Source organism: Prionailurus bengalensis, chromosome B2 (assembly GCF_016509475.1).
Source record: "Prionailurus bengalensis isolate Pbe53 chromosome B2, Fcat_Pben_1.1_paternal_pri, whole genome shotgun sequence".
Taxonomy (NCBI): domain Eukaryota; kingdom Metazoa; phylum Chordata; class Mammalia; order Carnivora; family Felidae; genus Prionailurus; species Prionailurus bengalensis.
Window position 1 is genome coordinate 144368239 of NC_057349.1, and position 288358 is coordinate 144656596.

The 288358-nt window shown below is 44.3% G+C and overlaps 3 protein-coding genes, 1 long non-coding RNA gene and 1 pseudogene across 11 annotated transcripts in view; 3 read left to right on the forward strand and 2 right to left on the reverse strand.

Moving 5' to 3' along the window:
- The first annotated feature begins 449 nt into the window (after positions 1-449).
- SLC22A3 (solute carrier family 22 member 3) lies at positions 450-94940 on the forward strand. Its single transcript, XM_043592699.1, has 11 exons — positions 450-923; positions 44343-44446; positions 46829-46983; positions 48708-48876; positions 49755-49872; positions 76319-76416; positions 76536-76750; positions 85947-86055; positions 86804-86916; positions 90371-90470; positions 93373-94940. The coding sequence occupies exons 1-11, from the start codon at positions 510-512 to the stop codon at positions 93431-93433; spliced, it is 1656 nt and encodes a 551-aa protein (XP_043448634.1). The 5' UTR covers positions 450-509; the 3' UTR covers positions 93434-94940.
- A 591-nt stretch (positions 94941-95531) lies between these two features.
- On the reverse strand, positions 95532-138410 carry PLG (plasminogen). Its single transcript, XM_043592698.1, has 19 exons — positions 138286-138410; positions 133667-133802; positions 132030-132136; positions 128595-128709; positions 126234-126373; positions 123725-123845; positions 122142-122260; positions 120816-120978; positions 119979-120124; positions 116208-116373; positions 110372-110553; positions 108669-108817; positions 107021-107114; positions 104723-104843; positions 103243-103317; positions 102486-102626; positions 100739-100845; positions 96589-96734; positions 95532-95943 (listed from the first exon to the last, which is right to left on the reverse strand). Exons 1-19 carry the CDS (start codon positions 138332-138334, stop codon positions 95782-95784), a joined length of 2439 nt encoding a protein of 812 aa, XP_043448633.1. The 5' UTR covers positions 138335-138410; the 3' UTR covers positions 95532-95781.
- Positions 138411-155962: 17552 nt separating this feature from the next.
- LOC122489044 lies at positions 155963-157230 on the forward strand (annotated as a pseudogene).
- A 35717-nt stretch (positions 157231-192947) lies between these two features.
- Positions 192948-193559, reverse strand: LOC122490160. The gene is made up of 2 exons (XR_006299103.1): positions 193446-193559; positions 192948-193234 (listed from the first exon to the last, which is right to left on the reverse strand). It is a non-coding gene; the product is annotated as an uncharacterized LOC122490160 (long non-coding RNA).
- Positions 193560-193640: 81 nt separating this feature from the next.
- The window catches only part of MAP3K4 (mitogen-activated protein kinase kinase kinase 4), a 113348-nt gene continuing 18630 nt past the window's right edge, over positions 193641-288358 (forward strand). For 6 of the 8 annotated variants that reach the window (XR_006299101.1, XR_006299102.1, XM_043592701.1 and 3 more), the window contains exons 1-16: positions 193641-194134; positions 233323-233513; positions 245838-247201; positions 263160-263402; positions 265684-265830; positions 271195-271352; positions 274402-274518; positions 275993-276092; positions 276258-276341; positions 277741-278004; positions 279340-279489; positions 282004-282165; positions 282626-282759; positions 283447-283525; positions 284242-284320; positions 287773-287869. Coding sequence is in view for 6 of the 8 variants with exons in the window: in XM_043592701.1 (XP_043448636.1) it covers positions 193995-194134; positions 233323-233513; positions 245838-247201; positions 263160-263402; positions 265684-265830; positions 271195-271352; positions 274402-274518; positions 275993-276092; positions 276258-276341; positions 277741-278004; positions 279340-279489; positions 282004-282165; positions 282626-282759; positions 283447-283525; positions 284242-284320; positions 287773-287869 (3509 nt within the window). In the remaining 2 variants the exon portion in view is untranslated. The remainder of the gene's footprint in view (positions 194135-233322; positions 233514-245837; positions 247202-263159; positions 263403-265683; positions 265831-271194; positions 271353-274401; positions 274519-275992; positions 276093-276257; positions 276342-277740; positions 278005-279339; positions 279490-282003; positions 282166-282625; positions 282760-283446; positions 283526-284241; positions 284321-287772; positions 287870-288358) is intronic. The other 2 variants (XM_043592702.1, XM_043592704.1) reach the window with 1 other exon arrangement.

Below are 288358 nucleotides of genomic sequence, written 5' to 3' on the forward strand. Positions count from 1 at the left end.
ATCCCGCCTGGAGCCGACTCGGCGGCGGGTCGCGCGGGGCGGCCCCTGAGCGCCGAGGGCTTGGAAGGCCCGAGGGCGTCTCCCGGGGCACAGGCGCGGGACCCGGAGCGAGCGGCGTCCGTCCCCGCCCCGCCACTCGCCCCCCACCTCCGACGCCGCCCTCGGGGGCCTCCGAGGGGCCGCGACCGAGACCGGAGGGTGACCCTGCAACTTCCTTCTGGAGCGCGACCCCGGGGCCGACCGCAGAGCAGGCTGCCGGCGGGGACCGAGCGGAGCACGGCGCCAGGCCGGAGGCGGCCGCGGCCGCCACTCGCGGTCCCGGGCCGGGCCCCCGGCGCGTCCCCGGGGAGCGCGGCCCGGGCGGGCGGGAGGCGGGGGCGGCGGGCGCGGCGCCCGGGGGCGTGAGGCGGGGAGCGCGGGGCGGGGTGAGGCGGCGGCCGGCGGCGGGGCGCGCGCTCACTCGGAGGCCGGGCGGCGGGCGGCAGGACGCGCCCGCGGGGTCGCGCACCATGCCCTCGTTCGACGAGGCGCTGCAGCGGGCCGGCGAGTTCGGGCGCTTCCAGCGGCGCGTGTTCCTGCTGCTGTGCCTGACGGGCGTCACCTTCGCCTTCCTCTTCGTCGGCGTGGTCTTCCTGGGCAGCCGGCCCGAGCGCTACTGGTGCCGCGGGCCGAGCGCCGCCGCGCTGGCCGAGCGCTGCGGCTGGAGCCCGGAGGAGGAGTGGAACCGCACGGCGCCCCCCGAGCGCGGCGGCGACGCCGGCTGCCGGCGCTACCTCCTGGAGGCGGCCAACGGCAGCGCGGCAGCGGCGGGCGCGCTCAGCTGCGCCGACCCGCTCGCCGCCTTCCCCAACCGCTCGGCGCCGCTCGTGCCCTGCCGGGGCGGCTGGCGATACGTCCAGGCCCACTCCACCATCGTCAGCGAGGTACGGGCGTCGGGGCTCGCTCGGGGTGGGGGTGGGGGAGAAACCCCCGGCGGGACGGGACGCCGCGGGGAAGGGCCGCGGGGGCGCCGGCACCTGTTGGTTGCCTCGGCGGGGGGGGGGGGGGGGGGGGGGGGAACCGACCGGGTTCATCCCGCGCTCGGAAGCGCTGCGTCCCGAGTGCCCGGGGAAATGCCTCTCGTGTGTGTCCCTCTGCGGGGGGAGTGGACGGGGGGTGGGGTGGGGGGAATGCTTGGGTTTCGGGAGGGAACGCAAGCCGGGACGGATGCTGAGTTGGGAGACGCTCCGCACGCCCCTCCTGGGCAATCCGAGCGGCCAGCGCGCGGCGCGTCGTCGCCCCCCGAGGGGTTTGCGCCGCGGGGGGCGACGTTGGGTCGGCTCGCGGCGGGGAAGCGCAGCCCCGCGGGGCGGGCGGCTCGCTGGGGGCAGGGCCCGAGTGCTTTGTGGTCTTCGGGGGGTCAGGGAAGGGCGAGACGGTGCCTGGTTGCCCGAACGATTACGTGAAGCGCGAGGGCACGAAGGTCAAGGCTCTCCCGGGTCGCGATTTTGGTAAAAACGCTTTGGGGGCAAAGAGCAACATCGGAGCGAAGTTGGGAGAGCTGAGGTTTTGAATTGAGAGTTTGGGGGCGCCTGGGGAAGGGCTCGGTTGGTTAAGGGTCTGACTTCAGCTGGAGTCGTGATCTCCCAGTCCGCGGGTTCCAGTCCGGCATCAGGGTCTGTGCTGCAGCTTGGAGCCTGGAGCCCGGAGCCTGCTTCGGACTGTGTCTCCCTCCCTCTCTGTCGTTTACCCCACTCATGCTCTGTCTCTCAAAAATGAATAAACGTTAAAAAAAAAGAGTTTTAATTCTTTCTTTCTTTCTTTTTTCCCCCTGCTAATAAATTACAGGAGGGCAGCAGAAGAGGCTTCAAGCCTTACGAAGCAGACCCCCTCCCACCTTCCTGGGAGTGGCTGCTTGGGCCAGGTGGGGGCAGTCCCCCCATTTCCCTAGGTGTGTTTGGGCATGCAGTGCATTGGGGGTTGTGTGGCCCCTCAGCCCTGGCTGCACGGCCGTTCCTACCCCGGGCTGGGAAGGCAGTTTGGCCGTCTTTATCTGCGGGGGGCTGCCTCTATGGGGTCTGGGTGGCAGGAACTAGCAGTTTCATTGAACTTCGTCTGCAATCCTAGGTCAATTTAATGTCTGAAAGAAACGATTGAATGTGCTCAGGCAAATTAGGAAAGAAAAACTTTTGTCTTTATTGTCATAAACATTTTAAAGCACCTGCATGAATAATGGAGAAAACACTAGATTCAGCTCTAGCAGTGTGTCACTGTTGATGGTATTCTTTGGTCTGGTGTCACTGGTGTTGGGGTGATTGATCTTTGAGTTCATGCATATTCTTTTTTTACAGTTTATTTCTTTTTTAAAATTTTTAACATTTATTTATTTTTGAGACAAAGAGACAGCGTGTGAGCAGGGGAGGGGCAGAGAGAGAGGGAGACACAGGCTCTGAAGCAGGCTCCAGGTTCTGAGCTGTCAGCCCAGAGCCTGATGCGGGGCTGGAACTCACGAACCGTGAGATTGACCTGAGCTGAAGTCGGACGCTTAACCAACTGAGCCACCCAGGGGCCCCAAAAATCTATTTCTCTATTTTGAGAGAAAGAGAGTGAGCAAGTGAGCGGGGGAGGGGCAGAGAAAGAGGGAGGGAGAGAGACTCCCAAGCAGGCTCTGCACTGGGAGCCATATGTGGGGCTTGAACTCCCGAGCCTTGAGCCGAAATCAAGAGTCCCACGCTTATCCGACTGAGCCACCCAGGTGCCCCCAGTTCACACATATTCTGTAGAGTGCCAAGTGTGTGTGGTCCCGTACTATGTGCTGTAGAACTCCTGGCAGCCCAGCCAGGCAGTGTGTGTGCGTGTGTTTGGGGTGATTTAATTTCTACCTAACCTGTGGGTGATGCTGATGACTGCTGTATAAACTATGGTGGCCTTGTGGTTAAGGATCTCATAGTTGAAATGGGCAGGGGGTGGACTTCGGTAGGACGGGGCATTGTCACTAGTACTTGCTTAGAGCCTTCACCTGGCTGCTCAGTGCCTACTTCCCAGGCAAATCGGAAGATACCATTTGGAGAGAGGACACCTGATTTGTGAAGACATATAAGCCTCAAATGAAGAATCAGATGAGCCTCTAAAGCTAAAGGCACATGCACTCAAGCGGGGTTTCTGTGAGCAGACGTGATCCCTAGGCATCGGAGAGAGGAGACGTAAAAATCTGTGAGTTGGTGCCCCAATGCTTTAGAAACATTTTGGGGTTCTGGAGTTGTTTCAAGCGATCTGGGCTTATTTCAAGGAGGGACAGGTAGTTTTATGAAGGTCAGTGGCTCCCCAAAGGTAGCACGTGGCAGGTGGAAGGGCAGGAGACCTGGTGTGGCACTGTCTGCAGCGAGCTGGGTGGCTCGAGTGGATCGCTTAACCTCCCTGGGCTTAGCTTTCTCATCTGTAAAATTGGAGGTTGGATGATGTCCTACAGATGCCGTCCATCAGCGGTATCGCTGGATTGCTGCTCCGTGCGCTTAGAACAATGATAAAAATCTTCAAGGAAAAGTTGAATGGTAGTCAGCAGGCACTCCTTAAGGCCACTGACAAGTCTTTGAAGCATGTTGGAGAGTTTTGTTTTGTTTTCTTTTTAAGTCCCAGACTGTTTGCTTCTTCTGGCTTGTTTGCTTTTAATGTATTGATTCTTAAGAGGAACCCCCACCTCCCCCCCTTCCATTTAGGAAGGTCCGCCATTCAGAGTGACTCATTGGCTTTCAGAGTTCTGCCTGGCTGATATTTTGCTGCCTTGGGTTTTGAATAGGATCTGTTTAGCTTTTGTGCTTTCATATTCTGTCAGCATTCAAGGAACCATCCTTCTGTGTTTGGTTAACACGGTGTATCCAATGTGTTTTTGTAGGCTCAGAGTCTAACGTATTAATCGTGCAAAGAGGGTGAACTGCAAGAGTTTAGAAGGGAGAAGGGCAGACCAGACTCCCGGATGTCTCTATCTGGCTATTCTATTTCATCTTTGCACCCCTGTGAGGAGACATCGCTGTCCCGGCTTTGTTGAAGAGGTACCTGAGGTGGAAGGACCTGCCAGAGTCCCAGACCTTTTAAGTAGCCCAGTTGGGTTCAGATCTAAGGGTCGTGAATGTAAATCGTCCTCCTGTCCTCCATACGGCGTTTGAAGTCTTCGGGAAAGTCCAGGCAATTTGGACTTGGTTCTTGGAAAGGCTTCCCCTTTCTCCTCATCCCCGCCAACCACTCACACTTTAGAAGCTGCAGGAAATCCCGGGGGCCTCTTCGTGTTGACTTCATTCCTCGGGCCAACCTGCCATTGTATTTCATTGCCCGGTGGCAGGAACGGGGTCAGCCATACAGCCAGACCGGCGGATGAGAATGGCTGTCTCCTCTTGATGTGGACATTGCAGAATGGACATTGGCACCTCACCCACTGTCTTTCCATCTTTCGAAGCAGAACGGCTCCGGGGAGTGAAGTCAGAAGCCAAGGCCAAGTGCAGGGCCATTTAAATCCAGCTCCCTCAGTTACTTCTCTTGCTCAAGGTGAGGCAGTAGATTTTCCACCTGCATGTAGCTTTCTCAGCGCAGACTTTCTAAGTCTGAACCTTGGCCTTGTCTGCTTGTCAGACACTGGCCAGAATTAAGCATGTTATAATGCAGAGAAGTCCGAGCCCCCTCCCCCCACCCCAATATTTCAATTCATTGCCTAGGGAGTGAGTCTTTGAAATGGATGTTAGGACTTTTAAATGCTTGCTTGTATACCATAAATGGGAGAAAGGAAGGAAGGAAGGAAGGAAGGAAGGAAGGAAGGAAGGAAGAAAGAAAAAAAGAAGTTCCCTCTAGGGTCTCACTAGGAACTGGGCTTCAGAGCACCTTTTAAAAATAGTCCGAATCATGCTTATTTTTCCTTTCCAGATCTTTTTTTTCCCGAGGGAAGTAGCCGGACAGAGTGATGGCTGCTTTGATCTGTGGGGCTTCACATGTCTCTGCTTTGCCTCTTGAATGTCTGTCCCACGACATAAGGTCAACCCACAGACATCAGTGCCGCCAGCATCCTGGCCTCTCTGTTGTCAAGCATGAAATTGCGCTGCTGTGGAAACTGGAGAGAATCTATCCAGGCCCACGTTTTAGTCTGTGCTCAGTCTCTGATTTGCTCTGGGTATTTGAGAAAGATCTTGCTTCTGTACTGTTTTTATTTCTAATATGATTTGGACCTCCTTTTTTTTTTTTTTTTTTTTTTTTGGCTATATCAACCTCACCAGGAGGACATCTGTTTTATTACTACTTTGAAGACCCAAATATGTGGCTGTTCATTTTCATTTCATTAATTTCTCCTCTTTATTATTTGTTCTTGTTTCTTGGATTTACTTTTGGTATGCTTCTTCCGATTTACGTTCGATCCATAGCTCAGTTATTTTCAGCCTTTCTTCTTTTCTACTATAAATATTTAAAGTTATGGGGCGCCTGGGTGGCGCAGTTGGTTAAGCGTCCGACTTCAGCCAGGTCACGATCTCGCGGTCCGTGAGTTCGAGCCCCGCGTCAGGCTCTGGGCTGATGGCTTGGAGCCTGGAGCCTGTTTCCGATTCTGTGTCTCCCTCTCTCTCTGCCCCTCCCCCGTTCATGCTCTGTCTCTCTCTGTCCCAAAAATAAGTAAATGTTGAAAAAAAAATTTTTAAAGTTATAGATTTCCTTCTATGTACTTTTTTGACTGTATCCGACAAGTTTTGAAAAGCTAATTTTAATATTTCATTCTCAGTATTTGTAATTTCCCTTATTGTTTTCTCTTTGGCCCATGATTTATTTAGAGGCTTGTTTTAAACTTTCAACTGTGTGCTGATGCTTTTATCTTTTAATTGTTGACTTTTAATTGTTGTTTAATTGTTTAACTTTGGAATGGTCGGAGAACAAGGTCTGTGTGACACGGCCTCTTTAGACTTTATCGAAACTTGCTTTTTGGCCTTTAAGAGGTCGATTTTCATAAATGTTCCCTGCGTGCTCCACAAGAATGTACAGTCTTGGGACACGTGGGTGGCTCAGTAGGTTGAGCGTCAGACTTCAGCTCAGGTCATGATCTTGCAGTTTGTGGGTTCAAGTCCCATGTCTGCGCTGACAGCATGGCTCCTGGAGCCTGCTTCAGATTCTGTGTCTCCCTCTCTCTCGGCCCCTGCCCCCCTCCCTTGTGCTCTGTCTCTCTCTCTCAAAAATGAATATAAAAAAAAAAAAAAAACAACGATGTACAGTCTTTAGCTGTTGGGTGCAGGGTTTATAGATGCCCCATATTTGAAGCTTGTCACTTAGGCTGTTAAACTTTCCATTTGCTTGGTCTGTCAAAATTAACTCACAGGTATTGAAATTTGTCATTATGTTTGTGGGTTTGTCAGTTCCTCCCTATTTTTCCAGCAGACTTAAAAAGTCACATACATGCTGCAGTTTTATTAGATGTCTGTGTCTACAAATTTAGAATTTGCTTTTAACCTACATACTGAATTGAACCTTTTATAGGTGTAGGGACCCTAGCTAAAATCCATGCTGTATATTGTTTTAAGGTCTCTTTTGTTTGAGACTGATGTAGCTACTCCAGTTTTCTCTCAGTTAATATTTGCCTGCTGTATTTTATGTTATCTCTGACTTTGAAGCTTCCCATGTTCTGATATTTATGTGTATCTTTTATAAAATGCATATAACTTTATTTAGTTTTTAACTGCTATGCTTAGTCTCTTTATGTTCATTGTATTAATTGGTATATTTGAGCTTGTTATACTACACTGTTTTCTTCGTCTTGTTCTTTCTATGCTTTTTTCCTTCCTTTAAAAGATGATTTTTCAATTTGTTTTTCTTACTCTATTTTGTGCCTTCGTTTGTTTGGAATTTAGATTTTTTATTTCAATTCTTTCAGTGGTTACCCTTGACATTTTACTATGTTTACTTCACAGAGCCTAAATTTAATACTGCAGACTTCTCCTCAACAAGTTAGGAATCCATTTATTTATTTATTTATTTTTATTTTTATTTTTGAGAGAGACAGAGAGAGAGAGAGAGAGAGCACACAAGCAGGGGAGGAGAGAGGGAGAGAGAGAATCTGCTATCAGCACAGAGCCCAATCCCATGACCCTGGGATCCATGACCTGAGCTGAAATCAAGAGTCAGACACTCAACCAACTGAGCCACCCGGGTGCCCTGAGAAGATTTTATTTTTAAGTAATCTCTGCACCCCACATGGGGCTCAAACCCACATCCCTGAGATCAAGAGTCACATGCTCCACTGACCAAGCCAGCCATTGTTCACCATTTTTCTTGAAAGATGGTTTTGGTAGGAAAATAGTTCTGTGTTGCCAATTATTTTTCCTCAGTGCTCTGAAGTTGTTACTTCTGTCTTAAGGCTTTCATTTTGCTTTGGAGAAATCTGCTGACCCATCTAACCATCCTTTTTCTCTCAGGTTGTATCTAAGTGGGTACTTCTTTTGTTTACCCAGATTGGTGTACGTTGCCTCTGAAAGGCATCTGGCATATAATAGGCACTCAGTAAATATTCATTAAATGAACCAATTGTTATATTTCCTTCAACTGTGAATTTTGGTTCTTTTTAATAAGTCCTGGGTAACTCTCAGCCATTATCTCTTCAGTGTTACCTTTTCCATGCTCTGTTTTTTCCTTTTGGGATTCTAATTAGACATAAGTTGGACCTTCTTTTGCTGCCCTTCCTGAATCTTAACATTATCTCGTATTTTCCATTTCCATACCTACACGTATGGCCTAGATATTGTTTCAGACCTACCTTCCAGAACACTGCCTTTCTATTCAGAGATTTGGAATCAAAGGACTGAGGTGGGGTTTGGGAATCTTCATTTTTCCCATGGAGGTGGTCCATGGAGACATGCTGAGTGTTTCTTTATGAGGAGCATGCCGAGAATATCATGAGAGGAACAGCCTTATGTATGGTTGAAGCAAGTGCCATTCCTGCAGACACTCTGAGACCTTGGGACAAAAGCATCATCCCTTTCCCTGGAGGCATGAGTCCCAGATTTTATCTGGTGAAAAGCTGCTGTTGTTCTGCAGAAGCTTGGGGCTCTCCAGAGATGGGCAACTGACAGCAAAATCCCATAACTGACTGGGCTGGGGTGCCCACAGCTGGACCACACTCCCTGCGAATTTTGGCAAACCTGAGTAGAGCTCTGGGGAGAGGCAGGGGCACAACCGAATGGGATATCCAACAGATATGGCATTGATATTTACACTTTCTGATGTACCTTTGGGATTTGATAGATCTGGGCCGAAATGCCAGCTCCTCTGTATTTCAACTTTGAGGGCAAGTCACAGAATCTGCCTCAGCCTTGGTGTCCTCAGCTCTAGAATGGGCATAATAACACCTACCATGATCATGGGTAGGTGTTATTACCTACCAGTAGGAGGAGGAGGGAGAGAGAGAATTAGTGGTGTGCCAGATTTGACCCTGCAGCTATAGTTTGCTGAATCCTGGTTTAGCATAATACATCACTAATAAACTTGGCTTTAAATATAAAGAAAAAAATCTCTCAGACATTAATTTGCCCTTAGGGCAGACAATACCCTGTACTTTCCTCCTGGACACACACGAGATTATATTTCCCAGCTTCCTTTGCAGCTAGTAGGTCATGGGACAGAGTTCTGGTCAGTGAAGATGGGAGAAGTGATATGTGACTCTGCCAGGCCTGGAGCCCAAATAACCTTTCTCTGGGTAATCCCCGTCTCTTCCTTGCTTCCCTCACCTTCCAGCAGAGAATGCTGATGCCCTAAAATATGGTGGAGTCCTTAGATGGAAGGAGATCCATCCTTGAAAGCCTGTGGGGAGGAAGTCTACATGGGAGTGTGAAATTAATGAGAAATAAACTTTCTTGTATTAAACCACTGATATTGGAGGGGCTATTTGTTGCATCTCTTAATGTGAGCCTACCCTGACTAACACACCATTTGAGCATATTTTCTGTAGGTTGCACATCCCTGATTAAATGGTAGGGAAGCTTGTTCCTTCAAGACAGTCCTCCCCTTGGTCTTTGCACAAGGCCACCCTGTCCCTGCCTGTGGGCATCTAGAGCCCTACAGGCCCCTGGCCTCTCTAGCACCCAGTGCTCCAGCCGCCCAGCTGCCCTCTCCAGGGTCTAGAACGTGCTGTTTCCTTTTCTCAAAATACCTTTCTTCTTTTTCCATAAGGCTGTTCCATTTTTTATGCAGCTTGGAGTTACCTATTCCAGAAGTACCTTCCATAATTTCCACCTGCCCTCCACTCCCCACCCACACACACACCTGCCACTACCCTGGGGGGTATCTGGATTCCTTCCTCTGCCTCAACACCCTCATTGTATGCTAACTGTGCTCATCATTGCCTCCTTTGTCAGACTACAGGTTTCTTGAGGGCTGAGAACGTGTTCAGTAAATATATGTGATGAAATTACATGGTGTGTAATTTTTTTTTTAATTTATTTGTTTAAATTCATGTTAGTTAACCTACAGTGTAGTTTTGGTTTCAGGAGTAGAATCCAGTGATTCATCACATACATTCAACACCCAGTGCTCATCACAAGTGCCCTCCTTAATACCCATCCCCCATTTAGCCCATCCCCCCCACCTCAATTTGTTCTCTGTATCTAAGAGCCTCTTATGGTTTGCCTCCCTCTCTGTTATTATCTTCTTTTTCCTTCCCTTCGCTTCTGTTCATCTGTTTTGTTTCTTAAATTCCACATGTGAGTGAAATCATATGACATTTGTCTTTCTCTGCCTGACTTATTTGCTTAGCGTGATATACTCTAGTTCCATCCACGTTGTTGCAAATGGCAAGATTTCATTCTCTTTGATCACCAAGTAGTGTTCCATTTTATGTATATGTATGTATGTATGTGCATGTGTGTGTACACCCACACACACGCACACACACACACACATCTTTATCCATTCATCCATCGATGGACATTTGGGCTCTTTCCATACTTTGGCTATTGTTGATAGTGTTGCTGTAAACGTTGGGGTGCACGTGCCCCTTCGAATCAGCACTTTCACATCCTTTGGATAAATACCTAGTAGTGCAATTGCTGGGTCACAGGGTAGTTCTATTTTTAATTTTTTGAGGGACCTCCATACTGTTTTCCAGAGCGCTGCACCAGTTTGCATTCCCACCAGCAGTCCAAGAGGGTTCCCCTTTCTCCATACCCTCGCCAACATCTCTTGTTGTCTGAGTTGTTCATTTTAGCCATTCTGACAGGTGTGAGGTGGTATCTCACTGTGGTAATTTTTGTGGCTAAATTAGTGAGTCAGTGAGAAAAGGGTTGAGTGGCAAATTTGACCCCTGTTACAATTTTGGTCAAGCCAACCCTGAAATTGACCTTCGTAGATTAACGTCAGCTCTTGTCCCCAAACAGGCTGCCCCTTGTTCTTTCTCTTTTACTTTAATTTTATGTTTTAATTTAGGGAAAATGGACATTTCAACAATTCCAATATGTTGAACGTGATGTATTTGGTATAATTTGAACGGCTGTGTTGTTGCACTTTCTTAGGCATTATTCAGTTTCTCTCCGCAGCGTCTTGTTTTCAGTGACGGTCTTACACAGATGTCAGTGGTTTTATTCCTGGGTACTTGTTGTCCTACTGATGGCACCGTACGGGCCTCCTCCTCACCCCATGAGGTCTGACGAGTCCTCAGGTGGCCACGGCCCTGCAGAAACTGCCCCCATCCCCACCCCGAGGCCGAGGGGTGACAGACCACACCCTTGTCCCCTGTCTGCACAAGGGTGCTGTCATCCTCAGAATCCTAATTTAGGGGATGTGACCTGAAACAGGAAAGGAACCAGGGAACAGAACTTCTGGCTCTTCGGGGCCATAATTGTTATGTGCTGACGTCCGCTGGGCAGAAAAGGCTATTTGTTCAGCTGTCCTGGCACACTTTTTGGCACATGTGCGTCTTCGACCTAGCCACGCTCCAGAAGCAGCTGCACACGGGCGCAGGGCCTGGCTCAGCGAGGGGCTTACGGGGGCCTGGCTCTCAACGGTTCAGAGACCCAGGGCTGAGCCCCTCAAAGCTGTGGAGAGGGCAGACACTGCCTACCTTTCAGAACCAAATAAAACCTTTCTAACACTCTTCCTCATCTTTCCCTTTCCTGAACCACAGCCAAGAAAGAAAGTTTATTTCTGTTCTATGAGGAAAGTTCTCTAAAGTTCCTGGTATCGCTTTTTAGAATGATAAATAATGGTTAATGCCATTGTGTCCGGGTGAGAGATCAGTGACGTGGCTTTTCAAGGATTGCTGGGTTCTAACTGTTCCATGCTTGTTTTTTTTTTTAAATTTTTTAATGTTTATTTATTTTTGAGAGAGACAGAGACAGAGACAGTGCACGAGCAGGGGAGGGGCAGAGGGAGAGGGAGACACAGAATCCGAAGCAGGCTCCAGGCTCTAAACTGTCAGCACAGAGCCTGACGCGGGGCTCGAACTCACGAACCATGAGATCATGACCTGAACTGAAGTTGGACGCTTAACCAACTGAGCCCCCCCCCCCCCCCGATGCCCCTAACCATTCCATGCTTGCAATAAAGCAAAGCAACTTTGGGGCTGGCTGTTGAGTAGTAATAGAGAAAAACAGCGAGGGATGCGGTTTAGGGCCTGATAAGAAGGTGAATAACGAATGTGATTTTAACAAATTCTTTAAAGTTAAGTTCTGCCGACAGTGTGGGCCCTGGGGCAGCACATCATTCAAAGTGTAAGATTGATTCAGTAATTTCACCTCAAAAGCTGTGTTCGGGAAAATTAAAAGTGAAAGTCAGGGAACGAGCATAGCGATTGTTGTTGAATAGTTTCTGAAAGCTTAGACCGTGGTCTCTGACGAATCAGAGAAGCAGACGGCATGGTAGAAGGAGAGCCTGGTCCAAGATGCAGAACCCCGTCTCAGGTTTCTGTGAGCCACTGGGGGCAGCGGGCCACATCTGTGGACCTCTGTCAATCAATTGCCAGTGGATTTCCAAGGTTCCTCCGTGTCTGTCCTTCCACAACCAAATCCGTTATCAGGCTCCTGATGTATTTAATCCCTGACCCTGAGCTCAGCGTCGTCACATTCCAGTGTCTTGGAGTGAAGCTAACTTAAAGCCTACAGGTGTTAGTTTCTGGAAATCAGGATGGATTCCTCCCCAGGGCGCCTTTCTTTCGGGTGGGCATGCTGTGTGCCGTGAGTGATGTCCACAGGAGCACAGGGGAATGGGGTCGATGGGTGTCCCTGCACCCTGCAGAAGGTGCCCGTCCTGCCTTCTTCAACATTGATTCTAGACCCCAGGGCCTCGTGGAGAATCTGAAAGGGACGTGCCACGGGCCACGCACACAACGAAAACTCCTAGGGGGAGGCAGGGGGGAGTGCAAGCCTAGACTTCAGAAACAAAGGTGATTATGATGCTGTCTGATCTGGTCTTGGGAGGCAGGTGACTCCTGCTTTGGGGCAGGAGCAGGGGAGATGACCAAGTGACAGGTGGGTCTCTGGCTTTCCATTTGAACGGCGGTGGCTGGGGCCAGGAGTTGAGACAGTAACATGGGAAAATGAACAAGAGCTTCACAAGCCTGTCCGTACTCACACCCTTTGGCCTCAGTGATCTGATCATTAACGTTCAGCCATGAAACTTAACATTGAACGTCTGTGCCAAAACACTGAAGTATTTTAAGCAATCCTGACAAGGTTGCGTCCGTTGAAGGGGCGTATAACGTTTCTTTTATGGGGTTTGTTAACTTACGCTGCACTGATTTGTAATAAAACCCAAAGGTGAGTGTGGGAGACCATGTTTTCTGGTTCCTTAGAATAGAGTTCAGAGACCCGCTTTGACAGGCTTCAAAACACCTGGGAAGTTAGACGCGCACTTCCTCACAGGTGCAGGTGATGGCAAAGCAGAGCTCACGGTGAGAGAGTTTCTTTTGTATCATCGGTCAGAATTGTTTAATTTCTCTTGACTTCGTAACGCAGAAATAGGCGTTTCACCTACAAGACCTACATTAGCATATCAGAATATGGGATGCAAGTTTCTTTGGTCTGGAACGAAAGTTGACTTCATTACTGCCGGTGTCACACGGGGGCGGCTTTGGAAAGTGGCAGTGTTCTGTGAAACGCCACCGGCACCGTGGTGCCCAGCACGAGAGACCCAAGTAAGGGCCGTGGTTAGGTGAAGTTAGACGAAACCAGGGCCTTGGCGGGTCCCGCTGGCCACAGAAGAAGGAAGCGACACAGAAAAGCCAGTCCTGACTCTAAGGCACCGGGGTCGGTGACAGTGTTGGGTCCCAGCGAAGTCCGACGGCTTTGAAAGTTTTTGCCGGTAGCGTTATCGGGTTTCTGGGGTCACCGCCCGTGTCCTCGTGAGCCAAGGAGGCTGAGGGGACTGTCCCCCCCCCCCCCCCCAGGGAAGACAGCGCTTCCCCAGGGCAGCCTGGACCCCCTCCCAGGCTCCTCTCCTACACGCTGTCCATCCTCCCTGCTCGACAGCGGCTCACGTCTCAGACGCCTTTTTCAGTTGTGGCTTAAGTCCCACGTACGCACAGGGTGGCTCTGATTTCAGGGGCTTCGGCCAACTGGAAGTGCCGTGCGGCCCAAGGCACAGGATGAAAGACAGCGTGTGCGTCTCCGTCCCCGGGGAAGGGACGCCACCAGCTGAGGCCTCGGAGACGTAAGCAGAAGGGAGAGGCGCCAGGGCCTCTGGTTCTGAAGACGGTGGCACATTTATGCGGGGGAGGGGGAGGGGGGGCAAGGGCATGGCACTCACGGGCTGTACGTTCGATGCGGATGCTGTTCTAACCGCGACACTCGGGAGACACCTGTTCCCGTGCACTGTTCTCAAGCGCGTGGTTGGCAGCCGACACGCGCATGGAAGCCACGGGGATAATTGAACGTATTAAGTATCGAGGGTCGAGGCGAAAATTAGGGGGAAGCTCATTAAAACGAATGCGGCACCAACTTTTTAAAAAGTCAAAGAGAGAAAGGAATTTCGGGGTTTCTGTCATGGATGGGAGATTACTCCAGGATCCCGCCCCGCAGCAGTTCTCCGTGTCGCCGTGTCTGAGCAACTTGGGAATGGTGTGAGAGATTTCTCTGGGGGCCTCCTCTCCTCTGTCACCCCTGAGCCCCTGTAGGATTACGACGCCACCCCCTCCAGGGTGGACGACTTTAAATGAAAGCAGGTCAGGTGTGTTACCAAACCATATAGATGATTAGATAATGGCCATTTATGGTTGCAAAATGCTGTGAAGAAATGATCAGATCAGACCTGAACCGGTGCGGTGTGGCCTGTCTCTAAAGTTGAATTCGTGGCTAAGGATATAGGCTCATTGGTTGTGTGAAGATGGCAGGTTGCTCAGTTTGACATGTGTCTGGGCTTGGATTCTTTTTTTTTTTTAATGTTTATTTATTTTTGAGAGAGAGAGAGAGAGAGAGCGAGTTGGGGAGGGGCAGAGAGAGAGAGGAAGACACAGAATCCAAAGCGGGCTCCGGGCTCCGAGCCGTCAGCACAGAGCCCGACACGGGGCTCGAACCCATAGACTGCGAGATCATGACCCGAGCTGAAGTCGGACGCTTAACGGATTGAGCCCCCCGAACACCCCCCAGGCTCAGATTCTTACAAATGGGAAAACTAGCCACTGAGAGGCCGGCACGGAGCGCTGGCCCCTGTGAAGTGCTGAGTGCCTGGCTCTGGTGGTAGTTGTTGATTATAGATATTCAGGAAGTCTACACAGAGAGGCAGCCTGGGTCTGGGGATTAGAGGAAATGGCAAACCCTGGGTCCGAGGAAAGCTTTTGTCTGGCAGACCACCAAGATTCCAGCAGTGAGGGACATGGCAGGGGTCCACCGTCTGGAGCTGGTGCAGCTGGGGCTTAGCAATAAAGACTGAGGAAAGATCCAGGATACGAGGTCAGAGCCACGAGCTTTGACAAAACTTCCCAAGGCTCCTTTCTCCAGCTGTGACCTCCCCCCGTCAGAGAGCTCCACTGATTCCCTTCGTCTCGCTCTTGTCACTAAAGGTGGCCTCCCAGGCCTGGGTGCGCCTGGTCTGGTCTGGGGGTGAGGAGCCCAGACTGGCTCAGGCCCCACGCTGTGTTCTGACCGCAGGCAGAGCAGAGCACCGCCAGGCTAGGGCCTTGGACTTCCCTGAAACTGGGGAAATCTCGGGGCGCTGCAGGGTGCGGGCGGAAAACCCGGCAGCAGGTAAAGATGTTTTTCTCAAGTTTCACGTAAAAGAGAGCTCTCCTGATTGAAGTTATGGCTGTTTTACTCGCGGTGGTGGCACTGTGGGAGACAAGTGACGGTGTGAGTTGTGTGTTGGTTGGAACTGATGCGTTCTGTGTCCCCAGAGAGCAGGCTGCTGCCAGGAGAGCCCCTGGGGAGGGAAAGAGGACGGCCAGAGGCACACGCTGAGGCCCTGCGACCCCCCCGAGTAGAATGTGCTTCTTCTCTGGCCAGTTGAGGTGGCAGCCTGGCATCTGTCCACTTCCCTGGGCCCCCTGTGGCTCTGGGTGGGGGGTGGCTCACTGTCCGTGATCACTCGGAGCCACACACATGGCTCTGCCCGCTCCCTCCTGCGCTGGCTGCTCGTTGATGAAGGATTTTGGAAAGAAAAGGACTAAGGCATCACTATACCACGAAGCCCTCTCCGTCGCGTGTTTTCATGCACAACCCCCTGAAATCCTTCAGTAAATCAGGACGGCAAAGCTTCCCCAGAGGTGCTGTGTTGGGACGCACCGCTGTGGCTCTTGCCAACTTTCTGGTCGGGTCAATAAGACACATTTGCCTCATGTTTGGGGGCCATTTTCAAAGTCTAAATGATATCACAGTTTGCTTGTCCTGTCATGAGAAAGTGGCCTCAGAGACAAAAGACCAAAAGGGTACCTCCCCAGCCCCCCTGCGGTCTGTGAAATGAGCACAGAGCAGTGATGGGGGGGGCAGTAATCAGGAATATCGGGATTCAGGTTGAGTGAATTTGGCTAAATTGCTCTCTATATTAAGCAGTCCAGTCCCCTGACTTTGAATAGGCATGGAAATTTAATCCATGAAAGTAGCTTAATCCCTGATAGGGACACAAAGCCGTGCTGTAATATACTACGTGTAACTATAACCTTACAGTTATTAATGCACATTACTGCTTGGAGACTTTTCTCCTTACTAAATTACTGGAAAACGTAGTAAACAGTCAACTCGTCTAATCCTCACGCACCCTGGCAGGCAGGTGCTCTTTTGTAGGGAAGGAAAGTAAGGTACAGAGAGATTAAGTAACTTGTCCCATGTCTGGATCACTAGGAAAGATTTTTTTTTTTTTAATTTGAGAGAGAGAGAGAGAGCAAGGACGAGCGAGGGAGAGGGACAGATGGAGAAAGAGAGAGAATCCCAGGCAGGCTCCCTGCCCAGCATGGAGCCCAACGCCTATACACAGATTTGCACCTTAGAGATAAATACGTCTCAAGTGTACAGATATCACCTGTGTCTTCGTCCCCTGTGACAGCTGGCCTGAGATGTCCCCAGAGCTGTCTACCCGCAGGGATCAGAGACCCTGGGATCATGACCAGACTCCAACTCAAGAGTCAGACACTCAACCCACTGAGCCACTCAGGTGCCAGGAAAAGATATTTTTTGATGTCTGAACCAATAAGAAGTTAATCGATGTCTCCAGAATCTAAACGGGGCTTCCGTGAATCAGTAAGACAAAGGTAACAGGCCTGGTGGGAGAAGTGACAAAGGATGGAGACAGCTTTCATGAAAGTAGACCCAAAAGGCCACTAAGCATAAGAAGCAATGCAGATCCATTCGTAATCAGAGAAATAAAAATGGAACCAAGATAGCGCTTCACACTCATTAGGCTGGTTAGAAACTACAAGCCCAGCAGTGCCAAGGGTTGGTAGGTGGCAGGATGCCTGCTGGAGGGCACGTGCAGCTGTTTTCCATCACAGTCTGGAACCGCGGATGCCCGTCAGCTGTCCCCGTACTGTGACCCAGCAATTCCACTCCTGTGCATTAAGTCCCAAAGGAAGCTCTCAAACCCATCCATCAGGAGGTAGGTATGTTCTCTGCAGCATTACCTGGGTGACAGAGAGTTGGAGGCAGTCTGGGAGAGAGGGAATGTCAGATGCGGTGCATACGCCCCATGCGGCTGTCAGAAATTGTGTGTTAGATGTTCATATGGCCTGATGGATGGTCCATAAAGCCTCGGGCAGAATAAAAAGTAAGAAGCAGAGTGAGGTATAGGATACAATACCATTTACATAACACTAAACATATGTGGACACAAAAGAATATAGATTCTATAAGAAGACGAGCAAAAAGAGACACCTTAACACATCAGTATAATTCCTTTGTGGGGACGGGATGGAAATAGGAATAGCGATAAAATAGAATCGATAAAAAAATAAGGTAGGGGTCTTGTATAACCAATGACTAGAATACATTATAATTCACCCAACCTTCTTCCATTGAGGTCAAAAGGGACAAGGGGGTAAAAAGAAAGAAATGGGTTTTTCTGCCAAAGACACTCAAGGGCCTTGTAAGATGTCTTAGAAATCACCCAGCCCCTGGTCTGTTAAATGGATCAGCCTGTAACCTAGGAATATCGACAGGGTCTCACTAGGGTTCTTGCAAACTGTGTTCTTGCCAATCCTTGGCTTTGCAACGCCCGTCCCTTTCAGCAAAGTAATTTTACTTTTGTCAGTTTTATTTTGGTGTTAAGATTGTTCTGTTTTCTAAGAGGGGAGCTAGAGTTCTTCTAAAATAATATTTGAAAAAACACAGAATAAATATTCCCCAGGATCCCTTCCAGATCTAAAACTGTATATTTTTTTTAATTTTTTTTCAACGTTTATTTATTTTTGGGACAGAGAGAGACAGAGCATGAACGGGGGAGGGGCAGAGAGAGAGGGAGACACAGAATCGGAAACAGGCTCCAGGTTCTGAGCCATCAGCCCAGAGCCCGACGCGGGGCTCGAACCCATGGACCGCGAGATCGTGACCTGGCTGAAGTCGGACGCTTAACCGACTGCGCCACCCAGGCGCCCCTAAAACTGTATATTTTAAACAAAACAACCATCTTGACTACCAGTGTTTTAAAACTTGGGAGCTTGAAATGTCAGGTCCACGTGTGAGTGTATATAAGAAATTTTCCTGGGAAGGTGTTGGGAACTTGTCATTCCTAAATGCTCATTCAGCTTTTTTGTTAGCTTTCAGTACACCATGGAACATCATGTAAGTCTCTGTGTAGATTTGCACCTTAGAGACTGAATACATCTCAAGTGTATGGATACCACCTGTGTCTTTATCCCCTGTGACAGCTGGCCAGAGATGTCCCCGGAGCTGTCTACCTGCAGGGATCGGAGACAGCACTGCTGAAGGACAGAGACAGGTGATTTCAGGGGTCACTGGGGATGCTGTGCCCCAGATGCAGACCATTGCGGCACAAGTGGGTCTTTCCTGTACGTGTCACATGGAAGATGTCCCTCAGATTCCATCTCAGAAGTCTAATATAAAATGTAATAATTCAACCAAGTCCAGTAGTGCATTCCCAATATTGCTTTTTAATCCACAGTTTTTATTATGCTTTTCTGCGTTCTCGGATATAGAATTTCAGGCATTGCTTTTGTCTTTCAAGATCATATCATCTTCCTATTTGGGAAGCAGAGGTAGCAGATACTGTGCAGCATCTTCGGGGGCACTAGGTTCTTGAAGTCCTGCGACTGGGTAACTCCGCAGGTCTTCCAGAAACAGGATGCTGTAGTCTGTCATCACTGTCCTTTTCGATTTGCCCTCTTTCCTTGTCTTTTGGTTCTTCGGTGAGGTGCCGTCTTCACCTGGGTTCCCCAGACAGCAGAGCCTGAGACGAGGGTTCGTATATGTGCTATTTCGTGCCTTAGCACAGCCAGGAAACAGGGGTGGGGGCAGGGAGGGTGAAGAAGGGGAGAAGGAAGCAGGCGGCCTCACCATTACACCCTTCACGCCCCTGTGCACCCTGCCCCCGAGAATCAGGTGGAGGACGAGGGACAGAGAGCAGAGAGGGTGGAAAGGGGAAGAATTTATCCTCTGGCTCCCGCCTCCCTGAGGTCAAAGTTTCCCGCCCCAGGCATTAACTGGCTCATGCTTTCAGGTTATCCTGCAGAGGGCAGTGGGGCTCTGACGTAGGAGGGGGAGGTGCAGGGCAAGGGCAGGAGGTCAGGAGCTGAGAAGAGGGGGGCGAAGGGGGGGAGGGGGGTGGGGTGGTAGGAGGGGTGGGGGAGGGGCGGCCTGCATCAGGCGGTCAGAGCTCCCACAGGGCCAGGTCAGGAGGCAAGTGAGGAATAGTAGATGGGAGGACTTCAGAGACAGTCTGATACTGGGACCAGTAGATCACTAGCTCCTGCACAGACTGGAGCTCACTGGATTTTTGCCTCTCTGTTCCCAAACGCCTCCAGGTGGTGGATCCCCTCCCACTGTGTTTTGCCCGGCTTCATGTCAGATGCCCTTGCCCCCTGCCTCCTTGCATGGGGCCGCCTTGAATCCCCAGCTTGTCCTGTGGAGTTTTCCCCTTCCGATACTGTGTTCTGCATTCTAGCTCCCATTTTCTTTACGGCTCGCAGATGGGGCTCTCCATGGGGGACCAGCTGTCCCAGTTTGCCTGCCATTGAGGGCGTTTTCTGTGATGTAAGACACATCACTCTGCCGGATCTGGGAGAGTCCTTGGCAAGCCGGTACCGTTGGTCACCTCGAGCACGCTACAAGCAGAAAAAGTGATTCACAAGATGTATAAAAAATGAAAATTTGTAAACAACTTGGTTGTGTAATAGAGGGGAATATGGTTAAATAAACATAGTGTACCCATTTGATATGATACGGCAGAGATGATAAAACCATGTTTACAGCATCGTAATGCGGACATGCTGGGGAGACAATATTAAGTTAAAACAAAGGGCTGGGCTATCAGTGTGTGCATATTGCACGATTGCAATCGTATGTTTATTTTTTTAATGTTTATTTATTTTTGAGACCGAGAGAGAGCATGAATGGGGGAAGGGCAGAGAGAGAGGGAGACACAGAATCGGAAGCAGGCTCCAGGCTCTGAGCTGTCAGCACAGAGCCCAACGCGGGGCTCGAACTCACAAACTGCGAGATCGTGACCTGAGCCGAAGTCGGACACTTAACCGACGGAGCCACCCAGGCGCCCCTGCAATCGTATGTTTAAAACCTTTGCGTGCAAAATTGGTTGTTGTAAAGCAGGGACCGCCTACACCAAGGCCTTGAAAGGAGAGACCTTTTAGCTGCTGTTGCTTACATTTTTTTCTTAATGGAGATCTTCTTTTGCCAAAGTCAGTGCTAAAATACAGGTAAGGCCATATTAACGTTGTGGTCATGCTGCACTTAAAATTGGTGAGCAGAGGGGCGCCTGCGTGGCTCAGTCAGTTGAACCTCTGGCTCTTGATCTCAGCTCAGGTCATGATCTCAGGGTCGTGAGACTGAGCCCCTAGTTGGGCTCTGCACTAAGCATGGAGCCTGCTTGGGATTCTCTCTCTCTCTCTCTCTCTCTCTCTCTCTCTCTCTCCCTCTCCCTTACCTGAGCTCTCTCTCTCTCTTTCTCTCTCAAAAACAAAATGAAATAAAATAAAACAAAATAAAATAAAGTAAAATAAAACAGAACGGATAAACAGAATGCGCATGGTTCGTTCAAAGTAACTGCAATTGTTGTGTTCACCTTGATAGGATTGCCAAGAAACCAGGCAAATCTACAAAAACTAGAGCGTGCAAATAAGACCAGGTTTTCAGCAGAGGAAAAAGCTCTCCGTAAGGCCCACTAATGCGAGGTTGTGAAATCCTATAGCTAGTGAAAGAACAGTATTGATAATTTCTTATCCAGCACAAGTACTTAATGGCCTACCCAGAAACCTCCAGAAAAGAGGGGGCTGTTCAGGGAAAATCACCTGGGGAGAAGGAGCCTCTAGCATCAAGGGTATCTAGTCTGGAAACTGTTATAGGTGACAAGATGCCTCTTCTTCAACCCAACGCAAGGCCAGAAAACAAAGCTGGACCTATAATTGCCTCGCTTGCTCTGAATAATCAAAAAGGCGATTTTGCTCCGCTTGGCAGGAATTAAGGGTTGAATCTGACCCGGCTTTAATAGCTAGAGTCGGTTTACATGTGTTAGAGACCGTATTACATTTTGCATTGTCCAGTTTATATTGTTTTACATTAGTGATTTTTCTTTAACTGTGATGAGATGCCCTCACGTGATTCATGAACCATTTATGTGTTTGAGGTTGTGTACCAGGTGGGGTTGTTTTGATCACTGACTTTTATTTCAGTCATAAAAACGTAAGAGCTAGATATGTTCTGGGTACTTTGAATGTATTATATTAGCATCAAGATAGCCTTATGACAGAAGTCATTGTTATTTTCCTGTTTTCCGAAGGATGGGACTGAGGCCGTGAAGATGGGCCACTGTGAGTTGCATTCCTTCTGAGGTCAGCCTCACCCAAGCCGATGACCTGTCTCTACCAACCTGACTCCAGAACAGTGGCTTTCAGAGTCTAGAACCACCTGGAAGGCGTGTGGGGATTGAGATCTCTGGGCCCCACCCCAGAGTTTCTGAGTCAGTCGGGCAGGGGTGGGCCCGAGAATCTGGATTCCCAACTGTTGCTGATGCTGTGGATCCTTGGGACCACACTTTGAGACCCACTTGGTCTAAAAGGAGGTTGGCTTTAGCTCATGAATTTTCATGAGGATGGTGACCGGCTAACCTTATACTTGAATGGAAAACAATGACTGTCTTCAAGTAAGGTTCATATGAGGTTTGGTTCTTCTTAAAAATGCAGCTACTACTCACTGATGTGCCTTCTTTCTCAGTCATAGTCTCTTTTAGCCCAATGTCGCCAGATGGGTCTTACACACACAGCATATTGGTCACAGCACGGTTCTATTTACAGAGCAACCAAGGCTCCCTTTTGTCTATGAAACGAAGTTCAGGTACCACCGTCTGGCATTGATCTCACATGCCTGGAGCAGACTGTCCAATGAAATGGGACCTTCCTGTGCTCTGCCAGTGTGGTCCCCCCCACCAGTCACCCCTGAAAGTGCCACCGAGAGTCCTGTCAGCCCCTGGAATGTGGTTCTGGAGGGGCTGTCTATGGAGTGGCCAGGGTGTGCCAGGCACGCCGTAGGTGCGGGGGCGCCCCCTACCTTGTGTTCTTCCAGCTTTCTGTCTCTGTTTCCTCCCCTCGAAGGCCCCCCGGGCCCCCCGGGACCATCTCTCCTCTTCCTTCTCATCCTGTTTAGATTCAGGCCCAGTTCTGAGCCCGCATCTTGCACGGCTCTGCTCCCCTGCTCCACGCCTGCCTGGCCGGCTGAGCACGGTCCTCGCCGGTCCTTGGGCCTCCGGTGCTGGCGGGCAGCCTCTCTCCCTCCGGAGACTCCTTCTCCACCGTCTGTCCTCCCCACACCCACCCTTGACCTTCCCTCCTAGCAAGTCCCTTCACTTTCCACTGCCCAGACATAGAAGACTTGGAACAAGAAGCTACGTGAGTGTCCTGCCACCTATAGGAACTTACCCGTGCCAGCTCCCATCCTAGCCGCCTGACGCCCCTCCCCACGGAAGGCTGTCCCCTCCGCCGTGCCCACTTCTGAGGTGATCGCCCCTCCCCCGCTGCTCTGTCTCCTGGTGTCCTTTACTGACATCTTTCCTTATCCACGTTTAAAGGTGCTCAAGTGTATGTCATCTGTAGGACACCCTCCCTGATGCCCGAATATCTCTACAGCTGAGGTCCATGTTTCCCCCCCAGAAGCTCATTTCCTGAAAGGCATCTCGCTCTAATTGCCCCCACGTTCTCACTCTCCTCTCCACCCACTGTGCTCTCTCCATCCTCACCATCCAGAATCTGCTCTTACCGGGGCCTCCGGAGACCCCGGGGGCTGCTGTTCATTCAAGCCTCATCCCTGGTCCCATGTATCCCCCAAAGTGTCACCTGTGCTTGAGGGAGGGGCATGATTCATACTGTTAGTGACCCTGCTGTCATAGGGACCTGTTCATATTTCTTTTTTTTAATTTTTTTTTTCAACGTTTATTTATTTTTGGGACAGAGAGAGACAGAGCATGAACGGGGGAGGGGCAGAGAGAGAGGGAGACACAGAATCGGAAACAGGCTCCAGGCTCTGAGCCATCAGCCCAGAGCCCGACGCGGGGCTCGAACTCACGGACCACGAGATCGTGACCTGGCTGAATTCGGACGCTTAACCGACTGCGCCACCCAGGCACCCCGGGACCTGTTCATATTTCACTGTTTTGCTCATCCTGTGCCCCCAGGCACCTCTGTCCCACCTCTGCCCGCTAAGCCCCCTGTCTGCTGAAGCCAACACACCCAAACAGATGGGTACAACCGGGTACCTGCTGGTTCCTGCACAATTGCAGGAACCGTGCTCCGAAATCTGGAGACATCTGCAGAAAATATTCAATCTAGTAGAAATAATTTAGATTAACTCTCCTGTAACCCATTATCTCCACCATTGCTGTTATTTCCAAGTGCCTGCTTGGAATGTAGATGCTCTTAGGAGATTTTCATATTGGTGATTTCATTTTCTCATTGTTCTTTATTTTTTCAGCCACGCTCTGTCTGGAAAGAGCCCAAGCCTCAATGCCTGACTTAGCATGTTGACAAATTATCCCTGACTGCCTGTGTTTACTTGTTTAACCTTTTCGACATGAGGCCAAAATCCATTAGCATTTCAAAAAATCTGGTAAATAATGCTGTTGTAGCGTGCTGACATTTTCCAGGCTATTACGAAACTCTTCCACTCAAGTAAGTCATGGGAACCAATATCGGAATTTACTACTTTGTGGAACCATTAGCAGAGCAATTCCAGTGACATGTGCTTGTAATTCTCATGGGCCACTTTATAGGTATTTTATCTCCATCTTTGAATCCTTAAGAGAACCAAATAAAATGCAAATAGCCTTACATGTGAGTCTTTTAGATTTTTTTTTTTTTTTTAACATCAACCCTTAGAAATTTACTGGAAATTTTGGCAATTTGTATGTCACGTTAGAAATACAAATGTATTTCATGGGAAGTTTTCCGAGCAGGCCCAACGGGGAGTGCTTGTCTCTGTTCCGTGATGCACAGCCTCAGATAGGAAGGCTCACAGGCTGAGATGACCCGATGGCCCGTGGCAGGAGCCATCGGGCAATTAGTATCCATGCCAGCTGGGACGTCATCTGGGCCTGTCTGCTGACACAGTGGCACCTGACCTCTCCAGGTAGCTAGGGCTTCTCACTGGCAAGGCGGCCTCAGACTTCCCACGTGGCGGCTCACAACTCCTTGTGTGTCTAGCTCATACTGCTGATGGCCTCCCATGGAAGTCACGCTGCATCACTTCCGCCGCGTTCCGTGGGCTCCAGGAGAATCGCAAGCCCTGCCTGGATTCCAGGGAAGGAGAGTTCGATTCTGCCTCCTCGTGACAGCATGACAAGGTTGTGGGGTGGGAACTGGGGTCCAGCCGTCCTTAAGTAGGCCACAAGTCCTCGGGGGCCCCCCACTGTTGTGGTGCCCTTCTGGTCCCTTTTTAATAGTCATCCTGCATCGGTGGGCGTCCACGTGAATTTCTTCTTGTTGTAGCTGTCTTTCTAAGAACTGACCACTGAGGGCCGTGGATATGCAATGTCAGAACCAGGCATCGCCAGTGCTCTCACAGTATTATTTATCAAGCAAGGGGGAAGGGGGTAGGAGGAACATGGCATTGATACATACTGTTGATGAATTATACTCTACTTTCTGACACTCAAATCACTAGTAAAAGTATTCATATCTTACTTGGTGGAGTATTTGACGGTGTTTAAAGGACATTCACATTAATTCCTTTAGTTGAGGCCGCATGAAAACAAACTTGATTAGAATCTGAAGACTTAAGTATGTCTGTTGTGTGAAACAACGTAATGGCTGACCCAGTGCTTCGGGAACCGTCTAGAGCTATGGAGAGGCCCCTTGCTATAAAGTCCCGCAGTCACGCTTTCTGGTGAGCTGCTTATATCCTGGAATCCTGCCCTGTGCTGCCCCTCCTGTGTCTCCTGGCTGACCCTGCCCGCTTTGCTCCCGCTCATCTCCGTGTGTCCAAATGCAACCAGCTCTTCCAGGCCTGGCTCAGATCCTGCCTCCTGCAAGAGACCTTCCCTGATACGTGCCTCGCAGCTGGGACTCATCTCTGTTCTGTGCTTCCAGAGCCTTCTATGTGTCTCTCACGGCATTTAAACACATTCCGCTTCGTATTCTCTTCCACATGCTGCATCCCCGACGCTCAGCTGGAAGCTTCTGGCAAACCGGAGCCTGGCTTTGGTGCCCTGTCCGTGCACGACAACGTGCCTCACGGCCAGGAGCAGTCCGTAGAAGTGTTTTGAATGAACGAGTGAAAGAATGAATGAACGAACTATCTCTACACCATGCTTTGCTTCCCCGTACTTCTCTCAGGCGTGGACGAGACAAGGTCTGGGGGTACTTTATATGTGGGAGCACCTGGTAGCTCAGAGGAATCTTCCCTGGCTCACCCCAGATCACACAGCTTTAGCGAGAAGATGGTGGCTTTGCGACGCGGGCCTTTCCCGCCACTCACGCCTTCCCGGCACCAGGGCGCTCATCTCTGGGGGCCCCGGCTTTCCAGTCCGGAGCACATGTGGATTGGGAAAGACCTCGACAAAGAAAATAGACTTGGAGGCAGGGAGGTCATTTAGGCTTTCTCTGGGATGAGCGCCAACCTCTGGTTTTAAGCACTAAGTTAGAGTAAAGGGATGTGTGTCTTGCCTCCTTGCCCGCGCGGTGCCGCGGTGCGCAGCCGTGTGGTGTGGCAGGTGGATCCTCTGTGAAACCTAGGTGCCGCTGAAGTGTAGACGGAGTCGTGCGGCTGCCCAGCTTCGGAAGTCTGACGCCCACCGCTTTCCCGAGTGGGTAGGTGAACAGCGCCACGGGAACGACTTCACGGCCACCCAAAACCTTGGTAGCAGCATCTCTTTCCAGGAACCGATCAGGCCAGACCCCAACGAGATCTGGCTCCCAAACAGCCGGATCGACCTCAGTGCACAAAACTAGCACCACCGCCTTTCTGAAGTGCCCCGCGAAGTTTAACACCAGAAATACAGCCTTAGCCGTGGCTTGTTTTCTTGTGTCTAGCTTAGTCAGAGCCCAGAAAAAGATAAGCGGCCAAGGTGACACTCTACTGTAGAACCGTCTCTCCTTTTCGAAACAAACATGATTTTAAGACCAAGGTGCGTGACTCTGGTCCTCAAGGGTTTGCCCCTCCCCCCAGACCCCAAGCAATTGGTCCTAAGAGCAAAATGAAGCTGCTGGAGCAACGTTTGAGGACAATGAATAACCAGACTGGTACGATACCCATGCCATTTTTTTTTTTTGTATTATACCAGTTGTAGAACATTTTAGAGAAAACTTGAGGCAGTATTCAATTGGCAAAATGAAGGCAGTAGCTCACTTACTAAAAAGAGACCGTTTAATGAAGTCTATGTAATTATTTACATTTTTTTAATGTTTATTCTTGAGAGACAGAGAGAGAGAGACAGAGCATGAACGGGTGAGGGGCAGACAGAGAGGGAGACACAGAATCCGAAGCAGGCTCCAGGCTCCGAGCTGTCAACACAGAGCCCGATGTGGGTCTCGAGCTCAGGAACCGTGAAATCATGACCTGAGCCAAAGCCGGACGCTCAACCGACTGACCCACCCAGGTGCCCTATCTGTGTAATTACTAATGCTCATTTGTTTAGAAGAAAATGACAAGAGTTTTTTTTTTTTAGAAAACCCCCCAAACAAGAGAATTTTGGATATTTGCCGCACCATGCCTCGATCCAAGTAAAAGCAGTTTTAAGAATGATCCGTGGCACCTGCTTAAATGAAGAATGTCTATTTTGGCAGATTTTAAGAACTGCGTGCCTTTGTAAAAGGCTGCAGGAGTTGGGGTATGGCTCTAGATTGGGGCGTACTAGGGGTTGATAATCAGCCTCCCCTGATTACATACTGGCTGCTATGCAACTGCTAAGTAGCACCTAATCTCAGCCTCCTCATCTGTAAAATGATGATAATAACCACGTCTGGATTGCTGGAGGGCTTCGAAGTGACAGCGTGTAACCAAGCGGCTAACCCGAGGCCTGGCACACGGTGCATGGGAGGTGTCAACGGAAATCAGCTTCAGCCACTGGATTCCAGATGCGAAGCCTGCCCGCTACTCCCGGCCGGGCCTCGTCTGCGTATCTATTCACCGGGCGTCTAGATGTATACAATCAAACTGCCCAGGTTGTTGACGCTTGCCGCTTCGCGGCCGCTCGCGTACTTGGTTACTGTGCGTTCGGGGACGGTCCTCAGTGACGCCTCCTTTAAGACCCTGAAAACGGGGTCTTTGTGAACTCCATCTATAGTTTTGGTTTCGACCACTCCAAATAAGCATTATGAAAACAGTTGGTCTTAAACATGTGTTAAGGAGATATTTCCAATTGAGGGCCTTGTACAAGCAATCATAATGTTGCCTTGGGTCCCGTGTATCACACCTCAGAGTGGCTTTCCAGGAGCAGGCAGGGTCAGAGTGCATCTCAGGCCCAGAAGGGGAGCTGGGATGCCTTTCATACCTTTTCTCTAACATGCCCGACACCTGGGCAGGGATGGCGCGGGGCATCCTCAGGGCTCGGGGACAGACGCTCCTGGGTGGGGAGGGCGTGTGTGTGCGAGAACACTATTCAGTTATACAGATGACAAAGTTGGATCTGCACCTCAGGTCAAATGATTATCAACTTTACAGTCACAACAAGGAAACGTTTTCAGAGCTGTGCTCTCCAGCAGGAGTATTAGTCAATGATCCTATTGTCCCCGGACTTCCCTGAAGCTCTCGACCACAAATCCCGGCCAAAACTCTCCCAAGATTACGCGTTTCTCAAATCTCTTTCCTGATTCTAAGCAATTGGAAATGTTATCAAAATAAATCTGTTGTCAAGTCCCATTTATTCTTGCTTTCACATACAAACCACCAAGAGAACAAAAAAACAAAGTGGAAGCAAACACAAGACACAAAAGGGGCAGAGACCATCCGCAGAGGCTGCTAAGAAGCTCAGATTTGGCTCAGACATTTCCATTTGTTTGAATCAGATCTAACCTTGTGGGAATTCGTTGACTTAACACTGACAATAGCTTCTACTCTTCTCGCTGGTTTATCGAATGTTACGTTTCTCCTCTGAAACTTTTCATCGTATGTTTGTTTCCCTCCTAATCAAATAGTAGTTATTTTAAGGATATGAGTAACCTGGCGTTTCTGCCCTAACACTCATTCCACATTCACAGAATCAGAAAAACACCAGAACAGGAAAGCACGGATCTTCAAGACGGTGCAGTGTGTCTAACTGGATGTGTGAACAAAACTAAGGCCCAGGTGGTTCTAGAATGGTGTGTCCACGTCAGAAAGGTGGTAATAGGATTAGAATGCAGCTTTTTGATATTCATACCAAAATGCAATGATGTTTAGAAGTTTAAGAAAGACATGTATTGAACTGGGAAGATTCTAGATGTTTAAAATCCGTAAGTTACTTTTCATATTCTGGAGAAGTCAGTTTTTTTTGTGGCGCTCTTGCTGGTGTTTCATCAGCTTGGCTGACTGTGTCATAAGAGTGTGTTCTTAGAAAACATAGGCTTTGGCAGACTTTAAAAGGGGTACGTGTTATGCCATGTTCAGGCTAGATTATGAAAATCGTTGGCAACGGTGGTTTCCAAGTGGAGAAAACGTGTTGCCAATGATTCTGAAAGACAGAAACTAAAATCTAGTAAGATGTTATGGGTCTCCTCCTTCTCTACTCTGGAATTCCTCTGCAAGGAATGTCCGATGGACATAATATATATCAGGAGATCTTTGACGTATCAAAATGGAAGGTTTCTAAAAGGGATTGGAGTCTAGGTGTCCTGGGAGAGGCCCCAATAGTTAACAGGACCCAAATCACACAGTCACATGGGAGGTGGGGAAGAGGGGTCTGTCTTTCTCTTTAAAGGACAGAAAATGTTATGTGTTTACTTTCCTCAAAAGGAATGGTTAAGCTCATTGTGGGATTTATTATTATTATCACTCTTTTGGTTTCTTCTATCCGTTTCACCCAGCCTATAATCAGATGGCTTATGACATCCTTCCTGTACATTCCACTGGCTCTTACAGCCCAGGAAGCTGTCCGAATATCACTGTGTCTGTATTTGAGAAAATTTCCAGTAGCAAAATATTCCTTGGTTCTGTTTTCAAAATGCCAAGTAGATGTGACAGAACTTTTTATACCAGTAAAGGTCCCCAAGTCTCTTGCTGCATATTAGGTTAATTTGGTACTTTCCTTTTCCCAAACCAAGGAGTCCTAAAAGGCAGCCAAACTTCTATTAATTACGATTAGTTTTGAACCTTAGAATGTTTCTAAAGATAAATCTGATGTGTTTTTTTCCCCTTTAGTACTTACAGTTATCAAATAGTTGACCTACTTTTGCACTAATTGTTGCGCGCTTTCAAATTCAAGTCAGCCCCCATGTGTAACGGCAGTCTGAGTCTAAGAAAGCAGAGCAATGACCCATGCTCGGTACGTGTCACTGTTTCTGAGTTGTATCTCATTTATGACCTGTGCTCACAAATCATATGCAGATAAATGCATCTAAAATGTACATGCTGACTATGTTACCTGTTTTTATTTTTCTATCATCTAGCCTGGATAGCCTTGTTTCCAAAATGTTGAGTCATTTTATATACATTGATCATGTCCTTTATTTTTTTCACACTTTTAAAAAAAGTTTATTTACTTATTTTGAAAGTGGGGGTGGGGAGAGCAGAGAGAGAGAGAGAGAGAGAGGAGAGAGAGAGAATCCCAAGCAGGCCCTGTGCTGTCAGTATGGAGCCCGATACGGGGCTCGAACTCACAAACTGTGAGATCATGACCTGAGCCGAAATCATGAGTTAGGTGCTTAACCACCCAGTGGCCCCTGATCATGTCCTTTAAATGTCTTCATATCTTGTAAATAGTTCAGAAGGTTATTCTCATGTAAGGGCTACAAAATCAATGCCACAAAAAACCTGTGATCACTTTCATTAACATTGAGGCTAATCTAGATAGATTCCACATTTAAAAAAAAAACTGGGGTTGAAAAACTTTATGGGGAAAAATGGATTTCTGTGAAAAATCATGCATATTTTATTTTAGAAGGTCAATGTAAGAGTTTTACCAAAGATTCTGTAATATATATATGTATTATATGTATTATATATAATATGTATTTTATATATATATAATATGTATTATACGTATATATAAATTAGCAAGTTGCTTTACATAGTATTTTTAATTTGTTTTATAATAAGTTGGAATATGGGAACATATTTGCTTATTGTAAGAATACAGTACGTAATACATATAACATACAAAATATGTGTTAATTGACTGTTTATGTTATCAGTCAGTCTGATCAACAGTAGGCTGTTAGTAGTTCAGTTTTGGGGGGAGTCAAAAGTTACCCATGAATTTTTAACTGCACAGGGACTTGGTGCCCCTAACCCTGCATTGCTCAAGGGTCAACTGTATATTCAGATTCCAAGGGTCATGCTTTCTGTGGTTCTCTTGCTTCTGGGGAAGCTCACTCACTTAATTTGTAGCTGGTCTGCCAGTTCAAAGCTCTTGTCTCTTATGTCTTTAGCCAGGAGGGCTTTGGCTTTCTATCACCCAAGCTGTACATAGGTTGGGACATGCACTCAGTTAATAAATGAAAAAAAGTGAATCTGGATTTTTTTTTTCTAAGACAAACTAAGTTGGATAAAATTGGGTATTAGCATACTGTGGCTCTAATGGGGTAATACCTCCATGATAATATTGAATTTTCCACATGTAAAGACCGCACAAAATGAGCTTTCAGGCTTTAAAATAATTGTAAAATGAACATTTTATTTCATGAAAAAGACAAGATAGCTACTACTGAAAAGAATACGTCCTTCATAATTTTTGATTTTAAAAAGTGTCTCCATTCTGCTGGACTCCATTAAGTTCCACTTAAATGAATTAAGTGCTATTGTCGTTACGTGCAATACTGGAATCATGGAGTAAGAGATTTCTGACCACCAGAGGACCAGGCTAAAAGAGGCAGCTGCCAGCTAGAAGACTGAGCTGTTATTAGCTGCCATACATCACAGGGATGTCAGACTTGGTAGTCTGAATCCAGATAAGGTAACTTTCTACCAGAACAAGGGCCTACAGTTATTAGAAGAGCACAACTGGGAGCACCTGGGTGTCTCAGTCGGTTGAGCCTCCGACTTCAGCCCAGGTCATGATCTCACAGTTCGTGGGTTGGAGTCCCACATTGGGCTCTGTGCTGACAGCTCGGAGGCTGGAGCCTGCCTCGGATTCTGTTTCTCCCTCTCTCTCTGCCCTTCCCCCACTTGTGCTCTCTTGCTCGCTCTCTCTCTCTCTCTCTCAAAAATGAATTAAAAAAAAAAAGCACAACCGGAGTGAGAGAGGCTGAAGTGACGATTATCTGCCAGCTTTAGGCCCTGTCCTTTGACACCTCAAGCCAGTAAGACATGCAGAGCAACAGGAAAGGCGATCATGCCAGGGGTGGTTGGGGTGGAGAAGGGAAGCCAGTAGACTGACTCTGAGTGGTCCTGGGTGTTAGTAAGTAGTCAGACTTCAACGTGGCTGTTGTCAGTACGTTCAGGCAATTGTATGATGTTCAAAGAATTAAAGGAAAAATGGTCTTAATACCGAATGAGTAGATAATCTCAATAGAGAAATGGAAACAATTTTGAAAAAAAAGGAAATTCTAGAGCTGAAAGGTACAATAACTGAGATGACACAGTCACTAAATGGGCTCAGTAGGAGATTGGAGAGGGCAGAAGGAAGCATAAGTTATTTTGAAGGTAGATCAGTAGAGATGACCCAGTCCCAAGGAGAGAAAGGAAAAAGCTTGAACACAAACAGTGCCCCCAGAGACCTGAGGGATAATATCACAGGGTCCATGTACAAAACCCCAGTTCTGCCTGAGCGTTAGGCTGCAGACCAGCCAGGAACGGCAGTGAGCGAGAGCTGCATTCTGCCATGAAAACTCACTTCCCAGAACTGGATTTGCCAGAGGTAAGAGTGGGAACTTGCCTTAGACATTAGGGCTTTAGCTCTACTTCGAGAGAGATTCTTGATCTGTGTTTTTGCATCTTTAATTATTGCTTACATTTCAAGTGAAACTAAATATTATTGAGAAACTTTTTTTTCCCTTAGGTAGTCTCCGTGCCCACCCTAGGGCTTGAACTCAGGACTCAGAACAAGAGTCACATGCTCGACCTACTGAGCCAGCCAGGTGCCCCTCTTGAAAGACTTTTAAGAAGACATTCTCCCTGCCCAACCCTCACTCATCTCTAATTCCCTTCTGAATTATCTCAAACATAATTGTCAGGAAGAGCTCCCCACTCGACCCCATACCAGCCTTTGATAGATAGTTGCTCCCAACTCTAGAGGCCCCTTCTCCATCCTTCCCCTTGCCATGGTTACATTATTCCCTCAGCCAGTCTTTCCCCAACCTTCTAATATATGGCTTTATATTCAGTATACAATTTGGATGTAGTTTTATGGTTTTCTTTTCTTTTTCTTGAGAGAGAGAAAGAGAGAGAGAGAGCATGCACGAATGAGCGGGGAGGGGGGCAGACGGATAGCACGGAGCCCAACGCAGGACTCAATCCCATGACCCCAGGATTATGACCTGAACTGAAATCAAGAGTCAGATGCTTAACAGGCTGAGCCACCCAGGTGCCCCTAATTTTATGTTTTTCTAGTAAAATACATAAAAATAATACATACTCAATGGAGAGAAAATTAAGAAAGCACACAAAAACGTATGAAAACAAGATCACCTACCACCCAACCACTCAGAACTTCCCCCCACCCCCCCTGCCCCCAGGCCTGTCCAGACTTCTGACCTCCAGAGCTGTGGGACAATGAGCGGGTGTTGACCGAAGCTGCTAGGTCTGTGGTAATTTGTCACATAGCGGTTGAGGACCGAGGCCCTATGCAAAACTGATTCAGGGCCCCCGCATTCTCTCAAGAAGCCCGTGGTGATAGCTTGGCTTCCCTGAAGGCGGCCAGTTGTACGCATCAGAGCGTCCAGGTTGCAAACTTACTAACGCAAGCAGGATGTCAGAGTCCGTGTTTCTGAAGCTTGAGTGCGCGGCCGAATCCCCTGCAGGACTGGGTCCAACGCGGGTTTCTGGGCCCCACCCCAGAGTTTCTGATTCAGCGGGTCTATGGTAGACCCCAAGAACTTGTGTTTCTCATAAGCTCCCAGATGCTGCTGCTGCTGCTGGTCCAAACACTTTGAGAACCACTGTGTTAGGTCACTTAATACTAGAAAAAGAATGATTTACCAAGGTGCGGTGATTTTGTTCGTCTTCCCGGAACATTCCTTTTCAGGTGACCTACTGAAGTATCTGAGATTGTAGACGCATAATCTCGCTTGGTTAAGAAGTCACAGGACTTGGTTCTGTACCACTGAGCTTCAGCCATGAGCCATTTTGTTTAAACAGTCTTGTACCAGTATTGAGCTCCTTCTACCATTTTCTTGGAATAACTGACCGGACCAGTCGGTGAACAAGCATCTATCGAGTGTCTACAGAGTGTCAAGCAAGTAAATGTTGATTCCATCATTGAATCCTCAGCTCAACCCGCCTCGGGCCATGTGGTGGCTTTGGTGAGGGAGGACAGAGCTCCTTGACTGACAGTTCCCATACCTGTTCACAGCACGTGGGGGGGTGAGTCCCCAGAAGTCAGCCTGGCCTGTGTCCTGCATGTGGAGTCTGAGGCACTTTTCTGCAATTCTGCCAAGGGGCTCTTCTATTCTGTGGGTCTAGCAGGTCAGATACGTGTTCCTTTCTGACCATTCTTGCTCCCGGTGTTGAAGGTGCTCATACCCCGAGGGTCGGAGCCAGGCTGGAGGCTCAGTTCTTAAATCATGTCCCACCCTTTCTAGAAAGGGGCGCATCTGGTAATTCCAGGTGTGTGGCCACAGGACCTGCTGGTAAGCCTGGCTCTGAGGATATACTCCTGAACCTGGTTGGAATTGGCTCCCTCAGGGAAGGCTCTAGAGTCCAGAGGGTGAAGTCTAAAATAGCTGCACCTGGATGAGACTTTGGATGGATCTTTCCTTCTGGATGCAATTGTACTCAATCAATGTGGCAGCTAAGGATGCTTAACTCGTGGAAAATAGGAGCCTGGCACTATTTGCACCGAACTCACAACTCGCCTATTAGGATGTTTCATTCTGAATAGACCCCTCCACACAGAGTCGTGAATTTAAAACAGAGTAGTGCTTGTTGAAAGGATCATGAGCTGCTTTGTGAAGCATTCCTCTACCTGGGTTCCCTAAATAACAGAGCCTGGGACAAGAGCTTGCATACTGACTCTCCATCAGGAGCCGCAGCCCCAGCTAGGGAGGAGTGAAGGGGGGAAGCGAAGGAGGGAGGGCAAATCCAAGGGAATGGAGCCCCAGTCCGGCCACAGCTCCGCAGCAAACACTGCATGTGCTCGGCCTTCAGTGTCTCCCCTGAGGCCTCGTGGACCACCCACATCTCAGAGCAGCCACGGCAGGGTGGGACCCCTTCCTCCTCCCTCCTCCCTCCTCCCTCCTCCCTCCTCCCTCCTCCCTCCTCCCTCCTCCCTCCTCCCTCCTCCCTCCTCCCTCTTCCCGTCTCCCACCTCCCGTCAGTCAGTCCGAACCAAGAGGCCTCCGTTCCTTCTCCTGTCTGAGATGTCAAGCCCTCTCTGCCTGGGGAGCCAGCACGTTTGGCCGCCTGCACACAGAAGGCCTCCACACTGAGCCCCTCGGCCCAGGCAGCAGTGGTGGCTGGGCCCCCCCCCCCCCCCCCCCCCCCCCCCCCCCCCAGTGAGAGAAGGATCCACGCTTTCTCCGGGGCCCTACACCAGCAAGATGGGCCACCGAGGGAAACGGAGCTGTGCAGATCCGGATCCAGGATGCAGCTCACCCATGCATCCCAAGGAGCTAGGACCAGGAAGGAAGAGCTGTCTTTTTTTTTTTTTTAAATCCTTCATTTTATACAAAAATTTTGAAAATATCCTGATTGATACGTGTATTAGTTTCCCAGGGCGAGCATAACACATTAGTACCAAGTGGGTTGTATAAAACAGCAAAAATTCTTCTCTCGTGATTCTGGGGGCCAAAAGTCTGAAATCTGACGTCACATATTCCGGGCTGAGATATAGCCACCATCACCCCCCGCCCCCACTGAATTCATACGTGCCTCAGACTGTGACTGTATTTGGAGACAGAATCTTTAAGGGCAAAGCAAGCTGAAATGAAGCGATCAGGGTGGGCTCTCATCCAAATGGCAGGTGACCTTATTAGAAGAGGCGGTCAGGACACAGACACACAGAGGAGGCCGGCGCAAAGGTACGGGGAGAAGGTGGCCGTCTACAAGTCAAGGAGCCGCCTTACCAGCCCTGTGGACACCGTGGTCTTACGCTTTCATTCTCCAGATTGGCGAGAAAATAAATAAGTTTCTGCCATTTAGGCCCCCGTCTGAGCTACTCTGCCATGGCGGCCCTGGCAAGTGAACACACAGGTCTGCTTGGCCATCCTGAGCAGTGTCTGCCTATGCCTTCCCATGCTGTTCCCCCTGCGTGCGTCCGTGTCTCTGTTTTCTCTCCATATAAGGACACCCGTCATTGGATTAGGGCCCGCTCTGGTCCAGTATGACGTCATTCCAACTAATTACACCTGCAAAGACCCCACTTCCAAATAAGGTCACATTCTGAAGTTCCAGATAGGGAAAAACTGGGGAGGGGCCCTATTCAATCCGGTACAATATGCAAAAGTAGTGGAAAAGTGGCAAAAGTCCATTATCCCCCAGCAGGTGTTTACAGAGCTGAGAACCGGTGGGTTTCGCCCTCAGCAGATCACTAGACTAGATTTCGACTGAATTGGTCTGGAGGGGCCTTAGACATTTTTTTTCAGTTGTCCCCAGTAATTCTAATGGGCAGCCAGTGTGGAAAAGCACAGTTTAAGACCACTAGTAATGCTATGGATTATCGTCATTATCATTATCATTGTATCACTAATCCTAATGCAAGAGGTAGCATTTATCAGACATTTAAGATGTCTCAAGCATTGGGGGAAGTACTTTACATAGTTTATTTCATTGGTATCGTTAGTCCTGTCCTTAACCTCGTTTTATAGATGGGGACACAGAGGGTTGAAGATGTTAAGGCCACACACCTAGCAGTGGTAGACCAGATACCAGGCTGGCTGACCCCAGCCCCGTGGTTCCTCTGCCCTTAGATGTGCACACACACACCCAGAGCCTCTCGTCCTCCTCCTGTCTGTGGACATTCAGTTGTTTAAAGAAATCATCAACATTTCAAGATAAGTAACAGCCTGTCTTCTCCACAAAAAGGCAGAACGGTTTGAGCTCCTAAGATTAGAGGGTGAGTTGCGACAACCAGGCATTATTACCATTGAGGTAAATTCGGTTTTGTATTTTTCTTTACTTCACAAGCCCAGACGAAAAGCCATGTACTGAAAGAACACCTACTCATTCTATCTTGAGGGCGATATGCTTAGCGGTACCTTAAAGCGCGGCCGTTATTAACCTTGGAGGACAGCTTAGGTGACAGCTTATATTAGCCTGTTAATCAAATTTGGTGCTTCCTCATGCCAGACCCGTGGCAGATCACAGGTTCCCCTCCATCTCCTGGTCTTGCTCTCATCTCCCCGGAATCGTGTTCTGTCCTGGGACCAGGACATCTGTTCTGGGCCTTTCCATTTGTGACCTTGCAGCTTCTCCCTCTGTCCTCTAGAAGTTCCTCCTCCCTCTGTCCTGAATTCCCCTGATGTCTCTGGTTTCCTGAGAAAGAAACTCACTGTCCCACGCCCTGGGCCCTGTTGGGTGGGACAGAGGCAGGTGGTTCCCAGCTTAGGATCTGAGCTCGGCACCCCCACGTGCTGCAGGCAGAGCTGAACCTCACCGGCATTCATGGCCCCTGCCCTGGGCTGGCCATCGCTCTGCTCCAGTACCCTTCCTCTCTCCCATTTTTCCTGCTAAGCCCAGCTCATTGCCGAAGGATCTGTTACATCCCACCTTCTTCTGTAACTGACTGCTCTGGGCCCACCTGCCATTTCCTCTGCTGAGGCCCTCCTGCATTTCGTGGCCCGTCACTCTCAGCCCTGATCTCAGTTGTTCCACAGCTGCTTCACCTATGTTGACCTTGGCTCTCCAACCTAGGTACTAAGCTCCTCACAGAGGCAGAGGCCAGGCTGAGCATGCCCCTGGAAGCTGCCTGGGTTTCTCGCATTGTAGCAGTTAGTTCATTGTGATGGTTCGTACCTACCAGAAAAGCTTTCATTGTTCCATGTTAAGAGGCCTATATAGGCCAGCAGATCATGTGAAAGAAATGTTCATTATGACTAGAATTACTTCTGGTATCCTCCACCCTCATGGAGGCCCAGCCCACATTTTTCTCTTTACGATTACAATAGTTTTTAATCATTCTGTTAGGGTGGCTTGGTGTTGATTAGAAATGGAAACCACCCGGGGTGCCTGGGTGGCTCGGTGGGTTAAGCACCTGACTTCAGCTCAGGTCACGATCTCATGGTACGTGGGTTTGAGTCCTGCGTCAGGCCCGGAGCCTGGAGCCTGCTTCAGATTCTTTGTCTCCCTCTCTCTCTGTCCCTCCCTCACTCATGCTCTGTCTCTCTCAAGAATAAAATATTCTCTTTCAAGAATAAAAAAGAAAAAGAAAAAAAGAAATGGCACCCGCCCGTGGAGGTTGACATGTAATTGGCCAGGGCTACCTTTAGCCAGGGGCACCCCATACCTGATGTCAAATCAAAGGTACGTTTGATGTTTTTGTTAACACTGATGAAGAGTTTAGTGGCCACTGATTTTGAACAAAAAGTTGATTAGGAATGGCTCAACTTAGCACTCATCCTTAGAAAACGCAAACAGTGAAAGAAATAAAGAAAGAAAGAAAGAAAGAAAGAAAGAAAGAAAGAAAGAAAGAAAGAAAGAAAGAAAGAAAAGAAAGAAAGAAAGAAAGAGAAGGAAAGAAAAGAAAGAAAAGAAAAAATCAAAACACAGGCACATATGTCTGGTCACTTGACATCAGAGACTTCCCTTTCTCCCACAACAGTACAAAGAGCTAATGAGGGCTCTTCCTCACGGACGTGACTGACGTCAGATGCTGTGATGGCCTCTAACCTTGACCCTCTTACATGACAGTTTGTTCTAGAGACATCTGCAGAAAAGCCAGCAGCTGGTCATCCAGATCCACTCTCTGTGGCTTAAGGAGCAGGCAGGCCCCCTCTGACTTTCTAAGTCTTTTGCATACCTGCATTATTTGTACCTAATTTGTTGCCTTTGACCTTTGTATAGTGGAGATATTCTGTTGCTCTAGCCTTAAAGGGGACTTAGAAATCAAAACTGTAACAGGTATTGAATGGTAACTCGTCCCAGCATTTTATCATTGTAGCTGAAGTTAACAGAATGTCTATTTGGAGTGTAACAACGAGGAAATGCTAAGAAACATCCCTAGGTCTAGAAGCCCTTCAAAAGTATCTAATAAAGCTGGAGTTGTGCTTTCTGTGAAATGAAGCAATGTGATTCTTTCAACATTACATGAATAGTTATTTGAGTCCAAGGGGAGTAAGTTCTCTTTGTGTAAAGGTGATTTTGAAGGTTAGTAACTAACAGAATGGGTACACATGGATTTATGAGTATTTAAAAATAATTTTAAATGTCTTTGTGTAGACTCAAAAAATAAAAAAAAAGAAATGTCTCATTTGCTCTTGATAAATTGCCTTAGAAGAAAGACATAAACACGTGTGTCTTTGATTCAGACTTGGGTACATTTGACAAGAGGTAGGTTTTAGGTCTGTCTGGGAACTACAACAAACTTTCAGTACTTTATTTTAGGAAAAAGTCCTTGGCCTGCGAAGCTCATCAGCTTCCGTGCCTGCTGACCTCTCTTTAAACATGAAAACATATCACAGACCCAGAGCTGTTGTGGTAGCAGGCAGTGTGAGCTGAGAGCTGATGAGCAAGCGCCAGGCCCAGGAGGCAGGAAGCAGGCTGCCTCCTGAATGTATGAGTTAGAGTTAAAACCAAGCCCCCGAATGCGTGTCCCTCCTGTGTTGGTCCCTGTACTGGAAACACAAGTGTATGTGTGCTTGTGTGCATTTCCTAACAGGTACATGATTTAATTTATTTTGTACTTTTGAAAGATAGCAGGCTCCCATCATAAAAGCAGAAACCAGGTGAGGTATCTCAAGCAGGAAGGGATTTAGTAAAAGGATTTGGATTTGAGTTGCTTTGGAAGGGCTAGAAAAGCACAGACGGGAGAGATCAGGAAGGATAGCGCCTGAAGATCCCTTGCCCTGTGTGGGGCATTACAGTGCTCACAGTGCCCGTGGGCCCAGTGCCCCTTTGCTCCGACGTGGACAGGGCATGGTTAGAAATGCTGGCTGACTTCAGCCACCAACCCCTGTTGTCACTGCCACGGTTCGAGCTGGAGCTGCTGCCATATCCAGAAGCAGAAGCCCCACTACCTGTTTCCAGCCTTCTGATCTTGCACTTACCTCCCCCTTCCCCCACTGGCAGAACCAGAACTCGGGGCCTTGCTGGCAAGGTATTCTGGGAAAATGAAGTTTTCACACCTCCAGCCCCTGGGATGCAGAATAAAGCACAAAGAGCAGGCAACACGTAGCCCAGATGGCATCACAGTCCTTTAGAAAATGTCATCACAGAACTTTAACCACTTAGACATTTATTTTCAATTAAAGTATGAAGAACATTTATTTTGGGGTGCTTGGGTGACTCAGTCGGTTAAGCCTCCGATTTTGGCTCAGGTCATGATCTCACGGTTTGTGGGTTTGAGCCCCACGTGGGGCTCTGTGCTGATAGCTCAGAGCCTGGAGCCTCCTTCAGATTCTGTTTCCCTCTCTCTCTGTCTCTCTCTCAAAAAAAAATAAACATTAAAAAAAATTTTAAGGAAAAATATTTTAATACGAAATATGAAAAAACACTTTTTGATAGTTTCTCTTACGGGAGGGTGAAAAAGATCATCCGTTTTCTATTGGAGAATCTTTCGTGGATTTAAAGAATATTTGGGGAGCATTTTAGTTCGTGCAATTCAAAAGCGGCTGCACAAATTCGTTGGAAGGATAGCTCTTGCTGGGCCTTGCCGTGTCATCTGTGCAGAGCCTGCCTGCACCCCCAGCTAATCCCGGTACCTGCAGCACAGCTGGAGGAGGCGACTTCCGCTCTCGGGGAACTTATATTTGACATTGGTTGCTACTTTTCCTGAAGCACGGTGTTTTCTCTGGCAGCTAAGTTGCCTGTTTGATATGCTTTTTTCCTTGTTGCATTCTTTTCTTTGTTTTTATTTTTATTTTTTAATGAAGCAAATTGTTTAAAGTGTTCCTTTTATTTTTGAGAGAGAGCATGTGCACACATGCACACACCGAGCAGAGGAGGGGCAGAGGGGGAGGATCCGAAGCGGGGCTTCAGGTTGTCCGCAGAGCCCCTTGTGGGCTCGAGCTCACAGACCGGGAGATCATGACCTGAGCGGAAGTTGGACGCTTAACCGACTGAGCCACCCAGGGGCCCCTTAAGTTTTTATTTTAATTCCCGTGTCGTTAATATACAGTGTTATATTAGTTTCAGGTGTACAGTATGATGATTCAACAATTCCATGCATCGCTCAGTGCTCATCCTGACTCGTGCCCTCCTTAATCCCCGTCCCTTACTTCACTCATTCCCCCACCCACCTCTCCTCTGGTACCATCAGGTTGTCCTCTGTAGGTAAGAGTCTGCTTCTTGGTTTCTCTCTCTCCCTCTCTCTCTCTCTCTCTCTCTCTCTCTCTCTCTCTCTGTCCTGTTTCCTAAATTCCACATGCGTGAAATCATATGGTATTCGTCTTCCTCTGATTGACTGATTTCACTTAGCATTATACACTCTAGCTCCATCCATGTTGTTGCCAATGAAAGTATTTCCTTTTTGTGGCTGAATAATATTCCATTGTATATATACTACATCTTCCTCATCCATTCATCTATACGTGGACACTTGGACTGCTTCCATTGTTTACCTGTTGTAAATAATGCTGCAAAACAGGGTTGCGTGTATCCCTTTGAATTATGTTTTTGTATTTGGGAGGTAGATACCCAGTAGTGCGATTACTGGATCATAGGGTAGTTCTATTTTTAACTTGTTGAGGAACCTCCATACTGTTTTCCACAGTGGCCGCACCAGTTTGCATTCCCATCCAAAGTGTAAGAGGGTTCCTTTTTCTCCACATCCTCGCCAACACTTGTTTCTTGTGGTTTTGATTTTAGCCCTTCTGACCGGTGTGAGGTGATATCTCATTGTAGTTTTGATTTGCATTTCCCTGATGATGAGTGATGTTGAGCATCTTTTCGTGTGTCTGTTGGCCATCTGTTGTGTCTTCCTTGGAGAAATGTCTGTTCATGTCTTCTGCCAATTTTTAATTGGATTATTTGTTTTTTGGGCATTGAGTTGTATCAGTTCTTTATATATTTTGGATACTGCCCTTTATCGGATATGTCATTTGCAAATATCTTCTCCCATTCAGTAGGTTGTCTTATAGTTTTGTTGATTGTTTCCTTCACTGTGCAGAAATTTTTATTTTGGTGAAGCCCCAATAGTTTATTTTTACTTTTGTTTCCCTTGCCTCAGGAGACCTATCTACAAAAATGTTGCTACGGCCAACATCAGAGAAATTACTGCCTGTACTCTCTTCTAGGATTTTCAGGGCTTCAAATACACGTTTAGGTCTTTCATCCATTTTGAATTTATTTCCGTGTGTTGTGGAAGAAAGTGGTCCATTTTCATTCTTCTGCATGCTGCTGTCCTCTAACTGCATTCTCTGCATGGTTAATTCCAGTGGGAAATTATTTCAGTTAATTTTAATCGTCTGCAAGTTTACTTATAGTCAAACTGCCATGCCTTGAGAAACTAGTACCTGAATGGATGATAAAACTCACTTTAAGTTACCAAAATTACTATCCTCTGCATAGATGGAAATCTTTTTACTTTTTAATCTCCATAAAGCTTCTCAGCAACTCTGTGACATGGGCCAGCTACCAATGCTCCCATTTTCTCCCCAGCTGTGTTAAGTGACAGGTCATTAGCTGTGGAACCAAGACAAGGAGTTGGGTTCCGTAAATAAATGTGACAGTTTGCTTATGAATGTGTATTTATGAGCGATCCTCAAGCTGGGGTGGGCAAGCCATTTGGAGGTATGCAAAGCCATTCGTTCACAGGGTGGAGGGTCTGGATACGTTGAAGGGACTCCATTGTCAGAGCCTCGGCTCATGTAGGTCCAGAACGGATCTGCCTGAGAGTATGCATGTGATGAGGACGCGGGTCCTTTTTCCTAAATGTCCCTCTCCCACTTGGCTAAAGGAATCCTACCTCTCTCCCGTCTCGCTATGATGCACTGACTTGATGTTTTAAAACCTGTGGGGACATAGGGTAGATCAATTTTTAATTTTTTTGAGGAACCTCCACACTGTTTTCCAGAGTGGCTGCACCAGTTTGCATTCCCACCAATGTTTATAGCAGCACTTTCAACAATAGCCAAATTATGGAAAGAGCCTAAATGTCCATCGACTGATAAATGGATAAAGAAGTTGTGGTTTATATATACAATGGAATACTACTTGGCAGAGAAAGAATGAAATGTGGCCTTTTGTAGCCACGTGGATGGAACTGGAGAGTGTGATGCTAAGTGAAATAAGTCATACAGAGAAAGACAGATACCTTATGTTTTCACTCTTATGTGGATCCTGAGAAACTTAACAGAAGATCATGGGGGAGGGGAAGGGGGAAAAAAGTTAAAGAGGGAGGGAGGCAAACCATAAGAGACTCTTAAAAAGTGAGAATAAACTGAGGGTTGATGGGGGGTGGGAGGGAGAGGAAAGTGGCTGATGGGCATTGGGGAGGGCATCTGTTGGGATGAGTGCTGGGTGTTGTATGGAAACCAATCTGACAATAAATTTCATATTTTAAAAAAATTTTTTTTTCAACGTTTATTTATTTTTTGGGACAGAGAGAGACAGAGCATGAACGGGGGAGGGGCAGAGAGAGAGGGAGACACAGAATCGGAAACAGGCTCCAGGCTCCGAGCCATCAGCCCAGAGCCCGACGCGGGGCTCGAACTCCCGGACCGCGAGATCGTGACCTGGCTGAAGTCGGACGCTTAACCGACTGCGCCACCCAGGCGCCCCTAAATTTCATATTTTAAAAAAAACTGTGGGGAATGAAATAGTGGGACAGTTTGGGCTATTGGTTTTGGTATGAAGAAGATCATGAGGAAAGAAAATAACTGAGCCTAATGATTTGATTCAACAACTTTTGTAAGTTCTTTCCTTGCAGCAAGAGCATAGGACTGAAAAGGGCATGTTGGTTAATAGGCAAGTAAAACTAATTTTGATGATAGATTGCTCTGTGAGTCTTGGCACGTAGCCGAGAGGGAGACAGAAGAATTGAGTAACATTGCTGTAACAAAACTCTCTCAGTTCTCAATAATTTATTTATACACATATGTTTTCCTGGCATGTATATTTATAAAAATGAAAAATGGAGCAGAATTGATGTTTAGCCATAACTGACTCTAGTAATAAACAGTGTTCTTCCACAGATGACATGAACTGGCTGGAAAACCCCAGGCTTTCTTAACATTCTTCTAGAAACAGAGAGCCGCATTTCCAACAAAATGTTACCCCTGTGCAGTAATTCTTTTTCAAGATTCCTACATTTTCTATTTGCATCTGTTGCAGTCTAGTAACTGTAATTATAACCCCATCAGAAAGGATGCAAATATTTCGAGACGTTGTCACAGGGAAAAATTTGTAATTAAATGTCAATTTATATATATAGTTTTTACACACAGAAGTATCTGTGTACCTCACGGCTGATGCAATACGCACTGACACAAAACACAATAAAATATGTTCTGCTTATGATACGAGGATGTAAGTATGTGGGAATGAAAACAAGAATTCAAAGAGAAAAAAAGATCGACTTCAGATTGAGACCACTGAGGAACTGGTTTTTACTGGGTGATGGTAGGTGTCCGGTGGCTTCGGTATTTAGACTGTTGGAGACAGTGGGGACATCTTTGCCAGTTATTGAAACTGACCAAAAAACAAAAACAAAAACAAAACCCGTACGTATCAATATAAAAATATGCATGTGAAACGTTTGAAAAATGTAAGGAGTGTTTGGGCAAAAATGTTTAACGATCACAGATCTAGACAGAAGACCAGATGTCTTGAGGATAAGCATGGTCACGTGACTCCCATGCATTTCCTTTGTTTTCCCAGTTTGACCTCGTGTGTGTCAATGCTTGGATGCTGGACCTCACACAAGCCGTCCTAAACCTGGGCTTCCTGGCCGGAGCCTTCACCTTGGGTTATGCGGCGGACAGGTAGGCACGAATATGACAGCCGTTGACATGATGCATAAGTGTGGGGATGAAAATATTTTATGTTAACATTAGGAAACAATTTTTGTTAAACTTGGGGGGGGGGACCTTATTTTCTCTACCTGTGACATTCTCACTTGTTTGGTTAGACTAATTCTCTCCTTGTTGAACTGCGTCTCCTTACTCCTTGAACTGTACAAACGGATGGGACCACTCCCCGTGGATCTGAAAGCATCTTAGCGGAAACACCGTCAAGGCAGTAACTTCATCATGGGACAGACGGATAGCTGGCTGGACACTGCGGACAGAGTTGATTCCCTGTGCTTCCATAACTCACTGGTTGTGGTCTGGATTAATTTAGTCATAGAGTCGGCCCCTTCCCAATATGTTTCGGTTATATTTTTTAAAAGAAATCCTTGTATTTTATTCTACAAGTTAAAAACTCTGCAAGAAAAAAAAAACCACAGTTTTTCCAAAGACCTTTAAGAGAATTGTATCTATTATTTAACATTCATAAAGATATAGATTAATGGCAGACATGGTGAGTATGTATACTGAACATAGTAATTTTTCTATTCAAACATTCCTGTTTCAGACATTATTGATGTTGGTTATTATATCCATGCCTAACTATTCCTTTATCCCAATTCTAACTATGAAAATACATGCAGTAATTTAATAATTCCTTCTATACCCCTTAGGACAGGGGTGGGAAAGCTTTGGCCATTGACCGTGTCTGGCTGGATATCGCTCTGGTCACTCTAAGCCCAGCCTTGATGGGTCCCTGTGACCCAGCACACAGTGCACAGTGCTTAAGGGTACTTCTTGGAGAACTGCCCAAAGCAATTAATTAGCTAATTGGAGACAATAAAATGCCCCAAATGCTTTAGCCAGTCGACAATCTGAATTTGGCCGGATCAGGACTTCAAAGTATAACCTTTGTTTTCTTTTTCTGCTCCTTCGTCTGTCTCTTATTTTTCTCCTGCGGCCCCCTGCCCCCGTCTTCTGCATGTGAGTTTCTCCTTAATCCTTGTGTCTGATGCTCTTTCCCTGTCTTTTATCCGTGTTTTTTCCTATGGTTTCCTCTTATAGCCCTTCCCATTCATCTTTCTTTTCTTAATCTCCCCACACATCACTTTCTCTCCTAGCTGCTATGGCTTAGAATTGAGTGATGTGTTTTCAACACGTATTTCGTCATTTTAGTTGTTACTCTTCCTGATTTAAACATCAGGTTTTGCTTCTTCTTCATGTTCTTCTCTCACAGTCAATAAACATAATCCCCAAACAAAAGAACTCAACTAAAGGAGGGGGGCTTTTCCTACCTGTGTTCCAGCAGGGGCCTGCGCACCTGTCCTCATTGATGATTCCATGCTTTGAAGAAGAAGACAGACCCATGAATGATTCTGCCTCACCACAGGGCCACCCGTCTGTCAGCTCCTTCTCTGCTTTTATATCGTTGAAGGAAAGGACCAGAAACAATTTAATAGGCCCCCAATCTACCAGAGGACAGTGTAGGAAGGACAGACGGTGAATTTTAAAACCTGAATAAGTGAGAACTACTTCTGTCTCTGCTCCGCTGACCAAAGCAGGACACTGCATGAGTGAATTTGGTGGGAATTTCTATGGGAGAATGTTTTTGAATCAAGTCTCATAAAGGTCATTGACGACAGACTTTCACCAGCCAGTAACCTGGCACAGTTGCACTGAACCATTTAGCATCAGAATCCCAGGGTATTGCCCACGACGGTAACCTGTGCCCTTTGCCTACGCCTTTAGTAACAGCTACGTAAACGGTGAGACTCAAATGCGAAACTTAAGAACAGCTCGCCCTGCTCGTGAACTTTAGAGTCTGTAAGCAGCTTTCACATCAGCATCGCATTTGAGCCTGTACAACTTCACTGTAGAAAGGGAGGGGAGAAACAAGCAAACAAACAAAATCTGAATCTTGGTTCCCTTAAGAAACGGACCCAAGGTCGCATGGTTGGTGGATGATTGAGCCACGACTGAAGCCCACTCCTGGGGCTTTCTCCCTTTCTCCTTCCAACTCCCCCCACAAAAATGCTAGAAAGGTATCAAAGCTGGGCCACCGGGGCGACCGTATGGGACAGAGAGGGTCATCTTTTTGGAAACTGCAATCCCCCCAAAAATGCATTCTGTGCCTTGCGTTTTGTAATGCCATTTCAGGAACACATGTCCTTACTTGCCTGGTTTTGCTGCAAAACGAAACGCAGAATTCTCAGCCATCCTGTACACGGTAGTAATAATGCAGCGTCGAAAACAAAATTTCTGTCCTGAAGCCTCTTCTAACAACACTTACCGATAGTGCTTTTCACTGTGTCGGAGAAAATGCCAAAGGTGACTTCTTCCTCTCTCTTTCTCAAAAAGGTACGGCAGGATAGTCATTTACCTAATATCCTGCTTCGGTGTTGGCGTCACCGGTGTTGTGGTGGCGTTCGCACCAAATTTCCCTGTGTTTGTGACCTTCCGCTTCCTACAAGGTGTGTTTGGAAAGGGCACGTGGATGACCTGCTACGTGATCGGTAAGACACTGCTGCGCTCCGTGTCTCTTTGACGCCAGGGTCAGGTGTCTGGGCGGTGCCGGCCGCTGAGCCTCCTCGGGCTCGCATGATGAGGCTTCGCGGCTGCCACACGAATGATCTCTGCAAATAGGAAGGTCGCCGCGGTGAGACTCTGACTCTGGCAAAATGAACTTCTCATTTTTAGGTCCTGGCCACATACGGAATATCACAAAATACGGGGGTGAACCACGCTCTTGCAGATAACTGCTGTACTGTTATCACAAGTTATTGTTTGCCTTCTCGGAGATTGACGTTTATGAAAAATGTCAGCAATTCTTTGAAACCTTTTTAAAGCATTCCCTGTGCATTTCTGGGATATAGTTTGAGATGACACTCCTGTGTTCTCAAATATTTCTATATCTATTCCTTGTGTACAAGTGGAGAGCTTTTTACTGTGAAGGAGATGGGACCTAAAAACGAGAAGCTCATTTGTGAACCTTTGTTACTTCCGTGACCAGAAAGTCTGACCTTTCTAGAAAGAAAAACTTCCCTTTGCTGTTTGCTCCTTTTACTGAGAAAAGTCCTGGATGCGACTTGGGCTCTGTTGCCAGTGATGTCCAGACCAGTCACCTCCTCTAAGGGTCACGGTGGATTCGTGACCAGGGAGAGGCAAAAGCTTCTTTTACAGTATTGCTCCGGATCTTTAGGCTTCTAGTCCCTTCCATCACTGGTAGATAATCCTTCCCCAAGCGGTGCCCACCTTAAGGACCCTCTGAAGGTCTTTGTATGGGCCGGGAAGGAGAGAGAGTGTCAGGAAGTTGCCTGTCGCTGGCTGGGGAAGAAGGGATAACTTTGGCATATGAAGCATTTCTAAGGAGATCTAAGTGTAGGTGAATTTTCAAAGCTGCGATCTTAGGACACAACCAAGTAGCGTAATCCCAAGATGATCGGAATAGAATTAATGACAGATAGAAATGGATTCGATTGGGTGGAGAAGGATGCCAGCAATAAAATTCCCCATGTGACTTTTAAAGAGATATCACCTACTTGGAAAGTCTGACACTGTGGAGAGGACCATCATGTAATAGAAACTATCTCGTGATCTTGAAAAAATCATTTGTAGAGTCTAATGCTCATAAAGAATCTCCTAAAGAGACTATAATATGCACACCTTTAGAGATACCGTGATAGAAGTCTAGCCAGTTTGTTTTACTTCTGTATTGATACCATAGTCATCATTTAAGCCTTCCTAAAATCAACAGATACATTTTTTTGTATAACAAGAAGAGTGCTGGGCTGTGGGTATAAGATGAGTGTGGCCAGTGCCTGCCAATAACTGGCAGAGAAGAGAGTGAGCAGAAAACCCAGCTCCAGCAGGCATGGAAGTTTTAGTGTCCTTAAGAATGCGGTGGTGTTGGGGCACCTGGGTGGCTCGGTCGGTTAGGCGTCCGACTCCAGTCACGATCTCACGGTTTGTGAGTTCGAGCCCCACGTCGGGCTCTGTGCTGACAGCTCAGAGCCTGGAGCCTGCTTGGGATTCTGTGTCTCCCTCTTCTCTCTGCCCCTCCCCCACTCATGCTGTCTCTATCTCTCACAAATAAATAAACTTTAAAAAATTAAAAAAGAAAGAGAGAATTCTGTGGTGTTCTAACAATGCCGATGGATATGACAGATGTAATGTCTCTGTGTGTTTATTTTGGAGCTCAACTTGAGCTTCCCTAACCTCTGTGTTTGTTTTCCTTCAGTAACAGAAATAGTAGGTTCAAAGCAAAGGAGAATTGTGGGGATAGTAGTCCAAATGTTCTTCACCCTTGGAATCATAATTCTCCCTGGAATTGCCTACTTTATCCCCAGTTGGCAAGGGATCCAGCTAGCCATAACGCTGCCCAGCTTTCTCTTCCTCCTTTATTACTGGTAAAGTGGTTCTGGTCATTATTGAATTTATTCTTATTCCACAGAAATGTAGAATCTGCACTTTCTAAACCAACAGGAAAATGAAAGCAATTAAGGAGATTTTCTGACATCTCCAGAGTAGCCGTGGGCTTTGAGAATTTCTAGAGTGTTTGAGAATTTATAGAGAGTGGTCATTAATTGACTAATAGTTCTCATTAAAATAGATTAATAAAGTACCAAAACGCAAAGCTCCAGAGTATTAGTTATGTGTTGTTATTTTGGAATATTTTCACGAACACTGCAAGGTAACAAACCCTATCTGCCGATATTTCAACATGCAAATTAAACGCAACGAAATCGCTTTGCTTCCCTGTGTGTTCTATTACGCAAATTAACATTGTTCAGGAATCCTCTGAGGAATAAGAAAATGTTGAGAGCATCAGAAAATTAAGTTACCAGAAAGCTACAGGTGTATACATTTGACTCTTACTGAAGCGAATACATTTTGATCATTTCTCTAATTTAATTTTAATATATGGGGAAATCAGTTTACATACATGCCTAAGCGCCCATTGAATTCTTTTCATGTGTGTAATTTCAGTTCTTTTCATGTGTGTAATTTAGGACACTGTATTCTAGGGTAGCCTGGTCTTACAAGAACAATGTAATATTGATTGTTTTTATTATGACCAATGATCCAATTATCAAGTGAGCATTTTTTCCCTCCATTATAAGCTTTCCAAGATAATCTGTGTTTCAAAGAGCATGTTCTAAACTCTCAGAATCTCCTAAAGTTTTATCTAATTGCAAGCTCTATTTTACGAGGGAAAGTGAGGTTGTTAATTAACTGTTAAGGTTTTGAAATTCCTAGACATAACTCAACAAAGTCTTCTTGCCAGGGTGGTTCCTGAATCTCCTCGCTGGCTGATTACTCGGAAGAAAGGAGACAAAGCATTAAAAATTCTGAGGAACATTGCCAAATGCAATGGGAAGTATCTCTCACCAAATTACTCAGAGGTAATTTCATTTATTACTAGTAACAAATATTATTCAAGTGAGTGAATTAATTTGTCTCATTATCAAACATCCGACTAAATCATTTTTAGTTTGGCTTTAAAAAAGGAAAAAAAAACGCCTTGGGGAGAATCACAAGGTGCATTAGAGAAGACACACTTGGAAGCTGTGACAGCATTAAGGTTGAGCCCAACTGGCCACTTAGTCCGTATTTTCATAGTTGCACCTTGTCACTTACATTATTAAACTTTACCTACCGTAGGCCCCGTACTATGACATCATTCATTCATCTTAATTGCACAAACTAGAGATCTTTTCTTGACATTCAGTGTAGTCTAAAGATTTGTCTTTAAATTGAGTCTTGGAAATACTGTTTCTGCGAATCAGAGCTTGAGCAAGAATGTAGTTTTCAACCTTTAGACTTACACATGCTGGCTGGCCTACTCCTCCCTCCTTACCTCGTTCCCTTCCTCCCTTCTTTTTCTTCTTCCTTTGTCCAGCAAAGCCTTTTGGGGTGCTTCTGTATCATTACACTAAAAGAAATGGGGGGGACTAAAGCTTATTCTTTGCTCTTTGGAAGGTTCGATATGCCTCAGATATATTTGAAGCCACACCTGAATAATTAGAGAATAATATATAAAAAGATATGGCAATGTGGGCGCCCGGGTGGCTCAGTCAGTTGAGCGTCTGACATCAGCTCGGGTCATGATCTCTTGGTTTGTGGGTTTGAGCCCCATGTCGGGCTCTGTGCTGACAGCTCGGAGCTCGGAGCCCGGAGCCTGCTTTGGATTCTGTGTCTCCTTCTCTCTGCCCCTCCCCTTCTCATGCTCTGTCTCTCTCTCAAAAATAAATAAGATTTTGAAAAAAAAAAAAAAGACATGGCAATGCTTTACTACAGAGACTAAGTGAATATAGAATAACAGAAGATTTCTTATAAAGGGATGTGAGGGAAGAATTTTTGGAAGATACGAATCTTGAAGAATATTAGGTTGCTAACATTTTTTTTTTTTTTTGGTAGCACTCAGTTTCGATAGAACATTCTGATAGAAAACAGGCTTCGTTGGTTTTATTATCACCTCCCCAACCCCCCAGAACTTGGTCGGAGATATTTGGATTTCTACCTTTTTCCTTCACTCTTATGTTCAGCAACAAGCAGGAGCCTCCATGTTTACAAAGGTTTCAGTTGACCATTTGTCACTGGATTGTGATGATGTACCTGGGGGTTTACAGATCGTACAATGTGTGGTAAAGATAAAAAGAAAAAAAATCTGTTTTAACCATTAAGGTTAAAGCGATCCTGGTTCTCTGAGCACCTTTGGGCTGTGTATTCCTTTTAGGGAAAAAGTATCCACTGCCTTCACACCTTGCTCTCATCCCATTAGCCTTGGCCTTCACAACAGGATCAAACGTATAATAATCTGCACTCAGTTTTAATAGTCCAATAAGTATTTTTACTCCTCGCTCAGCAGTATCCTGAAGACACTGCACACGTAGTCCTGGCGTTAAGCATTTGTCAGATCTACATCAAGGTTTTAAAAAAACAGAAAAAAAAAAAAAAAGAAAGAAAGAAACCAGTGTGTTCTGATGGCTTCCAGGAGAAGGCACCACTTGACGAGGCATGTGATGTGTTATTGTGAGTACTGCTAAGAGGCCCCAGCTACTTCTGCACATCCTCGGGGGACCAGTTCAACGCTGCGCCCGTAGACCCACTGACCCACTTCTAATTCACAAACACTGTAGAGACATTTCCCCGGGGAAGTAGTCCAATGCTCTACATGGTTGTGCTTGTGGAAGGATCGTGAATGATGGATCCAGTGGCTTCCAAAACATGTTAACTCTGGTTTTAAGCAATGAGACGATCTCCATTTGAAAGTCAGGTTCGAAGCCAGACATGAGTCTCTCGCGGACTTTAGTGCCCCAGCCACCACTGTCTGATGATTATATATTGTGATTGGCTCATAAGCCTCTTCGGTCTTTAATCTATAGGTTCCTGTTCTTTTCTTTTCCTTGCAACCTTGGGAATAAAGAATGCTAGGGTTTTTTTTTTTTTTTCTTTCTTCCTTTTTTTTTTTTTTTGTTTCTGTAGACTTTTCTGCAGTCTAAATTTTGTTGATTACATCCTTAGGATCCTTTAATATGGCCCTCTGTCTCTTGTGTTCCCTATCAGTTGGTAGGTAGATCTAGAGCTTAATTAAGTTTGGGTTTGATACTTTTGGCAATCCTACTTCGTAAGTGGTTTAGTACATTTCCATTAAGAGATAGCTCGTGTCTGCCTGTTTCTTCTTTTGTGATGTTAGCTGCCACTGATCGTCGTTGCCTAGATTTATGAATTTATCAGAGGTCGCAAGTGACAGTATTCCCATGTTATCATTATTATTTCATTTATTGCTGGAATACTTACATAAAGACTAACTTCTCCCATCAGTCATTTGGTGACTCTGAGATACAGGTCTTACAGGAAAGGCAGGAAACATGTGTAATTCTTTCTTTTCAAAATAACAAGTCGGTTCACTACATTCTGCAAAAGTTATCAGTGAATTGTGTGTTGTGGGGTTTTTAAAAAAAAATTTTTAAGCCTCATTATTAACATCTGGGTTTTAACCTACTATGAGTCAGCCCTTCTCAGTTATTGTCATTATCCTGATTTGTGATTAGATTGCCCCATCTTTGGACAGACAAGGCTCATCTTTGTTGGTTCCGGGCTCCCTCTGCCATATTCTAGGAGTTTCAGAATGCCGCTTTGCTCATTAGTACGGTGACATTTTCCCAGGCTCATCTTGTGGTCTCTGGTCTCACTCTTGGAATCACCCACTTCTCAAAGGGTGCTTTGAGGCTTGAAACAAATGTCTTCAAACTGAACCTATCCATCCCCAACCTTTTAAAATTGTACAACGTAAGCAGAAAAGCAAAGTATTGTCTTCAAGAAGAGAAGGAATTGACATTTCAGTTTAAAACCCCTTGCTAATAGAGGAATTCAGTCAAATTATAGACCAAACCACAATTTTCTGTTTCAGAGATGTTAATGTTCCCACAAAGCATAACCATGTGCAAGATACAGTTTATAACAGTCAGAAATACTGGCCAGTGGTGGAATTGCACTCAAGTGCATTGGCTTGAGCCCCAATGCCAAAAGCAAAGCAGGATCCTGGTATGGTTTCTGTGTAACCCTGTCAATTTCTCATGTTCTAGTGACTCAGATAACTAATTGCCCATGTCAATGTCCGGGTCACCTTGAAACCTGATGTTTACATAGTCACTTCAAACCTTCTGTGTCCTTTTGCTGCCTTAACTGGTATCCCTGCTCTCTGGATATAATCTCAAGGATGCCCCCATGGCCCAGGATCATAGCCTTTTCTCTTTCCACAGAACCTTTTTGTCAGTAAATCCCGACTTTAGGAAGAAGTTATTATCACGTAAATTACCGCATCCTCCAAGACCTCTCCAATCCCCACCTCATCCTAAGGGTGCACATCATTGATTGCAGTGAAGCTAGAATCAACTAGAAAGAATCTGCTTGACGCACATTGTCCGAGGGAGGACTGGCAGCTATGCTGTCTTCCTCAGCCACCCCCAAACCCCAGCCCGTGCCATCGCTGGCACCAAAGATCCTGGTCTGTTTTATGGGGATCAAAAGACCTAGCTTAAAACAATGCTCTGTATCACAGAAGAGATCCTGAAATTCACCACAAACTAGGATTACACCAACCCCCTGGGCTTTGTAAATGGAAGGGGAATATGGGAAGAAATAGGTAGGGTGGATTGAATTCCAGCATTCAACCAGGTGGGTTATTCTAAGGTTTGGCTGTGTAATAAACCATCACAGTTATATTTCACATGGATGTTACTCATCTCATGGGCCAATAAACTCTGGCTCTCTGTCTCACTGGTCCCTAGGCTTCCATTTGCCAGAATTCCCAGCTGGCTTCTGACTTTGTTAAAGCCACAGCTGGAAGGTAGAAATACAGGTGATGAGAACATCAGGCTCTCTGGATATATGAACAGTGTAGTTATTATTTACTGAAAAGAAAAGTCCAAAAATATAAACCCAATGCAGATGAGGCAGGTGGGTGGAACTTCTAAGAAGCTGAAGCAATGTAGAAAACGGAAATCAAAGACCCCCGTAGAGGGTCAGCGGAGGGGCTGAGTGTGGAACATGAGGCACTTAGCCGATGCAGGAGGACAGTTGGCTTAGACACTTACGTGGGTGCCTTTGTACTGTTTAAGGCACACTTGAAGAAATTAAAACCAAATTCTTGGCAAGACCACGTAGGTATAGCCCAGGCACAGCAATGGCACAACAGTGTCTCCTATGTCATTCGGGGCATCCACAGCCATCATCTGACCCGGGGAGCATGTCGGTGATAGAACTGTTTCCTGCCCTGGCCATGCTGGGCAGACTTCTCACACGTTGCGGTTAAATTTGGCATCAGTCTGACGTTACTTCCGACCTGTCACTTGGAGTGTGTTGTTTCTTGCCTCACGCCTAGTAAGTTACCAGTCGATCCGACTTTCCATTCTCGTACGGTAGACACGCACCAGTACTGTGTGTGTGATTGAACGAGGCATCGAATGGCAATGCTGGTCTGAAGAGATGGCCATTGCCCTAAAAACTGAATGTGTGTCAAAACAGCTGAGAAAGCGAGCAAGTATTTAAGTGGGCTCAGGCTTAGGTAGTAGTAGGCTTGGTCTGTTGGTACATAGTGGAGAGCTGGGCTTGTTGCTTAGTGGCCTTTTCTCATCACGAGGCGGTACTACTTGTGATAGACCGTGTTTTTGTTTCCAGCTCTTCACCTCTCTCTGTAAGAGGATGACACCCCCCCAACCTGTGGCCATGTGACTGGCCGCAGTGCCTCCAGGCAGGCAGATATACTTCCCCACTGAGGCTTGGCCATCTGACTTGATGGCCCAAGGAACAGAAGTGGCCAGGTACCCGTTCAGAGCAGAAGCTGTAAAGGCAGCATGCATTTCTGACAGCTCTCTGGCTCTTTCCTTCTGCCACAAGGACAGCATATCCCAAACTGGTATTGTTCCTTCAGCGTGGTCTCAGAATGAGAAGAACCACAACTTGGAACAGAGCTGCAGAAGCTGACCTACAGCCACTACATGGAATACAGCCCAAACCCAACTGTTTCCTCAGTCAACTCCAGTCCGCTCAATGTGTCTTAGTGTGCTCTTGGAGATTTGAGGGTGTCTGTTATGGTGGCCAAACCTAACTGTAGCTGATCATAATAGCACTGTTTCAATTGCCAGAGTAGGGTTTAGTGATTCAACACATTTTTGGTTACCTGGGTGACGGTGGATTGTGGTAGTTTATTGTTTGAAATATTCATGTCCCGCCCCTCATTTCCATTGGATGAAAATACTTCCTGGTTCCATTGATATCGGGCATGGCAGCGTAACTGGCTTTGGTCTCGTGGCAGGTGAAATGTATGTCCTGCCCTTTGACTTTGGCCTTGATCATGCCTTGACCATGTGAGTTGCTTTGGCCAATGGCAGGTTACCTACCACCAGACGTGGTGCAGTAGGCTCTTGAGATGTGGGCTTGCTCTCTGCACTTCAGCCATCACCAGGAGAAGAATATTCCCAGGCTCCCCTCCTGGCCCCAGAGGAGGCTGAGAAGCATTTGGAGTAAGGCTTATTTTACCAAAACTTCCCAAACCTAGATCAGCAGTCTCTCAGCCAACTCACAGATGTGTGAGGTAAACAAATGCTTATTATTTTATGCCACTGAGATCGATGGTTGTTATGCAGCATTATTTAACCAATACGCTGGTTAAACAGCTTTTGGCACTCGCCGACCCAGATCGTACAACTGCGTAGGTAGCAGCTGTGGCTGTGGTTGTGCTTGCATTTTTTTCTAAAGGATTTTAAAAGCCCTTACCCTAAAGCTCCCTCTCCTCCCCTACTCCTCCACATCTTGTCTTTGTATGCGATATGCTCATGGAAAAGAGTATGTTGCAATTCTCGTTAACAAAGAGCCTCTAACAGCGTAGAACTGAATATTTGTCCATATTCGTTAGCGATGTTGTTCTGTGTTGGCCCCCAAAACCAATAAGTCTTGATTGTAATTTCCCTATTTTGATGCTATGCTTATATAGTTCCTTGTTCACAGCTAACCTACAACTTACTAAAATACAAGTGCCAGATGTTATATTGATGCCCATTCGTGCATAAATACACTCGTGGGCAGTGTCCCTGGTGGCATGTTTACATAACATCAGGAGCTAATGCTTGAGCTTTCTGATCCCAAGCCTTTAGGCAGGTATATAAGAAATAGAAAATAGAAAAGATTAAGACCTCATTAGATAGTGTCAGGCTAAAGTTAAGATTACCTCAGTTACCAGAGTGATTTCCAACTCTTGATAGCTGCCATCTTACCTGTATTTTAACGAAGTATCACACAGACGCCAATATCACTACAGAAAGGGACTTTCCAGCCTTGGGAATGTCTGTTTATGACATTTCCTTTCAATGGGGGATTTTTATAAACGTAACTCTTGTTCTTCCAAAGAAGGAACCACACCAGGATTCTGGCTGTCATGAAGCCCATCTGGGCTGTGCGGAATTTCAGCCCAATTATTGTACTGTCTTTGTTAATGCTGTGTTTAATTACCATCTCAGGACTTGAAAACTCTTCCTGGAATTCAATTACAGAGAAAGTAATTCAGGCCCAAGCAGTGCCCAAGGTGGGGCTCCAGTCCACTTCCCATGTCAAGAGTGGGAAAGGCGTGAGTCTAGAAAATAGTGAAGGATATCGGAAAGAAAGTCACCGGAAACTCATACACCACTTTCCCTTCACAGAATTCCAGCTTCATTCTTTGACCTCACACAGAACTAATGGTGCCAATCATACCAGCAAAGCCATCATCCTTAAAAATGGCATATAAAAATTACTGGAATATGCATGCCGCCATGTTAGAATTTAGAATATTCTCGAATGCATAAAAAATAGCATATATGCCAGTAAAAATACTGGCATATAAAAATTACTGGAATATGCATGCTGCCATGTTAACTTTAATTTAAAATATTCTCGAATGCATAAAAAATAGCAGGACACTTTATATAGCTAACATAGAATGGACCTTTGGAGCTGAGAGTTAATTTAATAGTACTCTACCTAAATACATTTTCACAAATAGCCTGAGTTCAACGAATGACCTATATTTAAATGGGTTGTTTACTTGGTTCCCGTGTCTTTAACCCTTTCAAAATGTGACCGTATTGCACGAAGAGGGTAAAATGTTGCGTGAAGAAAACTAATGCCTGCAAAGGGGGAAAATGCTACAATAAAAACAGCCACAAAAAACAGTCCTGATGGACTTTTGAATCCAGAGTGAGCTCCTTCCCCCCGCCCCAAAGTGGGTGATTAAATTTTAAGCCCCTCCCATGAAAGGAAATTCTGCCTAAACTCTTTCCAGGTCGGTGGTCTCTCTTTTAACCTATACAAATATTGATGGGAGGATGTTCCGGAGTGTCATATGGCTTTCATTGAGCTAGGAATCTGAGTGACATATCTCTTATGGAATGAGATCGCAGCTTTGGAGCAGATAAGGCAGATTTTTCAGGACGCCTCCCCAAAGAACAGCATCTCGAGTGGGGAACCCTGGAGAGACAGGGCCCCCCACCCCAGTTCCTCACGCCCAACTTCCAGACTCCCTCTAGAAATAACTGGGCCGTACACCTTTGTCAGAACCTTAACTGTTTCATTTAAATACAAGTAAAAGCTTGAAAAAACATCCGTCAGAAGTATGAAGGGAAAGCACGCAGCGTTACTGTTAACGTGCACTCCGGGTATTCGATCCTGCGCATCGGTCCTGGTGTCTCATGACATCACTGACGAGTAATGGGACCTGCAGGACCCAGGACAGCGGACTCAGGCGCCAGTAGGGTGACCAGTTGTCCGCGTTTGCCCAGAACTGGGGGGATTCCTGGGACGCAGGAAAGTCTGAGAAAGTCTCAGGCAAACTGGGACGGGCTGGTCAGTCCTCGCCCACCCGGCTGTGTCAGAGGGAGATACAAAGGTTTACGTATGTGGGCTTCACGTCTGCCTGCCTGCCTGACGCCACTAGAGGATGGGCTCCGAGTTTGCTCCTTGGACTGGTCCCAAAGTCAGATGCAGGCCACCACGCCCCAGGGCCCACCAGACCCCTCTCTAGCCGTCTCTTCTTCAATCCCTCGCTTCTTTTCTCTCTCTCTTTGTCTTCTTCTTTTTTTGTTTTTTAACTTTTACGGCCTTTATTTGAAGTTCCGACATGAAATGATACTCCTTTTTTAAAATAACACTTGACTGACATCTGATAAACACACAAAAAGCTGCACGTATTTGATTTATTCAGCTTGCTTACTCCCCTTTCTATTCTAGTTCTTATTTGGTCTTGAACCCTAGCCTATTTGGGGTGCCTGGGTGGCTCTGTTGGTTAAGCGTCCGACTCTTGGTTTCGGCTCAGGTCGCGATCTCACCTTTCATGGGTCGGAGCCTCACGTCGGGCTGTGTGCTGACACCTGGAGCCTGCTTGGGATTCTCTCTCTCTCTCTCTCTCTCTCTCTCTCTCTCTGTCTCTGCCCCTCCCCTGCTTACTCTGCACACATGCTGTCTCTCTCATGCTCAAAATAAATAAACGTAAAAAGAAAAAGTCTGATTTGAACCCTAGCCTATTTGAGGGCCTGACCCCTGCTTAATGTTTGCCCTCTCTCTTGAAAGGAGGAGCCTGTTGCTTATATATCTGCTCATCGGTTCTCTGAAAGCCACTTGCCACATTCTCTTGATGACCGGCACCTGCTCTTTCGAGAGACCGCTCCCGCTAAGAGCCCCCTCTGCAGACGCGTCCCAGACCACAGACAGCCGTGTGCCCATGAAGACCCATGTGTGCCCTCCCTTGCACCGGCCTCTCCACCTGCAGGTCCTGGTCCCATTTGTGGCCAGGCACAGAGCCACAGCCCCTCCGTTCACACGTGGCCTGCTCTCCCTCCTGCTGAGACTCCAGCAAATCTCTGTGGGGGATGATGGAGGTGGGGGGCGCAGAGAGCTCCAAGCTCTGGTGACCTTCACAGTCATTTCAGCGGGTCATTCGTTGTTACATAATCTGGGAATCAGGGACCCCTCCCTTTTTCCTTCTCAAAGGCTGATCCTCACCCTGGAGAGTAATGGCCCTCCCCTTCCAGCTGCAGCATGCTGTAGGATGCAGAGGGGCACTTGCCTCTTTCTGCCGAGCCCAAGCCCTGGTGGCATGACGAACAGAATGAATTCAAATATAAAAGAAAATGAATAAGCCACACGGGCTTTTTCTATTCTGTTAATAACGGTAGCTCTCTTTTGTGGGCATTGTGAAAATGCTTAATTCAATTATTTTAATTCTGAATCCCGCTCTAATAGAATAGGGGAGTGGGTTTGCTCTTTCTTTTTCTTTTTCAAGCATTTGCCAAGAGAACGGCCCTCTAATACCGTCTTTGAAACGTTCACGCTCTGTGTGAGCGAGAAAGATGCTCGGCTTTTCGAAGCATTTTGTTCCTGCGCCATTTGGCCCAGTCTCGTGTTTTTGGCAAAACCAGTTTGTGCAATCCCAATTGCTGTGCTTCCCCGCTGTGAATAAATGAGAAAATACTAGCTCTTTGTGAACGCGCTCCCTGCTGCGAAGGCGATGAGGGGTACAATGTCCAGAGCCCTGTGTGTCCAGCTCCCTGGCAGGGATTCTGGGCGTTACTCCTAATCCAGAGCTGCCGTTGCCATGACGATACTGGCTGCTCGACCTTCATCCCACCAGGAAAGTTGCCTTTGTTCACGAAATAATCCTAAGAAAAGAGGTGCAGCCTGGGGAGCAGGTGAAATCATTCAGATTCTCCAAGGCCAAGTTGATGCTGGTGTATACAGACGAGCTCCATTGATGCAAATAAACACGGGAGGAAATTGTGTGAGAGTAAAGGAGAAAGCACACTAAGGTCCACTTGTTTTTTCCTTCGCTCGAGGCCCCATCCGGGAAAATGGTAGGAAAGATGTCAGGTGCTAGATCTTTCATGGGATCAACCCTCTCTTTCCTGAGAGGGCACCCAGATGGCTGGATGAAGAATATCGATTGTGTCGCCTTCCCAACGCTTCCTCATGTGGGTGCAGATGCAAAGGGGACTAGGCGCGCACAATCCAGAGATGGCTGGATGCCTTGTTTTGGAACCAAATAGTATGGACCTGTGCTGTTTTCTTTTTTCTTTGAATTTGATGCTGTTTAAAGGGAACCTGATTGGGAGGAAGCCTTCCTTCTCCACGTAGTGAATGCACCCTTCTTGATGTGGCCGGGTGAAGGAGGGCTGAGAGTGAAGTCTTTATGTCCTTCCCAGGAGAAGAACCTGGGGAATGTTGGGGGGAATGGCCAGAACCGAGGACACTCTTTCTGCTAGAGGAAACTTTCATGTAAAAGCAAAATTTGTCACCTTCCCTAGTAACGGGCATGGAGGGCGACCAGACAGAAAATCCTGATGAGCAGGGTTGCTAACACACTGGTGTCTCCCAGCAGCTATAACTTCAGCCCCACAGCAGATGGGATAATCAGGTGGCAGTCTGCCCCAAGGGGCCACAGACCCTTGGGGACCATGGAAATTCTGCACGACTCCTCAAACCAACCAAGCCTTGTCTGTAGTGAATTAATACACCTTGGATAAATACGTACTAATTTTTCAGATGAAGGCGGATGCAATTGTTCGTAATAATAACTAATGGGTTGAAAGATCTTATTGGGTTGGTAGTAAATCTATGTTGTTATGTGGCCTCAATGAACAGAAATTAAAAGCACAACTTCTATCATGTGGGCTGCCGTTATATTCTTTGACATCACCTGGAAGTCGTAATGTTCGGGAGGGATAAGAGTCACTGATCTGTCAGCACAAGTAGGATTAGTCTCCATCTGCTGCAAAACTGTTGTCTGAGCTGTCACAGTTAAAGTTACATGATGTTCTCAGGAAGAGCTGAAGGGCCTCTCATCGTCTTCATAAACATGGACTCTTGACAGCTTCCAAGATTCATTCATTTTTTTGATTCAGTCAAGTAAACGCAAGTGCATCGTATTCTGCCCTTTCACTGACCTTGTGGACAAGTTCTACGCGTTGAGTAGGAAGGGTTGAGTGACTCGGTGTACCGTTGCCTTGCTACCTCGAAAAGGTGAATCCTGGTTTTCTTTCCTGCTCACATTTCAGAGCCTACACACACAAATAGTTTAGATTTTGAGGAAGAATGAGGGAGGCTTACAGAATGAATGCTCGGCTTGATTATTTTATTTAGAGTGCCGTAGAGTTTAAGTACGTCTCCTTCTGTTTCGATCATTATGTGTAGTCTCCAGGCATAAATAGTTGTCTTTGAGACCTTAGAGAAATTTTGCTAAAGACAGTTGAAGGGACGCTTGGATGGCATCCAACTCTCGATTTCGGTCATGATCTCATGGTTCATGAGTTTGAGCCCTGGGTCGGGCTCTACGCTGACAGCGTGGAGCCTGCTTGGGATTTTCTCTCTCCCTCTCTCTCTGTGCCCCTCCCACACTAGTGCTGTCTCTCAAAAATAAATAAACTTTAAAAAAAGACAGCTGAAGCATTCACTCTGCCATTTATGATCGTTTACATGCTGTATTTATAGAGACTGCTCCAAAATTAGGGGATGGACTTTTTGATGGCAGTTGAGTGAACCGTAGGGTCTGCTTCATGTAGTATTTTTTACCCTATCCTTTCTTCCCAAGTTCTGTAAACTATTTGGTAGACTTTATTGCCTAAACATAACCAGCTTCTTAAGTTCAATAAGTCATTGATCGTTGCCATGAAGATACTTTTCACGTTACAGAGTGAAGCACAGAATATTTTATTTGGTGGTCACATGTTTAGAAAAACCATTTAAGTTTAATTGACATGAAGCTGCGCAGAAGCAAAAGGACACTGACTCACCCGGTGTAGCTGGTACTCATTGTCATTTGTGTATCTATTTAGTCGGCAAATAGTTACCAAGCGCTGTGTTCAAAACATCTGCTTTTTAAACAACCTCCATGTAATATTCACTTTCAAAAAATGTTTCTTGACAGGCACTCAAGATGCATTTTTTCCAATTCTTTGTGGTTGCTTTTTTGTTTCTTTTGTCTTTTTGGAGCTGTTTTCAGTTTCCGTGACTGGTAATTCCTTATCTCTTCAACTATACTCGCTTTCATCATATAGGGATGTTGAATAGGGCTAAATCTAAATTCTTGTCAGTTACAGTTGAAGGACAGCTTAGCTTTCATGGGCAGTGTTTGGAAACCATTTCAGTGTTGTTGTTTTTTTTTTATTTATTGCATTTGTTTATAAATAGGAAGGTATTCTTATTGGATCTCAGTCAGTATAGCTGTGAATGATGAAAACGAACATATGTATTTGGTGAAATATAATAAAACAATTCACAGTTCAAAATTAGGGTAAATCGTGTGCACAGGCTCACCTCGATGCACATTACCGTGGTCCAGAGTCAAGCCGTGAGACGAAACGTGCTTCATTATCAAAAACCTCCGGAAACAGAATTCCAGGGATGGCATCTGCCATCTGCTCGTGGCTTGTACATAGAAGCATCTCGTCCCTCTCTAAAGATTGTTCTGCATTGAACAATAAGGACATACCAATGAACAATAAGTAGGTGTATGGGAAAAAATTTTTCGCAAATCAAGGAAAGGGAGCAGCTTGCAAATTCTAGAACGCACCAAGGAGTGTGATATTTATGGAGGTACACTTCAACCAGCCTTTTGACTGTTCGGTTGTACTTGACCGTCGGCGGAAAAGTTTCTCCGCATCCGCCAACGCGAGCGAATAAACAGGAAACGAAGGGTTTTCTGAGGTACCGGAGGAAGGCAAGATTTGGAGGTTCCCCGTGGAGTGTAATGCTGGGTCCTGTGATGCAGGCAGGATTCGTGCCCTGAGGAATGCCAGATTGCTTTCCGTGTACACCCATCGAGTGTCCAGGTGCCCACACACATTGGGTATTTTCTGATCTTCTAATTTTGGCCCGCCTCCTGAATGTTTGCAGTGGCACATCTCTGGTTACTAGTGAGATTCCGCATATCTTCAAGCACCTTACTCTGCCGTTTGGGTTCCTTCTCTGTGGGTTGCCTTGCCGTCTCCTTGCCCACGTGTGCTGGATTTTCTGGCATTTGCCTCCTTCAACTTATAGGATCTCCTCTCATATTCTAAAACCACCACCCCTTGTGGGTTTTCGACATTCCAAGTGTATTCTCCTCAATGTTTTAGTTACTTTTAACTTTGCCTACTTTTTTCTTCATTGAACAAAAATTCTTACAGCCTTAAGCTTCTTCGAAACGGGCAAGTGAGTGTGTATTTTTGCGTATTGATTGTATTATAGGTTTCGTTTAAGAAATATTCTTCTACATCCAAGGGCCGCAAAGATATTCCCCGATTAGCTATGGCTTTAGCTACCACAGTCATGCCCGAATTTTTCTGCCCCCACCATTCCGACTGAGAAGCAGTGATCCATCTTGATTTGTTTCAATGCCAAGCTGGTTGTTTTTTGTTTTTTCAGGTTTTTTTGGGTTTTTTTTTTGTTTTTTTTTTTTTGAGCTCCAGCTGCTAAGCAAATTCATCATTTATCAAGTTCCTGTTTCAGAGTCTGAATTAGTTTCCAAGCCAAAGCCTGTCTCCTATTTTTAAGGAACCAAATAGCTGGTGACTTAAATATGTGCTTCTGTGCTGCAGACTTGAGCCAGGATCCAGACGGGTTGCAGGGTTGCAGATGTTATCAGTGACGGCATACTTACAAAGCTCCATATGATAAAGAAAGGGGTAATGAGTCACAGCATTTAGACCCCAGCTTTGTGTGCACTACCAAACAGTCATCTTCACCTTGTTGGCCTCAAAAGATGAATACGTGGGGCACCTGGGGGGCTCAGTCGGTTAGGGGGTCACGATCTCTTGGTCGTGAGATCGAGCCCCGCGTTGGGCTCCGCACGGTGGGCGTGGAGCCTGCTTAAGATTCTCTCTCTCTCTCTCTCTCTCTCTCTGCCCCTCTCCTTCTTGCCCTTCTCTATAGCACCCTTTACAATTCTGTTCGTCCCGGGAATAAAGCAGAAGGGATATGATTGTTCCTCCAAATACTCAGCATTTCTTTATTTAAAAAAAAAATTTTTTTAACGTTTACTTATTTTTGAAAGAAAGAGAGACAGCGTGAGCGGGAGACAGAGAAGGGCAGAGAGGGAGACACAGAATCCAAAGCAGGCTCTAGGCTCCGAGCCATCAGTACAGAGCCCGACGCGGGACTTGAACTCACAGACTGTGAGATCATGACCTGAAGCTGAAGTCAAGACACTTAGCTGATTGAGCCACCCAGGCGCCCCTCAGCATTTCTTTAAACAGTGAGATTTGCGGGGGCGCCTGGGTGGCTCAATCAGTTAAGCATCGAACTTTGCGGTCATGATCTCAAGGTCTGTGAGTTCGAGCCCCACATCGGGCTCTGTGCTGACGGCTCAGGGCCTGGAGCCTGCTTCGGATTCTGTGTCTCCCTCTCTCTCTGCCCCTCCCTCACTCATGCTCTGTCTCTCTCTCTGTCAAAAATAAATAAACATTAAAAATTTTTTTAAAAATGAGATTTGCTCTCTGCGACAGTGATGCCCTGCCCTCCCTCTCTGTACCTTGTAAAGGGAGGTGATGTGTATGAGCACACTTCAGAAGTGTAAAAAGGGATCATGATTTTTAGACCCACCAACACCTTCATGAGATCTACCTCGGGCTGAAATTTGATTTGTTAACGTTTTCTTTCCTTGGGCAGTTGCACAATTTCTTAGCTGAAAGCCTTCCACAGGATGGAAGTTCGCACCAGGGCCCTCTGCTTTGGTGTTACGCTTTCATGGTTTATTTCTGTGTTAAATTGATTAGTGCCTGTGAATTGAAAATGCAGTAGAAATGGTCCCCATTTCCTTTTAGGCGTTTTAATGGTGCGATTTTGTCAAAAGGGGTTATTACGAGAAACAAAATCGTAAAGATTGCAAGTTTTCCAAATTTAAATCAGACAGGCTAAGTTTAATTCCAAATAGAAATTTAGTGTTTTGCATGGGAAATTCCCATCAGGAAGAAGGTGTGGCCAAGAGGTCTTTTGGGTAAACCTGAGAAATCTACAGACTCTTGGTCACTCAGGATAAGCTAGGCCTGTGTGTAACGTGCACTCCCCAAATCTCAGTGGCTGAAAACGATAAAGGGCTAAGTATCGTCTGTGCCCGTAGGCTCACTGGGGGTTCCTCTCCTCGGAACGGGGTTCTCCGCCTATAATCCAGGCTGTCCTAGCGGCTGCTGCCTGGACTATCAGAGGAAAGAGAATTCGAGGGGGTCTTACTTCAGCAGTGAAATGCTCACACGTCCTTGGCAGATTTGGGTAGCGGGCCCCCCCCCCCCCCCGCAGGCACAAAGGGCCAAGAAGTACAATCTTATCATGCCCCTGTAATGGGGTAAGGAGGGAGGGAGGGAAGCAAAATTATTTGGCAGACAGTGCTAATAAGTACCACCAGAGGCCCCTTTTAAGATAGAAACAAATGATTAAGAGCACAGGATTCAGTTACCACTGACTCAGGAAGATAAATGCTTTTCAGTTCAAATGATTACTGCAAAGCGGGCTTCACCTTCTATAACTGGTAAAAAAAAATAAATAAATAAATTTGGTCGAAGTGTACCCATATTTTAAAAGTTGTGATGGAAAGACATAGTAGCAATTATGAAGACCCGTTTCCCGACAGAGAAACCCCAACTTCGGGGCACCCTGGGAGCAGACAGAGGGCCGTGCCCAAAGGAACAGACGTCAGGGACACAGGGTCAGGGGCAAGTGGAAGAGCCGCCAGGTGTCCCCCCCCCGGCACAGCCGGCAGGTGGGAGCCAGTTCGGGGCAGGGATTCGCACAAAACGCCCTGAAGAGATGCCCGAGAACCAAGCGGAAGGGGAGCACCCAGGAATAGGCGGGGACCCCACCTGGGCTTGCGGAGAGGCTGGGAGGGGCCGGAGGACGGAAGAGAAGGGAGAGAGACCCCGTCCCTGGGGGGACATACAGGAGGCAGCTGACACCAACCTGCAGGTTCTGAGAATACCGTCCTGGACTCGCTCCATCACCGTGGCCCTGGGCACTTGTGTGGCAGAGCCTGTTGCCGCCTGGCTGTCCTTGGCCTGTCCAGAAAGGGCTGCCAACCCAGAGTCGGGGCAGGAGTCCTTTAGGCCCGCAGGCCCAGGCAGAAAGACACCTGCCGGGAATCTAACTGGGCAGAGTTGTCGTTTTACTGGAATCCTGCAAATACCTGAACATCTGGAAAAGAGAGCTGACGTGGGCAACAGCTCGCAGAACCTAGTGGAAAATACCACCCCCTGCCCCAGCTGATGAAGAGAAAGGCCGTCTCATGAGTTTCTATCTACCCTGTTATTAACACGCTAAAGAGTGTGTTCTTGTTAAAACCATGTCTGAAGCATTCAGAAGACTGAAAAGAAACGGTGATAAAAAGATTGATGAGTGGAAGAGTGTGGTTTGGCTTTCATTTGTGACATATCAGATGACTTTAACTCACTAGCTTTTTCCTTTCTCTTAAAAAAAAAAGTCCTTGGCTAATCAGTGACTCATAGATACTCAATTTGTGGATTCATAGAATTAAAAATTTTGTGTATCCAAGCATGCTACTTTAGTATAAGACAATGGACGTCCTTTAAAATGTGATATTTAGAACTTTTCTGTTTCAGTGACTGTCACTGACGTTTGCAGGTGCTATAGGAGAGTTGACGGACATGTTCAATTCAATCATTTTGGTGTCCCTGTGCCCCCCCTCCAAATTCTGAGCCTTTTGGGTTAGAGTTTTAGATCTGAGAGTGCCTTTTCTTCTTTCTCTCTCTTTCTCTTACTTTAACACCCCCCCCCAAAAAAAACCCTCTTTCAGTTTGTTTTTTAAAAATGAAGAAATGTTCCAACACGTGACCCACAGCTGCAACCCGTTAACCTTTGCTAATATTGAGTCTGCACTTTGGATCCCTCGTGGGACCTCTAGATAGATGCGCTTTTGCTGTTCTAGGCAGTGTGCCTGCTTGGGGAATGGAGGGGAGGGGCTCTCTCCAGCCAGACTCAAACGGATGGAATAAATATCTTCTCTGCACGGCACCGTAACAGAAGGCCTGGCTGGGCCCCAAGTGCTTGGGACCCGCTCTGCCCAGTACAGCAGCCACTAGCCATGTGTAGTCATGGAGCTTTGCAATGTGGCTAATCTGAACCAAAATGAGCTGTAAAAGCAAGCTGAATGGTGAATTTCATAGAGCACGTAGAATATCTTGTTAACTTCATATTAATTACCTGTTGAAATGGTAACATGTTGGATAGATTGGATTAAACGGAACATTTTATTAGAATTGATTTTGACTGTTTATTTTCACCCCTTTTAATGTGGCTTCTAGAAAATTGAAACTGAACTGTGTAAGTTGCACTATAATTTTGTGGGGTGGCTCCGGTCCAGGTGACTGAGATGTGTCTTTAACTACCTTAATAAGAGGCAAATGCTTGTCATCATTTTAATGTGGACTTTTCCTTTCACTGTGAACTCTGCATGGTAAATATTTAGTCTACTCTTATTTTTCTTAAAGATTACTTATTTATTTTGAGAGTGAGAGAGAGAGCACACACACATGCACAAGTTGGGGAGGGACAGAGAGAGAGGATCCCAAGCAGGGTCTGAGCTGTCAGCGCAGAGCCCGATGTGGGGCTCGAACCCATGAACAATGAGATCATGACCTGCTTCGAAGTCAGACGCTTAACTGATTGAGCCAACCCAGGCTCCCCTACGAACTCTTGTTTTAAAGTAGAATGAGGTTTTTAACAATTCCTGAAGCACTAGGGGTTATTTGACAAATTCTCTTTTGTGGATACCAGGTAGTGCTAAGCTGGCCTCGGCTTTCTAATGTTAAATACCCTTGGACCTTCTGGTGCCGGCCTTCATCTCACTGACGGGGGTGTGCACGAGGCAGGGGGCCAGGGGGTGAGGGCATGGGTGCCCAGCAGGCATCAGTGGACTTCCTCCCGCCCAGCCCCGCCTTCTGGCCCCTGCCGCTTGTATGAGACACGTGTGGGCAATTGAACTTCGAAGGTGGCCCCTGGGCCTCCAAATCAGTGAACCCCAAATCCCCAAGCAATATTTTATTCTCACAGCTTTCTGAGTGAGTCAAGGCTTCTAGAGAACAGAGCTTTAGGGAACCAGCGACAACTGATTAAATTACAGGGTCTGGCTCAGGAACAGATAAAGCCTCCTTCTCATTGGTGGCTTCCTTTTCCTTGTGAAATATGGCAACTGATGAAGAATCCACCTGTTGAGAACAAGCAGATGACACTGCAAGGCTGGAGACACAGCCACCTGACATTGTCCCCGCCACCCCCACCCCTACCCTGGCCGGCCCTGCGAACGAGTTCTTTCCTCTGAAGCCTGGGGGGCGCTATTACTTCTCAGCCTGGGGAGAGTAAACTCTAGGAGGCAGCCCTGAGGCGGGACAACTCACTGACTATCAGTGCTTCTCACACTAGTCTCCTTGGATGTTGTAAAAACGCAGATTCTGATTCCCTAATCTGGGTTGAGGCGTGCTGAACGAGCTCGCGGGTGATGGCCACACTGCCGATGCGCGGACCACACACACTTTGAGAAGCACGTTCGCGAAGCGTCATCTGCTTGTATGGACATTCCCGAAAAATTATCTGGCCTGAGGCCTGGGAGATCAACGTGTCAAACTGGCGTTAAATATACCTGGTAAACTTAAGAAAATCCAACATAAAAAGAAAGCCTCGAAAAAGGATTGACCATTCTTTTTACAAAGGGATTCACAACAGGGAACCTTTAAAAGCATCTCCCCTTAGGCATTGTGGCATCAGCTAGAGTTTACTAACTGAAAAGATAAAAAAGTGCCAAGGGAACCGTCATCTGGAAGTAAATATCTCTGAAATGTTATAAAAAAGCAATAGTAATGCTGATCACTTCCATTACTGAATGCTGTGTGTGTACCCTGTGTGTGTGTGTGTGTGTGTGTGTGTATGTAAACGGATTATCTAATTGGATCTTCAAAATACTAGTAAAATGAGGGTTACTATCCTTACACTCCTGACCAGAGAAGTAAGGTCCATGGAGTTTAAGTAACATGTCAGGAAGAAAACATTCTGAGCAAAACACTGTGTCTCAGGCCTGATCCTGGCTGGTTGTCCTTTTTTTCTTTTTTTTTTTAAGTGTTTTTAATGTGTATTTATATTTAGAGAGACAGAGAGAGAGAGAGAGAGAGAGAGAGAGAGAGAGAGAGAGACTGTGCTTGAGTGGGGAAGGGGCAGAGAGACGGAGACAGAATCTGAAGTAGGCTCCAGGCTCTGAGCTGTCAGCATAGAACCTGATGCAGGGGTCGAACGCACGAGCAGCGGGATCGTGACCTGAGCTGAAGTTGGAGACTTAACCGACTGAGCCACCCAAGCACCCCTCGGCTGGTTGTCTTTCACATCAGGGGCACACTGACACCATATTTAGAACAGATGGCAATTTATAATGTCTTTCTCTTCCTCGGCAATTTAAATTAAAATGTCAACTTAAAGAATGGTTTCAGAAACGCACCAGGAAGGATTGTAAATACAGCTAGATTGATCAAAGAAAGATGAACAAAGTATACTTTCAGCGTAAGCTCAATCACTGGTAACGTAATGTAAAAGTCTTGGAAAAGCTAAAAGACCATTAATAGACAGGACAGATGGCACTCAGCTCAGTAAATACACATCAGGAAACCAACATGTGCAATCTACCTGTGAGCAACACCTTTTCCTATGAGTGACATCACTAGGCAACAAGAGTCCAAACACGCAAATGTTACCAAGAGCCTTTCCTGTCTTCCTTTACTCCGAACTGAAGCAGGCACATACCACTTACATGGCATAATCATACGACGAAATAGAATACCACGCTAGACACAAAAGATAACATTCTGTGTGGCTCCCTTTATATGAAATTCTAGAAAAGGCAAAACTGTTATGACAGAAAACAGATGAGGGGGTGCCGGGGGCTAAGAGTTGGGCGTGGGGAGAGGGTGACCGTAGAGTCAGGAGGAAACTTCCTGAGGGTAATGGAGACGTTCCATCTCACGGTGGCGATGGTGGAAGTAGGGATTTCTACAACTCAACCCATTAGTCGAAACTCACCGAAGTGTACCCTTGGAATTGCTGACTTCTATTGTATGAAAGTTCTGTGTCGATAAAGCGAATTAAAATACGTATATATGATAACCTAATATGGCCTTTCTACCCTTTTGTATCTGACTCAGAGTAAGTGAAATTCAGTAACCCTTTGGCAACAGAAAATAAACCCAGCTTAATTTCAAAGTAGAGACCTAGAAGTTGCTGTAAAAAAAAAAAAAAAAAAAAAAGTAGCTGCAGCAGCCACTGAGAATGAGTTGCCAAGACTTTATTGGATGAATTCCATCCAAGATACTGCATTTAGTCTCTCAAGGTCTTTGGACACCCAGAAAGTGGGTCGTCTTTCAGAATATCTGCGTCACTATGGAGAACATGTCAGTAAATCAAAAACCAGCTGGATTTACTCTTAAATTGGCAAAATGCTCACTTGCTTGGAAGTACTATTAATCCCTTCCTTCACTGGACAGGGAAGATTGGTTTTATGGTCTTGATTACCTTCGGTTTTATCCATACTGCATGTTCTTTTGGTAGAGGGTACATATTAGGCATTAAACTTATGCTTTGGGAAAGCAGGGATCATGTGACTGCTTGATTCTAAATCTTAAGAATTTGAAACTAAGATGAACACTGAATATTTTTACTAAGTTGGAATACAAAAGCAATTATTTTTAATTAGTTAACAGAGAATTATTTTGCCTAAAATATTCAATTATTAATGCCAAAGCATTGTTCTGCCCTGAATTCTCCAGATAATCCTGCTTTTGGCAACGAGTTACAGAAACCAACTTACATGGGCTTAGACAGGAAGCCCATTTCCTGGCTTGTGTATCGGTAATTCTAGAGTTACAGCCCCGTTCAGGGTTGGCTAGACCTGGGTCTCAACAGTCCCATCGAGCCATGGTTTCCTTCCTCTCTACCCTGCTGCCTGGATGGCTTCTCTTTACATTGGTTCCCTCCTGGGAACCATGGCTGCTAAGATCTGTTTGAGCCCACCATTTTCTCACTAATTTCCTAAGAATCCAGAGAGAAGATTCCTTCAGGAGCCTCTGGCTTAAGGTCAGTGAAGGACTTTCTGGAGGTCTTTTCTCATTGGTTCAAATTGGGTCACATGGCCATTTCTCATTGGTTCAGATCGGGTCACGTGCCCAGCCCCTTGTACAGAGGATGGCATTACCCTTTGGTAATCAGGTCTGCCCTACAACTGGAAACAGAATCAGCTCCCCTGAGAACACAAATGGATGAAGGGGGGGTGGGGTGGGGGCAGTGGCAGCTCCATTAAGAAAGAGAAAGGGAGGGGTGCCTGGGTGGCGCAGTCGGTTAAGCGTCCCACTTCAGCCAGGTCACGATCTCGCGGTCCGGGAGTTCGAGCCCCGCGTCAGGCTCTGGGCTGATGGCTCAGAGCCTGGAGCCTGTTTCCGATTCTGTGTCTCCCTCTCTCTCTGCCCCTCCCCCGTTCATGCTCTGTCTCTCTCTGTCCCAAAAATAAATAAACGTTGGAAAAAAAAAAAAAAAAGAAAGAGAAAGGGAGATTGACACTGAGTCAACACTAAAAAACGTACATTAGGGTCTAATTTAAATCCGTTACTTTAAAGGGGAGCTGTATTTTTTTTCTTTTTAGGAAAGTACTCTAGGTTTAAATTTTAATTTTAAGAGAATATTTGTAACAAAAAGGAAGAGAGTAAAAACCACTACAATCCCACTACCCCGTAAGAACTATTAACGAGTGATACAAGCATATTTTTAAATAATAAAATATTGTACTGTGTATTCTGTAGACACAGTATAGCCTAATGGTTAGCAGTATACAGGCTTAGATGTCACCCTGCTATCTGTGTGTCGTCACTGAGTAAGCTACTTATCTTTCCTGTGCCTCAACTTCTTCTCTGTGATAGACATAAGAATAGTATCTATAAGTTACTCTGGCAGTAACCCTGGAGCTCAGAGATCAGCAATCTACAGCCTGCGGGCCAGACCTGGCTTGCTGCCTGTTCTCATAAACAAAGTTTTACTGGGATCCAGTCACGGTCATCTGTTGGTGTTTCCATCTATGGCTGCTTTCACGCTACAATGGGAAGGTTAAGTCGTTCCGACAGAGACTATATATAGCGCACAGAACCAAAGGTATTTCTGATCTGGCCCTTTGCAGAAAAAGTTTGCCAACCTCTGGGTCAGACCATCAGACTTCTATTGTCTTGTCAAAATCTCACATGTCATAGTTCTGTGGTCATGCAGTAACTTAACCAGCCTGGAGATACGATCAAGAAAAAGTGACATCTGCAGAGCTTACACAAAGGCGAGGGATGATGCGAAGTTATTTTATCAGCTAGAAATAGTTAAGAACCGTGAGTAATTGAAAAATCTACCAAGGTGTTTAAATGCCAAATTATCTATCTGAATTGACCAGAGATCTTAAAATACGTGATACATGATTTCCCTTGAACTCTGGCGTGTTGACACTGGGACATGAACGAAAGTGAATTTGTATGGAGTCACAGCTCCAGGGAGAAAATAAGACTGAAGAGCAAATGAAAAAGAACCCATAACAAGTCGCTGCAGATGTTGCTGTAGAAAAGAAAAGATTGTCGCCCCCTGTGTGCTCTGGGTGAGCAGTGGTGGAGATGTGTGGATGGGAAGGGCTCCCCGGTCTGAATGAGCACAGTGAAGCCGACCCAAGCCTGAGGCTCGGAAGAGCCATAAGGGAAGAGAAAAGAATCACTGGAATAAGTGATACATCCGTGGGGGAACACCGCCCTCACCTTATGGGTCGTTTTGCTCTTGAATTTAAAGATCCTCAAGATCTAAATTATTTTAGTCACATCCAACTTTTCCAAAAAATAGTGTCTTAACTAAAGGCCGTTAGATTTTTGGCCAAATGTGTAATGTCCTTCTCTAAAAATGAAGTGAATCAACTACAAAGAACTTTTCTAGAACAAAAAGCTTTTCATACATTCAGCAGTGCAGTGTGAGGATTAAGAATAAAGGATCTCCATCAACTGCCTGACTTCAAATCCTGGCTCAACCACCCTCCATTTAATCTTGAATGCCCTAAGGCTTGTTTGTTTGTTTTTTTTAATGTATTTACAAAACAGGATTGATAAAAAGGACTAACTTTAGAGAGTTTTGATGATAATCAAGTGAAATAATCCATGGAAAATAGCCCAGAATCTAACAAATACTACATGCTCCTTAGAAGTGAACCATTTTGATGTGGACAAGATAGTTGTGGAAGACATTTGATAACCAACCATATAATGATATATTGTTGTAATATACTAAGTTCTTCCACTTTTGGTATTCCTGCTTTATTTTTGGACCAGCAACAGTGAAGATAGATTTTTAAAACCCTTTACTGGCGTCTTAGCATTTAGAAGAGCAGATCAGGGAACATTTTAATAAGCACGTTATTAGTTGAGTGTATAGGTCAACTTGCTGCTGAAATGGAGACCCAAAAAATAGAATGAGAAAGGAAGGAAGGAGCAAAGGAAAGGAGGGAGGAAGGAAGGGAAGAAGGAAGGAAGAAAGGAAGGAAGGAAGGAGGAAAGGAAGGAAGGAAGGAGGGAGGGAGGGAGGAAGGAAGGAGGGAGGGAGGAAGGAAGGAGGGAGGGAGGAGAGAGGGAGGGAGGGAGGAAGAAAGGAGGGAGGGAAGAGGGAGGAGGAAGGAAAGAAGGAAGGAGGGAAGGAGGGAGGGAGGAAGGAAGGAGGGAGGGAGGAAGGAAGTGAGGGAGGGAGGAGAGAGGGAGGGAGGGAGGAAGGAAGGAGGGAGGGAAGAGGGAGGGAGGGAGGGAGGAAGGAAGGAGGGAGGGAAGAGGGAGGAGGAAGGAAGGAAGGAAAGAAGGAAGGAAGGAGAAGGGAGGGAGAGAGGGAAGAGGAAAGGAGGGAGGAAAGGGAGGGAGGAAGCAGGGAGGGATGGAGGGAGGAAGGAAGAAAGGAGGGAGGAAGGAAGGAAGGAAGGAGGGAGGAGGGAAGGAAGGAGGGAGGGAGGAAGGGAAGAAGGAAGGAAGGAAGGAAGGAGGAAAGGAAGGAGGGAGGGAGGGAGGAAGGAAGTAAGGAGGGAGGGAGGAGTGAGGGAGGGAGGGAGGGAGGAAGGAGGGAGGGAAGAGGGAGGAGGAAGGAAGGAAGGAAGGAAGGAAGGAAGGAAAGAAGGAGAAGGGAGGGAGGAAGGAAGGAAGGAGGAAGGAAGGAAGGAAGGGAAGGAGGAGGGAAGGAGAGAGGGAGGAAGGAAGGAACAAAGGAGGGAGGGAAGGAAGGAAGGAAGGAGGGAGAAAGGGAAGAGGGAAGGAGGAGGGAGGGAAGGAGGGAGGGAGGGAGGGAGGAAAGAGGGAGGGAAGAGAAGGGTCTTTAACATTCCCACCCAGAGGTAAGCAGGCCCAGCAGCGGAAGACAGCTCTGCTCCATGAGGGCCTCCAGGACCCAGGTTCCAGTTACCTTGTTTGTCCACTGTCAACTGCAGTAGGTTGTATCGTAGAAGCTGGTTCGCTAGTATCTTCTCCTTCTATCCCTTAGGAGAGGGAAGGCAGTGAAGGAAGAGCAAAGCCATCCTTTTCAAAGGATTGTATGTAGAGCTTAATTAAATACCTGGCTTCTATTCGCACGTCATTGCCGAGATTTTAGTCAAATAGCCACCCACAGTTGAAAAAGAGGCTAGAAAATGTGACTCTAGCTAGGCAGCCATATGCCCAACTAAAATTCAGTGGATTCTGTTATCAATCGGGAGGAGGAAAGAGTGGACGGTGGAATCCATTAACAGTCTTCCACGGGTATTGTCATGGAAACTAGTGTTGTTTCCCCCGAGCTATGACACTATTGATTGTAAAACCCATCATTTTATGTACCATTAAGTAAGAAAAAACATTCTATTAAACATATTGTTTTCTTATTAGCTCAGTTGTAGGACCCATCCCAATTTAAGAGGTGTTAAAATGTGAAAAACTTGTGTCTGGCTATAGAAGAAATACAGTATTGGAAAGACTGAGGAAGAGAAAGTGATCCAAAGACATTCATTTTTGCAGTCTGTGTGTGTGTGTGTGTGTGTGTGTGTGTGTGACTTTCCTTAGAGCAAGCCTTGACAGGAGATATCAAACTTTGTTTTCGCCATCAAGTGTAATGCTCGACTAGGTGACTAACAAAGTACTATCAGTGTGAGCGTGCTCTAAGTCAAATTCCTGTGACTGCTGGCAGAGAGACTTTTGTCTCAAAGTCTTGGGGGAAATTTTCCCTAAATCTCCGCTCAGTCTTGACCGGATGTGGAGTTGAGTAAGAAGATAGTAGGGGTCCTGTCTTTCCTAGTCGGGGCTCTCACTTAGTAGGACAAAGACTGAGGGCAGTATTCCGAGGGAACAGGCATGGCCTGGGCACTTGACTTCTGGCTTCACACTCAGTCATCACCCAAACGTTGGTTGACCGGCCACTTTGCTTGGTGCTACAACACGGCCCATGCCCTCCTGGAGCTCCAGAGCTCGGGGAGGGAGAAGGAGAAGTAGACGTGCAGATGAGACGCACAGATCGGGCGGCCTCGGAAAGGCCTCCCAGTGGAGCTGGAATGGCGACTGGGGAGGTCGAAGGGCAGAGGAGACAGAATGTGCAAGAGCATGGGAACTGTCGCCTGAGGGCATTCTGGTAGGATTCCTTTGGCACGCTAGACCGGAGCAGCCGTGGTGACCCAGGGTCTGCTGTTCAGCTTTGTTTCCCTTACAGTACCTTATACATGGTAGGCAAACAGCCGTATGTGTTTAATGCAGCTCAAGAAAAGACCCAACTTCTTGGACGGCCGACTAGAGATGAGCTGAATTTTCCTGGCTCCAAAAGATGCTGGATTCCAGGAAACGGACGGAAGCAAATTGATCTCTTTGGTGCGGTGCTTGCTGTTGAACTCGCTAGTATTTGGTGTGTTAACACCAGGTTGATATTCAACAAAGAAACACTTGTTTGGATCCCCCCTGCTTTTGCCACTTTCACGTTTATTTTCTCCAGTTTCATAAATGCACAAATGTATTTTACTTTAAAACACCCCGTTTTTCCTTGTTTAGTCAGATTAGAATTCAGTACTGCTGATACGTGCTTGAGTGTCAGTGTGGCAACCACATCTTGGTGAAATTGACCTTTTAACAAAGCGAGGGAATCAAAAGTCTTCATTCTCAGGTTTTCAGATGTAGTAAGTGGAAAGACCCTGGTCAGTTCAGTCAAATCATTTGACTCGGTGGCTTTGAACCTGGCCAGTGAAAATCTATAATGTGCAGGTGTTTCTTGCTGTATTTGCTACTGAAATCTGCTTCTCTCATATAGATCACTGTTACAGATGAGGAAGTTAGTAACCCATCCTTTTTAGATCTGGTGAGGACTCCCCAAATGAGGAAGTGCACACTTATTCTTATGTTTGCTTGGTAAGTCTGACTTGTGATGAGCTCAAAACCTTGTATCGAATTTACGACGCGTCCCCTTCTGCAGGTCAGGCTGAAGTTATGTCTTACTTGATCTCCGTTGTCTCTCAATGTCGCCCCAGGTTCACAAGTGCCGTGGTTTATCAAGGACTCGTCATGCGCCTGGGGATTATAGGAGGCAACCTGTATATCGACTTCTTCATCTCGGGAGTTGTGGAGTTGCCTGCAGCCCTCTTGATCTTACTGACCATTGAGCGTTTTGGACGCCGCCTTCCCTTTGCGGGAAGCAACATGGTGGCAGGCGTGGCCTGCCTTGTCACCGCATTCTTACCAGAAGGTAATGGGCCCCTGAATCTGTTGGGCACTCAAGGCCTTGAAGTAGTCTTAAATCAAAATAATCAAGAATGGGAGCCTCTTGTCCTCAGAAAACGTATCACTGCATCAAAATCTTAGCACCAGGCAAGCTGTAGTGATGGCACTCGATTTTCTGCTTGATCAGCGTAACGAGTTTGAGTATAGCGGTTGGTTCCATAGACTTTTCTGTTTTCTCCACTTCAGGTGCATTTATGGATGAAATAGATGTGCAAAATCTAGCTTGTAGCCATGTAACTTGCTTTTGATCGCCTTTATTTGACTTATTTTCATGATATCGCCGACCATGTTTTGCATATTTCCTGAGCTTCTGCCATATCACTGGCCCCATGCAAAGCACCAGGGTTACAAAAGGAGGAAAGGAAGACACTTCTGACTTCCAAAGGTTCACAACCTAGTAAGAGATGTAGATACCTTATTTTTAAAATTTTTTTCTTACAAGTTTTTATTCATATTCCAGTTAGTTAATGTATAGTGTAATAATCGCTCCAAGGGTAGAATTTAGTGATTCAGCACTTACATGCAACACCCAGTGCTCATCACAACAAGTGCACTCCTGGGGCGCTTGGGTGGTTCAGTCAGTAGAGCGTCCGACTTCAGCTCAGGTCATGATCTCGCGGTTTGTGGGTTCGAGCCCCACATTGAGCTGACAGTTCGGAGCCTGGAGCCCGTTTTGGATTGTGTCTCCTTCTCTCTCTGCCCCTCCTCTGCTCACGCTCTCTCTCTCTCTCTTAAAAATAAATTTAAAAATTAAAAAAAATTTTAAAAAGCAAATGCCCTCCCTAATACCCATCACCCATTGAATCCATCCGACCACCTGCCTACCTCCCCTCCGGCAACCCTCAGATTATTCTCTGTAGTTAAGAGTCTGTTTGTTCCTTGCCTCTCTTTCCCCCACGTTCATGTCTTACGTTTCTTAAATTGCACATGAGTGAAATCATGTGGTTTTTGTCTTTCTGACTGGCTTATTTCATTTAGCATAATACTCTCCAGCTCCTTCCACACGGTTGCATTTAAAATGGCAATATTTCATTCTTTTTATGACTGAGTAGTATCTCATTGCATATCTATACGATAGGTTCTTTATCCATTCATCATCAGTCAATGGACATTTGGGGTCGTTCCGTAACTTGGCTCTTGCTGATAATGCTGCTGTAAACACCGAGGTAATGTTGGGATATAGACACTTTAATGCTTTCACAACTCACTATAATACATGAAATAATGGAATTATTTACAGTTGACCTTTGACACAACAGTGGGGGCGCTGACTCCCTGCATGGTTGAAAATCTGAATATGACTTTTGACTCCCCCGAAACTTAACTGCTAATAGCCTTCTGTTGACCGGAAGCCTTACCAACAACAAAACAGTCAGTTAACACATATTTTGTATGCTGTATGTGTTATATTCTGTGTTCGTGCAATCAAGTAAGCTAGAGAAAAGAAAATGTTATTAAGAAACTCATAAGGAAAAGAAAATACAGTTACAGTACGGCACTGTGAAAAGTGTCTGCTTGTGGGTGGACTCACGCAATTTAAACCTGTTGCTCCAGAGCCAACAATACAAGATTTAGGAAAATAAATCTCTCTGAAGGCTCTGACTGATTAAAAAAATAGACGCAAGCAGTGATATGCATGAAGTAGTCAGGAAAAGCTTCCGGAGGCGAGAACTCGGCACATACGAAGGAAAAGAAACGTACTAGACAGGGGCACCTGGCTCGCTCAGTCAGAAGAGCATGTGACTCTTGACCGCAGGGTCACGAGTTCATACACATTGGGTGTAGACATTACTAAAAAAATAAATAAGCTTAGGGGCGCCTGGGTGGCGCAGTCGGTTAAGCGTCCCACTTCAGCCAGGTCACGATCTCGCGGCCCGTGAGTTCGAGCCCCGTGTCGGGCTCTGGGCTGATGGCTCAGAGCCTGGAGCCTGTTTCCGATTCTGTGTCTCCCTCTCTCTCTGCCCCTCCCCCGTTCATGCTCGGTCTCTCTCTGTCCCAAAAATAAATAAATGTTGAAAAAAAAATTTTTTTTTAATAAATAAATAAATAAATAAATAAGCTTAAAAAAGGAAGAGAAAGGAAATGTAGTGGACAGAAGGGAAGGGTAGTGGAGATTGTCCACAGTAGGGCAGAGCTCTCAGAAGTATGAGCCATCTTCGGGAGTCCTGGGACCACACGTTCTCTGTTATTGCTGGAACATGCACGAAAAGGGGCCGAGGATACCTGCCACCAGCAGTGACTGGCCTCCCTGGCCGTGCCAGGAACTTGGGCATGGTCCCGCGAGCTTCCTGCTCGCCGCATCAGGTTGGATCTCTCCAGTGAGGAGAGAGATGCCGAGAGCAGGAGTTAAGGTTGTGGCAGGCGGCCCGGGGGGCACAGGGTGATTTCAGGGAGAAGTCAGAGTTCGTGGGAGGGCCCGAGGCCAGTGCACGCTGAGGAGGTGGCGGGTGACCCCAAGTGCACCGTTAACACAACCCGCGTTATCTCTGCCACAGGACACAGCAGACGCAGGACAGGGAAGCTTTTCAAAGCCCCACGGAATGCGTAGGAATTAGAGCAAGTTCATTCTTTCCATGTTCCGGGGTATGTGGGGTGGGGGATACTGAGAGGGCTGATTCTCTGGGAGCCCTTTTGTCGGCCCCAAAGAGTCTGTCTTTTCTTTTGAGAATCACTTGAGGGTCAAGAAAGAAGCTCCAATATTGTGGAAGTGAAAATAGACATTTACAGATGAGTTTGTTAATTATATGAAGGTTTATGAAGTCCCCAAACTCTATTTAAATAAAATTACAGAAATGCCCCCCTTCAGACTAGAAAAGACGTAAAGTCTTCTGGGGCGCCTGGGTGGCTCAGTCGGTTAAGCGTCTGACTTTGGCTCAGGTCGTGATCTCACAGCTGGTGAGTTCAAGCTCCATGTCGGGCTGTGTGCCGACAGCTCGGAGCCTGGAGCCTGCTTCGGATTCTGTGTCTCCCTCTCTCTCTGCCCTCCCCCACTCACCTTCTGTCTCTCCCTGTCTCTTAAAAATAAATAAACATTAAAAAAAATTTTTTTTAAAGATGTAAAGTCTTCTGATTGGAATGGTTGATGATAAACAGAACTGTTTATTTACACTGATCTCATTTTTGATGAGTATACCAGATTCCTAGGGCTATAGTAACAAAGCACCACATCCCGGGTGGCTTGAAACAACAGAAACCTGTTCTCTCACAGTCTCGGACACTGGAAATCTGAAATCCCGGTGTGGGCAGGCCCACACTCTCTCTGAAGGCTCTGGGCGAGAATCCTTCCCTGCCTCCTCCTAATTTCTGGCAGTTGCCAGGAATCTTGGGTGTTGCTTGACATCATTCCAATGTCCACCTCCACCCTCGTATGACTTTCTCTTCTTTATGTCATCTGCAAAGATCCATATAGAAATACAGTCACATTCTAGGTTCTGGGTGGACATGAACTCTAGGGGACACTATTCAACCCACTACACTGTATTCAAGCATTCAAACAGTTGAGGAATCTGTATAACTCATATTGGTCAATACATGTCTATTTAGTATCTTTTTTTTAAATGTTTATTTATTTCTGAGACAGAGCATGAGTGGCAGAGGGGCAGAGAGAGAGGGAGACACAGAATCCGAAGCAGGCTTCAGGCTCCGAGCTGTCAGCACAGAGCCCGACACAGGGCTCAAACTCACAGACCGCGAGATCATGACCTGAGCCTAAGCCAGATGCTCAACCGACTGAGCCACCCAGGCGCCCCTATTTAGTATCTATTAATTGCCACCGCTAAATTAGGAGTGGGAACAGAGCCTGAACAAGATAGACGTAGCTCTTATCCTTGTGAACAATGCACAATTGAACTAGAAGGGGGACGAATGGGGAACATTGGAGACCTCGCTGTTGTTTCCCTTTTTGACACGGTATCATTTTGGATTTAGTTCCCTAGAGCGAAGTCTTCTGTCCTCATCGCATAGAATAGGAATAGGAATTAAGTATTTATTGCATATGAAATTAGAAAGGTGTGGAGAAAGGTTAATGACTTACAGGTGGCCCATCATTTCATGATACAATCTTTCCCTGGAAAATTCTCTCTGGCCCCGGACTGACTGGGCTCATTTGGATGGGTGCTGCATCCCGCACGATCCCAGAAAGCATTCTAAGCCATATGTCCACACCAACGTTGGAGGAACTAAATGTGTGGGAACGGAGCTATTTTGTAGAGAACACTCATAAATTGAAAACCATAAGGCAAAGAATAGACTTTTCTGTCTGGTCTGATCCGTCTTATTTTGAAGACATAATTTCCCGATGTCAGCCTTAGAATTGTTCTCAGCAGGACTGAAAAATAATTGCTTTTATTCTGGACACATCTGATGTGTACATTCACAGATTCAGCTGCTTTTATAAAAGCCTACGTCGGCCATGATTGACAAGAAGAGGTTCAAGCCCTAATGCTCCTTGTGAGCACCAAATTTTAACAGAGGTTCCTCGCTGGAGTTGGCAGCCCTAACTTCTACTTAAGGGAGGTTTTGGACCTGGTTACTTGGGCTGCTGGATTAACATTAGAAAGACTCTTCCTCTCAGTCGTTCTTGACGTCATGAACAGGAGGAGGGCCCCTGCACTGAATGCTGATTAGCCTTTTAGAGGAATCAGCTCTAAAATTATCTCTTAGAGAACAATTTAACTGGCTTTGCCTCCACTGAGCACAACTTTTCATGGTCTAAAGAATGACGTTCTGGAAAAAGAAAGTCTTTCTGGCTGTCTCTTCACTTAAGGCACTCTGCTTTTGACCCAAATTTCTGAACTCTAATTGAAGTCTGAGAACTAGGTTTTCTTTATCCGTAGCTGTCTGCATCTTTCATTTGGGTTTGTTTAGGATGGGTACAAACCTAGCCCTTTTGGTAAGTAGTCTTTTTGAAAGGAGAATTCTGCCTTTTATTTCTCTTGAAGTGAGGAGTAAGCCAATACATCTTAATTTACATATCTCTGTTACAAATTTTCACTACCGTTTTATTTCAGAACTCCAAGCAGATGGTACCGTCAGAGGAGATGTAAAATAGTGTTCATTTAAAATCCTGCGTATCCTTCCTTCAAAAACTGAGGCATTATTCTCAGTAATCTCCAGTCCCTTGGCCAAATAAACGTCTATTCAGAGGGACCATCTTTCTCTGTGTTCTCAGGACTCCACGGAGCCTAGTTCCAGGGTCACTCCTCATTTTTAAGTTGTCTTGTGTGTTTTCTTGTCACTGTTCCTGAAAGGTGCCTGTTGCCTCTCTGAGACGAACTTCGAGCATTCCTGCGATGGATGATCAGAAGTCTCTGTTTGCATCCGTAATATCCACACATCATTTACACTTCCTGACAAATCGCTTTCACTTCACTTTTAAGTTCACGAACAGTGCAGTGCCCTTGGGACTTCTGTTTTATTACACGTTTCACCGAAATCTCTAGCTCAGGGTGGTTAGATAGTGGCCTCTGCTGCTCGGAACGAACTGAGAGTCTTTCGGGGTAAAGTCAGCATGTAGGAGAAACCATGTCTCCCCAAGGGTGGCCGCTTGACAGCATTTTCTCAACATACCGCTGAATTGACTTGTTATCTGTCTGTATTCACTGAGCTAACCACGTGTTGCGTGTGTGTGTGTGTGTGTGTGTGTTCGGTTTCTTGGGTTTCGTGTGGTTCTTTCTGGCAAATGGTGATAGCCTTACTCGTAAACTTAAATTGTCATGAAAGTTATCAGCGGGACTCACTTGTAGAGTAGTCTTGATTCAGTAGGAAAAAAAAACCCTCTAACTTAAGAATTTAACCTGGATAATCAAGTCATTTCCACGGTAGCCGGCGACATTCTTTGCAGCCCGAGAACAGTGAGAGGTTGCCCGGTCGGGCTGGGACCCAGGGAATCTGGGCAAGGGCTCCCACTTTCCGTTCCCTGGCCCCTGGCGCTGTACCACCTGCTCATTGAAGGCTGGGGTGGAATGCATTTCCTAGTCCCCCTCTCTGGCCTTCATGAAGAGGCAAGGCCTAAATAAAACACATGTTTACCACTGCTCTGTGCCAGGGCACATGGCAGCCCAGCACATCAGCACAATCCTGATACTCCTCACCCCCTGATGTAACTGTTAGCGTGAGAGCTACAGGTGTCCTCATCTGGGAAAAACGTCAAGTACACCAGGACGTCCTCGGCCAGTTTGCGGTCAAAATGTAGTAACCCGGAGCCTCCCAGCAGTGATCTGGATTCTTAAACCGTCTTTCTCTGTGCTTGACATCCTAGGCAATGGTTTTATTTGGTCGGTTTTAGCTTTGTTGTTGTTGCTGTTGTCGTTGACTATTCTGTAGAGAAGACAATCTACCAAGCTCGATTCTTTTCTTTCATCCTCCACCTCCACACCTGCTTTTCTACTAAAAAAATCATGTGCTTGGGAATGAGCATTAATCCTTCTAGGAGACAAGAGGACCATTTAGTACTGAGTGAGCATGAATAAATATGAATATAAAAGGGAAGAATTTCATTTTCAAAGATGGAAGTCAGGATGTCCTTAGCTTTGCTTGGGAGAGCAGATACGTGCTTGTCCATCAGTCACATATCTCAGACCCGTGTCCACTAAGGACGGATGGCATAAGTCGCACAACTCTTTGTGTGTGTGTGTGTGTGTGTATGAATCTTGCTAATCATTCTTTTTTTAACATTTAAAAAATTTATATCCAAGTTAGTTAGCATATAGTGCAACAATGATTTCAGGAGTAGATTCCTTAGTGCCCCTTATCCATTTAGCCCATCCCCCCCCCACACCTCCTCCAGTAACCCTCTATTTGTCCTCCATATTTAAGAGTCTCTTATGTTTTGTCCCCCTCCCTGTTTTTATATTATTTTTGCTTCCCTTCCCTTGTGTTATCTGTTTTGTCTCTTAAAGTCCTCATATGAGTGAGGGCATACAATATTTGTCTTTCTCTGACTTACTAATTTCACTTATAATATAATACCCTCTAGTTCCATCCACGTAGCTGCAAATGGCAAGATTTCATTCTTTTTGATTGCCGAGTAATACTCCATTGTGTGTGTGTGTGTGTGTGTGTGTGTGTGTGTGTGTGTGTATATATATACCACATCTTCTTTATCCATTCATCCATCGATGGACATTTGGGCTCTTTCCATACTTTGGCTATTGTTGATAGTGCTGCTATAAACATGGGGGTGCATGTGCCCCTTCAAAACAGCATACCTGTATCCTTTGGATAAATACCTAGTAGTGCAATTGTTGGGTCATAGGGTAGTTCTATTTTTAATTTTTTGAGGAGCCTCCATACTGTTTTCCAAAGTGGCTGCACCAGTTTGCATTCCCACCAGCAGTGCAAAAGAGATCCTCTCTCTCCGCATCCTCGCCAACATCTGTTGTTGCCTGAGTTGTTCATGTGAGCCATTCTGCCAGGTGTCAGGTGGTATCTCATTGTGGTTTTGATTTGTATTTCCCTGATGATGGCTGATGTTGAGCATTTTTTCATGTGTCGGCTGGCCATTTGGATGTCTTCTTTGGAGAAGTGTCTTTTCATGTCTTTTGCCCATTTCTTCATTGGATTATTTGTTTTTGGGGGTGTTGAATTTGATAAGTTCTTTATAGATTTTAGGTACTATCCCTTTATCTGATATGTCATTTGCAAATATCTTCTCCCATTCTGTCAGTTGCCTTTTAGTTTTGCTGATTGTTTCCTTCTCTGTGCAGAAGCTTTTTATTTTTTGAGTTCCCAATAGTTCATTTTTGCTTTTGTTTCCCTTGCCTCTGGAGATGGCTTGAATAAGAAGTTGCTGCGGCCAAGGTCAAAGAGGTTTTTTCCTGCTTTCTCCTCAAGGATTTTGATGGCTTCCTGTCTTACGTTTAGGTCTTTCATCCATTTTGAGTTTATTTTTGTATCTGGTGTAAGAAAGTGGCTCAGGTTCATTTTTCTGCATGTCGTTGTCCAGTTTTCCCAGCACCGTTTGCTGAAGAGACTGTCTTTATTCCATTGGATATTCTTTCTTGCTTTGTCAAGGATTAGTTGGCCATACATTTGTGGGTCCATTTCTGGGTTCTCTATTCTGTTCCATTGATCTGAGTGTCTGTTTTTGTGCAACTCTTAAGAAATTTAGAGCACTGACTTTTTTAGGGCAAAGATAGTTTACTCCCTCTTCTGTTAAAACTCAAAAGAAATAAAACATTTAATGAAGAACTTTGAGCTTTTTCCCCTAGTTACTTTGGAGGATAGGAGAATTTCCTCATATAACCAGTGCAGCCCCTAGAACAGTTCATTTTTAAATGAATGAACCAACTGATTTTTAAGAATCTGGCCTCTTCTAGATGATTTCTTGGGGAAGTAGCAAGATTGGGGATGGGGAAGACAATAAGAAATATACACCCTACCGATAACACAAGGCATAGATCTTCCCTTCTGAAGGTTCCAGTCTCCAAGCCTTTGCTACCCTCTAGAAAGCAACATTGGCTTCACATCCAGATTCTTTCTGGCCTGCTTGGAGCAGGTGTTCTGTGTGTTATCACTAAGGGGTGGGAACAGAGAGAGGGCAAATGGGCAATAGGCTGTGATAACGGTTCTCAAGGGCCCAAGTGAAGACCACCTTCCAGAAGGCCAGGGCACGCAGGCCCTCTAGGATGGCAGTGCCGGGAACGCTGTTTTCAATACAGTGGCTGCTGAACAAATCATTCTTGAATTGTATTTCCATCATCTAACCCTGCTCAGAAAGGCAACTAGCACACTAAATATGAGCTATCATCCTGGTGGTTGTTGCTGCTAAAATTTGGTTACAATATGGGGCACCTGGATGGCTTAGTCGGTTAGGCGTCCAACTTCCACTCAGGTCATGGTCTCACAGCTCGGGAGTTCGAGCCCCGCATCGGGCTCTGGGCTGACAGCTCAGAGCCTGGAGCCTGTTTTGGATTCTGTGTCTCCCTCTTTCTCTGCCCTTCCCCTGCTCATGCTCTGTCTCTCTCTCTCTCTCTCTCTCAAAAATAAATAAACACTTAAAAATAAATTTGGCTACAATATTAGAAGATATCTGTCATTTGTGCTTAAAATTATCAAAGACTTAGGGCTGGGGGAACACTAAACAAATGCCTTTCGTTGTTTTGTGATATTTCATTGAAAGCAAACCCCTAACTCTGCCCTTCCACATTTTCTATTTGCAGGAATACCGTGGTTGAGAACCACAGTGGCTACCCTGGGAAGACTAGGGATTACCATGGCCTTTGAAATTGTTTATTTGGTAAATTCAGAATTGTACCCAACAACATTACGGTAATTCCAACCTACATGTCCTGGTTTCTCCTAAGTGATTCTGCAGCCAAATGTTTTCACCTAAAACCCATGAAACAGTTTTCTTAACTTGATGATATATTAGCCTGGGCTGGAGGCAGCCGGTAAAGAAAATCCACTTTGAGCTATAGCTGCTTTCTGCATTGCTACCTTCCGCATCTCTTGACATAAATATTTCTCATATCAGTATCTTTATACACAGCGGTGGTTTTGTGGGATCAGGAAATCTGGGTAGCGTACTTGCTTAGATGTGGGTCAAAACTGCGCTCGGCATCACCCCGTTTAAAGCCTCTGTTCTGACCACATTCCACGTCTGGCAGCTGTGAGTGATTGAGGAAGGACAGAGTGAAACAGCGTGCGTGGGCTGCACGTTGGCCTCCTTTCCTGGGGGAGTATTCACGGGCCTTCCCTACTGTCAAGTGAGGGTGCCGAGGTGATCCCTGAGCATTGCGGCGTGGGCTGGGCGGTGAGCCTCCGGTGAAAGAGTAATTTCCACCGGCGCTGTAGACCGCCTAGCTCTCCGGTGACTCGGCGTTTGCCCGATGTGAAATGGGGCAGAATGGAAACGGCGTGCTTCAAAATAGGAGAGTAGGTCGTAGTTCTCAAAGTCGAAAGCTACAGAAACGGAAAATATTACTAAGATTGCTTTGTTGCCTGTGTATCTGAACGTTTCCCTTATCCTGACTACATTTAAATATTTTTGTCTCTAAAACAATGTTTTACTCTGCAGAAACTTCGGAGTTTCTCTCTGCTCGGGTTTATGTGATTTTGGGGGAATCATAGCCCCATTTCTGCTCTTCCGGCTGGCGGCCATTTGGTTAGAACTACCTCTTATCATCTTTGGTAAGAACTCCTTTCATACGTGATTCCTAAATGCTTTCATCTATATTCTTTGTATTTCATCTATAGTGATTACTAGGTTTGCTATTAATGAGATCATTCAATTTTTTATGACAACTGCTTGAGTTTTGAGTGGCCAAACCGATTATAGTCCTATGGGAAACCTAAATGATTTTAATTTATTTTATATAAAAGTGTCGTGATGAGCCATTAGCTTTCTTTGCTTAAGTTCTGAGTTGCATTCCAGTACTACAAAACTCTTGAAATTGGGGGACCACACAACTAATTTTCAGGGGACCAGTTTGGACCTTCCGGCTGTTTCGGAATAAGCCTACAAACTAATTAGATTTTTAAATGTTCGATACCTATTACATATCGTATCTTCGTTTGCTTTGACGTGAAGCAGGCTGTGCGTGGAACCCCTTGCCCACGTACTGTAAGCTCTGCGATGACTCTCAAGTTCATGCCCTCCTTCCAACTCCAGTTTCCGCAGGCCTCCTGAGGGGACAGAAGCAAGGCATAGGGGCTGGGGGCGTAGGGTAATTCAGTCCAGTGCTTCTCAAGTGTTGTACTCACCTTTCTGCCTGTGTCTCGTCCCTGCCTCGACTCTCTTCAGCAAGAAAGCACACAGGCTGGCCCCCTTCCCACCTACCTTCCCTCCACCTCCACGTCCTCACTCCTGGTAGAGACTGTGTTCTACTTTGTGCTCAGCAGTTTAACTTGCAATGAAAATATTGAGTCCGTGGGGACATACATCCCGAATAATGCAAAATCCCTAACAGTGCTCACTAGCTAGGGGCAGGAAAGCTCCTAACCACGTGACAGCACCCAATTCAAGAAAAGATTATCGCATATTATTTCATGGGGTCTGATGAACAAGCCCAGTGTTGACTCTGTGGCCAGCATGAAAAAGCAGAGAGTGCCTCTGCTCAGCCAAGACCAAATGGTCTGGGCTGGGGGTGGCTTGCAGCCAAGTGCTGGGAAAGCCGGCCCTGATGCCCCCTTCCTGCCGAGTCTGGCTGGGGAGAGAGCCACACTTCCTTCCAAACCATCAGTCACAGCACAGTGTGCGAAATACTGAAAGCAGAGGGCGCAGGCAGGCGAGCGCAGGGTAGGGACACCTGACCCGCTGGAGTGGAGGAGGAAGGAGGAGTGCATAGTCGAGATCGGAGAGGAGTAGAAATTACCTACGTGGGAAGCGTGGGCCTGGGCTCCAGGCAGTGGAAGGCCTAGCGGCCAAGGGTGAAGCTGCTGTCTGGGAAGCGGGGAAGTCAAAAGCAGACGCCAGATGTGGGGGGTTGGGGGCGCCGGGTGGCAGGCTGGACCAGATCACAGTCATGAAGGGTATTCCTGGTCCCGCAAAGGTTTGCTCTTTATCCAAACAGCAGCGGAAGCTAGGAGATCTAAGCTGGGATTGACAGTGTTAGGTTTACATATTAGAAGCAGGACTCTGATGTGCAAATGGGCTGGAGGGAGGCCGTGCTGGTGGGGAGCCAGCTCCTCAGGGAAGGGATCATGCCTGGCGGCTGGGGGTTAAGGCCATGACACCAGGAGCACTGGGCGCAGAGAGATTCGAGAAATACGTCAGTAGTAAAACTGGCAAGGGGGCACCTGGGTGGCTCAGTCGGTTAAGTGTCTGACTCTTGGTTTGGGCTCAGGTCGTGATCTCATGGTTTGTGAGTTCAAGCCCCACGTCGGGCTCTGTGCTGACAGTGCGGAGCCTGCTTGGGATTCTCTCTCCCTCTCTCTCTGCCCCTCCCCTACTCGTGCTCTCTCCCTCTCTCTTTCTCTCTCGCGATAAATAAACTTAAAAAGAAAGTAAAACTGGCAAGAGGGGTGACTGAGTGGGCTCCCCGGAGGGGCTCCCCGGAGGCAAAGGGAGGGGGGAAGGCCGAGCTCCTGGCTGGGAAAAGCGGAGACAGCCAGGCCCTCGTTGAGTGAACGTCAGAGGAGCTGGCCCACGGGACACCAAGGAACCTGTCTGGGTGTGGGTCGCAGCAAGTGCCTGCAAGAAAGCCAGTAGCCTTTGGGGCCGGTGCTCGGGAGAGAAGCGTGGCCCGGTGACAGAGATCGGGAGGCCATCTGAGTGTAGATAACCACTGACATGGGAGGGTCTGAGACCCCCACCCCAGGAATGGGACCAGGTGAGAGGAAAGGAGAGGGCCCGGGCAAGACAGAGCCCTGATGAGCGACAAAGCGTCCTGGGTGGCAAAGGGCCTGGAGGCCTCGAGGAGAGGAGGAGGGATGCGAGAGGGATGAAGAGGCCAGAGAGAAGTGGGGCCAGGGGAGGGCAGCGGCTTCACCAGCGGCCGGTGCTGCCGTGGGGCCCGACCAGTGGGCAAGGTGGGTCCGGAGCACGCAGGGCAGACCCCAGAGAGAGCGGGCGGTGTGGGGGGGGTGGCACAGGACGCCAGCCAGCACCTACCTGCCAAGGCCAGCTCTGAAGTTTTCAGGGATTTTTGAGCCCAGGGGTTAGCATAGCCATTGTTCAAACTTCCCTGTATCAAATCTATTAAAAACAGAGGAGATAATTACTCAAACCCCATCACTTCCTAGTTCACGTACATTTCCCTACTCTCTGTGTTCTTCGGGCCACTTTGGTCCGTCGTGTCCTTATGGGGGAGACGCGACATCACACGTTGTCACCGCCCCTCCCTTCCCACCGCCTGGATCCATGATATCGTGGCAGGACCTAGAGATGCCCGCGGTGGGGGTACTCACACCACGGAAATCCGCAGACGCTGCAAGTCGGCGCTGTATTTTCGGGAGGGCCGGTTGCTAAACATTTACCGGCATATCCGTAGGACGTGAAGAGATGTGGAAAATAGGGGAGGATGGTGTTTCAAGAATTTCAGCTCTAAAGAGCAGGAAAGGTGGGGACAGCAACTGGAGGATAACGCGAGGTTGGGAGAAGGGTCCCGAAAGAGGAGAGGCTGGCATAGGGTCCGTGCCTCCACCAGCCCATTGCAGACACTGGAGCCAGAGGGTTCGGCGCACAGTGAGAAGCCCAGAAAGACTCCAAGAGATGGCCATTGGGCTAAAGTGGGGACGGGTCCGACCGTGTAATGTGACCCAGTAAGGAAGGGGAGGGAGAGGAACCAGTAAAGCGCTTGGTGGGTAAAAGGAAGCTGAGAGGAGTCCTGTGAGAAGCAGGAGGTGAGGTCTTCTCTCTCACTTAGGCGCCCGATAAGTAATAGTGAAGTGAGCGAATGAACAGGTGTTTGCAAGAGTCCCGGGACGGTGGGACCGCACAGGGTCCAAGGAAGGAAGAGAACGTTTCGAAGGGTGGCAAAAGAGAACTGGAGAGCTGGGTGGGTAACCAGAGGGCTGCTGCCAGTAAGGGCTGGTTGAGGTTAGTTGGTTAGCTGGTTAAGGTTAAGCTCCAGGGTGAGCAGGGAGGGAGGCCACGGGCCAGCTGTGCGTTCCTCGTGTGCTGTCGCCTTTCTTTATTCCGTAGGTATCCTGGCATCTGTCTGCGGCGGGCTCGTGATGCTGTTGCCTGAAACCAAGGGTATCGCCTTGCCAGAAACAGTGGACGATGTAGAAAAACTTGGCAGGTATCGTATGAAATTCAGTTCACCTTAAATAAAAGCAACGTTTCAAACTACTAAGGGAAAAAAGGGTGTGGAGAAAATTGAACTCTCATGGGGGGAAATAATATCAATCTGTCATCTCACGTCCTAAGCAGAAGATTCAAAGTTGATTTGGAAGATTAATATAAAAAAAAGCAAAACTCTGAAAGAATGTATATTATTTTTTAAGATGTGGTTATGAAGAGGGAAACATTGCTAAGGTGTTAAAACTCCGAAAAAAAATCTAAAGGAAGAGAATGGGTCATTTGGCAAAGCAGAAATAAATGTGCATCAGTAGGAAACTGATTGTGAGAATGGTAATATATTCATGGTATGGCTTACTATATAGAGATGAAAAGAATTGAGATATATCAGTGTGGAATGACACGGTAAGATCTTCAAGATTGATTACAAAGTGAAAAGTTGCTGAACAATGTGTTTCAGTATTTTTTTTTAATTTTTTTAACGTTTATTTATTTTTGAGACAGAGAGAGACAGAGCATGAATGGGGGAGGGCCAGAGAGAGGGAGACACAGAATCTGAAACAGGCTCCGGGCTCTGAGCTGTCAGCACAGAGCCCAACGCAGGGCTCGAACTCACAAACTGTGAGATCATGACCTGAGCCGAAGTTGGCCGCTTTACCGACTGAGCCACCCAGGCGCCCCTGTTTCAGTATTTATTAAAAAATAAAACCAATAGCGAATCCTCTCTGGAGCTAGATGAGAAGACAGAAGATGGAAAGAGAGAGAAAGAGATAATGGATGGATGGATGGGTGGGTGGGTGGATGGATAAAAATAGATCGATAGAAGATGGAGAAGGAGAAAGAGAGATGAAGTTTTGGAGAAGGGCGTCTAACTGGTGTGTAGGGCAAGTATCTAACCGATACACAAACATGAAGAGTTATATCAAGAAAAATTCACACTACACTAATTCTTTCTAATTTCCTCTGCTGGAAATGTTTCATAATAAAAAGAGGAAGAGAGGATATGAAATATTAGAGTAAAATATTAGAATAGTAAAAATTAGTAAATTAGTAAAATTACTAATTAGTAAATTATTAATTAGTAATTTACTAATTAGTAAATTAGTAAAATATTAGAATAAAAGATCTAATATAGTAATGTAGACCCTCTTGGGATAGCAATGAATTGGGAAGAAGACTTCACTTTTACACTCTGTAGACTTTTTTTTTTACATGTTTTATTTATTTTTGAGAGACAAATAGAGACAGAGCACAAGTGGGGGAGGGGCAGAGAGAGAGGGAGACACAGAATCCGAAGCGGGCTCCAGGCTTCGAGCTGTCAGCACAGAGCCCGACACGGGGCCCGAACTCACAAACTGTGAGATCATTGACCTGAGCCAAAGTCAGACGCCCAACTGACTGAGCCACCCAGGAGCCCCATACACTCTGTAGACTTTTGTATTATTTGATTAATTCTCTCATTACAACACATGGCCTTGTATTATTTGCATAGTTAAAAAACAATTTAACTGCTGATTTTTAAAAGAAAACCAGCCTTCTAAATAACGGCCTGGAAATTAAGTATGTGGCTCTCTCAACTTAAAAAAAAATTTGCACCAAAAATATTTATAAGAAGACCGAAGTGTTAATAACCTCATGGCAGTTCTTTTCCTCACTTGTAGATTAGGAAGAGATTAGAAGGCGGCATTTTTTTTTTAATTTTTTTTTTCAATGTTTATTTATTTTTGGGACAGAGAGAGACAGAGCATGAACGGGGGAGGGGCAGAGAGAGAGGGAGACACAGAATCGGAAACAGGCTCCAGGCTCTGAGCCATCAGCCCAGAGCCCGACGCGGGGCTCGAACTCCCGGACCGCGAGATCGTGACCTGGCTGAAGTCGGACGCTTAACCGACTGCGCCACCCAGGCGCCCCTAGAAGGCGGCATTTTTTAAGTACCAGTGTGATGGATGGTTTCACACATGCCATTTCATTTAATACTCAAAATGATTTTATGCAATTGCGGTTCTTATCCTCACTCATTTCAGTGCTAGGAAATCTATGCTTAGAAAGGTTCACAGCTTTGGGGCACCTGGGTGGCTCAGTCGGTTAAGCGTCCGACTTTGGCTCAGGTCAGCAACCATTGCTAAGTGTCTCCTGAGTATGTTACCAAACCTCTAAAACTTATACAATGATTTCATTGGATTTTATCACCCTGTTTCTTGATGCTATTTTGAAACATAAGATTGATTCATCATCTCAGAACTTTCCTAAGGAAAGCTCATCAGTGTGTGTAAAATAAAACCATCAGCTCGTATCGCAGTAACTGACTTACAACAGTCAGAGAACAGGTGGGCATTTGCCTCGGGAAGTAATCCAAACAGATTCTTACACTTGTTTGGAAACGAAGTGACGAGTAATGACTTACTTCTCACCCAAAAGCTCCACCTATTTTTCACCCTTAGAGCAATGATACCTGAAATTTGGAGTGAGGTCGAAGATTCTCTTTGAGATGCTGCCATTTTGCAAATCAAAATTAAGAAATTTATAAAAGGTGTTAAACTGTGTGAAATCCTCTTGAGCCCGATACCATCGTCAGGTCCTGCTTTATCCAAAAGAGAGAAACATTTTGCTAACTGTGTCTTTCTAGACAATTGCTTGGTTTGTATCAGAGTTCAGGGACCAGGTCAGGGTGGGTGGCGTCCTAGTCCTGTCACATAAAGAACTTACATGCACATTAACCCTGCCTAGGGTCTGAAAGCAGGTTTTAAAAAATGAGCCTGGTGACAGTTTTTTGTCACCTTTGAATTGGGCTTTTATGAGATGTTACACGTCCGTGTGTTTGATCAAAACCAACTATAAAACTTTGTTTTAGCTTGTTGTATAATAGTTCATAAGGACTTTCTCTTCTCTCCTTGTTTTGTTAGTCCATATTCCTACAAATGTGGCAGGAAAAAGAAAACCCAAGTTTGCAGCTCGCACCTTTGAGGCCCCCCTACCAAAGACAGAAGGGAGGGGCTCTCTAGGTCGATGTCTCTCAAGGAACCGATGTGCCTTGCACACACGTGCGTGTTGTCCATTTTAGCCACATTATGCCGCGCGGCTCTAAGTGTTCGTCATGCTGTACAAAGACATTCAAACTGCCCAGAGTATATTTATATGATGTCGGATGAATTAGGATTTATGGCGCTAGGGAACTCTCTGGGCGCACAGAGTATGCGGCTGGTTTAGCCAAGAGCCTGTTGCACATACAGCGCCCCCCGCCCCAGTTTTTGTCTCAAGTTGGGGCAGCAGGTCTGACCCAGTTATAGAGGGACGAGAGAAACCCTCACCAAGTTCTCACGACTGCTTGCTCCATCAAAGATGAAGGACGTGCAAACCAGGGATCGGGGAAAAGTGTCCAGAGCGGGTTCATCAAATCTGATCGACGAACGAAAGCTCCGAGCTGAGCGTTCTGAAGATTCCAGGGAGGATGAAGATTTGGAAATCCTGCCTGTGAAGAGACTGAATCTAAGGCCCCTGGGCCACGTGGTACTGAGGCTTTCCTTTCTCTTCTTGTTTTGCCCTGTGGAAGCCACTGTAGCATCTGGGCCTGCGGGCATGCTCGGGCCTTGTTCCGTGATCATGAACAAATCTGCTGTACAATTTGAGGATTTGACCCTATTGTTTTCTTAAATCAGATTTGGGCCTCAGAAGATAGAGCCACATACTCAGTTCGGTACTGAACAAAATCCATGGGTTCTGACTTCATGGGTCTTAAGATTTTAATCTTGAAGGGATATTTATCTTATATCTTGTGAGTTCAGTTCTATGATGCCGCCCATGGTCAAGGGTGAAAACCATGGACTGTTCTCATTCAACCTTGACACGTTTAACCTGTCTTGGGAAGCAGCTTACACTTTAATTTAAAAGTAAGGTCAATTTATATCCATGTTTAAAAGAATTGGGAGAAGCTTTAGAAGTGATGTCATAGACACTAATAAGGGATTTGATCTTTCTTCTTTTGTTACTGAGACTTTTGAAATGCAGAGCTTAAATACATATCTGTTACCTTTTCCTGCTGTTCTGCTTTGTATGTTATATTCGTGGTATTTCCGATTCAGTATATATCTTACGTAGCAGTTTTTCATGAGTTATTTTGTGTGGACAGACAAAACGAGCACCGAGGAGAGTCTTGCCAACGAAGAAGACAATTCTTTGTGAGCACGTGACAATAGGTACGGGGTGTGGGCTAATCGTAAAATAAGTTTTGTAATCCTCCAGCACAACAGGACTGAATATGAATGTTTTATTTTCCCATGAAATAAACACCGCTCTTTGGGGACTTCATGCTGCCGTCACCCTGTATCCGTCCACACTTGCAGGGTCGCTGTTTTCGCACTTCTCTATGCTGGAAGATGACTATTCCTCCTCGATACTCTCACCTTTGAATGGCATCTTGAGTTGCTATTTTGGTTCTGGTCACAATAAAAAAGTGTTTAATTGTCAAGAACAATCGAGGTTTGTTCTCGGTCTTCCTTTTGCGCACGCGTCACTGGAAAACACCGTTCCCGCGTGACAGTACAGGCTGTCTGGGCAGACAATTAGGGATGGAAGTTAAGCGCTCTACCTTCAGTCTGCGGTCGTGGATCTTGGGACCATTCCTAGATTCAGATGTAACCCAGAATAGCACGCAGGCTCCCTACGGGTCTTGTATTACACTGCCATTGCCCGGTTCCCTTCACCGCGCACAAGTCTCCGCCTGGTGTCCGCTGTGCTCAGCTAACGTCAAGTTGTCAGTAACAGATTTCATCCCCAAGAATAGAATTTGTTCTCATGACTCCCCATACATGCTGCAGCTTTGAAAACATCCATCGCGGTGCCAGAAATAAAGACGTGTGTCAACCCGTCTTTTGTAGACATGACAAACATATGGGCGGCTTACTAGGACTTCTCTGCTCTCTTCTCTATGGTCTTACGGGCTTCTTTGTCCTTTATGCAACGACTCCTTATGAGAAAGAGAGAGATCACCTAAGTCTGGCAGAGTCACACTATTTAAAATGGGTAGGATAAACGAAGAACAAGAAAACAATGAAGCTCAAAAAAGTTAAAGGAAGTACAGAGTTTATTTTCAACAAATGTTATAAATGTGTTACTTTTTTTATTACAGAATCCAGCAGTCCACGGACAGGAACAATTTATCCACGATAATACTAAAACATGTTGAGGTTTAGCAGCGGGCGGTGTGAGTACAGTGTGTCGGTCTGATTACTGTCAATCATTTCTGAGCGTGCTCAATTCCCCACCCGCGTTCCAGCTTCTAGATGTGCTGACGCCTCGCTCTGTCTCCCATCCAATTAATTGTTTCTCATTATCCCTTCAATCCAAGGAACAAACCTTGAAACACGAACATAGACACCGGGCTTATTGGGGCGGGCACAGCCAAGACCCCAAGAAGTGACTCCTTGTAAAATGTACTTGTCCTTCTCGAAGCAGACCAGAGGCCCTCCGCTGTCGCCCTGGGCAGAGAGAGAAAAGAACCACGAGAGGATTAAACCGGCACCCTTTTATTATGGGATGTCACCCCTCTGTTACCCAAATGTATGTTTTCCCAGTACTTGAACATTCTTGTGCAATTAGAAAGAAACTTATTAATGTGTTGAGTAGCTTCAGTACCCAACAAGGGCTGAAGTGCTTCGGTACTTAACAGGGTACATTTAGCAAAACCACACCGTTTGGTGTTCCTGGGGGAGAAGTCCCTTGTGAAGAGTGGTCTCATCCCTTCGTGCCTTGGGGTTTCCCTTAGGCAGAGTAAACCCCAGAATAATTGCAAAGGGGGCACAGTTGGTCTTTTCCCCATACCCTCCCTTGCTTCCCTGCTAGTAAGGCCACCACCCGAGTCCCATGTTCCAACACGGTCCCCAGGTGTGTGGGGCTCTGGCAGTGATGATACTTTACGACCCCCTTACAACCCATCTGGAACTCAGGGCCGGAGAAATCCCCTCAGATGATCTCAGTCCGCATTCAGGGCCAGACCTAAAATGTTTCTGGGTAGCACACGGACGAGGCCTTCAATGGACAAAGGCTTCCTGGACTTGCCACTTGGGGGCAGATGTATCTAAGAGGCCGACGCAGGACGGCAGAAGACCGGACTTTGTCCTTACCTGACAACTGTCAGTGCCTCCGGCCAAATTCCCAGCACAAAGCTCTGTGGATTTGACTCTTCCGTTGAGATACTCGTAGCGATTGCACACCTTATTTTCAATCACCGGTAGCTGGGCTTCCTTGAGGAGACCAGCGCCAAAGGTCCCTGTGTTTAAAAAGATGAAGGAAATGGCCACCAGATCCCAAATATGCCCCCAAGGAAACTTCCGGCACAACAGAGCCACAGTGACAGGTCTCTTGTTTGACCGTGAGGTTGTATAAAGAAGTCAGTTCCCGGGGCGCCTGGGTGGCCCAGTGGGTTAGGCGTCCGACTTCCACTCAGGTCGTGATCTCGCGGTTCGGGAGTTCGAGTCCTGCGTCGGGCTCTGTGCCGACAGCTCAGAGCCTGGAGCCTGCTTCGAATTCTGTGTCCCCCTCTCTCCCTGCCCTTCCTCTGCTCACATCCTCTCTCTCAAAATACAAATTAAAAGAAGTCAGTTCCTAATACTACTGGAATTCTTCTCTTTCTTTCTACCCCTTAAAGGTATAAATATTATATATGATTTCATGTTCCCAAGACCTGGATTTAAAAATCTGGGTTTCTTTGTGGCGTTTTGGGGTTCATGTTGTTATGTTTCTTTGGTTCTTTTTTTTAACTCTAAAGAAATATTTTTTAATATGTAAAGAGAGATTGAGAAATACAGGTGTTACTATATCATATATTCACTTTCAGTCTTTTTTAGATGCTTGTTTCTTTTTTACTACTTATATCATATTTCATGACTTTATACGCTGGTTGATTTCACACAATCTTATATAATAAGGGCTTTTTTTTGGATACTACAATCTTTGTAATTAGTGGGTTGTGTTTTTTTGAGAGCGAGCGAGAGCTCACACGAACAGGGGAGGGGCAGAGGGAGAGGGAGAGGGAATCTTAAGCAGGCTCCACGTTCTGCGAGAAGCCAAATGTGAGGCTGGATCTCACAACCGTAAGATCATGACCTGAGCCAAAATCCGGAGTCTGATGGTCAATGAGCCATCCAGGTGCCCGTAGTTAATATCTCGATGGGGGTGACTGCTTCACGGGTGGGCAGTTTCCTTTTAAGGGGAGGAAAGTGTTCCGGAAATAGTAGTCGTGATTGCACAGCATTGCGAATGTACTAAGTGCTACTGAGTCGTACTCTTCAAAATAATTAAAATAGTGAACTTTATGTCATATATACTTTACCACAATATAAAAAAAAATGGCCGCCTTTTACCGGAATAAACTTTTTCAGGCACAAGCTCGTTCGGTGGTGTATCTCATTTAATCCTTACCATAGTCACACGAAATAGGCACTTTTGTCAATTCTATTGCACAGTGAAGGAAACTGAGGCTGGGAGAGGGTGTGTAGTTTGCCCAAGATCACCCAGCAAGTCAGTGGAGGAACTGGGATTTGAAGTTGGGTCTGTGACAGCATTGCCCAAATTCTTCACACCCGTGTTTCTGGGCTCCTACAGTGGTTTCCAACTGTCCACATCTTTGTTCATGCATGTTATTTATATTCCTTAATATTTTCTTACCCTGGTTCCCGGAAATTATATACATGTGTTTATGGCTCCCGGTTAACGTTGCCAAATTATTTTCTAAAAGTGTATGACAGGACGCGATTTCACCAGAAAAAAAGGGCACTTCACCCTACACTTCTGAGTATTTAATATTTTTTAAAATATTTGCTAATATAATAGGTGAAAATTGTCCTGGTTTGTTTCCTAGTGTTCACTTCTTTTCCAGTTAGGAAGAGTAAATATTCTCCCATGTGCTTGTCTTACTCGTATTTCTTTTGTAAAAAACTGTTTTTTTTTTTTTTTCTACTTTGGCAAATTGAAGTGGAACATTTGCAAAACAGCCAGAGGAAACGCTGCTTTTCCAGATAGACACACCCGGGCATGTGTTTTCAGAAATAACCCAGTTTTCGAATCTCGCAAGCCCGGCTTTCACGTGCCTCGCAAAAAAGCGTTGCTAGCGTGGAACAGCCAAGAGACGGGGTGCTACTCCTTCTCCAAAGACTTTGAATACACTCGGACGGTCGTGTTGAGTTTGGAATACCTACGCTGGATCTGGAGTTGACAGGAGCGTGGACGGGGACCGCCATCTGGGAAGGAGAGGCTTGACCCAGCTCTGGCTGGGCAGAGCCACCGTGGAAGAAGGGCCCGAGGAGGCTTCGGGTGGGGTGCACTACTTGAATTGAGTACTCGTGGGGAGGGACCAGCCTTCTCAAATATCCTGCTGAAAACTGATTTATTCAAGTGTCTTGCCCTTGTATCTGCTTTCTGAGCAAGGCCCGTCCTGATGCTGGTGACAAAATCCCCCACTAGCTGGCGGGGAAATTGGTGTGGTCTGTGCAGAAGTGCTGCCATCGTGTGGCCACAGTAGAGATGGCATTGCTGAGGGCCGGGAGGCTGGAGTGTCCTAGATAGGGGCGCCCTGATAGGGGCTGTGGGGAGGAAGAGGCAGCAGCCCTAGAAGCACTCTGCCGATGAAGGACTAACCGGAACGAGCCCCTTGCCTGAATGCTTACCTTGCTTTGAAATAGCAAGTCAGGGAAAGTCCGGAGACTGAAAGGGAGAACGGGAGAGTTTTGACTTCACGCCGAGAAGCTGAGAACACTGATCTAACGTTACTCCTGACATAAGAAAAGTGGTAAACAGGCCTGACTCCTGTTTCGTGACTCCTCCTGGTTCACTGAGTACACGGAGAATCGTCTTCCCACTCGACCTGGGGGTGAGGCCAGGGTAGATGGAGGCACCTACCACAGGATGGCAGTTAGAAAATTGTGGATGGTGGCCATGTCCAGTGCTCCGTGCACCCCTCCCATCGTTGCCCCCACCATGGCCCTGCAGCCCGTTTTCTAGCTGAGGAAACAGGTTCAAAAAGAGCCTGCAGCCGATAGGTGGGAGTCGGGGTTCTGACTCAGAACCCCCCTTGCCCGCCCTTTGTGCACGTGGCTCCCAGGGGGCCGCCCTGTGCCTTCTCGGAACCTCAGATCCCTCGTTTCCAAAATGGAAACAAAAAATATTGAACTCACAGGGGTTTGGGATGTTTAAATTTTTTTAAAGGCAAAACAGCGGAGTAGACTGTCACATCCACAGCGACGCTTCATTTGGGAAGCTTTCCCTTTAACTTCTCAGTGCTCACAGCCTCCAAAGCACGGAAAGTAGGGGACGTGCAACATTCAGGAGGTGGGGTTTCACAAATGTAATTAAAGTGCAGAAAGAAGGAAGGCAGATTTGAAGTGACCAAGGCCAGTCATTTTTAACCTTTTTTTCCCCCAAACCACAAAACCTTGCTTAAACGAAAGCTAATAACAAAATACTGTGTGAAACACAATTCGAAAACGCGGGTTTTACAGGTGAGGGCTTCCAGGCCAAGTGGTACAAGGAGACAAGGTGATTTGTCCAGTTTGCCCAGCGAGCGGCAGAACGAGATCTACCCTCCGGAGCCCCTGACCCCCATTCTGGAGCCCTCACCAACGCTTAGAGAAATCGAGGCAGCGATCTAAGGCATTCTTACAATGTTTTGAGGCCCGAGTCGGACGAATATAATCCCTATCAGGGCCTACTGCCAAGAGAAGATGGGGCCCCCCAAATGCAGCACGAGTGCTGATACAGGATCGTGCATAAGCATTTCCTCTTTCACGCACACCCCATCAACCAACAGCGAACGCCACCGTAGGGCTGGGACCTTCCTCCCTTTCCCGCAGCTGTCAGTCTGTCCCACCACCAACAGCCTCTCCACGCCTACGAATGCATGTGGGGATCTGGGGAGATGAGCTTAACGTAATTTTTGTTGTTGTGTCGTGCCGTGTTAGGGAGCTCAGTGTGGCTAACTTCACATGAAGAATAATCAAACACCCTTAATGTTTAGGTCTACTTCAAAACCCTACTTACCTGGGGATGGGATATCAACGTTGCATGTATGGGCCAAGAGACTCAGTCCCAAGAGGGACTACTCCGTCCCTCGCCCACGTCCCTCGACGATGAATTATGGAGACTTAGGCGGGAACCAAGACAAAGTCAGGAAGGGTGGACCCTCAGGAAAAGTGGTAGGAATTTGCACAAATGGTCGTTTTCTCCTGTAGGCTACAGGTCTACACCAATTCCTTGTGTGAGTTTGGGAATTTCTCTCACCTTGGGTGTCTCCCCAGCCAGTGATGTAACATAATGTCCGGTCAGCAACCACATAATTTGGGGGTGGCAGACAAGCTGGGATCACTTTGGAGGTGATGACGGCGGATCTGAAAGAAAAACATCAAAAGTTACATCGGACTGCCTCGCCAGGATTCTTGCGCCACTCCTCTGTTGGTCACTCACAACAAGATGCCATCGGCCCAAAGCCCCCAGAATCCTCTGAGCTGGTATTTCCCTGCTCCACTGACACAGTACGATGCAGAAAACACCTTTTCTCCTTGTGCTGGCCTGGCCCATCCTGGCTCACCCCACGCTGTCTGGAATCCACCAGATACGGTACATGTGTTCTCTGGGCCTTGTTGCCCGGCCCAAATGCGCCTATTCTCAAAATAGCTGTCCGATCAGCCTTCTCCATTGGCACCAGTTTCCAAATATCACTCACTTTAAGTAACATAAGCAGATTTATCGTTTCGTCAGACTTAACAAAATTCTATTTCAACAGGGAAAATAAAACCAAAGACAGGGAAGGGCGCCTGGGTGGCTCCATCGGTTAAGCATCCGACTTCGACTCGGGTCATGATCTCACAGTTCGCGCGTTTGGGTGAGCTTGAGCCCCGCTTTGGGCAAAAACATGAGCTCCGCTTCGGGTGAGCCCTGCTTCTCTCCCACTCGCTCTCTGCCCCTCACTCACTTTCGCCCTCTCTTTCTCTCTCTCTCCCAAAAAAGCAAAAGCAAAAACAAAAACATAGATAGGAGGAAGAGGAACTTGCATTTGTGAATTGTGTGTGTATGTGTTTGTGTGTGGGTCTATATTGTAGCTTTTTGAAAAAACTATTTACTTGGGGTGGGGGAGAGCACAAGCGGGGGCGAGGCAGAGAGAGGGAGACAGGGGATCTGAAGTGGGCTCCGCACGGATAGCAGTGACCGACACGTGGGGCTCGAACTCACAAACTGCGAGATCGTGACCTGAGCCAAAGTCGGATGCTCAACCCACTGAGCCATCTAGGCGCCCCTATATTGTAGCTTTTGAAGTGCTTTGAAACATGTGGTTTCGTTTGGTTTCCCCCAAACAAATTATTGTTTTGAGAGGAGAACGGTCAACCTGGAAGAATTGAATACTTCTCTGATTATGGATGTATGTTAGCTGAATGGCCAACGTTAAGTGAGAGTTCATGCACTTCGTATTTCAACTCACTCCTTTTCCACACAAGGAAACCGAATCCTGGTGCCTCTTTTCAATTGTTAGTCTCAAGTTAGCTAACATACAGTGTAGTCTTGGTTTCAGGAGTAGATTCCTGTGATTCATCACTTACATACAACACCCAGTGCTCATCCCAACAAGTGCCCTCCTTAATGCCCATCACCCATTTTCCCTTCCTCCCTCCCCCCCATCAGCCCTCAGTTTGTTCTCTGTATTTAAGAGCCTCTTAGGGTTTGCCTCCCTCTCTGTTTTTATCTCCCCTTCCCCTGTGATCATCTGTTAAGTTTCTCAAATTCCACCTACGAGTGAAATCCTGTGATATCTGTCTGATGCCTTTTTTCAAGAGCACAGCTAATGTGTGGCAGAATGGGACCGAACCCAGGTTTTCTCTGTTCCCCAAAGCCTTTGTGTCTTTCATGTCCTAGATGGTGTCTGCCCCCACCACACACACACACACATACGCACAACTCTGTTATGCTCATGAAACCCGGGCATAAACAAATGTTATCCCTGATCTTGGGGTGAAAACCAAGAGTGAGTTGGTACCTGCTTAGCTTCAGCAAGGCAATATCTGCACGTGTGGGCTCCAAGAACAGCTTGGATACCTCTATGTCCTGAACATCCGTTTCAAGATTTAGTTCTCGATGTGCGCCCAGGATGACCTTATACGCTGCAGGCCTTGAGGATCTAGGAAAGGTGGTGACATTCGGAGCAAAGTCATGTGCCAGCCCCTTCATCAGGTGGCCTTCTGAGTCATAAACATGGCGTCTTCTCCCCACCTCGCTACCCACAGTCAGCGACCTCCAAGTGGCAAGAGAGAAAGCTCACCATTTACTTGAATCTGGTCACTAAGGAATGTTCTCAAGCTGCTTTTGGCCTGACCACAGAAGAAGAATGGACAGATACCCATGTCGGGAGAACCTGGGAGGACCCGTGTCTGTCACAGTGAGGAGGCCTGTTCTACCATGGACCCAGGCCTACATACCCACCCTCCCTAGAAATATTCCCCTTCTCTCTCATCCAGTGGCCCTGGAAATTCTGATTCAACCTTCACATCCATTTCCTGGTCCCTAGTGTCACTGCCATAAAAAGAAGGAAGGAAGGAAGGAAGGAAGGAAGGAAGGAAGGAAGGAGAAAAGGAGGGAGGGATGGAGAAAAGACGGAGGGAAGGAGGAAAGAAAGGAGGGAGAGAGGGAGAAAAGAAGGGGCAGAGAGAGAAAGAAAGGAGGGAGGAAATCAGGAAAGGAGAGGGGGAGAGAGGCAGAGAGTTTTTAAGACAAGTCTTCATGTTCCCCAGACATACCTCTCCAAGCAGTGGGCAGCTGTCAACACCCACTCTGGGGCTATTAAAGTCCCTCCACAGAAGTGCTGTCCAAATCTATAAGGAAAATTGCCAGAATTTTAGTTCAAATCGGATGATATGTTCTACAGAAAGCCCGAAAGAAGTATTCACTCAATTTTAACAAAGTTGATGCTCCCATAGGAAAAGGCTACCAGCCTATCATCAGGATGGCAAGAACTTTGAGTTGTGCTTCAGTAGTGTATTTTCCAGAAGGTCTCATCCTCACCACGCTTTAGCTGGCAGGGGGAGACCCAGGCACAACCGGTCCACAGGAGAACAGAGCCATGGGGCTGCAACAGGAAGTCCACACCCGTGGCTTAGACTTGTTGGCCCCGGATTCCAACAGAAGTGACCAGCCAAAGGTCCTACCCTTGAGGCCTCTTTTATTTCTTTATGGAAAGACCTATGCAAGACCTGAACCAAATGTGACCCCGAATAGCTGTGATTTGTGGGAATCTGCTCATATTTACCCTTTGGGTGTCAGCCACTCCTTCTTAATGAAAGGGATACAAATTGTTAAGTGCCCGAATAATCAGTCAGGAAATAGACCACAGCACGGTTGGGGAAAGAAAGAACCTGAAATGTGTGAAAGGTGAGGGTTTGTATAGCAAAGAGTTAATAAATGATAAAGTGAAGAGAAGAAAAGCCAACTCAACAAAAGAATGAAATACACTGAAGTCGAGTTTAGTGGTGGCATCTCCCAAATATAGGGAAGGAAGGCAATTGAGAACAACAACCGAATGCAGAAGTGTTGCCCTGGTGTCGAAACAAGATGACAGAGCAACACAGAAAACAGATCAGCCTGTTTCACACGTGCGCTTTATAAGAGGCATCCAGGAAAATCGAACTTATTAAAAGCCCATGCCACTGAAACAGTCACCCGAACCTTCTGGGTTCCATAGGACCAGAACTGATCACTCTTGAATTATGGTGCTCCTGAACTTAGAGTGAAGACATGGGATGTGCTTGTGAATGAATGGCTGAGCACCTTTTGATTAAATTCAAGAATTCACAAAAGTGTAAAAAAAAAAAAAAGGGTATTGGTCAAAGATTATAGATAACTTTGTCCATGCCTCCCTCAACGTAACACATTTCTAAAAATACCCCCTGCCCTTTGTCTTCCAAAGAGACAATAGACATTGATAAAAAACCCTCCAGGCATCTCCAATACTTTGCCAGAAATATCGGAATTTGGTGTAAGTTGCTACATCCGCAGAGTTTGATGATAGATGCCCAGATCAAGGAAAATATTCCAATTCTGGCTATTTTCAAAGTAGAGAACCTAGAAAAATATAATTTTATTTTTGTAGTTTTCCTTCCTCCTAAGAATATAGAGGCAGGTACTGATAACTTAAGCTCTGTGGATTCAGTGTGAAATGAGAAAGGTTTTGCAGGGCTTACCTAGAAGAATGGAACTAATCGTTTCTGGAAATGTTGTTACCTTGTTCTAAGACTGACTTGCCAGGGCCAAGAATGTGGGTTGGCCACACATCCACCTACAACCCTTCCAGGACATTTCTTCGGCTCCACCTGGGGCTTCCCACAATCAAATGAAGCGGACGCTGTGGCACAAAGTGGAGAAGAGAGTCACATGTAAAGAAGCGAAATGAAAGGTATCCATTGCGTCACACAACCCCAGAGAGATCAATGGGTCATGGTCAAAGCACTAAGGTTTTGACATCTCGAAGCCCAAACTGAACAGCAAAGTCACAAGCATCTTTTGGGATATTTTTTTCCCCTTGACCTCAAAAGTGGCAGTAGACAACACAGAACCTTCTCCTTTCAGGAAAATGTAAGTGCTCTTGTATTATTTTGGAGGTAGGGATTAAGCAGAGTTAGGTGTTACAGTGAGAGTTTGCTGAGGGCGCCATGACACAAATGTTATTCTGACTTGATGGGATTTATCTAGGTTCTCATCTCCATCATCATCTCCCTCTTCTTCTTCCTCTTTCTCCTTCTCTGTCTTCTTCTTCTTCTTCTTCTTCTTCCTCTGTGCCATCTGAACCACACAAAGTTTACTGAAAACCATAGTTGTCATGTCCATTGAAAGGCACGATGGGTATTTTTTTTGATGTGAAATTCTGTATGTACATACATGTACCCGTGTGTGTGTGTGTGTGTGTGTACAGTTGTATGTAACAAAGCGAACTGTCCTAAACACCTCTCAGCCAGCCTCGGGACAGGGCTTCCAGAAGCTTCCAAAGACTAACCCAATGCCCTGGGGATGACTTACAGCCACTTGCCCTATTCTCTATTGCCCTCCTACCTTTCCCCCTAGGCAATAAGGGCAGTGCTCCTTCCTTGGTACCACCCACTAATGCCTAAAACAGCTCTAGCCTCCAAAAGGCCAGAGCATCTGGTGGTGGCCAAGGGCTGCACCTGTGAAGTTACTGCACTTCTCCTCCATGGGCATTGAGGAGCATCATCCCAGGCACAGCTGTGGAGCCCATGACAGGCATGTCATGCTGATAAGACAACTTAAAGGCCATCCTGCCAAGCGAGCGGCCTGTCCAGCACGGAGAGCCTGGGCCGTAAGAGGCGGCCAGGTATTCCAGAAGGGGCAGGGCTGGTGATCAGGAGTGACCCGCTGAAGGGAAGGCAGTAACCCCATTCAGAGACTTCCAGATGAAGGGGCCGCCAAGAGAGCTTCTGCAGAACAGAGAGAACACCCACTCGAGGAAGATTCAGCTATGAACTCCCCCCAAATCCAGACAGCAGAATAACAGCAGCCGAGCGCAAACTTGCCCGTCACCCTGGCCGCTCCTTCCACCCCTCGGCTCTACCCAGGAGGGCCCCAGGTGCAAAGCCTGGCCAAGTGGCTCCCGTGCTCTTCACCTGTGCTCCCGACTGCCCCCCAACCGCCTCTGCGTGCTGGTCTTCAGTGATTCTGCAGTCAGAGCTTCTCCCTCCCCAGCACTAGTCCCTCCACCAGGCAGACACAATCAGACACAATCAGACACGATCAGACACAATCACATGTAACCAAGCCGAGCAAAGGGGAGGTCCAGCCTGGTTTTCTGTAACCGGCACGAATTCTGTGTGCAAAGACAGGTCTGCAGGAGATGACACAGGGTCCAAATCAAAGAGGCTGACGTTGTTCTCCAGACCTTCCCATGGATCTGTTATTCCAAATTTTCTCCTTTCCCTGATCCAAGCTTCTGGCTCCCTGGAAAACCTCAGGGAAATGAGGAAAGAATCCAGACAAGCTTTCTCTAAGTTATGTGGCTAATGTGTGGGTAATGAATAGTAATCTGAGGAGAAAGGAGATTTGGGGCTTGGTAAAAATCTACATTACTTCTCATTGAATTCTTAGGATGACAGTTTATAGGTTTGCAACGTACATGGTATGCTTAGCTGGGTCATGTTGTTCGTATGTTTTTTCTTACTTCTCAGCCACTGAGAGAGAAGAGTCACCTGTCTGGGGACTGGACTTAAATTTGCTTTTCAGGCAGCCCAAGCGGGACATGGAGAATTCAGTGAGACCATCCTGAGGCTGATCGGATCACCTCTAAGTTTGCTCTTTGCGAAGATGGTGTATTTACTTTGTTTAGGTGTCAGGGAAGGGGACTCCCTAACAAATGGGGCCACCAGGAGGACAGATTCAAGAGGCCCAGGATGAAGAGAGGGCAGCCCACCTGACGCACTCAGCTCAGAGCCTTCCTTTTGCAAATCTGTATCGGGGAGATGATGCTGCATTTATCCGAGAAGTCATCCCCTTCCAGAAAGGCAAGCAACTTACCACACTGAGGGACATCACAGTAGTCAAAAAGTTTCCTTGGACTCATCGTGTAGCACCAAGGACCATTGACATCACCATCGGGATTGCGGCAGTACTGAAAACAAAAGGCAGGTGTATGGAGGGCTGGGCACAGCAGGGCAGAGAAGGTATTCAGACAGACATTTCACTGCTGTCGTTAGAAGCTGCATAGTGGGGCGCCTGGGTGGCTCAGTCGGTTAATCGTCCAATTTCGCTTCAGGTCATGATCTATCAGCTCAAGAGTTCAAGCCCCGCCTCGGGCTCTCTGCTGTCAGCCCACAGCCCACTTCAGATCCTCAGTCCCCCTCTCTCTGCCCCTCCCCCGCTCAATCTCTCTGACTCTCTCAAAATAAACACACTTAAAAAAAAGATAAAAGGTAGTGTTCCTAGTTTATTGCAGTAGGGGGCAAGGTTATTTTTTTAGGATATTATAAAGCTTCTGACTCAGTTTGACATCAGTCAAGCCCCCTGTGAGTGGATAGAACCCCCGAGGGGCTAAGGTAGAGGTGCTATAGGTTTTTCTCTTTAAAAAAAAATTTTTTTTACATTTATTTATTTTTTGAGAGACATAGATAGGGCACAAGTTGGGCAGGGGCAGAGCGACAAGGAGACACGGAATCCGAAGCAGTCTCCATGCTCCGAGCTGTCAGCCCAGAGCCCGATGTGGGGCTCAGACCCACGAACTGTGAGATCATGACCTGAGCTGAAGTCGGACGCTTAACCGACTGAGCCACCCAGGCGCCCTGGGGTGCTATAGGTTTTCCTTAATGTTTATTTTATTTTTGAGAGTGAGGGAGCACGCATGAGCAGAGGAGGGGCAGAGAGAGGGGGATAGCGGATCCAACTTGGGCTCTGTGCTGACAGCAGCCCGTCCGATGTGGGGCTCAAAGTCATGAATTGTGAGATCATGACCTGAGCCAAAGTCAGACGCTCAACTGGCTGAGCCCCCCAGGTGCTCTGGGTAGAGGTGATAGAAAGGGGCCGCCCCTCCAGCAGCCTGTGTCAGCGGACCTCTTAGAGACCAAGCAGTAGCAAAAGTGGACCGTGGGACACGACTGACTCATCCCTAGGTTCACCTCTGCGGTGTCCTCCCCAGTGACGCCCATCTGCTCTTGTTCCAGAAACTGTTCTTGGCAACCATGCACATTCCAACAGGGTCAAGCCACAGGAAGGCGATGTCTTTCTTTTCCTGTCCTGTATAGACCCCCCACATAAACCACCCCACAGAGTGGGTGAGACTAGGAAAAACCCTACCGCGTGGAGTCCTAATGGACCATCCACATTTTTTTCTAGAAAAATTTGACTAAAATGTCACATAAGTCACCCTTGACCACCAGAATGTAGAAGACAAATGCTAGAAAGTAGAAACAGCCCACAATGTTAAAGGTCACAGGCGAAGTGAGGGGCCTGAGCCCAGTGGCCACAAGCCCGGAGGTCCGCTTGCCCTTGGAAAGGGTCGTTGCCACGTGCTGATGCCAGTTACTCGGAGGCTGAGTTCCTGAGGTCTCTCCTAATCCTCTCTGCCGCCCCCGAGGACCTGTCCAGCTGCCTTGCTGTACCACAGGACCAATCCTCTTTGCAAAGATTGGTCAGCAGAAGGCCAAATAGAGTCCAAATCAAAGTGGCTTACGTTTTTTTCCAGACCTGACTGTGGATTTGTCACAGGAGTGAAAATACCGTGTCTGTGGGGCTCCTGGGCTCCCCACTCCTGGCAGGGGATGCCCGAAACGGTGGTTGCCCTCTTGCCCCGGTATCCTTTGCCATTCCCGAACATGCAGTCTGTAGGGAAAAGAAAATGGGGGGGGGGGGGGTGATATGTCCTGCGCGGTTCCGGGATGGCAAGGAAGATATACAGCCCGCGCGGATTCTCTGACGACAGATCCTGCGGTCACATTCTCAGGGCCCTGGAATGCTGACAATCCCAGTGAGCGCTGACTACTTTAAAATGTTACTGGAAACGCTACTGCCTGGGAAATAATCACAAGCCAAGATGTTAGCATGGGAATTTTGGCTAGGACACTAGGTCAATTTCGTAACAAGGGGAGTTTTAGCACGTGGAGGGTTGACAAGACGCAGGTAGTTCTGTGAGCCGTCAGGCGACCCTTGGGCACCCCATTCTCATCGAGGGTGGATAAAAAGAGTGCGGACTGAAAAGGATTTTATAAACAAGTCTATCTTGGCTGGAGCTGTGCTGTGAGTTCCCACCCTCTGCGGTGAAAGGGTTCCTAAAGAAATGACTTGGGGCCTCTTCCTCAAGCCCATCTTCAACTCGAGCCTCAGGAAAGGGAGCTTCCACAAGACACCCCCCCCCCCACCGAGAACATGATACATACCCCATAGGGGGACCCAGGGCACCAGTGCTCTGATGGCCATTTGGAAAATACAAAAAACAAAAGCTGGGCCAGCTAGCTTCTCTGCCAGGAAGGGGGGCCATCTGGGAAGGCTAGAACCTCAGTGTTTGCCAGGACCAGGGGAGGGGAGTTACCCCGCGCACCAAAGGTGAGGCAGGCATGAGGGAGACCCATGGGGGGGTCATCTCAAGTACTATCTAGGAGGGATATGCAGACGGGCACAGAGCCTAGGGTGTCACTGAGAGAGAGGAAAGAGAGATGCGCTCAGCCTGGTCAAGGGAACGGGAGGTGAGCATTTCAGAGGAACCAAGCCCATCTCAGCAAGGAGAGGGGTCTCAACTTCCAACAAAGTTCTTGTTTTAGTCATTACCCTCTGGAGGTGTTTGAGTTACCTGAATGTGGCCAGATGGGCCCTGCACCCCTGAGTCTCCATGCTGGGGCCAAGGGGAGACAAGCCCAGAAGCAGGTGCTAAGCACCCAGAGCTACATACACTCCCAGGGCCAGGGAAGCACAGGGGAGCGTGATTATTTTCCTCGGATGACAATCACAACCCTGTGTTCGGGCCCAGGCACCCCGCAAGCCACATATCCACCTTCCCAGGTTTGTGTCAGGGAGCCTCACCCAACTGCCTTCCGAGCCTTCCTAACTCAGTACATTCAAACCCGAATTAATCATTTCTACTTCTCCATGGAGGAGGTGAGCGTTGGGTGTTCCAGCAGATTCCATCCTGGCCAGTACTGCCATGGTCAGCCCCTCAGTCTCCTCGGGCTCACATTTCATCCATCCCTCACCACCAATTGGTTTGCAAGTCCTTAAAACGTGGCCCACCCACGTCACACGGGCAGTAGCGGCTGTGGCCTCCGGTGGCCGACCGTCAGCCGGGGCTCAGTTGCCTGTAGCAATAAAGCCCTTCCAAGAGACGTCCCACCTCGCATCCTCCCGATGCCCAGGTGTGTGGACGTCAGGGCACGGACTTCTCACCTGACTCGGAAGGGTCCTCTGCACTCGGAACCTGGGAAACAGTCGGGGACTTGGTGGCACTCTCTTCTCTGTCCGGACATTTTTTCAGGTTACAGAATTCCCAGCGGACACTGGGGTCGGTGGTGTAACACCAAGGGCTCTTGTCGGCGTCTGGGTTCCTGCAGTAGTTCATGGTCAGGCCGCTGTGGAGTCCACAATACAGGGCGTGAGAGGTGGAGAATCTTCTGGGGCCCTCCCAGGCTTTTGTTATAACAGACTGATTGATAGAAAGTGACTTTGAAATCGTTCCCTTACCTGTACCTCAGTGCCAATTGCTATTATAATCATGACAAGCACAGATGGTTCTCAACTTCTAAACAACGGGGTACATTTAAAGCACAGCTTATAGGGGCGCCTGGGGGCTCAGTCAGTTAAGCACCCAACTCTGGGTTTTGGCTCAGGTCACCTTCTTGCAGTTTCATGAGTTCGAGCCCAGTGTTGGGCAGAGGCTGCTTGGGAGTCTCTCACTCTCTCTCTATCCCCCTTCCCCACTCATGCCGTCTCTATCTCTCTCAAAATAAATAAACTTAAAAAAATGTTTTTAAACCATAGCTTATAATTTTTACTTTAATAATACAGTTTATATGCACTTCATATAAATAAATTTTTTTAATTTTTTTTTCAACGTTTATTTATTTTGGGGACAGAGAGAGACAGAGCATGAACGGGGGAGGGGCAGAGAGAGAGGGAGACACAGAATCGGAAACAGGCTCCAGGCTCCGAGCCATCAGCCCAGAGCCTGACGCGGGGCTCGAACTCACGGACCGCGAGATCGTGACCTGGCTGAAGTCGGACGCTTAACCGACTGCGCCACCCAGGTGCCCCTATATGCACTTCATATAAAAACAGATAATACCTAAATGTGTAAAAGAAAATACCTAAATGTCTTCCTTTCCCTGGGAATGTTATATACGTTTCCCCAGGGATAACCAATACTGATTTTAAAGCAGATGTTTTAGATTTTTTTTTCTTATGCACATACAAATATATCTCTATCTCTATCTTATGAATACACAGAGCTATGTAAGTAGGAACTGAATATTTCCCCTGAGGAGTGACGTGGTGACCACACTCCCAGGCCAGCCCCCTCCATTGACTGGTTCACCATGTTGCTAAAATGCTGTGCACTTAGCATGAAAACACTGTAAATAGCCTCTCAGGTAGATCTCGTGGGCTTGGGCTTTGAAAGATTAAGAAAAGCTCGCCTGGAAAACTAGCTCCCAGGCAGAATGTGTTTCTCTAAAGGATGCCTTCTGGGGAAATGCAGGGGTGGGGGCAGGCGGATTGGGGACTCCCTCCCTGAAGCCACATTGGATGGAGGGAGGCAGACGATGCTAAAGCGGGGGTGAAAGGAGATGTGAGGGTGCAGCAGCGGGGCTGAGGGCTTACGGGAGAGTCAGAGACTACTGGGAAAGAGGCACAGCAGGTGAGGAACCTGGGAACACTGGGCAGTGCGGTCCCTGCCGCCCCCTCCCCCCACCCCCCAACTGCCCCAGCCTCTGGGATTTCTCAGCTTTGCAATCCTCTTTCGAGTTCAGACCCACAACCTGCTGAGAAAACTGAAACATACTATGAATTATGGGAATCCAGCACTATGTCTGTGGACACTACAGGCAAGTGACTGTCACGGGGCCTGGCCAACAATCCGAGGAAGCCCTTCAGAGAGGCCCCCAAGCAACTGGATGTGTCGAAAGTTCTACCTTTTGAAATGGGGCCCTGATCTCTTTCTTCTTTAGAATCGAGGTATACTTAATACAGAGCGAAATGCATAGACCTTCAAGGGAGTTTGATGAGTTTTGTTGACCACATATACCTGTATAACCCACGGGATTATACGGGATTATACGGGATTCCCATCCCCCCAGAAAGCAGGTCAGCGTTCAATGTATCTCTGCTGCCCCTCTGGGGGAGGAAATACTATTGATTTCTCTCACCATAAACCAGATTTGCCTCTTCCAGAACCTCATAAAAACGGACTCATGGTACGTACGTTTCTGTGTCTGGCTTCTTTCCTCAGGATGATTTTTTTGAGCTATTTAAGAGTATCGGTGGCTTGTTCCCTTTTATTGTTGAATGATATCCATTGTATGAATATACCACCAATTACTGATTCCTTTTCTTATTGCTGGGCAGACTGATTTCCACATGAAATGATTGTACATTTCCTACTCTACCCAGAACGCGGGGCGGCGGGTAGAGTTGTTCTGCAACCTTGGCCCCACTGCTTGTTGTCGGTCTTTCCTCTTTTCAGTAACAGCCACTGCCATTGGTTATTGTGGTTACAATTCTTATTTCCTCGATGGCTAAGATATTGAGCATTTTTTTAGGTACTTAATGGCCGTTTGTGTATCTTCCCTGTGGAATGCCTAATGAACTCATCTGTCCATTTTTATTAGGTTGTTTGTTTCTGTATTAGCAAGTAGGAAGAATATGTATATATTCTGGATATAAGCCATGTGGCAGATATATGAATTGAGAGTATTTTTCTCTCAGTCTGTGATTTACCTTTTTTTTTTTAAAAAATGACTTTCAGTGAGCAGGAGTTTTCATTTTGTTAAAGTCCAAAATATACATTCTTTTTTCTTTTATTCTGCCTTTCAGGTCCTGTCTAAAAAAAATTTTCCCTTCCCTAAGGATATGAAAATATTCTGGAAGCTTTATATTTCAGCTTAGGTTTTAGCCTGCACCTTCAGATCTAAGAGTTTTCTCTAATTTGAGGTAAGAAGAGTCAAGGTTTGGGTTGTTTGGTTTTGTTTTTCCACCTGGATATCCAGTTGTTCGAGAATGATTTTGGAAAAGACTTCCCTTCTGTACTGCTTTGCTTTGCCATCATATCGAGAATCAATGGACCATGTGTATGTGGGTCTGGTTCTGGACCGTCCTTTTTTCTATTTGTATACCTTTCTGCCATTACCACTGTGTCTTGATTACTGTACTTTGATAGTAAATCTTTAAATCAGGGTGGGTATGTCTTCCAACTTTGTTCTTCTTCTATAGATCATTTTGCTGATTCTAGGTCCCTTGCCTACAGATTTTGTCTCTTTTTCAAAAAAAAAAAAAAGCTGCAGGAATTTTGCTTGAATGTAGGTTGAATCCAAAGATCAGTTTGGTGAGAACTGATACTGACTCTTGTAATCCATAACATAGTATATCTATATTTAGATCTTTTAAATTTTTCTCAACATTTTGTAGTAAGCAGTATGTAGTTCTTGTACACACTTTGTTAAATTTATTATTAAATATTTTGTTTTTGATGCCATCGTCAGTGACATTGTTTTAAAATCTTTCTTTTCCAATTGGTTATTTCTAGTGTATAGAAATACAATGGATTTTTTGAATATTGATATTGTATATACTTTTGTATATTTCGACTTTGAAAAGCTCACTTTTGTCCTTAGGACTCTGTATTATTAATCAAGTTTTCTGTGAATAAAGATAGGTTTACTGATTCCTTTCTAAACTTTAGCCTCTTTATTTCTTTTTCTTGTCCCCAATCTTATAGAGAGAGCATTAATCTTTACCCATTAATATATTAGCTGGAGGTTTTTTGTAGATGGCCTTGATCAAATTGAGGACATTTCCTTCTATTCTCAGTTTGCTAAAACTTTTTTTATCATATGAATGTTAAATTTTGTCTAATTTTGTTCTACATCTATTGATAACATCATATGATATATCACTTTTATTCTGTTGACACGTTGATTCGTTTGGTTGTTTGCAAATGTTAAACCAATCCTGCACTCAAATTACTTATCTTTTGTTAAGTCTTTTGTCTATGTTCACAACAGATCATGTTCTGTAGTTTCTAGCAATAGTCTTATCTACTTTTTGTATCTCAGTTTTTTGGGCCTCACAAATTGAATTGATAAGTATTCCCTCCTCCACCGTTTTCTGTAAGAGATGATAAAGGATCAGTATTATTTCTCCTTAAATATTTGATAAAATTTTGAAATTCTACTTATGATTCATTGAGCTTCTTAAACCTATGAGTTTATAATTTTCTTCATATTGGGAAAAATTTCAGCCATCATTACTTCAAGTATTTTTTCTGTTTCAATATCTCTTTCCTCTCTTTCTGGGACTTGATTTACACATATATTGGAACTTTTGATATTTTTCTAGAGATCCTTATTTCCTTTATTTTCTTTCAGTCTTTTTTTTTTTTTTTTGACTTTGTGCTTCAGGGTGTATAGCTTCTACTGCATTGTTTTCAAGCTAAGATTTTCTTCTGTAATGTCTAACCTGATGGTAAGGTCATCCACTATACTTTTTATTTGATGTATATATATTTTTTTAATCCTGCCTTTTCCATTTGGTTCTTTTATAGTTTTCCTTTATCTTTAGAATATCTACTTTTCTCTTTTATATTCATACTTTCTCTTAAATTCTTAAACACAATTATAATATCTTTTTAAAATTTATCTATTTCTGGGTCTGCTTGTATTGACTGATTTTTCTCTTGGCTCTGGATTACATTTAATGATCTCTGCATGTCTGGTAATTTTTAAATTTATGCCAGACATTATTGGATGCCACATTACTGAGTGACTGGATTTTGTCGTTTTCTTCTAAAGAGAGTTGAGTTTACTTGTGGCAAGTAGTTAATTACATAGAGATTATTTTGATCCTTTTAAGATTGCTTTCAGGCTTTGCTGGGGTGTTTCTAGAATAGCCTTTATTTTAAGAATACACTAAGTCTACTCCTAAAGTGTGACTTTTCTATAGTCTTGACTAAATGTTCACGGTGTCCCATGAGGTCTCCCCTCTCTGGCTACTCAGGATCTCAAATCTCTGAACACAGAATTTCCCAATGCTGTGTGAGTTCTGTAATCTCCATTTATCTCACCACTCCCTGGTAGTTGTTCTTTCTTCAGTAGTTGTTCTTTGTCCTGCAAACTTTGTGGAATCTTTCCCTGTGCAGGTGCACCTTTTTATTCAGCCAAAGATTTCAGGAGATCTGTGCATATTCTTTCGGCTCCTTCTCTTCGTGGATCCTTCCTCATTATTCCCCAGCCTACAAAATCCCTGCAGCTTCAGTAATCCTATAACTAACTTACCACCTACTAATTTATTTCCCTTTCTAAAAGTTCTCACTCCTGTGACACCTTTTGTCCATCCTGTGAAAATAGTTTTTCCTTACATTTTCTAAACATTTACAGCAGAAATGCTTGTTTTTGTCCCTCTACCTGTTTTGCTTATTGGTATCTGTATACTCCCTGACTTTCATCTGCCCTTCTGCTTTTGCTCTTCATGTCCTGGCAACCTACCCCTGCAGACCACTTGTGCTCAGGAGCCGTGTGTCAGTACAACTTAAGTGATATATATTACATTTTATGTATATTTGAATATACATATATATATATATATATATATATATATATATATATATATTTGTGATCCAATGATAAACATAAAGTCCACTTCAGAGGTTGCAGTTTGGAATGATAAAACTCCATAGTTGAAAGATTTCATTGATCTTTAGCAGGGGTTATAGAATGGTTCTGTTTCTAAGTTTTCGGTCATGTGCTCTCCTGAGCTTTCTGCTGGTGTGACTGTAACACCTCTATACATCTTCCTTTTCTTTCACAAAACTACTCAGGAAAGATAGCCAGTTTGTAACGTCTCTACCTCCAGAGCTTTTGCTCAAAGGCAAGGTGCCTAAGACATTTTGCCTCACATTCTGGAGCCAGGGTGTGAAAGAGAAATTTGGTTCTAAGAAGTTAGCTTAAAGCATGGGCCTTCTAACCGAAATTTAGTTTGGCTATTGTTCCTCTCGTGGTTAAAATTAAAGACATACGCATCTGGGTAGCGTTCTGGGGTCTTCACATGTCGGTGTGGTACCATAGATGACCAAGGTTGACACTTCTTTCCTGTGATAGTAGTAGATGATGTGCCTCGATAACTCTGTCCGTTGCCTCGGTAGCACTCCTGGACCACAGGAGTTTGTTCAGGTGGTACTGAAACTGAAATAGAAGAAATCAACTAAGTAATGACTAGAACAGAGATATGTGAAGCAATTCATGACACAAACAGAACAGTAGTCTCTTGAAATCAACTTTGTTTTCTTTTCCATATTGGCAGTCAGATGGACTTGTAAAGAAAACAATAGATCCATCACACTGTAGAATTTTAATCACGTACTTTCTTTTGTAAATATTTAATTTAAAATTCAGGAAAAAACAAATGGGTCAGAGTACTTTACTTGGAAATTGCACTCATGTGCAAGTTCTTTTTCTTGGATGTCCACTGGGTGCTCATGAGAATAGATGGGTAGGAGCCCAGAGGCACATTCAATAGTGTAAGCTGCACATGATGATTGGCTTCCAGTGGGGGCAGAAATGAAATCCTTGTGTGTGTGTGTGTGTGTGTTTCCCCAGACCTTTTGCTTACACAAAGCCAAAGCCTTAATCTGATGGGAGATGGGGCAGGAAATAGTTCTGCACCCAAGAGTGCAGGCAAAATGTCCATTGCTTCTCAAGGAGGGATAGAGGTAAAGATCTATTCCCCTGGAAAAGGGACAGGGAATTCTCCAGTGCTCAGAATCCTTCACTGACCCAGAGCAGAAGTCTGGTACTCTTCCACTTAAGATCCACCACAGATACAAGTTGGAATTTAGTTCCATGGAAAGAAGGAGCAAGAACATTAAGAAAACACTACCTTTAAAGCCCAAGTGCACAGAGTCCCTCTAAGACTGAGGGTAGATCAGGAAGATAGAGAATGCCTACCTCCACCAAAAGCTTAGCATTGAGTAACAAGAAATAGCAGTCTATCACTAAAATCAGGTTTAGAGCAAGAGCCCTCTGTGATGCAAGCATGTAGTGACTGTTAAAAACTAAGACCGGATTAGGAATCCTAAGAAAACTCTTGAGCACCCCCAAACTTTACTGTAAGGAATGTGAAGGAATGTGAAGGGGATATGAGGAATGTGAAGCCTGCTTAAAGTAAAAGCAGCAACGACAACTCAAATTCTGTTCATCTTCTGATTAGATTGACTCAGTTACCCACACAAGATGCTTACAGAAGGAGGGTGTCCATTTCAAAGTGTAAGTACTATTTACTGCCATCGCTACTATTCTTCTACACATAATGTCCCACATTTGATAAAAAATAACAAGGCACACTAAAAAAGCCAGTAATAAAGAAATTAATAGAGCCAGACTCAGAGATGACCAGAGCAGACTATCAGAGATTGTGAGGTAGCTATGATTAATATGCTAAAGTATCTCATAGGAAAGGTGAACGAGATATATGAATAGGTGAAGAATTTCAGCAGAGATAGAAAGGATAAAATGCAAATGATAGAAATTAAAAAAACATGATATTAGAGATGAAGAATTCCTTTGATGGGCTGATCTGCAGACTAGACACAACTGAAAAGAGAATCAGAGAGCTTGAAAATAGGTTAATAGAAATGATCTAAACTGGGGCTCCTGGTGGTTCAGATGGTTAAGTGTCTCACTTGGGCTCAGATCATCATCTCACAGTTCATGAGTTTGAGCCTCACATCAGGCTCACTGCTGTGAGCACAGAGCCCACTTCAGATCCTCTGTCCTCCTTCTCTCTCTCTGCCCCTCCCCCAGTCATTCTCCCTCAAATACATAAATTAAAACTTAAAAAAAAGGAATTGTCTAAACTGACACACAAAGAGAGAAAAAAGTGGACGGGAAAAGAAGAATATATAAGAGGTATGAGGTAATATGAAAGGGTAATTAGAGGCTAAAAAAGGAAAACAGAAAGAGAGAGAGCAGGAAAAAAATATTTTCATAATAATGTCTGAGAATTTTATAAGAGTGATGAAAATCATCAATCCACACATACAGGAAGCTCAGAGAACCTCAAGCAGGATAGATACAAAATGTAAATAAGTGGACAACACATGTGGACATACCACAATGAAACTGCTCAAAACCAAAGATGAGACAAAATCTTGAAGGCAGCCAGAGAAAAAAGAAGTATGAAATACTTAGGAACAAAGATAAGATTTCTGGTCAGAAGCTATTCTAAACAGAATATCATGAAAGTAGTGAAAAAAAAATTAGCCTAGAATTCTACACCCAACAAAATTATTTTTTCAACTGAAGGCAAAATGGAGACTTTTTAAGACATACAAAAGCTGAAAGACTTCATTAGCAGCAGATCTGTACTACAAAAAATGTTAAAGGTTAAGTTTTTTTTACAGAAGAAATAGGATACCAGATAGAAATTTGAATCTTCAAAAAGAAATGAAGAACATAAGCACTTTAATTTATAATCACTTTAAAAGGTGACTATTCGGGCAAAAATAGTATCAATATATTGTGAGATTTATAACATAGTAGAAGGAAGCCCTTTGGGAACAGTAGCACAACACTGCAGGGAGGAAGTGGAAATACAGTGTTCTAAGATTCTTGCATTTCAAATATAGGAGACTAATATCATTTGAGGGTGGAATGTGATAAGTTAGAGATGGACATTGTAGATATTGGAAAAAAATAGTAAAAACATTAAAATTGGTTTAACTAATCAGCACATAGCGGTGATAAAAGAGAATCAAAAATATTGAGTGAACACAGAGGCAGAGGAAGATTGAAAAAAATAACAAAAATCAAACAGGACAAGTAGAAACAACTTTTAAATCCAACCATATTAACAATTATATTAGGGGCACCTGGGTGGCTCGGTTGGTCAAGCGTCCGACTTCGGCTCGGGTCATGATTTCACGGTTCATGAGTCCAAGCCCTGTGTCAGGCTCTGGGCTGACAGCTCGGAGCCTGGAGCCTGCCTCAGATTCTGTGTCTCCCTCTCTCTCTGCCCCTCCCCTGATCTCTCTCATTTTCTCTCTCTCTCTCTCTCTCTCTCTCTCTCTCTCTATCTCTCTCTCAAAAGCAAATAAAAACATTTAAAAAATTAAAAATAAATAAGAATAAAAATAAAGCAATTACATTAAATGCAAATGCTAAACATCTCAGTTAAAAGGCTGAGAGAAAAGAGGTATCATACAAACAATAGTGAAAATGGGGCTGTAAGGGCTGTATTCCTACAAGTAAAAGCAGACTGAAGCGGGCAGTCTTTCCAAAGATAAGGGGAGACGTTACATAATGATGAATGGGTCATTTCTTCAAGAAGACATGAACAATCCTAAATGTATATATGCCTAACAAAGAGTTCCAGAATAGATAAAGCAAACACAAGACCAAGAACATATGGACGAATCCATAGCTCAAGTTGGAGACATCACCATTCATCTCTCAGAAATCTATAGAACAGAGATAAAAACAAAAATTAGGAAGGATTCAGAAGAGCGAGACAACACTAACCCACCCGTCCTAACTGGCCTTCGTAGAACACTACCCGACAACAGCAGAGCTACCTGCTTTTCAAGAGCACGGGGCACGTTCACCAAGACAACCATATTCTCGACCTTAAAACAAGCCTCAACAAATTCAAAATTATTGAAATCATACAGCATGCTCTCTGAACAGACCAGAAGGAAACTATAAACAAAGCTACCGTGCCCTGTGGCACCACTGAAGTGGAAAAACCCAGAATGCCTCGGGGCCCTCGGTAAGCTCTCATTCCCCTTCCTTACCTGGGGCGTCCAAATGTTCTGAGGACAGTGGCGAGGACTCACAGGATGGGATCTGACAGTATTCCCACCTCACTTCGCTGTTGGTCGTATAGCACCACGGAGTTGTTTCTCCATCAGGGTTGCGACAGTAGTTTTCATCCAAATTTCTGAAAAAGAAGTGATTGGGAATCCAGCTTTTCAAAAAGGCTCAATACATAATGGTGCATGCATGCTTGTTGATGGTGATATCAGAGATGCACCCAGCTAATTCTCCAGAATGACACAAATCAAGTAACAGGCGGAAACTTAAGCACAGAGGGATTCCGCAGGATCCGCAGAATTATGGCACCGATGCTTCTCACTGGCAAATGATGGGACTATACGCCTCAACTGTGGATAGTGAAGCAAAATAGGTCTTTTGCTGTGGGCTGGGTGCTATGCTCAACGTGGAAAACACAGTGGGTATTTTCCAGACCGTTTCTGCCTCAAGAAGGATACATCATAGCTGTAGAATTTAAGTGTTCTCAAACCTTACTGTGCATTTCGTGGAGAGCTTTCCAAAATACACTGTCGGGACCCACTTCCGAGTTTCTGATTTAGTGGATCTGGACAGGGCTCAAGAATCTGCATTTGGAACAAATTCTGATGATGCCAGTGCTGCTGGTCTGGGGAACCACACTTAAAGAACGAGCGTTAGAGGAAAGGCAGTGTGAAATTTCACTTCCTTGTGTATGACTTGGCCAGTTCTCATTCGAGAATACTTTAATGTTGGTTCCTCTCGTAACAAAGCCAAGGCCGAGTCAGTGGGATTTCACATTCCATTCAGCAGACAGGGATTGAGACCAGAGGCGGACTTACTTGCAAGGGAAGTTTTCAGGGGTCCTGTTGTGCTTGTGAGGGGTCTGTTCGCTCCAGCGCTGACAAGTGTGTCCAGATACGGTGAGGGACACCTTCCCTCGGTAGTTTTCACCTTTGCCTTTCAGACACTCATACGTTGGACCAGGAGTTGGGGGTGGTGTTGCTTGAATGGAGGTAATAAATTACTATGAGTATTTTAAAAATAAAGAATGCACAGATGGATATTGTAGGAGGGATGGGGACAGGGAGAATCAGCCTGTCTTCGGCTCATCCTCTCTTGGAATCTGGCATTTGAAAGTTGTCATCATTTTCAAAAGAAGTTGACTTGGTAGAGTTTATTAGATCATCTAATGAGGAACTCTTCCCAAGACAAGACCCTTGGAGTGGATGTTTCTTTTTATATTTTCTCTGCTCAGTTCATTCATGGTAAGAGTCACATATACCAATGATACAACTTCCTTTGCAATGAATAAATTATTCACTGAGTAAACATAACTGGAGAACACCCAGCATTCTATAAAGCCAAACAACAAGGAGCCCATTGAAAGAAGGCAGAAATTACCTCCAAGGAAAAGCGTATGCATACGGAAATCAAGAAATTCTTGAGAGGAAAAAAAAAAGATGACAAAATAACTGATATTCATAAAGGAGAGCACCTGATAACCTTCAGAGTCCCAAAGCACGATTGTCAGATCAAAGAACAGGAAGCCACCATCAAGGTCTCCTGCATCTTTTTTAATCTTCGATGACTGTCCTTGTCTAAATGTTTAGTCCTCTGTTACAGGTTCTCCCAGAAGGAAAACATAAAATTGTTTCTTCCAAGTCATTCCTGCCAAGTCTTCCCCTGAACACTATCTTTCTGCTGCTCTCTCACAAGTTTGGCTTACTGAAAAACTGCACATCCAGAGAGATCGCTTTGTTTACAAAGCAACAGTCACGAGGAACTCGGATTGATTTGAAACCCATGTATCAGAAAGCATGGGTCTGTTGCCCTTGTGCACTAGAGAAAAGTAGGATAGCAGAGATACTTCCCCCAAACCTACATTGAACTGTACTTGGAAGAGGCAAGAAAAACAACAACGAAAACATAATCAGTAGAGGCTCTGATCAATTACCTACAGTCATCAATAAATTGTTTTAAAAGAACAATTATATCCCACGGGACCTATAAGGCACGTTTTAGGCACAGCGCTCGAGCCTGATGCAAGGTTTCTGTTTGTTTTTGTTTGTTTGTTTGTTGTTGTTTGCTTGTTTTGTTTTGTTTGTTTCTATTTCAAGGGCTTAACAGGTGAGGATCCCTGAGGACCGGGCAGGAGCCATACTTACTACAGCGAGGGATGTTACAGAACTCCCAGCGTTTGTTGGGATCTGTGGTGAAACACCACGGGCGGGGCTCCCCATCAGGGTTACGGCAGTAATTCATCTTCAGGTTCTTGTTTGGAAATCTGAAGGGGTAAGAAGGATTTTAATAGCACTGAGCATTTACATTTATGGGTGAGAACCACTTCAAATGAGCAAATATTGAGCATCTGCTGTGTGCTAGGCACAGTCAGGCACCCAAGGAAATGACTGGATGAGAGCTGTCCTCAAAGAGGTAACTATCTCATTAGAAAGATTAGCTCACTATTCCAAGGGCTGTTTTTCTAACAGTGTATATATGCAAAAATCACAGGCCTTCATCATTTTGGCCATCTGGAAAATTAATGTAGGCAAACTCCAGTTATTCAGCTGCAAATGATAGCCATTTGAAAATACAAAGTACTCACTGACCAGGGATGGTCATCTAAGACACTGTATAGTCAAGAAGTTGGCATCTTCATAACTTAAAGGAATGGTCCTTCTGGTCTACCAGGTTCTGGTCCTGTTAGCCTTTAAGCTTATAGAAACTGGAAGGGAGAAGGTATACTCCTGAAGCACTTGGCCGAATAGTGCCCCAGGGACCTCTGCAGGGACCTAGTGACGGAGACTGTGAGATGCACGGCAAGCCTGTGGCCATTTGGGCTTATTTCACGTCCCTGTCTGAAGCTGTGAATATTCAGTCAGGATGTAGAGAACAACCAGCAGTGGCTTAAACAAGCCTCTTCTAGTCTCTGGAAAGTGAATTTATCCAGTCTGGGCCTTGAGGCCTTTATCGTATTTCTCCTTTGAAGGCAAATGACAACGGCTGTGCTTTAAGCGAGCCCTGTGGAATGGGATGTATAGAAATTCAGGGGAGTTGTGAGCCACGGTGAAATCCGTGGCTTAGTCCCATTTCCTATGAGTTTTATAAGGCCCATTACGAGGCATTTTCCAGTACAATTAGTGTGAGAAGGAAGACCCAGAAAACCTTACTCTAGGAATCATCACTACTTTCCAGATCATGGATTCTTATTCCTATTATAAATTCATGATCCCCTCTGAAACTCTGGTGGAAGTTGAAAATCCTCACCCCAGAAAAATGCACTGATATAAATACACATAAAACGATGGGGGATTCACAATCCCTAAGGCCCGTCCGTAGATCATACATTAGGAAGCCTTGAATCTCATCAGTATAAAGGAAAAGGAAAGGAATAAAGAGAGGAGGGAAATACTTGGAAAATACACAAGTGAGATGTATCTGTATTTCTCACAATTCAATGTGCATATGAATCAGCCAGGAAGCTGGTTATAATGCAAATTCAGATTCAGAAGGTCAGAGATTCTCCATTTCCAACAAACTCTCAGATGATATCACTCCTCCCTGCACCACATTTTGAGTAGCAAGAAATTATACCTCAGTTGCAATGGTGCCGGAGGATACACACTTCCAAATTCAAAACATCAGATGTGTTCTCTTCCTGAGGCATGCGAAAACATCTAAATAACATTAAACGCTCCCTAGAGGTGCAGAGTTGTAAACGTCGAATTGCTTTTCCAGTAAGACTTACTTAGAAGGAATATATCCGTGAGCATGTGGGGTTTGAGAGTTCCAGGACTGGCATTCGATTCCAGAGATGGTCTTGGAAATTTTGCCCTCATAGTTTTCCCCACTGCAGTGCATACATTCATCTGGGCAGAATGGAGAAGGAGGAAAGGAATGAAGGAAGAAACGGAAATGGAGGAATCAAAAAAGAGTAAAAACTAGCAATGCCTCAAATACCACTAGCTACTTGTTCCTTTGCATTTTCCAACAATCACTTGACAAGGAAATTGCTGCAAGCACTCTTCTAATACACTCTAAAACGTCATTCTCTCCTTCAAAGAGTAAAATTCATGTATTTCGGTCAATACCCCCTCAACTATTATACTCATGACCACGTCCAGAAATTCCGTAACACCCTGTTCCTCAAACTGGGATCCACTGGCCCTTGGTGGGTGGGAAGGGTATGGGGAGAAGGTGCACGTATCCCCAGAAATCTGTAAGTTCTCTACGAAGATTTTTAAATACTTGATGTCTTCATTTCAATAACAGTCTTTAGAAATTTCTAGGAAGTTATTCTGATCATGTGGATGACGGCCAGTGAGTTGGATTTTAGTGCTTGAGTTTTTGTTGGTGCTCAAGGCCTCCCCAGAGACCAATATTCACCTAAAGTGACAGGGCTTCTCTTTTTATATTATAGCAGTAGCCCCTCCTTATCCGTGGCTTTGTCTTCTGTGCTTCAGTTACCTGCGCTGAACCGCAGCCCGGAAGCAGATGATCTGACCTATCGTCAGAGGGTCGACAGTAGCCCAAGGTTACATCACAATGCCTACGACATTTCCCCTTGCTTCGTCTCATCTTGTAGGCATGTTATCATCTCACGTCACCACCAGAAGGGAGGATATGGTACAATAAGATATGGAGGTGGGGAGGCCGCATTCACGTAACTTTGATTACAGTTATTGTGTATAGTGTATTGTCATAATCACCCCCCTTTATTATCACTTATTGTTGTTCATCTCTTACTATGCCCTATTTATAATTAAACTTTATTGTATGTAGGTACAGGGAAAAAGACAGTACATACAGGGTTCTGTACTGTCTACAGTTTCAGGCATCCACAGTGGGGCTTGGAACGTATCCCCTGCGGATAAGACGGGGTTGGGGGGGGGCACTCCTATACTGAGAAGCAAGACTGCTTGTTTTTTGCACTCCTACATTATTTAAAAACTGAAACTTTGGTCTGGAGTTCTTTTTTTTTTTTCCTCCCATTTACATTTTCTTTCTTTCTTTTTGGAATTATTGGAATAACATGGTGCAGTGGAAGAATCTAGGATTTTAATTTTTACGGAATGATAACGAAACCAGAGGCGGACTTGATACAAAACTGATGCTTTCATGTCATTTAAGGGCCAAATGACCTCATGACATCATATACCAGTAAGGCATCTCTGTGGTTGGAACGAAGACGGGAGAAGTGAGCTGTCGCACGGTGCACATACAATCCACACTGCCACACAAATTCCACCCTCATCCATTCCCCTTTTGCACCGATAAATGTGGCAGAAAATAGGAAACGAAGAAAAGTTTTTCAATAGGAGGTTCTTAAAGTTTTTAGCATTTACTCTCAAGGTATGCTATTCAACTGGTTGGTCCTTAAAGATAGCGGATTGCTGGTTTAAAAACCCGGGTTGATGCTTGGCTTTGACCAAACAGCAAAGTCTACCGCGTTAAATGAATACATGTATTTGGATTTTACTGATGTTGTGGTTCTAACGATTTAATCGCAAATCTGTTTTTGGCTTTATCCTGTGTAAGAGCTTTAAGCGTAAGAAATGGTATCTAGGAGGGGCGCCTGGGTGGCTCAGTCGGTTAAGCGTCCGACTTCAGCTCAGGTCATGATCTCACAGTCTGTGGGTTTGAGCCCCGTGTCAGGCTCTGGGCTGACAGCTCAGAGCCTGGAGCCTGCTTCGGATCCTGTGTCTCCCTCTCTCTCTGCCCCTCCCCTGCTCATGCTCTGTCTCTCTCTGTCTCAAAAATAAGCAAAAACATTTTTAAAAATTAAAAAAAAAAAGAAATGGTATCTAGGGGCATCTGGGTGGTTCAGGCGGTTAAGCATCCGACTCTTGGTTTCAGCTCAGGTCATGATCTCATGATTCATGAGATCAAGCCCCACGTCAGGCTCTGCACTGACAGTGCGGAGCCTGCTTGGGATTCTCTCTCTCCCCCTCCCCCTCTGCTTGCTCACGCTCTCTATATCTCAAAATAAATAAATAAAAAAAGAAATTGTATCTAGAATTTACATCTACTTTGATACTTGTACATATTGAAACAACATTTAAATAAAAATAATTGAGGCCAATAAATAGGGATGAGTCTGAGCAAATTTTTGGTCTTTTCCCAGAGGTAAACACATTACTCAATTTTGTCAAACATGCCACTAATTGATTGTTAATAATATCCCTGTATGGAATCGCTCTACAGCACGTTACAGATAGATGGCAGATGTGAGAACATTTTCTAGAGCCGCTCCTGACCTTCACACTCAGGAATGTCGCAGTAGTCGAACCTCTTGTTTGGGTCTGTGGTGTAGCACCAGGGTCCGTCCTCGTCATTGTCGGGGTTCCTGCAGTAATTCTCCTCCAGCCCCTCCGCAGGGTACTTATCAGGTGAATAGCTGTAGAGCGTGGGAAAGAATCCCCGTGACTATACAGCTGACCCTTGAACAACACAGTTTGAACTGCGTGGGTCCACTTACATGCAGATGGTTTTCAATAAACACAGCACAGTACTGGAATGGACTTTCTCTTCCCTATGATTGTCTTCGTAACATTTTCTTTTCTCTAGCCCACTTTATTGTGACAATACAGTCTCTAATATGTGAAACATTCAAAATGTGTGTTACTTGGCCCTTTATGCTATCAGTAAGGCTTCCAGTGAACAGTAGGCTATTTGTAGTTAAGTTTGGGGGGAGTCAAAAGCTATACATGGGTTGTCAACTGCGCAGGGGGCCAGTGGCCCTCATCCTGTGTTGTTCTAGGGTCAGATGTATTTTATAATTTGGCGGGGAGGGGAGTGAAGGCGAGAATGCGGGCAGGGAGGGGCAGAGGGAGATGGAGAGAGAGAATCCCAAGCAGGCTCCGTGCCCGGCACAGAGCCCAGTGAAGGGCTCAGTTTCACAACCACGAGATCACGACCTGAGCCGAAATCAAGAGTCAGATGCCTAACCAGCTGAGCCACCCAGGTGCCCCAGGGGTCAAATGTGTTTTAAAAGTCCGTATGCTGTTAGGAAGGCAGAATGAGATGCCATTCCCATCTGAGGTTCAAGGTTCTGTCATCCAAATGCATTTCCGCTATGTGCTTCAGCATTTGTGTTGTCTGATTTCCAATGCTCTACTGTTAGACTGCTTCAGCATAGTAGCTAATATTACCATTATTATGATATTGACAGGTGAGTCTCAGAAGTAGAGCCAAAGTGTTTTTATGCACAGTCAGTAGAAATATAAAGACCTCAAAAGCCTGCCAAATTCTTGATTCCTTCCAAACACCTGCTTTCTTCAGGTAACCTTCACTCTGTCAAAATAGTGGTAGTTAATGCCATTTCTGTCTGTGTGAACAATGCACCAGGCAATACTGAAATCTTCCTCTACATTCTCTCATTTAGCTTTAATAAAACCCCTAAAGGGAAACATATTATCCCTATTGTGCAGATGAGAAAACTGAGGCACAGCAACGTCAAACAAAATACATCTTGCCTCAGTGTGAACACCTAATTAACTAGCATCTCAAGTTCAAATCAACCCGTCTGATTCCAAATGTGTGGGGGTGGGTAAAGTTAAGCTCATTTCCAGCTCTAGAAATTAGATGCTGTGTCGAGATAAAAATTAGATCAAAAGCCCAAGACTTAGAGTCTAAATGGCAGATTTCATTTCTGTTCTTCTATGTACCTGTTTTTGATAAAGTGCCTCCCGGGGCCTCAGTTTCCTCATCTGCTAGGGTCAAGATGGCCTAGATTATCTCTAAAGCCCCTGACACTCCGTGACTTTGCCTTTTGGTTTGATCGTTTTTCCTCTATAAGCCATATGTCTTGGGAATATTATATCTGCCAATGGAATTTTTTTGGGGGGTGGGTGGTCATATACACTAAATTCTACTTGATAAGCACTGTCGCTAAGAATTGATGAGAATTGTTACTGTTCATGCCACCTAATGCCATACTGGGGAAAGCAGAAAAAGAATGACACTAAAATAATAATAGGCAAGTTGCAGGATAATCAGTTTTTCGTTTATGTTCTATTTGCTACTTTGTGATGTTGAGGTGAACACGTGGGGAGGGTTCTCACTTGATATGTTTGGGTTAGACTAATCCTGCCCTAAACAGGATCATCTGTGCTCTTTTCTGAGTCACCTGGGATTCGTGGTTTGTTCTTTTCCACTAGGCATCCTTCCACGTTCCAGGTCTTCCAAAACAGTACACACACAAGAGCAAATGGAACCCTTCTCTGCTTTTGTGCTATAAATAGCCGACCCGTTCCACATCAACCTCAATAAGGCTCTCTCCAGACCGGTTTATTCGCATATTCTGTTTGATTTAGAAGTAATGGCGGCAGGGGGTGGGGGAGCGGGTGCTACGCCTGGGTGGCTCAGTCGGTTAAGTGTCGGACTTTGGCTCAGGTCATGATCTCACGGTTCATGGGTTCGAGCCCCGTGTCAGGCTCCATACTGGTACAGAGCCTGCTTGGGATTCTCACTCTCTCGTCTCTCTCTACCCCTCCCCGCTCATGCTTTCTCCCTCTCTCTCTCTCTCTCTCTCTCTCAAGATAAATAAATAAACTTAAAAAAAAAGTAATGGGGATCATTGTAAATATCACAGGGGAACACAGTGATGAGAGTCTTACTTAGGTTTGTGCGGAGCATTGTCACTCCATTTTTGACAGGTGACACCATTCTTCGTTTTGGACATTGTCCCCCTGTAGCTCTTCCCGTTTCCAATCTTGCACTCTGAAAGATAGACTGAAGGGGGATCCCCACAGCGGTCAAGACCTCCGCAAGAACCACCACCAAGAAGCCCTGGGCTGCTTAGTCATGTGGAAAAAATTCGCGTTCGAGACACCATTTTCCTACTCCTTGGAAAGACCACGTTGTGCATTTTACATCTGTGTGAGAGCTGCAGTTCACCAAGCTGTTTGGCGCTTTGGTGTATTCAAAGCCACAGCCCCTCTGTGTACCAGGTACCAGGCTGGGTGCCGGAGACACACGGAGAGGAGAACAGAGGCCCTACCCTCATGGAGCTTCCAGTCTAGGGAAGGCAGAGGGGCCGGTTACAGAAAGTAATCAAGGTCACAGATCATGAAATGAGATAACCTCACGGTCACACACGGGACAGGACAAATAAGATGAGGAGCGAGTCAAAGGGAATGGGGAGGGGGCTTTTCAGAGGTGGAAAGAGATCCAAGCCACTTCTGTTTTTTGAGGCTCCCAGTATTTTAGATATGGAAAAAAAATGCCAAACAGTTATACGCTTGAGAATTCACAGTAGACACTCTCAACTAGCCTCCATTTAACCAACTCACTGGTCAGCCAGTAGTAGTCTCCAGCCCATTTTTAGAACGCACTGTCAGATGCCCACCTGTGTTCTCCATGTGATAAGGTGGGCACCTGTGGCTGGCGGGCTGCTTTCCAGTGTGCCCACCCACTTCTGTTCCCACCAGTTGGACTTTACACTTAGAAGAGTCAACTATTTTCATCATTAAACTTCTGATACAGCTGTATTTGGTTTAAGATGATCTAAACTGAGAAATGAATGTGGAAAAAAATCAAAGATGAATTTAAAAAAAAAGCTAAGACGAATGCTTTTAAGGACTCGAAAGACTCGAATCGTCTTTAAAAAGGCTATCAAACCCACTGAGGGCAATCCATTCATTATCCTGGACGGTGCGCTTAGAGCGGAGTTTGCGCAGGAAATGACCTGCTAATTGCTATTGGTGGCCCCATATTCAAAGAAAAAAGCTTCCACTCTTCATCAAAAGGTGTCAATATGAATTGTGTTTTCTTTAAAAATACAAAATACATACGGTCTATTTGTGTCATCTTTTATGACGTCCTGCCAAGGTTTTAAATTAATTTGATCAATTATCTGGGGCAAGTACTTCTAACACACCCATAGCAAACAAATGCTTTTAACTCAAGTTCGTGTATGAAGACTCCAAATATATCTTCATTTGATAAGCTATGGCAGTAGACATACTTCAGGGATCAAAAGTATAAACTGAAGGCACTTTGGAGGCCCAGGGGTCCCGGGAGACTTTTCAAAGAAGGTGATGCTTGAGCCGAGACGCAGGAGGTGAGAAGGGTCCGGCCGCGGAAAGAACAGAAGAGGGCCTCAGCATGGGGGTGTGTGCCTGGCATGTGGGAGGAACAGATACAAGCCCGGAGTAGAAAGGCCTAGTGAACCAGCAAATGGGGTGGGCTTAAATAGTACAGGTTCCAGTCGTAGTAGGTTAAGTATTTGGATTTTATTCTAAAGGCATGAAGAGTAGCAAGCAGGGAAGTTACAGCCCACCTGCGGCCACGGCCTGGCCAGTGATAGTGATGGCTTAGACCTAGGTGGTGGCGGTGACCGTGGTGGGGAGGGGCAGACGTAAATGGGATCTGACATGGAGTATTCCCAGAAAAACTCAGGCAGGGAATTTAGCAGCGGGTCGATGTGCTACAGTAAAGAAACAAGCACCACAAAATGACTTGACTTTTGACTTTTTACCTCTCTTCTGTTTGTATGTACCCACTAGAGTTTATATAACCTTTTGCTCCTTTCCATCACCTTGAAAACAAGCCACTATTCAACTACTCATGCTAAGCCTAGCGATCACCCCCAAGCTCCTTCTGGTTAACAATTTACGAAGGATTTATTTAAATGTTAGCATTTTGCAGGGAAAATCCTACCGGTCTCTTTTTTTAAAAAAATCTACTAGGTAACCCTATATAGCGCACCCTGCACTGACTGGTAAAAATGAATAACTTCAACAGATAAACTTCAGATTGACTCTGCACTTGAATCTTGAGAATTAGAGATAAACATGGGGCGCCTGGGTGGCTCAGTCAGTTGAGCATCCGAATTCAGCTCAGGTCCTGATCTCACTGTCCGTGAGTTCGAGCCCCACGTCGGGCTCTGTGCTGACAGCTCAGAGCCGGGAGCCTGTTTCGGACTCTGTGTCTCCCTCTCTCTCTGCCCCTCCCCCCCTCATGCTCTGTCTCTCTGTCTCTCTCTCTCTCTGTCAAAAATAAACATTAAAAAATTTTTTTTTAAAGAATTAGAGATAAATAATGGTAAGAAAGGGAGTGTAGTAGGCATACAGCTAATTAAACCTCAGAAGATGAACCGAGGCACAGAAGTAATCCTAACCTAAGGAAATACTTCAAAAAATCTTATTTAGAGTTTTGTGGTGAGATTAGAGAGAAATGTTGCAGGTCATTGTCAATAACGCACGATAGAGGATGTTTCTTGTTGTCTTTCACACCTGTGACATAGTATATCTAGAGAGCTACGTTGTTATTATAAATAGTCTTACTCCTAGCCAACCAGAGAGTACGGAGTAGCTTTTAAAATGTCACACAATCACTGAAATCTTCAGGCATACTTAATGGGATTTGGCATATCTAAAAGGACATACAATTTTCATAGGAGTCTAGCCCATCTGTTATCCTAAACAATGGGATTCTTGATCCAGGATTTTCAAGGAAATTATGGAAAAGCAACAGGGGTTGCACATCTTCAAAAGATCATATTTCTGAGCCTGAGGTAAATACAGACTGTGACATAAAACATCTGTAAAGTTAAAAATGAAAATATGTTGTCTGTATACACATGTTACCGAAGATTTAAGGCACCTCAGTTTTTCTATTTCCCTAGGCTTCGGTCCAGAAGCCAGGGCCCGAGGACCATGGTCCCTGCAGAATAAAAAGTCACGATCATAAGGAACATTTAGACTCCCCTCTCCTCAAAGTTGAATATCTTATTTTCGGGGTTATAGAGGTAGAAGTGATTTTGTCAGTTCAATTCCTTCATTTTCAAATCAACAAAAATGAAATCTAAAGGGGGAAATAATATGTACTCAATATATAATATAATATATAGCAATACATATTGGATTCGTGACCAAATCTTACCGTGCGTCTGAACTCAATTTCCCTGCGTGATAGTGTCTCCATTCTCTGGTCTAGCTGCTAAAGGACAGATATAAAAGAGGAAGTGGGGGGGGGGGGAGGAGGGGAGGGGGGAAGATGTGGGGAGGAAAAGAAGGACAGGAACAGGAGGAAGAAAACATTGTACTCACTCTTCTTTTCAAATAAAACCACATCTCTCATCCTGAAGACAGCCGAATTCTTGCTGTTTTCAGCCATGATCACACAATGTTGCTCTTTGCTGTGATACTGGAATGACCTGCAGAAGAAAATCAGGAAACACAACAAATGCTTTCCCCTATTAAAGGAAAGCAAACCTGTGTTAATAAATAAGAGACTCAAAAGGCAATTGTATCTCTTGATGGGTCACGGAGCTCAGAATGTTTCCTTTCCATTGAATTTGGTGCAGTTATCAGTCAAGCGCTGTGAAAGGACACATCCTCGTGGTAATTATTCTTGTGGTCTTCCACCTTTGCCTTCTCCCCCTCCAAAGTTTCTCTTTCTGTTTCAACTTCTCTGCTTCTCTGCTCTCTCTTCACTTTTCTTTTCTTTTTCTTTTTCTTTTTTATTTTAGTTCAGTGCTAGAATATTTGCTTTTATGTTGAAAGAACCAAAGAACCAACTCAGATTTCTCTTTCCAGGAGGGTCTATGTGACTTCTGGACTCCCAGAATTTTCCCTTGACTTGACTTCTGCCTCTACATTTCCCCTCTTCTCCCTTCACCTCAACCGCCTTGCCCATCGCCATGGTCTTGCCGTGGACATTCAGTCTGGCATTCAAAGCCATCCACAGCTGTCTTTCCAACTCCATTTTCTCCATGAGCCCTTCTTTAGCCTCTCACTGTCCTGTTCACAGGGCCACGAGGCTCCCTGAGCCTGAATGCCTCCTGCCTCGTCAGTATATCTCACGCCTCCTTCCAAGCCCCGTCCTCCCCAGGCTTTCTCCAGCCTTCTCGCCCCTTAGGAGTTTTCTCTGCATCTTCATAAAGCACCCATTGATTATGTCACTTACGGACACCTCAAATTGCCTGTGTTCTTAAACAATTTTTACATTTTATCCAGTGTCTGTGAGTATACCATAAAAAGAAAAAGGCAAACACCGCATGTTCAACTATACAGAGAGTTATCACATACTGATACAGATCATATATATCATATATGCCGGATCATATATATCATACACCCTGGATCACTGTATCTGTGCTTCTTGGCTCCTTAGGCACAGGACACTTCCAGTCACGTGATGCTCATTAAATATTTACTGACGAAGATGTCAAAAAACCAGAGCTCAGAACAACAGCTGGTGATGTCGTGGGTAAAAATAACATCCTTCGGGGGCAGTTTTCTAAAACGGATGCGAGTCAACTTTGACAAGGAACTGTTCACATGGCTTCAGATCCAGAGTGCAAATACACTCCAGTCCCACGAAACTCCTCTTTCCTCTCAAATGCTATTTTTGCTAAGAAATCCCTGGGGCGCCTGGGTGGCGCAGTCGGTTAAGCGTCCGACTTCAGCCAGGTCACGATCTCGCGGTCCGTGGGTTCGAGCCCCGCGTCGGGCTCTGGGCTGATGGCTCGGAGCCTGGAGCCTGTTTCCGATTCTGTGTCTCCCTCTCTCTCTGCCCCTCCCCCATTCATGCTCTGTCTCTCTCTGTCCCAAAAATAAATAAGCGTTGAAAAAAAAAAATTAAAAAAAAAAAAAAAGAAATCCCTGAGCAAATTTCTCGCTATCAAAACAATAGGGTCTCAAACAGCAAAATCTCTGCACGTGAGCAGTGACGAGGGAAATACCTGCAAATGAATCCTGTTTCCTCCTCACATCGTGCTGCACATTCTTCTATGCTTCCTGCTGACAGCTGCTTCTTAGTGAGGCTTACCAGAGAAGCCCCCTGGGTATTTACATAGTCATCCAGGGGGTCTCCGTGACCTACGAATGGAAGATAAAGGTGGGATAATTGGTAAGATTCATCAACACCATGGTTCAATTATCATGACTTCATAATCATCTATTTGTTTTGCATCAACCAAATAAAACCTGCTGCTTTCTTGGAAAGCAGACGGGTGTCATGAATAAGAATGTTTAGTCAAGAAAACAGTTCCATCATTGGGTTGCATTCTATTAAAAGATCAACCGGACCAATTGGTTAATTAAGATTAGAATTATTGGGGCGCCTGGGTGGTTCAGTCGGTTGAGCCACCGACTTCGGCTCAGGTCATGATCTCACGGTTCGTGAGTTCGAGCCCCACATCGGGCTCTGTGCTGACAGCTCACAGCCTGGAGCCTGCTTCTGATTCTGTGTCTCCCTTTCTCTCTGCCCCTCCCCCACGTGCGCTCTGTCTCTCTCCGCCTCTCCAAAATAAAGAAAACTAATTTAAAAAATTAAAAAGAAAAGATTAGAATTATTTAACAACTTCTGTTGCTACATTAATGAGCATGAAACCTTAAATAAGAAAAATTCAATTTGTTTGCTATGGATTGCCACACCATGATAGAACAGTAAGAGACCACCAGTGGCCACTATGTTAGCAATTACTAATGTTGATTTGTCCTTCGCTGGATGTGAACCCAACTTGGAGGCCATTCCTTGATTTCCAACACTATAAACTTTGGTTGCGACTCTGTTACTTAAACTGATGAGACAGACATTCTTGAATGGTTCCACGTTAGCAAGTTGATGATTTTAATAAAGAAGGTTTGAACTATGTCTCAACTACCACACAAGGTCATTTTTATGCTGGGCTTAATACAGTGACACCTCACTCTTAATTAAAGAGAAATCATTTTTTCCCCACAATGATGACAAGTATCTGGCATTTCTGAGGAAATTATAAAAAAGCAGATCCTGGGACGAACACTGGCCTTGATTTTTCTAGAAGATAAAATCTGAAGCAAAGAATCTGTCCCAGGGTTGCTCTGCCCTTGCCACCTCAGAGAGTGTTCCCACAGGAGCTACAGGAGTGTTCTCTGTCTCGAGGCCTCCAGGCAGCGCTGAACTGGCTTTGATACCTTGACTCCCCACCCAGAGACGACGGCCTCCCCACTTTTTGCTTTTGGTGTGGAACCCTAGTGATGTTCCCAGGGTGACAGGCTGGAAGAGGTTAATAAAACGAAGACAGCAAAGTTACCTAAAGTTTGCCTAAATGGGATTAGGCAACATGGCGGCCTTGACCGCCTGGAGGGGAGTGGTGAGGACAGAAGCCAGGCTGAGCGGGTTGAAAACTGACAGGAGCCCTGGAGCCTCAAGAGCAGGCAAGTCTTCAGAAGCCTGGCTGTGAAAGCAGCTTTTCCCAGAGGGCATGTGCCCTCACGGAATTTTTGTTTAAGCTGAGACATTCTAGAGCTTGTTTAGATGCTAATAAAAATTATCCACTAGGAAGTACCGTTAGAGGTCAGCCCCTCATTCTCTGAAAGACCCTCCCTGCCCACCTTGGAGAGACCTGGGGCACAGAGGCAATGCACTCTAGCAGGTGGAGACAAGCCATCTTCCGGAGGCCACCCTCCCTTCCTTCTGGTATTTGCTTTCCCCAATTTAGGATACTCTAAACTGGAAAGTGGCAATGGAACAGGAAGTTAGCTGATGTAATTTACATTTAATGCACCAGAAAGCACTGGAAAAATGTTTCAAAGGATTATGGAGAAGCAGAGATTTTGGACCCATATCCGTGCCTTCATCCTGCATTTCCCCCCAATTTGAGCTTTCATTTCCAAGAAAAGGTGTGCTTGGCTGAATTCTATAGATGGGGATGTGATTTTAAAAAACAAATATGGCGATCACAGTAACTCTGGAAAGCATATCCTATAAAGACATAAACTTTCTGAAGAGTTCTCAGAAAGTTGAGAAGGCTGGGGTGTATGAATGATACCAAGACAAGAAAATTTCCATTTATATTACCCATTAATTAAGTGACCTTTAATTGTGTTGTTATATTTCATAGCAAAAAGCTGCTGAGACCACCTGAGGAGTTGATATCTCAAAGCAATATCCCAAAAGAGATCAGTTTTTTCTTTCTCACTTGAAAAGTTTTCCCACGTTATTTTCTTTAACTGCAGGGCTATATAGCAGTGGGGCGTAATACAATTTATTGGTTGACCAAGAAATATTAAACACATCTTTTTAGTCAGAAAAGTATGTTTATATTCTAGGCCAAATGTAGATGTATATTGCCACCAAAGCAAATGTATTGTGTTAATAATGTGGTGGGGTTTTTTTTTGTTGTTGTTGTTCAATCACTGTAACGCGTATGCACACACCCGTGCTCGTGTGTTTGAAACGAAAGTCTTAGTGGTTTATTAAACCACCAAGAATGGCTGTAAGAGGATATTTTTTCCCTCTCCCCAGTCATGTCTGTGCCCTGGAAAGATGAAACACATCCACGGAAACAGAGTAAATGCCTTCCTTTCAAAAAGAGCCTATGAAAGTCTCCCCCTGCCAGGTTGACAAAAACTTATGTTTATTCTATTGCAGAAGAGTTTGCTCTCCCATTCTGATGTGACCCACTGTATTGGTTCATGGTGTTCTGGATCCTGTTTTCCGTAGGCTAACACAAAAGACACAGACCTGCACCCCCACACAGGACCGTTGCCCACAAAAAATCGCTGTGTTCAATCTTCTGTATTTCTTTGGTATTTCTTTAAACGGATCTGCTAACTTCAAGTACATTTAACTCTAAAGTACAACCTACAGTGGGGTGCCTGCCTGAGGAGCTCAGTTGGTTAAGCGTCCCACTTCGGCTCAGGTCATGATCTCACAGCTCGTGGGTTCGAGCCCCACGTCGGGCTCTGGGCTGACAGCTCGGAGCCTGGAGCCTGCTTCAGATTCTGTGTCTCCCTCTCTCTCTGTTCCTCCTCCACTCACTCTGTCTCCCTCTCTCAAAAATATATAAACATTAAAAAAATTTAAAGTACAGCCTATAAAATTTTATCCAGCAGAATTTAAAAATCGAATTTCAAGTATCTATGCATTGTTTATATGAAGAATTACCATCATAATTTTATTTATAATTTTATTTATATGAAATGTCTAAAATCGGCAACTCAGACAGAAAGTAGATTGTCAATTGCCAGGGGCTGGGTAGGAATGGAGGTAGAGGGATGGGATGGGGAGAGGGACTAGGGGTGACAGCCAAGGGGCCTGGAGTTTCTCTCTGGGATAACGGAAATGTCCAAAAATGTATTGTGGTGATGGTTGCACAACTCTGAATATTCTGAAAACCACTGGATTGTATGCTTTAAATGGGCAAATTGTATGTGAATTGTAATTCAATAAAGCTGTCCAAAAAAAAAACCCCAAACCTACAAGGACATGCTTAGAATATTTTAAAGACAGTTTAAACAAAGTTGAAAAGTGAGAAGAGCACCACATTCCTTCTGGAAAAGCCTTGGTTTAAATTCTGGTTTCTTCGCTTCCTGGATTTGGGAGTCGGGTCAAAAGAGAAGTGACATAATTTCCCTAAGTGTGGATTTCCTCTTCTGTCAAATGGGGATGCATATACTACCCTACCTATCATACCACCCGAATAAGCTAGTAGTATCTAAGGACACACACACACACACACACACACACGTGTGTGTGTGTGTGTGTATGTATAAAAACGTGCTTGGTCTACCTCAAGCACTACGTATCTGTTAAATTTCCCCATGCACACATCATTCTGCACATCGATGGCCGTGATTTCTCCACGCATAAGAAGCAAACTTACACGTGTGGAAGGCTGTCTTAAAGCCGAAGCAGGCAGAGAACTGGTGACGACCACCACAGAATGGTCAAAGAACACAGTCAAAGAGATAGTTCACCGCTTACATTTAAAAGTGAAGAGAATACAGGACACTAACAAAAATGATCTCAATCAAGCTGAGGGCCTGGCAAGGGGGCCCACAACTTTGGGGGTCTTTCGCCTCCGTGGGCTATTATTTCCACTCTAGCAACCATCACTGAGGTGCAATCTTTTATTTTTAAAAATTTTTTAACGTTTGTTTTTTGAGAGACAGAGAGAGAGTGAGGGAGGGGAAGGGAGAGAGGGAGTCACAGAATCGGAGGCAGGCTCCAGGCTCCGAGCTGTCAGCACAGAGCCCGATGCGGGGCTCGAACTCACGAGCCATGAGTTCATGACCTGAGCCTAAGTCGGATGCTTCACTGACTGAGCCACTCAGGCGCCCCAAGGTACAATCTTTTAGATTTAAAAAGTCATTCATTATTTCCTCTGCCCACTGGTCTTTAGCATTCGCAGAGAAATGAAAGTTAGTTCTTAGAGAACTCTTCAACCTTGCACGTAGGTTTTGGTTTGGGACTCTCATGAATCAAAAGCTAAATTAAACAGGTTGCTCAGAAAGCCGTCATGCGATCTATCTTTAGGACATTGCTAGGAAAACCATTTTAATTAAAGTAAAACAAACACACCCTCTGTCTTACCTGATTTCAGAAATAAAAGAAGTAGAAGGATGACTTCCTTGTGTTCCATTTTGGGACCGGCCAGCAGTGCCCAGAAACCTGGGTGTCCCAATCCCGAGATGTTGTGGACTTACAGGAGAGAAAACGCATCCACAAACAAGATAATCGCCTGGAGTTAATTATTCTCTGAGACGCCCATCGCCACTGTGCTCCGAAGGGTTCAAACATTACCTCGGCCGGAGCACCTTACAATGTTTGAGAGCCAAGTATGCAATAGATGCTGGGAAGTGGTGAAAGCCGTCCTCCCCTCCTCCCCCCTTCCCCCCCTCCCACCGCCCCAGGCTGCCTTCTTATCTCCCGACCCCTGTCCTCTCCCCACCAAGCCTCCCATCTTCCCCGTTCCCTCCGGTTTCCTCCCCACTTTCCTTCCCTGGCTTTGAGTAAAATGGGAGGCAAAAAGAAAGAAAGACAATCATGCTAATAGCCAACCTCTGCTGAGAACTCTCCTAGGCCAGTCACTCTCCTAAGAGGTACATACGCACAGTTTCACTCACCCTTCAAAACAAGCAATATTAACACCCCCTCTTTAGAGGAGGGGACCCAGGCTCAGAAAGTTTAATTTTCTCAAGGTTATTTAGCTCCCAACGGTTGAGGCTAATAGACCCAGACCGTGTAGGCCTTAGATTATAAGCATAAGCTAGGGCATTGGCATTCATATTCCCACGGCCTACCAAACAATATGGAAATTACTACGAAAGTTAAAATATTTTCTTATCAAAATTTCTTTACGCCCCCTGGACTCACATGCTTTCCATGATTATAAATTATGCTATAAAAACATTCGTCTTTTCCCCCAAAGACATTCACAGTGCCTCTCCGTCTCTCTCTGCCCCTCCCCCACTCGTGAACTGTCTGTCTCTGTCTCCCTCTCAAATATAAATAAATATTTAAAAAAAATTTTTTTAAACCCCTCCTATTTCAGCGTTCACCAATATTTAGGAGGAGTGGAATGGATTCTATTTTAATTGTGAAATAAGAACTCCAGGCTATGAAATCCCTTTCTGTAAATTAGCAAAGTGTAGAGGTCGTCACCAAACTGTCTTGGGTGGAACCTCTTGCTAAATTCCCTGGGACCCAAGTCCTCTGTGGAATTCTCCGGAACAAAACGTGCTGGAGAATAAGAAGGCAGACTATTGTGAGCGGCAGGGAGGACCTGATCACATTTCCCGGTTTTCTACCTCCTCCTGGCTTTCTTCTCTCCCCAAACTCTTCTGTCCCCCTCACCCCTCCCTGTCCCCAAGTGGCCTGGTTTACTAAAGGGGACACAGTGTGGAGGCAAGTGGAGGAGTCAGAACTGGGCAGACTGTTTTTCTTAAAAATGTTCCAAAAGTCTTTTAGGGGGATTATGTTGATGTGTTTGAGAAAGTTCTTTGGGGAAAAAAACCAGACTTTTCTGGTACATAATGTTTCCAGTATGCATTTATTTCCATTTAAAATATTTTAGTTTTGGGGCACCCGGGTGGTTCAGTCGGTTAAGCCTCCAGCTCTTGATCTCAGCTCAGGTCATGATCTCATGGTTCATGAAATCAAGCCCATCAGGCTCTGTGCTGACAGAGAGGAACCTGCTTGGGATTCTCTCTTTCTCTCTCTCTCTCTCTCCCTTCCCCCACTCATGCTCTCTGTCTCTGTCTCTGTCTCAAATAAATAGATAAACATCTTTTTAACTTAATATTTTACTACTGCTTTATGGATAAAGCATCAGGAACAATGTCATGAAGAAATTCTATATCCATGTAATTTTCCCTTTCCTGTTTGATTTTTTTAATTTGGGTGGTGGTGGTATGCCTTTTGTCCCCTTTCCTCCTGGAAGCTTCTTGAATGATTTGATTCCACACCTGTTATTTTGTAAATCAGGTTGCCCTCCTATGGTCTTCTGCCTATACATTCTTCCTCACCTGCATAATGTATCAGCATCATGAGAGCTCAGATAAACATGAAGCAGGGTTTTGTGAATGGGCCATCAGATATTGTAGTGTGTAAAGAGCAAAAAGGAATGTATTGCTCAGGTGTGTACCAGACTGAAGGCATAGAGACTTCCGTTATGGCATGGCATGGTCCTCCATGATTTAGCTCCACAGGCACAGCGTAAGCATAAAGCAATGGACTATTCTAGAGAGTTCATAGGAGTCTCACACCAGCACTCTTAGAAGGATGTTGGGCGGGGTTTTTTGCTCAGAGCTGCAAAGACAATTAATTCAAAATAAGTCATTTTCAACTTGAAAGGTTGAGGAAAGAGATAAAAGAAAGAGATCATCTCTCTATACTTTCAGCAGGTTGAATACATTCTGAGATGCGCATTCTTATTGAGTTCAATTCATTAAGTATTTTTTAAAGTTTTTAAAAAAAATTTTAACTATTTTGAGAGAGAGTGTGTGTGAGCAGGGAAGGGGCAGAGAGGGAAAGAGAGAGAATCACAAGCAGGCCCCGCACGGCCAGCACAGAGCCCAATGCGGGGCTCGAACCCACGAACCAAACCCACGAACCGTGAGATCGTGACTTTAGCTGAAACCAAGAGTCAGGTGCTGAACCGACTGAGCCACTCAGGCGCCCCCAATTCATCAAATATATACTGACCACCTACTGTGTGTTGGGCTCCTTTAAGATTACATGAAAGGTACAAATCACAGTCCCTACCCAAAGGAACTCCAGGAAACTTCTGCATCTAAGAGTTGTGAAGACTTCTGCTATACTTGTAGCCAACGACAAGGACATCAAAGTTAGATGGAAGATGAATCTAATTTCCTTAGCTCTGCAGCACGGGGCCTGCCACCAAGATCCATTCAGGTTCCCTTCCGAAGAGGAGAAATAGCACCTTCCCTTCAGGCATTACAGTGGCAAATTCCTTGCAAGAACCCGAGAGGTAAGTTATGAACACGAGGCCAGGTCAACCTCACCAGGAGAGTGAGGCAGTTTCCCCTTCGGTGGCACCTGCCCCCACTTTGCCTAAAGTGGAAGCTGTGGCCAGCTCACAACTTCCCAGGGACTTGCTTTCACATTGCTTGGGCCTTGTGTTGCTGGCCTGACATTTGCACGGGGCACCTTTCTCTACTGACTCTCCCCCTTCCTCCAGCCCCGGTAGGGTTCCTTCCAGTCCAGGCTCTGCCCCCTGGGAACTGTCATTCTAAGACACCTCATTTCTTTACCATGACCATTCTCTGAGTATCCCCAATAAGACCATATATTTCAAAATGAAACTAGCAACAATTAATTAATCCAGTAAGGGTTCAAACAAAGTATACCTTCCTTGTTGCAAAGGTTCTAGGCAAGTTTTTCTTTGCCCTGCATGTCAATTTGCAGAGTGCTTTTACTGTGTTATTTTATTAGGACATATGATCTAGGAAACATGTCCTCATTAACCGGAAGGTGGCTTTCATTTCTTTAATCCGACCTTTCTTTCAAATCTGTTAGCCTTTGTTCCTTAGTCTCTGGCACTATGGAATGAGATACATATCAGCTCCCGTAAAGAGATAACAGGGCTGCTCAGTTAGCTCAGGGGTTAAAATGTAACCAGTCCAGGAGCACTTTCTAAGTAAGATCTGACTGACTAATTCAGTGTTCAGCAAGGCAATATTTTCTTAATTGAGTTGTGTTTGCAGAAATCAAGATGTTTATTCATTTTTGGAAAAACAAAATTAACCTTCATTGGAATACCTTTTCATTAGATTTTTATCCGCCAAAAAAAAAATATTAGCAGAGAAGAAATTTACCAGCTCACACTGAGTCAGCACTAGGACTCCCCCGAGATCCAGGCAAACATCCTTTCTGTTCTGAGATCCAGAGTCACCACATATAAAACAAAGAGAGAAGCCAAATCATTCTTTCCATCTTTAAAATTCATTATTCTCTAAGCTAATTATGACAAAATCTTTCTTCATAGTACTTGGAAGACACAAAACATGTACATAACATAAAAATGTTTTAAGAAAAAATGAGTCTATATCAAAACTGGTGAAATCTGAGCTACGTCCGTGGACTAGTTCATTGTGCTGGACCAAGAGCAGTTTCCCAGTATTGACAATGAACTTCAGTTATGCAAGTTTTTACCCTTGGAGGAGCTGGGCGCTGGGTAATGGCGATACCAAATCTCTCAGCATTGTTTTTGTAGCTTATTGTATGTTTATAATGACTTCCAGCTAAAAAGCAAAAATATATATCTATATATGCATATATGTTTATATGTTTATATATTTGTGTATATTTGGTTACATGTGTACATATTTGGCTATGTGTGTATATGTATTTACATATATGTGTATATATATTTGGATACTTGTGTATATATTTTTGGGTACATGTGTATATATATTTGGATATATATATATATATATATATATATATATATATATTTGGACATACATGTATATATTTAAGAGGACCCAGGATGAGGTAAATGCTTCCATAATATTTAAAAGAACTACCAAAATATTGAATCAGCATGCAGGACTCAGCCTTTGGCTGATTTCTGTGAGCGCAGGGGAAGTGTGAGTGGAATGGGAGAGGCCCCCTCCCCCACCTCCACTGCCCCCTCTTCCAAGGCCAAGATGACTATTAAGGTCTGGTGGAGCTACCCGGCAGCAGGAGCCCCCACACACGGGTTTGGAATCCGGAGGCTGGAGGAGTCCCACCTCTCAGACACCCAACACCTCTGCACACAGGTAAAACACCACCCAAACCGAGCGGGCCCCACATGATGACGCCTCCCTCGTCTCCCACTCAGCCACACCAACTCCACAGTCCAGCGGAAGTGTGGGAAGGCCCCTGAGTGAAGCAGGAGGGTGGGGTGGAGGCCGGGGTTTGTGCCGGGTGCAGCCCTCCTGGGTAGAGCCTCTCTGGTGTCTACAGTGTTTAGCTCCGTGCTGGGAGCTGGGTAGACGAGTGGGTAAGACCCGATTCCCGCTCTCAGGGAGTTTCCCCCCTGATGGACACGGGGCCGCTGTGGATCCGTAAGTTGGGCTGTCAGGTGGCATGGTGAGTGCTCAGCCCTGCTGAGGCCCAGGCTACACGGAGCAGGCAGAGCGACACCTGGCTTGTCTTGAGAAGTGAGCACACACTTCCCCGAGGAAGTGACATTGAGCAGAGCCCTAGAAGACAAGTGGGAGGGATGAGAAGCAAGAAGGAACAGATGTGCAAAGTCCCGGAGGCAAGAGGTCCGGGCCACTGAAAGGCATTCAGGCTGAAACGGGGAACCGGTGGCTGATTGAGGGGGGGTCCAGTCTTGCTGGCCTCTTACACTGCGGCAGGGGGTTCTTTAACTGACAGACAGCAGGGACCACGGAAGGGTTTTAGATTGGAAGAGTGGCACCCTCCTTCTGCCTGCAGAGTGGGAGGGGATTGTAAGAAGCAGGGGGGAAGGAGGGGAAGACACAGGGGTCTCAAAGAAGGCAGCGGAGAAAGAGAACAGCGACGACATTAGGGAGATGATTAGAAAGCAGAATTGATAGGGTTTGGTGACTGACTGACTCTGGGGATGGAACCAAGGCTCGTGCCCGCCCTTCTGTCCTGGGCACCTGGCAGTGGTATAGTTCATTGAGAAGGAACACAGAGCCGGGAGGGAGTAAGACGAGTCTGTTTGGAGACGTTGTGTTTGGGAACTAGTGAAAGTCCACGGGGAAACTTCCAGAAGTAACTGGATATTTGGGCCGAAGGCAGGTGTTGTCAAATATAGCCCTTGGGGCCGCCTCCTGTTTTAATAAATCCTGTTACATTGGCAAACAGCCACACCCACCAACTGACTACTGGCTACTGCTACATTTGCAGGACAACGTCGAGCTGAGGTGGACAGAGGCGGTGAGATGTCCAGCAGGTGCATAAAATATTTACTGTCTGGCCCTAGAGTCTAGGAAAGAGGTGTGGGCTGGAGATGTAGAATCTGGGATTGCAGCAGGACCATGGCATTGAAATGAGAGTAGGGTGAGGGTGCCCTGACAGAAGAAAGAGGGACCACGGGAGGTCCCAGAGAAAGAGACGTCCCTCCAGGTTACGGGGACCAGTTAGCTGGAGAGAAGAACTGACTGGAGGTTCAGAGAAGCCAAGGGAAGCCAGGGCTTTAAAGCTGAGCATCTCAACAATGCCAATCTCAAAAGGGTCTGGCCTCCCACAAAAGTTCACCCTGTCCACTGCTATCACCAAATATATAAGAAACCTAGGAAAATAGCATATTTTTATTAAATTCACGAGCCACCTCTGTAATGCTCTTTCCCTAACCTTTTTGGCTAATTTTTTTATTGAATCTTCATATAACAATGGTTTTGTAACATCAGATCCCATGAGAGAATGGAAAAATAATTCATTCTTTCCCTTACATTTTATTATTGATAGACTGTAAAAGTTTCAGCTTCCATAGCTTATTATTCATAATAAAAGATAAATTTTCAGGATAATAGTCACATCTAGGAAAGCCTCTGTCAAACTGTTTTTTTTAGAAAGTTTTTTTTTAATATTTATTTATTTTGAGAGAGAGAGTGAGCATGAGCAGGGGAGGGGCAGAGAGAGGAGAGAGAGAGAATCCCAAGCAAGTGATACCCTGTCAGCACAGAGCCCGACGCGGGGCTCGAATTCACAAACCGTGAGATCATGACCTGAGCCAAAACCAAGAGTCCGATGCTCAACCGATTGAGCCACCCAGGTGCCCCATCTGTTGAACTATTCTTATGTCTGAGCTGTAAAGTTTGGAATAATTCCCACAGACTCTCTTCTAACTTTGTACATTTCAAATCCACATGCCATATAGCGCATTGTCATGATACGATCTGTAGTCCTACACATTCCTGTCACACCCCCAAACCGGGACAGCGGTTGTTAGAAATATTTTGGAAGCTATTTACAGTAGTAACTTACACAGAAGTGAATCCACAGCACATAAATACACCACACTGAGCCCAAGTTAAATGAACCCCAACTCAATTTGCCTTTAGCTGAATCCTCAAAATGCCCACACCTACTCTAATGCCACTTGCAGAGACAGAGGGGAAGTCAGGGTGGAAAGAGACAGAAATTTTAACCAATTGTGGCTAAAATATCTTACCTTTGTAAATCTTACAAAAGCATATGATCACATTGGACACATTGCTGGGGCCCCTGCAGAGTCTCCAAGGGGCCTGTTAAAATTGTTTATTGCGATGGAATGAATCACCCCTAAACGTGGTGATCCATTTCATAGCAATAAGAACAATTATTTTATCATATCCTACAACTGTGTAAGTTGATTGGGCTTAGCCTGGTGGTTCTCTCACTTAGGGTCACTCCGATGTTGCAGTCAGATGGTGGTGAGGGCTGGATTCCTCTCAAAGGTGTCTTGTCACTGGGACCTCAGCTGGGACTACAGGCCAGAACACCTGTAGCTTCTCCATGTATCCTGGGCTTCCTCGCCGTGTGGCAGCTGGGTTCCAAGAGAATCTGGCAGAAGTTATAGCTTCTTTGAGACCTAGCTCGGAAAGTATACGCATCATGGTCACAGGCCTGCCCGGACTCAAAAGGAGAACACGTAGGGCCTACCTGTCGGTGGGAAGACTGTTGGCCTCACTCTGTAAGAAGAGCATACGTGATGGGCAGTCCTATTGCCGCCATCTTGGAAAAAAAACACAATCTGCTGCAGGGGACCCTGCAGCCTCAGCTTTATTGGTTTCACTGTACATCTGGATCTATTGACATGTGTTTCATAATTCAGCTCTTTCTATAGCTTAACAAAAGTACTTTGCTAAAACGCTTCCCTCTCCCACCTAGACACGGATCAGATTCTTACAGTTAGCCCAAAGAGCTTCAAGCACATCTGCTTCCAAAGAAAGTAGAGCCGGAGATTTGTTCTCACCCACGTTCCGCTACTGGTGTCAAAGCACCTCAATATCACTGTGCCTTTGTTAGGTAAAGGAGCTTGTTCATCTATCCTCAGTGGCTCACAGACAATTAACTCCAAATTGTCATTGCACACAGAGAGGGAGGTTTTGGCTTATTGGAAGGATGCCATCTCCCACCCGTTACGTTCATTCAGGGATATAACAACACAAAGTTTCTTGGGGGGGTCCAAAGTGTTCCAATCTTCAGTTATCATAAACACGAAATCTTTTTGCAAAGCATATTCAAGTACGTGTTTTTTGGTTCTATGGTGTCAGGATGCGAATGGACTTCTGGCATTAGTGCCTTATTCTGTCTTGAACCAGAAGTCCCTCCAATTTGACATCATGGTATTGGGGTAGACTTCTGGTATAAGGTCCTTTTCCCCTTCATGGTACATTCTCTCCCAGGAAGCCTGAGTGGTTTTCCACAAGTTGGTCACCTCTTTACATCCTTGAACGTCAACAGGCATTAGAGTGTGGACATCCCAGTAGTTTTCTCCCAGGTGGCTCCTCTGTCCCCAGGCCAATCGGGGAGGTGAAGACAGGGTAAGAGGGTCCTCCCAGCTCTGCATTTGTACTCAAGCCCCAGCTGTAGATCAGTTGGGGGACACTCCGACTCTCTTCCTCAGTGCTGTAGGAGCTCCAATTCCTACTCGACCGAAATGTCCCTTTATAAGGATAAGGACTGAAAAATGTTCGTTGAGCTCAGCCACGAGGGGGGCAGCAGACAGGGGGGAGGGGGTGCCAGGCCACAGCTGAAGCGTCGGTGGCAGATAAAATGGAAACAACGTGCAGACAGCTCTTTCAGGAAGTGGGTCCGTGCGGGAGTAGAGGGAAGATACAGAGACGGGGCTGGAGGGAGTGTGGGGCAAAGGCCACATTGTGGGGTTGATGGGAGAGCGCATGGGTGATGAGGAGGCCAGAGCAGAGGACACTGACTTGAGGTACCAGAGGAGGCCGCGAGCCAAGCACCAGGAGAGGGAGAACCCTTCTCTGCTGACAGGGAGTATGCAGTTTCCCCGAGGAAACTGAGTGAGCCCCTTCAGGGTTCTATTTTGTCCCCAGAGCAAAGGCGGCACGAGGGTACAGGCAGGAGATGAGAGGAGGTAAGGGTGTTTTGAGCCAGTCCGTGAGCCTCCTCACGGAGACTGGGAGGAGCCCCAGGACTGGCTGCCCAGAGAGGTGGCCTGGACTCTGGAGCCTGCGACCCCTCTGGCCTTTCGGGAGAATGAAGCATAGCCTGTTCGGATCACATCTTCGTGGGTGCCCTGGCCCAGGGGGCAGGCTCCCAGCACCTTCATCCCTGCCGGAAACATCTCCCAGGCCTGAGCTGCTCCGACTGAGTCTGGGTTGGAGGGGTGGAGACAGCTCAGAGGGAAGAGTGACAGTGAATGTGGTTCTGTGTGGCTGGCGAAAGTGACAATACTCCGGTTTGCTAGTGACTATACTTTTAAAAGTTGTACTTGCTGGGGTGCCAGGGTGGCTCAGTTGGTTAAGCCTCTGACTTCAGCTCAGGTCGTGATCTTCGGGTTCGTCGGTTCGAGCCTTGCATTGGGCTCTAAGCTAATAGCACAGAGCCCACTTCAGATCCTCTGTTCCCCTCCTGCCCCTCCCCTGCTTATGAACACACACACACACACACACACACTCTCTCTCTCTCTCTCTCTCTCTCTCTCTCTCTCTCTCTCTCTCAAAAAATAAATGAATATCGGGGCGCCTGGGTGGCTCAGTCGGCTAAGCGTCCCACTCTGGCTCAGGTCATGATCTCACAGTTTGTGGGTTCCAGCCATCGTCAGGCTCTGTGTTGACAGCTCAGGGCCCGGAGCCAGCTTCGGATTCTGTGTCTCCCTCTCTCTGCCCCTCCCCTGCTCGTGCTCTGTCTCTCTCTGTCTCTCAAAAGTGAATAAACACTAAAAAATATTTTTAAATAAATAAAATGAATGAACGTTAAAAAATAAAATAAAAATTTGTAACTGGCTCTCATCAGGAATCATTTTACCTGCCTGGCTTTTGAAAGTCATGGTTAGACCAAGAGCATGGGGGGAGGATGCTAAGAGTGGAAAATCAGAATGGGGTCAGATGACTGGAGGGGGTGCTTGATAAATATTATACATTTTAACCTAAAGGCTGTGACTTAAGGTAGGGTATACTACAAACTGGGGAGCTCCGGGTTCCTTGAAAAAGAGTAAGTTGTCATGTGTGAAGAAAAGAAGGTAGGGCCCTCCCTTTTCTAGGATCATCTGACCTTCACAAAAGAGTAGTTTCTCTGGTGCTTAGTCTTAGAGCACGGAAACAGAAAGTAGTTCCCTGGACTTTTATTTACTTATTTTTTTAATTTTTTTTTTCAACGTTTATTTATTTTTCGGACAGAGAGAGACAGAGCGTGGACGGGGGAGGGGCAGAGAGAGAGGGAGACACAGAATTGGAAACAGGCTCCAGGCTCTGAGCCGTCAGCCCAGAGCCCGACGCGGGGCTCGAACTCACGGACCGCGAGATCGTGACCTGGGTGACCTGGCTGAAGTCGGACGCTTAACTGACTGCGCCCCCCAGGCGCCCCTCCCTGGACTTTTAAAAACCCTCTTCTGAATCATTCCAGCCTGGCCTCCTGAGTCCCGAAGGGCGCCCGGAGAGTAAAAGGCATCTGCCAAGTCTGCGTTCCAGTTCAGTAACGGGTGTGCATATCGTCCTGAAAAGGTACACAGACGGGATGGGTACCCGATATCTCACTGCCGGCCTCCTGCCACGCGTCTCTAGCCCCGTTCCTTCCAGAATCCTTTCCCGTCAGCAAGGAGTGCCAGACTGTTGCAAATATTGTTCAGTTTTATTTGATCAACTTCTCAAAACCAAGCGGCATATCCGAATAATTGCCGGAGCTAAAAGGTTACTGTGTTTGGTTTCTCTGACAAGACCCTCCACCCACCCAGGCCATAATCGCCGGTCATCACCAGCAAAAGTCCTCAAGGCCCTTCAGACTCAGACAAAGTGCTATACACAGTCACTGACCTTCGTGTCACAGAGTTCAGACACTGGCAATTTGCTAAGAATTAACCTTCTGCTAAGTAAATGGATGGAAAAGTGAAATGAGACAAAGACGTGAATATTACCTCAGGGGACAATTAAGCATTGGTGGTTAGTCTAAACATAGCCTTTCAAAAAATTTATTTGGGAAATTTATTTGGGTGGCTTAGTCAGTTAAGCATTTGACACTTGATCTTTGGCTCAGGTCATGAACTCACGGGTTCGTGGGCTCGACCCCCGCATCAGGCTCTGTGCTGACAGCTCAGAGTCTCCTTGGGACTCTCTCTCTTCCTCTCTCTGCCCTGCCCCCTCTCTCAAAATAAATAAAAATTAAACAAAAAATTTGTTTTACTATTAGCTACCACTTACTGTAGGCTTGTCCACTCTGCACTGGGCACAATCAACTCTACGAATTAAGTACAACGTCACATCACGAAATAATCACCATATCCTTTGCTATTATAACCATTGCCATTTTATAGCTCAGGAGATTGAAACTCACTTGTCCAGTGTTATGCCAGTGCAAATTGGCCACCTTCCTACCCAAATATCTGGGTTTCAAGTGACTGCTTTTTTAAAAATTTTTTTAGTTTTAAAAAAAAATTTTTTTTAACGTTTATTTATTTTTGAGACAGAGAGAGACAGAGCATGAACGGGGGAGGGTCAGAGAGAGAGAGAGAGAGAGGGAGACACAGGATCTGACACAGGCTCTAGGCTCTGAGCTGTCAGCAGAGACCAACACGGGGCTCCAACTCACAGACCGTGAAATCATGACCTGAGCCGAAGTCGGCCGCTCAACCGACTGAGCCACCCAGGCGCCCCTCAAGTGACTGCTATTAACTAGTGCATTGCAACTTGGGAAAAGAAGGAACAGCAGTGGTAACAAAAAGGATAATAGCACCACTTGATTGAGTACTGGCTATGTACTAGGCTCCACCCTAAACACTTTACATACATTATATCCACTTACCCTTCATCCTGGTCCTAAGAAGGAGGCACTGTTATTATCATTTGCATTTTGCTGGCCGGGGCATGAGGAGAGGTTCATAACGGGTCCAGTGTCACACAGCTAGTGAGGCTGGTTGGGGTAGGGACTGGCAGGGCATTGAATGCCCCAGCCAGACCCTTCAGCCTCACTGCTGCAGAAAGCCTCCAGCTTCTCATTATCCACCAAAGTTATCAACCATTGCATCAATCATAAATAAGCATTTATGGAGCGCCTGCTGCATTTGCAGCAATGAGGCAAAGCCAAGGACAGGTAGACAAAGCAGAATCCAAATCAGAGGCCACTGCCTAAAGGGTGCTGCCTAGACCAACTTACTCTGGGGCCACTGCCCCGGGACTATCGGCTCAGGTCTGCACATTTTAATTTCTTGCACTGAGTTTGCCTCTTGGTTGTGCAGAGTTCGGTTTGCTTCCTGCTTTGGGGATGGACATCGCCAAGCTGAGTTGAACTCCTGCAGGAAACACACGGCTCATTTTAGTTCTCTTTTATATCCCCAAACCTGCAGAGGGCGTCTTGGTGCTCAAGTAGAAACCTGTTCAGTCGAATGGAACGTTCCTTTTCAAATCGCCTTCCTGATTGATTGTTCAAATGCGTTTAAGGGCATCAGTTCGATGCGGCCAACAACTCCCAGGCAGGGAATCGGCACAGCCAACATTTGCTTCTCCGAAGAAAACTTCTTCGTAAGCCCGATTTTGCAGAGGCTTGCTCGCTGGAGAGACGGTAAACCAGAGGAGATAAAGTAGATTATGTTACGTGCTCAATGTGGAAAGTTGGCTTCCCGCTAGGGCTTGGAGTTTCCAGCGACGCAGCCCTGAAACCGCCTCTTCTGCGGCGATCCCAGCGCCTGGGGCCACCGCTCTGACGCAGGGAGACTTAACTCCGGCCCACGCGGCAGGCGGCCTTTACTCTGGACGTGCCTTGGAGGTGCTCCGCTTTTCTGGAACGCTGCTGAGCAAAGCGCGCGCCGACCCGGGCCGGCAGGGGGCGGCAGATGCCGCCGCTTTGCGCGGCGGAGGCTGAGCGTCGCGCCTCCCGGGTCGGAGTCTCCGGGTCACCGAACTGGGTCACATCCCTTCGGAGGCTGCAGACCCCGCTGGGGGGGGGGGGGGGGTGGTGGCGGGGGGGGGGGGGGGGTGGTGCGGGCCCGGGGCCGTTCCCGTGCACGGTTAGTGCCTGGGACCAGGGCGGAAGCCCCCGGGGAGGACTGGGGGAGCGGGCGGGGCGCAGCTGCGCGCGTTCGGGCCGAGTGACGCGCCGGCGGCGGGAAGCAAAGGTAGGAGCCCTCCTCCATCCCGCGCCCGGGGATGGGCTCCGTCCAAGGGCTGGCCCAGCGTCCGCCGCCCGGGGTGGGCCTGCGCACAATCCGCGTGGAAGAGGAGGAGTGGAATTTCCACCCGGCACGTGCGTGGATGCGTAGCCTTGACGCTCTAGACGCCGAAGCCTGCGCTGAGAAACGGTGCGCGTAGGCGGTGTTTGGAGGCCGGCGGCGCCCTGCCTTTCCCGGTTTCAAAACACCCTTTGGAAGGCAGCGACTGGGGAGGCTAGGTTAGGGAGGAAGGGGCAGGGAGTTCGCACCTGTGTTTTTTGGCCGGAGAAATTCCAACACCGGACAAGCCAGTTCTGCTCCTTCTCCTTAACGTGCCCAGTGTGACTTTGGTAAGCTTCCTTCCACAGATCGGCCTTGTTTTGTGCGACAGACGGGTTCCTAGAAAGCTATGCAAAACAATGTTCCTTCATGGAATCTGATGGAAGTAGCTTACCACAGGGCATATTGATCCCAGGTAACACGGGTTTATATACCCTTAATTAAATATGGATAATTATATGTTCCGTCTGCCTCATGTTATATAGAAGTACCGATGAGATGATCTTTTCTAAGTGATACTGAGACTTGTGAGCTGGTTACTTCAAGGCTATATAGTGGGGGCTGGGGGGCTTACTGTTTTCTCTTTACATCTCTACCCCCTTATTTCCAGAAGAGGGAATAAAGGACAAACCCTTTTACTTAGATCAGTTTAACGTTTATCCCCCACTATTCTGAAGCTTGGGCTTCAATTAATATAAGTAGAGTAAAATTAATACCCTAAAGCTAGCTGATACGCTTAACAATCAGAAAACGTTGCAATTTCTAAAAATTTTATTTCCTCTAGTAATTTAACCCATATGATGTACATGTGTATGCGTGTATAAGCAGCTAGATATCTTTATAAGAAAAAGTGTGTTATCCGTTGTACTAAGTCTATACTTTTATTGCTCCTCACTAAACCCTTTTTAAATGAAAAAAAAAAGTGACTTCTAAGGATCTGTGAAATAAGCAACAGGAACAAAAAGCATTGCATGTTTTTGTGATTTCATAAGCACACTGAAAAACCGAAAGCAATAATCTGTACCGCTGGTTAAGCGTGAGGTTGCCATTATCGGCAGTCAGTAATAAAAATGCAGTTAAATGCAGGAGACCCAATCCACATTCTCTCAGTGTGATACCTTGGAAATGACTCTTTTGAACAGATTTTTCTGGCTTTCTTTGTTATTTATCTTTCTTACAAAAGTAGAAAACAGGTATAAAAAATTGCATTTAGGAAAGTAAATTGCATAAAGGAAACTTAAATGCGATCACAGCATCCTCATAGAAGGCGAGCAAAAAATGTTGTCAGTAATAAGGACCACTTGTGCTGGACCAGTCATCCCTCAGCCTCTCTTGTAGAGGACAGTCTTCCAGAGATGTCTGCAAGCATCGCCCAGGGCTACCAGTCTCCTGAGTCCCTCATCACCATTCCTTGAATATGCACCACCTTAGAAAAGACCACGGCCTCCAGGTATGTTCCAGAGAACTAAGACAGAGCCCCATGGGTCCACTGTTACGCATCCCTTGATCAGAATGCCGGATTTCTATGAATTCTGCAGACATTTTTTAAAAGACCCTTTGTTTTAAGCTAGTAGCTCAGCAGTCGTGTGTGTGTGTGTGTGTGTGTGTGTGTGTGTGTGTGTGTAAACCGTCCTTCAGGTAGCTTTCCATCCTGGATTGTGAAGCTGATTATAGAGTTCATTAACATATGTTAATTTAAGAAATGTTAGCTATACAGAAAAGTACAGATTGAACAAATACCAAAGCAATTTACCAGCTTTCCCACAACCTGGAATGAATAATTGTGAACCTTTCGTCTTTGAGCATTATTCTTTAAAAAACCAAAAGATGATGGTTTCCTGTGTCACGTTCAGGTCCTTTATCCATTTTGAGTTTATTTTTGTGAATGGTGTGAGAAAGTGGTCTAGTTTCATTCTTCTGCATGTTGCTGTCCAGTTCTCCCAGCACCATTTGTTAAAGATACTGTCTTTTTTCCATTGGATGTTCTTTCCTGCTTTGTCAAAGATTAGTTGGCCATACTTTTGTGGGTCTAGTTCTGGGGTTTCTATTCTATTCCATTGGTCTGTGTGTCTGTTTTTGTGCCAATACCATGCTGTCTTGATGATGACAGCTTTGTAGTAGAGGCTAAAGTCTGGGATTGTGATGCCTCCTTCTTTGGTCTTCTTCAATATTACTTTGGCTATTCGGGGCCTTTTGTGGTGATGGGTATTGAGGAGGGCACCTTTTGGGATGAGCACTGGGTGTTGTATGGAAACCAATTTGACAATAAATTTCATATTAAAAAAAATAAAAAATAAAAAAAACAAAAGATGAAATCCTCTCTAGTCCCCTCGTGGGTCCTCGGGCCCTGCTCTCATCCTGTCCCTAACCCAAGCCCCACGAGGCTGTCATGATGCAGTGTGCACCCATCCAATCTATTTTGGCATTAAACATTTTCTTTTAATCTAGTTATTAAAAGCTCAACTTTGATATGTGCACGTGGAGAGCCAAAAAGTTCTGAGAAGCACCTACAATTCCCTCATCCCAAAGGAAACCACTTTGAACTCCTTAAACGGATTCTATGGGCATTTACCTTCTGCTGTCTAAATAACATTCCAATCCTAGTACTTCTAGATTTTTTTTTCAGCTATAATCATTATCTTTTGAGTTCTCAGTTTGCAACATTAGGATTGAGCTCCCTTTAACTCACCTGTCAACATTACACCACATACACCCACACACACACACACACACACACACACACACGTCCTTTCTCATATGCTCCCAATATAATAGATAATTACGTTCTAATTTTGGTTATGTAAATCTTCAGTGTTCAGATCTTTAATGAGTAGGAAAATGCTGTTTATAACTGAGTCATGTAGTATACTTTTACATTTCTCGCTAGAATTCGTAATTTTTGTAAGCTTTTCATGGATTTTCACTAATTCCCACCCCAAATTCTCTACCAGTTTTACAAATCTTTTTTGTATACACCCGGATCTATTAGGCAGTCTAGTGATTTTCTGCTCTTAGGGATCTCTTCTCTGGACCTTCTGTCTTGCTCCCACCTGGCCTGGGTTCACGTCAGACCTGATGCACACTTGTCATGTGATCCCCATGTCTTGTCATCTACCAGATCCCTTAGCCTCCTTGATTTGACCCCCTGATTCCTGGATCTCACATCTCTTTCCTTTTTTAATTTATTACTTCTTCATTTTATTGGAGGAAATCCTTAGAAAAGATACGTGAATTTTTTTTAATGGAGGTAAAATTCATGTAACAGAATTAAACATCTTACAGTGAAAAATTCATTGTCATTTAGGACATCTCTAATGCTGTGCAACCATTCCCTCTACTAGTTCTAAAATATTTCCATCACCCCAAAATAATGCCCTGTACTCACTCCCTTTCCCCTTCGCCCAGACTTAGCAATGAGCAACCACTTAGCATAATGTTTTCCAGGGTCAGCCATATTGTAGCATGTATGGGTACTTCATTCCTTCTTGTGGCTTAATAATATTCTGTTGTGTATATATACCACAGTTTGTTGATTCATTTACCCACTGACAAACATCTGGGTTGTTTCCACCTTTTAGCGATTGCTATGAATATTTGTGCTCAAGTATTTGTTCGAGTACCTGTTGTCAGTTATTTGGGCTGTATACCTAAGAGTGGAATTGCCGAATGATATGGTAATTCTATTTAACATTTTGAGAAGCTGCCAAACTATTTTTCATGGCAGCTGAACCATCTTACATTCCTGCCAGCAATGAACAAGAGTTCTAACTTCTCTATATTCTCACTAGTGCTTGTATTTTCCATTTTCTTAAGTTATACGCATCGTAGTGGGTGTGAAGTCGTATTTCATTGTGATTTTGATTTGAATTTCCTTCATGACTAATGATGTGAACATCATTTCATGTACTTGTTCGCTATTTGTATATCTTTGGAGAACTGTCTATTCAAATCCTGTGCCTATTTTTTAAGTTGGGTTGTTTGTCTTTTTGTTGTTGAGTTGTAAAAGTTCTTTATATATTATAGATACTAGGCCTTTATCAGATATATCACTTGTAAATGTTCCCTCCCATTTTGTAGGTTGCTTTTTGCCTTGTGGATAATGTTCTTTGATGCACAATATTTTTTAATCTTGAAGAAGTCCAACTTATCTAGTTTTCTTTTGTTGTTTTTTAGTGTCATGTCTAAGAATCCTTTGTCAAATTTAAAGCCATGGAGATTTGCCCCTGTTTTCTTCTAGAAGTGTTACGGTTTAGGTCTTATATTTAGGTTGTTTGTCCATTTTGAGCTAATCTGTGTGCATGGTGTGAGGTAGGGGTCCAACTTGGTGCTTTTGTGTATGGCTGTCCAGTTGTTGAAGTGACTGTCCTTTCCCAATGGAATGTCTTTGAACTCTAATTGAAAATCAGTTGACTCAATAGATCTTTTAATATCTTCTATGTCTGAAAATGTCTTGACCCTACCTTTACACCTACTTGACAATTTGGGTGGATAAAAATTTCATATTTCCCCCCAGAATTATATTCCTGGTCCCACAGTTGCTGTGAGATGCCTAATGCCATTCTCATTCTTCATGCCTCACATGTAACCTATATTTTCTCTCTGGTAGTTTTTAGGATATTTTTTAATCTCCAGTATTCAAGTACTTCATGTGGGTTTATTTTTTGAGTGGGCTGTTTCAAAGTGCAAAGTCATGTCCTTCAGTTCTGGGGATTTTTCTTTGTCTTCATTACACACACACACACACACACACACACACACGTACGTTATTTTACTTTTAGATTGTTTGTGGATAAACACACAGACATTATAACATTTCAGTGACATATACACATATTTTGATATTTTGCCCCAGGAAAAAAGGATGCTCTTTTAGATAACCATAATATCCTTTCAGCATACTTGTAAAAATTAAAATAATTCCTAATGTTACTTAATACCCTGTCTTGTTTTTTAAAATATTACCTGTCTCAGGACCTCAATGATCTTGCCATTCTCTATGTGGCCACAGTTCAAGCCATTGCTTTGGGGACCCACCTCTTTATAGAGACCTTGGGGGTGGCAGGGCACTGTATCAGCGCTGTTTCCCTGTGTGGAGACCTGAGCAGGAATCCCCTTTTGTGCAGGTGCACGCGGACATTACAGGCATGCCTGTGGTCCTGTCGCAAGAGGTGAAGTCTGTTCTTGTGGGAGCTGTTATTCTGGGTGCCGGTGCCTCTGGGGATTTCACTTCTGTACCGGAGGCAATGGCTAGAATGAGCAAAGTTGGGAAAGTCGTGTTTCCTAGACTGGAGGATAAAAGATACTATGACAAGAAATATGAAGTATTCCTGAAGCTGGTTGAGCACCGGAAGGAATATGCAGCAATCATGCAAGGAGACTTAACAGATCCTGCAGGGGCCAGTGCCAGAAGGTTCGGGGACATTCCATTAGGGACCTCTGTCTTCTTATCTTATATTCAAGACCCTTTAGGTATCACTCTATCATTTCTGTATCATCTTTCAATAAAGACAACCGAGATGTATGCAAAAGATAAATAAATAAATAATAACAATAAAAATACTACTGCACCTCCCAATTCTGTTCTTCTTCCAAATCATTGATAAAAGCATTGAATTGAATGGAGCCAATGACAAAGCCTTGTGACAGGTTCCTAGAAACCAGTCTTCAGGTGGGTAGTAATCTGTCCTTACAGAATGTGGGGCTATTTACTTAATTTAATTTAACATGCTATAATTTCAGCTTGCCTTGATTTTTTTCTGAGCCATCACCTGTTTCCTTCTAAGTGCTCAGGAAGGCGTACAGCAGCCAGTGTTTGTTGTCATTATCATTAATAAGCTGAATCATCAGAATTAGTGAATGGTTTCTAGCTTTGACCCCTTTGGGGGAACTTTCTTCTGAAATCTACGTAGACACCAATCTCAGCCCTTGACCTCCAATAATGGTCCATAAAAAAGAACATAGAATCCTAAATAATAGAGCATCTGGGGTTTTTTTTAATTATAAACAAAGATTTTAATCCAGTCTTCCCCTCCTAACATGCACACACACACACACACACACACACACACACACACACACAAATCTTGAACACAAAGAAGAACCAACTGTTACTTTTATGCAGAGTCATCTGATAGTTTAAAAATGTATGTTAATAATGAATCTCTACACTTTATTTAATTTCTAAGATAGCTTTGGAGAAAATAGAAATATTGTGTATTCTGGCCAGTGGGCTAAAATCTATACCTGCATTTAGAAGTCTTGCTTGCAAGATACCACAACCTATTTCCCAGATCCCAAAGAATCTCTGTACCTTTGGAATCTCCTCATGGGAGGTCACCCAAGAAAGTGGTAGACTCCCTTCTTTGGCCCATCTGGGACTGCGCTGATTTGGATGGCTCTCTTCCTCAGGCCAATCGCATAAGGGAAGAATGGAATATGTTGGAATAAATAAATAAGCAAACCTCTGACATTAAAAAAAAAAGCATCTGTCTTGAGAAATATTTGTCTTTTGAATGTTTTATGTTAGAAATCAAAAGTTATAGGAAAGCAAAGATTAAAACGGAAGTCAATGAAATACTGGTTACTCTTTCATGGATTCATGCCACAAGTGTATATGGATTGTGCACCATGTCTTGGGCCCCGGGGTGCACTTAAAACAATGAACAAGTTAGCGTGGGCATTGTACACCCTGAGCCTATGGGTAAGAGGGAGATACAGACAGAGAAAGGCAATTACACTCTATGATAAAACCCATGATGAGGAAGTACAGGGTGTTATGGTATCCATAGGAGGCAGTGAATCCAAAATAGGTGGAGCGTAGGGTAGCCAGAGAGACTTCTGGAGTCCTTTCTGCGCAGGGATCTGAAGGAAGAATGAGGTAAAGACGGTGGATTGAGAACATGGGGGTGGAAGGAATAGTCTTCTAGGCAGAGAGAATAATATCCACCAAGGTCTGGGGCTAATGGAGAGCCATGCACATTGAAGAAAATAAACACAAAGCATGGTGCCTATGAGGTGGGAATCATCAAACAAATGAGGCTGGAGAAGTGAGTCAAGATCGGATTGTGGGGGGGGTCTTTACAAAATACCGGAAACTGACATACTGGATTACATGTCCACAGTGTGATGCTGCGGGTAAGCGATTGGTTAGGAGACTTTTGAAGAATGACAGCGGCCCGAGTGAGGACAGGGGTAGCTGGCACCTAGGGAACTGAATGGCTGGGGATGGACCTGATTTTCTTCTTGAGGCTCAAAATGAGCCACGTGCGTTTTTGCGTAGCTGTTCTATGTCCAGCGGCAGGGGTTCTGGAGAAGCTCCAGATGTGGATGCAGCCAGGGATGACCCAGAGACAGAGAAGAGTGTGAGTCAAAGTCTATGGGGGACACGGTAGCGTTTCCTCCACCCAGATTCTCACAGAATTCCCAGCATTCCACCCTTCGACCCAGGTGGGAGGTCAGAGGTTTATCTCTGCAGAGGGAAGGGCCCAAAGATCGGCCTCTCTGCACTGACGTCGGGGCTCACCCCAAGAGGAATGGGACTCCCTACCAGAGCTCCTTCAGGGACAAGATCTGGGTTGGTTTTTGTGGGTGGGAGGCAAGCTCAGGGAGAGTGTTCTGTGTGACATCTGGTTGATTGGACGCTAGGACTGAGTAATGGGTCAGAGAACTGAAAGAATCGGGGTACTTCAGGCTGACTGTCTGAAGCCTGCTGTTGGTAGCGGTCCTACTAGAAAAGCCATGAAATCCTATCATCTGAATTAGACCAGCCATGTGGCCAGATCTTGAAGTTGAAAATGGAAAGCAACCTAAAAATGGTCGGCTCACTCACTAGGTACGTGTAGACCCTAACTTTTGTTGGCCTTTGCTTGTTTGTTCTTGTCTTTGGTTTGGGATCTCCTATTTTTCGACTCATTTGTCCTGCTGTGTTAATCACCTCTATTCTGCCGCTGACCGTTTCAAGGAGGGATTCTGTGGCGTTGACTCAGGCGGCCTCATCCTCACTAAACCCTTTTCCCCGATTGTACTTTATCGCCTCTGTGAGCTCCTCATCTTCCGGGGCTCCTTCTGATAGACCTCCTCTCTGCGGCAGAACTTAACATTCGCTCCATTAGAATCAAGAGGTGTAACAAGTTATGACAGTTTATTTCTCCTTTTGCTATTTTGTCTTTAGAAAAACCTCCCTATTTACTGTCTTTAAGTGATTTATGAGTGACTGCTTTGTTTCTACTCCCCCAGGACACCCTGGCTTGTTTATTTTATTCTTCTTTTATCAAAATACCTTGAACTGTTCCCCACATGGACTTTTCATTTAGGTATCATTTATGCTTCTGTCTTTCCTGGACTACTTTTCCATGTGACCTTTTGACAGTCTTTCCAGAAAGATTTTCTTTCAATATGTGCTCAATATGGCCTCTTGTTCCCTTGTAGATATTTTTTTTTTGCTACCTCTATTTCGCCTCATTTTCCCCCTCTGCTATATAGAAGGGAAAGTTTTGCTGATAAAAGGGGACCTTAAAATAAAATGAACAATCAAAGGAACTTGGCCTTCCCCATTCAATCAGAAAATTGAGGGCAGCAAATTCTCTGAAGGTGTATAGAAAATGCCACTGGGGAGCTGTTCATATACTTCTGATTAGAGATTTGAGGCTTTACTGCCGTAAACTATTGACTGACTGCTTTGCCTATTTGGGTCAACATAACTACCAGTATGTTTTGAATATTAGAATTTTCTGTGACCTTAAGTATGCATTGGAGCAAGTATTGAAATCCTATGTAATGTAAGTCAGTCAGAGAGACAAAAACCATATGATTTCACTCAAATTTTAGAAACAAAACAAACAAGCCAAGGAAAAAAGACAGTGAGAGAGAGACAAAGCAAGAAACAAAACTCTTAACTACAGAGAACACACCGAGGAACACCAGAGAGCAAGTGGGCGGGGACATGGGTGGAACAGGTGATGGGGATTAAGGAGCTCACCTGTCATGATGAGCACCAAGTGACGTCTGGAATTGGTGACTCACTATATTGTACACCTGAAATTAATACAACACCGCTAACTACTGGAATGAAAACCAAAACAATTTAAAAAATCAAACTGGAAAGGAAACAGTAAAATTGTTCTCACACGCTTCAAAAACAACAACAAACCACGTATAATCTGTCAGATGTTTCACCAGTGCATTTGCCAAAGCAGAAGAACTTGATGGCACTAGCCTATGTTCAGGCCGAGTTATATCTCACTTTTCGTGGACCTCCAGATCCGAGATCACTTATAACTGTGTCGACGTGCCAGTATCCCGGGGAAAGGTAAAAACTTACATCACTATTTCTAATACATGACTGTTACAGATCAGATAATAGGCTTTTTCTTTCATTCACGTCTTTAATGAAACCATTACTCCTCGCATCATCAGCTTTGACACTAGGCAGAAAGGGAGGACTCGACATCACAGGTAGAAACTCCCTCAGTGGTTGATGTACCTTATTTGTTCTCAGGAATCTGAACATCTAAAATTCTCGGATTGTTCCCAGTTTTTACTTTAATGGGTTGAATAGTTATTGCCTGGTAGTTAGGGCATAAATAAGTATAGTTTCAATTTCTGTTCGTTAGCCGGGCTGTGAAAATGATGACTTAAATCTGAGAGATACTTCTACAGCTGCTTTTGATTGTGGCCTTCTGACTAATTGCGTCATGACTACGTGGTGTCTTAATTTGGGGAAGAATGTTAATTCACAGATACAAGACTAACTAAAGTGGAAAGACACATCTGTGGAGCATCATGGTATATTCTTTCTGACATATAAATAAAGTTTTACATTACGCTGTGATTATACCTACAGTGGCATATCCAGAAGCCCTCCATGGACGATTTTTTACCTCTTAGCCATTTTTGTATTTTGTTTGAAAGGAAAATACTAACAAAATTGCAAAAATAGTTATTCCTGTTATTTAATGACCCTAGCCAAAGTAACTAAGAAATAAGCTGATGATAGCCAAAATTGTACTGCAAATATCTCTTCCCCCACTTATCTCATACCATTCCTACAACACGTATACGTACCCGGGTCCCTCCTCTGTCCTCCCACCAACGCTTTCCTTGAGACAAAAGAACCATCCTCAATTAATCTACAACAAAGGAGGTAAGGGGAAAACTGGACAGCTACATGCAAAAGAACGAAACTGGACTACTTTTTAGAGCATACACAAAAATAAACTCAGAATGGATTTAAAGACCTGAAAGCATAAAACTCCTAGAAGAAAACATAGGCAGTAGTCTCTTTAACATCAGCCTTAGCAACGTTTGTCTAGATAGGTCTCCTCAGGTAAGGGAAACAAAAGCAAAACTAAATTATCAGGACTACACCAAAATAAAATCTTCCGCACGATGAAGGAGACCGTCAACAAAATGAAAAGTCAAACCCACTGAATGGGAGAAGACATTTGTAAGTGACCTATCCAATAGGGGTTCATATCCAAAATATATAAAGAACTTCTACAACTCAATACCAAAAATACAAATACTCTGATTGAAAAGTGGGCAGAAGATCTGAATAGACATTTTCTCCAATGAAGACACACAGATAGCCAACACATACGTGAAAAGATGCTCATCGTTACTAATAATCGGGGAAATGCAAATAAAAACCACAGTGAGATATCCGCTTACACCTGTCAGAATGTCTACTATCAAAAAGACGAGAAACAACAAATGTTGGCAAGGGTGTGGAGACAAAGGAACCCTTGTGCGCTATTGGTGGGGATGTAAATTGACAGAGCCATTGTGGAAAACAGGATGGAGTTTCCTTAAAAAATTAAAGATAGAAATACCATACCGTCCAGTGATTCCGCTATTGGGTATTTACCCAGAGAAAATGAAAACACTAAATTGAAGAGATGCATTCACCCCTGTGCGTAGTGTAGCATTAGTTACAGTAGCCAAGATACGGAAGCAACCTAAGTGTCCATCCATAGACGAATGGATACGCACCAACATACCAGCACCCTTCATGTTTGAAGGCAGAAAGCCTTTTCACCAAAGCCCTATTTTTAGATTAGTTCTGCACCAGCCTATACTGTTTCCTTTTTGTAAGTTGAAAGCAACACTCCGCCTGAAAACCGTTTTGAAAATGTGTTGGAGCCTTCTTGGGAATAACCCAGTGGTTTTGCCGAGCCCCCGGCCCACCTTTTTTTCAAGGTTACGGAAGTACAAAGAGTAGATTCAGTTTGTTACCTAAAGGATGTGCTTGGAGGAAACGAAAGTTACTTCTAGTTAGCGAGTTCTTTGCTATTCGGGTAACAACAATTTGTCACAATTTGACAAGATACACTTTTTAAATACGGGGTTGGAAAGGAGGGTACAGATCGCTCTAGGCGGGAAGGAGAGGTTCTCATGGAAGCAGATAATGTGTTGTGATATGATATTTTACTCCACACCCATATTGTAAACAAACACCACCGGAATATGGTATGTAAACCCTCCACTCCCTCACTGGGGCTGATGTGAAAGCATGTGTGCTGTGTTAAGAAAACCAGTGTATATGTTTGCATTTGGAGGGATTGGCTGGTCATTTTCTTCTCCACACTGACTGTACAGTTCGCAGTTTGAAGTTCAGGTTACTTCTGGTTGGAGCACGGTCCGTTTTCATTTATAAAATCTGCAGATGATCAGTCGGTAGTTCACTCTTTTTGGTAATCATTTCAAAGTCTAGCTGGCCTCGGCTTTCTGTCTAAACACTTTCCGAGGTTGCTTTCCTTCCAGTGCCCTCCTTCAATGTCCCCACAAATGTTTACAAGATTTGGAAGATAGGTAACCCTACTCGGAGAAGGGAGGGCAAAGGTGTTTCATTTTGGTTACCTGCTGTGTTGGATGGTGACCTCTCCAGGCAGTGTGTCACTTAAGGAGCCCTGCCCAGGAGCCAGTCTCTAGCCAGTTTGTTGATCTCACACTATTGGAGAAACCACTAGGCTGTGACCCGGGACTAGTGCTGTGCTAGTTTTTAGCACTTATAATTCAGCTGTGTACGTATGGACATCTCTTCGGTAATAAAACGGTGGGAACCATTGTCTTTTGATAACGTAGACAGCTTTTGGGTGTTGCTATGTGTCTTACCAAAACCAGTAACTCTGAGGAAGCTTAAACCAATTATTCCACTTTTGGAAAACCAAAACCCCATCATTTTACTTCCACATGTAATACTGTCACCTTGGGCTGCCATTGGGCCGAGCGCCGCCCACGAGTGATGCAAGCATTGTGGCATTAACAAACACATACTGACGTCCTGCTGTGTGTCAGGACCGTGCTGGGTGCTAAGTGTGCAAAGGTGAGCAGGGCAATCCCTGTCCCCCAGGAGGTTGAGAGCTAGGGAGGGAGATTGAGCCAGGGGCGAATGACTGTAATCCCGCGTGGACCATGCCGGTTTTATGTGACACGGAGAAGCGTCCCTAACTGCGCTTTCGGGAAGAGGCAGCCAGGAAGGCCTCCTGACGAAGGATGCTTGGATTGAGTCAGGGAGGATGAACATCAGCCTGTCTCCAACCAGAGTGGGAGGCGGTGTGGGAGGGGACGGCAGTGACGGCGGAGATGTCCCGTGAGTCACAACAAAGAGCAGTCTGCATTCTGAGGCGGGCGTTGTTGGCATATACGGTGAAGGAGAACAGAGGCAAGGAGGAAGCTGGAAAACGAGGCCAGACTGACTCCTGAGCGCTCCGGGGCCGTGTGGATAAGTTTGGGCTTCATCCTTCGTTAGCCAACAGGGAGCCATCGAGAGTTTTCAGTGGGGGAAGTCACGTGGTCAGAGTTGCACGTTAGGCAGTTTAATTGAAAGAGGACAGAACTGACAGCAAGACGGAACCCCAGGAGGGGAGCTGTGAGATTCTGCTGGTAGTTGGGGTAAGACGTGGACCAGACGGTGTTAGGGCTGGAGGAGGGAGGCAGCCTCAAGAACGATAAGCTTCTGACCAACAGAACGTGACGATTTCCTGGATAGGAGGCCAAGGGAGCAAGAGAAGTCCAGGTGACTCCCAGCATCCTAGCTCAGGAGTCCGGATGGATGGCAAGATCGAGAATAAAATAGAGTCTGTTTTGGGGGCAAGGGATGGGTGAGGCTTTCTCTACACCTGCCACGTGACCAAGTACACACACACACACACACACACACACACACACACACACACACGAGTTTTAAATCTGTCTTGTTCCCACAGTGCCCGTGCTTCCCCTATGGGAACAAAACCGTGCTTCATTTTTAGTACTTGTTTAATTGTCTTCCTCACTGGACCGCAGGCTCCTGAGGACAGGGATCGTGCTGGCCTTCTGCACGATCATTCTGCCGTTAGCAGGCTGCCTGGCACAGGGGAGGCTTCTGTATGAAAGGAGTGTGAGTTGTTTTCAGATCATCATTAACTGTCCGCCGTACATTTTCAGTCAGGTTTCTGCAGTAATTTTTTTCCGGTTTATTTCTTTATTTTGAGAGAGAGACAGCACGAAGGGAGGGGGTGGGGAAGGGCAGAGAGAGAGGGAGAGAGAGGAGAGAGAATCCTCAGCAGGCTCTGTGCTACCAGTACAGAGCCCGATGCGGGGCTTGAACCCACGAAAGCGTGAGACCATGACCTGAACTGAAATCAAGAGTCAGACGCTTAACCGACTGAGCCACCCAAGCGTCCCTTTACCATATTTTGTTTTTAATGACAGCCCTGTGGGATTTGTTAGTTGGTAAAGAGACTGGAGCTACCCACCTCACTGAGCCTGGGGTCCAGCCCCAGCCCTGCCCTTGGCAGCTTTGTGATCCAGGGCGAGGGGCATCCCCTCTCCTGGGTATTGTTTCTTCCTGAAGCTACTAGGGGATTTGGACACGCATGACTGATGAACTCCTGCCCACTCCTACTGCTTTGCAAGTAAGGGAGACCTTTTATTGGACTGGTTAAAAAGAGAAAAAATAGAAACGCATTGAACCCTTTGCTGAGCGGAAAAAGAAAAAAACCCTCAGGAAAACAGAAAGCCCACCCTGTGAGTACACTTGACATTAAACTTTTCATTCTTTCCCAATTTTTTTGTTGGAGGTGGCCTTACTAAATCAGAGAGAAATCAACTGTGTGACATCTGTTCTGTGTCCACGAGCTGTAGTCGTTGTCCTAAGGTTTTATGGTGTCAGTGGTCGATCAAGTCAAGGGATGGTTTCAGCGACGCCGTCCATGTTCATGGTGTGCCAGCCTGTGCCTGAGTCCCCCTCGTAGCTGCTCCGTGTGCACTGGAGGCTCCCTTTGTTGCCAATGTCTCCCTCTGTCCCTAAGAGCCCTGCATTGATTCCGCTTCTAAATGGCTTCCCCTTCTTGCAAAGCATCATTATACTGCGTAGGAAAGAATGTGAGCTCAGAGGCGTCTTTGTCCAAGAAAACTTTGAAGGCACATTTCTTGAACTGTTGAGACATTCAGCAGACAGTAGCTCCTTTCCTCATGGATGCATGTGTTTGACTCTGGCAGGAACCTTTGACATATTTTTCCATAGTTTCATTTATTGGGACTTCCTAGGGACATTTGACTTTGGAAGGTTACACCAGATGTGAAAGTATGTGTTGTTCTTGCAGGGTTTTAAACAAGCTTGAAAAAACCCATTTGTTTTTACGCGATGTATTTGATAATAACCTTATTTGATAATAACCTTCTTAAGACAGCTGTGGGTGGACGTTGCTTACGTGGGAACGTGTGCTGGGGTGATGTGCGTGGTTTCTGCGAATCAAATCCTACTAGGTGAGATGGCTAGTTAGAGGCGTTTGTCATTTTGTCACAGTCCTTTTTTTTAAAATTTTTTTTTCAACGTTTATTTATTTTTGGGACAGAGAGAGACAGAGCATGAACGGGGGAGGGGCAGAGAGAGAGGGAGACACAGAATCGGAAACAGGCTCCAGGCTCTGAGCCATCAGCCCAGAGCCCGACGCGGGGCTCGAACTCCCGGACCGCGAGATCGTGACCTGGCTGAAGTCGGACGCTTAACCGACTGCGCCACCCAGGCACCCCGTCACAGTCCTTTTTAAAGGTCTCAGTGTTTGTCGCCTCAGGAAAATGTGCACGATGACACTTGGTATTGTTGTGAACATTAGAGACAATGTATATAAAGCGCCTGGTCCACAGTGGCGGTTACTGCATGAGCAGAATAGTCACGAGCTTCATGTCATTCTTTGGAGCCATCCTGGAGACCGCCTCAGCTGTCCCAGTGACTTAAGGCTTCTGAGAAAGCAAACAAACGGATTTCCCACTGGAAGCCCTTAGCCCACCACACCCCTCAGGAGGCCCCTTGGGGACTGGAGCAGTGCACGGCATCGAAGCTATGCACCCGTACTGTTGTTCTAGAACAGAAAACCAGTGAAGGAACGGATGCCGCCCGCTTGCCCCGGAGGAAGCAAAAGCTTCCTTTCGTTGGCTTCGTGCTTCCAGCCGTTCACAAGCGCGCGGTACCTTTGCTGTGTGAGAGTTAAGGCAACGACAGTCGCCCTTACGCCCGAGTTCCCAACAGCTGCCTGTGGGTCCGAGGTGTCCTGAACTCCACGTAAGTGTTCTTTTCACCATTCGCAGCTGTCCCGCATTTCTGCAATGAATATTTGAATGCTTTTTACGCACCAGACACTGTTCTAGGAATACGGTGGTACGTCTGTCCTCGTAGGAGAAAAGGACAATAAATAATCAGCAAGAAGAGGTGCCACATGCCCGGTAGACATTCCTGCTCTATAGAGGAAAGAGGAAGGGGGAGAGGCATCAGGTGTCCTGTCTGACGTTGGGCAACCAGGTGAAGCCTCGCAGGGAAGGTGGCATTTTGGGCAGGGACCAAAGCGAGCCTGCAGACATCTGCCCAGTGTTGCAGTGAGGGAGGAGCAGGTGCAGAGCCCCTGAGGCAGGGCCAGGTTTGGATACTGGAAGCGTGGCAAGGAGGCCAGAGGGGCTGGAAGAGGTGAGAGAGCTGGCAGGCGGCCAGGCCATGGTAGAACTTTCCAGGCTATCGTAGAACCTTGACTTGCGCTCCAAGTGAGATGCAAGGAGAGTGGGATTGAGGGATAGGGGTTCATTCTGCTGCTGTGTCGAGAAGACTGAAGGGAGACCAGGGGAGCCGGGGGAGCAGATCTCTCAACAGACTCACCTGGGAGCTGTCGCAGCAGAGGTACGGAGAGTGGTTCCATTCTGGATGCACCGTGCAGGTAGAACTGGGAAAATCTTGCTGAACGTTTGGAAATAGGGTTCGAGGGAAATTAGAGAATTCTAAGCTTTTGGCTTGAGCCGCCGGGAGAGTGGGGTTTCTGTATCCTCAAAAGGGAGATGTTGCAGGCAGAGCGGGTTTTTGTAGGTCTGATTGTTTCTTTGAAGGATGCAAGAGAAATCAGGAGTTCGATGTAGGACGTGTGAAGTTTATTAGCTATCCAAGTGGAGATGTCCAGGAGGCACGTTCACTAGCGAGAGTCTGACAGGAGCCGGGGGCCTGTTCTGGATTGGAGACATGCATTCGGATACATCAGTGCAGAGATGCTGTTTAAACTCATGAAAGTGGATGGAATTATCTGGAGAGTGGGTCTAAACAAGGAAGTGGCCACAGTCAGAGACCTGTAGCAGTCCAACATTTGCCAGTTAGTGGATAGCAAGGGACCAGCAAAGGAACATGAGAAAGTGTGACCCGAGGGGAGGGGAAGCAGAGAGAGAGATGATGTCCAGGAGGCCTGAGTGGGGTCACCTCTGTCAGGTGTTTCCAATAGGTCAGGTGTCAGGAGGTCTGAGACACGAACAATTCTAGCAATGTGCAGGTAGCTTCAATGGGCTGACTGTTCTTTCTCTTTCTCGGTGTCAAAAGTAGTGTTAAAACACAGTAATAATGGCAGAAGCTTGGTCTTTTTATTTTTGCATTGCAATTTTTTTAAAAAATTTGACTTATAGCATTATATGCTCGATGTAAAAACTTAGGAGTATGAAAAGCAAAGAGAAACCAAAAAAAAACCCCAAAACTTGCCCACAATCCAACCATTCACAGTTTTTTAATGCATTTCCCCCTCTATTTGAGACCATATTATGAATACATATTTGTGAGTATGTGTAATTTTCTTTTATAAGCTTAATATTGCATCATATATTCCCAGGCCATTGAAAGTGCTGTGTAAACATTATTTTTGGTGACTGGACTGCACAATACCTTATTCTAGATCCTAATTTAATTATTCCATTACTTCTGGACATTTAAGTTTTCCAGTTTCTACCACTATAAATATCATTGAAAATAACATCTTAGTTTTCATTGGAGGTTAATTCTTAGGATAGCTTAGCCACAAGAGATACAAGTCAAGAAGAGTCAAGGGTAGGAGCATTTTAGGGCACTCGCTGCCTTTTGAGAAAGTTTGTAGGAATATACACACCCATCCGAAATGAGTGAGGGATGCTTTTTACCACTCCCTTCAGGCAGTGAGTGCTATCAATTATGTTCAAATACATTTTTTCTAATTATTAAAGCAGTGCCCTTTACTGAAGAAAACTTGAATAATCAGAAGTGAATAGAGGGGCGCCTGGGTGGCGCAGTCGGTTAAGTGTCCGACTTCAGCCAGGTCACGATCTCGCGGTCCGCGAGTTCGAGCCCCGCGTCAGGCTCTGGGCTGATGGCTCAGAGCCTGGAGCCTGTTTCCGATTCTGTGTCTCCCTCTCTCTCTCTGCCCCTCCCCCATTCATGCTCTGTCTCTCTCTGTCCCAAAAATAAATAAACGTTGAAAAAAAAAATTTTTAAAAAAAGAGAAGTGAATAGAGAATTTTAAAATAAAAAATAAAATTTTAATACTTTTTTACATGTGTATTTATTTATTTTGAGAAAGAGAGCCAGGGAAGAGCAGAGAGAGAGAGAGAGAGGGAGAGAGAAACCCAAGAGGCTCTATGCTATGAGTGCAGAGGTGGGCTCCCAAATCACAAACCGTGAGATCATGACCTGAGCTGAAATCAAGAGTTGGATGCTGAACCGACTGGGCCACCCAGGCGTCCCAAAATATTAATACATTCGGTGTTGTCTTTCTGCTTACTTAGTTACAAATTAGAATCATACCATCTTGTATACACACACACACACACACACACACACACACACAGTATGTGTATGTATTTGTCTTCTCGATATTACTTTATGAATCTTTTCCATTTCATTATTCCATATTCTCATGTGGCTTTTAATGACTGTGTAGTCTTTCTTTTCTTTTCTTTTCTTTTCTTTTCTTTTCTTTTCTTTTCTTTTCTTTTGTGTGTGTGTGTGTGTGTGTGTGTGTGTGAAATTTATTGTCAAATTGGTTTCCATACAATACCCAGTGCTCATCCCAACAGGTGCCTTCCTCAATGCCCATCACCCACCCTCGCCTCCCTCTCACCCCCCGACCGCATAGTGTTTCATCTCATGGGTATGCTCTAATTTATTTGCTTTTCTCTGATTGCTGGGTGTCTGTATCAGTTTTTCAGCATCGTATATAATGCTTGTGTGGAAATCACTGCATACTGCAGTATAAGTTTCTAGAAATGGAGTTGTAAGGCCAAAAGTGAATATGTATTTAAATGTCCCTCCAGAAAGACCGTTCCAGTTTTTGCTCCTCTTGGCTTTGTGAAAGAGGAATGCTTATTTTACTGTGGCTTCACCAACATTATGTATTGGTCATTTTTCTTTCTTTTTTTTCTTTCTTTCTTTCTTTCTTTCTTTCTTTCTTTCTTTCTTTCTTTCTTTTCTTTCTTCCCTTTTCTTTCTTTCTTCTTTCTTTCTTTCTTTCTTTCTTTCTTTCTTTCTTTCTTTCTTTCACAATAGAGTTAAAATTGCCAATGATGTTTGCAATTTTTTCGTGAGCTTGTTATGGCTTTGTAGGCCTTTTGTTCGTGTCTTTTGTCAGTTTACCTGTTGAAGTCTTCTATTTTTGTTAGTTACTTGATCAAGCCACCAGTGCAGTAAGAATATTGATATTTTGTCATATTGGGGTAAATATTTTCCTCAACTATTTACATTTTGGTTTTATGATGGCATTACATGATCTATAGAGTTTTAACATTTTATGTGGTCAAATTGACCTGTATTTTCCTTTTCTTTTAAATATAAAAAATTGTTTGCCATCTGAAAGTAATATCTATCTGTAGGTGTATACAGGTTAACTCAAGATTTCTAAGTTTTAAGTGTTTTGAAGTTATTTATTATTATGTATAGTTAAAGATAAGGCCCTTAACTGCCCTTTTCCCCCCAAAAGTAACCAAATCTCTTCACCCATGTCAGAAATTTCTACTGTATGTTCCACATTCAGCCTCGCTTTGAACACTTCTAGACAAAGGCAACATGAATAGTAAATAATCTGTGTAAATAGTTTTAGTAGCTTAGGGTTTTTTGGTCTCAAATCTCCTTTCACATAATTTCTGTATCAGTTAGGATATGATAGGATATGCTGCAGTAATAAACAGCCCACATCTCTTCTATGCCTTGTCTGGAAGTGACACCTGTCACTGCCACCCATACCCCACTGACCAGAGCTGCTCACGTGGTGCTACCTAACTGCACGGGGGCAAGGAAGGCCCAGAAGCAAATAGAATGCCTAGGGGAAACCCCTCCTTTTGTCTCAGCTTCCTGCCGCTGGTTCTGGTGTTGGCCTTAAGAACGCAGAGTAAGGCTTTTCCACACATGCTTTCAAATATTTGAAAAGAGCAGTCACATTACTCTGCCCCATGTATATAGATCCCCATATGCACACCCCCGTGCCCTTTACAGGTTTTTAGAAAACAAACCCTAATCTTTTGGTCTTTCTTTCTTTTTTTTCTTTTTCTTTTTTAATTTATTTTTTTAATTTACATCGAAGTTAGCATATGGTGCAACAATGATTTCAGGAGTAGATTCCTTAGTGCCCCTTACTCATTTAGCCCATCCCCCCTCCCACAACCCCTCCAGGAACCCTCTGTTTGTTCTCCATATTTAAGAGTCTCTTATGTTTTGCCCCCCTCCCTGGTTTTATATTATTTTTGCTTCCCTTCCCTTGTATTCATCTGTTTTGTACCTTAAAGTCCTCCTATGAGTGAAGTCATATGATATTTATCTTTCTCTGACTGACTAATTTCACTTAGCATAATACCCTCTGGTTCCATCCATGTGGTTGCAGAAGGCAAGATTTCATTCTTTTTGATTGCCGAGTAATACTCCATTGTATATGTATACCACATCTTCTTTATCCATTCATCCATCAATGGACATTTGGGCTCTTTCCATACTTTGGCTATTGTTGATAACACTGCTATAAACATTGGGGTACCTGTGTCCCTTCAAAACAGCATACCTGTATCCCTTGGATAAATACCTAGTAGTGCAATTGCTGGGTTGTAGGGTAGTTCTATTTTTAATTTTTTGAGGAAATCAGACTGTTTTGCAAAGTTGCTGCACCAGTTTGCATTTCCATCAGCAGTACAAAAGAGATCCTCTCTCTCCGCATCCTCGCCAACATCTGTTGTTGCCGGAGTTGTTAATGTGAGCCATTCTGTCAGGTGTCAGGTGGTATCTCATTGTGGTTTTGATTTGTATTTCCCTGATGATGAGTGATGTTGAGCATTTTTTCATGTGTCGGTTGGCCATCTGAATGTCTTCTTTGGAGAAGTGTCTATTCATGTCTTTTGCCCATTTCTTCACTGGATTATTTGGTTTTTGGGTGTTGAGTTTGATAAGTTCTTTATAGGTTTTGGATACTACCCCTTTATCTGATATGTCATTTGCAGATATCTTCTCCCATTCCGTCAGTTGCCTTTTAGTTTTACTGATTGTTTCCTTCTCTGTGCAGAAGCTTTTTATTTTGATGAGGTCCCAATAGTTCATTTTTGCTTTTGTTTCCCTTGCCTCCAGAGACATGTTGAGTAAGAAGTTGCTGTGGGCAAGATCAAAGAGGTTTGCGCCTGCTTTCTCCTTGAGGATTTTGATGGCTTCCTGTCTTACATTGAGGTCTTTCATCCATTTTGAGTTTATTTTTGTGTCTGGTGTAAGAAAGTGATCCAGGTTCATTTTTCTGCATGTCATTGTCCAGTTTTCGCAGCACCACTTGCTGAGGAGACTCTCTTTATTCCATTGGATATTCTTTCCTGCTTTGTCAAAGATTAGTTGGCCATAGGTGTGTGGGTTCTCTATTCTGTTCCATTGGTCTGAGTGTCTGTTTTTGTCCATGGTCTTTCTTTCCATGACTTAGTTTCTTATCCCCTTGTCAGCCCAGTTACTCTTTTCCTGATATTTCTCTGCCTCATTAATGTCACTTAATAGTACCTAAAACGTCTTTGTATTTAAAGAGATGTTTATAATATTTATTTTCTGTTTCATTCAATCCGGCCTTGTATTCTTGAAGGCAGGGCGTGTATCTTCTTCTTCTTGATATCCTCTGCACACACCTTCCTTCCCAGCATGGCGCGTGGCCGCCCAGATGGCTGCATGGATTGTAGACTTGTATTTCTCATTGATTCAAGGCCAATTTGAGAAGCCGTATCCTGGAGCCGTGACCAATAATCAGTTCATAAAAATACTATAACTGTCTTATGATAGGATTGCTCAAGCCACGCAGTCACATCCAGGGTCTGTGTTTCAGCTCCTCAGTGCTTTGTGCTGCTACCTGCTTTCCCATCGGTCTAGTGAGCCCTGGGCTGCGGGAAGTAGACAGCGTAGGAGGACAGTGTTCCTGAACTGATAATGGGCGTGGAAGTCTTCAGTCTCTGCTGATTTAGAATGGGGACAGGAATGGACTCCTGGCGGCTCTATTCTCCAACTCCTCATAGGATGCTTAGATGGGAGAAGTTGCCTCAATCCGTCTTGTGCTCCCTGAACCTAAAAGCTTTCCTCTTTGCCACCCTATTCCCGCCCCCAGGGGCTTCACTGTCCCACAGAGGCAGAGAGTGACAAAGGGCCAGAGGGCTCTGCAGGACCTCTTCACAATGCTTCTGACGGGAAGGTTAACGGTGGTGACATTTGAGAAGGTTTATGGAACAATGCACAGTGGACTTCTGTATTACCTATGACCTATGCTTTATTTGTGTTCAAAACCTGTTTAAAATGCTAAGTAGAAAATACCTGTACCTCACAACCCATAAGTGCCATGCTAAAGACCTGTGTGGTTGCTGGTCATGTGTGCGATAGCTGGTCACACGTGCGGCAACTAGTCACACACGTGATTACTAGTCATAACGTGTATGATGGATCCTTGTCTGGATCCAGAGACATGAGTTGTTCAAACAGTCCAGATTCAAACTTTTGTCGGGACACTCATGGATATTAAAGCTTAAACTTAACGTGTTCTTTAACGTACCTAGGAGTTTCCAAATACACTTTCAGCCCCTGCCGTCTCCTGACCTCCCTCACCTTCGTGATTGAATATGAAGAGCCTATTTTTCCGGACTGAGGCCACAAAGCCTCTCTTGAACCCAGTGAAATCGGACCCATATCCAACTGCCACTCATTAAATGCGTGATAAGCAAATCTGAAAAAGTCAACAATTCCATGTGCCACCCTAAAGGTATTTTCCAGCGTTATTCCCAAAACATGTTTTTATTCCAAGTACTGTGAGCAGGCCTCGCAATTAACTAATTTCCAGCCAAGTCTGAAATATCAAAGGTTGCTCCCCAGAGATGGCAGAGTATAAAAGAATGGGGGCTCTTGTTTTAAAATTCAGCTGTGTTGATTTTTACAATTTCAGGACTGGAAAACGGCCAAAAGACTGGATTAACCTTCTTTTCAATCTTTCCTAAGAATTCTCTTCTTTCTAGGATGCCAATCAGATTCCAAGAACTCATGCTAATTCTGTTGTGCCTGAGGGAGGCACGCTGCTGTCAGTAGGGTTAACTGCAACGCCCAGGGGTGAGGGATGGAAAGAGCCAAAGTCAACTGTTTAACCCAAGCGGGAGGCATCTGTTTCACCTGGTGTCACAGTCAAGTTCAGGACCACCCTGAAAAGAGGAAGGAAGTTCCAACATGCAACCGCTGCTTGGGGCTAAGCCCCCGACTGCTTGGTTTTCAGCCCATTCTCTTGACATTTTGGTTCCTGTTACCCGGGCCTTCAGATTTATAGGTTGGAATCCTAATAGCTATGGCTTTGTGTCTCCATTCCCACCTCTGGACCCTTCTCGCGTCCGGCCAGAGGACTCTGTCCCCCGCGTGGCCCAGCTCTGAGGACAGGCTCTTCGGGGCTGTGCTTCTCAGGGTTAAAATGCTTGCTCTCATCACTTAGAACATTGCAGAGAAAACTCAGATACAAGACATTTATGATATGATTTAAGCCAATTTGAATATACCTTAAGAAAAGGCGCACTGTTTTAAGTACAAAAACTGAAATCTATTGAGAAATGGTGTTAGTAAACTTTTGTATGCAAATTCACAATATGTAAAGATGCAAATAGAATTTTGCAATGACAGTGGTGCTGCATACAATCTTTTTTTTTTTTTTTTTTTTTTTTCAGCACAGCTATAGGCCCAGATTTCAAACAGAATAGAGGTTGGGATCATGCACACACTACAAATCGGTAAATCTTTAAAGGTAATCGAATCCCCCCAGCCCCCAAAAAGTAGTCTCTTACATTCATTTTTTTGGTAGCAATATTAAATCCGGTAAAGACTGTGTTCATCTGGCCATAATTAAAAGTCTATATATAAACAAAGACATTTCCATAAAAGACAACCGTCAAAACATATGAAACCTCTAAAATGTTGATATAATGGAAACCCCTCTCCAGTATTTGCTAAATACATGTTTTTCCTCTCCTGACATCAGGTAAACAACTCCAGTTGCTTACGTCTGGGTTTAACATTACAAGACCTGGAGTCAAAGTACCAAAACACAGTCACCTCTGATCTTCTCTGGATTCATGGGTTATTTTTAAGATAAATACTAACTATATAACACATTAAGGTCAAAACGCTGTATCTGGTTAACTAATTGTTTGGGATATACAATCTCCCACATATTAGAAGGCGATAAAAAATGATTATCAACTTCCCCTACTCAAGAATGCCAGATAACTCGGGGCGCCTGGGTGGCGCAGTCGGTTAAGCGTCCGACTTCAGCCAGGTCACGATCTCGCGATCCGTGAGTTCGAGCCCCACGTCGGGCTCTGGGCTGATGGCTCAGAGCCTGGAGCCTGTTTCCGATTCTGTGTCTCCCTCTCTCTCTGCCCCTCCCCCATTCATGCTCTGTCTCTCTCTGTCCCAAAAAAAAACCAAACCAAAACAAAACAAAAAACGTTGAAAAAAAAGAATGCCAGATAACTTAGGCAGGTAGGTACCCCTCCCCCCACGAGGGCGGCACATGGTGACTTCTTTCCAAAGAGCAGAGAATGGAAGGGGGAAAAGAGAAACTTTACAGTGGGGAGGCCTGATGAACACGAGTGAGGTGGTCAAGGTCAACGTCAACAGTGATAAGGCCCCTTGGTATGATGTGAAGAGAAGGGCACTTCATCTGTGGTCTTCCTCCTTCACATCCATAAGTGTGGTCTCACTGTGGGGAAAATGTCAGACAGACCCCAGTTGGTGGATTTCCTGCAAAATACCTGACCACTACTCAAAACTGTCATCAGAAACAAGGAAAGTGAGGAATTGTTCCAGCCATAAGGTACCCAAGGACATGTGAGGACCAAAGGTAATATAGTATCCAGGATGGGATCCTGGAATGGAAAAAGGACATTAGGAAATCTGAATAAAGTATGAGCTTTAGTTAATAATAATGCATCAATGTTTGTTCATTATTTGTGACAGGCGTACAATACTGATGTAAGATGTGAGTGAAGAGGGGAAAATAGGTTTGGGGGATATGGCAGCTCTGTATTATCTTCACAACTTTTCTGTTAAGTCCAAAACTATTTTAAGATAAAAATTAATTTACAAACGGCCATTAACAGACCACCCAAAGGAGCCAGTATGGCTTTCTTTACTATCTGTTGTGCCATTTAACAATCTGATTCCAAGCCACCCCTGCTTCGGTGCTCTCACTCAGATTCCCTACCTGGTGACCTTTCTCTGGACCTTCCTTGAGGACCAAAGCATCTCCTAAAACATCTTTTATGTTGTTCTGCATATCTGGCACCAGGCCTGAAGCTTGCTCGAGTCATTGGAATCCGTGTCCAGCCCAGAACAGAGTCCCATGCAGGTGCAGTAGAAGACATTAGCCTTCTCAACACCTGCCTCGTATCTGTCTTTTGTGCCTTATGTGTCTCCCTGTGGTTTTTCAGCACAGAAGTTGTAAATTCCAGACACCAGCTCCGCGTGCCAGCCACAGCGATACCAGCCTTGCAGTCCGGAGGCAAAGTGGGGGAAGCTTCACAGGGGTCAGCCCCAGGGGAAGAGAGGGCAGTAGGGGCCGGTGGACAGGTCCACTGTTGGGTAGTCACGTGGTGGCAGCAGCATCGTTGGCCAACCAGTTCTGTAGCAAGCTTTGTTCCCAGACATGAAGCCCTCAACCTGGTCCTTCAGCCTTCCTGGCAATACTGAAGCCACATGGCGTTGCATAAAATTGTCTCTTGAAAAAGGACACACATGCATAAGACTGCACAGATCTTAAGAGTGTACTTTGATGGATTTTCACGAAGGGGATCAATCCTTACCAGCATTCATATCAATAAACAAAGCCCTAGAAACACTTCATTTCCCGTCAGGTGCCTTGGCAGTCACTGGTGCCCCTAGAAGGAAATCACTATCCTGACTTCTCACACCGTTCATTAGTTTTGCCTGTGTTTCGAATGTTAAGAAGGTGGAATCGTATAGCGCTCTGTGGTGTTGGGCTTCTTCATTTTGCAGTTGAGAAGCCTCCGTGTTCCATGTTGTTGTCGGTCATTCACTCTCATTCAGATGCTGTTTCCCACTGGAGGAATATACGTATCACAATCCCTGTGTCCATTCCACTGGGCACGGACATGTGGCTTGGGTCCAGACGTGGCTCCTACGAATAGCGCTGTCGTGAACATTGTTGTACATGTCTTAGAGGCCAGTATTTAAAGAAAAATATGTTTTCTGTTTTGCCTATGTCAGTTAAAATGAGCTTTCATTGTTTTTAACCAGAAGCTCTGAGGGGGGCCTGGGTGGCTCAATCAGTTAAGCATCCGACTCTCGATTTTGGCTCAGGTCATGATTCTCACTGTTCTCGAAATCGAGCCTCACATCAGGCTCTGCGCTGTCAGACTCTCTCTGGGACTCTCTCCCTCTCTCTCTCTCAAAATAAACAAGTTAATTTTTAAAAAAGAGCTCTGATATCCAGAAACATCAGTGTTGTTACATCTCCAGATGCTCTGGCCATTTCAAAGCTGAAAAGCTAAAGACGCTTCGGACAGTGAAGGTAGAGTGACACGGTGGTGTTAAATTTGAGGATTCTTTTTATGATGACAGTTCCGGAGCATGATCTATTGTTTGTGTTTTAAGTTTTATTTTAATTCCAGCATAGTTACATACAGTATAATGTTAATGTTGGAGGTGCCATATAGTGATTCAACAGTTGCATACGTCACTGAGTGATCCTCATGACAAGTGCCTTCCTTAATCCCCGTCACCTATTTCCCCGATCCCCTCCCCTCTGGTAACCATCAGTGTGTTCTCTATAGTCGAGTCTGTGTCTTGCTTTGTCTCTCTGCCTCTGATTTTTTCCCCTTTGTTCATTTGTTTTGTCTAAAGTGCTATCCTTATATTTAAACTTTGATATTGATTTTAAAGATCATTTTGTGTCTGCTCCTGCTTTTTTCTTTTTTAATATTTACTTCTTTTTAAGAGGAAGAGAAAGAGAGTGTAGGGGAGGGGCAGAGAGAGAGGGAGACAGAGAATCCCAAGCAGGCTCCAAGCTGTCAGCACAGAGCCTGATGTGGGGCTCGAACTCACGAATCGCGAGATCGTGACCTACACCAAAGTCAGATGCTTAACCAACTGAGCCACCCAGGCGCCCCTGCTCATGCTTTTTTTTTTTTTTATCTTACAAAGTTTTTTGGCCAAAAGCAATACATTTCTACCTTGATCAGATGATGCCAGTCTTTAACAGGATAAAAAAAGTTACGAACAGCCGTGTTCTTTACCCATCTCTACTCAAGAAACTGTATGTGTTCCTGTTCCAGTGTCCATCAGATCAACACTGGACATTGTACCACATTTTACATTCACTTTGTTGTGAATCTGAAACAATCGGGTGTGAGTCTTAAAAATAGTGTATGTCTTGAAGAGCTTAACCCAATGTCATATTGCTATGATTAATTAAACTGATATTTGCATTATAAAGAAATACTGGAGTAAGCTGTGAGAGCACTTTTAAAACAAGGTGCAATTGGGCCAGTACCTTCATTTCCTTTGGCTCAGCTTGAAAGACGTAAGAGAAAAGAATCAGAGTAGCAGACTGGCTCAGGGAGGTAGCGATTGCATTTTGTTGGTGGTGACAAGAATCGTTCATACGGTAGATTAAAACAGATTATTTTAAGGGCGTGGTCTTTTTCCAAGTAATAAGTGCCCACGTTGTTATAACCCAGCGATTTGTTATGAATGATTTTTAGTGCTGTCAAGACACTGAAGTTGAGTTATTGTTTATTCATATCGCTGCAGGTCAGGTCTGCAAGGAAACAGCTGTATTGTATAATTTGTTAGCAGGTAGATTAGAATGATGTTAATACTTAGCTCTTCCTCTGTGTGTTTTATAGTGGAAAGAACTTCGGAGTCAAATATACATGGATTCATATCCTGGTTCATTGGCTTTGTGACCTTGAGTCACGTAGTGACGTAGGTAATGTCTCCCAAGCCTCAGGTCCTAAAAATGAAAATGGGTTAGTGAAACACTTATTTCCGGGGTGTTCGGAAGGCTTAGATGAAATAATGCATATAAAATGCCTACACCGTGCTTAGCGTGAAGTAGCTAATAAATACTAATTTCAGCAGCAAATTCTACTGGATTTAATTAATTTATTTTTTCGATATTCATCTTCTTTCTCCGCTTCAGACATCTCCCTTAACTTAATTCCTAGATGTTTCTTCGTCGATTAGCATATTACGTGATTTTACTTGTCTGTACTGGGCAAAGCAAACCTTCAGGTGTCATCCCTGACCGCACCTCTTAGGGATCCTACCCCCTCATGGGTCCTTGCTGGTGCCACATCACTCCCATCCCACTCCGCCCTCGAAGCCACAAACAATTGGGCCACAGTTGGGCATCCGACTCAAGATAAACAAATCCGTGAGCTGGCCAGTGACAAGTGGTCTTCAAAATTGGGTTGGGCCAAAACAGTGATGTCTGTAGGGAATATGAATGGGTGAATGCTGGGGTAGCAGCTGAAAGGATGTCATGAGTGAGAGTCAGGGCCATGCGGTCTGAGACTGTAAGAGAGAAAAGCTGTGATTAGTAGAGGAAGCGGCCAGGAGACAGAACGGCGGGAGAGCCGGGAGAGGCCAAGCCCGCGTGGGCCCTGCATCAGTCCCCGGGCCTGTTTCGTACCTCAGGTTCCATTTCCATTTTCCTTGTGTCCTTACGATAAGCCCCACTTTTCCTGAGTTGATTAAAGCATGCTTCTGTTCCTTGCAGCCAAAACAATCTGAATAGAAACTCTCTGCTGGGCATACAGAAAACACAGCCCTCCAGTGAAAACTATAACTCGCTCGTGCCAGGTCTCCCGGGAACCTTCAAAATCACTGGCTTTGAGGGGGTAATTAAGGACACTATAGCATGAAGAATGAGGTGTCTGTCATTTAAAGGTTAGGCTTAAGACCATGGTATTTTTAGAATCAGATATAATGTCAGAATGGAGAATAGGGAGGGGGTTGAGCCAGTGACCCCGCACGGATTCCTGATGAATGAGCTTCAGTAAGCCATGTCTCTACCTACCTGCCTGTGTGGTCACAGGGAGAGAGCATGGAGAACCTGGGCTGAACGATGGTGGCTGAGCGAATGCATAACAACGTTACGTGGCAGTGAGTCTCCGACGTTCATTTGAGATCAGTCTATGTCAGGGCCAGATGTTGGGGGGAGGACGGGAAAGTGACAGCACTGAACAAAACACGAGTGCCTTTTGCTCGTGTGTTTGCTAACAGCCCATGTGCCAAATTTGATGAAATGCATTCGTGAGCCCCTGCCAGACATTCAAGAAAGCAGCTGTGAGTTCTCATCCTGTGAACTCGATGAGCCACCCGAACAATTTAGCTGATGGTGCTGAATATCAGTTTATGCTGAGACAGGGTGTGGGCTGCCTCCTTCCGTGGGCCATTTGCCTTTTGGACAGCTCGCGGGAACACGTGTAGAGATACAGAGGGCATGTAGGGCATTTTACGAGAAGCAGGAGTCTGCAGTCAACGCTGACACATTTATGCATCCACTCAGAGTTCTAAGTGGTTTGAACTATTTTTTCTAATTTATTTTACTCATTTGATCTTTGCTAGATAGGTTTCTTTGCAAATACTTGCTTAGCACCTGCTCTGCAAAATCCAGCAGAGAATTTCCAGTTAGTATTTGTAACATTTTTCTCCACTTTGCATTTCTTCCATTATGAACCCTCTCAGGTCAGGGATTTTGTCTTTTCCGTTTGTGAATCCCAGTGTTGCGGGGTGGGGAGGGGCCAGTGCCTGGCTCACAAAAAGAGCTCAAAGTACAGCTACTGAATTAATAACTTTGTGATATGTTGATCTTCAAAAGGAATTCGATCCTTTAAAGTTGGCTTTACACAATTGAAGCAGAGAGCATTTAGAAAGTGAATGCACAGAGCATCTGAGTTCATATGCTGGCTCTCGTGTTTATTAGCCGTACCCCGACGGGGGACCTGACCTCCGAGCCTCGATCCTAACCTGTACGATGAGGAAGGTTGGAGTGTGTGTGAGGTTCCTGGAACAGAGTGGTGCTGGTGGTCACCGATACAAGCATTCTAAGAGCGGAATGGTTGAGAAGGAGGATTTTAGAATCAGATCTCAGCTCTCGTCGCCGCTCGACCACTGTCTTGCTGTGTGGCCCATGTAAAGCATATGGCACTCTGCTTCGCACACAGCGGGTGAGTGATAAATTAGTATCATTATGAATAATAAAAGACAATTATCATTATGGCTGTTACTAGTATTAAATTACTTCTCTAAAAGGACGTACAAAACAGAGATATTCAAATCCATTTAGAAGGAGGAGAAATAAATTTTAGAGGACTTCAGGATGAGAAGATCTCTATAATCGAGCACCAAATTTAGCTTTGGGTTTCCTGGCAACTAATGCAACAAAAAGAAATACAACAGTTTATGTAATTTTTTTTATCAGTTATAACTAGTCAACCCGTGCTGCGCTGTCTAATATGGTAACCAGTAGCCACGTGGGGCTGTGATTGAGTCTTTGAAAAGTGGCTCATCTAAATTGAGATGTGCTATAAAAGTAAAATACGCTGGATTGTGAGGACTTAGTATGAAAAAGTATATATCTCATGAATAAAGTTTTATATTGATTACATGTTGAGATTATGGTATTTTGGTTATTTGGACTAAATAAAATATATTTATTATTAAAATTGATTCTATCTGTTTCTTTTTATTTTTTTGATGTGGCTGATTAAAAACTTTATATATGGTGCACCTTTGTGACTTGCATTATATCTCTAGAGAGGATGCTAAACTTTTTTTTCTCTCACTATTTTAAGTGGAACTTATATAACTTATATTTTATGTTCATATAAAATATGTAATATGTCATTATATAATTACTTATAATATCACTGTATAAATATGTACTATAATGAAATATTTAATATCAAGTATATAGTATTAACATATAAATACGTAATCATATACAATATAGTTCATAGTAAACTAAATATAAAGCATATTATATATTGAGTTCAGCAAAGAACGTGGTCACCATCAGAGCATAGAACAAGTAACAATTTGAGATACACGTTAGAGATCTGGCTTTATCACGATTATATTCACTGAGATGTTTGGAGGCAAATATGAAAGATTTCAATGATCCCTCGTATCTCTGCCTGCGTTGTACCACCGGATGGTCTGGGGCCTTGGGGTTAGCTTTTTATGTTTGTCAGAAATTGGCTCCAAATACAAACAAGGCTGGTTATGACTGGTTGTGATGTGAAAATAGATAACCTATTAACTTTCGCCTTTGGAGACCCCAGCTCATAACTAATCCTGACTACTGATACTGATTACATCTAGGTCATTCTCTATGAGACGCCCGGAAGCTAACAGTTGCCCTGGAACTGAGCGGGCCTCAGTGAAGACTGAGCCCTATGCTTTTTTTTTTTTTTTTTTTTACCTGCGTATTAATTCAGTCTCTTCCACGTGCTAGTTGCTGAGGAGAATGCAAAAGAAATGTAAATGTGTGTTTTGGTCCCCCAAAAGATCGCCATCCAGCTCGGGGACAAATGCACCGGAGACAATCAAGTCAGAAGCAAAGGCAGTGCCCAGGGAAGTGGCAGAATGAGGCACGAATACAGGAGCCCAGGAAGGGAGAGACGGGCCACCTGGGAAGGCTGAGGACTTTGTCACAGAGGAGGTGGGGCTTGGGCGGGAGCCAGCAGGATGGGCAGGAGGTAAGCAGACCTTTCTGCCTGACATTGTTACTTAATTGTTACCCACACTCGTCTTATCTCCCAGCCAGATTGCACAGTCTCAGGGGAGAGTGACCTTTCCCTCCATAACCGGCACAGAGCAGTGCATACAGTAAGTGACTAATAATCTCCCCTGGAATGAGGTTGTCAAGAGGTTAATCTGCAAGGATTGAAATTGCTAATGTTGATAATGGGACCTCTCTTTAAAAACCTTAAAAAAATGTGTTAATTGTCCTGTAAACCTTTCGCTATCATCATGATAAAGCCGGAGATTTCTTTCCAGTGCTTATCTTAAACGATTGTGTTGTGCTCTGATGTTGGCGGTGTTCTTAACCTCCACATGAGCATTTTTTAGAAAACAGCTTTTGTCTCCATCTCAAGAGCCACTTTTAGGGAGGGGGAGGCTGATTTGCTAGGCACGTCCTAGAGAAACTGGCTGAGGAGTTGTTTTTTTTAAAAAAAATTTAATAATTAGATGAGATCATTGAATTTGGAAGCCTGATAGCTGCGGGCAGTGGACCCTGGACACCAGATGTAAGCGTGTTGAGACGTGTGTGTGTGTGTGGTGTCCATTCAAGCAGAGTACGTGGCTGATGGACTCCCTGTCCTGCCTACCTTGCTGGACTCAGGGAACAGAGGGGCGATGGGGTGGGGAGCAAGGAAGGACCTGGGGAAGCTTGCACGGGGAGATCCGGGGTGTGTCTTATTCCTCCGTTTTCACTTGAACTAGCCACTTCTGTTTCATTATCGCTAAGCACCTTGGTTTCTGTGTTTTCCAAAGAGGAAATGGGAGCAAACCCAGCACCCAGATACAGTGACCACAACACTCTCCCACACATCTGCCCTCGCGTGGCCGGGGTGTTTGGCCAGTTCATAAACACGCCATGGTGATGACCTAATAATAACAGAAGTGTCACGACCTGGCAGGCGGCAGGGGACATGAAGACGTTTGGCCTGAAATCCTCTGACGTGTCCAAGCCTCACACTCGGCTTCTGCTTTTCACCCAGTTCCCCAGCACCCAGCGGAACGGGACCCGGGAGGCGCTGTGACTGGGGATCTGGTATGAATGAATCACGGCAGAGACTGCCAACCGAGAGGGAGATTTACGGTCTCCAGCCTTAAGTTCTCCAAGTTTCAGACGTGGACAGGGGCTAAAAGTCTCTCCTGACGTGGCCCGGGCTGCAGGCCCAGGCAGACGTCGTCACTCTCTCTGTGCTGCTGCTAGGGAACCGCAGGACTTCTCAATGCCGTTTAATCCGTCCTCTTGTTGTGATCCTTTGTGTTGTGCCGAGATTCTAAAATTAAGACGGGAAACTGAGAAGAATACCTTCGGGGCCCTCCAGCCGCCACCACGTTTGCACACAAAGTACGGACTGACATTTGAAATCCTTTACTTTCTAATTCCCAGCCAGGGGCCCACCCTTACCACCACGGCGTCCGGCGTCCGGCGTCCGGGCCGTGTCTGAGCCCCAACCCTGCACGCGGCTCTGCTCCGTGTCTTCCCTGTCCCCCAGCTACCTGCGGCATCCGCTTGGGCTCAGGGCCCTCCAGTGCCCCTCCTGCCTGAAGCTGTTGCTCAGCAGTTTCCTTCCAGAAAGGCCTACACGTAGTGCTTTATGCCAGATGTGTTTGGTGAGATGGACACTTTTGACCGGTCTAGATCTGCAGTCAGTTGGTCAGCGCGACGTCTTAGACTCGCTTTGCTGCACCGAGAGGATTTGTTTCAAATATAGATGCCTGGGTCCTACCCCCATGGGTTCTGATTCACGGATTCCTGGATGGGGCCCAGTGATTTGCGTTTCCATGTAGAGCTTCCAGTGCTGGGGGTAGAAAGGTCCTCCTTGGAGAAACACAAACCTAAGATGTACCAACCTGCCCCTGCCTCCTCTCTCCTGATCCTTTCCTATTTAGCCCTCTCTCAGTGCCGGCCTCAGTGAGATCCCTATGTGATGGTTAATTTTATGTGACAGTGCCACAGGGCTGCACTACCCAGATAGGTGATCAACATTATTCTGAATGTTTCTGTGAAGGTATCTGGGATGAGATTAATACTCAAACTGGTAGACTTTGAGGAAAGCAGATTGCCTTCCATAGCGTGGGTGGGCCTCATCTAATCAGTTGCCGGCATGCATAGAACAAAAGCCTGACCTCTCCTGAGTGTGAGGGAATTCTGTTGGAAGATGGCCTTTGGATTTCATCTGTAACATTTGCTCTCCCCTGGGTTTCCAGTCTGCCAGCCCACAGTGCAGACTTTGGACTTGTCAACCTCCTTACTCTTGGAAACCAATTTCTTAAAATCTTTCTCTCTCCGTACACACACACACACACACACACACACACACACACACATTTTTCTCATTTTTCTTATTGGTTCTGTTTCTCTGCTCTCTGATACACCCTGTGAGAATTTGAACTCCACTCCTTCTCACTGCAAAGTATATATAGTCAACCCCCATGCCAGAATCTCCCAGAACAAGGCCTAAACCTATCTGAACAACCCAGAAGCCCTTAAAAATGCATGTTCCCAGTCTTCCTCCTGAGACTCTGACCCAGCAGAGCCTGGTGGGCCATGAAGTCTGCACTTACAGAATTCTTGGTTATATTTCGGTATGTGACTCTAATTCGTTTCAGCATGTGAGTTGCAATAGGGTAGAGCACGGTGAAAGGCACGGAAGTATGTAAGAACCAATCCATCTAGCAAGGAGTCTACAATTCAAGTGAGGACTCCCATTGCGCAGTGTTTTGGAGTGACAAGGACCACCATGACCCGTTGCATGGGGTTGGACACGGTCACCCTTAAATTCACGTCCTTGCCAGAACCTCAGAGTATGACCCTGTGAGAAATAGGGTTGTTACCAATGTAATTAATTAAGCTGAGGTCCTACTGGAGCAGGGTGGGCCCTTAATCCGTTATGACTGGAGTCCTTATGAGAAGAGACCACAGAGACAGACAGAAGACAGCCCCGTGGTGGGAAGCCGAGTTGCTGGCTGCCACCAGAATCCATGACAGTGACATGGAACAGATTCTTCCTCTGAGCCCCAAGAAGGAAGCAACTTTGCTGACCCCTCGATTCTGGACTTCTGGCCATCAGACGTGTGAGAGAATAAATTGTTGTCTTAAGCCCTGCTGTTTGTGGTACTTGGGGATTATGGGGGCCCTGGGATACTCCTACACCCAGCTGCCTATAAACAACTAGAAAATCGGTCAGACTATCTTGAACCACTGTTTGCAGGCACTGGATGACTGGCAGCACAGGTCTGTGACCCATGGGGGGAGGCAAAAAATAGGGTGGGACAGCACCCTTGTGAACACCCAATGCAGTCAAGGCTATGCTGGAAAGTTCTGTGTTTGCAGGGCCTCTTGGGTCCCCACTGGGTGACATTTCCCGTGAGGACCAGCAGCTGGTTATCCAGACCTCTGTATTCCCGGCTTGAGGCCACACAATGTTGTTCAGACTGGGCCCTGAGTAAATCATTGAGGAATACTCTTAGACTGTGTTTCCTAAGCCATCCTGCGGTTGAAGGTTGGGGTCCATGACCGTGGTTCTGACCCTGGCTGGACATTAGAATCACCTGAGGAATTTTCTCAGCCTGTGGATGCTGGGGACCTGTCCCAGACCAGTTAATCTCAGATGTAGAAAAGGGGTGGGATCCAAGCATTAATGTGTTTAAGACGTCCCCAGGTAGTCCTGCCCTGCAGCCAAAGGGAAGACCCATTGATCTATATCTTAACTTTCCAAACTTCTTTTAATAATCCTGCTCAAACCTAATGTAAACTGATTTTTTTCCCCACAGGTGACTTATGACTTATTCCTCCACTCTACTAGAAGTGCATTCTGCCCTGAATTATCCCAAGCAGGTGGCATTTTGTTTCATGGCTATGGTCATGTTGGTGTCCTCCCACCCAGACCAGGCACTTTTTGCTTTTGCTTTTGAATTCTGTGATTAGTTTAAGCAAAACTACTCTAATCAGATCGGAATTGTCAAGTAAACCATTGTCAGAAAGATCTTCCTGTGGAGTCATTGCTAGCCTACACTACCCAAGTCTGAAGTGGAGGGGAGAGGATGATGAATCTGGAAAAAAGGTTTTGAAGACTTTTTTGTTGCCATTTTTGGGGAGAACCACACAATAGCTGTTCTCAAATGTTGAACTTTTATTTTGCTTTATCTTAGATAGAACATTGGGTAGACGTATTAAGGAGGCAGGTTTGGAATTATTATAAACATTGATTTTCAAAGGATAAGAGTTGTCAAAATACAGAAGAGACTGTCTTGTGAAACTGACAAATTCAAGCCTTGGACATGTCTGTACTCAATGAAGGGAAAAATCTTGCTCTGCGAAGACAGTTAGATAGGTGGCTTTGAAGAATAGTTTTAATTCAAAGGTTTCCTGTTGCAAAACTATTCTGAAAATGTACACATCAGAAGGATAGGTCTTTGACTTCTGGGAACTTATTTCTGGCCTTTGGTTATAAGTCTGTTGGCTCAAAATATTTCCGATGTGCACCAGAGTCGTATCTCAATAAAAATCAGTGTTTTAAACTCCATTTTAACATTATCCATCACTATTGTTCTTTTACTTCAACCAGAATAAAGTCAGAACCTTTTATTTGTTGGTGTGTAAGTGTATATATGCAAACAACCAAAGGGGTCATTAAGATTCTTCACTGTCAGTCTAAAAATCCAGGTTATTTCTGTTCTGTTCTTCTGTTTTGTGACTTGAAGCCTCACAGGATATGAAATAACATTGCTTTTACCCCTCATACTGAATGCCTGTTTTTTATGTAACTTTTCGTCTTTACTTGTGTCCACCTTGATTGTCTCTGACCCTTTAGAACATCTGTGACACTTTAAAAAGCTGCCTTATGATGCTCCTTAGAGTCTTGAGTGATTTTTATCCAAGGCTTATTTCCCCAATTGGATCCGTCCGTGTCTCCGTCTGTCCATATGTTCACTCATCCATCCAGTTCGTTTTTTCAACGGACATTTTACTGAACATGTACTACAAGCGGTGTGTTATTTTAGGTCCGGAAGAGACAGCAATAGCAAGAAATATCTCCCGCTCTCTAGAAGGTCACAGGCGAGGAAAGACACATGTAATCAACTGAACGTATAGATGCAGATAGGGAGGTAGTGCTAAAGTGAGGATTTGCCCAAGATGTTACCGGGACAGGGGCGCCTGGGTGGCTCAGTAGGCTGAGCATCCGACTTTTGATTTTGGCTCAGATCATGATCCTAGGGTCCTGGGATTGAGCCCTGTGTTGGGCCTCACACTGACAGTAGGGGAGCCTGCTTGGGATTCTCTCTCTCCCTCTCTCTTTGCCCCTCCCCCACTCAGCCCCCCCCCCCCATAAGTAAACTTTTAAAAAAGATGTTACGGGGACATTAAGGCACCACCCAGTTGTCAGGTTAGGACAGACGGGTGGTGGAGCTCAGAGATGTCTTTCCAGAGTGGTTTGGGAGAACCTTCATCTGCGTTAGCAAGGAGGAGTGACTTTGTGGCAGGAGAAAGCGAGGAGCAGAAGCCTCGGGCAGAGGGTCCGGGAGCTCGTCGCCGGTGTCATCCACTCCGTGCCCTGTGTGAAGTCCACGTGTAGGGACTGAAGGGATCTGAAATTCATTTAGGCAGTGCACTTGCAGGGGCATGGTTCTCTAAAGCTGGCACCTGGACATCTGAAAGCGGAACGGAAGGGAGAGGATCTGGCAAGGTCTGTAGGCGTTTTGGTGGGGAAATGAGAGCACTGTTTGGCTAGCGAGAAGAGTGGGCTCCCTGGGGATTTAAATGCTCAAAGCGCAGGTTGGCAGGACCCTGGAGAGCTGAACTGAGACTGCTGAGCGGGCTGAAGAAGTGTACGCTCTCTTGACTCCTACTGTCTGCACTTCCGGAAGGAAATCGGGGGAAGGGCTCTTCCCTCTGTGCATCTCTGGAGCACATGCCCCCTTCTCTGGCGTGACTTTTCACATGTTGGAGTACAATTCCTTCCCCTCTATTGTTCTCATTCATGTTCCTGTAACCATTGAAAAGGAGAGTGACCTTTTTATCCATCGTTTAATGATTCCTTTGTACAGAGGAGAACGTCTGAAATAAGGGATGATTGGTGTCCAGCTGGACAAGTAACAAGAACAGGCAAATCACCCCTCAGAAAACCCAGGGGAGATTTTACCTAACTCCTCAAGGGTGAAGTTCAGTGTTCCAAGGACTAATTATCTTCTGTTAAGTATCCAATATTTTTTGTGTTTTACTAGTCAGAAATAGATGTCACTGTATCACTAGGGAAAACAAAAGACCTACGTGTGTAATGCTCAGTTTAGCTTTTCTTCAATAGGAGTGAAGCTTTTATTGCTGTTTCTGAGCTGGACTTCCGTGGCGTGTGCCGGAGTGGAAACAAGTCAGCCCTCCCTGGTCATGAGCAGATGCGGATGTCTGGGCTTTTGTGTTTCTGTCTCTGCAGAGCTGGGCAGGGCTCCAGGGAGCCACTGGAGAGGAGAGGGAATGGCTGGGGAAGTCTTCCTGTCTGTCTGTCTGTCTGTCTATCCATCCATCCATTTATCTGTGTGGCTATCTATCATCTGTCCGTCCATCCATCCATCCATCCATCCATCCATCATCTATCTATCTACCTACCTACCTACCTACCAGTCTGAGGCTTCATAACAGGGGTAGCATGTGTCAAAATTGGGCCTAACATTCATAGTAAGCAAAGCTGAGAATGTTACGTAGCTCAACCTCTAACTAAACTGGATCTTCGGTAAAACTTTAATCTAGCTTTTGTGACTCATTTTAAAGTAATGAAATTTAATAAGGGCAATGTGAACCCAGTCTTGAGGACAGAGAGAGGCACTCCTCTGCAGATTTTGTTGTCATTGTTTTTAAGAACATGATTAAAGGCAATGAGACCAGTCATGTGACAACAGTGATACATTTAGAGACAAAAATCTAACTGTAATAACAGTTCATCACTGTTAAAAATAACACCTACCTCCCGAGTGCAACACTGTTTACTAGTTCCTATGATGTATTGAACACTGTGCTGGCACCAGAGACAGCCAGGTGACACCGTGGTCCCCTCCCTCCAGGACGGTTCACTTGGTGGTGAGGAGTCACAGTGGCGGATGACAGAAGGCTCTGATCCTGAAGGAGCACATCTCTAGTGGAGAAGGCAGAAAAGGAATCTGTGGGCTGGAGGAGGTGGTGGGTGCTTTGGGGGCCAGCGGTCACTGCCCTTAAACTGAATATTTAGCACCAGTTACACAAGATGCCTTACATGATTACTGAAATTTGTTTGGTTCCTGCTAAAACAGAGAGTACCCTCAAGTGGAAATTAAGATAACAAGAAGTCACTCCCAGATGCTGGTTTATACTCGTGGAGTATTTTTGTCCCTTGTGTGTATGTGTATGTATATCAGCTCCATTAAAGTCAGCTGTCACACTTGGTTGGAATACCAATATCAAAGAATATATGGCATAATGCTGTTTACAGGAGAGGGATTTTTTTTTACTGTTTATTTATGTTTGAGAAAGAGACAGAGTGTGAGTGGGGGAAGAGCAGAGAGAGAGGGAGACACAGAATCTGAAGCAGGCTCCAGGCTCTGAGCTGTCAGCACAGAGCCTGATGCGGGGCTTGAACTCACAAACCGTGAGATCATGACCTGAGCTGAAGTCGGAAGCTTACTGACTGAGCCACCCAGGCGCCCCTAGAGGGATTTATCTGCGTATATAACATTTAACATTTTTAATATGCCTTCCAAGAAGGCTTCTGGCCTGGAAAATTATAAAGGAAAATTAAGTAGAGAACCAGAATTACAGAAAGCTGGGAAATACTTTGCTGGGCTTTCTTCACACACTGGACATGGATTAGTAAGGGACATGTATATATATTACATATTATATATTATATTATAGTTACATATATATCATATATATATATAAAACATACATATATAACATATGTGAATAAATTTTTTAAATTATTGTTTGAATAGATGCCAGTTCTTAGCCTGCCAGAGTGCACGGCTCTCCCTCCTGCCCTGGGAGAGCACCAGCCAGGTAGAAAGGGTGGTGTCACAGCATAGGAACTGCTTGGGCACAATCCTAGTCATGGGGCCAACTATGGAGCTTTTGAAGAACTCAGAAAGGCTCTTTATGGACTTTATTCTCATTGACAGCAATGAGATGCTAATAAAATGCATTAGGTAAGAGGGTGATGTGTTTGGATGCAGATGTGGGAAGATTAGTGTGGCCGCCGACTGCCGTGTGAGGGGTAGGGAGACCTGGAGGCTGGCTGTGATCTAGGTGACACATGATGGCGGGCTGAACTGGAGAATGGAGAGAGGTGCATGGATGCCACAGGGGAGGTAAAATTTGCCGGGATTTGGGACCCGCTAGTCAGGGGGCTAGTAAATATCATCGCATTCAGGATGTGGGTGTTTTTATTTTTCACATTAACGAACTATTATAGTTAGATTGCCTCTCACTCTCTGTTCTCAAGACTGAATTCACATAGCCCTTCATAAGTTTCTTCACTTTAAAATGAGTTACAGGGGCGCCTGGTGGTTCAGAACTCTGATTGAATCGAGGCTGCTACAGTTCACCACCAAGTCAGAGAGCACAGGTCAGGTGCAATTTTGAAGTGCGTGTGGATAAGAAGGAAGCCCATTCAGATCTCAGAATCCAGAATAGTGGATTGCTGAAATGAGGTGGCCCAGAACAAGAGGTGAACACAAGGAATAAAAAAGGGGGGACGCCTAACACAAAATTACCTTAAGTGAAGAAAAACTTCACTGTACTTACATTGAATATTTACTACTAGTTAACTGAGGTTTCTACACCTGGTGCCTTCGGTGCTTAGTTAAATGTAAGTTCATTTGGTTCATGCTAAAATAGATAGCATCTTCAAGTGGAAATTAAAACAACAAACCACGCATCTCTCAAATGTTCGTCTATATATCAAATATAGACTTGCAAGCAAGCTTGGAGACCTGAAGATAGGCCATAGGCTCAGACAGTTCTCAGGAATTATTTGTGAACCAAGACTTATCCAAATAATAAATAAATAAATAATAGATACTTTAATACTCATTAAGTATTAAAATACTTAAATATGAATTAGTGAAAATAAAGTTAGCAGATTTGGTTATACAACTGTCTCAAAAGACAATGTGAAATTCAGTAAGTAAGAATGGTTGTATGCCCAAATCATTTAATCATCTTCCCCAATCTTGGTAAAACTGCATTGTCCTCACAGCCCTGGGTAGCTCAGTAGATTAAGCGTAGGACTCTCGGTTTTCAGCTCGGGTCTTGATCTCATAGTTCCTGGGATGGAGTCCCACTCTGGGCTCTGCACCAACAGTGTGAAGCCTGCTTGGGATTCTCTCTCTGCCCCTCCCTCACTTGTGCATGCACACACTCTCTCTATAAAAACAGCATTCCCCTCTCCAGTCTTTCCCAGCTGACATCTGCATAGCCGTTACACTGGCTGGGATGCTATATGCTCGCTTTTTTTTCTTTTTTCTTTCTCTTTGCCTTGCTTAACTAGGATGTTAGCTCGACCAGGAAAAGATACGGTCTGTTTTGCTCACTGCTATATCCTCACTATCTAGTACAGTTCCTAGCACATATATGCATTTGATAGGTATTTGTTGAATGAATGTTGTTGAATAAATAAAATGAATGTCAGTACAGACTACCGTGATACAGTAGATTGACGCAGAAATTTCTGGAAGGTACTTTGAGAGAAATACAGATAATTTCACAACTGCCTTTAAATATGATCATATTTAAAGTTTTCTATCTCAGCCAGTTTTCTCACCAACATTCATCCAACGTGTGTTTGACATATTCGAGCTCCACCGAATTAAGTTTTAAAAACCAGCACGTTTGAATGAACAGAAATATACTTAATTTTAAAAGATGCTGATTTTGAATTTACTCTGGACTTCACCCTGTGGGAAGTTTTGTAAATATGTGCAACTTAAAACTGTGAAGCCCCAAGTCCTCTCCAAGGGCACAGGATGCACTGGAATTTCAAGAGTATTGCTGTAACTCTGAAGAAATCTGTAGAATTCTTTTCTCCACACCATAGCAGCACTCCCGCTAGGGTTTCCGGAAGATCAAAACCACCTTGTGATACTGAGGCGAGGTTAGATCAATGTTCTTTTCTGCCCTGTTGATAAGAGGGTAGCTTTAATGCTCTGCGTGTCCCGAGACTTTGTTTAGTCTCAGAAACCCGAGTTTCACGTGCAGGCGGAAGACTGCACGTTCACCAGTGCGCCCCACCCTCCCCCGGACTCACGGGACCCTCGAAGCCCGCAGGCCCGCGTGTGGGTACTGAGCGTCTGCGTTGCACTGCGCCCTATTTCTGAGCATGGCATCACCTTTGGCGGCGATCCATTTGCTAAAGTTCACGGCGCCCTTCAAAGTCTCCGGTCGCCGCCTAATCCGGGCCGCGCGGCCCCTCCCGGGGTCCCCCGCGCCAGCCCCCCACCGGCCGCCCCGGGAGCAAGGGCGGGCACGGCCCAGCGCACACTCCCCGCTAGCGAAATCAGGCGGCCGTCGCGGGCCCCCGGCCCCCGGCCCCCGGGCCAAGTGGCCCCGACGTGCCTCCCGGGCCGCCGCCTCGGTCGCCCACGCCGCCGGCCCCCGGCGCCGTTCCCCGCGCCCCTCCCCTCGCCGGCTCCCCGCCCGTCCGCTGCCGCGCCCGCCGCCGCCGCCGCCGCCGCCGCCCTCGGAGGCTTGTCCCTCGCCGCCCGCCGTAGCCCGGCGCTGGCCGGTCGCCGTTCCCAAGATGGCCGCGGCGCGAGCGGCTCCTGCGGCGGGCTAGAGGCGGAGGCGGAGCCGAGTCACTCCCGCACTTCGGGGCTTCGGTTCCCCGCGCCAGGCTGCAGCTTACCGCCCGCCGCGGCCATGCGAGGCCCCGTGCACGGATGAGAGAAGCCGCCGCCGCCGCCGAGCTGGTCCCCCCGCCCGCCTTCGCCGTCACCCCCGCCGCCGCCATGGAGGAGCCGCCACCGCCGCCGCCGGGACCGGAGCCTGAGCCCGAGCCGGAGCGCTGCCGGGCGGCGAGGTGAGTGGGGCTGCCGCAGCGGCCCGGCGCCGAAAGCGGGTCGCGTCCCGGCCTGAGCTCGGTCGGAGGCCAAGGGGGCGTGGGGGCCTGCGCTTCCCGCCAGGTGGTGAGGACAGCATCCAGGCTCCGCGGCTGGGTCAGAGGGGCGGGGTGCAGCCCTGGGACCGAGGGCACCGCGGCCGAGTCTGCCGAGGGACCCCTGCCCGAGACCGCGGGGCCGCCCGAGCGTCCAGCCCGCCGGCCCTCGCTGCAGCTTCGGTGCCCGCCCGGAACGCGGCGGGGCCGGGAGCGTAGTGGGGCACCCCTGGTCCTGCGGGAACTGTGACCTCGCCCCCGCCGCCAGCTTCAGACCGGGGGCCGCGCAGAAATTGCTTCCATCGTGGCCAAACGAAAAATGCTCCCTCTCCTCTGCTCCAATTCGAGTGAAGAAGTAGACACTCGTGAAGCAGACACGCACTGGCGGTTCCCCTGCGTTCTCCTCCTGCCCTCCCTTTGCATCCCCCCTCCCCCTTTCGTTTGCTTGCCGTCTTTCCAGTGCGAAACTGCACTTCGTCTCCGCAAACAGGCAGGTTGGTTTCCCTTCCTGAGGGCCCTTGACCGCCTTCAGTAGTAGCATTGTGCAGATTGTTGCTCACACGTGCACGTAAAGTCCAGGATTGATTTCTGTAAAACTTTGCTACCGCCTGAAGCTCTAAGATGGAACTTTGGTACCCAAAGCATTTGTTGCATTCTGTGCCTTAGAGACTCTGTTAATTCGTTTCATGTCACCTTTTTTTTTTTTTTTTTTTCCTGATTGGGAAGTCAGACTCACCATAACTAAGAATTTACCTCTTGTATTGCCTGTGTTTGTATGTTCAAACGTCCTCTTACCCCCTGTCCTTTGCATCCCAGAGTAAACTTGCAAACTGCTGCCCCCTGTCCCTTATAGTGAAAATACCTGCCGAGTTCCTCCTGCATTACTGTCTTGCTCTGTAGTTCCACGAATAAGGCGAGTGTCTTTAGTTTTCCTGCTTCAAGACATTTAAAACAATTTCTGTAGCTGTAGTTAGAACTGAACACAGGCGCCATATTCTTGTTTGTCGACCAGGTCAGCCCAAACAGATTTGTTTTATTTTTATAAGTTGTGAAAAAAAGTCATTCTTCGTTTCCCTAAATTCTGAGATACTTCTGTGAACTTTTAAGGAGCAGCTTCTCTAAATAATAGCACATGGTGTAATGAGAATTCATTTTGTTCCTTTTGAATGCATCTAACGTTTTTAGAAGTTTATCAAAAAGCTTATTGTATGAATTTGTTAGTAGGTTATCTTTGGGCATTTTGACTCATTTAAGTTTTTCTTTAAGAATAATAATAATAGCGAGGGGCTCCTGGGTGGCTCAGTCCACTAAGCATCAGACTCTTGATTTCGGCTCAGGTCAGGATCTCGCGGTTTGTGAGGTTGAGCCCCGCATTGGGCTCTGCACTGACAGCAAGGAGCCTGCTTGGGATTCTGTCTCCCTCTCTCTCTGCCCCTCCCTCGCTTGTGCAAGCACTTCTGCTCTTTCTCTCTCAAAACTAAATAAACTTGAAGAAGAAGAAGAATAGTGAACACTCATTAACTACTTGAAACGTGCCATTTTCTTTGCTTCCTTAATCCTTACAACAACCCTATGAGGTAGGGCCTGTTATTTCTCTTTACGAATGAAGAAACAGAGACACAAAGGTTAAGTGTCTTGTCTAAGGTTTCACAGCTAGTTGAACTCAGGTCTGGTTGCACATTACACAACCTTAAACACCCTGAAGAAGAGGCGTGATTTTTTTTTAATTTTTTTTAATTTTTTTTAACGTTTATTTATTTTTGAGACAGAGAGAGACAGAGCATGAACGGGGGAGGGGCAGAGAGAGAGGGAGACACAGAATCTGAAACCGGCTCCAGGCTCTGAGCTGTCAGCACAGAGCCCGACGCGGGGCTCGAACTCACGGACCGTGAGATCATGACCTGAGCTGAAGTCGGACGCTTAACCGACCAAGCCACCCAGGCGCCCCGAGGCGTGATTTTATTACCCAGATGGGCAGATCAGAAGTTTATAATTCTGTGTAACGGTACTTTGGAAAGAAATAGATGTGATCCTTCTTAGGTAAAAGTAAAGAGAGAAGTGGAAATGTGCTGCAAAGGGACTGTTTCGCCAACTATAAAAAGAAACCTTGATTTTTCAGTCAGGTTTTGGTCTGCCTTTGTTATAATAAAAATAGGTCAGGATAAATGGGCTTCATCCAACTTGAAGTGAACAGCAGTGTGCAGAACAAGAAGATCTTAGAAATATTTTTCTTAGCAACATTGCAGTTAATTTTACAATAGCAAATCTGTAAAACAGATTATTTGACAAAGCTGTTATTTTGTCTTTCATACACCATCATTGTCACCACCACCTGTTCAGTATACAGAGCTGACCCCTGACGGACTTACTGTAGATCATTAGGACAACATGCTTCCAGGATTCTGCAAGTATTTATTTGGACTGCTTTTATTTATGTTTGTAACGATTTTAAAGAAGCTCCATATGCATATTCAAAATGACAGATGCCACATTTTAATCCTGGAGACCAATGACGTGGTGATTTGTGCTGCCAAGGTAACTGGTCTGGGGACAGACAGAATAAAACTCTTCGGCCATCTTTGTTCGTGTACTTTATGTTAACATGTCATTTTTTAGGAAGGCTGTTCTAATGCCCAGGTCTTTTGCAGAACTCAGGTCTGCACATGTTGGCCAGCGCACCGCCGTGACCGGTGCCAGCCCTGCACATCTGCTTGGTGTGTGCTGACGTGAGGGTCACACAGTCACCAAGGAACACAAAACAGGTTGAGAGGTGACAGTGCTAATAGTTGTACTGCCTACAGGCGGGCACCGGGTAGTTCTTGCCCTTGCTTCTGATAAGGAATTAGAAGGGTGGCAGCTGTTCGTGATTTAACTGAGAAGTAAACATGTCTTAGAATTTTTCAAGCTTCTGGGTCATTTGTAGGAAGATCCTGAGATTATAAAGAGAGACGTTAAAAACAATTTGGAACAATTTACTTTTGGGATTTCTTGAATCTGCACTTAAAAAAACACAGAACTCGGATATTAAGGCTGATAAAAGACCGCTCCTATCTGTAACTTTTCGTTTAGAATATGTATGTTAAAATAGCCTCATTGTTCCCACTTCTTGACCTTGAAAAGTGCATGTTACGTGAACTTTAAAATCACTCTTTTTTAAGCCAGGGTACCTTTATTTACTATTTATATAATATGTTGCCATAAGTTCATTTGAAAAAAAAAATGGGTTTCACTACAAAAGAGTTCTTGAATCTTGTGTCCCTTCTCTCTCTCAACTTGAATGTCCCCTTTGAGCCTCCGTGTTCCAATCTTGACATTGGAGGTCACCTATCCTCCCTAGCGAAATCCACCTTCTGGTGCAGCTGCAGACTGCCTGGGCCGCCTCAGTGATGGGCGTGGCTTGAGACCATTACAACGTTAGATCCCATTGGTGGGGGTGGCTTCCGGCAGAGAAGCAGTGACCGTGCAGCAGCAGCAACAAAGGGCTCCAGCGAAGGCAGAAGCTCTCTCGCGTTCTGAAATGGGGACAGCTAGTCTTTCAAGAAGGACTTTGTAGTTCCCTTTAAGTGTCATATTGTTGGAAGTTGCTTCTACTTCCTCCCGTGTCTTCTCTCGGTGTCTTGTAAATCTTGTTCTGAGCTCTAACTGAAAAATGGGGATATAAGGATTTGACTGCTTACTGGATGCATTTGCTTTAATAACTTCCTGGTACTTAATAATTCCTCATTCCTCAATGATTATCTCTTTACTCATAGCATTCTGTTGTCTCAGCCTTCTTACTTGACTCGGCGGTGTCCATTCCTTTTGGAGACATTTGCATGTTGCCTAAAAGTAGACCATTGGAAATAGTTTCTTTAAAGAGAAAATAGAAGAAATGTCAGAAAAGGAGTTTGGGCAGTGACTGCTGTGGGTCTTTTTGAGCTGGCATTCCCTTGGCAGGATAAGTTCCAGGTCCTGTGCTTCAGCCCCTGCTCAGCTTTGTCTCCACTGTATTCTTCTTGCCTATAGAAAGCCAGAGTACAATTAGGAAGTGGATTGGTGAACATGACATCAACAAGGGAAATTGGTTGAATGATCTTAGCAACTCATGTTAACAGGCCGGGGAGGTTGGCTTGTACCTCCTTCTTCTAGTATGAGAGGCGTGTGACAGAGTTTTACTCGTAAGCTTTCATTTCCCTAGACTTTGCACAGGCTGCTTTTTTCCCCTTCTCATCACTCACTTCCCTCCGCTAGTTGCGTTATACTGTGTTTGTTTATAATCTTCAGTCTTACTTTAATTAGACTATGACAGACTTTGCTTTTCTGGCTATACTTTGAGGTATGTTGTATCCTTGTCCCTTAGAGACATTTGTTTAAAAAAACCCTCAGTGCTAGGTTTTTAGTAGTGGTAAGTCTCAAGGTCACCTAACTGTCTCCACCCACCGCATAACCCACCCCCCTGCAGCCACCCCCCACAAAGAATCCTGGGCATACTTTCTGAAAAAGGTGTGGCAGTGGTTGCTGCTTTCATAAAATGCTTTTTGACTCTCGGGAGTATTATGTTCAAAAAAAGATCATGATGGTGTGTGGTTTTTCTGGATTTAAATCATTAAAATGAAAAAATTTAGAACCATGTTAGAATTCAGTGCCGCTATTAAAACCCCCGCTTTTTTAAAAAGAATATTCAGTGACATGGAAACATGCTCATGATAGAAGTCCTTCCAGAAAAGGCTTTATAGATAAGTGGGACCTGAGTACCTGGTTTTCAAAAGATTCTCAAGTAGTTCTGATGTTTACATACCCATCACTGCATTCAGTAACAGAGTAGGAAAGCTTTTTGCAGAACATAGCAGCCAGAACGTGAGGTGGCTGCACAGCTGGTATGTATTTCTCCGCCAGTGTGTCTGTCCTTCCTTTGCCCTCCCTCTTCCCATTGTCCTCTCTTTCTCTATTGGCTCTAGCTCCCTGCTTCAGGTTGGACCTGCCATCTTCCTCCGTGTTCTCCCTGGCCGTAGGGATGGATACTTGACCCAAGCCGGTTCTTTGGAATTGGAGCTGGAGGAGAGCAGTGCTCTTTTTAATAACTATACATATGTGTATAAAATAACCAAAATATATATAATTTGGAGTTCTGAGCCTGGAGCTGGCTCCCTGAAGCTATAGTCAGTCTCATGGAGAAGTACTTTGCTTTCAGGCAGTAACATTAATCCCCAGAGAAAGAGCAGAGAGGTCAAAAGGGCTCTTTGGTCAATTTCTTTTTATGCTAGGTTTACCCCCATTTTTCTCTTGATTTGAAATGTGAGTTCATAAATTCTCTGTTTTTGCTTAAATTATGAATAGTTTGAGTTGGGCTTCTTAATCCTAACTAATGCTCAGTATAGATCCCATTTTTAAAAAGTGTGTACCTACATAGAAAAAGGATTGAAAGGATACATACTAACTTTTTCCTAAGTTTTTTATAATTACCATGTTACATGTTCTTATTTTATAATAAAAAGCTAATTATAGAGCCTAAATGCTTAACTAGTACATTTATAATTTTACGTGTCCTTACTTGGAATTGTTACTAAAATTGGAATTGAGGAGATTCTATATTTTACATAAAGAGAATATGGTTGCCAGAATTTAAATTAAATTATTTTAATTACTTAAATTTTCTTTTTTAAAACGTGTTTTTAGTATCTATGAACTAACTGCACTGACTATATCGAGATGGTTTTCTTTAATTACCTCATCCTGGGTAACAGAATTTGTAGGTTAGAAATAACATGAGCAGTGGGGCGCCTGGGTGGCTCAGTCAGTTGAGCGGCCGACTTCGGCTCAGGTCAGGATCTCACGGTTTGTGAGTTTAAGCCTGCATGGGGCTCTGTGCTGACAGCTCAGAGCCTGGAGCCTGCTTCAGATTCTGTGTCTCCTTCTCTCTCTGCCCCTGCCCTCCTCATGCTCTGTCCCTCTCTCTCTCAAAAATAAATAAACATGAAAAAAATTTAATAAAGAAATTAAAAAAAATAACGTGAGAGTGACAAAAACACAGTGTTTGCTTCATGATAGTTTCCATATTTTTAGAACTATTTATAATATATATCTTTGTCATGTATATTATGTTAAAATGCCTTCCCCTCTCTAAGAGGCCTGTGCAAAACCACTGTGTTTTCAAAAGAGCATTATTCCTTTGGAAAGTAGGTGTGGTAGGTACTTTCTTGTATCTCACAGACCTCAGACTCATATAATGGAGTGTAATTTGCCATAGATATTTATTCACTAACAGCATAGGCAAAGTGAGAATTTGTTTCTTACCTGTAAGAACATTCATTTGACATATTTTGCAGACATCAGTGGAAGTATTAGTCTCAGGGATCATTTGGATGCCAAATGTTTATAAAGTAGCAGGGAAAGCTATTAAGAGGATATTAGGCATTCTGTCAAAAGCATTTCGTAAGTGGATTTGATTTCAGCATAATTTCAGAAGAAATAAGCCTTCTGTGGAGAAAAGTGGGTACTAAGCTTTAAAGCTGATCAGATTTGATGTTTTCAGTGGAAGCTTTTTGTGCATGTGAGCAGGCTATTTGAGGATACTGCTGAACTGTAGAATGTTCTGAATAGGGCTTCTTAGAGGACAGCTAGTTGGGAGACGTAAAATTAATAGAAATTGTCAACCTTTTTACTCTGTCAGTGGGAATATTTTGGAAGGAAATTTAATACATGCATTATTTTTATTGTGCCATTAAAAATCCTAAAGTCTTTTTATGTAGGAACCTAAAAATGTCATTATAACTTGATTTTCTTTCGTTCTTACTCAAATAAGGAATTAAGCCCTTACAGTGCCAGTCTTACGGGTGGTAGGACTGTTAATATTTATTTCGTCCCACCTCTCAGTCGTTGCTTGTAGAATTACAAGAATTGGAGCTGGAAGGGAATTTGGAGCCGTGCCCTTCATTTTAGAGGTGAGAAGAGACACCTAGAGGGGCGACTGCCTCACCAAGGTTACAGTTGAGGATCCAGGTCTCCAGGCTCTTGCTTCCCTTCCTTTTATGTCACACTGTGCTCCCCCGGTTAGGGTCCAAAGCTAAAGGTGCTCTTCAGCCACCTGACTGCCGAGGCCAGCATCCGCTCATACCCACGTGACCAGTTACTCGGCAACTGGGGAATACTGTATTTTCCGGATTGATCAGAGTTTACAGCATACAGCAGTGATGAAAGATTCATTTTCAGGGAAAAATGCACCTCCCCCCCAAACTCCCCCAAACTCGTTGTACACACCTTTTTTTTTTTTTTCTCATGAAACTTTAAGTTCACAGAATAAAGAGGAACCACTGCTCAAGCCTTTTTAGTTACCTTGCAGTTCTTTTCTGTACTCAGCCTCTAGATTAAGCAGACAGTAAGATTGTCATTTCTTTTTTTTTTTTTTTTCTTTTTTTTTTCAACGTTTATTTATTTTTTGGGACAGAGAGAGAGCATGAACGGGGGAGGGGCAGAGAGAGAGGGAGATACAGAATCGGAAACAGGCTCCAGGCTCTGAGCCATCAGCCCGGAGCCTGACGCGGGGCTCGAACTCACGGACCGCGAGATCGTGACCTGGCTGAAGTCGGACGCTTAACCGGCTGCGCCACCCAGGCGCCCCAAGATTGTCATTTCTGTTCTGGGGTAGTGATATTGAAACTCTGGCCGTGACTGTGACCTACAGTAAGAAATAAATTTTACAACGGTATGTATATGTTATATAAGTGAAATAAAAATTTATCAGGTAATGTTTGGCCTTATATGATACACTCTGATAATTCTGTTCTGTTAAAAAAGTTGTTCACCATGATCCATTAAATTGATTTTATTACCCACAAATGGGTTGTGACCCTCACTTTGAACAACTACATGGCTCTACCAAAAATAAAAAAAGGTGCTGTTGTACTTTGTCCCTTGTCCCTTGAGATTAAGTCAGGAGAATGGCACAGCGCTTATCCACTGAGTGATAGTGGTGACGAAGGTGGGCGAGGTTAGGATCTGAATATTTCTTCCTTGAAAACAGTGTAATTTCCTCAAGTTGAGAGTAAGAACACATCTTACCCTGGCCCTTCCGGGCTGTTCTCTTGGTTGGTTATCCTTAAAACACAGCAATTGTAAAGGGAGGTTTAGAATTTAGGATTAATTTTAGAGGAAAATTGAAGTTGGAATATACGAATACCTTTGATATTTTATTTTTCTTTAAAACACTGATCTGTATTTACATTTTTTCAAATAGAGTGGCCCCTAAGTGGGGAGAAAATCCTATTTTCCCTTCCCCTGCCGTGTGTGTGTGTGTGTCTGTGTGTGTGTGTGTGTGTGTGTGTGTGCGCGCACAGCAGTTTTCAGTACAGTGAAGTATACTTAAAAAAATTTTTTTTTAACGTTTTATTTATTTTTGAGACAGGGAGAGACAGAGCATGAACGGGGGAGGGGCAGAGACAGAGGGAGACACAGAATCTGAAACAGGCTCCAGGCTCTGAGCTGTCAGCCCAGAGCCTGACGTGGGGCTCGAACTCACGGGCCGCGAGATCATGACCTGAGCCGAAGTCGGCCGCTTAACTGACTGAGCCACCACCCAGGTGCCCCAGTGAAGTACACTTTTAAGAGAAGACGGCCTGGAGAGTGGAGAGTTGTCTTTTGCCCTCTCTTTACCCTGTTAGTTATTCCTCTTGCTCAGGGTCTTCTCTTCAGCATTACTTACTTCAGAGTCAACCTTTCCTTGGCCCCCTCCTCCTGTCCCTTAGGTTAAATTAGGTCCTTTTGTTACAAGTCCGCATAGCCCTTGTACTTGGCCACCGCAGCGTGTGTCACATTTTGTAATGAGATATCTGTGAGCAGGTTTGCTCATTGTGCCTTGCCTTCCCCTAACGTTAAGCCCCGTGCAGGCAGGGACATGGTTTTGTTGACTTTTATATCCCACTTCCTGGTACCGCATCTAAAGGTTAGTAGGTTTCCCTGATACCTGTCGGACGCAGGCGACAGTGAATATGTTGGTTAGAGTGGGAATTTGGTATTAGATAGGCTTTGAATCTTACCTTTGATTGTTAGCTGTCTGCTCTTGGGATGTTATATAACCTCCCTCAGACTCAGTTCCTCATTTGAAAAACAGAAGAGTAGTAGCACCTACTTGCTACGTTAAGATTCAATGAAATAATGGCCTTTTTACATAAAGTGCTCCGTATATACTAGGTATCATGGTTACAGTTCTCTTTTCTTCCTTTTTGGTTTAAAATGAAAAAAGGGGAAGTCCACTGTAATTAATTTTCTTAAAAAGCCATCACAAATGGCTTGGGGACTAGCTACTTTTAAAAATAACTGCAATCATCTGCATTACCCAGGAAACATTTGTTTTTTTCTATGTCTGCAGAAGTCAAAGAAGGGAGAAAAAGGATTTGGGGACCTGATTTTTAAAAATTCTTTCTTTTGCTTCACTTACTTGATTTATTTAGCGTATTATTCCTAAAGGTGTTTGGGATTCTGACTGTCCTTCAGAGGGTCTTAAAGCATGGTCTTGGAATCAGAAATTTTTTGTTACTGATTGAATAACTTGTTTAGGTTAGTAGGCACAGCTCAGTCTTTTTTTTTTTTTTTTTTGAAGTTCTTTTTAGTTGTTTATTTAACTTGACATGTCTATAACTTAGGTCAATATTAGTCTTTTTTTTTTTTTTTTTAAGTTTATTTAGAGAGGTGGGGAAGGGCAGAGAGGGGGAGAGAGAGCATCCCAAGCAGGCTCCTCACTGTCAGCACAGAGCCCAGTGTGGGGCTCGATCCCACAGACCACGAGATCAAGACCTGAGCGGAAATCAAGAGTCAGACGCTTAACTGACTGAGCCGCGGAGATGCCCCCAGTACTGTTCATTTTTTAAAATGCTGTATGCTGTATTCAAAAGTAATAATTTTCAGATTGATCTAGCTGCCTCCTCAGAAAAACAAATACAATTTGATTAATAAAACTAATTTAATCAGCCAGATATCTCACTGATTATAAAAGCTGCGTATCTATTGTGTCTGAAAAATCTGAAAAGTATAAAGAAGAAAGTAACTCATCATAATCTTACCACCTAAATATAGTTACCATTAACATTTTAGCATTTATTTCCTGGGCTTATCTATGTGTGTGGTGTCTATGTGTGTGTGTGACACACATACATAAATACATATATACATATACACACACACATTTTTTTCTCCATACAGTTTATCTTCAAAAGCTACCATATCATGAGCACCCTCTTATGTTGTAAACATATTTAATGACAGAGTATTCCTCTTTATGTATATGCCATAATTTAATTGTTCTTTTTTTCATTAAAATAATTTTTTTTAATGTTTTATCTTATTTTTGAGGGACAGAGACAGAGTGTGAGCAGGGGAGGAGCAGAGAGAGAGGGAGACACAGAATCTGAAGCAGCTCCAGGCTCTGAGCTGTCAGCACAGAGCTCCATGCAGGCTTAAACTCACAAACCGTGAGATCATGACCTGAGCCGAAGTTGGTTGCTTAACCGACTGAGCCACGCAGGCGCCCCAGTTATTCTTGAATTGTTTTATAATACATGTTTCCACTTCCTGTTAATGACTTGATAAAAATCTTTATGTAAACTTTTAAGTATTTTAGATTATTTCTTTAACATAGATCACTAGGTCGTAAGATATTTAGAGTTTTAAGACTCTTGAGACGTCACCACGTTTCCTTTTAGAAGGTACTCAGTTGTTTTACTCATACTGATGTGAAAGACAAAATGCACTGGATAATCTCAGTTACAAAAGCGTAGTTTACAAAATTATGAGTTATGGATAGTTAAGAGAAAAGAGGTTTCTTACATGAAACATTAGCTCGCTAACAGTCTTCTAAACAAAAGCCGTAGTCATCCTTCATCCGTGCATTCAGTTCTAGGCAGTTCTGGTTCTGCTTGCTGTTTACTTAGTAGTTTTATGAATCCATCTTCTCGACTGGAGTTCAGAAATCCTGACTCAGTCCACTGGTATGGTCTTAGAGCTGTTGAAACATGCCATCAGAAGCCTGTACCCAAAAGTACCTGGCACAGTCCTTTTCCCCAAGCTTTGGGACAGCCCTATAGCCGATTGCAAGTGCTTTCTGGGAAACGACAGAGTATAACAAAAACCTATCTGTAGGTGATGGGAAACTTGACATGACTCTGGTTAATTTATTACTGCTAAGTTTCAAAAGTATAAGATCTAGTGGGGATTCATGATAAGATTGAGGCAATGGATAAGAAAATTTGGTTGTTTCTGTGGCATGCAAAACAAGATAAAAGTCAGTCCAAAAATCTTTAGATAAAATATTTATAAACATAATGGTTAACTGTCCTGTCAAGAAAGAGTGGGTATTATGTCTAATTTATGAAAACGGAAAACATTTAATCTTTATAGAGAAAAAAGATCTTCACAGGTAACATATGATAGTCCAGATATAATAATATACCAACAATATACTAAATATACAGTTAGAATATTCCAAGACTATATCAAGAATACCAAGTAAAGAGATTCTGTAAATCTGGAACAGGTCTTAAACATCTATGTGTATTTATAAAATTCCACAGGTAAGTGATAATGAATTTCCATTTGAGAACCACTGGCCCAGATAATCCTAGATTCAAATTAAAGAACTTGGGACAGGGGAGCCTGGGTGGCTCAGTCAGTTAAGCGTCCAACTTTGGCTCAGGTCATGATCTCATGGTCTGAGTTCGAGCCCCGTGTCAGAGCCTAGAGCCTGCTTCAGATTCTGTGTCTCCACCTCTCTTTGCCCCTCCCCCACTACTGCTCTGTCTCTCTGTCTCTCTCTCAAAAATAAATAAACATTTAAAAAATAAAAAAAAATAACTTGGGACTAAGTGAACAATATAAAAAACATACCTGAATTATGCCTGAATATGGCTGTTGTCTAATATCCAGCAAAGTAGGTCCAACACTCTGATCTGAGCGTGTCGTGGACAGTGAGGGCGTTGATAATTCTGTAAGAACTTCTCCTACAGCAGGCCATTTTTGAAATACTATGACATCTTACCCAGACGAATTTAACCTAAGCATCTCCTCTGATTTGGTAACTCATCAACATAGTGACACATCAAATAAATCTTATTATTTCTAGCACCTCTCCTTTTACAAGAAGAAAAAAACAAATCCTTTGTGATTTTCCAAGGCCCCTGTGGGAAATCTCCAAGACAGTTATAGGTGTAAAAAAATATACTATTTAGGATTTAATTTTGGGAAGGCAAGTATAGAAAGTTGTCAGGAGTTCTGAACACTTTGGTTAAGATAGGATTATGGCTTACCAAGAAGTGATGCGTGAGTATATATTTAACCAAAGTAACAATAAAGATTTTCAAAGTAAACATAGGGGGTGCCTGGGTGACTCAGTTTCAGCTTAGGTCATGATCTCGAGGTTTGTGAGATTGAGCCCTGCACTGGGTGGGGCCTGCTTGGGATTCTCTCTCTCCCTCTCTCTCTGCCCCTGCCCAGCTTGTGTGATGCTCTCTCCCCGCCCCCTAAATAAATAAATAAAATTTTTTTAAAAAGTGAACATGGGCGTAACATGATTGATTGTAAAGGACCTTTCCTGCACGAGAAACTTTTGCTTTCTTAAACAATGAAGAACAGTTCAGGCAGTTACAGTATGGGAGTGTTCATTAATGGAGAGTGTCTCAAAGAGGAGGGAGAAAGCTTGTTTTATGAAACATGGAAATCATAGAGGAAGATAGAGGTGGGTCTCTAATAGGCAAGGACATGGTGGCCCCTCAGGTTAGCCATTTCTTGGACCACAAAAGGGTGGAGGGTTTCTTATTGATTGCTCTCATCCAGGAGCACAGAGCTCAGATGAAACTGAACAGTTTTCACAAGTGTTATGTGTAAGTGCCCAGCTCACCGTGTTTTATTTGTAACATTGAGTATCTTCATTTGCGTCAAGTAATTTGAAGTAATTTACTTAATTGTGAATATCTGGACATAACTTTTACAGGCTCTAAAAAAACTCTAAAGAAATTTTTTTTTCTTTTTAAAAAGTTGCTTTGGTTCATAATTATTCACGTGCTTTTGCTCTTGGATAGACTTCATTTTTGGCTGCCTAATGTTCATTTAACTTACTGAAATGAACTTCTAAATAGTATTTCATCAAATATAAGATGCCCTTGATTGTCAGATGCACTATGATTTTATATATCACAAGGGAAAAAATACTGCAATTAAACGATGACACAGTGCTTTTTATATCATTGTAGGAAGTAGTGTAATATCAGAAATGTTAAGATGTGGAAAATGCATGTTTTAAAATCTGTGAAATAGGGGAAGGTCTTGACTCCCATTGTTTTTAAACTTGATGTGATATATATGGTGGTGTATATACAGAGGAAGCTGCTGGCTTCTACATGATTCTGATAAATTCATGAAGAGTATAAAGGAAGTGGGATGGGGTAGAAAGAAAGTGGGATGTAGTTAATTTTTGTTACAGAAAATTTGGAATAATCTCAGTCTACCAGTGGGAACTTTTGTTGTGTAGCAAACTGGATGCTGACTCAGTTCTCTGATGTTTCTATTCCAAGAGGCTGTTGGTGATCTTAATTTAACCAGTCCTTTCTTGGACTTTTAGGGTGTTTCCATTTCTTTTCCTATTATAAACAACGTTATGGGCATTCTTTTTAGCTCAATCTTTTTTTTTTTAAGTTTATTTATTTTGAGAGAGAGAGCGAGCGAGTGTGTGCACATGTGGGGGGGGTGGGGCAGAGAGGCGAGAGAATCGCAAGCAGGCTCGGTGCCGTCAGCACAGAGCCCGACGTGGGGCCCCGTCTCACGAACCGTGAGATCATGACCTGAGCTGAAATTGAGTCGGCACTTAACTGACTGACCCACCAAGGCGCCCCTTTTTAGCTCAATCTTTATGTGTATCCAGGATGTTTTATTAGGATAAAATTCTGAAAATGTAATTGCTGTATCAAAAAAATATGCTTTTATATTCTTTAGTTACAGTCTGCTATCCTTTAAATACAGAATTTTACATAGTGAGTTTATATATAAGGGAGGCAACGGTACAGGCTGTTGGCAGAATTTGGTCATACAGAGATGAAAGAGAGGCCAGTTGACCCATTAGGCAGGACCTGGTCAGTTCTTCAGGTTTTTTTTTTTTTAAGTTTTTTAATAGTATTTCTTGTTGTATAATATAATACAAATACTTGCGTATGTGTGAAATGGGTAGCCTGATAAATTATCCAGCAGTGCACGTGCTCTGATGTGAGATCACCCAGGTGAAGACGTAGACAGTGAGCAGTCTCCTAGAAATCCTCTCTGGCCCCCACAGAGCCACTTTTCTGCCTCTCCCCATTACCTGGACACTTGCAGATATTTTCCAGCTTTCGTGCAATATGATGTTTTGTGAAATTCACCTGTGTGGTTTGTTTTGGGTAGTCGTGGTTCTTTTACTCTTGATGCTGTAAAATATGTAAAATGTTCTGTTGTGTGGATGTATCACAGTGTATGTATTCATTATTTTTTAACCATAGTAACCATCTCTTTTTAAATTAAAAAAAAATGTTTTTACTTACTTTTGAGAGACAGAGACAGAGCAAGAGCAGGGGAGGGGCAGAGAGAGAGAGAGAGAGAGAGAGAGAGAGAATCCAAAGCAAGCTCCAGGCTCTGAGCTGTCAGCACAGAGCTTGAAGCGGGGCTTGAACCCACGAACCATGATATCATGACGTGAGCCAAAGTTGGATGCTTAACTGACTGAGCCACCCAGGTGCCTCAGCCATAGGAACCGTCTTTAAGTGTGCAGTTCAGTAGGGCTTTATGTCCATTCATTCACACTGCTGTGCATCAAGTCTCTAGAACTCTTTTCATCTTGTAAAAGTGAGACTCTGCTCATTAAATAACAGCTTCCTGGGGCGCCTGGGTGGCGCAGTCGGTTAAGCGTCTGACTTCAGCCAGGTCATGATCTCGCGGTCTGTGAGTTCGAGCCCCGCGTCAGGCTCTGGGCTGATGGCTCAGAGCCTGGAGCCTGTTTCCGATTCTGTGTCTCCCTCTCTCTCTGCCCCTCCCCCGTTCATGCTCTGTCTCTCTCTGTCCCAAAAATAAATAAACATTGAAAAAAAAATTAAAAAAAAATAAATAACAGCTTCCCACCCCTCCCTTCCCACCCCTCTGGTCCCTGGGACCCATTCTACTGTCTTGTCTGCTTGTCTCTTTCAGGTTCCTCATGTAAGTGCAGTCATACAGCATTTGACTTTTTTGTGACTAGATTATTTCACTTAGCATAACGTCCTCGAGCGTCATCCGTGTCGCAGCATGTCAGAACTTCCTTATTAAGGCTGAATAATATTCCCTTGTGTGTATATGCCACATTTCGTTTGTCCATTCATCTGTCCGTGAACACTTGGGTTGCTTCCATCTTTTAAGGTTTGTATAATTTTAAAGATCTTTTTTTTTTTTTTTTAATTTTTTTTTTTCAACGTTTTATTTTATTTTTTTTGGGACAGAGAGAGACAGAGCATGAACGGGGGAGGGACAGAGAGAGAGGGAAACACAGAATCGGAAACAGGCTCCAGGCTCCGAGCCATCAGCCCAGAGCCTGACGCGGGGCTCGAACTCACGGACCGCGAGATCGTGACCTGGCTGAAGTCGGACGCTTAACCGACTGCGCCACCCAGGCGCCCCTAGAGATCTTTGATGTATATTGCCAAATGCTCTTCAGAAAACTTGTGTTCAGGGGTGCCTGGGTGGCTCGGTCAGTTAAACGTCCGACTCTTGATTTTGGCTCAGATCATGATCTCACAGTTTGTGGGCTTGAGCCCTGCATCAGGCTGTGCACTGTTAGCTGTTAGCACAGAATGTCTCCCTCTCTCCCTCTGCCTCTCCCCTGCTTGCTTTCTATTTTTCTCAAAATAAATAAAAATAAAATTTGTGTTAATTTTCACTAGGAACATGTGAGCTTTGTCTTGCCATTACAATGATCATTAAAAAAAAAATTTTTTTTAATGTTTATTCATTTTTGAGAGAGACAGAGTGCATGTGGGAGAGGGACAGAGAGAGAGGGAGATATAGAATCTGAAGCAGGCTCCAGGCTCTGAGCTGTCAGCACGGAGCCCGACGCAGGCCCAGACTCAAAAACCGTGGGATCATGACCTGAGCCAAAGTCGACACTTAACCAACTGAGCCACCACCAGGCGCCCCTACAGTGATTATTTTTAAGTCTTTGTTAGTGTTTTGATTACTTGTGAGGTTTAACTATGTCAATTGGTTACTTACGTTTCTTCCTTTTATGTCTTAAAAATTATTCATATATCGTTCTTTTGACTGTGAACTACTTGAGGGTAGTAACTATCATCTTAGACATTCTTTTTAGCCCTGAACTGTCTAGTTCTATGTCAACTACATGAGATGCCCAGGATATGTTTGGTAAATGAATGAATACATTTGTATGTGGTTGTATTGGGACCTCATAAGACTGTATCCTGATACAGGATAATACTGTCCTTATGGTACTTTTTGGTTTATGACCAGTTATGAAAACATTTCTGAAAGTAGTTGCATAGTAAACAGTCTCAAGTAGTATTTGATAACTAGACTCAAGTAACATTCGATTAGAAGTTATCTTTATTGTAGGCTTTTTTTTTTTTACATTTCTTAGGTTAAACCAATATGTATTAGTTTTTTCAAATAGGCAGCTTTAAATAAAAGTCATTTTGATCTATTACATTTCTTTTTTCTCCTTAGACCTTAGCCCATCTAATCGTATAATTGCCTACCCCTTTATTTTCTTTTAGGTAGAGTAGATAAGCTTGACGATACTATTCAGTCTAGGCTTAGGATCATACCATTAATCACTTTGCTGTATGGCTGTTTTTAATCCTTGTTAAGTACTCAACCACTAACAGTTTAAATATTTGGACAGTTTCGAAGAGAACTTATCTTGCCACATATGAGTGTCTGATACAAAGCATTTTGTGCAACTTTGACTGCTCTGGAACTTTTGAGTTATGTTCATCGAAGGCTATGAGGTTGTCCTTTGGTGTGGCTTTGATTATGCTTTTTGTGCCTCTTACTCCTTGGGGTGTTTGGAGCGGATGCTCCTTGGAGGATCCTAAGGCAGCTGTCAGAGTGAGAACTCTGACACTCTGGTGACTTTGCTTAGACACCTCGTGGGTGTGTGATTCCAGGAGTGCTTGTCGGGGAGTAAGTGAGGAGAGCCCCAAAGAGAAGGGTGAGAGCATTGGCGGGGGTGGGGGTGGGGCACAAACGAGTGGGGAGAGATGGGTACCAACACGCTTCCTGACTCACAGGAGCAGTCACTGTCCCAACAGTTTTGTACAAGGAAAGTCTTACGAAGAATTATAAAGGAAAATGCTTTTAAGGAAAGTTTCTTTGGCAGCATATGTCAAATAAACTCCTTTAGCGAGAGGTTCCCAAACAGGTGCTCAAATTATCAGCCTGTAGTGAATTGATAAAATGACAGGGTGGTGATGTTTTTCTATAAAATTACACTTATTTTCCAGGCTAAATTGTATGTTTTTGGAGATGATGGTGGCAGTAGATTTTATGTATTTTCTGTATCTTTTACTTGGCAAAGCAAAATGGTGGCAACCTCTTATTGTTTGGTTGCCTTTCAACACCTCTTCCCCCGCCCCCAGTCACACACTTAATTTTGGAAATCATGTCTTGAACTAAAATAAATAATTTAGAAGTCGTTTGATTACACTCACTTATCTGATGAAGTAGGATGTCGGAAGTAAATTGGGGAGAAATTCTTCTGGAAATATCAGAAACGTCTGCCATGAAGTTCAACTTCAGAGCTGAGTTTTTACTTTGTAAAAGAGTTTTGCTTGGCTCTTTGAATATCCAGAGGTTACTGAACAGGAAACCAAAAGGAGTATGTGCGTATTGAGGAATGATTTCTAAAAAGGGAGACTGGCTGGCCTGACTCTGTGCAGTAGATTTAAGAACCCCACCTTAACTGTAGTGACAGGTAGTCAGTAGTAGTTTGTGTCCTCATCCCGTTTTAACTATTAAATATCCTGTACCGTTTATTAATCTCCCTTGAGCCCGGCTCATGAATTAAGTGTCAGGCAGTGATAGGCCAGACCATGGGGCGGCTAGTGGTGGATAAAATGAAGACATGCCTTGACCTGATGACCAGGCCCTCTACGGGCCTTGATTAGCCCCAGGGAGCTTTGTGAGTTACAAATCTCCCCACCTTCAGGTTGAGCTAGAATCAGGGAGGCCACAAATTTCAGTTAATCCCACTGGTGAAGAGACCTTACGGTGCGTCCCCACACACATTTGCCCTTCAGCAGCAGCCAAATTTCAGGCTGACGCTGGCGGTCCAGGCCAAATAGACCCGCTGAACTCCTTGCCTCTTAGAATTCAGAATCTGCATTCACACTGACCATCTTCCCAGTTCCTCAGTGCGCTGTGTTCTTCCTCAGCTTCTCGCCTTTCCTAGATTGTTTCCTGGGTGTCAGCTGCTCCTTCCTGCCTTTTCCACTGGAGTCCTTCCCGAAGGCACTCCACTTGTGAATATCCCCACACTCCCCCAGACAGAGAGTAGTTTTATTACATAATAAGCATAATGTAAAATGTGCCTTGCCTTCAGGGGATTTATAATCTAGTTAAGGAGAAGAGATAAAATAATGGAAATTTGATAACTCATAGTCTGGTGCAGAAAAGGTGATAAATTTACACCTGCATCTACTTGTGTGCCATCATTTGAGTGCTATAACCTGCTGTTTTACGTAACGATGACAACAAGCTTGTAAAATAGATGTGCATTTTTCAGATGAGGAAAATGAGACTTTAAGAGACAGATTAGGTGAGAATACCTGGAGCTGGAACTCATCTGTATTTGTTATGCTTCAGAGTCTGTGGTTCTCTATCTTACGTGCTATGTCCTTAGGCATAAATGTGAAAGGACATGGTGAAGGATCTAAACAATAGCTTGTTTTAGCAAGAATACCACAAGAATGATTAATTGCCAAATGCATTATGCGGGAATGGGAAGAGGTCTCTTTAGGCTGAGGTGGGCATGTTATGTTATCTGAATGTATTGTGAGCGATTGCCATGTCAGTAAAAATATTAAAACATCGTTTTTAATTGGCTCCATCATACTCCTTTTTATGGTTATACCATAACCTATTTAAGTTATTACCAGTTTCTGTTTTAGATAGGACTGCAATCGGGGTGCTCTTGTAAAATTAACTTCTGAATGTAGGATTCAAAAGGAGTCTTTTGAACACTTTTAAGATTTTTAATATCTATTGTTAAACATTTGCTTTTGGGAAGATTGTACAAATGTACAGTGGGCCACAAATAGTACTTACTGTACTTTGCCCTCTGTAGCTCTGAGTATTATAAGAAGCCTTTACTAATTTAATAGGTCAGAAGGGGTTATCTGGTTTTAATTCGAGTGTCTGGTTACTGGTGTAGGTGGAACTGTTTTCATGTTTTATTGCTATTTAAATTTGTTTTGTGAATTATCTTTTTGCATTCTTTGCTTATTTTCCTGTTGATGTCTTAGGGTTTTTCTTGCCAGATTTAGTGAGCCTTTTATAAATTCAGGACAATGTGTTCTTTTTCTCCATTTTAGCTTTTAATATGGCTTAGTTTTTAAAAAATATATTAGCGTTTTAAATGCTCACACAGTTAAATCCTAAAAAAATTTTTTTAATGTTTATTTATTTTTATTTTTTTTAACATTTTATTTATTTTTGAGAGAGACAGAGACAGAGTCTGAGCCGGGGAGGGGCAGAGAGAGAGGGAGTCACAGAATCCGAAGCAGGCTCCAGACTCCTGGCTGCCAGCACAGAGCCCGGCGTGAGGCTCAAACTCACAAACTGTGAGATCATGACCTGAGCCGAAGTTGATGCTTAACCGACGGAGCCACCTAGGTGCCCCCACATAGTTAAGTCTTTTAGTTTTCTTCCATTTATTAAAGCTAGAGAGTCCAACACATGAAATTAAGGGAAAATAATTTTAGACCCATTTTCTGGAAAAATAACAAATATTTATTTATTTGTAAATATTTATAACATAACATAAATATTTGTAATATATAAATAAGTATTTATAACATAAATATCATTTTCTGTGATATTTTCTGGAGGATTACTGTAGGCTACATGCAAGCTGTAAAGGAGCTTATAATATGGGCTTTATGTATTTTTACATCATTGGAAACCTTCTTGCAGTAAGTTGTGCACATAGTAGGTCCTAACTGTCGATGGAATGAATAAGAGTTAATTCAATGAATTATCACTGATAACCACTTCAGTAAATTTCACTGGTTCTTGGCACCTTTTCCTCTGGATTCTCTGTATGCACTCATTTTCTGAGAACTAGTGAACTAATAAAAAGACACAGGAGTGCCCTTTCTTTTAGGCTCATATTTCTACTGCTTTTTGCATCACTGGTACTATATGTTACAGGCCTGGTAAGAGCTTTGTTCCTGGAAATGGTATTTGAGTGAGAGTTAATGTAGAACCTGTCGTAATATCCCAGTTTCCCTTGTTTTAGTAGAAATATTCGATTGCCTTCCTCTCAGATCCTGCTAGTTTGCTAGTGCTTTTTCATTTTTTTTTTTTCAGAATTTGAGTAAGTGATTAAATGAGTTAATTTGGTATGTGGAGATCTGTACCATACAGTTTTCCAAATTTATTACTATTCAGTTTCTTTAAGAAATGAACAGGTGAGATAGACTTTCTTGGTATTAAGGTGCTAAAAGCTTGTACTAACCTTAGTGTATATATATTTGAATTCTGGACTATCGAAAGCATTGCACATCTAAGTTATCAGAAAGTAGTCAGAATTGTAATTTACGTGGAGCATAAGAGAACTATAGGAGTAGGGATCTTGCTTTTATTGTTTTGTTTTGTTTTTTAAATAGCTTTCTGTGCATCAGGAAGTCTCTGATTCACATCCAGGTGTTCCCCCCAACCCCAAGGGGAAAAAAAAAGCAAAAGAAATAAAGTAGCTTTATTGAGATATAATTCATATACCATATAATTCACCTGTCTGAAGTGTCCAGATCAACTGGTTTAATACTTTCACGGTTTAATACATCTGTGAGTGTATATGTAACCACTACCACACTCAATTTTAGAGCATTTGAATCACCTCAAAAAGAAACTCTACACCCTTTAGCTATTGCCACCCTCAAATCCCCATGACCTTCAACCCTAAGTAACCATTAATCTGCTTTCTGTCTCTGGATATTTGACTGTTCTAAACATTTTATATAAATTGAAGGATACAACATGTGGTCTTTTGTGATTGACTTCTTTCCCATAGCATAATGTTTTCAAGTTTCATCCATGATATGCCATGTATCAGTCTTAATTCCTTTATACGGCTGAATAATATTCCTTTTAAAGGATTTAATATATTTTGTTTATCCATTCATCATTTGATTAACATTGAGTTGTTTCCACCTTTTGGCATTATGAGTAATGCTGCTATAAACATTCATGCACAAGTGTTTGTGTGGACACGTGTTTTCATTTTTCTTGGGTAAATACTTAGGATTGCAACTGTTCCATCGTATGTTTTCCAGTGTGACTGCACCATTTAACATTCCCACCAGCAGCTTACGAGAGTTCTGATTTCTTCACCTCCTGGCCCACACTTGTAATTATCTAACTTGTTGATTATAACTATCCTATTGGGTATCCAATGCCATCTTTTGGTTTTGATTTACATTTTCCTAATGGTGGTGAGCATCTTTTCAGATGCTTGTTAGCCATTTACGTATCTTCTTTAGAGAAGTGTCTAGTCAGAGCCTATCTCCGTTTTTAAATTGGGTTCTCTGTCTTTTTATTACTGAGTTATAAGAGTTCTTTGTATATTCTTGATGTGTCCCTTATCAGATATATGATTAGCAAATATTTTCTCTCGTTCTGTGGATTATCTTATTCACTTTCTTGATAGTGCCTTTTGATGCACAAACATTTTAAATTTTGATGAAGTCTAATTTATTTATTTTTTCCTTTGTTGCTCATGCTTTTGAGTCCATATCTAAGGATCCATTGCCAAATCTGAGGTCCTACAAATTTACCCCAGTTTTTGGGTAAGAGTTTTATAATTTTAGCTCTTACATTTAGATCTTTGATGCATTTTGAATTGATTTTTGTATATAGTGTGAGTTAAGGGTGCATCTTCGTTCTTTTGTATGTGGTTATCTGTTTATCCGAGCACCATTTGCTGAAACGACTCTTCTTTCCCCATTGAAGGTCTAGGCACTTTTGTCAAAAGTCCGTTAAGTTTATATCTGGACACTCAGTTCTGTTCCATTGAGCACACTGTCTTAATTATTGTTACTTTTGTAGTAATTGCAACAGGAAATCGGGAAGGTGAGTCCTTCAACAGTAGTCTTTATGGGATTGTTTCGGTTACCTTTATCTTCTAACCCCTTGTATCCCTGTGCCTAGAATAATGTTTAGGATATAGTAACTATTAGTAAGTATTTATTGCAAGGATGCTTTAAAGTAACTAATTCAGCTTCAATTTAAGCGGTAAATTGATTCTTTAAAAAGAATTTTCCAACTGTAGCCAACACTTTTTCAGTATATTTTGTAAGATACCTCAGTTCCTTATTATTTCTATCTCTGTTAATAAAAGTTTCTAGTAATGCAATATATCATGGGAGTATGTTGCTTTATTAAAGCTCCTGTAGGCACTGAGGAAAGAATCATAGATGAAAAAAACATCAACAAAAGTAGTAGTGATTAACCAACACAATATCAAGCTGTAAGGAAGTATTGAGACTCAGTATAGTTAAAGTTATTCTTGTAGAAGAGGGGTATACTTGTTTATTTAAATATAAATTTTCAGAAATTGAGTGGCTTCTTGGGGCGTCTGGGTGGCTTAGTCGGTTAAGTGTCCAACTTCAGCTCAGGTTGTGGTCTCATGGTTCGTGGGTTTGAGCCCTGCATTGGGCTCTGTGCTGACAGCTCAGAGCCTGGAACCTGCTTCAGATTCTGTGTGTCTCCCTCTCTCTGCCCCTACCCTGCTCACACTCTGTCTCTTTCTCTCTCTCAAAAATAAATAAATGTTAAAAAAATTATAAAAAAAAAGAAATCGAGTGGCTTCTTGTCTTAATATATTAGAAATTTTGTTTGGATGATTGTAGCTAAGTCAGAAAAATTTAGGGGCATTTTTTTTCTGTTAATGATTTTTTTCCCCTCAGCAGTAGAAATTAGAGTAATAGAACTACTTACAGTTTTTCTGACAAGCAGACATGAGAAACTGCCAAAAATGCTATGTGTTTGTTTGGTGTTCTGGTGCCATCTATAGTTGAAAAGTATGTCGTTTTAAAAATATTCGTATATTTAAGTGATATCAGTTTTGTGTGCTAAATCTTGTTTTAGATCTTTTATCTTCCCTTCTACAATTAGGTTTACAAAGAGTCTTTCTGATCTTATGTAAATTATAGAAACTGGGACACAAACAAAGTGTTTTAATTGCTACAAAATAAATGGGTTGGATTTGGCCATTTGTAAATATTTTAACCAATAAAATGAAATGTTTCCCTTCTTATATTAATTTCTTTGTTTTTAAACAAAAATTTCCCTCTTCTTTGTTTCCTAAAGTAACTGCTGTATGATCCTATCATAAAATAGTTAGCTATGTTGTGAAATTAGTCACTTTGAAAGTTAAGTATGGCTTTCCTTATATGTAAAACAGAGTAGATAGAGTACCATTTTGTTTTAACACTAAATAATCCACAGAGCAATTTTTAAAATAAAAATTTATACATATACTGCCTTTTAGTGGTATATAATAAACTATTCCTATCATACTTTGGATAAATGTAAATACAGAACAACTGTTTTCAGACACTGGATAATGGACTATACAGGATTGTCCTCCCTGAGACAAGGGAAACAAATGAAGAGAGCCCTGTAATTACCCTGGTTTTCTGCCCGCAAACCATTCCAGACTGTGGTGCAGGCAGGAATATCCGCAGCAAAGCAGAGTAGTCTTCTTGAATTGAGGAGGCAGATTGGAGTTCAGGGAGACTGAAGTGGTTGGAAGTTGAGGGCAGAGTTCTGTAGAGAAAGGAATGATATAGAAAAAGAACTCCAGAAATCTACCAAAGACTTCTTTGAGTGTTTGAATACAAGATGCACTTGTGTAGAGTAGAAACTCTACAAGGTTAAGCAAAGAGCCACTGGAGAACTGTGAGCCAAAAGGTGCCCAGAGTTCACATGGGACTTGGAGGTATTTGAATTTCCAGTGGTCAAAGTGAAAAGTTCTTGTTTGTTGGTCACTGGGACATGCAATAAAGATATGGAAGATTCACATCTTAGTAGTAGAATCCTAGAGTAAAAGCATGTCTGGAATTAGCCTACCCAAGCTTGAAAACAAACCTTGACAGGATAAAGTGGAATTAGAAATAACAGCTTGTGAAAAAAAAAAAGAAAGAAAATGCCAAATGGCCTTTAAAGGAAGATAACAAAATTCAGATAGTCAGTTGCATAAAATTATAATGTCTAACATGTGACCAAAAATTACTAGACATGTCAATAAGCCCGAAAAGATGACCCTCGACCTAGAGAAACAATCAACAGAAACAATCCCAGAAATTTCAAAAATGATAGAAGTAGAAGAAGGAATTGTTAATGTGGTTGCAATTCAGCTGTTTAAAGGAAAACATGAACGAACATTGGAGAAAAATAAATAGATAAAAAAGACCACATGGAACTTCAAGAGATGAAAAATAGAGTATCTGAAATTACAAATACACCAGGTGGGATTTTCAACAGAACAGACCCTATAGAAAAAAAAGTACTGAACTTGTGGGCCTAGCAATGTCAGTGTTGTAAGATGTAGTACAGAGAGAACAAAGACCAGAAAAAATGTAGAGAACAACAGTGACACATGAGGATGTATCAAGCAGTCAGCATTGTGTAATTGAAGTTCCTAAAAGAGGAAAGAAAGGGGGAAAACAGGGAAAAGATTAAGAAATAATGACTGTAAATGTTTCAAATTTGATGAGCACTATAAACCCATAGATTTAAAAAATTTGATGAGGCCCAGGAAGGATAAACACAAAGGCAGCCATCACTGGAAAAATCACTGCTTAAATCTCTTGTTCTTCTGTAGTTCTCTAGTTCTTCTCTAGGATTTACTTATTCTTAAATTAACTGTGTTACAAAATTAAATGTTATTTTAATTAACCACTTTTGCAGGGAGTGTGGAGGTTCATGTCATCCTAAACCTAAAACAACAGCGTGTCACCAAAGATTGAAAATGATTTTCTTATTTGGTTTACTTCATGACCATTAGGTGAGTTTTAAGTCAGTTTTGTGTGAAGCCAGTATTTGTGGTTGGGAGGGGGTTTTCCTCTGTTCTTGGCTAGTGTGGCTGTGCCCTTGTAGCTTGAGTATTGATTTTGAATTAGTTATGCCTCTGAAACCTCATCCTCTGAGTGTCTAGTACATGTCAGGATGAGGTATTTTGAAAAGAGAACTCTGCTAAATATGTGGTAAATATTCTCTAGGTCATTGCTTCTTTACCTTTTTTGGGTCATAGATTATATTTGAGAATCTGATCAAAACCGTAGACTCTTGACTCCTCTGAAAAATGCACGTAATAAAAATTTGCATTCAGTTTCAGGGAATTCGTGGTCTGATGATTGAGCTATAAGGTAATATAGTTTTGGGGTGCCTGAGCGACACAACTGGTTAAGCATCCAGCTCTTGATTTCGGCTCACGTCATAATCCCTGACCTCAATGTGGGATCGAGCCCTACATTGGGCTCTGTGCTGAGTGTGGAGCCTGCTTAGGAATGTTTCTCTTTCCCTCTGCCCTTCTGCCCTGCTAGCAAGTGCTCACTCTCTCTCTCTGTGTCTCTCTCAAATAAAAATTAAAAAGGGGCACCTGGGTGGCTCAGTCAGTTAAGTGTCCAACTTCGGCTCAGGTCATGATCTTGTAGTTTGTGAGTTTGAGCCCTGCGTCGGGCTCTTTGCTGACAGCTCAGTGCCTGGAGCCTGCTTTGGATTCTGTGTCTCCCCCTCTCTCTGGCCCTCCCATGCTCATGGTCTGTTTCTCTCTGCCTCTTAATAATAAACGTTAGAAAAAAAATTAAACAAAAATATAGTTTTGATACGTTAACTCTTTTTGCGTTCCCTATATTTTTTGTACATGTTGCAATAAGTGTATACTGTGAGACATTCTTTTCTGAAACCGTAGGTGGTGTTTATTTTTGGCACAAACAAGACTTCTAGGCTCTACATTTCCAGTAAATTTCACGTTGGCCTTATGTATTCAACCACAGTTACCAATTATGTTCTCTTGAGTGAAGAAAGCTATATAATTAAAAATGGGAGCTTTTATTTTTTTCTTCTAAAATTGTTTTAGACCCATTTACATTTTTTCCTAGTTTACATAGTTTTTAATTAGAAGAAAATTATATTTTTCACGAGACAGCTTTGTGTACGTGTATATATCTTTAATTATGTCTTTGGTGTTGGGTAGTGTTTTACTTCTTGGTTGTTAAGGGGCCATTTCTAAGGATTTCATGATCCCTAAAGGCATCGTTCCTCTCAGGTGAGCAGTTCTCTTTCCTCTTTGGGCTCCCAGCCGGGGAACGGTCTTGCTTGTTGAAATAGCATAGACAGAATAACCCTTTAGGTTGACTTTGTGATGGAATAGTTGAGAAGCCTTGTGTGTGAAGAAGTCGACGTAGTGCCAGAAAATGGTGCGTATCTGTACGTCTGTCTAGTAGAGCACAGTGGGGCGGGAGATGCTTAGGGAGGTGGGTTCGCTCATGTCCTCCCCGCTTTAGCGCCCGCGTGGCTACATGTTCCTGTTAGGACGAAGGACATAATCCGACGGCCGCCTGCGCCTGCGGGGGCTCTCGTTCACTCTGCCCACTCTGCGCCTGGTCGTCACGGCCTTTCGGTTCCTCCTGAGCCCCGTGCTCCTCTGTCTCAGCTGCTCCTCCTCTCCTTCGTCCAGTCGGGGCCTTCGGAGCTTTCGAATCTCGGTTGAAATGTTGCTTCTTAAAGAAGTCTGCTTTATCATCGCTGGGAATTGTCCCAGTTCTCGGGGCTGGACCCCGTCCGCCAGCAGTCGTTTACCGCGTACTGGGGGACCGCACTGAAAACACTGGTGTGTGCGCACTTACGTGCTAAGTATCTAGTTCTTTCTGTAGATTGGAAGCTGCAGGAGGGCAGGAATGGTGATGCTCTCGTTGAGTCGTGTGTTCTTCCTCAACTCTTAGCACAGCGCTTGTCCGGTAGGGCCACTGTTGAACGAATGGCACAGTTAACGTCCTGGAGGAGCTAATAGTGTCGCTGACGCAGCTACACACACAGGGAAGCATGGGACAGTTAATGTGTGTTTTCAGCTCTAAATAAACCAGTCACTACAACAAAGACCCAAGAAACAAAAAAAACGGAAGTGAATAAGATAATACACCTTAAAATTTTTATATTGTCCTCTGTCTCCTCTCTTACACAAAATCCTGTTCTCAATGAAAAAAAAGTTAATTGTTAATTTCAAATTATCGTTCTCTGATTTAAAAGGCTTGCTTTTCTGTCCTTCTAGGGGGTAGTTTCAGGCTCTGTTTTAGGTATAAACACACGCAGATTCACACAAAACGAGTGGAAACACTAGCCTGATCTGAGGAGTGCTCTATTAGAGGACAGTAAATTAAGGGAAGACAGGGTGTAATTCTTGGACTTGGTAGGGAAGGTAAGCAGCTACCTGAAGGGGAGAGGATTTGACTTAGACCTTTTCTTTTATACGCAGAAAGAGGTAGGGCAAGCAAAGCCCTCACTATTCTGTTTCGTTTTGTTTTTTCACTTAAATTGTAGTCACACTGTGGTCCCCAGCCGAATTGAGACTCAGTATCTTAGCCAGGCTAACGCCTTTATAGGTGAGGAAATTTCGACGTGGAGTGGTTAAAAGGCATCAGCAAAGATACGAGTCCTGCAGCTCGGCTGAGTACTACATCTCCGAACTGTTCTCACGTTCTTTCTCCAGCCCGTAGGGGCCTCCTTCCACAGGGGGAGTATTCCTCCGTGTCTGCCACCGGGAGAGGGCAGACGTCCCAGCAACCAGGCTGGGGGTGCAGGGGCCCTGGGCCATGGGGTTAGGCCAGGACTCCAGTTCTGGCTCAGGTCCTTTCCAGCTGAGCACACAAGTTACCTTTGCAGCTTAGGGATCGCAGTAGTACCTGCGGGGGTCGTCGGGAAGGTGAAATAAGATAACATTTGTAGAGTGCCTAACTGACTACCTAGTATGTAATGGGTATTTGATGACGAGCGCTTCTCATAATCAATGAGAAGTGGCCTTCTGGGCAAAGAAGCCTTTCTGCAATGGCTCCATAAGCTCTGGCAAGGATTAGGTGAAATTACATATGATGGTTAGCATAGTGCCTGGCAGATGGTCAGAATTCAGTACCTAATGGAGGCAATTATACTGTTAGAATGGAAATCATTCATTACTGTGTAACGAATTATACAACTGATTAAAAACATAAATAGAAATCTGATGCATATCCCAATTTTGGAAGTCACTGTTTTAAAGGGCATTTCTTTCCTTATCGTTTGAAATTTTTTTACAACCACAATCATCAGTTCTGTTGATAAAGAATTGCTTAATTTCATAATACTACATTTTCCATTTAGTCCTGGTTCTTATCTTTTGTACTTGGTACAGTAACACCAAATTTATTCAGCATCATCGAGGAACTGTCTCATACAGCATCATTAAGATAATCAAGTGTAAAATTGGTTATTTTAAAATAGTTTAGATTTAGAGACAATTGCAAAGATACTGTAAAGAATTTCAGTATTTCTACTGTCTACATTTGTCACAGCTAGTGAGCCAGCGTTGACACATTATTCTACCTAAGTGGTGGGGAGTTAACCTCCCCGTCCTTGGGAGGGGAATGTAGACTTAAATTCTTTGGATTTTTGTCTGTACAGGTGATTTCTCTCTTCTCCCATTTATTTATTTAGTAATTATATCAATATGGATTCATGGTTATAATTGGATATAATTCATGGGTATAATTCTATATCTGTATTTTGTTGCTCAGAATTTTCCAGTTTTGGCCAACGGGAGCTCTGTTTCTGTGTCCTTCTGAAATACTCCCATAGGTTTGTTTGTTTGTTTGTTTGTTTGTTTTTTGAGCACTTCCTCACTTGCTGGCACTACAAAGTGCTCCAGGCTTGTATTACATCTTCTTTGCCCCAGTCCTGAACTCAGCCATTTCTTCTGGTTCTTCTATTGGAGCATGGTGCTGGAAACCCAAGATCTGGTCCCTAGATAAATGAGCTTTTCTTAGCTGATGTCAAAGCAGAGGTGAGGGATGTTATGTCCAAATTGTCCTAATTGCTTTCCTCACTTTGCCGTTTACGTCGCTAAAAACCCTGGGAGAATATATTTCATATACTCATATTTCCTAGATCTATCTACCCCTAAGAGTTAGGGTTCATCTTTTGAGTGTGTGTGTGTGCGTGTGTGTGTGTCACAGAGCATATTTATAGTTAAAACTATTTTAAAAATCTGAATTAGAAAGGTAACTTGAGCTAAGGCGATTCAGACAGCTCATGTGTTTCCTACAGAAAGAGGCTCCTCAGTTACTTGATTTCTAAGAATGACAGGGAGTAATTCATGATAGAAAATGTGTTTTTTTCCACAAATAAAATTAAAATAAGGGAATTTAAAAAATGTTCTCATTTGTTAGAGTAGGTAGAGGGACATCATAATTCTTATTGCTACCTTAAAAAAATTTTTTTTGGCTCCCTTTAAAATTTTAAGCATTTTTCTTGTTTCTCTTTAATGTTTTGTGCACACTTGGCATAGAAGACCCTTTGTTTGCTCTTCCTTCCAGCATTGATCCAGTTTTTCATCTTCCCACTTAAGCTGCTTCAGGCCTGCAGTTCTCTTTATTTATTTTTTTAGGTTTATTTAGTTTGAGCGAGCGAGAGCATGAGCAGGGATGTGGCAGAGAGAGAGGGAGAGAGAGAGAGAGTCCTAAGCAGACTCCACACTGTCAGCGCCGAGTCTGACGTGGGGCTCGAACCTGCAAACCGTGAGATCATGATCGGAGCTGAAACCAAGAGTCGGGTGCTAAACTGACTGAGCTACCCAGGCACCCCTGCAGTTCTCCTTTTGAATGAATTAGCACTTTTATGTTGCTTTCTTTAAATTCTTTTCCATGGGCATTTCATCATCAGATGCATTCACAACAAGACTGATCTGCTTATTTTCACATCTTGTATTGAAAAGACATCCTCTCACCTGTGCTGCCAGCATCCTTCTCCTGTTCATGTTGAACAACTCAGCTGGAAGGCCCCAAATCGGTGCATCTCAGAAGGGTTTTTGTTCCATTTTGATTGTCTCCTTGGGAATCTATATTCATACGATCTAGTGTTGATTTGCAGAGCTTTGGAAAAAGATGTAGATGATAGATATGCTCATACATTTTTGGAGCTGTTAGAACTGGTAAAAATAAGAAAGCACACCTGAAAATGTCTTATTCTTTGCCCTCTTCTTTTTATCCTCAGTTCTTGCAGCAAAATTGCAGAAAAAACGAGAATAATCACATTTGTCTTTTCATCTGTGGCATGACTTATATGTATTTAGATACCTAAAGCTTCTCTTTCTTTATCTTTTTTTCTCTCTCTCTTCTTTTGGTTCTGGTTCTTTTTTGGAGTAGTCTTCTGGTTAACCAGAAATGAAAGATAAGTCTTTAAAGCAGTTTGTTATATTTGTTTATAAGACTTTGTTTTCTGAAAGACTTCATCTGAAAATACTTTTTTTTTTTGAGAGTGGTGGGGAGAGGGGGAGGGCAGAAGAAGCCAGAGAGAGAGAATCCCAAGCAGGCTGCACGCCCAGCATGGAGCCCAGATGTGAGGCTCAGTATCACAACTGTGAGATCATGACCTGAACTGAAATCAAGAGTCAGACACTCAACTGACTGAGCCACCAAGGCACCCCTGAAAATCTTTTTTCAACAGGTTATAATTATTTTTATTTCTAATGATGAGCAGAACTTATCCATATGGAGTGTATATTTATTTTTTTATCTTTAAGTGTTCTTTTTGTTCTAGTTAGTTTAGGACTGATAAAGTATACTTTGTGTAAATCTGTGAGTTAAATAAAAGACTTTTGCTAGAAGATCTAAGTCAGGTAAGCCTTATCGATACGTGACCTAACCCTTTCCAAGACCTGACCTTCTCCATTTCTTCTATGAAACATATCTACTGATGGTTGCAGCATCATGAATGACTAACAGGTTACACTCTAGAATGGCCGTGACTTTCTGTTTCCACCAGTTGAAACATATGCTTATCAAGAGTTCCTTGTTTGTTCCTAAATCTGTTTAGGTCGGTTGTATGTTTTAATTGTTATTGCATAATTTAGTACGCTTTTTTTTTTTTTTTTTTTTTTAGTACGCTTTTATACAAACGTGAACTGTGAATGCAAAAGAGAATTGTAGTTTCTCTCTAGATGGAATACTTTGGAAAGTCTCAAGATAGGTCACAAAAAGAAAATTGCCATCAAATAGGTAAAGGAGAGGACTGTTAACATTTAGGAAGAAAAATCATGAAAATCGGGAAAAGTTGCTCCACGAAAGTCTTTAGATTCTTGTTCTATTTTAAAGAACCAGAGTGTGGATTGCAGACACCGCACTTGGTCGTGGTGTGTGTGACTCATGACTTCTCTCAGGGACCCACACTAAAAGGCAAGGCTGTGGCCCTCCTCAGAGTGGTGATGGGTTTAATCTCATTCATGGGCTTAAAGTGAAAGTAGATGTTTAAGTTTTATATGTGTGTCTGTTATCTCTTATAACTTAACAAGCCATATCAAAGCTTAATGGCTTAAAATGAAAACCATTTCTTATCTGTTACGGTACTGAGTGGGTCTTCTGCTTCTCATGGTCTTGGCTTGGGTTCAGTGGACAGCTGGAAGGTCCAAAATAGCCTCACTCACAAGCTAGCAAGTTGGTGCTGGCTGTCAGCTGGAAGCTCACAAGACTTTGACCTAGCTAGGCTATTCGTGCAGCCTGTCCACCTGCCTAGGTGGGGCTTTGAAGACCGAGGAAGTCTCAGGGCTGCTGGCCTTCTTACCTGTGGCCAGCCTCCCCTGAAGGACAAGGGTGTAACCGGCCCAGTGTCACTTTCACTGCATCTCTTTAGTTAAAGCAGGTTACAAGGTCATACTGGATTCAAGAGGAGGTGATTATAGAAGGGTGTGAATACTGGGAGGCCAGGTTTGTGGAAGGCCACCAAAGTCACAGCCACCACAGATGTTTCGGGTTTTCGAGTTTGCATGTTTCATTCTTTTTTTTTTTTTTTAACGTTTTATATTTTTATTTTTGAGACAGAGAGAGATAGAGCATGAACGGGGTGGGTCAGAGAGAGAGGGAGACATAGAATCTGAAACAGGCTCTAGGCTCTGAGCTGTCAGCACAGAGTCCGACGCGGGGCTCGAACTCACTGGCTGCGAGATCGTGACCTGAGCTGAAGTCGGACACTTAGCCGACTGAGCCACCCAGGCGCCCCATGCGTGTTTCATTCTTAATGCTCTTGATATGTATTTAAAAAAATTTTTTTTAATATTTATTTTTGAGAGAGAGAGACAGAGCACGAGTGGGAGAGGGGCAGAGAGAGAGGGAGACACAGAATCCGAAGCAGGCTCCAGGCTCTGAGCTGCCAGCACAGAGCCCGACGTGGGGCTTAAACCCACAGACTGTGAGATCATGACTTGAGCTGAAGTCGGACGCCTAACCGACCAAACCACCCAGGCACCCCTGATATGTGTTTTTAAAATTAACTGGCTAGCCACAAGTCTCAGTGGCATTTGATAAGAAGGCTTCTAATAAATGAAAGTGTAAGCAAATTTAGAGTAATTCGATTAAAGCTTGTATTCTTAAGAGTGGGGACATAAGGATTTCAACCCATGTTAATCTGATTCCAAAACCACGATTCCCTCCATTATCCACCATTGCCATTGTTCTGTATGGGAGGTAGTTACCTTGGCACCTAGGGTTACAGTATCCCAATAACATCATCCACAGAAATCAACAATCATTTAATTCTTGCAGCCTTTAAAAAAAATTACATTCTTCAAATAATTAAATGGGATTGTATTTTAATAGACTTTAGATGATGATTAAGTCTGAAGTATCAAAAGAGAACATTATTTTTGCCTCACAAGTTCATTTATTCAGTAGGTAGTTATTGGGCACATAATCTGCACCAGGTACTGTCCTAGACATTGGAGAATCTGTGGTAAAACAGTAATAGATGGGTCCCTGCCTTCCCAGAGCTTTGAGACTGGTTGGGAGGGATAGTTCTTTTCACGGGAAATCTTTTTTTTTTTTTTTTATCTGCTTTTGTTAAAAAAAAAATGAATTTAGTTAAAAAAAAATTAAGTTTGAATGTCTGTCTTGAAAACCAAGACTCAGTAGGCTTGTAAAGACCCTATACTCTGAGTCAATGAAAAAGTTCAATATATTTCTTTTAATGTTTATTTATTATTCTGGGGGGAGAGAGACAGAGTGTGAGCAGGGGAGGGGCAGAGAGAGAGGGAGACACAATCTGAAGCAGGCTCCAGTCCCTGAGCTGTCAGCACAGAGCCTGACGCTGGGCTCCAACACACGAACCGTGAGATCAGGACCCAAGCCAAAGTTGGAAGCTTAACTGACTGAGCCACCCAGGTGTCCCTAAAATTGATTTCTAGGGACTTTGCTAAAGAACTTCTAAAGAAGGGTGTGTGTGTGTGTGTGTGTGTGTGTGTGTGGTGTGTGTGTGTTTGGTGTGTTTGGGCTTTTGCAAAACCACAGATGTTTTTGAACTCGTCTAATCCAACTTCATTATTTTATAGATGAGCTATTTTGGGCACCATGTGGTTCACCAACTGTGTCACAGCAGAACTATTTAACCCCTAGTTACTTGAATTTTTGTCTTGTCTTCCACACATTTTCCATTGAAATGACAGCAAAACCCCTTGGGTTGAGTTCAGGGCACACTTTTGTTAGACCAGATTCTATGTCAAGTGAATAGTACTTTAGCAAAGTTTGATGTGAAAAGAGTGAGACACTGTTTTATATGACTGTCAGAAATTTAGCACTAGAAAGGAATTTCCCATTTGTGTGTTTTTCAGCACATATCAGGCCAGTGTTTCAGGGCAATTGATGTAAACCTTGTATTACTTTCCTCATCCAAAATAATTGGTATCCATGGCAACATTCTGAACCAGTCAACTGACCACATTAGCTCATCTCACATGAGCTAATACAAAATGAGGTTTTGGATGGTTTGGGTTACTTAATTGAAATGATGCACGTTCTTTTGAACTTACCAGTAGTGTTTATATTCCTAGATTTTGTGTATAAATTTTTCTTTTTACAGAAAGAAAAGAAACTTTTAGCTTGGTTTCCCTTCCCACCCTTCTATTGTATATTGCTTCTTAGCTTAGACTCCCAAGCCGAGTTGTTTTTCTCTGTCTCCTTTTAAGATTTTTCTCTTCATCATTGGTTTTCAGCAATTTGATTATGATGTGCATAGTCAAAACTGATAGTTTTCTTCAGGTTGTTCTGCTTGGAGTTTGTGGAGCTCCTTGGATCTGTGAACTACAGTTTCCTTCCAATTTAGAACATTTTCAGCCCTTAATTCTTAAAAGATCTTTTCAGTGCTTCCCTTTTTCTGTTTTGGATTCTAATAACACACGTTACACTGCTTGTTACTGCCCCACAGATAACTGATGCTCTGTTCTTTTTCTTTGTTTTCCTTAATCTTTTTCTGATTCATTTTGGATCATTTCTATTGCTGTATCTTCAAGTTCACGGTTCTTTTCCTCTGCTGTGTCTCATCTGCTTTTAAGTCCCATCCAGAGTGTTTTTCATTTCAGATATAGTTTTCATCTTTACAGGTTCTGTTTGAGCAAAATTTCTGGCCTGCTTACTGATTTTTTTTTCCTGGGTTGGGCCATATTTTCCTTTTCTGTGGTAATTTTTGACAGGATGGCAGACATGAATTTTACTTATTGAGTGCTGGACTTTTAAAAAATTCCTTCAAATATTTTGGACTTTGTACTGACATGTATTAAGTTACTAAGTTACTTGGATGGAATGTAAACCATTAACATTTTCAGTGAGTGTGAGTACCATCTCGATGGGCTTAAGTAATCCTAAGAAAGTGGCTGTCAGCTCCACATGGCAGCTTTTCTACCTCACTTTCTGTGTGGCATAATGAATAAAGAGTGATGAAGTGCACCGTGTTTTATCTTATTTAATACATTGTTTATGACAGTATGCCTCTTTGCTTCCATGCATTTTTTATGTTTGCTGTTAGAGTAATTAAATAATTTGGAAATACTTTGAAACCAGTAGTGTCTATTGTATGTGTGAGGTTATAGACTAAGATGACTTTCTGTTTGGGGATAGATGCAGATTTGAAAACAAGAGATCTTCAGCTTCTGGAGAAGCATTACAGGGATTTACTCTTTTACTTTTATTTGGAGAGTGCAGCCAAGTGAATTTTTCCGTGTGTAGAGAAATAACTTGTCCCTAGTTAGATGACAAATGTTTTTTTTTCTGTTTCCCCAAATTAAATTTTTTCATAAAAGTTAGCATCTTTATTACATGTACTGTCTTTGACTCTTTTTATCTGCTAAAGCAGTGGACTTGTTTCCATCATATGTAGATCAGACAAAGGTACTTCTTGAAAAATAAACTCTCCTCATCCTGAGATCATGATTCTGTCCTTACCTCTGAGAGCTGGCCCTTGGAGACCTGGCTCACTGATGTTTGGACATTTTCAGTCCCTCTTCATAAAAACCTCCTCCTCCTATACTTTGCGCTTTAGTAATTTATTCATGCACACAGTACCGCTGGATGCTACTAAAACAGGCCATTTTATGTGCCTGTTTTATACTGTAGTGTTTTCCACATAGCCGTTTATTTCCAGTATTTTGATATCCTTGACTTTTTTGAAATATTTATAACTGAATTTCCTGAAGTATTTTAGAATGTTGACTTTACAAATTATATATTAGTCTTTTTCTTAGTCGTAGAAAGATTAAGTCACGTATGCAGTCACCTGTCTAGTCAGGCTGGGACTTAGCCTTTGGTCTTCTGCTTCCTGAGTCCACGTCTCTCTTCACTGCAGAGGGATGTTTTGATTGTTTCGTTTGCTCCTTTATCTGACTCCATTTTTCTGTTTAGCCTGGCATTCGCTGCTCTCTGGTCTTGATGTGTGTAACTGACTAAATGTCTGTGCTGTAGTTTTGTTGTGATTACCATTCTGAAATATGAAATATGTTTTTGTGGTAAAACATTGAATGGTTTTGAGTTCTATCCTAGAAACTTGGAGATACAAAAGTAATGAAATATGCTGCCCTTCCTTACCATTGACTTTATCTTAGTGGGGGAAAAAAAGTTATAGTATTGAATTTGAAACAATTTAGAAGGTGTTAAAAATGTTAAGATAGGGGCGCCTGGGTGGTGCAGTCGGTTAAGCGTCCGACTTCAGCCAGGTCACGATCTCGCGGTCCCGGAGTTCGAGCCCCGCGTCGGGCTCTGGGCTGATGGCTCAGAGCCTGGAGCCTGTTTCTGATTCTGTGTCTCCCTCTCTCTCTGCCCCTCCCCCGTTCATGCTCTGTCTCTCTCTGTCCCAAAAATAAATAAACGTTGAAAAAAAAATTAAAAAAAAAATGTTAAGATAGTTTCTGGGCCTGTACCATGCTGAACTCAAAGGCAGACTTCTCTTTCCTTTTTTATTTAAAAAAATATTTTTTTTAACATCCATTTATTATTGAGAGACAGAGAGAGACAGAGCATGAGTGAGGGAGGGGCAGAGAGGGGGAGACACAGAATCCGAAGCAGGCTCCAGGCTCCGAGCTGTCAGCACAGAGCCCGACGCGGGGCTCTCACTCACCTACTGCAAGATCATGCCCTGAACCAAAGGTGGACACTTTCCCGACGGAGCCACCCAGGTGCCCCTTTCCTTTTTTATTTTTTTAAACATTTTTATTTTTAAATAATCTCTACACCCTCCGTGGGGCTGTAACTAACAACCATGAGGTCAGCAGTTGCCTGCTGTACCAACTGAGCCAGCCAGGTACCCCCTGTCTTAATGTTAAGCAGATGAGAAAGGAACTCAGGTTCCCTCATGATGGCCAATAGGCTTGGTGACTTCCATGGTTTATAATATGAGCAGTAGCAATCATTTAGTGAACCCTGCTCTATTATTACTCTTTTGTTAAGCATACATTATTGGATTAAATCCTCATAGGTATGGATTCTAAGCATTATCTTTATTTGGTAAATGCGCAATGTGGAGATACTAAGTAATTTGGCGAAGGCCCACATGGCTACTAACTAGCACAGTCAGCCCTTGAACCAAAGTCCCTTGTGCCACAAAGCCTAGTGTTAATCATTCCAAGCTTATGCTAGTAACCACTACAACACGAGGAAATGAGATGAGTGACCTTGTCACTGATAGTCGTATCTTCTGTTCAGCTGAATCAGCTATTTTGCAGTGAGTGTAGAAGAAATGGATGTAGGAAATTCCAAGTTCATCTGGAAGTTGTATTATTTATTGTATGACTGTGTGATACTTAAATTATAGATGTGGTCAGCCTGAGGGAACAGGAATACTTAAAACTTATTTCTGGGACACCTGGGGGCTCAGTTGTTTGAGTGTCCGACCTCGGCTCGGGTCATGATCCTGTGGTTTGTGAGTTCGAGCCCCGTATCGGGCTTGCGGCTGTCAGGGCAGAGCCCGCTTTGGGTCTTCTCTACCCCTCCCTCCTCTCTCTACCCCTCCCCCACTGCATGCTTTCTCAAAAATAAACGAACGTTAAAAAAATAAAAAAAACTCATTTCTAACTTTGCTTATGATTTAATTTGTTGTAGTCAGCTTTCAGGGTATTTCATTTGTATGTCTTAATGTATGCACATATGTGTGGGGCCATGTATATTCATAGTATCTAGAGTGGTCTTGTCTGGTTATGTCAGTTTTTGACCCATCTGAGGGATTCTGTATGGATTTCAGTGCTGTAAATTTATATAATTCTGCAGCATTTTTATTTTTTGAAAGTTTATTTTCTGATATTTTGTCAGTATAATTCAATAATGTATCCTATATTTTAGAGTGGTTTTTTTTTTTTCCATCTTGATTTTGTAATAGCTTTGATTTTATATCAGGATATGAATTGCCAGGAAGAAAACTGGTTCTGTCTTGGATATAGTGTGGAGTTATGTTTAAAAATTTGAAGTGTATTTAATAAAGAATATTCAGAATGCGGTAGACTGTGGTATGTACTTGAAAGGAGCTTCATGATCGGTTCCTTCTAGCTTGCTGTTCTGGGATTGTATTTGTTTCTGTTTGTACTAATAAGTTTTTTGTTGTTGTTGGTTTCGCAAAATAGAACTTTATCAAAATAGTGGTGTTTGAGAAGCTGGCTGGGGATAGAGAATTGGCCGGAAGCATTACCAGAGGACAAGTTGGTGAGGAGTGGCATTTTGAAGCTGAAGAGAAACGAATTCCTTTTTCTCCTTCCCCAGCGTCCTCCCCCACTGCTCACCCGAGCCCTGCCCTGTCGTGTGTGGCGGAGAACATAGGAACATTGACCTCTCGTCTGTTAGCGGTGCCCCCTGCTTTGCTGCCGGGGTCACCATAGAAAGTTCCTGGGCTTTCTGTTCTGTGTGCCTCAGAGGAAGAGCAGCCCCGAGGTCCGGGGCAGGACGAGGCAAGTCCACTCGCCCACCCGGCTTTCAGTGGCCAGCACACACGTACACACCTCGTTCTGTCTGATTGGTATCTTCCAGTCCTTTGCTCTCTTTTTACTCAATCTGTGAGCTTTTGGTTTTAAACGTCACTGACGTCAGAATTCTCTAAGCAGAGAAATTGCGGGCCGTCCTGCTCGTGCGGTTCCCCTGCTGTTCGCAGTTCGTGGTCAGAGCAGAAGTCACGGTCGTTACTCCACCGGGCGAAAGAGGAGTTCTCCTGTGAGTGCCACACGTACAAAGAGAGGAGAACGACGCCGGTGCCGAGGAGGAGACGTATCCGTAGCAAAGTTCTGCAAAGAGTTCTTAAATGAAATTGCAAGTAGTTTACATTTGAGTTCACTTACCGCGTCACTGAGTATTTTCTCTGTGTATCATGTTTCGTAGGCAAGAGCGCGCGTTAGGAGATTCTGGCTGCCAGAATTCCGAGTCTGATCCAGAGGACTTTTCAGATGAAACCAATACAGAGAACCTTGATGGCACCTCTCCCCCCAGCACCCCTCGGCAGATAAAACGCATGTCCACCAAGCACCAGAGGAATAACGTCGGGAGGCCTGCTGGCCGGTCTGGTTTGAAAGGTGAGTGTGCTACGTACGACATACACAGGCCTGATGCTTTCAGTACATAATCGGTAGATCACATAACTATTGATTGATCCTTTCTATGAGAATGTTTTTCTTCTTATTCTTAAATTTAATTTTGATGTCGATTTTAAATTTCACTTCTTAACTTTTGAATCATTACCACTAGCAGTATTGTTAATGAAGGAGAAAAGAATTCTCCAGAGCTAGAAAGGTTTGGCTGGAGTAATTGGTAAAGCCAGTGGTGGAAGAAGTCGAGTGTGTACTCCTTCAGGATGGTACTCATGGATGAGATAGTTGGCCTTTCATTAAAAAAAAAACCAACAACACATTTTTTAAAAACATGTATTTACTTTTGAGAGACAGAGACAGAGTGTGAGTGGGGGAGGGGCAGAGAGAGACAGAGACAGAGACAGAATCGGAAACAGGCTCCAGACTGTAGGTGTCAGCGCAGAGCCCGATGCGGGACTCGAACCCGCGAACTGTGAGATCATGACCTGAGCTGAAGTCGGATGCTCACCGAGCCACCCAGGCCTTTTTCATTCTTGGAATCTCTAGCTTTTGTCTTCTAGACTTGATGTGTGGGTAGTTGGGGAGAGGCAGAGCCAGGCTTCTCTAAGCAGCTCATGACGTGTGCTCTCTGTTGGTGACCGTGACATGGCCCTAAGCGTGCGTGTGTGGCCCTCTTTCTTGCCAGGCACAGTGCCGAGATGGTACCCTACACCTCATCACCACAGACAGTTCTCCTTTTCTCTTTGTTTAGAATCTCAGAGCCCAGATAATGTTCTGTTCCTAGAAGCTGGGAGAGTTTTCTGTTTTCATTTCTTCACTTCCTTCAGCATGTCGCAGCTGTTCTTTTCTGAGGGAGATAAATCATGCCGACCTGCTACCTCCTTGTTCCCTGCTTTCTGGCTTAGATCCTCCGGTCACTGAAGCCTTATGGCTTTAGCATTTCTCTATTAATTTCAGCAAACCACTTGTCCTAAAATTGATCTCCTAGCTTTTTGGAAGTTGATCATCAGTTGCTGCATGAGGTAGAGATTTCATTCTTGATCTTATCTGAGAAATTTCCCCTATCACATGTTCTCCCTTTTTGACATCAAGCTCCTGCCCATTTCTGCATTTCTTTGGTCCGTGTTCTTCCTTTTTCTTTGGCCAGGTTCCCCTTCCTACAGATTTCTTCCACACATTGACCTCTCATGGCTGTAAGTTGGCAAATTCACTCTGTATTCCTGTTGTAGCCCTTCCTCAAGAAAGAAGGAAGGGGAGAGAAATGGATTTTGTTTATTTGCTCGAGTGAAATCTTACCCAGGAAAGAATTTCTAAGCAGTAAGTAGTCTTTCTTTTCCACAGGGAAGGTGATTTTTTATTTTCTCTTAAGATTTCTTTTTTTTTTTTTTTTTGATTTTTAAGTCATCTCTACGCCCAATGTGGGGCTCAAACTTACAACGCTGAGACCAGGAGTCATGTGCTCTAGTGACTGAGCCAGCAAGGCACCTCGATTCTTTTACTTTCTATTAAAACTTTATTTGCACCAGGATGTTAACTTGCGACCTGCACTTACAACCCCCTTTGGAAACTAATAGCTTTTATTGCAATTTATCCTCTCTAAAATCAACCCTTATTCATTTCTTCCAGGACGTCAATAGAAGCTCCTTATCTAAAATAGGTGTCAGTGAAGTAGCATCTCCTGAATCAATATTAGCACATATTTGCTTCGAGCTGGGAAAACTGAGAAGGTGCCTGCAGCACATCTGCCTTTTCTTCACTTGTTGGTCCATATACTGTTTTATTTTTATTTATTTCCATTATTTATTTATTTAAACAATTTGTTAACATTTGTTTATTTTTGAGAGGGAAAGAGAGAGAGAGAGAGAGAGAGAGAGAGAGAATGGGAGAGGGACAGAGAGAGAGGGAGACACGGAACCTGAAGCAGGCTCCAGGCTCTCAGCTGTCAGCACAGAGCCCGACGCGGGGCTGGAACCCACGAACCGTGAGATCATGACCTGAGCCAAAGTTGGAAGCTTAACTGATTGAGCCACACAGGCGCCCCTGGTTTTTCTTTATTTTTTAAGTTTATTTGTTTATTTTGAGAGAGAGAGAGAGAGCAGGGGAGGGACAGAGAGAGAGAGAGAGAGAGAGAGAATCCTAAACAGGCTCTGCATTGTCACCTCAGAGCCCAGTGTGAGGCTCAAACCGCGAAATCATGATCTGAGCCGAAATCAAGAGTTGGACGCTTAACCAGCTGAGTCCTCCAGGCACCCTGGTCCATACCATTTTAGAAGAGGAGTTGAAGGCATAATTCTCATGTTTTGTAGATTGAGAAACTGAGGCCTGGATTTTCAAAGCAACCTCAAGGCTAGAAAACTTGAGATAGTGACAGGAGTATTTTTAGAAATAGTTCTCCTGGTACTTGGTTTGGAGTTTTTTCTAGTACAAGCAGCAGATGTTAAGCTTACCTGAATGCCGTACTTGAGTTAACTATCTTTCACTAATCAGAAAAATAGTCACTAAATATTTGCTGAATGGCTACTGTCCTTCTGGGGTATGTGGGAGGTAGAAGATGGAAGGTTGCCTCCTTTCCTCCTCAATTTCTTTCAGTTGTTTATTCCATAAAATTACAGAATTTTAGATCTGGAAGGGGTCTTAGGACTGCTTACTCCAATTCTTGCCATTTTTCAGGTAAAGAAGTGAATGGCCATACGTCTTTATTTTATGTGTGTATGCTTGTTTATTTATTTTGATAGAGTTTGTTATATTATTTTGATAGGTAGGGGGGAGAGAGGGAGAGAGAGAGAATCCTGGGCAGGCTCCACATCGTCAGCACAGAGCCTGATGCGGGGTCTGAACTTACGAACCTTCCGTGAGATCATGATCTGAGCTGAAATCAAGAGCCGGATGCTTAACCCACTGAGCTGCTCAGGTGCCCCGCTATGTGTCTTTTGGCTTGTACCTATCCAGTGGCACCTATGAGACCAAAATCCTTAATAACTTAATCTTGTCTCTTATTGTAAAAGATGACATGTTTATTGTAGGAAATTTCGAAAATACAAATAAAAAGAAATAAAAATACCTATAAACCCAATACATAGAAATGATAACTTGTACTATCTTTGGTGAGAGCCCCGACTTGCGTGGGAAGCATGCAGGTAAACGGGCAGTGCGGTCTTGGGGGCGGAGGTGGGACAGAGGCTGCTGAGGAGAGACTGCCTCCCACCCCCCCAGGAGGGGCTGGGAAGGCCCCTGGGGCTTCAGGGCTTCTGGAACAAGTGACATTTGTGCTATGACCTGAAGGCTGAGTCAGGGAGACCAATATTTCAAAGGAGTGTGTGATTCATGATAATATATTGGTCCCTCAGTACTTTTCAAGAGCTTTTAGAATTAATTGGGTTGGTCAGCTTTTATTTTAAAAGCTTTCCAAGGAAATGTGAACTGGTGCATTTGTTCTTTCTCACTGCCACAAGCAAAGACACTCCGAATCAGACTCTTCACTTTAGAACTACAGTCCCAAGTTGGACTCATCTTTTTAATAAATGTCACCAATAGCATTTGCATTTTTCAGGTTATCTATTGCTGTGTAACAAACCACCCCAAAACTTAGTGGTGTGAAAGAACAGCCATTTTATTGTGCTCATGATTCTGCGGGCCACATGTCCGGGCAGGTCACAGCTTGTCTCAAACCCACCATGTCTGGAGCTTTAGCTGAAATGGCTCAGTTGGCTGGAGATGTGGTCATGGTCTGGATAGGGCCCTCAGAGTGGGCTTTCGGTTCCTCTCCACAGGGTGTCGCTGGGTCTCTGTGGTCCGCAATGGCTCCTTTACTCACGAGTCTGGCACCTGGGCTGAGAGCTGGCTGGCCTTGTTTTGTTCCTACATAACCTTCCACATGGCATATCCTGGGCTTCTTCACAGCATACTGGTCCCGGGTAATGGGAATTCTTATGTGGCAGCTAGCTTCCCCCAGAGCGAGTGTCATGAGAGGTCGAGGTGAAAGTTGTAAGGGTTCATAACTTAGGAAGTCACATGACACCGCTTTTGCTGAATTCTTTGGCGACACATGGCCGCCAGAATTCGTTGTGGGGTGGGGGGTGGGGGGACCACAGGGCATTTCACCAGCAGGAGGTGGGTTGCTAGCTGTAAGAGACTAGCTCCTGCCTGCATTGGATATAAAGCTTTGGAGCATTTGTGTCTGGGCAGCCTTACTGTCTTTATGCCTCCAGCCTCTCTCCTTTGTGAATGCAGACAACATCGTAAGCATTCCTGAAGGAATATAAGCACACGAAAAGGTAACTGAGGGCATTATATTGAAAGGAGGTAAGAGTAACTATTAACGTTTATTTTCTTTTAGCAATGGTAACCATTGTCATGAACTGATTATATGGATATGATTCTTCAAATATTTTTATTATTATAGGCTCAGGGTAACTGCTACTAATCCATAGTAGTAACTACTATAGATTTATTTTTTTTATAATTGGAAATTCAGTCCCAGGCCCCTTTCTAACTAGCCCACTATAAATTGAGAGTTCCCATGAGACCCTCTTCAGGTCCATAATTTCCTAGAACTCACAGGAACTCAGGAACACACTTTACTTACTTTATGGTATAAAGGACTCAGGAACAGCCAAATGGAAGAGATGTGTAGGGCAGGGTGTCGGGTTCCCATGAAACTTCCGGGTCCTCCCAGGTGTTAGTTAGCCTCCCACCACCTCCATGTGTTCACCAACCTGGGGCTCATCACATTTCCCGTTTGAGAGTCTTTGTAGCTCTTAATCTCCAGGCTGCCCTCTCTAACCCCTTTCTGGGAGGTTAGGAAGGTGGGTAGGGGGGCTGCTAATTACTTGCTCCCTCTGTGACCAGCCCCATCTGGAGGATTTCTAGGAGCACCCCCTAAGTCACCTCTTTAGCATAAATTTATTAGATGTGATTGAAAGGGGCTCCTTATGAATAATAAAAGATAACCCCTATCACTTAGGAAATTCCGAGGGTTTTTTAGCAGCTCTGTGCCAGGAACCTGGACAAAAACCAAATATATTTCTTACAGTTACCTCAGTGAGTAACTGCTAGCAAAGATATGAGGAGATGGCAGCTTTCATGCAGGCTAACGGGAGTATGAATGGTCTCAATCCTTGTGGGACAGTAATTTGTTAATACGGTCAAGTTGTGGTCAGTTATGTCCTTGACCCGGCAAATCCACACACTGGGAGTAGACTTTAGAGAAGTCCCTGCAAATGCACATAGTAAATGCTGCCCAGAGATTCATGTGTCATTCATCGTTTGTGATTTCCAACTGTAGTATGCGAGTGTGCAACCACCAGACAGGACAGTTCAAAACAGTGTCTGTCACAGAGGTTGTCTGAGACTGAGACAGGAGAGGACTGAAGACGGGGGTGGGACGTGAGGGCGAAGGCGAGGTCACCGTTGTTGCGGTGTTTTATTTCTTGCTTTGTATTGATGGACTTTTAAATGGTTGCCAGTTTAGAAGTGTGCAGAACTGTATTTTATCCGTTTTTTGCGGTTAAAGACATTTTTGTTGTCAGAATATTAACTTCTATTTTTAGAAGCTGTGACAAATATGATAGCCACGTTATGATAGCTCGGGAAGAACGGTCAGTTCCTATTACCTAAAAAGAAGTCAGCTATGTGACATCCTGACTGATGGAACCTGCCAGTTAAGCTCTTGACTTAGCTCACTGACCAGGCTGGGTTTCATACTTCCCTGAGTAACAGGATCTAATTGTGGTATTATTTAAATTATACTTTTGGATAATGGTAAATAACTGCCCAATCACAGCAATTAAGATTTTAATAAGTTTTGGACAATAATTAGTCATATGTAACTGTTCTTCTTAAGATGGGTTTAAGGAAGAGATAGTCAAACTATCGCATCCGTAAAGTTTTGTTCTTTTAACATAGTTAAAAGCTAGTTCATTTAATAGCTTAAATAGGTTAAATAAGAATGAAAACACTCAAGCCAAAAAGTCCTTTCCAGGGTGAATCTGCCTCGTAATCAACACCAGCCCCATTTTTACAGCAGTATTACGCTATACCGCAATTGCCAAATTATAGAGATAGAACAAATATCTCAAGACATTTAATCAGAATTGGTACCTATGTGTGCGTGTATATATACATATATATCATAAACAAACATCATAATTTCCCTATCATAAACAAATATCTCAAGGTATGTGTATGTATGTGTGTGTGTAAAAGTGTTTTTTGCTAAAAGTAGGATTAGCACTTAAAAATTTTTTTAAAATTTTTTATTTTAGAGAGAGTGTGAGCGGGGGAGGGGGGAGAGAGAGAGAGAGAGAGAGAGAGAGAGAGAGACAGAAAATCTCAAGCAGGCCCCATGTTTAGCGCAAAACCCGATGTGGGGCTCGATTCCCACCGCCCTGAGATCATGATCTGAGCCGAAATCAAGATTTGGACACTTAACCAACTGAGCCACCCAGGTGCCTCGGCAACTTTTTTTTTGAGAGACTATAATACTGCCATAAAATTGAACTGATAAAAGTCAAATTCAGTCTATAGAGTTGACCCTTGAACAATGCAGGGGAGGTGTTAGGGGGCCAACCCTGTGCACAAAAATTGGTGTATAACTTTTGAGTCCCCAACAACTTAACCTCATAGCCTACTGTTGACTGGAATCAACTCATGTGTATTTATGTATGTATTATGTACTATATTCTCGCAGTGCAGTAAGCTAGAGGAAAAAAATTAAGAAAACTTAAGGGAATTTACAGTATTTATGAAAAATTTACAGTATTTATCAAAAAAAATCTGTGTATAAGTGGACCTGCACAGTTCAAACCCTTCTTGTTTAGGGGGTCTGCTGTGTAGTCAGTCACACGACTGTTCATTGTTAACTAGAGTGGATTTAAAAATCTGCATTTCAGCTCTTTAGTCTAAACTCAGCCTGATAGTCAAAGTTGTAATTTATATTTCCAGGCTACCCTTATACAGACTCACTGTTCAGCCAGGTTCTCTTCTTTTCTTCCTTTTTTTCATGATCTTCTCTGGCTTCAAAGATGCTTTTGACTTTCTTAATACCCTTGTTTGAGCTCCTTCCATTCTTTAAGGCCCCAGTCAAGCATGTGGTCTTACTTCAAGCCTTTATGAATCACCTGTTATAATCGTTGTTTACGACCCTCAGTGTCTAACCTTTCGTTGGACGGTTAGTGCTGGTCCGTGAGCACCTGTGACAGGTGTAACGGTGGAGTGATGGCATGAACATTGGTCGGGATCCCCGTCCTGACATTTCCTGTCTGTCTCTGTGTACCATGGTGGTCTTCCTCACAGTGTTGTTGTGAAGATGACAACAGTCTCTGTACAGCTTCTACCTTGAAAGGGAGGGGATTGAAGAAGGCAGTGTTTCCCTCCGATGTGTGCTGCCGTTCTAGCCAGGTTGAATCAGAGACACTGGGGGTGGGCCTAGGAATCTGCATTTTAGCAAGAATCCAAGTGATTCTTAGTGTTGACTGAAATTTTAGAACCTCGAATTCCATCTCTGAGCTCCTGCAGATTGCTGACATTGTGTGATCATCCAGGACGTCACTGCTCTAATGATCGTCTCCCACTTAAAGGTAAGGGGCAGCCATCTGTTTACGCTTACTCATCCGAGAGCTTGAGGAAGGCCATTGCTTTGCATTTGGACAGTGCACAGATGGGAGAGCCTAAGTATTACAGGGACTTGATAAAAAATACATTTTCTATATATTCTAATGAGCCAGTTCTAGATATGGATGGTGGGAGAATTCGGTTGAATGTCTCATTTCTGTTTAAACAAGCGAACCATATTGCTTGTCATTGGTTGCTTTTGGTTTCATTATAATTTTTTTTTCTTTTCCTTTCATATTCTTCTCATTAGGCAGGAATTATTGGTGATTGGCCAAAGGAAAAAGTAACTATCTGGAAGATCACTTTAACTGCACTGACCAAATCACACCATTTAATTTATAGCTACTCAGGAGATTAGATGTTCCATTAGTCTTACTTAAGTTGTTATGAACTAGTTTTGTAATACTATAATTAGAATTTTTTCATGTAATACATTCTGTATACTTTTGATTTATTCTCCTTTTCAGAAACTATTTGTATTTGACTTTTTATTAATTGCAAAGGGATTTAGTATTAACAGAAAACTAGATAAAGAAAGAAACTTGTCTATTATCAATGGGCTTTTAAGTTATTATTAAAAGTTTTATACTCATGTCAGATTGGGTAAAGACAAAATATTAAATGCTTGGGAATATGAACTGTATCTAAACTTGCACAGTTTCTTCCCCCCCCCTTCCTCCACTCCTCCCCACTCAACACCTAGTATTTCTACATCTCCCTTAACTGATGGGTCCCTTATGGCTTCATAGAGGCCTACCGGGTCCCTGATTGCTAGGAAATAGGCTTGTGTTTCCTCTGCCCATCACAAATACATTATTCTAAAAGTATAGCTACCGATAAAGTAGATTGATTTTTTTTTTTTTCCCACAGTAGTTAAAGGCTATTTTAAGTTTAAATTAATCATTTTCAAATTAAGATGTATCAGGGGCGCCTGGGTGACTCAGTTCGTTGTGTCCGGCTTCGGCTCAGGTCACGATGTTGTGGTTCGTGGGTTCGAGCCCCACATCAGGCTCTGTGCTGACAGCTCAGAACCTAGAGCCTGCTTTGGATTCTGTATCTCTCTCTCTCTCTCTCTCTCTCTCTCTGTCCCTTTCTCTCTCTTTTTCTCTTTCTCTCTCTTTCTACCTCTCCCCTGCTCATGCTGTGTCTCTGTCTCTCAAAAATAAGTAAATGGTAAAAAAAACTTTAAATTAAGATGTATCAGTTTCCATTTGTGTATTTATTTTCAAAATCAACTTGGTTTTTTGTTTTCAAAAACAAACAAAAAAAAGCTTTTCTGTTCCATCTTGTGCCTTTCCCAATTTGCTTTTCTTTATACACATTGTAGATCCAAATAATAAGCCATTGCTTTATGTAAACACAAAATTTAAAAAAAAATTGTGTAATAAACCATTTTGTATGCTGTGAGGTAAGCTTAACAAGATTTCTATATAATCTACAAAAATTAGCTTTTTATGCTACTAAAATTTGATTCTTTTATACAGAAACATGGGATTGTGCCATTTATTGGTCTTAAGTCCTCTTAATTATTGAAATAAAGATCAAGGCTGAGAAGTTTTACCTCTTAATATGTTCATGCTATGAAGATTAGCTTCCTAGAAAATACAGCATAGATTTGGACATAATGTTTATAGTCCAGTCTTCTGGAGTTATGAAAAACCATTCCAGCCGCTCTCAGTTAACCCTTTGTTTTCCTTAGGATCTTTAAATCATGGATTAGAAGAACATTTATGAGTTATATAAGCCAAGTAATACTTTTTCACTCTTCACTATTACTTTCAAATTATAAACTATATGCAAACATTTTCTGGCCATTATCAGTTACATTACTCTGCATCATTTTATGAAGTCTTGTTAGGATCCTAAACCCTAAGCTAAAAAAATTGGTTTTTGTTACTTAAGTATTCGATGTCTTTGACTCAAAACCATTTATTTGGATGCATGTACCAAAAAAACATTCTCTTCTAGACCTGCATTGCCTCTCTTCTGTACACGTTTCTTGGATGTTCTTATGTACTCTCCTAGTAGTAAATGACATCTGTATATACTGATGACTTCCAAATCGGTATCTTTGGATTTCTTTCCTGAACTCAAGACCCGTATTACTCACCTACAGATATCTCCAACCAACATGGCTATCCAGTAGGCACCTCCAACTTAGTGTAGTAAAAAATTACTCAGTATCTTTTTCTCTAGTCTTAAACAGTGTGCTATGATGTTCATAGTAACATAGTATAAATTCATATCTTGAAAAATAAAAGTAGTGGAGTTAAATTTGGAAGCACTTGTTAGCTTTGCTTTCAAGTAACCATTGTTCTCCCGAGTAGAGATGGATGTATGCGTGTGCTATGTCGGTAAAGACATGGAAAACACAGTTAAAACATCACAGAGGAGAGAAAGCCCTGGACTGGGCAAATTTTTTATGAATGAGCATTGATAGGCCTTTGTAGCTAGAAACAAAATTATGAAGAAGTTTCTTCAATGGACTGCATAACAAGTTTTAAGACATTTAGAAGTAAAGTAGATTAAAACCAGAGTTAAAAGTTATATCGCTTAAAAAATAGTAGTAATTTAAAAAATAATAGTTTTTATATTAAAATATAGCAAAAATCCATATAGACAGATAAAATCTTTTTTGATGGACCATAAAGGAAATTAAATATAATTTAAATATTGCACTTACGAATATTTGTTTTAAAATTCTTATTTTAGGGGCGCCTGGGTGGCACAGTCGGTTGAGCGTCCGACTTCAGCCAGGTCACGATCTCGCGGTCCGTGAGTTTGAGCCCCGCGTCGGGCTCTGGGCTGATGGCTCAGAGCCTGGAGCCTGTTTCCGATTCTGTGTCTCCCTCTCTCTCTGCCCCTCCCCTGTTCATGCTCTGTCTCTCTCTGTCCCAAAAATAAATAAACGTTGAAAAAAAAATTAAAAAAATAAAAAAATAAAATAAAATAAAATTCTTATTTTAAAACTATTCTCATTTAAATTGATTAGAAGGTAAATTGGTTTTAAACTAATTTTCTTTAGTGAATTGATTTTGGGGTCTATTAGTTTGTAACCCATATAAATATGCCATATTTCACCCAGTCTAAAGACATAATATGTGTTAAGGAAAAAAATGCTTACAATTGATGATGCAATGTGTTTTCATACTTAGAATTTTTATTTTTTATTTACTGAAAGAACCCTTTTATACTTCCTGACATTTAGACACAGGTTTTAAAAAAGCTATTTATTCTTCTTATGTATATGTTATATATACATATATACATGTTATATGTTATATATGTTATTTATATATATATAAAAGAGAAAATGTAAGTGAAAGCTATTAGTTTGTTCCTAAAACTTATTCATATCATTATTAATTATGAAACATATTTTCATTTCAGAGATGTTAAAATAGAGAATGTGTATCGTAGATTCAATGAAACGAAGTATATCCTGGGTGTGGAGGGGAGACTGGGCTGGAGATTTAGGTTTGGGCATTTCGATCTCTGAAGTGGCTATGAAGGAGCTCTCCGAGGGAGGGAAAAGCAAGACAAGAGGCAGAAGAGCGGAACTCTGAGAAACCTTAGCATTTTCTGATGCAAGTTGCAAGGAGGGGGTTTGAAAAGGAGTGACTTGGGAAGTAGGAAAGAACCCAGAGACTGTTGTGTCTCTACAAAGCGACAGAGTGAAGGGATTTCGGCAAGGTAGCGGCAGAAATGCCAAACAGGACATTTCAAAGCTTGGGAATTAAATTAATGGAACTTTCTACAGTTGTTTGACAAAAAAGTGTGTGTTTACTTTCTTTGCATTAGTTTTGAATTACTTTATATGCCGGTACAGGTAAGTGATGCTGAATTAGTCTATATCTTTTCACTTTTGCTAATGCTAAATTCAAAATGTTATCGTTCATTTGTTTGTGGGAGAGAAGAAACCAAGGAGGAAAATAACACTTTTGCCTATTGTTTGTCTTTCGTTTTTTATGAAAATAATCTGAAAGTGCCTAAAGATTCTTTGTTCAATCTACTTCATTTTACAAATGAGAAAAGTGACCCGGAAAACTTATGTGATTTGCTCTGAGTTAATACATTTAGTTTACGGCAAAGGGGAGAATTGGATGTGTTTTCTGTCTTGTTTTGTTTTTTAAGTTTATTTATTTTGATAGTGCGCACATGAGTGGGGGAGGGGCAGAGAGGAGAGACAGAATCCCAAGCAGGCTCCACGCCATCGGCCCAGAGCCCGATGTGGGGCTTGAACCCACGAACTGTGAGATCATGACCTGAGCTGAGATCGAGAGTCAGAGGCTTAACCAGCTGCGCCACCCAGGCGGCCCTGGATGTGTTTTCTAAACCATGTTTCTGTCAGATCTGCTGTGCTGTGTCTCTTGTAAGGTGAAGGCTTAACTTCTGACGGTTTCTCTCCCTGTATAACTCTACTTTTGGCACAGAGGTACACAGCTTGTTCTAGGCTACCACCGGAGACTCTTAGAGACTATAGCAAGTATAATAAAGCAGGGAAGATGGATAAAATCTTTTTAGAGGTTTAGAAATGCATATATTCTGAATCTTTTAATTTTCAGCAAATGGCTATGATTTTGTCTCCAGTAACAGCCTGAAAAAGAAGTATATGTGAGTATCCGTTTTATTGAAGCTGCCGAGAGTAGCTTCACGTTTTAGAGTAACATAATGTTCTGTTTGTTTGTTTTTAAATAGAAAAAATGAATGCACCAAACCAGCCTCCACACAAAGACACTGGAAAAACTGTGGAGAATGTGGAAGAGTACAGCTATAAGCAGGAGAAAAAGATCCGAGCAGCTCTTAGGACAACAGAGCGCGACCATAAGAAAAATGTGCAGTGCTCGTTCATGTTGGACTCGGTGGGTGGGTCTTTGCCCAAAAAATCAATTCCAGATGTGGATCTTAATAAGCCTTACCTCAGTCTTGGCTGCAGCAACGCTAAGCTTCCGGTGTCCGTGCCCATGCCTATAGCCAGAACTGCACGCCAGACTTCTAGGACTGACTGTCCGGCAGATCGCTTGAAGTTTTTTGAGACTTTACGACTTCTGCTAAAGCTTACCTCAGTCTCAAAGAAGAAGGACAGGGAGCAAAGAGGACAGGAAAATACGTCTGCTCTCTGGTTTAACCGATCTAACGAGCTCATCTGGTTAGAGCTACAAGCCTGGCATGCAGGACGGACCATTAATGACCAGGACCTCTTTTTGTACACAGCCCGTCAAGCCATCCCAGATATTATCAACGAAATCCTGACTTTCAAAGTGAATTATGGGAGCTTTGCCTTTGTTCGAAATGGAGCTAGTTTTAATGGTACTTCAGTAGAAGGGCAGCGCAGAGCCCCTCATGGAACAAAGATTGTGGGGTACTCAACATATCATGAGCATCTCCAACGCCAGAGGGTGTCATTCGAGCAGGTGAAACGGATAATGGAGCTGCTGGAGTACATAGAAGCACTTTATCCATCGTTGCAGGCTCTTCAAAAGGACTACGAAAAATATGCTGCGAAAGACTTCCAAGACAGGGTGCAGGCGCTCTGTTTGTGGTTAAACATCACAAAAGACCTAAATCAGAAGTTAAGGATTATGGGCACTGTTTTGGGCATCAAGAATTTATCAGACATTGGCTGGCCAGTGTTTGAAATCCCTTCTCCTCGATCATCCAAAGGCAATGAGCCGGAAGATGAGGGTGATGACACAGAAGGGGAGTTGAAAGGGCTGGAGAGTAGTGCGGACGAGAGCGAAGAAGAAGAGCTCTCTGGTCCAAGGGCCCCGGAACCCACACAGCCCGCTGACCGCCGTTTCAGCATCCATTCTCAGGACTGCGTGTCTAAGAAGCTTGAGCGGCTTGAGTCTGAGGATGATTCTGCTGGCTGGGGAGCCCCAGACTGCAGCACGGAAGCAGGCTTTGGTAGACACTGTCTGACTTCTATTTATAGGCCATTTGTAGACAAAGCGCTGAAGCAAATGGGGTTAAGAAAGTTAATTTTAAGACTTCACAAGCTGATGGACGGTTCCTTGCAAAGGGCACGTATAGCACTGGTAAAGAGTGACCATCCAGTGGAGGTAGGTTTCTGGTAGGCATTAGTCTGTTCTTGTCCTTAGTTCCATTATTACAAGGTGTTGTGTTGATTGTTGGTACTTTCATAGGCTCGATATTTTAAGTGTAAGTGGTAGTTACTGTAACTTGCAGATTTAAACATTTCTCTCAAGTACTGAAATAAATGGGGAAATGGATCTATGAAAACTGTATGAAATTCAGTGAATTAAGTAGAAGGTGGTGTGTGGAGGGAAAAAAAAATCCAGCCATATAAATATAGGATGGAGAAGGACAGGCTAGGTATAAATAAAGAGGGAAGAAAGCCACAATCATGGGTGACCACAAGCTGAATATGAGTCAGTAAAAAAGTCAACATGATGCTGAAATATTTTTAAATGAATATGGCATCCAAGGTCATGGATATAGTTCTTTCTGTATTCCTCGCAAATAGCTTACTCCCTTTTGAGTAGTGTGTCCTGTTTGGCCGCTGTATTTTAATTTTTTTTTTTGTTATTATGTTTCTTTATTTTTGAGAGGCAGAGACAGAGCGTGAGTAGGGGAGGGGCAGAGAGAGGGGGAGACAGAATGTGAAGCAGGCTCCGGGCTCTGAGCTGTCAGCACAGAGCCCGACGCGGGGCTCAAACTCACGAACTGTAACACCATGACCTGAGCCGAAGTCGGATGCTCAACTGACTGAGCCACCCAGGCGCCCCATTGGCCACTGTATTTTATTTAAAGAGATGTGAGTTGTGGAGAAATGTAAGAATGATCAAAGGAAAAAAGAGTTCACTTCTGTGTTTGGCAAAGCTAGTGATTAGCACAGATGATGGAGGTTCAAGGGAAGTCTTCATTATTATCAAGTCTGCGGTTTGATATGTGAAGGTTTCTGGGAAAGGAATATGCCTCCTAGGAAAAGCGGTTGGAAAACAGTACAAGTTTCATTTTGATAGCTTGAGGTCTCAAATTCTTCACTGTTAAGGGTGTTAAGGCTAGAAAGTAGCACGTTGTTGGATACTGTTCTTTAGAGCAAAAGAGTAATTTTTCTCTGTGGCGAGTTTGCGTGTTCATTTGGCTAAAAGCAGAAACACTCAGATCTTTGAGATCCCTTACACCTGTGTTAGGTTGCGATTCTAAATTTTAGTAGCTATGTACATATGTATGTATGCACCTTTTATTTTTATTCTTAAAATTTTTTTTAACTTTTTGTTTTACTTGCTTTTGAGAGAGAGAGAGAGAGAGAGAGAGAGCGAGTGAGAGCAGGGGAAGGGCAGAGAGAGAGGGAGACCCAAAGCAGGCTCCAGGCTCTGAGCTGTCAGCACAGAGCCCGACCTAGGGCTCAAACCCACAAACCGCGAGATCAAGACCTGAGCTGAAGTCGGACGCTAAACTAACTTAGCCACCCAGGCCACCCCTATTTTTATTTTTTAAACTTCAGTTTACACAATCTGGCTTGCTTTGGAGTGAGAGGTGATAAAACAGCATTTTTTTTAATAATCGGAAACAGTGAGAGCCTCAGTTTGTAAGATTTTTATTGTTCGTGAACTAGATCGTGAACTTCTAGGAGAAGGGGTAAGACATTAACATAGTATAGCAAGATGTTTGCAAAAGGAATCAGTACTTTGTAGCTATAAGAAGTTAGTTTACTTTGATTATTGTTTTAATTAGATGTCTTAAAAGTGCATTTGTTATGAGATTTTCTTTGGACAGTATTTTAACTCTGATTTTTTTATGTACGTCTTTTAATTAGGGCAAATGACTTTTTTCCCTTTGAGCTCCTGAATCACTGTTTTGTATGATTTCATTATAGTACAGGTTTCAAAATCAGTAGAACCAAACTAAATACGGAATAAGGATTTGCCAGATAACTTCAGATGGTGAATGGCTGACTTTGGTCTAGGTTTTTGGCTGGAGTGGGTCAGTTCCAGTGAGGACACATGTGGGCAAGACAGGGTCGATGATTAACTTTTATTGTGAAGCACTATTTTTGAAGTGATATGAATGGAGCGGCTCTGGCAGCATTACCTCACCTCTAATTCAGTGGATCTCACAGGAGAGGGGGGCTCATGGTAAGGGCCCCGGGACGCATGCGGGGGCTTCATACGACTGCTTTAAACTGCCCCCTCCCCCCAGATTGTCTCCCTCTCCCTTGGGGATCCTCCGTGGCAGTGAACTGTCGATGCTAACAGTAGAGCTTTGCGTCCCTTAGATGTGTTGGAACAAGAAAGAGGCTGAGAATGGGTGATGAGTGCACTACATTTTGTATTAGAACTCAAGCTGAGTACAGATGGGTTCCCATCACAGTTGCCTTCCTTCGGTTTGACCAGTTGAGATGTAACTGAGAAGGTTATCCTTGTTAGGGAAAAGAGGAGACGTACAGATTCAGAGCTCATAAAGCGTGGGAGTTAAAGGCTGCTTATTAGAATTTTTTGGATAGTGTTTGCTTTTCACAACAAAAATGGAGTACAGAAGCCCCTGTTGTTTCAGGTTTTGTGTCATAAAATGTGTTTGTCAAAGAACGAAAGAGTAACCGAGAGCTGAAGTAGAAATTCTTCTGTATTAGAGATCAGTCCAAACTAATAAAAGATGAGGCCCCAGAATTATAATTAACCCCGTGGGAAAGGAAGACTTCTTTTTATTTCCATTTGAGGAACATCATTTCTGTAAGGGGAGGTGTGTATGTATACGCATGACTATATATAGACTTACCTTCTTGGTTCGTTTTAGACTTGGACTAAGTATTTTGGAGGAAGAGCTGCAGTTTTGAAATCAAGTGACTGGATTCCATTCCTTGGTGTGGGTCTTTCTCACCACATGACTTTGTAAATAATTTAATCTTTCGGACCCTTAGCCTTTGCGTCTGTGAAATGGCTATAATATTACTTCACTACCTACCTCACAGGGTTGTTGTGAGGCTTAAAAAGGTATTTGTATACATAGTAAAATGCTATAGAAGCCGAATATGAACTATTAATTTTTATAAGTTTTGTTAAATTTTTTTTCTCTTTAGAAGCTAACTGTAAGTCAATATGGGCTAGACTGTTCTATATTTTTATTTTTAAAGTGTATTTAACCTTTTTATCTCTGCAATCTCTGCCAAATACTCAGACATTTTAAAGGTACATTTTAAGCAGTGTATAGCCTTTAGGTTTAAAGACGATTTTATTTTCATTCTTAATTGTTAGAAACATCTTGACCATCTAGTGCCACACATTGTACCCAACACATATCTTCTACTTTGCACTGTATTTATGGCTTATGTGATAATAGTAATGAATATAGTCGAAGGATTTTGTAGAAAGGAGGAAATATACTCATGATATTTTATTTTTCTTGACTATGTCTTTGTATTTTTATTCTTCATGATTAAGTTACTTATAATTAGTGTTTATGAATAACGTGATCTTATGTTTAATTTCCTTTGGCTTATCAACATGCTTTATGAAGCAGTTTTTCTCTAAAATTTTATTATTATATTTCAAAATCTTTAAATTTAAAGACTGGTAATCTTCAATTGATTCTAGACTTCTGGAAAACTCGTAAAGATAGTACAGAGTTTTCATTTATGTTCTTTATCCTGCTTCCTCTGATGCTGACATCTTACTTAACTCTGCTATATTTGTCGAAATTAATTCATTAACTTTGGTATAAAATACTGTTAACTAACTGCAGACATTATTTGGGTTTCTATTTTTCTACTAATGTCCCCTTTCCGTTCCAGGATCCAGTCAAGGACACCACATTGCATTTAGTCGCATCTTCTTAGTCTCCTGTGATCTGTGGTAGTTGCTCAGTCTTCCCTTGTTTCTCATGATCTGGGTGGCTTGTAGCATGTCCCTGAATTTGGGTTTGTCTGATGTTTTCTCAAGAGTAGACTGGGTTCTTAGGCTTGGGCATGAATGCCACTCTCATGGCATCATAATATCATTGGTCATGTTAACCTGGATCACCCCGTGAAGGTGTCTGACAGGTTCCTCCACAAGTTAGCAGTTTTCCCTTTCCATGCTGTATTCTTTGAAGTGAATCACTAAACGGAACCCGCATTTAAGGGGAGGGGAATTCCTGTAGGAATCTCCACCTCCAGGAGGAGGGAATATCTACATGTATTATTTGGAGTTCTTCTGTTTGAAAGATTTACCTCTTCTCTCCCATTTATTTATGTCTCTGTGTGGAGTCATAAATTTTTATTTTTTTCTTGGGTTGTAATCTAATAATATTGTTCTTTATTTCGTTGCTCAGATTGTTGCTGCTTTAGCCATCGGAACTCTTTCGATTGGCTTCTGGGTCCTTTTGACATGCCTGCATCTTTTTTTGTATGGTTTTGCTTTTGAGCAGTTTCTCATTTTAAAGCATCATCCTTTATTTTTCCTGTTGTGGTCCTGAAGTCAGCCATTTCCCCGAGGAGCTCTGGTTCCTTTTATTGGAGTATGGTATTTAGAAATGAAGATCTGGGCCCTGGATGTTACTGTCAGGTGTCATTCTTCCATGCCCTTCAGTGATAGAGTTAGAAAATATAGGTATGTCTTTCAGCCCACGTGTATGCACAGATCTGCAATTCCTTCTCTATCGATTGATCGATCGATCAATCTATCTGCTTACCTACCTGTCTGTCTGTCTGTCCGTTAAAAATAAACATGAGTTCCGGTTGATGTCTGCGGTCTAAGCTAGCACCACAAGTTTCATCCAGCCTCCCTCCTCTGCTCACTGGCAGTGGGAAGCCTGGCTCCCGTGACTGCAGTTCATTGGCATATTCGTGCAGCTGGAGTGCACATGTAACGTGGTTTCGGAAGCACTGACTGGGACCCCTGTGAGGAATAAATTGGCCAGCTAGAGTACAGCATTTAGGTACAGTTTGTTTTGTCTTTAGTCTCAGAGTGTCACAACGGAATTTACCAGTTATTAGTTAGGTTACCAGTTTCCTCCAGCTTCTTCAGTGAGGTTATAGCATACATTTGCAACATAGCTAGATTTATTTATTTGTTTGTTTATTTTTGAGAGAAAGAGACAGAGCATGAGTGGGAGAGGGGCAGAGAGAGAGGGAGACACAGAATTGGAAGCAGGCTCCAGGCTCTGAGTCCGATGTGGGGCTTGAACTCACAGATCATGAGATCATGACCTGAGTGGAAGCCGGTGGCTTAACCAACTGAGCCACCCAGGCGCCCCAAGCTAGATTCACTTAATCTCAGTCTGCCTTCCGTCCGGGGATTCCCCAGTGTCCTAGTTGATTTTTTCAAGTTTACCTACCATAAAGTTTACTTTTTGTGTTGTATAGATCTGTGAGTTTTGTGCATTTTTTAAAATGTCAAATGCCCGTAAGATATTGGAGCCATAGATTGTGATATGGTTATTCTCTGTTCCTTCCTTTTTGTTTTACCATCTGAAATTTATACCTTTTCAGAAGAAGAGAAAGATAAAATGAAAATTTTTACTTTAGTGTATAAAAAAATTTAGTTGCCTGACTCATTGCATGTGACCATGCATATTACCTCAAATCCTAAGGAGGAGTTTTGGTTACTTTATAAATTAACTCTGTTTTGAGTTGGAAATGATGATGTATTTATCGTAAGTTTAATGGCCAAACAAATATTGTTTGCCTTATGATCCAAGAATATATATAATTATGCTAACTTTTCCTATAAGCACAAGCAGCCCTGGAGAGGTTGCCTTTTGTATTCAGAGCGGACGAAGCCTGTAGAAGCTGGGACATGTAGCAACAACAGCTACTCGTTTTCAAGTCTTGCCTTATGCCAGGCACAACAACCCAAGGAAGGGGTGCTGTTCATTCCATATTTCACAAATAAGGGGAGTAGGTAACTTGCTCCAAATCACAGGAGCTGTTGACTGTCGGAGGGCTTTATACCCAGGACTCTTGGATCCCGGACTTTAAACTGTGCCCGTGGTGTCCAGACCTGGCTGCACATCACTGTCACACAGGGAGCTTTTGAAAATACACGTACTCGTGCCCTTTTGGGTTATAGGGCAAATCAGAATCTCTTGGGGTAGGACATGAGCATCGACATCTTTACCCTCCAATGTGCTTCACACGGAGCGGGACCGCGCAGTGCGCTTCAGACTAAGCCCGTGGGACACACTAAGTAGGCTACGGTATTCCCCTACCCCCACCTTCCAGATCGGTGTTCATTAATACAGTTATCGTAGTTAATTTTTCATTTGCTTCAGTCATCACCTGTCTGATTGCATTAGTAAAGTTACACGAACTTTTTTTTATTACTTATTTTTTATTTTTATTTTTTGATGTGTATTTATTTTTGAGAGAGAGAGATAGAGTGTGAGCAGGGGAGGGGCAGAGAGAGAGGGAGACACAGAATCCGAAGCGGGCTCCAGGCTCCGAGCCGTCAGCACAGAGCCCGACGCGGGGCTGGAACCCACGGACCGTGAGATCGTGACCTGAGCCCAAGATGCTCCACCGACAGAGCCACCCAGGCACCCCCTTTGTTAAAAAATTTTTTTAATGACGAACTTTTTAATTGAGTAAGTGGCAAGCCAATGAACACATACTGCTCACTTGCCTGTAAGTTTTCTGTTTTCTTAAAAGAAGCATACTCACTTGAGGGAAGATAGAAATTTGTTCTGCGTTATTTTTGACTGCGGTGAGCCAACTGAGTGAAACCGGATGTAAGATGTAAAAGATCAAAGGAGAGAACTCATCAGCTTGCAGTGGAGAACTGGATCCCGTGATGACAACGCAGCAGCAGCAGCAGCAAGGCTAGTAGCTGCCATTAACTGAGTACTTGCTATATATGGAGGCGGGTTGGTCAAGTAACTTGGTCGTCACCCAGTATGGCAGAGCCAGGACGTGAACCCAGTGCCGGCTGTAAAGCTGTGCTCCTGATCCTTACACTATACTGCCTCCTGAATTTATATTTTGTCCCGCCTTGCGCTTTGAGTATTTTTTGACTTCGTGGCTAGCATTTAAAAAAATTACAAGATGTTACATGAATATCTGGATTTTTTTGTTTTCCTTAAAGTCCTGGGAGGAGGTCTGTCGCCACTGGGCCTGCATTCCCGCGTGGTAGCATCTGGCGGGTTCCAGCTGACCACAGTGCCCATCATTTCTTGTTCTCTTACCGTCACCTTTCCCTCGCTCACCCATTGACATCACCCACCTGGCCCTGTGGGCATGTCAGTTTGTGACATGGCCCCTGGTGTAGAATCGTAGAAACTAACTTTTGAAGGCTAACACAAAGACTACAGTCGATCCTTGAGCAACATGGGGGTTAGGGGTGCTGACCCCTTGCACAGTCAGAAATGCGTGTATAACTTTTGACTTCCCAGAACTTAACCACTAATAGCCTGTTGTTGACCAGAAGCCTTACTGATAACCTAAACAATTAACATGTATTTTGTATGTTAGATGTATTATGTACTGTATTCTCACAATAAAGAGAAAAGAAAATGTTACTAAGAAGATCATAAGGAAAAGAAGATACATTTACAGTCCTGAACCGTATTTATCAAAAATACTCTGCGTGTAAGTGAACGCATGCAGTTCAGACTCTGCTGTTCAAGGGTCCGCTGTATTTTGATCTGCTCCTTCGTTTTATAAGATGATGTGCCTTCTTTTGTTTTACTTCTATATTGAGTGTATATACAAAGAGATGAAGTTGCTGCTTATCCTGCTCAGAGTACTAAATCCTTTGGTTTGGATCTTGTAGACTTTTTTTTGTGATTATATAAATGTATGTCTTTGTTCTGTGATACAGGTAATTTTTAACAGGTTTTTATTTAAATCGCAGTTAGTTAACATATGGCCTGATACGAGTTCCAGGTGTACAATATAGTGACTCAGCACTTCCATAAACACCCCGTGCTCATCACAAGTGTGCTCCTTTTTTTTTTTTTAATGATAATGCTGTATTTATTCTGTGACTGATGGGTTGTCCCCCCTGCCCCCATGTTGGTATAGTTAGCTGTGCTTCAGTTCCATTTAACAACTACATGGTATTCCATCATATGAATGTACCATAGCCTGTTTAACCATTTTACTCTCTTGTTTAAATCCCACCCTCTTCCTCTGGCGCCCATCCACCTGTTCCCTGTGTCTCCCAGGACAGTTTTGTTTTGCTTTGTTTTTAGATTCCACATATGAGTGAGATCATACGGTGTTGGTCTTTGTGTGACTTACTTCACTCAGGAAAATGTCTTCAGGGTTCACCCTTGTTGTCACAAATGGCAGGATTTCCTTCTTTTTTTGTGACTGAATGATATTCTATTTTGCGTATATATAAAATCTCACACTTCCTTTATCCATTCACCCACTGATGGACACTTAGGTTGTTTCCATATCTTGGCTATTGTACATAGTGCTGCAGTGAACACACTGGGAGCAGATTCCTCTTCGTGTTAGTGCTTTCATTCTCTTTGGATAAATACACAGAAGTGAAATTTGCAGATCAGATGGTGGTAGGTCTATTTTTAATTTTTTGAGGAACATCCATATACTGTTTTCCATGGTGGCTGCATCAATTTACATCCCCACCGACAGTGCACAAGCCTTCCCTTTCCTCCACATCCTCGCCAACACTTGTTACTTCTTATCCTTTTGGTAATAGCCATTCAATAAGTGTGAGGTGATATCTTATTGTGGTTTTGTTTTGCATTTCCCTGATGATTATAACCACGTCACTCTTAAGGGACACTTAACTTTTAATAGTGCAGCCAAGAGTATTGTGTACATTCCCCTTTATAAATTTACTTCATTGTTCTTGTAAGAATGATTAATTGAAATGGAATTGTGAGCTCACTGTGCATGCACATTTAAATCTTTGATAGACACTGCCAACTTGCCCTTCAAAATGGCTTTATTCATGTTTACTTTACCTGACAGTGGAGGAGAAATCCCATTAGTCCTCAGTTTTGCAACCATGATCAGTAAAAACTGTAATTTCCCTTTAGTCTTTTCATTCTCCTCACTTTTAGTGACATTGAGCCCGTTGTCAAGTTTATAGGCTGCATATATGTCTTCTTTGAATTTTCTTTTTCCTCATTTTATTCATTTTCTATTTTTATTATTATAATCTCGATCTGTTGGAGTTATTTATATTTTATGGATATTATTCATTTTTTATTATGGCTATACATCTTTTTTTCAAACTGTCTTTTAACTTGTTTATGATGTTTTTCCCTACACAGAAACTTAAAATTTTTATTATAGCCTTCATCACCTTATTTTGTGTGTAGTCAAAGTTTATAAAACATTCTGTATTTTTTCCTAATTGTTTTTACATAGTTCAGGAAAATTTTGTTAAGAAAAATACTAAACCCATGTAAAACTAGACCGAATAATACCATGAATACCTTTGAATCTGTATCCCAGCACAGTGGTTATTAACTCCTGGCCAGTACCTACTGCCACTCCACACTTCCTCCATCATTTTGAAGAAAAGCTCAGGGATCATCGTATTTTATACATTTCTCTGAAGGAAGAAGGCCTGTTCTAGAAATGTACCGCAGTCCCATTGTCACACCTAAAAGGTAGCATTAACTCCTGTGATCATCAAAGATCAAGTTAATGTTCATATTTTGATTGTGTCATAGTTGTCTTGGTTTTCTTTGAAAAACATTTAACAATTTAAATCATCAGTTTTCGAATATCCATCACACAAGGTAACAGTTCGTTATATTTCTTAAGTGTAAGTCCCCCTCCCTTTTTTTTGCCATATGTTTATTGAACAACCTGGGCCTTTTACCCTGTGGAGTCTCCCACAGTCTGAATTTTGGTAAATGGACCTACAGGTGTCCTATTATGTGTTTCTTTTTCTCTTTGTTCTGTGTAAAGTGACTGTAAGGTCTAGTGGCTTGATCAGATTCAGGATTTCTTGATTGATTGGTTGATTAATGGCATTAATACTACTTCATCGGGACACATAGAATGTATGACTGTCTCTCTGAGACGTTCCCATCCTTAGGGAACAGCCCTTTGGGGATATGCCCTCAAATTACTGTGTTTTAAAGATGCTTGAATAATTCTTCATGGTTATGCCACCAACTGGACATGTATTTAGATTCTCTTCTTTTTTTGGCTATATATTTAAAATAACAGCTGTATTGAGACAGAGTTCACATACCATGATATTCACCATTTTGAAGTGTTGAGTTCAGGGGTTTTTAGTGTATTCAGGGCCGTGTAATCATCAGCGCCACGTAACCTGGGAACATCTTCAGCATCCCCGTGCGAGGCCCGCGACCAGTTAGCTGCCACCTCCAGTCTTTCCACCCGCCACCTGCAGCCCTGAGCAACCCCTTACCTGTTTTCTGTCTCTTTGTATTTGCCTATTCTGGCCATTTCCTGTAAATGGAATCCTCTAGTGGTCTCTCAGGATTGGCTTTTTTCACGCCACCCACGTTGTGGTTGTATCAATGCGCCATTCGTCTGTGTGGCTGAATAATACCCACTCGAATGTGGGTATCCCACATTTTCTTCACCCACTCAGAGATCTCTTATGTGTATTTTTTATTTTTAGGTTTTGCTTTTTAACCTTAATTTTGCAAGAGTTATGAGAAATGCTTTAAGAGAAAAATCTATGGAATAATATATTTTCAAGGAAATCTGATTTCTCTGATAAAGGTATTACGCTTTAAGATTATGTTTTATTCTTCCATTTTCTAATATAAGCTGTGTATGCAGTTTTCTTTATTTACTTTTAATATATGGCAAGTGTATTTTTACCCCTTAAGGTTATACTTACATTAATATCTTTGTATAATATACTTACTGCTCTCTCTCGCCCCAACATTTTTTTTAATGTTTATTTATTTTAGAGAGAGACAGAGGGTGAGTGGGCGAGGGGCAGAGAGAGAGAGGGAGACACAATCTGAAGCAGGCTCCAGGCTCCGTGCTGTCAGCACAGAGCCCGACACGGAACTTGAACTCATGAACCGGGAGATCATGACCTGAGCTGAAGTCGGACACTTGACCTGAGCCACCCAGGTGCCCCAGCCCAACATTTTTTTTGTTGTTATCTGTGGGTTCTCAACTATGAGGATATTGGAATTACCCTTTTTTTTAAACCCAGGTTGTCATTTGAAGTAATTTTTCTTTTACGTCCAGTGAAATGCTAAGAAATTGCATATGCCCGCCCCCCACCCCCGGCCCCCCAGATTGTGATCCTTGCGGTGTTTCAACAGTATAGCCGTTACTGACCACACTTTCTCCCTTACATTATCCCCTCCTTTCAGCTCTCGGGGAGTATGTGTGTGAGTTTCGATAGACAGAGAGAAGTAGATAGAGATTGAGGTTTAGATACAAAGTTTTTGGCTTTTTTTTTTAATTTTTGAGACTCATGTTTTGATTTTTGTTAATGGTCTCCTGAGTCATTTTGTTCCATAGTAGTCCTCAGCAGGGGTTCACAAAGACAGCGTTTTCTGTGTTCTTGAATTTTCCAAACAGTTTGTGGCATTTACTCTTGCAAGTCTGTTTGGCTATAAAATCTTTGGCCTATATTTTCTTTCCTTGAAGAAGTTTGATATATATAATGCTTTTGTCTTTTGGCCTGCAGCATGGAGGTTGGGAAGTCTGATGACAATACATTTTTGTTTCTACTTGTAAGACCTTTGTTCACCTGTATTATTTATTTATTTATAACCTGGAGGCCCAAAGGATCGTTGTGTTGTTGTTGTTGTTGTTTTCTTTTTCTTCAAACTCCAACTAGTTTACTTGGTGTTGGTTTTTCCACATTGGTATTTTTGAATACATGGTGCCATTTTAATATATTATTTCAGGTTTTGTTTGGTTTTTATCTGTTTTTTTTTTTTTTAATTTCAAGTGAATTTCTTATTGTTTTAACTTTTTTCTGTTTCATTGATTTGGTTTTCTTCTCTGGGAACCACTGCTGTATATGTTTTGGACCTACTTTCCCTCTCTTCTCTGTCCCTTTATTTCAAATCTTCTTTTCTCTTTTCTTTTCTTTTCTTTTCTTTTCTTTTCTTTTCTTTTCTTCTCTTTTGTTTTCTTTTCTTTCTGATACATAACATTTTCTTCATTTTTACCTCCTGTTTCTGTGAAGCCATGATCTGTTCTGTTTGTGTTCATGTTCCTGCTAGTTTGTTTTCTGTTTTTGAAATGATGAAAAATTATCTTCTGAGTACTATCACTTTGAGTCCTTCTAATTTTAATTTATGTTGTTCTTTTATATCTTCTGTGGTTTTCTTAATTTCTTTCAGCATTTTTTTTTTGAAAATTGGGCCACAGCTCTGTTTAGTGGGTGTGTCTTTCTGGCAGGTTTTCTTTGTCCGTAAAGTGGTTCAGCTCTTTCTTTCTCTGCTTAATAACCTTGCATGGGTTCCAGCCCTAGTGGGTTCTAGTGCTGTCCTTTCCTCTTGCTCTTTTTTAAACATTTGTTTTCATGGACTTTAAGGAAAGAGAGAGTTCAGAACGTGTTTAGGTTTATAGCTTTGAGCTTCTCCTTCTGAACTGCAAAAAAATACAGTCTTTCTTTTGAGATCTTCTGGCTGTGTTCCCCTCCCACTGCTGGACCCTCTCGCTCCTTTACGTCTCCTGTAGTTTGCAGGTCAGTTGGATTTTACTTTAGCAGGTTTGTCCTGGAAGAAGATTTTAGCGGATAGTTTTTAAGAGTCTGGGGAGCCTAAACCGCTTCGGCCCCTTCAGACGTATTACAACGTTTTCACTTTACTTGTGAATCTGGGCCCAAATTGCTTTCTTCTCACTGAAGTCCTCAATGGAAGCAGTGAGCTTTCTATCGAATGGTCCTTGGTGACTGTGGAATTTGCCTCTTTAGGCCCATCAGACACCCTGGTAATCCCCTGGGTTTCCCCTGCACAAGTGCTGATCCTGCAGGGTCCGGAACAGGTCATTTCTCCCCATCTCTTCTACTTTGGACTTCACGGCAATACCTCATCACCAAGTTGTATTGGACGTGTGTCTTGTTGTCCTAGTTCTGTCTGTTCTTATGGGGGAACTAAGGGAAATCAAAATCCTGCTGCCACCACTGTCTTTCCAGAATCCCTGTTATTATGTTGACTGCCTAACTGGTCAACAGTTAGAAATGACTGGTCATTTCGACGGCCTAAAATGACAATTTCATATGGTTTAACCTAATGTATAGCTCTGTGTTTAGGTTTTAGTACGTTTGGAGTCTTTCCAAATATGTATGTTCAAAACATATTTTTATACTTACACTAATACATACTTTGGTTTCTCATATCAGGCAAGAATTTCTAAACAGCCACATAATTAAAAAAATGGTTAATTGTGACAGCATGAGGTCTAGTTATAGAGGGAGGTAAGGAGGTAATTTTTCAATTTTCTAGAACATTAGATTATCCATTGTCCAACTGTTTCAGCTGCTGCCTTTTTTATGTATTAAATTATGGATAATTAGATATGTTTCTCTGCTGATCTGTTTACAGTACTTTTCTATTTTACATAAAGTAGTTTCATTAGTAAGGTCTGCCATTGTGTGGGGCAATTCTTCCCATTAATTCTTTAAAAAACATTTTTTTTTATTAAAAAAAATTTTTTTTTAACGTTTATTCGTTAATGAGAGAGAGAGACATAGCATGAGCAGGGGAAGGGCAGAGAGAGGGGGAGACACAGAATCCGAAGCAGGCTCTGGGACCTGAGCTGTCAGCACAAAGCCCGACGTGGGGCTCGAACTCACAAAGCGTGAGATCATGACCTGAGCTGAAGTCAGATGCTTAACCAACTGAGCCACCCAGGTGCCCCGTTCCCATTAATTCTTTAAAAAAAATTTCTGGGCTGCTTTTATTTTTGTACATTACTTTCTTCCACATGAGTTTTATTGAATGAGTTTATTAATCCACACAAAAGGTCAGTGAGATTATGATTTGTAGTTACATTGCATTTTTATTGATGTCTGTGTACGATGGAGTCAGCCCAGTTTGCCTGAATTGATCACAGATTTTATACCATATTTAACCCTGTATTTCTCACTGGAGGTAATAATAAATGAAGGAAATAATAACAAATAGTGCCATTCTTGCACTTTATTGCCCCTTTCCAGGTTTTTTTTTCTCATATGTTTTTTTTGTTTTTAATTCAAATACTCCTTTCTAGAACTTGCATTATAGTCTTTAACCGAGTTATCATCCTGGAGTTGTATCTGCCTGTGTAGATTCTGCTAATTTCATGGCTTCTCACTTCCTTGGGTATTTTGTCTTAGGATCTTTATTTGGATTTAATTTTCATTTGATTAGACCTTACTATACTTCCTCAGGGTTTTTTTTAGTGAAGATAAAGGAATTGTACTTAGAGTTCTTCCTTATCTAAATAGGTTTCTTCCTTCTTCACGTTAGTGGTACCTTGACTGTGCAAACAGCCCTCTCCATCTCCTGTTCTTTCTGCACTCATGTGATTCTTACGTTAAGCTCCTAGATCTGACTCCCGTGTCTCTATTTTTCGCCCAAAATTTCTGTTTCTTTTTCTTTTGCTCTTTGTTACAGCGATAATTTCTGTAGTTACTGCCTAAGTTATTAATTTTTATCACATTCATTCTGTTCTTACTGCCTTTATTGAATTTATTATAGAAGTCTTGGTTTGTTAAATTGTTTTTCCAGAGGACTGTAATGAGATCTTGCAGTAGAGTAGAGTATTTTATGGTTCTCTCTGTTTCCTACCTGAAATCAGTGTCAGCTGTTCTGATTCTTCACCTGGGTTTCCTTAAAGTTGCCACTTCCTCTTCAGTGCTCAGTAGTTTTTTAACGCCTGCTCCTCCTTGGACAGGGATTGACCCGCCATGCACCACCAGGAGGAACACGTTTTCCCAGCAGCTGTGTGGGTCTGGCCGTTGAGTCTCCCAGGCGGTGTTCTCTTGCACTGTGGACAAGTAGGGATTGTTCTCTTTCCCGGCGAGCTTGCAGCATGTGGGTAAACGGACTGGGACGCTAGGGAATGCCAAAAGAATTCTTTAGAATTTTATCATGGAAAGTTTGCGGAATTTCATAGAGCTTTACATCAGCCTTTGATCTGGTACCACTCTCTGCACCAGAGAAAAACAAGCATTTATATTGCCTAAAGCTTTTAAACAGACATGTCTTAACCCTAACCACGTTTATCACATTTTAAAAATGATGCACTATTTTAAATACTCTGGCCTGTTACAGAAAACTAAAGCATGTGTTAATTTAAAGGCAGAAATCTGTGTTGAGCATGAAAGGATATGTGCAGAGGAGACGAGTTAAGAGTTCAGTAAAGGACAGGGAACGTAGATAGGAATGACGTTGAGGCAGAATAGTTCTAATTGGTGACGTTTTAAATTGAAGAGAAATTGAGGTTTTCAAATTTTGTTGGCCTCTGTTTTGTCAATAAAAGGAGAAATGAAGGTCTTTGGATCTGATTGGTCAGGGTGATGTTGCCAGAAGTTTAAGAACGGTGGGGAAGCTCCAAACTCCCTTGTTTTATGAGGAACAGCATAAGGCATTGGATGGAGTAACTGTAAGAAAGGGGAGTGACACTGAGATTCCCAGGGGTATCAAATAACATTTGAGTGGGACCAGCCAGGTCAAGTTTAGAAATTTTGTATATAGCTGGGGAGAGCAACGGACAGAGGAATTGGTAGAATCAGCTAGTTTTTATGTTTATGTAAATGGCTCCCTGGTAATCTTTCTCAGATTTTAATAATTTCTGGTTTTCTCAGTCTAGAGATAGTTGTGGATAGTACTGTATCTAACCCTAAAAGTAAAGTGTTGTAATCAGTTTAAGTATGATGATAAAATTTGTGATGAAAATGATGAACTTGGTAGTTTTTCCACTATGCTTTTTTGATAAAAATGTCATAGTTTGGTATTAGTTCTTGTTAGGATTTTCTGTTACTTTTAGAACTGCTTGGGTCTATGTTAAACATGTTGAATTCTTCTAAAGATTATCTTACCTGTAAAATTGTGATTTTTGTAGGTTTGCCAGCAAATTATAGGGAATAATAGTTACAACCACAACCATAGCACCTCCTTTTGTATGCTCTTGTAACTTTTGTTGAATTTTTGTTCTAGTTTTCCGAATTTCCAGACCCCATGTGGGGTTCAGATTATGTGCAGTTATCCAGGACGCCATGTTCCTCGGAGCAGAAATGCAGCACTGTGTCGTGGGATGAACTCCAGTCCATGGACTTGCCCTCATTCGAACCTGCCTTCCTGGTCCTCTGTCGAGTCCTTCTGAATGTCATACATGAGTGTCTGAAGTTAAGATTGGAGCAGAGGCCTGCTGGAGAACCGTCTCTCTTGAGTATTAAGCAGGTCTGTTTCCAAGACTGATTAAAAAAAGTCAGCAATTATTATGCTATTCTACAGGCTTATAGTCTTTATTTTGAGGATTTTTTAAAATTGTTGCAAATAGCGAAAAATGAGTGCATGTTGGTGTAGTTAAGCTGCTCTTTTTAGGGTAATTTCAAACGTTCTTTGCGTGTAGTCCTCAAAGAGAAGACTGTGGTTCGCCTTCCTGCCATCACTTTCTTGTTCCGGAAGGATATAGAAGGATGGTGGTGGAATGGCGTAGCCTCCCAACATTAGCCGTTGAAGGCTGGGAGCTTAAAATTCACTCAGGAGAAGTAGTTTAAGTTCCTTACACTTATTTTCTTGTCCGAGTGAAGCTACCTGCAAACAGATCATTCATTGTCTTTAGAGTGTGCAGCTGGGAGATGTTTGGACTCTTTGCTCGTGTAGACAGTTGCATGGTTTAAATAGTAATGACAGCTTCTGCTTTCTTGTTTTTTATCAATTTTGGATGGGATTTTCTAGGGAGTTTGATACTCCACAGGTGACAGGAAGGGCTGGAAGCAGTTGTATCTAGCACGGTGAATGCTGGTGAGTGTTTGTATTCGTACTTTATGGTATTAACTATACGGATATCCACTATACAAGATAAATAATTCCGACTGGGGGAGGAGGGAAGGTATGTTTTTGTCAACTGTGCTTGTCTGTCCCCTGGGGATGGAAGGGGGATGATGGGATGGCACCTGGGGACAAGCACAGGTCATCGGATAGGCACAGAATAGGACTTGACTTTGGTGGTGTGGCTCCGAGAAGGCATGACTCATTGTTGTTGCCGCTTGGGTTCCTGGGTTCCTGGGTTCCTGGGTTCCTGCCCAGCACCGGCCAGAGAGTGTTCTTCTCTCCCTCACTCTGCTGCTCACTGCCTGCTGTGGCCGTGGCCGTGCCTCTCACTTGTCCACCTGTTGCAGTGGTAATTTAGCAGGCTTTAGCAGGCCTGGGTATATACTGACTTCCTTTCTCACAAAACGGATGTTCAGGAATATAACCTGGTAAAAACAAGGCAGAGTTTACTTTTTGCTAGTGGGGCTCTTATGAAGATGAAACAGTAGTTTACGTTAAAATGTTTTTAAAAATAAAAAAACAAAACTTAGATGAATGTAGTATTGCTAGAATCAAAATAAAACAAGTTTTGGCTTAGATCATTCAAAGATTCGGTTATAAGCACCTAAGTGACATCTTTAACCGAGAAATGTACATCTGAACAGAACAGCTTTTAGTAGATGTCGCTCTAGCCGTGGCTCCCTGATAGTGAGTAATTACTTTTAGAACCGTGTGAAAGGGAATTTATGTGTATAAAGGCAATCTGTACTAATTTTGGAATATTTGACAAGTACAGAAAATGATGCAGACAAAATGAGAATTATCCTATGATCCTGCCCCTCAGAGTGGACCACTGTAACTATTTCGGTGTATTTGTGTCCACCTGTTCATCCCACACATGCAAGTAAAAGAAAAGGAGATGAGTTTTTACCCTTAAATATTGTTCAAAAAAAGATTTCAGCTGGCTAAAGCAGTGCTCTGCTATCTAGGTACATCGTATTTATGGAATCCCCATTGCTTTAAGCAATACTGTGATAATCTAGCGAGATGCCGTGATGGAAGGGCTGGAGGGCCAGTGACCTCATCCCGTCTCTCTCCCTCCTGTCCCGCTGCCTCCTGGGCCTAGTGTGTGGGGTCACTCATCTGTTTGTTTAGTTTTGTTTTCCCTTGACCTCTATTTTCATCAAATTGATCTTAGGTTTCATTTTTGTGATTATTAGAGGCTTCTGATGGTAAAGGCCACAAATCACGTAGTTACTGTACTAAATTACCGCAAAGATTGTCGTGCCCTGTGGTATGTAGGTGTATTTGAATCTTTACTATGTTTTTGGTTAAAAATAAGCAGTTTCATTAGGAGAGTTTTCTATCCATTGTCTTCTATGATGCAAAATCGTAGAAAAATAGACCTTACTGTGTGGGATGTCTCTTCTGTATAACTTTATTTGTAGGGGAACGTATTGTCACAAATCGGCGTTTGCCTGTCTGGTACTCTCTCTGTGTATTCATGCTGTAATAGTAAATACTTATTTTCGGTTTTTTGTTCCTAATCAAGACTGCTAAGATATGTATATGAACGGAGCTGATAAAGAATTGGAAACACTTTAGGACTTTGAGACTTCTTGAGGATTTAGGTGGGAGGTGTGTGGGCTGACAGATGGCGCGGCCCTGGTGTGCGACGTCACAGAAGGTGTGTGTGTTCCCGCAGCTGGTGAGGGAGTGTAAGGAGGTGCTGAAGGGCGGCCTTCTGATGAAGCAGTACTACCAGTTCATGCTGCACGAGGTTCTGGACGACCTGGAGAAGACCGACTGCAACATCGATGCCTTCGAGGAGGACCTGCACAAAATGCTGATGGTGAGGCCCAGCGGGGGGTTTCTCAGCTGCACTGGGGGGGGGGAGGGGGGGAGGGCGGGGGGCGGGGAGAGGGAGGAAGAGGGAGAGGGAGGGGGCAGTCTTTAACCTGATTCTTTTCATCTAGTATTGGATTACGTTTGTGTCTCCTAAATCCACGTTTTAAAAAACACTCAAGGGTTTTTGCGTTAGAATTTTTGGCGAAGCTTACCCTATTTTGTTAACTGTAAGACTCTTCATCTTAGAGCAGAACGGCCCAGAAATGGAGTCATAGTCTGGTCCTATTTTATTGAGCCATCTGTCCTCAGCTGTTCTGCAATGCGTGGCCGGCGCTACGACTGAGAAGACAGTAGTGACAGTTAGAGGCTCCTAGTCTGGCTGGGCCCTGGGCGTGAGCGCTAGGTGCCTGGGCGGGATTCTGAAATGCGGTGGCCACTTGGAGACGGGTCACCTAAATTAGCTTGGGGACGTGTGGGAGCCAGAGTTCGCTGAGGAACTGGGCCCATTTGAAGAATTACAGTGGGATTTGGCAGGAGCAGACCTGCCCAGAGGAGCTCCCCAGTCCTTACACCATGTGTGTTGTGCGCACGCACACACGTTGTAACCCCTGTCCTGTTGCTCCGATTATTCGCCCCTGGTGGGCGTATCCTTTTACCTTAGGTGCCCATTTAAGATTTACTTGCAAGGTTTGCTTTTCTCTGGAAGCTTTATCTGACAATTTCAGTCTTTAACGTGCCTCTGTCGACACCTTCTCTGAACTCTACGCAGTCATGGTTAGAGCTGTGCGGTGAAATATGCAATGATACACCATTCCTCTGCTCTCAGGTTTCCCAGACTACTGAAAGCGTCATCAGCCAGCGGCTGTAGCCTGGAGTTACTTTGTCTTCCATGATGTCTGGTAGAGGATAGTGTGTAGCCAGTACCTGTTGGATTGAGTCGGGCCTATGCACAGGTGATTCTGTAACCTGGCAGGTTGATGAAACAATACAAGAATGACCATGCTTGTGGGCATATTATTTGGGGAAGGTTTTCAAGACATATTTTGCATGCCGTTTCGCTGTGTCCTGTGTCAGAGTGGCTGCAGCATCTCCAGGTACCACACCCACTTTCTAGGCTAGAAGAAAAGAGAAGGGCAGAAGGGGAAAAGTGCCCTTGCCAGCTAAGTCCAGAGCAGTGAACGCTCTCCTGGAAGCCACACCCACCACATTTCCTCTGCATCGTATTGATCAAACCTATGGGGTGGCCTCTTGACTGTGGCAGAGGCTGTGGATTCAAATGTTTAGCTTTCCAGTTGCTACAGCAGAAGGTTAGAAAGGGGGCACCTGGGTGGCTCAGTCAGTTGAGTGTCCGACTTCGGCTCAGGTCATGGTCTCGTGGTCTGTGTGTTTGAGCCCCGCGTCAGGCTCTGTGCTGACAGCTCGGAGCCTGGAGCCTGCTTTGGATTCTGTGTCTCCCTCTCTCTGCCCATCCCCTGCTAGCGCTCTGTCTCTCTCTCTCTCTCTCTCTCTCTCTCTCTCTCTCTCTCTCTCTCTGTCAAAAATAAATAAACATTAAAAAAAAATAAGAAGGTGGCTAGGAGGGGGACTTATAATATCTGGTGCATTACAAGAAAGAATTTTGAGTTTGAAATTATTTCTTAATTGGGGTGAATGCATAAAAGACCAGAGTGTGTAGCCTGGCTACATTTTGAAATACAGTGTATTTCTTAGGTCAGAAAAGTCTTTATCATTGAAAAGTCATGATAAAAAAACAAATGCAAATTATTTTTTCTCTTTCTCTCAATGGATGGTTAAACCAGGAGTTTAAAAAGACAAAAAGCTTCCCAAACTGTCTTTGGTGGTTTCACAAAGGCACACACAGCAAGCACCCTTATCAGTGCGGTCACTGAGGCAGGAAGGGTAAGAGGCAGGTGGGCAGGGTGTGCCCTCGGGCCATTCAGTGTCGGAATCCGGAGTCCGCGGTGTGCCTGTGGGATATCTGAAGGCCAGGTGAAGGGAATACCCAAATTCGCAGCAGCTCCTCAGAGCTCTAAGTACTTAGGACTTTGTTTTGGTTTTGCTACAATGATCTGTGTGAGACAAGATCTCCCTTAGTTTCATCTCCATGACTTCACAGATGAAGAGCTGGAAGTTATCAGTGGTTTTAAACGTGTGCCCGAAGTGCGCTCAGTGGCTAATGGCACGGGCCTGTTTTGACATCTGGGGGAACCCAAACACAATCGGTGTGTTCGTTAGAAAGGAAGGAGGGAATGGTCTTTGGATGGCCAATTGCATCGTGTTTGCCACACAGCCTCCTCTTGAAACTCAAAAACAGCCAAAGGAATGGCGAGTAAAGAAAAAAACTCCGTGTTCAGCAAAGGAGAAAATTTGGCACACTGTTCTCCTCTCCTTGCCTGACCAAAAGACCGTTACGGTTATTTGCCTTGAAGTTTGGACTAACGTGAGGGTCGATGCAAGCTCTGAGTATCTCACAGCCCGTCCAGGGATCCGTTGGAGTGGTGGTGTGTGGGGGTGTGAGCGGTCCAGGGAGAGGCTGGAGGGGTCCCCGCGGAGGGCTTGTCGGTGGCCTGTCCCCAAGACAGAGGAGGAGCAGGCACGCTTGTGTTGTCCGAACGTATCCCGCTGTTGAGGAGGGTGACGGGAGGCAGTGGTGAGCAGGCCGTGATGCAGAACGTCGGTGACTTTGGGGGCTTTACTCCGTGTTTCGTCATCGTCCTGACGCGGAAAACTGAAGCACTCATGTGAGCAGGTCCAGGGACGTGACTTGCTGAGCGTTTGCTTGAGGCAGCAAACCAGATTGAAGCTATAAACCGTCTCAGCTCATTTCTCTGGCCCTGGCCTTAGAAGTAACCAAAGCAGTGAACATGATGGAGATGGAGGAACGTGTGATGGATCTAAGGAAGCCACAGAAAAAGAACTTACAAGGAATGAAAATGCGATAATGAGGAGCAAGACGTGGCAGTTGTAGAAGACGCAGGAGGGAGAGGGGAGACGTGTGCAGCCGGTGTTCCTGCTGGGGTGCAGCTTGTACCCCGATAGTGAAGACTGTGGGTCCAGTGAGAGCTCTTAAATAGAACTTACTGGAGGCCATTTGAAAGCCTTGGGGATTGACTTTGTGGAGGGAGACAGATGAACAAAATGATGCACGTATGAGAGGAGAGGGAACTCGATACTGTGAGCTTCCGCAGATGCCATGAGGAGGCGGGTCTCGAAACACAAGTGTTGAGATTGGGAGGACGCTTCGCTCGGCCGCTGCTAGGAGGAGATGTCACATGGCCATGTGTGTTTGGGGTGGAGAAGGTGAGGGATCCTGTATCTGATGACTTCTCTTCGTTAGGAGGGCTGAGATAGATCATCTGCTGAGAAGGGCTGAGGGTGGGCATTGGCAGTCTGAGGAAAATGGAGGGGTTTCAAAGTGCGGTCGTAGAGAGAAGGAAAACGGGTGGAGTGGAGATAGAAGTATTGTGCGCACCACGTGGTCAGGATCGCGATGTGTAGAGCAGGGGCTCCTCCCTGCCCCGCGACCCTCACGACCCTCAGCTTCTTGAGTGAGGGTGTGGGGCGCGGACTTGTTGGGCTCACCGTGCTTTGGGGATCTGGCAGGTGAGCTGAAGAGGGAGGGGTGGCAGGGTGGGGGGTGGCCGGGGTGTGGAGAGCTGACCGTGCGGGCTCTAAGCCAAAAAAGGAGGAGAGGGAGTGAAGGAAGGGAGTAGCGAACTGGAGAAGGAAGAGAAACCCATGGACTGGAGTTCACATAAGGTTTCAATACGAGAATGGTCATGGTGGTGGTAGTTGAACAGAAAACTGGAATGAGGAGAGGAGTTTTAGAATCAGGCGTTTGGATGGGTGATCTGAGGCCTGGAGATACTCTGTAATGACAAGATCTGGGATGAAACATAATGTGGCTGAGTCTGGGATGGAGAGAAGACTGTGTTGGACACCAGAGAGGGACAGGATGACAGCAGTCGGAAATCAGTAGGTGACCGTATGAACAAAGGGTTCATGAGGATGCCAACTGCTTCCGGCCCTTGGGTACGCAGTCGCACGTGCGCCCCGTGACGGGGCCGTAAGGGAGAGGTGCACTCCTTGGGAGACGGCCGGGCATGAGCGAAGCCGGGGAGAAGAGCAGCACCCCGAGAAGCCAAAGGGGGTCCTGGCCTCGTATTTAAGAGTTTGTGTCACTTGGACGAGATGGTGGTAGACCCACAAATGCTAGGTTCCACATACCCCGACAGCTGTGTTCATAACGGACCCCAGACCGCAGAGTCACACCCCACAGGCTGGCTGGGGGAGCCCAGGGGCATCCAGAGACACAACAGAAGACGGTTTTCTGGAATCAAGACCTGAAATTTACCTCCCGAAAATTAGTACCGGATTTCAGAAAACATCCACTCCAGCGAACACGAAGATGTAGCCTGGGGAAGTCACTGAGATCCGAGACTGGATCTAGAATCCCGTATATATCCGGGCAGAGAAAAAGCAAGGCACCTCAGGGCGTGAGGAGAGCGGGGACAGCGGGAGACGAGGCTGCCATCAGGTTTCTTTGTTCGAACAACACGCAACGGCAGGCGGTAGTCCGGGAGCGATGCCTGAAACATTCTGAAGCGGAGAACGTGTAATTCAGGCATTTTATGCTCAGTCAAGTTGTCCTTTCAGTAGGAGAATCCACAGACAGCGAGTTTTTGTAATCTAATAATTGTGAACCTGTCTTGAGAAAAGCTAATTGACAGTAAAACCCTGGGAAGCAGCAGATACATCAAAATAAGGATGTAGGGATGGGAGAGCTGTTGCATAGGATTTGTGGTGGACATAAACCCCATTTCAGAAGACCTGGGCATTTTGATTAGATACCATAACTTACATATCATACATCTTGAAAAAAACCGTGTCATAAAAATCCGGGGGTCAGGAAGGGATGGTGGCGAAAAGTGTGCTCTTTTCCTCTCAACACAGAAGATACTGTCTAAAGTTAAATTAGGTGATTCGACAAGTAAAGATCCCAACCTCTTAAAGGAATAATTTCATAATATACTAATAATGAAATTTTCTGGGTATTATTATCTTGGTTTTTGTTTGTGTGTTTTTTTTTTACTTCTGTGTACATTGTGAACATTTTATTTTCTTGGTAATTTGAGGGGATTATAAATAACGTGTTAAATTGCCAAGGAGTTGAATTGCACAGTTTAAGAGAAGTGCCCATTCAGACCTCGGTGATGCAATGAACGATCTTGCTTCTCGCAGGGCTGCGTGCCTCAACGTCCCCTCCACTTTGCCCTTCTCGTGTGTGGCTTTCAGGTCAGCAGAGGTGAACGTTGTGAGCTGCCGAGTTCTGTTCTCAACTATCTCTCTTTATGTTTCTTTATTTAAGGTGTATTTTGATTACATGAGAAGCTGGATCCAAATGCTACAGCAGTTACCTCAGGCATCCCATAGTTTAAAAAATCTGTTAGAAGAAGAATGGAATTTCACCAAAGAAATAACCCATTACATCCGGGGAGGAGAAGCACAGGCCGGCAAACTTTTCTGGTAGGACCCTTGTGCTCCTGAGCGCGCCCGCCCATTCGTGCCCCCCGCCCCCGCCCCGTTCTCTGCGACGTGTGTACCTGCTCAGTTACATGAAGGTGACAAGCAGTCACACGTGCGCATGTGCCTCTCTCCCGAGTTTTGTTGTCCTGGGAGCCAGGCTGCTCAGCGGGGGGGTGTGTGGGGACATTTGGCACCTTCCAGAAACAGTTTTGCTTGTAGTGACTGGGCGGTGCTCCTGATTAGAGGCCGGCGACACTGCTGAACATCCTGCAGTGCATGGGACAACCCCCAAACCACGAATTCTCCCCCCAAAATGCCAGTTGAGAAGTTGAGGAACCCCTGCCTTAGCGGAAACGCTCTGAGGCCCCTGAAGGGCGGCTCAGACCGGAGGCCCCGGGTGTCCCAGCCTCGGCGGGGCGCTGGGAACCTCAGGCGTGTGTCTCACCCACGTCCCTTCTTCAGGAGCTGAGTGCCCAAGGTGGCGTCCCCGCTGCTGGCCCCTCGGCTCTTGACTCGGCTGCTGGGGGTCAGTGCCGCCCCCTCTCACTTGCCCCATCAGCCATTTCGTTTCCTCTGTCCCCTCGTAGAAGTCCTCGTGTGCACAACCCAGCTTCCCCTCCGTCGTGTGGGTCGTGAGGACCGCAGCTCTCCCGGGTTCCCCTCCAGCCTCACAGGGCATCGCTGTCAGCCCCCCAACCCCCATCTGTGTCCCATGCGCAGGGCCTCAGAATCCCTCTCCTGCCCTGACCGTCCTCTCTCCCTGGATTGTGAGTGAGCGGCTGACTCTTTCTCCGACCTCCCCGGCCCTTCGGGCCCTGCCTTCCTGTTCCGGTTGGTTCCAGAACCAGTCAGCCTTCTTACAAAGTGCGCTCACGGCCCTTTTCAGCATCTCGCCTTCTCTTAATGTCCAGTAATTCTGCTTTGCCTGTAATTTCTTCTGTTTGCGTTTTCTGTTTCCAGGCTGTCGGGCTTTGTCAAACAAATTTTTTTTTAAGAGGTTACTGTTCATTTGTGCCACACATTCATGTTATGTAATTTCCCCCCAGCCTCGTTTCCTCCTGTTGGTTTTTTGTTTTTATCTGTTGCTCGTCCTTCGCTGTCTGTACGCGGCAGTGTCTGAACTTCACCTTCCTGCGCCTTCTTCTGAGCAGTTCCCGACTGAGGGCCTGCCGCCGCGGGCCGGGCTAGTTCTGGATGCGCACGGCAGCGGTCTCCTTCCTGGGCTGTTCCTCCCAGGTTCCATCAGTCTCGGAGCCATCCCTGAGTCCTGTCTTTGTCTCGCACACTACCCCTGAGCCTGTCGCTGGTCCCTGCAGGATTCATCCGCAGTCTGACCTCTGCACACCCCTCCACGTGGGCATTCCTCCCAGGCTGTCGTATCTTGCTCGAATGACTGCAGGCGCTCTCCAAGGAGACTCTCTGTTTTAGCTCTTCACCCCGTTGGTTTATTCTCAACACCACAGCCAGAATGATCTTGTTAAAGTGCACATCAGACCATTTTCTCCTCCGTTGCAAAGACTCCAGTGGCTTCCCTTCTTCCTCAGTAAAATTGAGAGCTCCTGAACACGGCCCGTAAGGCTGGACACAGTCTGACTTTTCACTGACTCTCTGTCACCCTTCTCTGTCCTCTTCTCCAGGCCTTACCAGACAGCCACCTTGGCCTCTTTATTGTTTTTCCCGGACAGGGCATGCTCGTGCCTCTGGCCCTTTGCACTTGGTGGTTCCTCTAGTTGAACTGCTCTTCCCCCGTTATTTTCATGACCATTTTCCGCTTCCTTTAGGTCTTTGTCTAAATGTCCCCTTCTCCATATTTAAGATGGAAATTCCTACCCACAAGTTCTTCTTGGTTTCCTTTCCTCTTATTTCTCTCCATAGCACTTAACGGAACTGCTCCATATTTTCCTTTTTTATTTTATTTCTTGGTTTTTCCTCTATTCACTGGAGTGGTTCTTACCGGTTCCGTTCACTGCTTACTACGTAACATACTCAGTGCTTGTCGAGCAAACCCTTTGTGGGTATCCTCCTCCACTGCTGTTCTGAAAGCAGGTCTGTAATCAGGTCCCTTTCCCACTCAGTTTCTTTGAAGGCTGACCTCTCTGCCCAGTAACTGAAGGTGGGGCACTCGGCAGGACGTGCAAGGCCTTTCGCAGCCTGGCCGCAGCTCGCGTTCTGGGTCTCGCTCCTTTCAGATTGTGCAATTTCTTTTCGCAGCCAGACCTCTTGCTTAACACGTCTTCATGCCTTTCGATCGTATTCATTGTTCTTCCTGGACTTTTCTTCCCCTCCTCCATTCCCTTGCTGCTAGCCTCTCTTCTCACTGCTCTCTCCCTTGCACCCCTGTGTCGCACGCAGCTGGGTTTGGTCTCCGTCCTCTGCAAGTCCCCTGGCGCTTCCCTGTGCCGCGCCCGCCACTGTTTGTATGCTTACCCGCTCTCTTTTACTAGATAGACGCTCCTCTCTTTGAACGTAGAGGCCGGTAAACTGCTGTTGAGTCTTTACTTCACTCATTTAGATAGTTTTATACACTCGGGCTTACCCTTTTCCCTAGTGTGTGGATTGTGTACTTCGCGAGGGCCATCAGCTGTGTGGAGTGTTTCGTGTTGATGGACCAGGCGAAGCTAATTGTCAGGGAACTTTGTAGAAACAGTTGCATTTAAGGAATTCACTTTGTTTTCTTATGCCGTCATTTAGTTTATAAAGCTTTTAAAAAATATCTGGTCACAGATATATATTTGAGGCCGTTTTATGCTATTTTAGACTTTTAAGTAGAAAATTAAATTTGTGTAATAATTACCTAGCTGCTCTGAATATGATTTAAAATTTTAAGGTTTATGATAAAACCGTGATAATAGAACGAAGACAGATACATGCCGTAGTTGAGGTTTCCCCTTTCTCACATTAATCAGGATTTTATAGTACAAGAAAATTCTCACTATTGTTGATTCCCAAACTATTAAAACAGCTGGACTTTCAGCTTCTCATTCTAGAATTAGAAAGAACGAGGACAGTTTTTCTTCTTTGGTTTACTTTTGTACTTTTGTTGCCTTAGTGACATCGCAGGGATGCTGCTGAAGTCGACAGGAAGTTTTTTAGAGTTTGGCTTACAGGAGAGCTGTGCCGAGTTCTGGACCAGCGCCGACGACAGCAACGCTTCAGACGAAATAAGGTTGTGCCTCATTCCCTCCCCCCCCCTTCCTTATTTCACGGACTCCTGCTCTTGGTGATGAATCTAAAATGCACCTTGTTCAAACCGAACTGTTGGACTGTAGGGATTTCCGTAGTAGATCTGAAGATTTCTGGTTGTGACTGTCTTATCTTTCCTTGTCCTCTCTTAGTTAGAATTTTCTGTGGCATTTTCTTTGAAGGTGAATTTAGAATTTAGTGGCCTAATGAAAATAGTGTCTTTTGAGAAAGGGAGAAAGAGTGCAAGTTGACTAAAAATGAGTAGAGAGCATTCGTCCCTGTGTCCTGGAATGTCTCTCATCACATAATTATGTTTCTTTCTGTCAGTCCATTAATACATTTAACACATTGTCATTGTTTTTATGCATAGCTTATTCCTTCTGTTGAACTTGAAGCTTAAGTACATGAAACCATGGCTTACGCATCTATTGCATTTCCTCCAATTCCGTGAGATGGTATTCAGGTTGGACCATGTTAAATGGCTCTTTCTGTGGCACGTATATCAGCCGCATAGCTGTTTTGTGGCCAGTTATTAGCGATATCCTAGGATTCAAGCTTAGGAAATGCTCAAGGGAAATGACTTCTCTAGAGCTGAAATGTGTTTCTCTCACCATCCAAAATTTGATGAGAAGCACATTTTGGGTTTCAGAATACCTGGGAGGTCCTCACGCCAGAGTTAAAGAAAGAAGCATTCACCCAGATTCTTACCTGGGAAAGTACGAATAGCTGAGAATTGGAAGGAGTCAGTCTGTAGAAGATCCTGCAGGCTTCGGAGGTAACACGGTGGATTCAGAATAAACAGGGAGTCGGAGATGTAAGGTGGTGAACTAGAGAAGGGCTCTTAGGATGCCCTGGTTCTTCATTAGCGGTGGATCTAAAAAGCGGGCTTGTGCGCTGGTGTGCTGGGTCTGGCTCGTGCTGGCTCGTGCTGGCTCATCCCGGCTCCGGGGAGCCGAAGTACGATCATGCACACCTGTCCCCCAGCCGTCGCTCAGTGCCGTCACGCTGGTAGCTCGCAGTCAGCCGCGAGGGGCGTATTTATGCCACAGAAATCACCAGACACCATGAAGACAGGAACTTGAGGGGGGCCGGTTGTTAACCATTTACCAGCCCACCACTGTGTGTGTTCCTTTTCAGAAAGATTCTGCACTGGGAGTCAACTTTCAGGAATTTTATCTCAAACTCCAAGAAATTATTATAATCAAATCTTTAGAAAATTGAGCTTACTGTTATTTGAAGGTTATTGTATGTGCCTTACTTATGTAAAGAATACAAGTACCTTCTAGAAAACTACAAGAGAGCGAGCTTCTGAGTATTTCAGACACACTCTCAGTAACTGCTTGCTCCCATGTGTCCAGTTCTCAGTCTTTGTTAATGTGGTTTGGGACTTGCTCCTCTTTGTTGCGGTTTCCTGACACAGTGTCACGGGCTCTAACTGGGTGGCGCTGACTTTGCAGGAGGTCTGTCATAGAGATTAGTCGGGCGCTGAAGGAGCTCTTCCACGAAGCCAGAGAAAGAGCCTCCAAGGCCCTCGGATTTGCCAAAATGTTGAGAAAGGTGAGTTAACAATCCTGATTGTTGAAACTGTTTCCTTTACCTACTTTTCCTTCCTTCCTTCCTTCCTTCCTTCCTTCCTTCCTTCCTTCCTTCCTTCCTTCCTTCCTTCCTTCCTTCCTTTTAAAAGCTAACCCTAAAGAAGTTTCTTTGTAACTGTGATCCTAGGACCTGGAAATAGCAGCAGAATTTGTACTTTCAGCCCCAGTCAGAGACCTTCTGGACGTTCTGAAATCAAAGCAGTATGTTAAGGTAAATATTTAAAATGCTGTAACTGGAATATTTTGCCTTTCCTGTTTTTCTCTAAAATGGACAGACTTTATCTTAATGGTCCAGATGGTAAATATTTTAGGCTTTGCTGGCTGTATTGATCCCAGTAAAAAGACTTTCTCATAATTTCTCAATGAAATAATTAGAAAAACAAAGTTTTTCATATGTATTGACTTGCTTTAAGAAGGAAGATAAAGTTGAGGTGGCTCAGTCAGTTGAGCGTCTGACTTCGGCTCGGGTCATGGGCCTTAACGGTTTGTGAGTTTGAGCCTCAGGTCAGGCTCTGCGCTGACAGCTTGGAGCCTGGAGCCTGCTTGGCAATCTGTGTCTCCCTCTCTCTCTGCCCCTCCACAGCTTGTGCTGTCTCTGACTTCCTCAAAAAAATGACGTTTGTTAGGGGCACCTGGGTGGCTCAGTCATTTAAGCGTCCTGCTTCAAGCTCAGGTCGCAGTCTTGCGGTTTGTGAGTTCAAGCCCCGTGTCGGGCTCTGTGCTGACAGCTCAGAGCCTGGAGCCTGCTTCAGATTCTGTGTCTCCCTGTCTCTCTGCCTCTCCCCTGCTCGTGCTCTCTTTCTCTCTCAAAAATAAATAAACATTAAAAAAATTTTTTTAAATAAGTGTTAAAAAAATTTTTAAAAAGTGCAGATAAAGTCATCAAATATTCATTCATACTATTTGTTAAAATTAGCTACACATACATCTAAAATAATGTGTGTACAATAATAATGTAAAATAACAAAATAATTATTTTAAGTGTTTTTTTTTATGTTTTACCCTTACATTTCCTGAAACAATTTAGACTTTTTATAGGAACGTTTGCCATCAGTGGACCTACTCCCATTTAAGTTGTTGGACATTTAGTATTGACAGACTCTGTGCTATGGTCTTATTACTGGAAATTTTATCCCAAGCCCACAGTTTTATCCCACCTGCATTTATGTGTGATTTGCACAACAATATCACATGCGTGTTCCTTATTAAAATGATCTTTAAAAGGCTTTTTATGATGCCCCCACCAAGAATGATTATTGAATCCGTTATTAGCATGTTTTGCCTTACTTTCTGTAAGCATCTCAAAGTAGCGCTGGTTGAGGTTGTTGGAGGCCAGCATTCCTCCCCTGGAGGGTATTTTTGTGCTTATACTAAAAATACGGCGGTGGGAGGGTGCTCTGTGAGTGGCTTTACCAGGCCTCTCAGGGACAGTGCTCCCGTGCTGTCCTCCCTGCCGCCTGCAGCGTGGCCCTGGATGCCCTGAGGTGCCTTCTGCGCCTTCCCCACACAGGCCGGTCCTTTTCTGTTTTCTGTTTTTTGTTTTCTTTTTTAAATAACATTTCTATGTGTGACATTCCCTAATTTAAGATTCTGGGTCATTTCTTTTGCAGGTACAGATTCCCGGCTTGGAAAACTTGCAGGTGTTTGTCCCAGACACCCTCGCTGAGAAGAGCATTATTCTTCAGTTGCTCAATGCAGCTGCGGGAAAGGACTGCTCCAAAGAGTCCGATGACGTCCTGATTGACGCGTACCTACTGCTCACCAAGCACAGCGACCGCGCCCGGGATGCCGACGATGGCTGGGCCGCGTGGGAAGCGCAGCCCGTCAAAGTCGTGCCGCAGGTGGAGACCGTCGATACCCTGAGAAGCATGCAGGTGTGTGTCGGTCGTGGCTCCCGCACCCGCTGCTCCCCACCCCCCACCTGAGGCAGCACTGGGTACTTCAAATACCTTTAGAGAAAACTAATGACCGGCTCCCGAGTGATTGGTGTAACTGCCACAGGAGTCTCAAGTGTAGACTTCCCCCAAAATGGACCTCGATGTTTCCATAGTTTTGTAGCACGACTTGTACCAGCGTATTCCTTCAAATTGTGTATGTTAAATTATACTGGAATATTTGGAGTATTTTACTTATGTCCTTACCTAGTTGAGCCGTGATCTGTGTACTCGCACTCTCACAGGAGTTCTCTCGCCCGTTCAGAAGTTCCGCTTCTTCGCGTATTCTGCTTGACTTGCTGTTAGCTTCCACTTTTGTGGTGAAGCTTCTTACCTACCTCCCCGACAGGGAGGGTTTCAACCCCAGGAGGGTTGAAATAACTCATTAATTACAACCTGGAAGAAACCCTCGCGTGCCCTCTGCATTCAGCCTGGCCAAAGTTGAGCGCACGGCTGTCTCTTCTCCACACAACCTGTTCTCTTGCTCGTGTTCTCTGTCTCTGTGAATGCTGCTGTGTCCACTCAGGTGTTTAACGCAGAGTGTGACCGTGTAAACTCGTCCTTCTACCCCCCGGTTAGTCACCAGCCCTAGCACACCCGAAGCATCTCCAGCACGCGACGTGACGCTTTCTGTGCCGTCCGGAGCCACCACCACAGTTCGATTCTGTCATCCCGGGACTGGACTGCTGCACTGTCACACTTCCAGCCACACCTTCCCTCTCCCCAAGTCTGTGTTTGTTTGGGTACTTTCAGAATGACCTTCATAACACGCGGCTATGATCACATCACACCTCTATGCGAAATACTGCAGTGACTCACTGTCACTGAAAGAAAAAACTAAAGAAGTCTCAATTAGCTGTTTGTCTGTTTCATGGAAAGCCACTCAGGTCACTTTCTTTTATTCCTGCATTTTCCAGCGTTATGTACTGCTCCAGCACGTGTACACACACACACATACACACACACACACACACACACACACACGCACACACAGACACACAGACTGCTGCAGGAGTATTGAGTTACTTGTGGTTCTAGGCTGTTCAAGGCATCGTGCCCACACAGTTCCGTGGGATTCTTCACTATTGTGTGGAAGACTTCAGACGTAGGGCCCACTGCCAGGCGTAGCTCTGCTTGAAAACTGCTTTCTGATCCGGTGGTTCCTGGCCTGGTGGCTCTGTGAGGTTGGCATTGTTTTTGGACGAGGGGTTCACCTGGAATGGGAAACCGTTAAGTGGGTCTGTTTTTAAGCCCGGTGCTTGATTTTCCTCCCAGGTGGATAATCTTTTACTAGTTGTCATGCAGTCTGCCCATCTCACAATTCAGAGGAAGGCCTTCCAGCAGTCCATCGAGGGACTCATGACTCTGCACCAGGAGCAGACATCCAGTCAGCCGCTCATCGCCAAGGCTTTGCAGCAGCTAAAGGTATTTCAGTGCCACCCCAACCTTAGCTGCCGCCTCTCCCTCCCCTGCCGCCTCTCTCTCCCGCCCCCACTGCCTCTCCCTCCCCTGCCTCCCCCTGCCTCGTCTCCCTCACCTGCCACCTCTACCTCAGCTATTTGACTGATGTTCCGTGGTAATGCTGTGGAAGAGTCCGGGTGTGACAGTGTAATGCCACGCGGGGAATCTGAAGTCCGACATTGTCCTCTCCGTTCTCCCTCTTCACAATACACATTTTCCCACACTTCAACTAAAAATTTCCCACATCTTTCTTGGAGTCGTAGAACGTTGGGATTGGACAGGATAGAAGTCTGAACAGTTACGTGATTTCTTAATGGCACGTGGTGGGTTAGCAGCCAAGTTGATACTGGAATTTATGTCTCTTTATTTCTAATCCAGCTTCCTTTCTTCTTTAGCAATTACCAGTGTTTGCTAGAGGTACTCCAGATCAGTAATGTGTAATCTTTTTTTTTTTTTTTTTTAATTTTTTTTTTTTTCAACATTTACTTATTTTGGGGACAGAGAGAGACAGAGCATGAATGGGGGAGGGGCAGAGAGAGAGGGAGACACAGAATCGGAAACAGGCTCCAGGCTCTGAGCCATCAGCCCAGAGCCTGACGCGGGGCTCGAACTCACAGACCACGAGATCGTGACCTGGCTGAAGTCGGTCGCTTAACCGACTGCACCACCCAGGCGCCCCTCAGTAATGTGTAATCTAAAAGAAGCCTTGTTTATACCTTGCTTTAGCAGATACTTCAGCCAAATGAAATACAGCCGAGAAAGCAGTTGTAGACAGGCGTCAGGCCTTCCACGTCCAGGGCAAGCCAGAGCCTCACCTTCTCCCAGGATTTCCTGTTTTCACCACTTCTGCCTTGTACCCCAGTCATCAGCCGTGGTCTGATCCACACTGTTCCACAGGCCATCAGTTATGCCTTCTTAGTCACATCAGGGCTTGACTGCTTGAAGAAGCAGCACTTCTTGAAATCAGAAGTAATTTGATAAACATTTGTTTTTCTTCTGTCAGTCTGATTTGTCTTATTTACCTGGAAACACATTCTCTCATCATTTGCCTTCCCACTCCAGTAGCAGGGCAAGAGACTTTGTCTTTGAGTCCATGAACTCTGGAGAGTGTAAAATTATATAAGATAGTGATGATTCTTGAGCCTAAGGGATTTATGGCCTTCAGGACCTGAACTGCCACACTGAAGTCCTGAGGAGGGAGGTATTAGAACCTCGTAGCATCTGGGAATTGCCACCACGGAGGCATTTCAGCTTATAGGATTACCGAAGATACAAACTGGGAAGGAACATTGCTCTGGATCAGGGGAACCGGAGTGCTCACCACATATCAAATAGTCTGATTTGGCTGGATCTTGGTGGACACAGTGGAAAGTTAGGGGAGATAAAGCTGGTAAAATTAGATGGACAAAAGGCTGTTGAGAGATTTTGGATTTTATTTTTTTCTAGGCCTCAGGGAGTTGTTGAAGATTTAGGAAGAGCATTTTGAAGCAGTATGTAGGGGGAGCGCCCCGTGGAGACCATGTGTACATGCCTGCGTTTCAGGGGCGGGGTGGGGGTCCAGCTTGGAGCGGCTGTCGTCCTGCCTGCGGAGACAATGAAGTGCCAGCGGGGACAGGGCTTTTCAGCTTCAGCAGTATTCACATTTTTGGTCAAGAATTCTTTGTTTTGGGGCAGTTGCCCTGTTTTGTAGGATATTTAGCAGCATCTCTGGTTTCTACACACTAGATACCAATAGATTTCACACCCCATCTCCCCAAATTGTGACAACCAAAATAGACATTGCCAGTGTCCCCTTGGCACAAGGTGGGTGAAATCAGCCCTAGCTGAGAACCCCCAGGCTGCTAGCAAGTAGCAGCAGGGAGATGAGAAGGACAATACAGGGTGCACATGTTGGATTGAAACCACACTTACACTTCAGCCCCGCCCCCCCCGCCCCGGGGGGGAAAAGCAGCTGGTGGTTGATGTGCAAAATATGAAGAGGAAAGCGTCTGGTCAGAGACCAAATAGTAATTAGGCATTCTCTTTAAGTTTATTTATTTAGAGTGAGAGAGAGAGCAGTGGAGAGGCAGAGACAGAGAGGGAGAGACAAAGAATCCCCAGCAGGCTCCACACCATCAATGAAGAGCCCGATGTGGGGCTCAGACTCACAAACCCTGAGATCATGACCCGAGCCAAAACCAAGAGTCTTGATGCTTAACTGACTGAGCCACCCAGGCGCCCCTAGACATTATCGTTTTAAATGGATTTATTTTTCCTCTTGGATTTCATAAGATGTTAAAGAAGACCTAATACAAATGATGAATACAAACATGAAAATAAGTAAATAAATATCCTTTATTTTTGAATAACTAGAATAAATACGGCTAAAATATATTGCAGTGGTTAACGTCTGTGATGACGAAAGGATTCTTCCTCTAAAATGCAGTAGGTGTTAGGTGATTGCTTGGTTTGTATTCATTATGCTTTGGGCCTCTTCAGAATGACGCGCTAGAGCTTTGCAACAGAATAAGCGATGCCATCGACCGAGTGGACCACATGTTCACTTCCGAATTTGATGCGGAGGTTGACGAATCTGAGTCTGTTACGCTGCAGCAGTACTACCGCGAGGCGATGATTCAGGGGTACAACTTTGGTTTCGAGGTAGGTACAGAGTAAGAGGAGAAGCACAGTGTAGCTTTGCAGTTGCTCCGTAACGCACTCACATCAGACTATTGATGGTGATCACGGCTTCGTCAGGCACGACTCATCGTACGCTGCTGAGTATCAGAAATGCTGGTTTCCTTTTAGACTGGCCAGTCGTTGCCCAGTTCTTATTTTGTGCTAACAGCTTTCTGCGTTCAAAACCTTCCGTGAGATGGTTACTATCATGAAAGTACGTCTGTAATTTCAACTTACGAATAAAACATCGTGAAGCCGCACTTTAAGATACTATATTATCTGTAACTTTTTATGCTCTTGAAAATGTGTAAATTTTAATTAGACTTTGCTTTTTGTTTTTAGAAAAATGACATTTTAAACAGACATGGCATTTGTAGCGTTGAGATAGTTGTATAATCGTTATTTTCTTCTTAATTTTGATATGCACAAAATCTTCTTACAGTATCATAAAGAAGTTGTTCGTTTGATGTCTGGAGAGTTTAGACAGAAGATAGGAGACAAATATATAAGCTTTGCCCGGAAGTGGATGAACTATGTCCTAACTAAATGTGAGAGCGGTCGAGGTACAAGACCCAGGTAATGACCAAGGACATGTTTCCTGGAACTGCAAGTAACTCAGTACTCCGGTCTCTCCAGCAGAGACAAGAGAGAGAGAGAGAGAGAGAGAGAGAGAGAGAGCGCCAGCATGTGTATATGTGTTTGTGAGTGCGTGAGCATGTGTGAGTGTGAGTGTTGGAGCAGCCTGTGAAGCTGGAAGATGCAGGAATACAAGGGATATGGGATTGGTAATATTTCGTTTGCATATTGTATGTGAGATTTCTGAGCAGCTGACACAAAAAGGAGCATTTTGAACTCTTTGGCCATCAGGATTTTGCTTTGTTTTGTTTTTAAATGAGACTATTAACACAGCAGACTCCATAGTGCTTGGAAAGATTAAAAGCAAAATTTGTTCCATAATGAGTTAACTTCAGGGGAGTTCACTTTCTCCCTGGACAGGCCTTCCTGATTGCTAATTTTTTTCCCTCCCTCATGAAATTTAAGCCTGTTATTAATGTAAGTGGAAACAAATTGGTAACCAGTTCCTTTATGAAGAAGTTGTTTGTCCTTTTCTCACAAAACATGCTATAAATGTACTCATCCCCAAAAGGTATGTTTTTTCTTAGACCATAATTTTCCAGTCAGATTACATTTCAGTATTGTATAGAGTAAAACTGCTACAGTATTTTCTTGGTTTTGTGATTATTGAACTTTTTCATGTAACAGGTGGGCAACCCAAGGTTTTGATTTTCTACAAGCCATTGAACCTGCCTTTATTTCAGCTTTGCCAGAAGATGACTTCTTGGTATGGAATGTTCTAGAGTTTTGTTTTGTTTTGTTTTCATTAAAGAAATGAATTGATTACTATTTCTGTGTATTTTTTATAGCTGTTCTTAAATATTATTTTCATAATTGTAACGATAATGCTAAAGTAAAAGCACTCTTAATAGCATAGGAAGAAATTCCGTGTTCTTTTCTTTTCATAACAATAGTGTCCAACTGGCTAAGTCCGTGGATAGCTGGGAAGCCTAGCACTTCTAAAATATTTGTCAGTTTCAGATTTTATGAATCGCTGACTTACTAGTTGCTGCTTTTTGGCAGTTTAACGAGGGACTAGCTGGTTCACACGAGCATGTGCCATTTGAGGGGGTAGTGCCAAATGCTGAATATTATCACTTTTATTCCAGTACATTCCATCAGTTCCAAAAGATGGTGTTCAGCATGTGAATTCATTCATTTTAGCCTCAAGTAGTAGAGATGTGCTTGTGCACATCATTGCACTATGGGGAGTTGAATGTGAATTTGTTTTTGTTCCTAAAAATAGAATTGTATGTATTATCATTATAAGTTATGTGCAATTTGTGTTTATGTTTATAGCTATTTTCTTTTAAACAAACTTTGAAAATCTTGACTAAGGGTAGCATGTTTCTTTTAAATATACTGAAAGGTTAATTTGTGTTACTTACTAATTGAGAGAATGTACATTCCCCTTCTTCTTTGCTATTTTCCTCGGGTTTCCAGAGTCTTCAAGCCTTGATGAATGAATGCATTGGCCATGTGATAGGAAAGCCGCACAGTCCTGTTACAGGTTTGTACCTTGGTAAGATGGCAGTTAGAACATTTCCCCTAGAACCTCCTGGTCTGGGCAAGCGCATCGTCTTGTAATTGTGGCCGTTTACCCGGTGTAGAGAAGTTCTTTAACGGTATTCCGGAAAACGACAGTGAAAGTTACAGGAATGAGGTGTGTCTGTGGAGAAGACCATAGTCCTTCCAAATCCAGCAGGAAGATTAAAATGCCAGCACACGGCATTCACTGCCTGCCAGCAGTCTTAACTACACGTTTTAGTTCATTATTTTTTGCACACCAACACTTTATTCTCCCCCTTAAAATCTCTTCTTCTGGGAAGGAAAGACTTGGAGACAGTTGTCCGTTAAGGAGCAAGGAAGGGCCTTTCCTGCTGGAGGGGGGCAAGTGTAATTGTTCCCCTTTTCACAGCTGAGACGGTACCTGTGTCCCCACTAACATAGTAAATTCTTATTTGATTTTACTTAAAAAGACAAAAACACAAGTTATGCCATGATGTACTTCAATTAGAGTTTTCAATTATAGTTAATATTACAGTTTTATGGAGTATGTTGAAACTTTACAACAAAGTATGTATCAGAAAAAGGCCGTGCCTTACCCCATTCTTGAGATAGTAACTAAAAGCAAAACTCTATTTATATGCAATAAACATCCAAAAATGAAAATTTAGTAATTTTAAAACAGTTTAAATTACACAAAATAAAATAATTCATAAATGGTAAATTTCTCGAGCGGGAGGAACTATATCTTAAAGGGTATTTGCTAGCTATAGAAAAGTTAGTACACTGGGTTTTAATGCTTGGTTCCTTGATCTTTAAAATTCTCTCAGGGGGCACCTGGGTGTCTCAGTCAGTTAAACATCGACTCTTGATTTTGGTACAAGTCATGATCTCACGGTTTGTGAGTCCAAGCCCTGCACTGGGCTCTGCTCTGACAGCACGGAGCCTGCTTGGGATTCTCTCTCCCTCCCTGTCGGCCCCTCCCCTGTTTACGCACTCTCTGTCTCTCAAAAATAAATAAATACTTAAAAAACAGTTCACTCAGTTTATACCTGCTTTTCTCCCGAGGCTGTTATGAAAGTCACCATTTACAAAACTCTTTGAACATTTTATATAATGTTACAATTTTATAGTGTTCTGTATTCTTATCAAATTTTTGATTAATCATATTATCCTAAAACCTTTGATTTTCTGATCTAAAATATTTCACTAAGAATACATCATTAATAATTCAGTAAAAATCACTTCTTTAAAGTTTTTCCTACGTGAGGAATCATTTCCATGGTGGCAAAGTTACAATGTAGGAAGAGTATATAGAGAAATGTAGAAAATGTACATGCAGAAAAAATTTCAAGGTAGAAGAATATTACAAAAGAAAAAAAAGCAATCCTCCTATGGTTGCTAGGTAATCACGGCTAACGTGCGATCCATCACTAATTACTCACATGCCTCCCTGCAAACTGCTGGTGGGACAGTGGGTCAGCAGTGCCATCTGTGGGCTGGAGGTGCCCCTTGTCCCCTCGGCCATGTGGCTTGCTGGGAACAGCACTGACCGAGTCAGATCCCCTGACATCCTGCTGACCCGGGGCCGCTCATCCAACATCACAGAGGCTCCTCTGCAAATGCTTACAACTGGATGCTAATGAGGCTTCAGTAAAGGTCATGAGAGCTGTAAACTGTAGTGTCCTGTGAACGGCAGCCGTCCGCATCTCGTTTTGTGCCCTTCCCTTACGAGGGCAGTTAATGAATGGAGAGCACACCAGCTGTCGTTCCGTTATGTACCGTCTTCTCTCCCTGTGCTCTGTGCTCGTAGCCACTGAGCACGGCCTGGTGTGTGGCCTCCCCTCAGTTCCATGTGCTCAGGGAGCTGCACGGGCGCGTTCTGCTGTGTGTGGCTCTGCTCCTGTAATCACACAAGCGTGGATAGGGTCGTTCGCTTCACTGTATAAAAGCTGGATCACACTGGATAGTAATCTCTTGGTTTTCTTATCTGACAATCGTAGAAATTCCTTCCTGTCAATAGGAATGGATCCGGTTCATTCTCTTTAGTGGCTTCGTTTTGTCCATGATGGGGGTATTGCGATTTTTTTGCACCATTTCCTTGGGGACATTTGTTTTGTTCGTTTTTGCCCTGAAAAACATCTCTCTAGTAACATTGCCAGTGAAATTAGAGCATCTATTTTCCTTTTATTGGCTGTTCGGATTTTCTTTTCAATAAAATACCACAGTTTCTCAGCAGTTGGTCGTATATACTCTTAAATGTTCTGTTTTGTGATGAGGAACATAAAACTTGGGGACATGTGTTTTAGCAGCAGGTATTTCTTTTATACCTTTATGAGGAAAGTGTGTAGCAGTTTCTGACTCAGAAGTTCCCAGTACGTTTGCTGAATTAAAGATACCACCAATTAAAGACATCACCATCTTCTCCAAGGCATTTTTATTGTTTTGTTTCTTTTTATCTTTGTTACAATTGGAGTTTTTTTATTTACTACTGTAATGGTTGAGATAATGAGCCAGAGACACAAATTGCTTGACTTTTTTCTTAACAATTGCTTGATTTTTATTTTGCAAGTTTTCCCTTCAGATCTCTCCGTTTGGGGGACTTCTGCTGTCTTTCCTGTGTAATGTTAAAAAGAAACCAAAACCATGAAGAAGGAAGTGTTTCCACTTAGGACAAAGCATATACGGAGTGAATAAAACACGTGGAGTAAAATTATTCACATAAAAAGAAAATAGGACATTTACAAAATTAAGGAGAGTTAAAATGGAGTCAGAAGTAAGGGGACAACATGTCAGGGTGAAATAGACAATTTAATACATGTGCAACACTAGCTCTGTCTAGTTACGGGGAAAGGACAATTATCAGCGTTTTTGTAATCATGAGGTAAGGTTATCCCTTTAAATTTTTATTGTAAATTTTATCCAGTTTTTGCCAGACTATTTAAACAAAGAAGAGAAGAAAATGTGTTCTGAACAAAAGAATAACCTGTTTAAACTGTGCCTGGCCCCCCTCATTCTAGATTTAAAAGAATTAAATAAAACTCCACGTACTCAGGAAAATGACAGCGACCCTCCCTGACTCAGAGCCTGTTGAGGCGTCAGCATGGACCAGAATCTTTCAAAAAGTGTAGCCAGCAGAAAGAGCCCTTTCTCACTGGAGCTGCCACGGTGCGGTCTCTAACATGGGCCACGTTGTTTGTTCTGCATCCGTTGTGTACTTTTTCTCTGGGATGTTAAGAAATGTTTTCAATGGCTAAAAGTTTGTGTGATGTAACTTTTACTAACTTTTAAAAAGCGATGTTTCCCCCAATATGAGTATAGGTATAGTACGATTTTCTTACTCATGTAATGGATTTATTTTGGTCACCAGCAAAATTAAGGCCCATCCCGTTTGTGCTAAGTTGTCTGGTTCGGCATCTTCTGTCCACCCCTTTAACACTTTGCATTTGTCTCCGTTGTCACTGGCAGCCATCCATCGGAACAGTCCCCGTCCCGTGAAGGTGCCGCGATGCCACAGTGACCCTCCTAACCCACATCTGATTATCCCGACTCCAGAGGGATTCAGGTATTTGGTGCTCAGCTAGTCATTTGCTTTATGACTCCTCTGATGTGCATGCTCACTGTCTGGGCTCCTGGGTGCTTGCTCTGTAACTACGAATCCTTTCCGTGTCCTCCTTCAGCCTTTTTTAAAAGCTCTTCGTTGCCTTATCTCGAAATACACCACAGTGCCTTAGCTGCAAGAGAAAAGGACATGCAAGTTTACAAGACTTGTTCCTTTCAAGATAACTTAGTGTCTCTGCTTATTTATAACTTCAGGCTGCTAAATGCTGACCGGCTTTGGAATAATTCTTTTTCTTTTCTCTGAAAATGACCTCAGGAAATCAAATGTGAGTGTGCATAGCATAATAAGCATTTGAAAAACCATCCTAAACGTCAGTTTAGAAGTGGAGAAACAATTGGAATGATCTTTTCAGTCTTGACTTTCATGCGTGTTACGTAACCTCAAAGCAACTTAAGTACTACCGTGAGTTCTGGAACTCTCGTACCAAGTCTT

Excerpts from the sequence above, each read along its gene's own strand:
- SLC22A3 (XM_043592699.1), top strand. The coding sequence starts at position 510 with ATGCCCTCGTTCGACGAGGCGCTGCAGCGGGCCGGCGAGTTCGGGCGC. Across the intron at positions 44,447-46,828 it reads TTGGGTTATGCGGCGGACAG|GTACGGCAGGATAGTCATTT; the intron begins GTAGGCACGAAT and ends TTTCTCAAAAAG. Across the intron at positions 86,917-90,370 it reads ACTACCTCTTATCATCTTTG|GTATCCTGGCATCTGTCTGC; the intron begins GTAAGAACTCCT and ends TTTATTCCGTAG.
- PLG (XM_043592698.1), bottom strand. The coding sequence starts at position 138,334 with ATGGAACACAAGGAAGTCATCCTTCTACTTCTTTTATTTCTGAAATCA. Across the intron at positions 122,261-123,724 it reads CACGGATATATTCCTTCTAA|ATTTCCAAACAAGAACCTGA; the intron begins GTAAGTCTTACT and ends TTACCCCTTCAG. Across the intron at positions 103,318-104,722 it reads CAAGTCAGTCTTAGAACAAG|ATTTGGACAGCACTTCTGTG; the intron begins GTAACAACATTT and ends TTTTCCTTATAG.